This window comes from Camelus bactrianus, chromosome 32, assembly GCF_048773025.1.
Source record: "Camelus bactrianus isolate YW-2024 breed Bactrian camel chromosome 32, ASM4877302v1, whole genome shotgun sequence".
NCBI classification, from domain to species: Eukaryota; Metazoa; Chordata; class Mammalia; order Artiodactyla; family Camelidae; genus Camelus; species Camelus bactrianus.
In genome coordinates this window covers 288,897-567,201 of record NC_133570.1, presented here as the reverse complement: position 1 = coordinate 567,201, position 278,305 = coordinate 288,897, and the positions used below count along the sequence as shown (strand labels likewise).

At 56.2% G+C, this 278,305-nt stretch overlaps 7 protein-coding genes, 1 long non-coding RNA gene and 1 other non-coding gene across 40 annotated transcripts; 5 read left to right on the top strand and 4 right to left on the bottom strand.

The window, feature by feature from the left end:
• Nucleotides 1-58,772: 58,772 nt before the first annotated feature.
• LOC141575784 (uncharacterized) lies at nucleotides 58,773-69,547 on the bottom strand. Its single transcript, XR_012503597.1, has 3 exons — nucleotides 68,888-69,547; nucleotides 66,708-67,268; nucleotides 58,773-66,583 (listed from the first exon to the last, which is right to left on the bottom strand). It is a non-coding gene; the product is annotated as an uncharacterized LOC141575784 (long non-coding RNA).
• A 13,981-nt stretch (nucleotides 69,548-83,528) lies between these two features.
• Nucleotides 83,529-164,812, top strand: FBRSL1 (fibrosin like 1). Of its 17 annotated transcripts, none has more exons than XM_074356541.1 (20): nucleotides 83,534-84,075; nucleotides 99,500-99,700; nucleotides 115,069-115,173; nucleotides 117,273-117,308; nucleotides 135,225-135,254; nucleotides 151,692-151,737; nucleotides 152,712-152,936; nucleotides 153,132-153,237; nucleotides 153,939-154,102; nucleotides 154,176-154,375; nucleotides 155,206-155,256; nucleotides 155,446-155,541; nucleotides 156,104-156,172; nucleotides 156,329-156,358; nucleotides 156,482-156,631; nucleotides 157,938-158,067; nucleotides 160,347-160,424; nucleotides 160,631-160,714; nucleotides 160,987-161,191; nucleotides 162,695-164,812. In XM_074356541.1, the coding sequence occupies exons 1-20, from the start codon at nucleotides 83,794-83,796 to the stop codon at nucleotides 163,611-163,613; spliced, it is 3,207 nt and encodes a 1,068-aa protein (XP_074212642.1). In that variant the 5' UTR covers nucleotides 83,534-83,793; the 3' UTR covers nucleotides 163,614-164,812. The 17 variants fall into 17 exon arrangements, with proteins under 17 accessions (XP_045367679.2, XP_074212643.1, XP_074212642.1 ...); XM_074356536.1 differs by having other exon boundaries at nucleotides 83,538-84,075; nucleotides 152,597-152,936; nucleotides 153,020-153,237; nucleotides 153,939-154,007; XM_074356535.1 differs by having other exon boundaries at nucleotides 83,541-84,075; nucleotides 152,597-152,936; nucleotides 153,017-153,237; nucleotides 153,939-154,007.
• A 3,266-nt stretch (nucleotides 164,813-168,078) lies between these two features.
• On the bottom strand, nucleotides 168,079-175,836 carry LRCOL1 (leucine rich colipase like 1). Its single transcript, XM_074356570.1, has 4 exons — nucleotides 169,872-175,836; nucleotides 168,822-168,947; nucleotides 168,617-168,742; nucleotides 168,079-168,539 (listed from the first exon to the last, which is right to left on the bottom strand). The coding sequence occupies exons 1-4, from the start codon at nucleotides 169,959-169,961 to the stop codon at nucleotides 168,189-168,191; spliced, it is 693 nt and encodes a 230-aa protein (XP_074212671.1). The 5' UTR covers nucleotides 169,962-175,836; the 3' UTR covers nucleotides 168,079-168,188.
• A 35-nt stretch (nucleotides 175,837-175,871) lies between these two features.
• P2RX2 (purinergic receptor P2X 2) lies at nucleotides 175,872-180,952 on the top strand. 14 transcript variants are annotated; one of them, XM_074356566.1, is made up of 12 exons: nucleotides 175,872-176,183; nucleotides 176,543-176,678; nucleotides 176,774-176,845; nucleotides 176,971-177,046; nucleotides 177,141-177,237; nucleotides 177,422-177,502; nucleotides 177,630-177,768; nucleotides 178,158-178,288; nucleotides 178,510-178,600; nucleotides 178,728-178,793; nucleotides 178,867-178,944; nucleotides 179,137-180,952. In XM_074356566.1, exons 1-12 carry the CDS (start codon nucleotides 176,008-176,010, stop codon nucleotides 179,239-179,241), a joined length of 1,248 nt encoding a protein of 415 aa, XP_074212667.1. In that variant the 5' UTR covers nucleotides 175,872-176,007; the 3' UTR covers nucleotides 179,242-180,952. The 14 variants fall into 14 exon arrangements, with proteins under 14 accessions (XP_074212667.1, XP_074212659.1, XP_074212666.1 ...); XM_074356558.1 differs by having other exon boundaries at nucleotides 178,867-180,952; XM_074356565.1 differs by lacking the exon at nucleotides 177,141-177,237 and having other exon boundaries at nucleotides 175,872-176,106; nucleotides 178,867-180,952.
• Nucleotides 180,953-180,999: 47 nt separating this feature from the next.
• POLE (DNA polymerase epsilon, catalytic subunit) lies at nucleotides 181,000-229,571 on the bottom strand. Of its 2 annotated transcripts, none has more exons than XM_074356533.1 (49): nucleotides 229,237-229,571; nucleotides 224,808-224,949; nucleotides 224,167-224,247; nucleotides 223,702-223,746; nucleotides 223,457-223,549; nucleotides 222,993-223,147; nucleotides 221,735-221,876; nucleotides 221,529-221,609; nucleotides 220,679-220,786; nucleotides 220,266-220,376; nucleotides 219,925-220,010; nucleotides 219,646-219,765; nucleotides 218,100-218,232; nucleotides 217,894-218,007; nucleotides 217,573-217,785; nucleotides 217,177-217,284; nucleotides 213,320-213,448; nucleotides 213,142-213,244; nucleotides 212,908-213,054; nucleotides 212,291-212,436; nucleotides 210,495-210,643; nucleotides 209,385-209,477; nucleotides 209,005-209,149; nucleotides 206,615-206,772; nucleotides 206,049-206,244; nucleotides 204,677-204,891; nucleotides 201,684-201,786; nucleotides 201,165-201,245; nucleotides 200,932-201,054; nucleotides 199,000-199,212; nucleotides 198,531-198,740; nucleotides 198,181-198,324; nucleotides 196,904-197,044; nucleotides 196,535-196,688; nucleotides 196,351-196,457; nucleotides 195,953-196,129; nucleotides 195,643-195,866; nucleotides 195,278-195,498; nucleotides 194,840-195,044; nucleotides 193,590-193,763; nucleotides 192,600-192,725; nucleotides 191,015-191,147; nucleotides 189,360-189,558; nucleotides 188,377-188,508; nucleotides 188,077-188,270; nucleotides 183,816-184,016; nucleotides 183,160-183,285; nucleotides 182,492-182,581; nucleotides 181,000-182,335 (listed from the first exon to the last, which is right to left on the bottom strand). In XM_074356533.1, the coding sequence occupies exons 1-49, from the start codon at nucleotides 229,569-229,571 to the stop codon at nucleotides 182,222-182,224; spliced, it is 7,140 nt and encodes a 2,379-aa protein (XP_074212634.1). In that variant the 3' UTR covers nucleotides 181,000-182,221. The 2 variants fall into 2 exon arrangements, with proteins under 2 accessions (XP_074212634.1, XP_074212633.1); XM_074356532.1 differs by having other exon boundaries at nucleotides 229,224-229,361.
• Nucleotides 229,496-240,507, top strand: PXMP2 (peroxisomal membrane protein 2). The gene is made up of 5 exons (XM_074356571.1): nucleotides 229,496-229,762; nucleotides 231,273-231,389; nucleotides 233,442-233,604; nucleotides 236,904-237,023; nucleotides 240,143-240,507. The coding sequence occupies exons 1-5, from the start codon at nucleotides 229,641-229,643 to the stop codon at nucleotides 240,209-240,211; spliced, it is 591 nt and encodes a 196-aa protein (XP_074212672.1). The 5' UTR covers nucleotides 229,496-229,640; the 3' UTR covers nucleotides 240,212-240,507.
• Nucleotides 232,282-232,354, top strand: TRNAA-GGC (transfer RNA alanine (anticodon GGC)). Its single transcript has one exon. It is a non-coding gene; the product is annotated as a tRNA-Ala (tRNA).
• Nucleotides 240,508-243,412: 2,905 nt separating the features above from the next.
• On the top strand, nucleotides 243,413-250,865 carry PGAM5 (PGAM family member 5, mitochondrial serine/threonine protein phosphatase). 2 transcript variants are annotated; one of them, XM_074356569.1, is made up of 6 exons: nucleotides 243,413-243,654; nucleotides 247,138-247,316; nucleotides 248,438-248,563; nucleotides 248,641-248,729; nucleotides 248,869-248,999; nucleotides 249,851-250,865. In XM_074356569.1, the coding sequence occupies exons 1-6, from the start codon at nucleotides 243,464-243,466 to the stop codon at nucleotides 249,999-250,001; spliced, it is 867 nt and encodes a 288-aa protein (XP_074212670.1). In that variant the 5' UTR covers nucleotides 243,413-243,463; the 3' UTR covers nucleotides 250,002-250,865. The 2 variants fall into 2 exon arrangements, with proteins under 2 accessions (XP_074212670.1, XP_074212669.1); XM_074356568.1 differs by having other exon boundaries at nucleotides 243,414-243,654; nucleotides 248,866-248,999.
• Nucleotides 250,866-251,701: 836 nt separating this feature from the next.
• ANKLE2 (ankyrin repeat and LEM domain containing 2) lies at nucleotides 251,702-274,094 on the bottom strand. Its single transcript, XM_074356552.1, has 13 exons — nucleotides 273,839-274,094; nucleotides 267,698-268,168; nucleotides 265,990-266,193; nucleotides 264,749-264,942; nucleotides 264,481-264,669; nucleotides 262,019-262,141; nucleotides 258,849-258,915; nucleotides 257,511-257,683; nucleotides 256,660-256,766; nucleotides 255,597-255,790; nucleotides 254,694-255,309; nucleotides 253,970-254,101; nucleotides 251,702-253,606 (listed from the first exon to the last, which is right to left on the bottom strand). The coding sequence occupies exons 1-13, from the start codon at nucleotides 274,023-274,025 to the stop codon at nucleotides 253,384-253,386; spliced, it is 2,880 nt and encodes a 959-aa protein (XP_074212653.1). The 5' UTR covers nucleotides 274,026-274,094; the 3' UTR covers nucleotides 251,702-253,383.
• Between the last annotated feature and the right edge of the window lie 4,211 nt (nucleotides 274,095-278,305).

Below are 278,305 nucleotides of genomic sequence, written 5' to 3'. Positions count from 1 at the left end.
ATGACTTCACGTGGCCTTCTCCCCGTGCGTGTCTGTGTCCGGGCCTCCCCTCTTTATAAGGTCACCAGTCCTGCAGATCAGGGCCCACTCTGCTCCAGCAAGACCTTATCTTAACTTGATTAGCTACATCTGCAAGGACGCTATTTCCTAGAGAGGTCCCATCCCGAGGCGTGGGCGGTCACACAGGAACATGTGCGTCTGGGGGGCACAGTCGCACCACGATAATCAGTGAGGACCCTGTGGCCTTGAGCAGAGCTCTGGAGCTCTCCTGACCCCTCTCTTGTCTGAGAAATGGGGCTTGCGTCCCATCTCAGGTTGCGAAGATTTAAAGAATAAATGCGTGTGAAAGGTGGAGAATCGTGGCTGGCCCGTTGGAGGAGCTCAGTAAATATCAGCCCTTGTAATTTACCAGGATGAGAGTGGAGCCCCCAACTCCCAGCCCGTCTCGTCAGCGCCTCCTCTGACTCCTCCCCCCAGTACCCCTCCCGGACCCAGACTTCCTTCCACTCCTGTGGCCACGGCCCAGGGAAGGGGCTAGCGGCAGAAGGGCCCCCACCTGGGCTCTGCCCCCTCGGTCTCCTCTCGAGGGGCTGGGGAGGGGCGCTCGCAAAGAGCCTCACAGTGAAACTCCCAAGACTGCTCCTTAAACCAGCAACAGAGCTTTCCATTGTTTCTCTGTAAGTGTAAATGTTCCCACAGGCTCCAATTACAGTCTTCTGTGGAACTAAGTTTTTCCCAAACCAGCTCCAATTCAATTTGAATATCAAACTCTTCCCACAAGAGCCGCTGGGATTCCCACCCGGGCAGGGAGAGCAGGGGGCCCCCAGAACCCTGGGGTCTGGATGCTCAGACCTGGGAAAGGAAGGGGGACAGACAGATTTGGAGGGATGTGGGGCGCCTGGAGGCTGGAGCTCCAGGAGGGGCCATGGCGCCCCCTCCCTGGACTGGGGCCGTGGAGGTTCAGGGTCTTGCCCCCAAAGCCCCCCTGACTTTACTCTCTGCCTCCTTCATTGCAACTTCATTTCAAACAACACTTTCAAATGTTCCCCGTAGATCTGTTTTCTTTTGTCCACCATCACTTCTTCAAAAATTTGAGTTATTTGCCAATATTTGACATCAGAACATGTCACGTTTAGAAGGATTTCTGGTGTCTCTAGAAGTACTGAGAAATGTGGCCACATAGAACTGTTTTCTCACGGAAAAAGTAGACAGAGCTGACCAAGGACTGCTCCCTTTAGAAGAATGTACAATATCCAGCTGGCCGCATTTCCTGTCTGGCCCACTTCAGTCCCCCTGGCCTGTGGAATTTTTAAGTTTGGGATCACTTCTATAGAACTCTGACCCCTCTTCAAGTTTCCTGTGCCAGGAACAAAGTGCCACCACCACCATCATCACCACTGTCACCACCACCACCATCATCACCATCATCATTAGGGCTGGCATCATCACCACCATCCTGCATCATCATCATCACCATCAAGATCACCACCGCCACCACCATTATTACCATTATCACTACAACTCTCATCACCACCACTATCTTCACCTCCACCACCACCATCATTACCATCATCCTCACTATCATCATCACCGCTGTCATCATCACCACCACCATCACCACCACCACCAGCACCACCATCACCACCACCATCATCACCACCATCATCATCACCACCATCATCATCACCACCACCATCACCACCACCACCACCATCATCACCACTGTCACCACCACCACCATCATCACCATCATCATTAGGGCTGGCATCATCACCACCATCCTGCATCATCATCATCACCATCAAGATCACCACCGCCACCACCATTATTACCATTATCACTACAACTCTCATCACCACCACTATCATCACCTCCACCACCACCATCATTACCATCATCCTCACTATCATCATCACCACCACCACCAGCACCACCATCTCCACCTCCTCCACCACTGCATACACAGAAGCATACACACATTCAGAGGCTCCCTCTGTGCCTCTCTGTCTTTCACCAGATTCATTTCTTTACCTCTGACCACTATGGGGGCTCTCAGCTCATCCAAATGTTACTGTTCATGCAAGTACAAGTGGGTCAGAGCTGGTGGTGGATGGAGGTGGGGTTGGAGACCTATGTTAAGAATCCCCACCTTGAAACATTATGCCGTACACCCAAAACTGACACACTGTAAACTGACTACATCTCAATAATAAAAAGAGAATGCCCATCTTGTACAGACCTGAGGAAGATATGTCGGCAAACTTACTCATGCAGTACAGCTCGCTTTGGCTCCATGTCTGGCTGTGGAAGGGTATTCATGCCTTTTCTATAACAGCCATCTGTTATTCGACTGGGCATCCACGATTTCTTCAGGGAGCCACCTGTTCTAAATCCATTGGTTGAGGTGAAGTAGACCCTACTTCCAGCTCTGGAAACAGTCTGGGATTCTCAGACCAGTCAGCATATTCCAGGCCTGAGACCCAGGGACTGGTTTGGAGGAGGATACGTGACCCAAGACAGGTCAACACAGCACAACTCTCAGCCATTTGGGGGGAAGACTGGTGAACAGTGCCCTTTCCCCATAGGGTGTGCACACTGGCTGGGCGCCTAGCTGACAGCGAAGCTGTCAGCAGGGGAAGCCGGGGGGTGGGGGCCAAGTCTCAGATCTCCCGCATCCAGTTGTGCTTGATTCCACTTGTGTGACCAATAAATCTGCTCTTTTTGCCACTTTGAGTTGGGTTTCTGTCACTTATAGTCAAAATAGCCTTGGCATATTCGGTTCCTTTCCTGGAAGAAGTTTCTGGAAATGTTCCAGCCCTTCCATTTGCTTCCCCAAGAAAGGTGGGGGACTGTACATACCTCCATGAAATAACACACATGCTGTCACCAAAGTTATCTCCTCAGAATCAGCAGGAGGTGGACACTCCATGGTTTGGGTCCTGCCCGGCCCCCACCCCACCCAGCTCTGTGATGCGTCCTCTGCTTGGAATTCCTGACAGCAGTGCCTGCCTCACAGTGGTGGTCTGTCCTTGGAGATTTCCAGCTGACCACAGCCCCATGGGAACGAGCACTGGTTCCTTGGGAGTTAAGGCTGGGGGAGTCTGGTGCCCCCCAGAGCCTGGCGTAGCCTGAGAGTCAGCTGCGAGGGGTGAGATCCTAGGACCATTTCAGCCCCTCTGCCCCAGGGGGGTCACGCAAAGACCCAAGATCTCTGCGTCACAGCCCTGGGTGAGTGAGTCTTTCAGGCAGGACTTCTGCGCCCCCTTCCCACCTCCTGCCTCCTCCACCCAGGAGCCATGCCCAACCTCTCTCTTCGCTCAGTTCAAATCGACCAAGTCGTCATCTCAGGACGGGCTTGGCCGCCAGTGTGTTATTCCCTTGTTGTTTCAGAAGCACTGAAACAGAGACGTGTCAGATTTTCTCATCTGGAAAATGAACGTGACCGTCTGAAGGTGATTCAGTTGTACGTTCATATATCTATTCCTTTTCATATTTTATTTCTTCATAGGCTATTATGCCAGAAATTAACACAACACTGTAAATTGCCTATACTTCAATTCTTAAAAACCTGAAGGTGAAAACATGAAAACGAGAGAATTTGGACCTGCTTCCCCAACACGGTCTATACACACTGGCCATGACAGTACACGCTCCGACCTATGAGTGCAGGACACGATGCTTCATGGGGACTTTGGCTGCAGAGCTGGCCTCCTTCGAGGCTCTCAAGTGCCCCAGGAGATAAATAAGATGGAGATGACAGTGATTTCATAGGTAAAACTGGCGCCAAGCGACTGACTGATCTGCAGACACTGCAAATAATTAGAAGCAGAAGTGAAACAGCCCAGGTGTCCTGACCCTCCTGCGCGACTCCTCTTGCTGCATCAGAAGTCAGATCCCCAGACCCCTCACTGCCGTGCTCCCCGGTCCCATCCTTTCCCCGAACCCCGTCAAATGCCGGGAACACCCGCAGAGACCCCCCTCCTTCCTCCCCCCTCTACGTGCCTCCCCACGGCCCCCAGGACTGGACTCCGCTATTCTGATTGTTAGCCTCTCACATTTTCCAGCCCCGTCCAGAGAATGAGGCAGGATCGCTGCAAACTGGCTTTTGAAACCAGCTTCCCCCCAGGGAGGCTGCGGGCCTGCTCCCAGGCAGTGATTAAAGCAGTAATCCTGCATGGCAGTCAGGCAGCAGCCCCGGCTCCAGAATTCCTCAGTTCTGAGCTTCCCTCCCCTCTGTGGACAGCCGCAGATGTCCCGGGTGAGGCGAATGGGCTGCCTCTGCCTCTCCACCTGGGAACGTTCGACCCACCAGCTTGTCAGTGGGAGCGACTTCCCTTCGACATGCGTCTCGACTGTCTCCACAAAAGTTTGACCAGATTTTCTCAGAAGCTGCCCCTGCCTCTGTCAATCTAACGAGGGTCCCAGGTGATAAGAGGGAGTGGGGAGGAGTTTGGGGCCCGCCAGCACAGTATCGGGGAGTGGGGGTGGTGTGGTCCAGCTCTGAGCCTCTGCTCAGCGCTGGGCGAGGAGCAAGCCCACGATGAGCAGCAGAGCTGGGCAGAGGCTGCCTTCCCTCCTCCTCCACCTGGACACACAGCCGGACTACGTTTCCCAGAATCCCCTGCGGCCAGGTGGAGCCACGTGATGGGTTCTGACCAATGGTGTGCAGGCAGATATGATGGGCTTCCCCTAGAAGCCTGGACCTGACCTGGCTCTGTCCCCACGGCTGCCTGAATGGAGAGGACCCAGGGGGTCAGAGGAGGACGGAGATGCAAGACACGGGCAGGGTCTGGATCACTCCATGACCATTCAGGGTGGAGCCCACACCTGCCATCCAGCCCCTGACGACCTACGCTGGTTAATGCCATGAGCTTCTTAATGCAGGAAGTAAACATTTTTTGTATTAAGCTGCTGAGGGTTCATCGTGTACCTCTCCCGGCAGCAAGCATACTTTACATTGGCTGATACGATGCTCTGAGGCAGTATTTGGCGGGTGGGTCAAATGACAGAAAACCTACTCGAAGGCGCTTGAGCAGAGTAAATGGAATTTACGAGCTCCTGTACCTGGGAAGTGAGAGGCAGGCGGGGTCCAGGCATGGCTTGATCAGGGAGCCAAAAACAGCACCAGGAGTGCGAGTCTGTCCGGGCACAGCCTGTCTATGCTGGCTCCAGGTTGGCCAAGCTCACCTCTGTGGGGATGGCCGAGCCCAGCAGGGGTGGTCACCCCAGAGTCCTCGTCTCCAGAGGGGTCACATGTGCGGGGGGACGTGTACCCTGATTGTCCAGGCTGAGGCACACTGACCCTTCAGCTCGACTGGAGTCACCGGGTGGAGGAGGGGACGATCACACAGACAGGGCGGCTGTCTTTGGAGAATCACAGGGGCACTCCTGGCTGTTTCCAGGAAAGAGGATGCCCGAGCCAGCGGATGTGGCAGAACAGGTGGGTGCACGCAGGGCCCACCCACCCCCGTTCCCTGGGACCCTGCCAAGGAGAAACATCTCCCTCCACTCCACCAGATGACGCCGAGGCAGCCTCCACGTCTGCACAAAATCCATGTGGACTGACCCAGCCCGCCCTGAGGTCTGATTCCACACAGGGACCAGAGTGAGCCCCTGCCTGGTGACAGACCTTGCGGGCACTGAGATGAGGGGTGTTGGCCCATCCGACGCGGGAGGGAGCCCCCCTACAGCAGGGGAGCAGAGCTGAAAGCTGGAAGCCACGGGCCCCAGGATAGCCAGAGACGCGCTCACTGGCATCCCAGACTCCCACTGCCCCGCCATCTGTCCCTGCCCTGGGTCCCTGAGACCGCCTCCAGTGCACCCCTCCTTTGCCAAAGTTCCGGCTGATCTTCCATCTCTTGAAACCAAAGGAACCTGAAACTCAGACGTCTACAGTTTCCCCTTCTCTACTGTGATGAAACTCTAGGTTTACCCGAAAGCACTGCAGCACGTTCATGATCTGAAGTGAGACCTACACACATTCTCGGAGACGGACACTCGAGTGCCGTCTGGGGCCAGGCTCATCCCTGAAGTCTGGCCTCACAATGCTGTCAAGGGGTCCCTCCACCCCGCTCGATGTCCTGAACCTGCTCCCAGTGAAGACAGCACGATGGCCCTGTCATCACTCTTACGTAATTTCCTCGAGCTTATGTAAATGACACGTAGCTTTAGAAGAGGTGACGTCTCTAACGTGCAATTATTTCGTGATCTCCCCACATACGCAAAAGTACGTGGAGTCCACACCGTACACTTCGGGTGCCCCAGAGCCACCTCTGCCCCGTGCTCCTTAGGACCCCACAACCCCGACCCCAGAACTCCGAGGACTCCGGAACCATCAGAGCTACGGTCACAAGGAAACTAGATTGGGCTGGAAGGAGTGAGTGGGTCCATGGTCCCCTCCCCACAGAGTGGCCCCTGGGAGGACGGGATTTTGGAAACTTGGTCTGTCCCGGGTGGTCCTGCCTGGTGGGAATTCGCCAGGAGCCTTCCATGGCTCACCCCCTCCCAACCTCCCCTCCTCTGCAGGAAGAACCCCCGCCCCAAGCACCCACGTGAGTGTCTTCCGAGGGGTCTCCTGGTCCTTCCTTGCTTTTGTTGGACTCTCGGGGAGACATTTGGGGAAGAGGGAGGAGGAGATTTCCAGACACTGCAGAGAGCCACTCGGGGAACGTTCCAACATCCGGAGGAGCCGGTTCCACCAATGCAGGCCCCGCCATCTGGAACATTCTGTCTCTGATCCGCTGGTGTTTACTTTAAAAAATTTTGCATTCCTGGGGCCTGAGACTGGGAGCAACTGTGTGTGGAAAATACATGCTTCCTTTCATATGTTCCAGCGACACAGAACAGCTTGCTTCTAGTCCTTTAAAAACACAAACCAGAAAAGGAAGGAATGAAAGAAAAGCTTTTGCCCAACACTCTCCCCACATAAGAGAAGAGAAATCCTGGGGATTCTAGAAGGACAGAAAGTGCCCTGAAAGGGAGGGATACCCCTGGCAGGTGTGGGTTTGAGGTCCCAGGTTGGTGCAGAGGAAGGTGACAGGTGAGGGCCAGATAAAGGGTCTTTTGAGCGAGATGAACTGGGCCCAGGCCAGCAGGACCCACGCCGAGGTCCTACTCGGCACTCCTGGGGCCTCTCTGACACGTCAGGCTGAGGGAGAAGGTTGCAGAGCCCGTGGGAGGTCACTGGAGAGTGTGGGCTGTCAGCTCCAGGCTGACCCTCCGGCTCCACATGCCGTCCAGGCTTTTGCTGCTAAGTGGTGGAAACCCATCTTGAACTCACTTAATTGAAAGCCTCCAGAAGTCTGACTTGGGGAACAGTGGAGCGAACTCTGGGTGATGGAAACCAGTTTGGGGTCCTGCCAGCCCCCTCTCTCCAGCTCAGACCTTGGGTTCTCTGGTGGCTTCTGCCAACTTCCTCCTCTCCCTGGCCTCCTCCAGGCCAAGCCCCCAGACCCACACTCCAAAAGCCTGGGTCTCTGTGGAAAAGTCTGAGAGCTGTTGGCCTCCAAATCTCTCCTCTGGGTCCCCCGCCTAGTAACAGAACCCAGAAAGACTACATTTCCCAGCTCCCCTTGCAGCAAGATGTGGCCATGTGACACAGCCTGGCCAATCAGATGTGATGAGAGTGATGCCCGGCCCCCCTGGGCAAGGTCCAGCGCCACATGCTCCCTCCCCAGGCGGGAGGCTCACCTGGTGGAGAGTCATCCTTAGAGCAACACCGGGCAAGCGGGAGAAGATGCATCTAACGAAGGGAGGAGAAAGGTGCTGGGAGACTGCCTTGCCTTCACAGACCTCAGACCAGTCACGACCCGTCGGAGCAGTGGCCCTCCGGCCACGGGTAAGTGAGCACAGTCATCTTAGCATCCGCCACCCCGCGGGTCCACAACACCCTCTTCCATCCAGACCGAACCTTCCCTTTCTGGGCTGCCCTCGCTGGGCCCTGCATCCCCCTGGGTGATGGTTTGGGTCCAGGTGAACCTGTCAAGTTTTGTCTCCCTCCCCTCAGGTAGCCCAGTGACCTGCTTCATGAGAAAACACCTGTGTTTATTTAGCAGGTGTTGAGGGAGCAGCGGGCCGTGGGGTCTGCCCAGGTGTGGCCGTCGGGTGAGGAGTCTTTCCAAGCTCATGCAGCCACCTGTCTCCTCACCTGCAGAGTCGCTCCAGTCCAGGTTTCTGCAGTCACATCTGGAGAGACGTCCCTCTGGATGGAGACGCTTCTGTGAGCCCAGTGTTCTTGAGGATGTATCTGGAGGCTCACACACTCCAGCCTCTCCTGCCCCTCTGTCCACATGGGTCCTCTTGTCAGCATGTTTGCTTCTGTCTCCGACCGTCCCAGGAACCCTCACTGCTTTTAGAATAGTACTTGTCCCCAAGACCCCGGTGGTCCAGGCCTGCTGCCCCCACCTCATCCCACTCTTCTTTCTTACTGAGTTCCAACCACCTGGTCCTCGTGTGATCCCTTGGAGGTGCTAGGCCCTCTCCTGCCTCAGGGCCTTTGCACTTGCTGTTCCCTCTGCCTCATCTGTTTCCCTTCCATCCAGTTAACTGCTGCTCGTCTTTCAGATCTCAGCCTCCCTCCCAGAATGTCAGGATCTCCTGCTTTCCTCTCTGCAGTCCCACATTCTTTCTTTCAGAGCACTTGCCAAAGTTTATAGGAAAGTAATCATGTGATTATTTAATTAGTGTTTGTCTCTCCTGCTAGATTGGAAATCCCCCTGAAAAAGCACAATGTGCATCCCCACCCACCACTGTATCTTCAGAATACAAATGTTTGTTGAGTGAATGAATGAATGATAAAGGGGCGGACACCAGCCACACAGATGGGCTCTCTGTGGTTCCCTCCGTGGGGACTGGCCCCCAAAAAGGAACTCACACCCAAGTCGGAGAAGTTGTCAGATGGGCGTGTTACCCTTCCTGGGTCTTCTGTCCGGGATCTTGGTGCTGCTCTGGAGACACAATCACTTTTAATTCAGCCTAAATTGCCCAGATGGAGGAACCAGAAAGCTTGGCTTCAAGGAAGGACGAGTCCTTTTATGTCACGTAGGACAAAGCAGTTTAATCGTTTCCATCATCTTTGAGATTTTATTACCCTGGTTATTGATCCTCATTTTAATGAAGCCCATAATTAAGCAACGAGGCACCGCTATGCCTGGTCTTAACCAACACGCTGTCAGGCACGGCTCAGCCAGGGAGCCCCCGCAGAAGTGAAGGAGAATCGCCGTCTCCTTCCAACTCCTGACCTCTTCTGCGCCTCGGCTGGCATGAAGGCCGAAGCTGGAGGGAGTCTGCGGGCTTCCCTGGGGACACTGTTACCAGTGGTACAAGCGGGAGCCCCTCCCCCCGGGCAGACACACAGGAGGACCTGGTCCCACCCAGACGGGACCAAAGCATCAGGAAAGGGGGGGCAGAGCAACTGGTGAGTGGAGACAGGATGCCCTGTTTCCAGACACAGGTGACAGCGATGACCGTCCTTCAGCTCAGGAAACAGAAAATCACACTTCCCTCCTCAAATCACGAGCTACCCACTCGCTCGTGCCTCTGGCCTTGTTCCTCGTGTGACAGACCCCCGTCTTGCCCGCTCAGAGTCCAGTGCCCCTTCTGCAGGGGCCTTGGTGGGGGCACCCCCAGCTGTCAGTACCCAGCCTTTGAGTGAAACTGACCTCATTGTCCGCTTCTAGGATCGGGTCCCGGAACCAGCACACTGCCCACCCCCCTGCCGCCCTGGCCTAGGGACTGGATCAGGAAAGAGTTCGTGATCCAGCCAGGCAAGGTCAGAGGAATCCTAGGATCTCCGCTGTAGCTGCTGAGAGAGGCTTCCAGAGGCCGCCTCAGGGAGAGAGCCTGTCTGAGGATGAAGCCAACCCAAGAGCGGACAGAGCTGGGAGCTGGAGGGAGAAGACTCCTGCCAACACGGTTTCAGCATCTGGATAAAGCTGTGCCTGAAGCTGTCGGCCCTTGAATTTCCAATTACACGAGCTCTTTGGGGCTGGACCCAGTTTGAACTGAATTCCTGTCAATTAGGATTTCCAAATATTTCACTGCGGCCACAGCAGCTCCAGGGCGTCCCCACCACCTGAAACCGCAGTTCGAGGACGCAAGCTCTGCTTCCACACTCAGGACCGGCAGAGAAGTCCGAGGTGGGTGAACGCCTGCTGCCATGAGACGGCACGCTGAACGCTGGCCCCGCACAGCCCCGCACAGCCCCGCAAGCCCTGGGCCGCCGACCCAGGCTGGAAGGACCCTGTCCCTTGCAATCCACCCGCCCACACGCACTCCCCACTGAGCCCTCCACGGGGGCGCTTCCTCGGGGCTGTGTCTGCAGCCGCACAACAAACCACTTACTGGTGCAACAACAGCGACTGCCCTCGTTCGTTGCTCACGCACCTGCAAGTGGGGGGTGCTGGGAGGCAGGGGTCCTCTCTGCCCTACGAGGTGTCAGCTGGGGCAGCCTGACTGGAGCCTGGGAGCGTCGGTGCCCCCTGTTGGCTGGGCCCAGCAGGGCCTCTCTGTGGGCACTTTGGGCTCCCTCCCCGCGGGGAGTCGGGTTCTGAGACCAGGCCCCTCAGACAGAGGCAGCACCTTTGTGCCGCCCCAGAAGCCACGTGACATCACTGCCATCACCATCGCAAATCCGCCAGGATCCCGAGGGAGGGGACATGGACCCCCCTCTCAAGGTGAGCATGGAAAACGGGAGTGTCCCCTGAAAGACATGACGGAGTCTGACCCCAGCACCTCAGATGTGGGCCAGGTTGGAGGTAGGGTCTTTGTAGACGATCAGTGTCCTTATTAGAAGCGACTGGGACACAGACACGCACAGGGTGACCATGTGAGGACACAGGGTGAAGAAGGCCGTCTACACATCAGGGAGGGAGGTCTCAGGAGAAACCAGCCCTACAGACACTGCGATGTCAGACTTTTGGCCTCCAGGACTGAGAGGGGCTGTCATTTCTGTTGATGAAGCCACTCGGCCTGTGGAGTTTGGTTCAGCCACCAAGGAGACTGATGCAAAGAGATACTGTTGCAGCCATCTTCTGAAAATACGTCCTGCCAGAGGGCAACCGATAACCTTGAGTCTCGAAAGAGAAATGGGGGCAGGATGAGGAGAGGCCGCTGCACCTCTGGCTGGAGGGGGACCAACGACAAGATCACAAGGAAGCCGCCCGGGTCCCACTCCTGACCGGCTTGCCTGCGCGTTTGTCCAGCAAGAGGCGTTTGCTTTCACGTCCTTTCTCAACATCTGCTCATTCAAGTTTCCCCACACAGGTTATCTTGGCAAATTGCAAAAAATATTTCAAGTCTGAATAATGTGCACCCAGAACGACCCCGCACTACGCCCAGGCAAGCCTCCTCTTAGAGATCCTGGGCTACGGCATCCGCCCCCATTCCCCGGAGGCGCTGCTGTCCCAGCCACCACTACGCCTTGGGAGCCCACCCGCTTACACTCCCATCACCCCCAGAGGCCAGCTAAGTGAGTCCTCCCCGCACCAGGATGGCCTGATCCAAGGTGATTGTTCTGTCCCCTGCGAAGGGAAGAGCTGGCAGTGTCTCCTACTGCACATGGGACGTGCCGCTCGGGCGGGTGCCCACGCAGCGTGCAGATGGAGGCAGCCCACGGACAGAGAGCACAGGACACTCGCCCAGATCTATGGGGGCAGGTCCGGCAGCGCCACAGGGCCCAGCCCTGGGGCATCCCCAGATGGAGCCGAGAAGCACGGCTCCGTCCCCTCCTCCACCCAGCACAGCGCTGCACGTGCCCCTCCAGCGCCTTGCAGTTTCTGCGGGAGTCCGGGAGCTTCCTGCAGTAAGAGACGGCGGGGCATCCGTCTAAGTCGCCGCTGCAAATTGCAAGGCAAATACATGATCGCTTCCCTCCTCAAATTATGGGTAATTACACCTGGACTAAGTGTAATAATGACAGACGAAGCGTGTTGATGCAACCGCCAGGCACGGTGTTTACTCAGCAAACCCTGCCCTGCCTCGGAGAATGAATAAGGGCGCTGGCGCAGCAGGAAAGAAGAATAAAATTGCATCCGAAATACTTCTGCTCCCCGCCTCTGCAGGAGTGACAACGAGCTGCTGCGACATCTCTCTGTTCAGAGGGGCTGGGTGGCTCTGCCTGGAGACCGCCTCCTGATGGTGCTGGAGGGGCGGCGGTTCGGGCTCCGGTGCCGGTGCCGTGCCAGGAGGGGGCCGCCTGCGTCCCGGGCCAGCGGCACTTCCAGCTCCGCAGACAGCACTTCTCGGGCCGCCTCAGGCTCAGGGTAGCTCCGCGACCCGCCCCCGCCCCGCCCCCATCCCCACCGCGAGTCTCCCCGCTTCTGCCGCACAGGGCAGTGGCCCCACGTTCAGGCTCTGACTGTCCCGACTGGAACCTGACGCTGGCTTTGCTCCTGGGTAGCCGGGTGGCCCTGGGGTAACGCCGTTCACATCTCCGTGCCTCTCTTTGCTCTTTGGTAAAATGGCTGCAACAATACAACCCTCCTCGTGGGCTTTTATGAGCATTAAATAGACACACAGTTAGTGCTTGTACAGGCAGGGCAGGGAAACGCTTCTGTACGGCCCCGGGAAGCTGGAGACGTGACATCGAGTGTGTCAGAACCGTGGAACGCACAGTGCAGGGTGAACCCTCGCGGACACTGCGGACTTCAGTGCATAACGGCGCACTGGTTCATCGCTGTAACAAGTGCGCCTGCTAAAGTAAGGCGTTAACATAAAGACGTTAAGGGGAAGTTGAGGGGGTGGGGAGGGCTGGGTGGGAACTGTCTGCTCCATTTTCCATAAACCCAAAGCTGCTCTGAAAAATAGTCCATTAGTTTTTTAAAATGAACCAAAGATGTCCATTTCACTTACTTCGCTACTGTTGCCCTCATGCCGGTTCCCACCTTTATGTCTCCCACCCCCCTCCGCCTGGCCCCTTTGGATGGATAGCTTGGTTCCACGATCTGTTCCACCCTCACATGGTTTCCCCCCAGTGTGTGTGTGGCAACAGCAGCCGGCTGTCTACCTAGATCCACTCTCCCCTTCCTAACAGAACCCCAGTTTGGTTTGGGTGGCAGTGGGACAGCTTTAGAGAACTACATTTCCCAGGTGTGCTTGCAGTGAGGTGTGGCCAATGGGCAGAGTTTGGGCCAATGAGACAACAGTAGAGATCTCCTGGGGAGTTCTGGGAAAGTTTCACTTTTTTCCTGACTGAGGTGCTGCCCCCTTTTCCTTCTTCCTGTTCTGAATGTACATGTAATGCTTGGAGATGCAGCAGCCATTTTGTAGCCATGAGGATAAAAAAAAAACACTAAGGATGGTGGGGAAGGAAGTCAATCTGAGTTCTCACTGACACCCTCAAGCAGTTGTTCAAGCCCTGTGCTGCTTTTGTGTCCCTGTTTGCTTAGTCGAGTTTCTGTTCGGCGCAGATGGCCCAGCCCCTTTGAGACTAGCCCCGTTGGGTCTACACACCATGGCACGGGGCAAGTGACCCTGCACCCATGCCTTGGCCTCAGCATCTCAGCCCCTGACCAGCGTCCAGGTTGGTGCCAAGGAACTCTGATGACACAGGCTTCCAACCAAGTAATGAGAAGTTCCGCACACTCAGGACGCAACAGAAGAGAAAGGCTTCCTCTGACAGGAGATCTCTGGGGAGCTGGCACACAGGTGAGTACTGAGCTGGGCCTCAGGATGGGCCTCAGTCAGTGTAAGAAGGGAGGGAGCCACTCCTTCCAGCTTGACCCAGAAATTCCGCCGCTCAGCCTAGGGCGAATGGAGCTGAGCTGCCAGGCCACCACCTCCAGGTCATCCTGGAAGGCGAGAGGCAGAGCTGGGGAGGGCGACTGCGTCTGAGAGCAGCCTGGGTGCCACGGGACACGTCCTTGTCTTGGGTGGTGCAGCGAAGAGGGAGATGCTTCTTCTGTGGGCGCCACGTAAGTGCAAATGGTGCCAGCAGATGGGCATCCAGCCCCCCCCATCTGCTTAATTCAAACACAAGGAGCTTTTGCATTTTCTCTGAACATTTGTGATCTCAGCCTCCCCTGCTGGGTGCAGAAGACCAGCAAAATCACGCGCTCTCAGCACAGCCTTCTCGCTTCCTTTCTCAGATGAAATCTCTTTTTCAAAGTAGCTCCCAGGGCCAGGGGGCGGTGGGAGCCTTGACCTTGAGGCTGTGAGGCCAGTTCTGCAAGGATGACTTCAAGAGACTGTGACCAGCTTTGAACAAGGCTCGGAAGGTGCTACCGGTGGTGGGGCGTGGCTCCCTGTCCTTCCTGCAGCCGCCCCGGGGAGTGGAGGAGGGGCTGTCCAAGATCATTTGTAAGCGGCAGCAGAATGCCCCTTCCTTGCCACGGGAGGGACTGGCCTCACACCAGCCACAGGAAGAGGCAGCCGTGGTGGCAGCACACGACTCCATGGTGGCGCAGATGCGGGTAGAGGCACCAGCCTCCATGGGCCGGCGATGCACAGAGCAGGGGCTCGGGGAGGCGGGATTCTGCCTCCAGCTCCACCATTAGCTCACCACGGGTCCCTGGGCAACTGACTTCTCTTCCCTGAAGTTCCGTGTCTTGTATTAAAATGATATTGGTATCAGCCAGGGCTGGTTTGGTCACTGTAAATGGCAGATACCCCCTCTGAAAGTGGCTTAAATCAGAAAAGGCCATGTGTTCATACAGGTGCCGAAAGGTTCAGGGGCAGCATGAGCTTCAGGCACATCTTGATCCAGGCACCCCACCAACGTCATGGAGACCACGTCTCTCTCCTGACTCTGAGTCCACTGCACCGGCTCCACTTCCAGCCCAGCTCTCCTCTCCTGGTGACAGGATGCCACCAGCAGAGTGTCCGAGCACCTGGGGCAGAGGAAGCCTCTTTCCCGCCACTGTGGCAGAGTTCTGGGTAGACCTGGTTGGCTTGGCCTGGGTCAGGTGGCTGTCCCTGAACCACTGGGATGATCAGAGCAAGGTGACACCTGATCGGCCAGGTCTGATCACATGCTCACCTGTGGGTTCAGGGACAATGTCACCTGAGACACCAGGCAGGAAGAGGGAGAGAGGGCGTCTGCGCAGGAATTTCAGGGTGCTGTTACCCAAAGGGGAAATGCTGGGCTTTGGTCTCCTCATCCCTGACCCTTTGTGACCTGATCAGCATGATGCCCTTTGACCTTGAAGGCCACACCTGGCAGCACCCCAAGGCATCATGGACACAAACGCTGCCTAGGTGAGTGGCGTGGTTCTGGGCAGCCCCCTGCAGGTTGCCTGTCTCGGATGTCTGTGCTGTGACCACAGTGGAGGGAAGGGCAGGAGACAGGCCATTAAACTTCAAGAGCTCTTGAAAAACTTGGGCTCAAGGGCCCCAAGCCCAGATGAGCCAGGCAGGTGAAGGGAGCTCCAGGGTTGGGGGCCTTCGCTCAGCGTGTGTACCAGGTGCCGACAGCGTGCCTGGTGTAGCAGGTGCTAGGGTGCTCACTGAAGAGTTGTTGGATGAATGAGCGAGTGAGTTGAAGGGGGGGGACAAGCCAGCACAGGAATTACGATTGTCAGCTATACCCAGTCTGGTGGCGGGACAATGTGGAGCGGTGGGGACTGCAGCAAAGGGGAGGGCCCATGTCCCCACAACACGTGGTAGCCGCCGCTTAGCTGCAGCCAGCTCTCACCACACAAACTCAGCATTGCCAGAATGCCGGCTTTTAAAGAACACCAGAAACCTGGCTTTTTACGACAAATTTCCCAATTTTTTTCAATATTTTCTAAAACACTATGGAGAGTGAAAAAAAATGAAAACGTGTCCAGTGACTCATGTTCGAGCCACGTTAGACACGTGGGAACCTCTAATCTGGTCCAGATCCTGTTTTCCAGGCAAATGACCTGAGACCTGGACTGGCCTCCTTCGAATCCAGCCCAGACAGAGCTGGCTGAGTGGGGCCCTGCTGTCCTCTGGTGGGAGGGGCCAGGGCGCCTCCAGCCCCAGCTAAGGGTTCCTTTCCAAAGTCTTGGGGGGCAGGTTACAGCTCAGGAGTAGAGCGTGTGCTTAGCATGCACTGGATCCTCGGTTCAGTCCCCTGTACCTCCATTAAATAAAATAAACAAACAAACCTAATTACCTCCTCTCCACCAAAAACCAAACAAACAAAAAACAACAACAAAAACAAAGTAACACCAAAGGCTTGAAGCCCAGGAGCAATTCTGACTGGAGAGGGATTCGCAAAGGAACCGCCGGGGGCCCCAGGAAAGCATCCAGCACTGCCTCTCCCCCCGCCATAGGTGCCTTCTTCCTCTGTGGGCAGCCAAAGCCTTGCTCGTAAGGAAGGGATTCTCACCTTATTCGAGCCATGCCTGGAAACAGAGAAGGATGGAGATCTCACCAACTCATTCGATGAGGCCAGCATCCCCTCGATAGAAAAGTGAACGCGGTAATATGCTTTCAAGATAATAAGCCTTAACTCTGGACGGAGTGTAAAAATTACACGTGAGCAGCTCTCAGTCCCTGGACCAATCTGAGAGCTCTCAGCTGGAGCAGAAAACCGACTGAGAAGCCCCTGAAGAATGAGGATTAATTATCTGTCATCCAAGGACGGCAAATCAGGTTGACCGCAGGCGGGCCCCTCTGTGGCCCAGGGGAGAGTTCGCCCTGGGACTGCAAGGCAGCCTCCAAGTTCCGGGTGGCCCACCCTCACGTGTCAGCGTCTAAAGTCCTCCAGGGGCCAGTCTTTTCACTGTGTCCCTTTTTAAGAGTACAGACAATTTCCCAGCAACTCCTGCAGCCTCTCCCTGAGCCCCATCGGGAGGATGGCCTGCCAGTTTGGGGGGCTCTCCAATCCCGGCGTGGCCAGCTGCACTGCAGGACTGGCTGCACTCGACTGAGAACCAGGCTGGGGAGGTGCCGCCTCCCCCGAACGCAGGGCTGCTGCCTGAAGCCTGAGGAAACTGGGGCTTGGTGAGCCGGGGGAAGGTTGCCTGGCAACCAACAGTGTCAGCCACCTCTCCACCAGCTGCTGTCCGCGTGGCTGGACACCGCCTCCAAGGTGCAAGGCCAGGCCCGGGGCAGCGTAGTGGTCACACCAGGAGAGCGGTGGGCACTCCCGAAGAAGCCGTCCCCAGCACCCAGGGTCCAAGCCCGTCCAGCCTGGTGTCTGCCATCACTACGCACTCTTTTGTCCCAAACAACAGAATCTTCGCGGGATCCTGAGGTGGGTCCCTGGGGATGGCTTCCGTCCTCCCTGAACCCCAGCATCCCCAAGTCCCACCCCTGCAGCCAAGAAGAGCGGTCAGGCCCAGGGCCACGTCCGGAGAGGGGTGTCCTGCTCATTGACGCTGGTCAGCCTGGGAACACATCAGGGTGGGGAGAGGAGACCTGCTGGATGGGTGCACACATGCACACACAGCACAGAAACGTGTGCACACGTACACACGCACATCACATGCACACGCGAGCACACACATATACACACGAACATGCGTGCACGCACATGTACACACGTGCACGTGTGCAGACACACGTACGCCGTACACATGCCACCTGACATTTGCATCCAGCCCCACCAGATCCAAAGGAAGCAGCTAATTCCTGTTTCCAATGGTAAATACAATTCCATTTCTGAATCCATTAGCACGACTAGTCCACGACGCGTGACTTGCTGGGTGGCAAACAGAGATGAGATTCGTGATCGCAGATGAGCAGTGCTGGGAATTTTGATTTTGATCTCCCTTGCAATTCCACACCAAATAATAACAGCGCCGCTTGGTCGAAATACATTTCCACAGTCAATGAAAAGACAAGCAATTGTTCTTAGCGGAGCCTGCCGAGGCAGCAAGCACAGGGGTTGCCTAATGGACGGGCAGTGAAGCGAGAAGCTCGGGGCCCGGCCAACAGGGAGACAGCTGAGACTGGAGAGGTGGGTGTCCCTGTGTGGCCTGTGGGGCCCCAGCCCCTGGCCCCAGGCCCACGGCTGAGTGGTGGTTGGGACACGTCTCTGGGCATGGCCACGTCCACCAGTGCCCAGGGGAGGGTGGAAGCCACCCACGGCTTCTCAGTACAGACCACAGGCCCAAGAAACACAGGGCTGGCTTCAGGGACACTGTCCCCAGGAGGAAGCCAGGACCACGATCCACGGCTCCCAGTGATTCCCGGGGCACCCTCCTCACCCCTGCCCTCCGTGCCCTGCCCTCCCTCCGTGCCCCCACCCCCCACTGGCTCACCGCCACTCCCCTCGAGCTCTGTGGGGGTGCCAGGCACCAGAGGGAACGTCTCGTCAAGGGGAGTCTGACCTTAGCCCTCCCCAGAGAGGGCCGGCGGAGCAGACGTCCCGGCTTGTGGGGTTTCTGCAAGTCAACGAGAAGGCCACGGCAGCCGGGCCGGGAGAAGCGAGGACACGTGCGCCCCACGGGAGGCAGGGCTGGTGCTTCGTGGGGTACTTACCCACCTGCTCGGCCTGTGGGCTTGGCTGCTCTAATTGTGGTAGCTGAACCCACTCTCCCTTCCAGCAACCTGGCCCTCCTCCGTCCTCCGTCACCGTGTGGGGTTAATTTGGTGTGACAGCCTGTAGCCCGTGGTACTCAGTTTGGGGTCAAAACCAGTCTAAATGTCGCTACGTAGCTGTTTCTTAAGATGCAATTAACATTTAAAAAATTGTGGCTAAATACACATAACATAAAATTTTAACCCCTTTTTAAAAAATGTGCAGATCCGGGGTATTAACTGCATTTCACATTGTTGTGCAACTATCACCACCATCTCTCTCCAGAAATTTTCTGTCTTCCCAAGCTGAAACTCTGTCCCCGTCACTCACTCACTCCCCACCCCCTCCCGCAGCCCCCGGCCCCCACCCTGCTCCTTTCCGTCTCCACGGACTTGTCTGTTCTAGGGACCTCATGGGAATAAAACCACACGTTAGTCCTTTGTGGCTGGCTTAGTTCACTGAGCATGATGTCCTCAAGCTTCACCCCATCACAGCCTGTGTCAGAACTTCCTTCCTTTTTGAGGCTGAATAATATTCTATTGTGTGTATATATCACATTTTGTTCATCTATTATCCAACAAAGGACACTTGGGTTGTTCCACATTCGAACCATCGTCAATAATGCCGCTGTGAACACGGGCGTGCCAGTATCTCTTCAACCCCGCTTTCAGTTCTTCTGGCTGAATACCCAGACGTGGAATTGCTAAATCATAGTAGTTCTATCCGTTAGTTTTTGAGGAGCCACCATATTGTTGTCCATGGTAGCCACACCACTTTACGTTCCCACCAGCAGTGCCCAAGGGCTCCAGCTTCTCCACACCCCCCCGACATTTATTTTCTTTTTGACAATAGCCGTCCTAATGAGCATGAGGTGGTGTCCCGCTGCGGTTTCGGTTTCCGTCCCCCTGATGGTTAGTGGCGTTGAGCATCTTTTCCCATGCTTGTTGGCCACTCGGATGTCTTCTCTGGAGAAATATCTCTTCAAGTCCTTTGTCCGTTTTGGAGTCAGTTTACTTGGGGTTTCCTGTTAAGTTTCAGTGGTTCTGTTTATATTCTGGATACTGATCACTGATCAGATACGTACCTTACAAATACTTTCCCCCATTCCGTGCAGTGTTTTCAGTCTCTTGAGAGTCTCCTATCTTTGTCAAAAACGCACAAAAGTTTTTTCCCCGCTTAGGAAGTCCAATTTATCTATTCTTTCCTTTTGTTGTCTTTTGGTGTCCCATCAAGGAAATTTTTGTCAAGTCTTGTACATCCTTAGGCCATCAAAGCAAGGCTGACCAACTGCCCACTTCTGGGTTCCTCACTGAGTGTCTGCGCTCCTTGGGGATCGTTCTGAAATGCAGATTGCTGGCTCAGCAGGTCCGCGGAGGAGCCTGGGCGTCCGTATCACCAAGTGCACGGGAGATGCTGGCGCAGCTCTGCCACGTTTCCGGCTCCTTGCAGTGAAGGCATCCCTGCCCCGCACATGGGCTCTGCCTTCTGCTGCTGCACAGTGAGTTCCCTGTGGGCTGGATTTCCTCGGGCTGTGGGCTCTGGTGGGGTCCTGGAGCACCACCTCTGCCTCCTGGCCCACGCCCCCGGTCTCTCCTGCACCCCGGCAGCCTCTCCCCCAGGTCTCAGCCAGAAGAGGGAAGAAACACGAAGGGTCCCAGGATTTGCTGCTCTCAGGATTGGGACTATTAATGAGAACGTGCAGGATTTTGCCAATTCTCATTTTCCTCTTTAAAATAATTTATTTTAGTGTCAAATGACGATTACAGTTCGGAGGGTGTTGCTCTAAAGTTGCTGCAGTGAGTAACGATCACCCACTTGTCTTTTTGAGCACGTGCCATTTGTCCCCGTCATTCAGCCCCCCAGGGCCTTTGTCTCGGTGGTGAGCCCGTGCCGTCTGGAAGATGCAGCTGCTACTGCCAGGCTGGACAAGGATGCCTGCTGTGGCTTTGCAGAAATTCACCACCAGAGATGAAGGAAGAGATGGGCAGGGGCTACGAATCGAGTCTCTAGGACCTGGTTATGAGTTGAATCCATCAGACAGGGCCTGGGATGGGCCAGGGCAGAGGGTGGTGGCATCAGAGAGGTCAGCTCTCATTTTCTGGACAGATTCCACCCCCCTAGGAAGAAGGAAAGGAGGGGCAGGAGTGTCATCAGACCCATCTGGTGAAGCTTAAACAAAATACAGCAAACCACCCAAATATCCAATTAGTCACACTGACCCTTTCAAGCCACAGGGTCCTTAGCTCTGCTGGTTCATTGGTCACCCACCGTTCACTGAGCACTGGCCACGCCATGCCCTGTGCTGGGAGGGAAACATGGCGAAAGCTACACGGGCATGGTCTTCATCCTCACGGGGCTTCTGGCCACCGGGGACACGTCAAGGAACCATCATTGACTGTTCTACAGTGTGGAAAGCCTGGATGGAGGAAGTGACATGGAGGGGTGCAGAAGGGGGGCCCAGCTTGGCCTGCCATGTTCACAGATGCTGCCCGAGGAAGCGAAGCCAGACCTTACCATCAAACCACGTTTCAGGGAGAAATGAGGAAGAGAAAGGGGTAGAGGGAGGGACAGCATCTGGATGTGGAGAGAAAACGTCCCCATAAGTCCCCGCAGACCAGAACCCGCCTGCCAGAGATCTGTGAATGACAGATTTGGCTTTAGCTGGGCACGTTGCTTCCCTGAACGAAAGCAAGGTTTTGGTAAGAAAAGAGGAAGAGGAGAATAGTTACGGGGCAGGCACATGGCAGCCGCTGCGTCACCAAATGCACTACAAAAGGATGCACACTCGTTCCCAAGCACAAGCCCAGCCCCGAAAAAGAGCACATCTCCAAACTGAAGCTGGAGCCCCGGGGGCGGGAGTCAAGGACCACTCACGTGACAGAATAGCAGAGAAAGGTGAGTGGAAACTCAGGGCCTGCCACCCCAGGTCACGTTTATCCTAACACGCTGCAGGGGACACAGACAGACACACAGAGAACGTGCAGAAGACAGACAGCAGAAAGAAAAATATTCATAACCTAGGACTGAGGGATGTTCCTCCTATTTTTTTCATAGTGAAACAATAGTAACATGAACTCAACAAACAGAAATAAAGGTTTAAGACAGGAAATAAAATAATTAAGTGCCCTGAAAAGAGAGGTGGCAAATCTTAGGAAACAAACTGAGGATGAAAATAACACAGTTATGGGTCTAATGAATGACCTAGAAGTAGTAAGAAATATAATAATAATACTGCAAAGTGACTTTTTCCCCCAGAATTTTGAACCTTATTTTTGTTTGTAAAATAACCCTGTTGTTATCACCGAAGCAGGAGAATACTGGGAAACACAAACAAGAATTTAAAAAGACAAAACTTCACATTTCCACCATCCAGATAGCGCTGCTGTTTACACCTACAGCACCTCTCTCCTCCAAACGGCCAAAAGAAGGCCCTACTTCGACTCTTCTCTGTTACCTGCTTGTATCAGTCAGCGGCGTTCATCTTTCCATTTCATTTTAATCTCATTTAAGACCATTTTTAAACTTCCTGAGTTGACCTAAAATTACCCCACTCAGCTGGCCTATTGAAAGCAGTATCGAGATACTCATCACATTGGGTCGTTAGGTCCTTGAATTTCTTTGAATCTAACAGAGTCCCTTGGTGAAGAACCTTGGCCTCCCATACACCAGAAGACAAAAGACAGTAGGAAAACCGTGGCTAAGGCCGTAGGACCCGCAGAAGTTGCGACAGGAGGGAAGGGGGCAGGGCACAAGCTCTGGAGGAACGACACAGCGACTGAAGACAGGACCAACCGGTTAGAACCAAGACGGCGGACGCCTCGACTCCCAGGAGACCTTGAACTTCACGGCACACCCGCAGGCGCCATGGCAGTTCCTAGGCTGACCACAAAAGGTCAAGGCACGCGTGGAATGCCTGGAAGTCCCGGTCCCTTCCCCAGCGTAGTTGGAATAATCCTCCTGCTCTCCGGCATATGAAATTACCAAGCCCACGCGAGCAAGCAGCCCCACACCTGTGGTCTCTCTCTCTTGCCCTCGCTCTGTCCATGGAGTGTGTATCTCTCCAAATAAACCCGCTTTCGCTTTACCGTGCCTCACTCTTGAATTCTTCCCTGCGTGAGGCAAGAACCTGTCCCCAGTAACAAAGTCACACTTGGCTGAGATGCACCCAGGTACACAGGCAGAGGTGTGCGTTCTCCAACAGCAAAGAGCAGAGGCGCCCCTGAAGCCTTCCTGAAAACAGACTCTCCCCACCAACACAATCCTGAATTGAGTCAGATTTCAGGAACAAGACAGCTGGGGCAATGGTGTGGAGGGGCACTGGATTCATTGCAAGACATGTCCAGTTCAGAGCCCTCTTGGAATTGCCGTTACAGACGGAATGTCAACGCTGGGACCACGTGAAAACGAAGAACGGAGAAGGACAAGACAGGCAGAGGGCGGATGTCCCCAGTGACAGGAAAAACTGCGTTTCTCCCTTGGTCTCTCCGGATGCCACCTCCCATCTCCTCGGAGTGTTCACCAACCCGGAAGCTCTCCAACCCCCTCCTCTGGGGACTTTTTGTGGAGGCTTCATTATGCAGGCATGGTTGATTAAATCACCAAGCATTGGCGACTGGACAGTCTCTAGCCCCCTCTGCTCCTAGAGGCCAGGGGTGGGGCTGACAGTGCAGCCCTGTCATGTGGCCGCTCCTCCAGCCACCTGTCCCCGTCCAGGCTTGCTCCAGGAGCCCCCAGCCACTGGTCACCCTATTGTGCACACAAGACACCACTGCAGAGCCTCCGTGGGTTTTAGGAGCAGCGTGCCAGGAAACAGAGGCAGAGACCAAATACATATATCTCTTATTATGTCACAACTAATTTCTTCCTGTGTTACAGCCGTATGCAAAACTAAGTCATGCACGTCTAACAGGGGATGCAAAGCTTTCACTGCTCCTCGTAAACTTTTTAAGACTGCCTCTAGAGAACTCTTTCGAGAAATGACAGTTGACAGAGAAAGAAATGTTTATTTGCATTTCAAAAACTCCTTAGCTCCCTTTTCTCGCCTTAAATTCAAGGATGTGAAACGCACCTTGCTGAAAAGAACATCAGCAGTCAGGTCACACGGGCAAGCGTGCCTCTCCTGTTCATTCCTCTCCACGCAGGCTCACCTGGAGTAACCACCACCGAATGCTAACCACATCAACGGCGGATTTTCCCTGGCGAAGGCGCTTGGAGTGAGTGTTGGCATTTTTGTCTTTGTACTTTCTGCATTGATTAAATTCTCTGGAATACGCACGCTTTCTTTTTACAAAAACAATGGAGAACTTTTCTCCAAAGGACGCGCAGAGGACGTCGCACGCTCTAGCCACTATGGCCCGTCCTTCACGCCAGGTCACAACCACGTGAATACTTGTGTACTATTTTGTCCTTTTAAATTAAAAAAAGACAGGAGGTCGGGGTGGGAGAGCGCATCCCGGTCTCTCACAATGATGTTTTCCTTTGTCCGTTTCTCATTTTGATGTATTTTGCCCCAATCTGGGCGTCTGAGCCACCGTGTGGGCATCACCCTTCTCCAGGGAAGGGGGCCCTCCCAGCTGCCCTTCCACGACCAGGTGAAGCGACTGTGGGCTCCGCTGACCTCCACACACCTGGGTGGGCCAGGCAGAGTCCAGGTGGGTCACTGAGGCTGTGAGCATCTTAGGGAGCTCTGGGCCTGGGGGTGGGCCGCGGCCAGAGAAGGCGGGGACTGTCTGGCAGGTGGACTCAACTTCTCAGCCGCCTAGTGCACCAGGACCCCGTTGGGGCTGGCGAGAGAGATGGGGGGTGGGACAAGGCAGGGGTAGCGTCGGGGTAACGGGCAGCACGCCGGCCGCCCCCACATGGAGCTCGAACCCCCAGGGAAAGCCTCCTTCTTCCCAGAGCTGGGAGCTGCTGGGGACTTGTGCCTCCTCCTTCGGGGAGGCATGTGTCCCGTCGTCTCCCCGACTCCCCGCTGCAGATGGGCGCCCGCGGGAGGAAGCGGTGGGCGCTGTAGTGCAGAAGTAAACCCAGGGATGTGCTTTCTAAAATGGTAAGAACGCGAGATTTGCACATGTTCATCACTATATGTAAGAATAGATAAAAAACAAACGTCTGCTGTACAGCACAGGGAACTGTATTCAATATCTTGTAATAACCTTTATTGAAAAAGAGCATGAAAACAAATATATGTATATATATGCATGACTGGGACAGTGTGCTGTTCACCAGAAACTGACACATTATAACTGACTGTGCTTCAGTGAAAAATCAGTAAACAAAACGGAACAGTGAGAACACGGACCCCACGCAATGCCTCTAGGTGACACTCCAGGAATCTGGTGACTTGGCTGGGAGGACAGTTAAGGAAACTTTGGAAGCCCCGCATTCAACACCGGGAAGTTCTACGTGAGAAGTCATGCCTGCTCCCAGGCCGCCTCAGCCTGCATCTGGAGCAGCCCCCGCAGGGGACCCTGCCCTGCGGTTCTGGAAAGCCGACGCCACCCGAGTTAATTGCTTTATAATGGATGTGTGAGAACAATCGGCAATTCGGGCAACAGTCCTCTGTCCACGAGGCGAGATTTGATTACTTTTTTATCACTAAATTAAATTCCTTCTCTTGCTTGTCTCGTTACATTAAATCTCTTTAAATCTTAATAGACTGCAGCTTCTCCCCGCAGCTCGGGCCACTGATAACCACAAGGGAGACCCTCAGGGGCCCAGAGCCAGCAGGTAGGGAGGGAGGGGGCGGGGGAGACAGGATGGCTGGGGGGCACAGAGCCCCTCCGATCCAGGTCCAGGCGATTCTCCCCTCCCAGAACAGCTCCAGACCGGCGACCCCCGGGGCATCGGGACTCTGGCGGAGGAGGAACGGCTGGGGGCTCCGAGTCTCTCCAGGCCTGCGTGTGGCTTCCGGACGGCTGCCCTCCAGCCAGCTCAGCCGGCAGAGCCCACTCCCCACCTCTGCCCTCCAGGACCGCGGGGAGGAGAGGTTCCAGAGGAGGCGGAGGGCTGTTCGGCTGCACAGAAGCTTCAGCGTCCCTGCAGGGTGGCTGGGTGGGGGTCCCGGCGGCCCTCGGCTGGCTGCCAATCAGGCGGAAGCGTTCACCCTGACAAGGCGGGAGGGGGGCCGTGTTTCTCAGGCTGGTCTGCTCAGTCTGCTTTTCCTTCTTTCTAACTTTCCCGAAGTACAGTCAGTTACAACGCGTCCGTTTCTGGTGCGCAGCACCATCAGCCCTCTGCACACCACGCTTGGCGCCTCCACACTCACCCCATCAGCCGCGCGTGCCCTGGTGTCACAGGCTCGAAGGGGCCCGTGGAACAGGTGCCTTCATCTTTGTGACAAGGACGTTCAGCGCCCTGGAGTGTCTGCCCGTTTCACAGCGTCAGCAGCTTCAGGAGAGCTGTCGGTCGCAGGGACTGAGCTGCCGGAAACCCCAAGACTCCATGGCTCCCAGCTGCACGGGTTTCTCCCTGCGGGCGCTGCGGGCCCATCGCTCCTGAGGCCGGGACCTCACGCTGGGTCCCCAGGGGTGTGGGCCGGTGTCCATCTGAAGCACTTCGGCCCCGGGCAGGGAGAGCGCGCCAGCACCGGCCCAGGAGCCAACACGCGCCCCGTGTGGCCATCGCAGCTCCCGGGCCAGGCTGGCCGCTGGGCCCCGGCCAACCCCGAGGCGAGACCAGAAGTGCTCGGTGAGAGCTCCACGGGAACCTCAGGGTAGAAATGGGAAGTGTGGGAGCCGCGGGGAGGCTGCGAGAGGAGAGCTGGTGGAAAGTCAGCGGGGCGTCGTGCGGTGGCCGCCGTGTCCCCTGCACTCACCTTGATGCCCAACCCCCCATGCGAGGCGCCTGTGGGGGGCGATCAGGTCATGAGGGTGGGGCCCCAGGAATAGGATTAGCGTCCTCATCAGGGGCCCGAGAGCTCCCGCACCCTCTCTCCAGCAGGTGAGGATAGTCGGGAGACACGGGCCAAACCAGGAAGCAGATCCTCATCAGACTCCACACCTGCAGACACCTCGGTCTCCGGCTTCCCGCCTCCAGGACTGTGAGAAACGAAGGTCTCTTGTTCACGTCGCTCGGTCTGTGGTGTTCTCTATGCAGCCTGAGCTGACCAGCACGGGTCACAGCCTGGACTGAGGTCTGGGGGGCCGGCGGGGCAGGAAGCAGGGGCGGGCGGGCACCACCAGGAGAGGGGACGAGGTCCACGCACCTGTCACGCTGCAGAAACAGGTGGAAACTATCCACATGAAGGACGGAGTCCCCCGGCCACCCGTGCAGGACACCAGAGGCGCATCAGCGCAGCGGATGAAGACCCCAGGGTGGCGCTGGTCAGGGCTCGCTCGGCACACCTGCAGGGGGATCAGCCGAGAAGCCCCCGGTGCCCCCATCGTGCCGGACGAGCCCTGACCACCCGCTTCACCCAGGGAGACAAGGGAAACAGAGCGTGTTTTTCTGCAGAGCGAAGACGAGAACTTCCTTTGATAAATAGATTTTATTTTCTTTCCTTCTCTCTGGCACTTTTTACTCTCTGGGTATATTTTAGCCTCTTTTTCCAACAAAGTAGGTCAGGAAAAAAGCGATTCTCACGTGGGAGCTGGAAAACCCTCAGGGCCGGCAAAGGTAATTGACAATGTCGAGAGCACCGGTCCCCCAGGGGCGCGGCCCAGTGTGGGCAGGGAAGCCCTGGGCGCTGGACACGGGTCCCTCCAGAGGGCCCGCCCCTGCTGTCCCGCCCACTACTGGTCATGAGCTCACGCGCGGTGCCACGTGCGGGGACGAAGGCCACCAAACGGGGGAGGTCTCCCGGAGGAGAGAGATCGATTCAGTCATCTGCAACGACTTCCTGCCAAACCGAAAGACGCCCTCGGCGGGCATCTAGGTCTGGGAGGGCAAAACTCTGCGGAGGAGCTGGTGTTTGAGCCAGGATGGGAGGGGCGAGCAGGGTGCCTCCGAGATGTGGGAGAGATGGAGCATTCTGGACAGGGGAGGTGCCTGCGAGGCTGTGTGTGGTAGGAGTAAACAGGGGCCCGGGAGGAGGGGAAGGCCCCAGGAGGGGTGGCAGGGCCCCAAGGAATACCCGGATTTAGAAGTCAGGGAGAGCCCGACCAGCTGGCAAAGGAGCTGAGAGGGGAAGCCAGGAGGGGCCGTCCTGGAAGCTGAAAGGCGAGCGTGTCTGAAGCGGGGTGCACCGGAAGCGAGAAGGAAACACTGTGGCACTGATGGGGGCACTGGGAGCAAAGCCGGACCACGGACGGGCGGGGAACAAGGGGCCGGGAATCGGAGTCACCCTCTTCCAAATGTGGGCTGGGAAGGCTGGAGAAACAGCCCTGCTCCAAGGGGATGCTGAGTGAGAATGGCTAAGGATGGGGCAGCTGGACACAGCCAGTTCCCGGGGAAGAATACGGATGCAGCAGCAGAAAGGAGGGAGACTTAGGGGAGAAAGCCCCTGACCAGGCGGCAGAGCTGTGATCCAGAACCTGTGAGCGTGGCTGTTGACAGGAGAGTTACCCCTTCCACTGTAACAGGAGAGGATGCGGAATTTCCTGCAGCCATCACCTTCTTCCTCCTTGCAAGCAGAGCCCCAGTTTTGTCCAGGACAGCAAATGCCCATCCTGTGAAATAAGTTATAGTTTACTTAAGCCAATCATTAAAACAAGAATCCATTTGCCTTTGACGGACATGCACTATTTCAAACTTCTTTTGCATCGATTGCTAGTTATGTTCAATTGAACCTACAAGGAAGTCTGCTGGAGGATTCTAGAAGAATGTTTACTTTACCCTGCCAGAGGAAACCTCCTTTTCCACTTGGCCTCCTTTTCCCTGCCCTAACTATCATTGCATAAGAGTATGACCTTCGGCGCTATGGCAGCCACTTTGTATTCATGAGGCAAGCACTCTGAGAATGAGGGAATGAAAACAGACATGGCAGAATAATTGGGTTGCCTCGCCAAGCTTAGAATTGCTCACCTTTGGACTTTTGTGTGATAATATCTAAGTCTTTATTTAGTGGCATTTCAAGGGTGGGGTGGGGAGAACAGCCTGCCCTGTGGGAAGGCAATGAGGGGTGCATTTCCTGGAGGGGATTGAATACCAATTACAAAACTGAGTAAAAGTCAGTCTGCATATTGCTGTCATTGTACACAACCCTCCCTTCCAGGACAGACCACGCCCACCCCCACCCCCTGGGACACCACTGGTTTTAATGGCTGAGCCACTGTCAGCTGGGTTTCTGTTTTGCACTCCTGAACCCATTCTCACTGGTGCCTTTTCCATCTTAGGGCTTTAATGTTATCAGTAAAGTGGGAGGGGCTGCCTGCTGAGAGTGAGCAGGAATGGGGAGTACAGTGGGGGTTTTGAGGACAGAAGAGGTTTGAAATGGTCCCTGTGAGCTGGACTGAGGTCACTGGTCAGTGCCCAGAGCCCTTCAGGTCGGCAGTCATGAGTTTAGAGCAGATGGGGTCTACCTTCCACATGACTTTCTCCCGCAGCTCCTGGGTCCCCGGGGCAGAGAAGGTGATTAGAAGCGTGTTTTTTCTGGTCTGTAGGTTCATGAGGGCCAGGGTGTACGATGCTGTCCCCAGACCACGCGGGGGTATCCCCAAGCATCAAGGTCAGTGGGGCCGGCCTCACAGCGCAGACTGAGGTCACAGCCCCACGAGAATCAGGAGAAAAGAGCGGAGGGGCTGCCGGAGGACGTCTCACAGGGGACAACGCGTGGGAGAGACGCTGCCTGCCCCCCACGGGGCGGCGAGTTCCGGCCAGAGCTGCCCTGCGGAAGAGGGCGGTCAGAGGCAGACAGGCCCTCTCCTCCTAAGCCCCGGCCCTCAGACCCACCCTCCCACACACATGGGCAGCCTGCACGGGGACCAGGCGGGTAACGGAGCACTTGCTCCAGCGGCAGCCTGGATTTACGGTGCACGAGTTACTGACTGCGAGAAATTCTTCCCCTCTTGTGGAGTTCCTGGGGTCCTTAGTCTGAAGGATGTGTGATTTTCATCAGGCCCATTCAGTTCTTGCTTTTCACTTTCATGAGCTCCCGGGCCTTTGGTCCCTTTAGACAGTTTTCTCGGGCTTCCTGCAGGAAAGCTGGCCCCCTGTGCCCACTCAGCCTTGCCTACCCCCAGAAGCTGTGCGTCCCGCACGCCCCTCCCCAGGCAGCAGCGACTGTGACCAACCTGCAAACGGAGGCAGTCAGAAGTCTGGGCCGATGCCACGGCGGCTGCCAGCTCCGGCCACCACCGTCATCCCACACAGACCGTCCCCCACACAGTGCCCCCTGGTCTGTCCCACGGCCACGCCTGCCCCGGTGGGTGACGGGGTCCCAAGGGCCACCCCGGGAAGTTGGTCTGGCTTGCTCTCACGGCATTCCTCAGCGAAGTCAGACCTCCTGCCCACGTATCTCAGATGCACCTGGAGTTATCAGAGGGGCTCCACCACCTCCCCAGGCTGCTGCCTCCGTCCGGATTTGCCTCCTGGAAGCTGAGCAATCTCCTGGGGCCTTCCCCGCCACGTGGCCCTTGCGTCCCCAGCCTGCGCTCAGCCCCCTGGGCGCGGGGAGATGTGGGGCACGGCTGTGCAGACAGAGCCTCCCCAGAGCACATTTGCCCACGGGCTGCTTTCCACGCACCGCCTGCTGCGTCTGGCCCCCCGGCTGCCCAGGTCTCACGGGTCAGCCCTGGTGGGGACCCTGCAGAGCGCCTGACCTGTGTGGACGAGGCCACCTGAGGGTATCAGGTTCGTGGTGGAATCCCCATTGGTGCCCATCCCAGGCCGGGACACAGCGTCTGCCCCGTGAGGGCCCAGGGACACTTAATCCCCAGATAAGGTCCAACGGCGCCCGGAGGAGGGAGACTGAGGGGCCAGCTGCGAACCTTCAAGGGCTTCTCGTCTGAGGGTTCAAGCAGCCCAGGGGTCCCGGTAGGACAGATCTGAGTCCTTGCTGTTAACACATGTGACTGCGAACAAATGCAGGTGGGGAAACTGAGGCCGAGGGCTCACAGGGGCCGGCACAGAAGCCGCCTTCCTGAGGCCAGCTGGCCGGTGGGACTCACGGTGTGCAGGGAGCAGCGACCGTGTCCACAGCGGTGACTCCCACCCCTGCTCGGCCGCTGGGCCGGGAGCCCCGGCTCCGTTGTCACGTTTCCCCTTTCTAGTGGCCCCCCTTCCTCTTTAGGGTTCACCTTTCCCCCACGGGGCTTGTGGTCGCAGCTCGACTCCCACCCTAGAGGCTGGGCGCGTGACCTGGCTTGAAACCGTCCCTGGGACGTGGGGATTGGTCAACTGGTCCCGTGGCCCACTGGACCACGGTCTACTAGTTCACAGTGGCGGATGCCTTCGGCTGGTCCAGCGGGATTTTTAGGAAATGGGAGGACAGAGCTCCACATCCGAGGAGGGAACCCAGCAGCCCCTGAGGCCACGTGGTGGCAACCCAGGACAGCCTGGCTGAGGATGGGGTGGCCTCAAGGACCCTGAGCTGAGAGGTGGTTTCAAGATATGTCCAAAAGTTCTAGGGCACCCCTCCCTGCCAGAGGAGCGGTCCGGTGGGCTGGGCCTGTGGCCACGTCCAGCAGACAGAGGGTGCGGGGGCCAGCGCTATAAGACTGATGGTGGCCGCTCTGGGGACTATGACTTCTGGCCTGCATGGCACCAGGCTGGCGTGCCCACCCAGCAAACTGCAGAGCGGGTCACACCGACATTTGAGCTGGAACAGCGCGTTTTCCAGCTGCTGCCCACACAGCGCACGCCGTCCTCCAGAAACCCCGTGATCCCTGTCAGGAAAGGGGAGGGGGGAGGGCAGAAGGAGGTGGGGGGGGGCCCAGAGTCATCTGCTGGCCCAGCCCTTCCTGTCCTGACAGTCCTGCCCGGTGGTCCAGGGATGGGCGAGAAGGAGCTTGCCGAACGAAGGCTGCTGGCTGTGCACTAAAAAAGAGGTCCGAGAGCCCCTCTTCAGCCCTGCCCCCTCCGCTGTCCACCACCACCTCCCTCTGCACCCAGAGTCACACGCGGGAGCGTTAGCGCTCTGATTTGTCCCGGCTGTAAGCTCCCACCGCATCCGCTGAGAACAAAGGCGGACGTGGGGGAAGACAAATTGCTTTCCCAAAAGCATGTGTTTGAGACAGCGTCGGAGCGCAGCCAGAGGACACTGTCAGAGACTGGCAGCGGCGGGATTTTGCTTTTGAGAAGTTCTCCTTCTTCTCGCTTGCTCAGAGAGCTGGACCCGTCGCTTACTTATTCCCCGATTTTTTTCCTTATTGTGTTTCAAAGTGACACGCGTCATCCTAGTCAGCCCCCGTCCAACGACAGGAAAAGGAAAGTGGCGTCGGTTTCAACGTTAAGGGTGTGAGTTCAGGGTGGGGGCGGGGAAGCCAGCTGCTACGAAAGATGAGGTTTCCAGCGAGAATTCCAACTGCAGCCCCTGTGGCCACTTCTCTCTCAGGGGTGACGGCAGAGAAGCGCAAACCGTCGCCCAGAACCCGAGCAGGGCATCCCGGCACCGTGCATGGGATGCAGTGTCGCCTCGAGCGCTGTGCCCACTCGCCCGCCACTCCTGTGGGGGAGCCCCCGCCCTCAGCACTAAAGCCGAGATCTGGCCGCAGGCAACAGACAGCCCGGTGACGGTGGCTCCTGCTGTCCAGCACTCTGCTGTCCCCAGGGTATTGTCTCAGCCAGTGGGGTTGCCACCACATGTACTTCCAAGCTGCAGGATGGGAGGGAGGGAGGAGGCACCCGTCCCCACCTGAACTGCTGGCTGGAGCTGAGTCACCTGGCCGCACTGCCCGGAAGGCGCCCTCTGGGAGTCAGACAGTTTGTGACTGTGGAGGGAGGGACGGCTGGAGGTTGGGGACCCTCCACCCGCCACCCCAGAGGACGGGGGTGACATTGTGCACCAAGCAGAGGGCAAGCCTGGATCGCGTCCTAGTCCGTTCCAGCCGCAGCCTGGGGGCTTGTAAAAGCCGGACGTCTGTCCCTCACAGCTCTGGGGGCTGGAAGGCCGAGATCAACGCACCTGCGTGCGGATCCAGCACCTGGTGGGAATCAGCCGAGAGCTGGCTTCCTGGCTCCAGCTGGCCGTCTTCTCCCCCACCTGGGGGGAGGGGCGTGGGGGGGCCGGGCCTCTCTAATGAGGGCCCCACCCCCGTCACCTAGTCACTCAAAGGCCCCTCCTCCTGACGCCTTCACAGAACGGGGTCAGTTTGGCTGGGGAGACACAGCACTCGGCCCACAGGGTGAAGACCAGAAAACAAGGAGACCTCTGTGCTCGCCTGGGCCCGGCTCGGGGTGGGGGGCACTCCAGACCCTGGAGGGGGGCCCCGAGAGCCAGGCCTCTCCTCTGCAAGCCCCCTGGACCAGGCGGGCCAGGGTCCCGGCCCTGCAGCCTCGGGCGGCCTCGAGGTGCCATTTGGGCAACAGTCGTTCTATGCCCTCCTTTGCGTCTGTTTCCACGGCTGAGAGACACCAAGAACAGCTGTTCAAGGTGAGTTACTAATTGTGACTTACCGAATGGAAAACACATTTCCCACCCTTGGACCAGCGTCTCCTGATGTGGCCGGCTGGGCTCCACACACAGCAGAAACCTGAGCCCAGGTGCATGTAGGGGAGAGGGGCTCCCTGTCACCTGCTGTCTCCCAGCATCCCTTCCCCCCGCCCCAGCCCCCGGGGCTCCAGGCCAGTCCTATCCTGCCATCCCAGGGCGGCCACTCGGTCCAGGTCAGATTAATCACCATCACAGTGTCGACCTGGGGATGGACAGGACCTCAGTCTGTGGCCACTGGAGCCATCCTGGGACTTTGCTGAAACCATCGGGAGCAAGGAGCCCTTTCTGCAGGGGCTGTGACCTGCGGGGAAGCCAGCCCATGGGTTCTGGGGGCCGAGTGCACCACCGCTTCAGAGTTTGCTGGGAACAAAGCCAACCTACAAAAATCAAAACCACAGATGGTCCTGCCCTTGGCTCGTACTGATTCTATTATTTGCTGACCATCAACATCCGTGACCAGGACAATGGAACGGACTCACCAGGACAGGGCTGGAGCAGAGCAATTACCAGAGGTGCCACCGAATACTGGCCTGAGAGGAGGAGAGCTGGACAGATTCCGTCCACTCCTCAAGAGTCTGTCCGACCTCCTCCTGCCCCGGGGCCCTGTCCTGCTCGCATCAGCTCCACTGTCTGGGAACGCAGAGCACACGCACCATCAGCGTCTCCAGTTTTGCGTGGCACCCGCCAATCTTGTCTCTGCCCCACCGGCCCTCCCTGCTCCCGGTCATTCTGTCCACAGGCCTCAGGACCGTCAGGGCTCAGGGAAGGTGCTGAGGGGGAGCAGGGACTACCTGGTGGAGAATGGACCTCATCTCTCTGCCCTCTGGGGGACGGGGTGGGGGCACCCTTGATGCGAGCAAAACCAGCTTGAAGGGGTGGAGGACACCGCAGACTTTCCCCAACCTCCAGATTCTAGCACCATCTCATGACCCGCCCTCTGGTCACCTGAACACACGCACACATACACACACACACACGCATGTATACACATGCATACTGACCTACATACACACACAGCTAAGAAAATCAGGTGACTTCCCAGAACAAGGAAAACCCACTAGAAGGTCATTTGCTGCCTACCAGGCGAAGCAACCAGCAATTTTCAGACGGCGGCTTCCATTAATTGCAGACAAAACGAGAGTGTTGCCAGGTCCTCCGAGCGTGGATGAGGGTGGGTCCACCCAGCTCTGCCCCTAGGCTGGCGCCCTGGCTTGTGGGAGGCAGTGTGGATGATGCGCCCAGCCGGGCTGGGACACCACCCGCCCAGGAACTGGGCTTCACCCTGCGGTTCTGTCGACCAGGGGTTAGGGGGGTGGGGGTGGGGGGAAATCAGACGGGGGCTGCGGGCGTTGGGCCCATCACACGTGGGCTGCCCGCAGTGCAGCCTGGACACGTCCCACGGCTGGGCTTGGAGACGAGGACCCGGTGCCCAGGGGCGGGAGGGAGGGCTTGGGTGTCATTAACTGCTTGACGCACGTGCGGTTGGCTCCTGCCCTCCCGGCCCGGTTCCCGGCACTTGTCACCCAGTGGCTCATCCGTCCTTACAACAGCCCTGCCCAGAAGGGGCTGCTCTCACCCCAGTGGGGGGAGGATGAGACACGGGAAGTGGGAGGCCTGGGATTCGAACCCGGATGGTCTGCTGCAGGGTCTAGTGAGGGGGCCGGGAGGGCAGGAGAGAGGCCGAGACAGAGACAGAGAGAATGGCCACTCGGGTCTCTGGGTGAGGAAGCCCTTCCCGTACCTCCACTCTCTCCAAACCAAGGGTCTGCCCTTCTTAGCTGCCCGACGCCACACGTCCTTCCTGGGAGGGAGGGAAGGCCACTCAAGCACCACCCAGACGGCGGGGCCCTTCTCCAGGGCGGTCCCGGCTGCAGGGCGCTGCTGCCCTCTGGTGGGCACGTGGGGTCCTGCGTGCCCCCAGTCCTCAGGAGGGGCCCCCACGCAGCTCATCTGGACGCCCTACCTGTCCGTCCTCGGTAGGTGGGTCTGCGCCGGTGGGCAGGTCCACACTTCCCCTCCCACGGTTCACTGTCAAAATGAAGAGTGACAGAGGCACATTGCCCTCACCTAGGCTGCAGGCTGGTTTCCACTCCCTCCGGGACCCAGCAGCCTCCCCGCCACCTCTTGGCTGTCCTGACCTTGACAGCTCTGAGATGCCGGCCGGGTGTTCCCCGACCGCCCCGCGATCTGTAGGTTTTCCCGGAGCTCTCTGGGGTGCGGGCTCGGGGTAGCTGCAGAGCTGGAGAGCCTTCCTGCCACCGCGCACTGAGCTGGTTGCCGTCCTCGTGCCTGGCTGCTGCTCACCTCGACCCCTGGGCTAAGGTGTCGGCTAGACTCCTCCTCTGTCCAGAAGCGAGTCCCTCCGGCAGCCCACACTCGGGGGAGGGGGCTGTGGGCTGCAACCCCGGGGCTGTCACAGCAGCAGCATCGTTCCTGCGGGATCTCCAGCCGAGCTGGGCGGCTCGTGGGTCACTGAGCCAGTCTCCACACCAGCAGGTCCCTCACCCGGGGAAGGCACTGGGGGGCTGGATGTGGTTCTGCATATCTGCTGGGAACAGGGACAGACCACAGACCAGGTGGGAACCGGAGTTGCCTGGGGCAGACCCTGCCTGGGCTGCCGGGACTAGGAGAGGCCCCCGGACAGCTGCCAGGAGCCCAGGAGGAGGCCAAGCACCCCGGCCTGGGGTGTCCATCCCTCTGAGCCCATGGAACTCCCCCCACACCCAGCATCGGTGGGGTCCCAACCCCCTCCCTCGGGCTGGGACATGCACAATCTTGGGCAAAAGCACAGCCAAGCCCTGTGGGTCTGGGGCCAGGACTCGGTCTCCAGGTGGCCAGGTTTCCACGCTTTCTCCCTGAGGGAAGAGGTTGTCACCTTGAAGTGCCTGCACCCACCCTTTCCTCGCCCCAACCCCCCTCCCCCCAAACACACATACACAGAGAAGGTGCTGGGAAAGCATGGGCCCCGGGCTGGTGGGGCTGAGGGAGTCCAGCCAGGGTGAGGGAGCCCAGGAGCGATGACCCGTCTGTCCACTAGGAGTCGCACTTGGCCGTGCCATGTGCCCAGCCTCCCGGCGTGGGAACCTGGTGATCAGAGTCCCGCAGAGTGGGCCAGCCCTGACCGCTGGGGGCTGCCCGCTGCTAAGAGCCACCGCCCCTGAGGGCTGCCCTCCCAGTCTCTGGTGAAGAGAGAGGTTCAGACTGGAGCCCACAGATCCCCCACATCCCCCAACAGAAGCAGGTGAGGGGACATGGAGACAGCCCGGCCACAGTGAGAGAAACAGGGAGGAGGAGGGAGGGCAGAGGGGGTAGGCGACCTCCAGGTGCCGCCTGCTCCTGGTAGCACCCTCCACACACGTCCTTCCAGGAGGGGGAGGAAGACTGGCAGGGAGACTAGTGCTTGGCGAGTGCCTGCTGGCTGCCACACACACACACACACACACACACACACACACACACACACACACACACACACACACACACACGACTGCTTTGCAGAATGACGGTGTGACCACCCTGGATGTGAAAACACCAACACGTCCTGCCTCCAGCCGGTAAAGCGGCTGCTCCAGCCTCCAAGGCCCCCTCCTGCAAGGCCCCCTCGCCGCCCCAGCCGCCCCCTCCCTGCAGTCCGTGCCCTTCTGCTGAGCGGGTGCTTTGCTGGTTACTAAGTATTCTGATGATCACTTTGGGGTGTAATGATCCCCGTTTTACAAAGGAGAGAGCAGAGGCGTAAGTGCACCTTCCCGGATGCACCAGGGCAAGAGTGGAGCCCTTGGCCGAGACCCAAGTTCAAGTCCAGGCACAAGGTGGCCGCAGAGGTCTCTCAGGGAAAAGAAACCCTGTGACCGAGCGCCACACGGAGGGGTCCCCCGGGGCCGCTGGCTGGTGCTCCCCAGCTGGGAGCTGGGAATGGGCCACGTGGGGGCCTTCACACCACTGCCGTGAGCACCTGCTACCAGCCGGGGCGGGAGGACGCCGACAGCCCAGCCTCTGAAAGGCCAGGGCAGTAATGCTAGTCACTCAGACCAAACCTGAAAAGGCGTCATTTGCAGCCATTTGGTTGTGAACAGCACAAAAGCCTTGAGCCAGTCATCTGGTTTCTAAAACTCTCACCCGATTCATCAAAGAAGCCACATGAGTCCCTGAGTCCCCGACAGACGAGGCGGGACGTTCTGACTTCAGCCTCGCTGGTCGTGCTTTCTTCCCACTCCTGAACTTGAACGGAGGTACCAGTGTGCACGCTGGCGCCACACCGACGGCAGCTGTGTGCATAGACTGACGGTAGGCGAGTCGGGAAGACCCGCGAGAGCTTTGTGTGGGAGCCTCCCGGCTGCAGCGTTTAGGGAGGGGACGTCTGCAGACCTTACCTGTGAGCTGAGAGCTACCCGGTTCACATCAGGAACATTACAAACATGTTTGTTTACACTGACATCTGGAGAGCCAGCTTTTAAAGGTTTACCAGCACACGGCTGTCCAGACCCCGAGATGGGCAGGAGCAGAGCTGCCCATGGCCCTCGGTCCAGGGCGAGGGGCAGGGCTGTCTCCATCCTGGTCCCCGACGCCCTCTCTGTCCTTGCATCACCTCACTAGCATCCCCTCTCCCCCTTCCTCTAAATGGCCCGTTATCCTCTGGAAACCGTCCATACTTCACTTACTGAAGCAGCCAGGGACTATTATGGGTCATTTTGTCACCGTGGCAACCACTGTGGTCTGAAGGTTTTGAAGAGCCCTGATTAGGCCAGGAAGGCGGCTGTGAGGGGGAGTGACAGGGACAGCAAATCAAGGGGGTCTTTTAGGGGCTGTGCGTGGAGCCCAGCATCAAACGTCATCCCCACACCGCTGAGAAGGCTCCAGGCGGGGGATTAATGTAGCTCCCACTGGCAGCGGAGCCCAAATGCAAAGCTAATGAGGCAGCATGACATATGGGCCTTGGCCAATCTCATAACAAGTCTCCTTCCGAGGGGGAACGCGGCAGAGACCACAGACGCTGCCTGCTCCAGGCCCCTCCCAGGCAGCCGGAGGCGGGGGAGCTCCGCCATGTGCGACCCCGGGCCAGGCCTGGGCACCTGGGAGGGGACCATCCTCACACAGGGGAGGCCTCCCCCTGCCCTGGGACACTACGGGGTCTCAGATGGAGCTGCCCTCAGGAAGACCCCACATCTCCCATCTCCCAAGGGTCTTCCTGGGAGACCCTACAGTAAAACTCAGGAAAAAGAACAACACATACTGTGAATGACTAATGACACTCATTACAAGAAGGTTTCTCCTGCTCCACTTGCAGATCAAATTATTGCCACCCACCACTTCAACTTTAGGTTTTCAAGCAATGACAGTAATGGTTAACGCTTGCTGAGCTTTCCCTCTATTCCTGGAGTTATTTAATTTCGGGGGGGAGGGTGTAGCTCAGTGGTAGAGTGTGTGCTTAGCAGGCACGAGGTCCTGGGTTCAGTTGCCAGTACTGCCATTAAAATAATAATAATAAATAAATAAACCTATTTACCCCCCAAAAAAGATACCAAAATCAAACAAACAAAAAAACTACTTTGGGTGGATTACCTCCTTTCAGCCTTCACAGTAGCTCTACAAGGAGGGTGCAGCCATTCCACCCATTTTACAGATGAGGAAACTGAGGCCCCCAAAGGTTAGATAATGTTCTTAAGTCACATGGTTCGTCAGGGCAGAGCAAGGACTTGAACTTGAACTTGAAGCCTGGTTTCTGACCAACGTGGCCCAAGCGTGGACCCCCGGCCGGCCGAGGTCAGCTCTGAGACACAGTCCAACCCTGCTTCCAGCCCCAAACACTTCAGCAGCTCCGGCTTTGGGTCTCCACAGGTGAGATGGGAGGTCTGCTTTTCAGAGCAGCAGCCGGGGCACAGGAATAGCCCGCCACAGCACTCCCTCCCCGGGTGGGACGCTCACTCCAGCTTCACTCCCAGTGTCTGGGGCCCCAGCAGGCATCACTGGCCCAGAACCTTCCCTGCCCCTTCCTGCGAGAGGATGCCACTCCCCACCATTGACATCTGGCTTGGCCATCGGACGTGCTAATGAAACATGAGGGGGAGGGTGACGTACCACTTACAGGTGGAGGTCTGAGAGCCAGGGCCTGGCCCCACTTTGGCCCTTTTCTCTCTGCCATGACAGGGGACGCTCCTCTGCCTGAGTCTCGAAATGAAGAAGAAACAGGAGCAAAACTGCAGTCGACATTCCACCAACACATTACATAAGTGAGGAAAAAAGCTGCAGCTGTGAGGACTGTTTGTTACCACAGCATAACCTCGTGTGAGCTGATTGATACACCTCCAAAGACGTGGACTGACCTAACCTGGTGAGGAGTTGGGAGGAGGCACCCCAGGGGGGCCCACAGAGCTACGGCCGCCCCTCTGAGCAGGTGCTCAGGAGCGAAGGGGTCAGCTGTGGAACTGACCAGACCCCACCCCTGGCAACACTGCCTCTCCCGGGCAGAGGCCAGTCATGTCCCCAACTGCAAGCGCTCAGGCCACTTCTGACATCCCCGGTGAGACTGCACGGAGCAGGTATCAGACACAACCTCCTCTGTCCACGATGATCCATCCATCCTTCCTCCCTCCTTCCCAGGGTCCCTACAGGGAGAGAAAGTTTTGAATTGGGTTGCTAGAGCCCTTTCCTTTGTGGAAAGATCGCACGGTCTCTCCACGAGGTTTTTCAACGTGGCTTTGTTACTGAACCCAACTTGGTCTCTCATCCCGTAGACAGCAAAGCCAGTCTACTGACCCCGGGTTGTGGTGAAGGGAAGTGCAGCGTTTATTGCAGGTGCCAAACAAGGAGTCCTGGAAGCTAGCGCTCAAAAGGTCCAAGATCCCCACTGGGTTTCAGGGAAAGGTTTTTAAAGACAAGATGAAGGAGGGGGTGTGGGGTGTGAGACCAGCTCGTGGGCCTTCTTCTGACCGGCTGGTGGTGACGCGGCCAAAATCATCAACCTGGTTCCAACCCGTCTGGGGTCCACGTGCCTGTGAGCAGCCTACGGTTAGCGTCTTCCACCTGGTGGGGGTCCTCGTATCTGCAAAGCAGCTCAAAGGATGTGGCTCAGAATATTATCTATAGCCCTTGAGGGGAACTAAAGGTCCCTGACTTCGCTTAATGGAGAACCTGTCATTATTTCAGTCCTCCTTGACCACTCTCCTTTGTCTCGGCACTTTCTCACTTCTCTGATAAATCTGTTCTTTGGAACTCGGGGAAGGACTCGGAGGCTAAAGCCCTTCTACAGACAAGAGGCAGGCAGAGGACATGGAGGGGGTCCATCCCAGGAGGGCCCCACAGGGTCCTGCTCAGCGACAGTCCCCCCTTTGCTTTGATACCCCTCAGTCTTGAGGAGGAGCAGGTGCAGGACAAGAAGGGACCAAGGCTTTGGGTAGAAGGTTAATCACGGGCCCGACAGAGGGGCTCGGTTGTACCGGGATTCGCTTTCCGCTTCTCCACGTGCTCCAGTCACGTGGCCTCCCCATGTGGCCCGGGTGGCTGACTTCTCACGTGGCCATTCAGGGCTCCCACGAGAGTACTCATGGGAGCTGCCAGACCTTTGTAACTGGCACAGTGTCACTCCCTCCACCTTGTTTTGGTGAGAGGAGGGCCCATAACCCCGTAAACAAGCAAGACCCTGCGGGGCCTTCCCAGGACAGACCCCTCCCCTCCGAAGTCCCCAGATAACAGTATCTCATGCACATTTCCTGAGTTGGTTTGCAGCTGCTAAAACTCCCACCAAGGCGGGAGGGTATAGTTCAATTGATAGAGTGCCTGCTTAGCATGCATGAGGTCCTGGGTTCAATCCCCAGTACCGTCAGTAAAAAATAAATAAACCTAATTACCTCCCCCCAAAACAACAACAACGATAAAACAAAAACCAGTAAAACTAGTTTTAAAAAACTATTTTAAAAAATCATTTAAAAAACGAAATAAAACAAAAATAAAACCCCCACCAAGTGGAGGAAATTAACTGCTTGATGACCGTGAGCACGGAGCCCCCGGACCCACTGGCGCCTCAGGACTGATCACGTTAACCCCTATGACAGCGCCCTGTGACCCCGCCATCAACCACTCAGAGGACTGCGCATGAGCAGATCACACACCCTGCGACCCCCCTCCCTCACCTCATCTTTGAAAGTGCTTCTCCGAAACCCGTCAGGGAGTTGGTGCCTTTGGAGCTCCAGCTGCCTGGACTCCTTTCCTGGCGCCCACAATAAATGCTGCAGTTCCCTTCACCACCACCTGCTGTCAGTGTTCTGGCCTCACTGCGCATGGGCCAGGGGACCCCAGGGGGTTCAGTGACAGGCCTGTGGATGGAGCAGCCTGTGTCATGAGAGGCTGAACATTCCAGGACTCAGGGCCCCCAGGCCCACCTCGACCGTGCCCTGCTTCACTGTCCCCCAGACTCACGGGTCTTCCAAACACGCAGGACGTGGTCCCGGCCCTAACGGGGTTCCGACGTGGGCTGGACTTTGCTCTGGGCCAAGCACACCCAGCCACTCGCCTCCACCGGGGAGGTCCTTCAGGGCTGTTTTTCTCTAAACACACACGAAGGGGAAATTAACAGTCCCAGCGAGGCGAGTGCAGCCAGGGGTCCCAAGCAGCCACGTGTCGACTGGGTCCGGCGAGATCCCAGCTGGTGAGACTCAGAGCCTCGGGAGCTGGGGCCGGGCAGTTAGGACGCTGCAAATAAGTGACTGTGCTGGGCTTTGCCTGAGCCTGTGTGTCAGGTGCTGATCAAGAGAAGGCGGAACGCTTCAGAGACACAGGCGGGCAGCACCCGGCTCTCCCCGCTCTGTGAAGGCTCTCGGCGACCGGGCGTGCACACCCCACCAGGACTCTGCAACCCCGTGCCCTGCACACCCACGCGCCTGCACACTCGCACACACACAGAGGATCAGATGGCACCCTCAAAGCACCAACAGTCATGCAAACACTCAGGCAATAAAGAAGGCACATTAAGAAGACCCTACACCGTATGGCAAATGGGGACGGCTCCTCAGTGAAGTGTGCCGTCAGCACACAGCGAAGCCCTTGTGTCAGCTTATGAAAAGGAATGAGGAACAATTTGGGTCACATAAATGTATTCAAAAAAAGAAGAGGAAAATGAGATGCTGGCATCTTGGAGGAAAGTTAGTTTGCCGTGAAATAGGTAACTTCTATGTGCGTCTTTTGAATCAACACTTAAGAGGGGGGAGGGCACAGCTCAGTGGCAGAGTGTGGGCTCAGCATGCATGAGGTCCTGGGTTCAAGCCCCAGCACCGCCATTAAAAATAAAAAAGTAAATAAACCTAATTACCTCTGCTCCCAAAAATATTAAAAAAAAAAAAACTGCATAGTTCCTAATGCTTGAAATGTCCACCCTAACTGACAACAAATCTTTCTGCATCTAAGAGACTGTAGATTCAGACCCTAATGAGCCATGGGAGGGGCACCAGGAGCAGAGACCAAGCTGTTATCATTTAGAAAATAGAAGTTTCGCCCGAACAGGGGAGATGAACAGGGCCTTCTCCGCTTGGAGGAAGATGGAAAGCTTTCTGCCCTCACAAGGCAGCTGGACTCTGGCCCTCCATTCAGTCTTCACCCAGAGCTCCGGAACCAGCCTCTAACTTGAACACCCTGGTTCGCCTCCTCATGGCTCTTGCTGTCAGAGGAACCAGTGGTCTCCCTTCCCGCAAACTGAGCTGCCCGAGAAGTGGGGAGGGAGCAGCCTGGGACTCTCCAGCCGGGCACTCTGAGCTCGTGGCTGTGCTCACCTTGCTAACCCCGTGGGTTCAGCTGAAAGCAGAGGGCAGGTAGTGGCGTCCCCTGCACGGGCGCAGTGAGGGGATGTGGCGTGCGATGCCCTCAGCACAGCACTTGGCCCCATGTGTGCCTGCCATTAACACGTAACTGACAGGTGGCCCTGAGCCCCCACCACCCCACTGCCATGTCGGGGCTGGTGAGAGTTGAATATTGAACATTGAAAGGATGGACCGGTTACAAGTGACGGAAACTCAACTCAAACAGCTCAAACAAACACAGGTGAACAGAAGCCAAGGGAGAGATCGTCTCGCCCCATAAAAGGTGCGAGAACACCAGGGCCCTCTTGTCTGTCTCTGCTTTTCTTTTGAAGCCGACATCTACGTGGTATCAGAGGATGGCTATAAACCCCAGTGGACCTCTGTCTTGCAGCCTTCGGTTCCAGGTGAAGAGACTTAAGTATCCGTGATCTAACCTCGGGGCAGACCCTGACTGGTCCTTCCTGGATCAGCCGAGAGAAAGGAGAGCTCTGACTGGCCAGCCAGGAGGTGAGCCCACCTGAAAACTACGGGGTGGACCCACACAGAAGAGACAGGGCAGGGTGATCACACTCCCAGAACAGGTGAGCAATTCCACAGACGTTAAAAATATCACCTGTCCTCTGCATGGGGCGGGGTGGGGGGACCTGCCAACATGCCCCAGAGTGAGGAGACGGCTCCACTAGTGAAATGATAGCAAACCTGGTGACGGCGGTGGTAGGGATGTCTGCTCTGCACGAAACGGCTTTCTAAAGAAACTGATTCCTGAGTTTGGAACGTGCCCTCTTGGAGAACAATTGCTGAGGACATAAAACCCCAGGCCCTCCAGCCCTCACCACTCTCCTCCCTTTTCTCCCCACAGACCTGATCTCAGTCCTCTCCTCGGCCAACGAAAATGGGGGGCAGGACCTCCAGTGATTCAGCGGACACTGGAGGCTGGGAAATCACATCAGAGAAGGGCCCTGAGCCTTTGTTACCAAGGAAGGGGTGATGTTTCCTAGAAAATGAGAGAAGCAGGGACTCCAGGAGGATTCGGGGATCAAACAGAGTGTGTTAAGGAGACAGGAGAGAAGGGGGCTGGTTAGGGTGGCCTTTGCCAGGGGCGGCAGTGTTTGCCGGGGGTGGGGGCTGGTCGACCCCGTACGTGACCTCTCCACTCCTGAGCATCCCCTCCTTCCATCCTGTCTTTAAAGACCTTTCCCTGAAAGCCATCAGAGATTTTGGACCTTTTGAGCACTAGCTACCCGGACTCCTTGTTTGACACCTACAATAAACGCTGCACTTCCCTTCACCACAAACTGCAGTCAGTAGACTGGCTTTGCTGTCTGTGGGATGAGAGACCCAAGTTGGGTTCGGTAACAAAGCCACGAGGAGAAGCCACGTGGAAAAACCTCGTGGAGAGACCATATGATCTTTCCACAAAGGAAAGGGCTCTAGCAACCCAATTCAAAGCTTTCTCTCCCTGTAGGGACCCTGGGAGGGAGGGAGGAAGGATGGGTGGATCATCGTGGACAGAGGAGGTTGTGTCTGATACCTGCTCCGTGCAGTCTCACCGGGGATGTCAGAAGTGGCCTGAGCACTTGCAGTTGGGGACATGACTGGCCTCTGCCCGGGAGAGGCAGTGTTGCCAAGGGTGGGGTCTGGTCAGTTCCATAGCTGACCCCTTCGCTCCTGAGCACCTGCTCAGAGGGGCGGCCATAGCTCTGCTGGCCCCCCAGGGGTGCCTCCTCCCAACTCCTCACCAGGTTAGGTCAGTCCACGTCTTTGGAGGTGTATCAGTCAGCTCACATGAGGTTATGCTGTGGTAACAAACAGTCCTCACAGCCGCGGCTTCATTCCTCACTTATGTGATGTGTTGGCTGAAGGCTGCACGTCACGCTCACTCATGTTGTGTGCCTCCAGGTTATTATGACTACAGCAGAAACTTCATTCTACCAGGGAGAAAAAGTCACATGCAACCACATGGGGCTAAGCACAGGTCTCAGACACTCCTGACCCCCCAGAAAAGACCCTGGAAAGAGCGCTTTTTGCCCACACACGGGATTCTGTGTTACAGAGGATCACAGCGCGGAGAGGTCTGAGAGGTGGCGATGGCCTCAGGCAGGCAGCATCCCAGGACACGACCTCCAGCCCCAGGCCTGATTGTCCAGGCTCTGTGTCTCCTTCACGCCTAATTAGATTCCGTTGTAAAGAGATCAAGGCTGTTACTTTGTATCAGCAAGGCATCTTTTTCTGCAGGATTGAGTTCCTGAAATGGGGGAGGCTGTCGGGAGGGAGAGCCGGGAAATGGAGGGAAAGAGCCGGTGTTAATAGACTTTGGAGTAAAATCCTGACAGATTCAAATTGATTCTGCAGCCTGAGAAAATTGAGTGCAGAGGGAATTAGATTTATGCAGTGTTAAATGTAACTGCCTCCCGGTATCTACACCAAAAGCTGTTACAGCAGTAATCTTTGGAGATGGATGGAAATTGTGTGTGAATAGACCAATGAAGCGTCGGGGAACGGGCTGCTTCCGTGGAGATGTACATAGCACAGCAGCATGATTATTAATGACACGATAAACACCATGTGCTCGGGCGGGATTTAATCAGAGCATCTCAAAGGACCATCAAGCCCGAGGGCCCTGGACACTTGCGGTGTGTGCGGTCACTCGGGAACTCCAGGGGCTACTGAGGAAGGCTCTGGGCCCACAGTCCCGGGCAGCTGACAGGCTGTGGGGTCTCGCCTCCCCCAGCTGAGGGCAGGGAGGGCAGGATTCATTCTGTCCATTCATTAGCCCTGATCCAGGACACGCTTAAGAGGACCAGACCTGGCCCCCCCACTGCCATGACAGATCCCTGGGAACCTCCCGGTCCTCTAGCCCCTAAACACACAGCCAGAGCCGTGCCTCTACCCAGGCTCTGGAATCTTTCTTTTTTTTTATTGTCTCTGAGGACTGAAAACTAAGGTGTTTTGAGCCTCACTGAGTAGCAGCTCCTTGCCCCCTCCCCCCAAACCAGGAGCAGCGAGACAGACCCCTAGTCATGTTCAGAGGAGTGTGTCAGTCAGGCTGGAACAGGGTCTGCTGTGTAACAAACAACCCCCACACCAGCAGCTCAATACATCAAAGATGTACTGCTCGCTCACACTATGTGTCCAGTGTGCTCTGTGTCATCACCAGGGAGCCAGGAACCCAGGCTGACACACACTTCTACAATCATCAAATCAGGAACTAGGAAACATCATAAACTGGCCTCTAAAGGCTCAATTTCCATTGTCTGAAGCCAGTCACACAGCCAGGCCGAACTTCCAGGCAGCAGGGAAGCGTAATCCCCCAGGTGTCCGGGAAAGGAGACCAGATGACTTGGGAACAGCCCAAATGACTCCGGGCCAGCTAACCCTGCTTACCCTCTCTCTTGTCCCTGCACGCAGGACAGCCCTAAATTCCAGCCACGTCACAGCCAGGACCTCTGGGTGATGCTCTGGAGGGCTCCTGACAGGTCCACACAAGGCACCTCTGCATCCGAAGGTGCATCAGCTAAAAATAAAAATCACTTCGTCCCATGTGCTCGATGCTACACAGGTATGTGCACCAGGGACAGGGCGACCACGGTAAACAGAGGAAGAGCAGAGAGACGAGGCGGGAGTGGAAGAGGGTCCCCCGGGGGGGACTTCTGAGCCCCCCGAAGTGTGCGTGCTTCTTCACCACCCAGATTCCTGGAGGCAGCCCCCACGTGCTCTTCCCCCGAGGCCCCAGCCCTGCCCTCAAGGACTTCGCTGTGCCAGCTTGGCCAGCGTGACCTGGGGTTGGGGTGTCTGTCTTCCGGGGGACGGCGGTTTGTCAGCCTGCTCTCTGGTCTCAGGCAGTTGGCAGAAGAAGTTTGTCTCAAATGTACACATCCTCTTTTTGTCCAAACGGGTCTTGTTCTGTCATCACAACTGTCTCGGAGCCTTAGCAGGGGTCTCGTTTCTCACCCTGGGCTCAGAGCACCACCCCCAGTTCCAGCACCAACACCCCCAGGAGTGCGTGGCCCCACCCCGAGCTGGTCTCCGCCGGGCTGTCCGGCTCCTCGCCTTCCTCCGTGGATGGTGGCCACGTTCCCCGACACACCGTGTCCACGTGCAAACCCCGCGCTCTCATCACATCTGCGCTCTGAGATGCCTTCGGCCACGTGAGACTTTACCAGTGGCTACGGTGTCACACCTAACCTTGATTCTTCTCAAATCCACGTGTTTTTTTAAGTGACTCTTTATTCTTATCTTACCGCTATTTGTTTGGTTGGTTTGGTTTTGATGGCCGGGGAGGTAATTAGGTTTATTCGCTTATTTTAATGGAGGCACTGGGGATGGAACCCAGGACCTCCTGCCCGCGAAGCACGCGCTCCACCACTGAGTTCTGCCCGCCCCTGTCAAATCTGCACTTTAAGTGAGTTTAATTTGGGGGTCTTAAATTGAGTTTGCTTTTCCAAGCCTTCTCATTCCTTTTCCACTTTCATTCCTGCTTCCAGCTGGCCAGTTCTTATCTGAGTTTGGCTCTCTCTTAAACCATCTCGCCAAGTGCAGCCAACAGCTCCCACCAGATCCCACTGGCATCCTCGCCGTCAGCCTCTCTCCCCAGCGCTGCAGTTTCCGTAGGTTCACCTGGTCCCAGTCACCGCAGTCACCTCCTGCCAAGCACCTCCCCCCGCAGAGCACGGGGCTTTCTGTCCGTCTTCCACCTGAGCCAGCGCCACGCAGTCCGCATTGTTTACTTTTTGTTCCAGCTACACCGTTTCTGAAACTTTTTACAAGACTGGATTCAGGCATAAACCTGGGCGGTTCAAAAATAAGTTTCTTGTGATTTTTAAAAAGAAGACCAGGAGGAAGATCCAGAGCTGGAAGGCCATCACAAAGGACATACTTGTACAACGCGGCAAAGGGATGGACGGCAAAGGCGAGGCGCCCGGGCAGCTCTGCCGGCCGCGGCCAGGCCAGCGGCCAGGGGGCTCTGAGGGGGCCTGCCGCCCGGGGCCCGACAGCAGCGCGCTGGCGCCCTCCGCCCCGCCTCTCCCCGCCAGAGCCTCCTCGGAACAGATCCAGGCGGTGTCAGCCCGCGGGCTACGCTGCTTCCATAGGCTCAGAATTCCACGTCCTCGCCGGTGTCCCACGGGACAGGTCGACTCAACTCAGTCAATGTGTGTGGAGAGCACGAGAAAGCAGGGCCTGCTGGGCTGACGGATCTGCCCTCGACACGCTTTATTCACTCATTCATTCAACAACTAGTTGTTGAGGACCTGCTGTGTGTCAGACACTGACTGCGGCCCCAGGGATGCAGCCAGGAGAACAAGCGGGCACACAGAGACCCCTGTTCTTGGGGAGCACACATCTTAGCAGCAAGAGAGGGGAGACAGGAAACAGAGTGCCGAATCCCCGTGGATTTTGTGGAGACAAATAAGCAGGGAAAAGACGGGGGATGTGAAGGGGTGAAGTTAAGTAGGGGTCATGCAAAAAGCGAGAGAGTGGCCTAGTCACACATTCTCGGAGAAAATCATCTGAGGCAGAGGAAACAGCCAGTGCAAAGGTCCTAAGGCAGATGCAGTGTGGAATGTCCGAAGAACAGCAGAACCCAGGTGCGGCTGGAGGAGAGAGCAGAGAAGAGCTGGAGAGTCAAGATCGGGGTGACAGGGGAGGCAGGGCCTGCGGCTGCTGCAAGGACTCTGGCCTCTGCTTGGAGAGCAATGGGGGCCCTGGGACTGCGAGCAGAGAAATGACGCGGGCAGTCTGGCTGCTGACAGAGAGCATCGTGGGGGAACAGCATGGAGAACGGGTGGGCACACAGAGGCATGTAGCAGCTGTTCACTGCTGCCTAAGAAATGGCCCCAATGCTTCGCAGCTTAAAACAACGCCAGTCCGCTACCTCGCATCTTCTTAGGTCAGGAGCCTGGGGTGGCTCCACGGGGCTCCCCAGCCCAGGGCCCCCCACAGGCTGCTGCTGGGTGTCGGCAGGCTTCCCAGCGAGGGGTCCACTTCCAGGCTCACTCCCAGGCTTCTCAGCAGCGTCAGTCCTCTGAGGGCTCAGTCCTCGCTGGCTTTCAGCCAGGGGCCGCCCCTGGTCCCTGGCCCCACGGGCCTCTCCACAGGGCTGCTCTCAACGTGGTAGGTGCCGGTTCCATCCAACCAAGGAAGCAAGAGCGAGAGAGAGAGATGGGAGCCAGCACCTTCCTGCAGCCCAGCTCAGAAGGGGCCTCCCATCACTCCCGCCATTTTCCGCTCATTAGCGTTGAGTCTCAGGCCCCACCCACAGTCCAGGGATCACGGGGTTGTGGCCCCAGCAGGTGAGCCTCACCGTGGTGTCAGCCGGACGCCGTGCAGAGGGCGAGAGGGGAGCTGGGGGAGCAGCCGCCGCCCTGTGCGCCAGTCCGAGCCTGAGAAGGCAGCGGCGTGGGGCAGAGTGGAGGCGGTAAGAAGTGGCTGGGTTTGGATCCTTTGGGGAGATGCTGCAAGTGGTCTTCGGGTTGTGAGACCGAGAGAATCATCTTGTTTCTCCGCCTGAAGATGGGGTTGTCCCGACCGAAGGCTTAACTAGCCCAGACCCACTCTGGACAGGGGGCCCTCCTCCCAGCAGAAGAGGGAGGGAAGGAGAATGTGGGAAACTCCAAGACCCAAAGCCCCAGCTCCAGTCCGCCCACCCTTAACACACCGGTCACACTTCCCAGTTACTAAGTGAGTTACTCGCTGCGTGAAATGGGGGCTGCAGGAGCCTTGGAGGCCCTGCCTGATCCTCTAAGCCAGCTGGCCTCCCACTTAATCCTCTTTAAGACCCAAGGCCTCTGGGGAGGGCCGCTTTTTAAGGTTACAGACAACATCCCCACTCCAGTGGTTGCCCGGGGCAACGATGAGGGGCCGAGCACCCCAGCTGAGATTGGATTACTCGCCTGTGGATTCATCCCTGCACATTTATCCTGCTCCGCCCAAGGCCGAGAAGAGATTTGTGGCTGTGTCATAAGCGTATGGATGCAAAGAAGAAGTGATGTGGGAAAAATGCAGACCAGGACGACAGGAATTCATCTCAGCCAGGTTTGCCTTTCTTGTGCTCCTTTTGGTTCAAAATACTCCCCGAACTGAATGTTTCTGACAAGAATCCGGCTTGCGGAGACACACAGCACCCCCACCCCACCAGGGAAGACGAGATTTGAAGGCAACTGATCTAAGACGTCAGTCTCTGTTTTTCAGGGAAGATGTTTAAGGCAGGCCCCCAGAGGCTGGAGAAAACAGCCCTTCACCAGGGCTGGGTCTCTCAGCCCGGTTCTAGGAAGAAGCCACCCCACCCAGCGGCTTCCACCACCCTCAGGACAACCTGCAAGGCCATCTCCCCACCTCCTGACCACACGGCCCTCTGTCCTCTGCATCAGCCACGCTTGCTTCTGCCTCAGGGCCTTTGCACTTGCTGGGCCCTCCCCATTTCACACACCTGGGTCCCCTCAACTCACTCAGCACCTTCACCTGAACCCCGTCTGAAGCAGGGCCCCCCTCACTCGATAGCACATCTCAGGGCACTCATCACTTTCCTGAAATTAACTTGTAACGAGCCTCCTTGCCCAGTGCCTGACTCCCTCCCCAGGATGGAAGTCCCAGGGCACTGGCCTTGCACACTGTGTCCTCCCTGATCTGGGGAGGGAGTGAATGAATGAGTGGGTGAGTGAACGAATGAAAGAATGGGAGGCCACGTGGGGTCAGGACAGGAGCAGGTTGAGAGGCAGAGTCTCCTCTCGGCCAGAACTGGGCATGGCCCCAGCACCGGGTCGGGCACCTGCGCAGGCCAGGAAGCACATCCCAGTCAAACAGCAGCGGGGTTAGGGTCAGCTGAGGCCACTCACCTCTTCACAGACACAAGCCCAGTCACCACCTCGCTTGTTCTTGCCAGTTCCCTGCCCCAGCCCGTGGGCTGGGTCACCCCTGCACCCTGGATGGGGAGATGGCCCAGGCGCCCACCAGGGAGGGTAAGAGCAGCTGGGAGAGGCCAGGGGAGCCACTGTGTGCTGGGCCAGCCTGGGTGGGCCAGAATTTCCCGGTGCTCAGGGCAGAGACCACCAGGTGGCAGTGTGAGGACGTCCTGCCTGGGCCCAGCCCCTGAGCCCCAGCTGGTCCCCAACAGACGGAGGCGGGGGAGGGGGGTGCGTGGTCAAGGATTGGGAAAAGGCCCCTCCGCTTCCTGGGCAGGTGGTCAAAGCTGTTAGTGGGCACACCTCCCACGCCAGACCTCGGGCAGCAGGAAGACATGCTGAAGTACTTGTATTCCTGGGCCAGGCGCCCAGCACACCTGCACATACCTGAGTGCACACCTGAGCCCACCTGTGTCCGCCCACACTCCCCTACACTCTTCTCATTTCCAGCCTCACTGGCCACACTGATGTGGGCTCCGCCACTGGGTCCCTGTGTGACCTTGAGCAAATTATCTAACCTGGTACCTGAATTTCCTCATCTCCAATGGGGACAATGACCTCCTTCACAGAGCTATTGTGAGGGTGAAACAAGACAATGCGTGTCAGGTCCGTCGACAGATGACTGGATAATGAAGATGTGGTATACATACACAATGGAATACTACTCAGCCATAAAAAAGACTAAAATGATGCCATTTGCAGTAACATGGATGGACCTGGAGATTGTCATTCCAAGTGAAGTAAGCCAGAAAGAGAAAAATACCATTTGATATCACTCATATGTGGAATCTTGAAAGGAAGGAAGGAAGGAAGGAAGGAAGGAAGGAAGGAAGAGAGAGAGAGAGAGAGAGAAAGAAAGAAAGAAAGAAAGAAAGAAAGAAAGAAAGAAAGACAGACAGACACTAATGAACTCATCTACGAAACAGAAACTAGACTTGCAGACTTAATAGGCAGTCTTATGGTTACCGGGGGAAAGGGCGTGGGAAGGGATAAATTTTGGAGTTTGAGATTTGCAGATGTTAATCATTATATATAAAAGCCAGATGTCTTCTGTACAGCACAGGGAACTATATTCAATGTCTTGTAATAACATTTAATGAAAAAGAATATGAAACAAGTATATGTACGTATGTGCATGACTGGGACATTGTGCTGTGCCCCAGAAACTGCCATATTGTAAATGACTATACTTCTGAAAAAAAAAAAAAAAACAAAAAGATATGGAGGAGAGAAAAAGACAATGTGTGTCAGACCCCGGCCTATGGTACAGGCCATTTAGGGGCTGCTCCTTTGTTTTCGTTCTGCCCCTGACCCTCGAAGTCACAGCCACATCTCAGGGTGCACGACCCTAGGATGGCCATACAAGTCCATGCTGCCTGCAGCTCTCCAGCCGTGGTGTCATCCCAGGCAGGCCACCAAAGTGTGAGACAGCAAAGAAGCAGGTTTAGAAAGGGGTTGCAAGGCGGGTGCGGAGCCGGTGGCGACACGATGGGGAGTGGTGGGGACTGCGGCAAGTCAGAACAGGAGCCCACGTGGAGGGGCAGCTGTGCCCAGGCAGCCCCAGCTGACCGTCCCCCTGCAGGAGTGGGAGCCAGCGCGACCACGTCTTCCGGTCCTTCGAGAGAAGCTGAAAGCCTCTATCTGGGGGGGATGATCCCCGTTTTAGAAACGTTCTGCTGGCCCAATGAAACGCGTCTGTGGTTCGGATGTGGCCTGAGAGGCCCGGGAGTGTGACTTCTGTGTCAGAGTCCAGGTGGCGTGTGGGTTCCACGTCGGCACTGACCACACTGTGCATGGAGGGCCGGGCACCACTCAGTTTCTTCGTGTGTCAGAAGGAGGTGTCGTCCCCGGCAGGGCAGCTGTAGGATGACAACGACGGGCCAAGAAAACACCTGCACCTGCCGTAGGCCCGGCGCACAGGTGCTCCATAAACCGATTGGCGTTTGAGGGCGTGGCCCTGGACCTGGGAAGCCTGGGTTTGGAACTCACGTCTAGTCCTGGGTTGTGGGGAGATTCTACCCAAAATGGCCAACCCTATATTTTTCAGCCCCACTGCTCTTCCAGAACCTTCCCTCACCCCTCCACACCGTAGGGTGGAGCCTAACCCCTCCCTTTGGAACTGGATGGGCCCAGCTTCTGCCTTGGTGAGCAGAGTGGTCAGAAGGGACACTTCCACCTTCTGAGGCGTGGCCGTCAGGGGCCAGAGCCTCCAGCTGGCTTTTCCCTCTGTGCTCCGGACACTTGCTCCTGGAACCGGCCACCACGCTGTGGGGATGCCCAAGGCCACATGGTGGCTCAAGACCCACCAGGCCCGGGAGATGACCTCAGCCCTGGGTCTTGCCAAGTGGAGCAGAGACCAGCTGTCCCCACCAAGTCCTGCCAAACCGCAGATTCACAATAAAACTTAAAGCCATCGTAGCTGTGTGCCACTTAGTTTTGGGATGGCTTTCATTCAACCATAGGTTGCTGAGAAATGTCTCCTCACCCAGGGACCTTGGGGCCGCTAGTGCCTCTGTGCATGTTTCCACGTCTGTAATTACAGGTAATGAGGTGCCGCCCCACACGGGTGCCGCGAGGATTAAGCACATGCACGTAGTGTGCCGGGTTGAATAGTGTCCCCTAAGCATGCGTGCCCCCCACCCGCGTTTCAGAATGTGGCTTTATTTGGAAATGGGGTCTTTGCAGATGTAAGAGGGTGGGCCCTGAGTCCAATGACTGGTGTCCTTACAAGAGGGGCGAGGTCGCAGCAGCCCCGACACCCTTCTCGTCTAGAGGAGGAGGAAGCATTCGCCGTGGGTCACCCTGAACCTGCCAGAACCCTGCTGCTGGATCGCAGCTGGGGCCAGATGTTAGCTTTAAAGCGACAATAAAATAGACTCACACTCGCTGCAGGTCCACAGGCTCCTAGCAGGGCTCCTGGGATGGAATCTCCCAGACAGCGTGTTCTCCTCGGTAGACAGGGCTGTTCTGGTGCTGAGCTGGCACAAAACGCCAGCTCCGAGGGCCTGGCGGCTGAGAGAGGAGGCCCAGCCCCACCCCGCCCCCGGACACACACCGCCGCTGCGGTCTCCCCAGATGTCCGGTGCAGAGCCCAGGTCCCAGCTGGGAAGCTTAGCCACTCGGCTGGGTGGCCCCATCACTGCTGGGGGCCCCCAGGCCTCTGCTCCCCGGGTTGCCTGGGCGCTGGGGGGGTTGGCCTCAGCATTTGCAGGCCTTCAACCACCACCTGCATTTCCAGATTCGGCAGCTCAGGGGCCCGCCGTGGGGAGAGGTTGCCAAGCGGGGCCTGAAGCAGGGCTGGGCCGCAGCTGCTCCGAGCTTGGCCTCTGAGCCTTGGCTCCTTCCCCGCCTTCAGGGAGTTTTGCCAAAGGCATTGAAGCCTGGAGCCCGGCCTCCCACCCGCCCCCACCCCTCCAGAACAGAGCAGAGGTGTTCACGCCAAGCCGAGGCAAAGGCCCCAGGGAGCCAGGGAGCCTGTCCTCGGGCCTGTCCGTGAGCGTGCAGGCCTGCTGCCCGGACATGCCTGTGGACACAGCACTTGGGCTGTGCACACAGAGATGCGCGTGTGTCCGTGGGGTCACATGTGTGCGCCCCTGCTTGTGGACACAGGAGCCCGTGTGCCTTGGCTTCCCTTTATGCCTGTGAGGCTAGAGTCCAACGTGCACGTCTGGGCGCCCAGATTTGTTTGTGTCTGGAAATATGTGTCTGGACCCGCGGCTGTGCTTGGGTAGGCACGAGTGCGTGTGTGTGTGTACGCGCGCGCGCGCATGCATGAGGGTCTGATCGGGGGCTGTGTGCGTGAGTGTGCGCATGTGCAGATGTGCTTGTGTTTACCTTGTGCACGTGTGGATCTGTGTGTGTCCCCCCATGGGCACGGGTGTGCTTGTGGCATGTGCAGGATGGGGTGGGGGGACTGGGAGAGGGTGCGCCTGTCTAGCCAGGACTTCCAAGGCCGCGAGGCTGTCCTGCTTTGCTGTCGGAAGCTGATGTCAGGGCCCAGCCTGGGCACACTCTTCTGCTCACTCCCAGGAATCCCAGGCTGAGTGCTACCCACCCAGGGCAGAGGTTTAGGTAGGGGTGGGGAGGTGGCCCCAACTTGTGCTACACGCCACACCCCCAGAGGCCAGCACCAGGGCCTCCCCGGGCAGAGGTCCCCTGAGCTCCCCAGGCATCTCTGCCCCAGGCTCCAGCTGGAGGAGGAGCAGAGAGGAAATAGAAAATCCCGCAGAGGAATGGAGACAGGAGTGTGAGAACAACTTCCCAAGGGCTCCCCTCCCTGGCAGCAGCCCCCAGTCCCTCTGACCCAGCCTGCCTCCTCCGGGGCCCCAGCCCTGCCTCAGCCCCAGGCTGGACACTCCCCATTACAAGCTTCCCTGAGGAGGAGTTTGAGGTCCTCCTGCTGTCCCTGCAGGGGTAGCCTTGCCGTTAACAGTAACAGGGATTTGCCCATCTGAGGAGGGGCTGGCCGGGAGCTGGGGGCGGGGAGCAGAGCGAGCCCACTAGGCCTTTGGGCTGAGTCAGAGAGGCTGCTGCAAAGCAAAGGGGGGCACTGGGGGGGGGGCAGCTCTAGGAAAACATTGAAAACAAAAGACTTGCTAATTCTGCTTCCTAATGGCTGCGTGATCATGAGACCCAGGCCCTGGGCAGAGAGGCCTTCCCTGAGGTCTGAGGCAGGGGTCCAGCTCTAGCAGAGCGGGGCGTCGGATGGAGGGCTTCCGGAAGCTGTGTGTGAGATCATGGGGACACCTCCATCTGCCCTCTTTCCCCGTAATGACTCCAGTGCCCCTCAAAGGTGGCTTGGACCCCAACCCTAGGGCCAGGTTTCAAGATGACTTTCTGAGAGCACTGTCCCCAGATCTGTCCAGGCTTTTCCCACAAAGGTGTAAGGATGCTGGATGGTCCTTCCTGGGGTGGGCTGGCGTGTGGCTGGTCAACATAGGACTCACCCTACTGCCCAATCCGTCCTCCGTCCTCGGCCGCCTTGCTGTGCGGGAAATGTCTTGACAGCCGCACCTCCCAGTCTCCCCGTCCACTGGCTTCTGCACTTGCCGGCCAGCTGGCCATTGTGGTGTCCCCTCCCAGGTCCCCAGCTCTCGCTGGCTCACGTCACAAGGGCTCGCGGGCATTCCTTCAGGGGCGAGGCTTCCCGCTCTTGCCAGTCTCTGGGTGTCTCAGCAGCCCCTTAGCCTTGCCTGCAGTTCTGTCTGTAAACATCTCTTTATCAGGTTTCTTGATTTGAATTCTGTTTCCTGATGGTAGTGTGAATGATGTGGGCAGAAACCCCAAAGTCTCCACCGCTGTCTAGGGTGGGTCACAGGCGACGGGAACTGGAGATGAGACGTCTTCATGTGGGTTTGCTCCCCAGACTCAAGCAGATGTGCCCCTTCCCTCACCAGCGCCAGCGTCACCCCAAACGTGGCATCCCCAGGCCCACACCCCCATCCCATGCACTGAGCGCCAGTCTGTTGTCTGGGGGTTCAGAAGCCAAGGTCCCCACCCTCAGGGAGCTTACGATGTTTGGCAGAGAACGAACAAGTCTCCATGCAGAAGTACAGCCTTTGCAGGCCAGCTGCGAAATCTGCGAGGTCTAGTGCAAAAATTGAAGGACGTAGCCCCCGGCTGAAAACTCAGGGAAAAAATGTCCTTTAAGCACTAAAACTACAGTTTTTTTCTTTCTTCTGCTCTACTCTCTTGCTAACTGTCATAGTGTTTTTCATTTGATATTTAATGTCATTCTAACCAAATAACAATCTGACCCTGTTAGTATGAAGTTTGCTGTTCGTTTTTACATCGTGTGATGCACGTGCCAGAGCACAGAACCCATGTGCCGTGTCAGCAGCAGCACGTGGTGTGCGCGGTGTGGCTCGTCCCAGAAGAGAACACACAGCCTAGACCAAGGGCAGTTGGAGGAGGAGGAGGGACCGGGGACGTCAGGGGAGGGCAGAGGGGGTGGGCAGCCCAGACACCAGGGGAGGCAACTCCTGACCCACTGAGACAGGAAGGGTCCACAGTGGCCACACATCAGGACACTAGTTGAGCTGATCACGTCGCGTAGTTAGGGACACGAGATGCTCCCCTGCTCCTGCCCGCTCCACCAGAGAGACCCTGTGATGCCAAGGGCAGCAGGTGGGCATCTGCAGGGCACCAGGGCCCAGGTGGCAGAGGCTCCAGGCTCCCAGTGGGGTCAGGTCTCCTGGCCTGGAAGAGCCTGAGGAACACATGAGAGGTCGCTGCTACCCATGTGGGCGATCGAGAGGTGGCCTGGAACAGGAGCGGCCCCAAAGCCTGGTCCTCTGGGGTCAGAACAAGACGAAGGCAGATCCCACACCCTGCAGACCCAGGACCTCTCACCCTCATGTTCTGGATTCTGGATTATTTAATAGTGGGCGGGTGTTTCGTGAAATGGGGGAGTGGCTCCTGTGTTCCAGCAAGTCCCCACTCTGCGAGAACAGGTGGAGTGAGGGGCAGCACCTGTCTCCTCCCACTGTTCACCTGACAAGTCCCGCTGCACAGGGCCCACCTCTGGTACCCAGACGCCCCTGAGCCAGGCTTCAGAGCAGAGCAGAAGCTGTGTTTGTAGCAGCCATGGGCAGTAAGCAGTTAACTCAGAAGGTGCACACCGGAAGTCCTCCCAAGGTCTGCAGGACTGGTCCCTGCCAGCTCCGGGGAGGCGACCTCTGAGCCCAGGGGAGGTCCTGCCTGATAAGAGTGTCTCTGTTTACCTGGGGCCGTGGGCAGCCAGACTGTCTCTGCTGCAATGTGATTTATGGCCAGGTCTTTGGCCACACGGCATCAGCTTGACCTCTGGAGCGGCGGGAGGCTCAGGTCAGCCGCGTGGGCAGGCAGCTATGTCTACGTGACCAAACCCAACGAGAACTCTAGACCCTGAGGCTGGGTGACCCTCCCTGGCTGGCGACACTTCGCTCACTGTCACACATCACTGCTGGGAGTATCTCGCGCTGCCCCTGCGACTTCCCGGGCCGGAGATGACTGGAAGCCCAGCCTGGGTTCCCTTGGACTTGGTCCTCTGCGTTTCTTCCTTTTGCAGATTCTAACCTGGACCCTGTGCTGGAATCACCTGTATCCCTGAGCATAACAGTTTTCCTGAGTCCTGTGAGTCCCAGCAAAACCTCAAACCTGAGGGTGATCTTGGGGACCCCCTAAACTTGCAGGGGGTGTTAGAAGCAAGGCTGCCTTGGGGACCCCACGCAAGCAGGAAATACTGTTCCTGGTGTCAGCACTCAAAGCCAGCAGGGGGGGCAGCAGAGGGCTCTACCTTCAAAGGCAGCCATGGTCACCCCTTGCTCCCTGTCCCCTGGCACAGAGAACATGTCACACTCTGGCCTCTGACCAACCTGCTTGTCTTCTGCACCTGTGAGCTAACCAGTATCCTTTGCACTAAACTTACTTCCTGCAAAGATCATGCAGAGTCCATTTCTGCTGCTCCAAACCCAGAATGCTGACTAATCCAAAGGGTGGCATGCTCGCTGGGACCCAAGCTGGGCGGCCGAGAAGGCCACTGGCACGCCAACTGCGACTCCACCTACCAGGGCGCGAGCAGGTGTGCAGCCCCCGAGTGGGGGCAGGTGCGCCACAGCAGCGGTCAGCGCGCAGGCGAGACAGCCGGTCTCGCTCTTTGAGGTGGGAGGAGGGACAGACAGAAAGTCAAGAATGTGGATGCACAGACCCACGAGGAAATAGCTGTGACTGTTTCGTGAAGGTAATTCCTAAAAGTGAAACCACCAGGTCAGAAGGGTCTGAGCCATTATAAAACTGCTCCCCAAAAAGGGAGCCCTCCTACACTGCTGGTGGGAATGCAGTTTGGTGCAGCCACAATGGAAAACAGCATGGAGATGCCTCAAAAGACTAAAAATAGACTTACCCGATGATCCAGCAATCCCACTCCTGGGCACATATCCAGAGGAAACCTTAATTCAAAAAGACAGCTGCACCCCAATGTTCACAGCAGCACTATTTACAATAGCCAAGAACATGGAAACAGCCTAAATGTCCATCAACAGATGACTGAATAAGAAGTTGTGGTATATTTATATAATGGAATACTACTCAGCCATAAAAAAGAATAGAATAATGCCACTTGCAGCAACATGGGTGGATCTAGAGATTGTCATTCTAAGTGAAGTAAGCCAGAAAGAGAAAGGCAAATACCATATGAGATCACTTATATGTGGAATCTAAAAAAAAGAAAAAAGGACACTATGAACTCATCTACAAAACAGAAACAGACTTGCACACATAGTAAACAATCTTACGGTTACCAGGGGAAAGGGGGTGGGTGGGAAGGGATAAATTTGAGATTTGCAAATGTTAACCACTATATATAAAAATAGATTAAAACAATTTTTTTCTGTATAGCATAGGGAACTATATTCAGTACCTTGTAATAACCTTTAATGAAAAAGAATATGAAAACAAATATGTGTGTGTGTGTGTGTGTGTGTGTGTGAGACTGGGATGTTGTGCTGTACCCCAGAAGCTGACACATTTGTAACTGACTATACTTCAACTAAAAATTAAAAAATAACAAAATTGCTCCTAAGAAGGACCATTTCCATGTAATTAATCGGCCGACGTCCGTGCTGCGGCCCTGTGCTAGTGCTGGAGACCCAAGCCGACTGCCGGCCAGAGCAGCCGCTGTTCTCCCAGTCACCGAGCCTTACTTGCTCAGATGTGTGTGTGTGTTTCTTCACCCTCCGGAGGCCCCAAGGGAGGAATAAGGCAACATTCTGAGGTCCTGGTGGACGTGAATTTGGGGGGAAGCTATTCCACCCAGCACATTGTCTCCCAAAATAAAAACCAAAACTGATTGGTGGCCTTGAAGGCCTGCTCCCTCAGCCTTCCACCTTCCCCGCTGTGCTCCGGCCACGCGTCCCCTCGAGGTGTGGCCAATACTCCTGCTCTGTGTCCGCGGGCCTTTGCACTGCCCGTTCCCTCTGCCCTCTGCCTTCCTGACGCCCCCCACCAAACTTCCGGGGCTCGCCCCTCACGTAAATTTAGTATCACCTTCCCTGGTCACCAGTGAAACACATCAAACCAGCGTCACTGGCCACCGCGTGGCACACGACGTGGCTTCACGAGGCCACACGTCCCTCTGACGACTTTGTCCTCTGCAAGGGTGCCACCCCCAGGGCAGGGCTTTATCTCTGCTCGCTGGGGCACCAAGCGCCCGAGGCGCGACTGGCACGTGGCAGGGCCAAATCAAGTCCTGAGAGAGGGCTCAAGGGCCTGTGTGGAGGGGCTGAGGCCTCCGGGCCAAGCGGGTAGCTGGCAGGTCCCCCAGAGGACACCCCAGCAGCCTGGCTCCTGACCACCTGGCCCAGCACGGGCGTCTCCGCACGCCAGGCCACAGGAGGACGGCTGATTTAATTGAATTCCAGAATCCCTGCAATAAGCCAGGAAATTTATACCTGCAATTTGTGGGGCTGAGCTGAGCCGGCAGACGCCTCAGGCCTTGTTACGCACCAAATGGGAGGATTTACTGGGGCCAAAGGCACTGTGGACCTGGCTTGGCTCCAGCCAACCAGGTGGCCCTGGGTGGCTGGGCTGCAGGCGCGAGGTGCCCACTCAACCCTGACCGGCCCCAGCCCCAGCAGGCCTCAGAGGCAGGGCAAGCGTGTGGCCAGTGTTGGCCATGCTCTCGGGCCTGGACCTTGGCCTGCATGAGAAGGGGTTAGGGAGACATCTGTCCTGCTGCTCAGCTATTCCAGGTTCATCCAAGGGACTGAGTGGGGGACGCACGTGCCAATTGGCAGGGCCCAGCCAGAGCAGGGCTCAGGCTGCAGAGGAACAGGCATCCCCAGATGGCTGTGTCGGAGCCCCAGGTGGGGGCACAGGGCAGCTGTGAGGCCAGTGCCCTGTATTGGAAGCTCTCTCCCAGCTCCTGGGCCCAGAAGGCCCAGATTCTCAGCCTCCAGCCACCCAGGGAAGAGCGCTGGATAGAGGGGACAGCCAGTGCAAACCCCTGAGGCAGCCCCGTGGCGGGAGCACAGGGTGGTGGGGGCCGAGGAGGCCGAGAGAGAGCACGGCCCCCTAGGCCAATTACAAAGAGTGGCTTTTATTCTAGGAGAGGGCGTACTGGGTGAACGGCGCCCCACAGCTGCCCGCATTCTGACCCCCGACTTCACCAGGCCCACAGACCCACACAGGATCCAGGGTCCAGAGACCCTTGGGTCTCTGCTTCCTCCCGGCGGGAGACAGGGGGCTGGGCAGGTCCCCCTGGGGGAGCAGGTAGTGCAGGAAGAGGGGGAACTGCTCGGAAAAGAGGGAGGGGTGCTGAAACCAGTACCAGGGCTCGCCTTTTCCTGCTCAGAGGCCCAAGGCAGAGGACAGGGGTGTGCGGGGCGGGGCGTCAGTCCCAGGCACGGAGGGGGCCCTGAGGGGTAGCTGTCCTCGGCATGGACGGCCCAGGGAGGAGAGCCACTTATCTGGAATTGTAATAGAAAGGAGCAAACCTGTCTCTGCATTAGACCTGTTCCTTTGACTTTAACCCTGGGCTCTGTTTCCTGGGCTTAGTCATGCTGATTCCACACTTTCTGTAAATGAACATTGCCTAGAGCCTGAAACACACAGGAGAGCCCCTTCTCAAGGCTCTGACCTTTAAGGATACAACACTTTGCCACTCATGTAAAGATAAGAAGTTGCAGAACAGGGAATAACATTTGTCTTGTTGGAGGTTTGCAGGAACATCGTGACCTGACCTACGGGCACAGGTGCAAGGACAGAGGATTCCGGCACCAAGAAGTCTGCGACAACCAACCACACCCCCCCCCCTTTTTAGTATAAAAGGAGCCTGAATTCTGACTTGAGGAAGATGGTTCTTTCCCCAGGACACTAGACCCCCATCTTCCCCATCTGCTGGCTTTCCCAGTAAAGTCGCTATTCCTTGCCCCGGCGCCTTGTCTCGCGATTTACTGGCCTGTCGTGCGGCAAGCAGAACGAGTTTGGACTCCGCGGCAGAATCAGTGTGGCTGTTTGGGGCTTTCTGGGTTATGGCTTTGTAAAGAAAATTCTGGGTCCGTGTAGGAGCACATGTGAAGGTGTGTGACACATGCATGGAGTGTGTGAGTGAGTGTGAACGGTGGGTGCAGTGTGTGACGACGTAGCCTGCCTGGGGTGGGCCAAGATGACAATGTTGCTGAAGTTCGGGACAAAAGAATCGATTAAATGCCCCCCCAGGCTGCGGGGTGGGGCCCCCCACACGTGGTGGCGGCAAAGATGGCCAGGAGGCGCCCCTCGACAGGTGACTGTCTTCCCATCTATGGGGAAGGGAAGGAGGAAGGGCTACTCCCCCCTCCCCTGCTGATCCAAGGCTGGCCTGTGTCCCACCCTGACCAGCAGGATTGGGGTGTATCATCACGTGAGCTCTGGGCCTGGACCGCGGGAGGCCCCAGCCTCCGCTCTCACCGCTGTGGAGCCCCAGGGGAGGCTGCCCTGAAGACCTGGGACCTGGGCTAGCCAGCCCTGAGAGAAAGGGGCCCCAGGCCTGGGGCGGCATGGGGTTTACATCCCCCACGCCGGCATGGCTGAAGGTTCTCGGGGGGACGGGGGAGGTGGTTCCATGATCACGGGGAGGCCGGCGCCAGGCCCCTCCTGCGAGCTGAGCGTGACCGCCACGGCCCAGCACTGACGGGTGTCGGCGCTCATCTAAGGACTTGTGACAGCTGACTTGTCCCCTGAGGCCTAACCCCCAGCGTCTGTGAAAGCGTCCTCATTTGGAAAGTCTTTCCGAGGTGATCAAGTGAAAATGAAGACTTAATGCCACGCAAATCCCCAGGACCACGAATATATTAGCTTACGTATCAGGGGACGAAGGCTGCTGATCAGCTGACCTTAAAAGAAAAGCCTGTAGCCCTGACATGGGAGAGGGGGCCGAAGAGGAGGCTGGAGGGACGGTGTCACCCACCTCAGTCCAAAAATCAAAACTGTCCCTGGGCTGGTCCGAGGGCAGTGGTGTTACAACTAACTGATCATAGCCAGTTACAGATTTCTGGGGGGGAAGGTATTAAAGAAAGGTCTGCAGACACCCCCTGGTAGGGGGCAAAATTATCCTAGTGAGCCCCCGCCCTGGTCTGACGCGTAGGCTGGGGTCTCCCACCGTCACACGCCCTGCGCCGCGTGGCCCTGCTGCTGCAGGCGGGGGCCAGAAGCACAGAGGAGGCGGGCGCAAGGCGGCCTGCACCCACCTCCCCACCTCTGCATCCCACGCACCCCAGGGCCCCCGGCTGGCAGGAGGCCCTTCCCCAGTCCACCAGCAGCCCCTCTCTGGCCGACGGCCCTAGAGGACAGCCTCCGGGGGGGGGGGGACCTGGGGAAAGCAGACTGTCCCAGGAGGGAGGGCGACCCCACCTCACCAGGCAGTCTGGATGCTCTTAGGAAAGGCACACAGATGCTAGGCAGCAAGAAAACAGCGTCCCCGTGAAACTCCCAGCTGTTCTCAGAGCAAAACCTGCTCTGACGTGGCGCCAGCGCCTCTGCGCGCCTCCCGGAAGCCGGGGTTCCGGGTCCCCGGGCCCTGGTTGCAGGCAGGGGCTCACACCAGCCTCTAAGAATAGTTGTTTCATGTGCTACTTCCAACCTGCATCTCTCTCTGGTGACCTTCAGGTCGGCACAGAATCTTGCAGGCAGTGGCCTCGTTGCCTAGCATGATTGTAGCCACAAGGTCGAGGAGTGACCCCGCAGATCCCCCTTCTTGATCAGCCCTCCCTCCACCTGGCTGGTCACCCGCCTGCCTCAGCTTCCAGCCTTGCTGCCTGTATTTCACCACAGGCTAGCCTGAGAGTCTGGCCAAACCTCCTGCTCAAATCCACACACGTTTCACGGCCACACTGAGCCTCGTCGCCCTGGCGTGGCTGTGCTGGGCAGAACCTCAGCCCCCCAGAGACACCAGGGGCGAGTCCCTGCAACCCCTGAGTATGTTACCTCATCGGGCAAAAGGGACTTTGACGATTTTATTAATTAAGGTCCTTGAATGGAGAGATTGCCCTGGGTGATCAGGGTGGGCCCAGAGTCATCTCGGGGTCCTTGTGAGAGGGAGGTGGGGGGTCAGTCGAGAAGGAGAAGTGACAGCGGAAGCAGAGGTTGGAAGGATGCGCTTGGAAGGCGGAGAAGGGATGGGAGTCAAGGATGAGGGCAGCTTCTAGAAACTGGAAAAGGCAAGGAGTGAATCCTCGCTGGAGCCTCCGGGAGGAACCAGCTTGCTGACACGACCCCCAGATTGGGGTGGGGGGGGCAGAAGAAGAAAGGAGTGTGGCTCTGAGTCACAAGGGTGTGCAGCAGGGAGCCTGCCACCCGGTGACTGCTCCTTTCTTCCAGGGCCTGGAGCATCCGCTCCGGGGTCTGCCTGAGAATTGCGCCCAAGGCCACGTTCACCTCAGGGCTCGGTGCCCATCCTCTCCGCCCTTTTGGAAACTGAAGTCTCGCTTTGTTTCCCTCTGGGTCCCGGACCTTGTCTCCCGGCTGTGAGAGCCCTCCCTGAGCAGCTGGATGGGGCACGCCAGACACTCAGGCCAGAGGGGCCCCCGCGGGGTGCTTGGTGGAGACGTCCGGTGGCTCCAGCCGTCAAACCATGTCAGTCCGATGTTTGCTCAGATGGCTGGAGAGCCAGGCTTGCGTCCCATGGTCTGCTGGTAACAGGCTGGGTGGGGAGGCAGGAATCGGAGGCCGAGAGAGAGCCAGCCAGCCCCACATGGGGCCAGGGCCCGATACAGCAGACCCTGGGGTCCCACAAAGAGAACTTCCTCTCCTGAGGAGGGAAGGACTGTCAGGTCCACTTCCTTTCTTTCCCCATGCCTCCAGCTCTCCCAGCCGGCTGTCCTGCATCTGCGGCCAGGCCACCTGACGGCCATCCCCAGCCCCGGCCCCCAGCCCAGGACTGGCTCTGGCGGACACGTTGAGGCGCTGGTGTCTGTATCTTTCTCTCCTGCTTGAAGGTCACACTCCAAATTTAAATTTGAAGGCTGCATTTAACTACCATCATTACTAAAGTATCGTGTGATCAGTAATGAAGTCTAAGACGGAACAGATGGAACCTGGGGTCATCCCCGGACCCAGGAGCCCCATCTCTCACCCACCCCTGAGAGGGCCTAGCAGACCCGCCCCGGCTTTACAGTGAACGTAGCGTTCACCTCGTGTCACTCTCGACATTGACCAGTTCACTGTCTCACTAATTCACGGACTAATTCCCTCATTCCTGGGCTGAGGAGCCCCGTCCTCCTGGGGCCCAGCTCTCGCACTTAACATCTGCTGGCCCCCCAGCAAAGACGCGCCCATCGGGAGCCTGCGAACGTGACCTTACTTAGAGAAAGCGCCTTTGTGACGGAACTACGTTATGTATTACCCCAGATCAGGGTGGGCCCTAAAGCCAGTGGCAAATGTCCTTACGGGCTATGAGCAGCGGAGGGGACACCCAGAGAGCTCCGTGGAGGTGAGGTGCCCCAGAGGCAGAGACGGGAGTGATGCAGCCCCAGGCCCAGGACACCGAGGATGCCCGCGGCACCAGCACCTGGAGAAGCCTGGACCAGATTCGCCCTCTGACCCCAGGAGGAACCAGCCCGGCAGCACAGGTCTCAGAACTCTGGCCTCCAGGCTGTTTTCAGCCCCCAGTGTGTGGTCATTTGTTCTGGCCGGAGGTGACTAGTCCAGCTGGATAGAGAGTGCAGAGCTGGGTGGAGAGCGGGTAGAGGAAAGGGTGCTGGCGGATCTGGGTGTGGGGAGACTGGTCTGCACTGGAACGTTTTTTCAGCTTCTCCAAATGTTTGAAGATTTTTCGAAACAAAATGTTGGGGGGAAAAATGAAATGTCAGAAAAATACAAATCAGTCTCTCCCCAGCCCGACTTGAGGAAATCAGAATAAATGTTTAAAGACTAGAGGTTTGAAGGGCAGCTTAACTCTGGCCAGCAGAATTCAGGCCACCCAGTGTCCCCCCGCTGCCTGTGCCAAGGCCTCCCCCGTCCCCAGCACTCTCCACCTTGGCTGTGCCCTCCTATCCTGCTCCCAGACCCCTGAAGCCGAGTCTTATGAGCCCACGGAGCGCCCCTCCTTGTGAGGCCTTAGCAGGACGACCTTACTTGCCTCCCATGTGTGAGGCTGAACATCCTTAGGGACAGGGTGGGGGCCATCCTTCCCCCGCCACGGCAGCTACTCCGAGACCCCAGGGCAGGGTCACTCCGTGGGAGTGGGGCCTCTCGCCCTCTGGGCTCTGCCTGCTGCCAGCGCCTGGAACAGGGCCTGACTCACAGCAGGCCCACCGACCATCAGCACTTGCTGGACTGGACGGGTGAATGAATGACTGAATGAATGAGTGAACAAGTGAATGAGGGCATCAGACACCGCCCAGGCCGTCGCTGCTGTCCTGGGGACGCCACGTGGACACAGCCTTTCACGGCCTTTTACGTGAGTCGCTGTATCGGGCAGAGAAAATCTCTCTTAGCTCTTTTCACGTGTTTGCTGCTGTTACTCAAGCAGAATAAATACGACCAGCCCCCGGCTGGACCTGGCCCCCTGCCTGCCACCCCGTGGAGCCGGGGGGCCTCTGCCAAGTGCTGCCCTGGCTCCTGTCCCCTCCCCTCTGCCGTATGGCCTGTAAGGGGGACACAGCCTCTGTTCCGTCCTCAGCACCACAACCACCCACTGAGCCATCCAGGGAGAGTCCCTTTGCCTCTCTGGCCCCCATCGTTACGTGGAGATGGGTGATGCTGCTGACCTTGGGGGTGTCAGGAGGGCCAGGGGCACGATACGGATAAAGGGCCCAGAGAGCGACTGCAGCTGGTCAGCCCGCGTTGCTGTGGCTGCTGCTCCGACGGCCAGCAGCAGTAGATATTTCCTCCTGGACCAAAGTCCACACTGGGTGGAGGGAGGGAAATCCCTGTCGGGAGACAGGCCACGCCCCCAGGACAGGAGTCAGGTCTCATGCCCAGGCCTCTGTAAGTGAGGAAGATGCTGTGAGGGGCCTGCACCCTGGAGGCGGAGAGGAAGGGAGGAGGGCTGGGCAGAGGGAGAAGCCCCCTGGGTGCGGGTCGGAGACGGGAGGGATGTGGCCACGAACCAAGGGACGCCCGGGGCCGCCAGAAGCAGGAAGACGCAGGAGGGTCCTCCCCTGGAGCCTCTGGACGGAGCGTGGCCCTGTCCATGCCTTGGCTGCAGACTTCTGGCCTCCAAAATGGTAAGAGAAGACATTCGTGTTGCTTCCAGGCAACCGGTTCATGGTGCTCTGTGACCACAGGCCCAGGAAACAAACACAGCACCCCAAAACCCCAAAAGCACCCCCGACTTGAGGAAAGGAACGCTTTCCTGGCTGCTTAGGCCAGCAGGTCTCCTACTGGAAACCTCTGCACCTTCGCACAGTCCTTCAGTCCTCTCATCCGCGTCTAGTCCATTGGCACCAGAGGTGGGCGTCCCTGTGCACAGAGGGCCAAGGACGTGGTCTCAGAGTAGATGCATTTGGCACTGAAGGAAGAGAAGTACTCACATCCGGATGCACCACCTTCTGCTGCCTGGGTTTGCCGTGGCCTCCTGACGTATTCATTCATCCGTTCATTCATTCCAGGCGTTGGCTCGCATGACTATAAATGGAGGCTGGGAAGTCCCACCGTCTGCCGTCTGCAAGCTGGTGGCCCAGAAAAGTGGGTGGGGTAGTCAGCCTGAGTGGTAAGACCTGAGAACCAGGGGAGCCAATCCCAGCCCGAGGGCAGGAGGGGACGAGATGAGATGTCCCCGTCACCATGAGGCAGGAGACAGGGGCGCATTCTCCCCCCTGTACCTTTGGTCCTAGTCAGGTCCCCGGCATTGAGTTCACCACTGGGGAGGCGCCCGCTCCAGAGTTCACCACTCAAACGCTAATCCCGCCCAGAAACACCCTCGCTGACCCTGAACAACGCTGCATCTGGGCACCCGGTGGCCAGTCACGCGGACGCACGACGCAGGGCCCCTGCAGGCTCTGTGCCTGCTCCTCCTGCAGCCCGGACACGGCATCCAGAGGACGCCTCTGGAGCATCGCTCGTCTCATGTCCCCCCAGTGCCCGTCTGGTTTAGAGAGGGTGTCGCTGCAGTGACAAGCCTTGCACACGTGCCCCGGCTTCCTCTCCAGCCTCTCGCCCCGCCGCCCACAGCCCAGCGGAGCTGCCTCCCTACACCCCTGCCTCACTCACCTCCCCACCCAACCCCTGCCACCCCCCCCCAGGTAAGGCAGCTTCCCTAGGCCGGCCCCACCAGCCCTTTAAACAGCCTCGTTCCCAACCCCCTTCCTTCCCGTCTCCCTCTGTGGCGCCTGATAGGACGCAGCGGCCAGCTGCGCGGGGCCGCATCCCAGGCCTAGAGCACCAGCGCACAGCAGGTCCCCACGCAGCGTTGGTTGAGGGAGTGAGGGTTGGAGCACACAGCATACCGGGGCATCTTGGAGGCCCCCCCCATGTGATCACCTGGCCCGCCCCACCCCAACCCCGGCCCGGAGCACAGCGAGGGGACCCAGATGGCACGGCTGCTGCACGTCTCTGCCCGTGGAAGGGCTTTGTGTGGCAGAGAACGCGTCTCTGGCACTAGGATGCTCAGTCTGCTCCAACCTCAGGCCGCGAGGGACGCCCGGGAAAGCAAGCCAGCTTTGCAGAGGGTGTGGCGAAGCGTTAATCTCACCCAAATTGAGGGCTGGTCTTTGGCTTCGGGAGGGTCCCCCGCCCCGAGGCCCCGGGCGTCCTGTCTGATGGGAGTGCCGCCTCCTGGGCCAGGGGTGCATCAGAGTCCTGCTGGGGTTTACAGCAGAGCTCTGGGCCGAGCAGCACGCATTCCACCTCTGGAGGGGCTGGACACCAGGGGCAGCCCTATGGGACCCCCAGCCCCGGTAAAGACCGGACACCATGGTGGGGAGCCCCTGGCTGGCAGCACCCCATTTGTGCTGCCATACATCGCGGCGGGGACTCAGCTCTGTCCACGGCCCCACGGGGAGGACACCGGAGGCTCGTGTTCGGGAATCTCCTGGGTCTGTCCCGTGCCCCTCCCTTGGCTGATGCTACTCTGTGTCCTTTCCATGCGGTGAACCGTGACCGTGAGACAGAGCTCTCCAGGGACTCCGGGCGTCCTCCCAGGGGTGTGTCCAACCTGAGGGGGTTTCAAGGACCCCAGCTCCGCAGTCGGGTCAGAAGTAGGGGGTCTTGTTTGTACTGGGCTCCCCCTAACTTTGAGTTGTCTGACTCTCACAGGATAACCAACACCACGACTGCTCCCCAGACTCACATGCTGCCTCCCTGGGAAAGCGTGTACTCTGCGGGAGCCGGAGGAGACATTCTGGCACGTCTGTGTGGACGGCGGGTCCTTCCTGTTCCTGCTCCGAAGGCTCCACCCCGGTCCTGGGTGGTGGCCTTTGGTGATCCAAGGGCCACTCAGTGCACGGGCATGACTTAGACCCAGGCCACAGAGCACACCCAGGGGACATACTCTGAGTCCACTGGATGTGGGACCGCCCACCTGCACCGCACAGCCTCTGCCTCTCGCCCAGTGCCCAGCCACCTGTGCACCTGCTGTCCCCACCGCCACCATGTGGGGTCCGTGCCTCAGGCCTTCACTCCAGCCTCTCTTTGAAGCCCCTGGCCTCTGCATTTACCTGTGACCTGAGCTGTGCCTGCCCAGCGTTCAACAGCAGGGCCAAGCACGCCTGTGTAGGGCCGTAGGGCCGTAGGGCAGACACCCCACCTGGGGGGCCCTGCCGACCCTCAACTGACCCCCGTGAGACCCAAGTCCAGCTCCGGCCTCTAGGCTGAGGTTACGAGCTGCTGGGGTCTCTGGTGGGCCCCTTGGTTACAGCAGCCGGGACGCCACAAACCCTGCAGCCATTGCGAGAGCATCTGTCCAGCCTGCGGGCTTTTCCAAAGCCGGTCTTGTTTGAACAACAACCCAGCGGTGCACTCACCCGCATTCACCCTCTGGCAGATCCCTGGGGGGATCAGGAACTGGGATCACCCAGGTGGCAGCGGCTGTCCCTGGGGCCACCTCGCAGCCCCTAGGAAGGCCTCCGCCTGCTGCTCCCTGCCTGTGGTCGCCCAGGGACGGTGAGGTGGAGAAGAATTGGGTTTGTCAGATGAGTAGCAACGCTGATTGAATCTGCTGGCTGGCTGCTGGCACCCTGCCGCCGTCTCTCCCTGGTGGGCTGGGAATCCATTTGAGATCGTTAAAAAGACGGTAATTGAAACATCCCAGGGACTAGACCCTGCGGTGAGAGAACACTGTCTCCAAGGACAAAACCCCAGCCCCAGGGCTCCGGCTCAGACCCCGGGGAGGTGGGGGCAGGGTGGGAACCAAAGCCCAGGAATAGACACAGGCACCTGAACCCTCCCGCAAACCGAGGACAGGGCAGGGTCATCCGTCTTCGCTTTTCCTGGAATTTCTGTCTGCCCTTCACCACCCTGCCCTGGGCCCCGAGAGGACAGGTCAGGGCCCTCTGCCCTCTGACCACCACTGGGTCCAGCCAATGGGAGCACCAGCGGTAGAGCAGGGGCAGAGGCGGGGGGCGGGGTGGGGGTTGCTCCCGGGTTCCCCCGGCTGCGCCCCTGACCTACTGCGACCACAGCTCCTGCAGGCACCTGTCCGCGTGGGGTCCTGTCCTCCCTCCCTCCCCGTGTCTGTCTCCCTCTGCTGTTCCGGCACCTGTCCCTCCGCCTCCACCCCTTAGCCGCAGGTGGACACAGCTCCTTCCTGTGCCAACACTACACACCTGTGTCCCTGTTCAACAGAGCAACTCTACTTCCTACAAAAATATTTCTTAGCAGTTGCCCTAGAATTTGCAATATACATTCACAACTAACCCCAGTCCATTTCCAATAACACCGCAGGGCTTCACAGGCAGGGCCGGAACCTTGGGACAAAATATTGCTGGTTCCTGGCTCCTCTCCGGGTAACACTGCATCGTTCACTCCCCCCGAGCTAGCACCACGCAATACCTTGTTCTAGCGTCCTTTGGAAGAAACTTTGATTTGCCACAACCCAATGACATGGCACGATCATCCGTGTCCTACAGAGGAGGACATGGAAGCCCAGATTGCTGCATGCACAATGTTTGAGGTCATTCACCGGCACAATGTCAAGCTGACTTCAAAGCCCTGCGCTGAGCCACGGTGCCTGCACCCCAGAGAAGCTGCGGGATGGGTGAGAACGGAGCCTCAGCTGGTTCCAGCCACCAGGCCCTCCTGGGAGCCCCGGGCCTCCTCTCGCCTCCCACACTGTGGGCCTCCTCTCGCCTCCCACACTGTGGGCCGCGCCCTCAGGCCAGGCTCCCCTCCTCATCAGGATGCAGGACACAGCCTCACGTTAGCTGAGAGGCTCGTGAAGTGTCTGCCGAGCTGCCAGCTGGCGCAGCTGTTGCCATGGAAAAGCCCGGAGCGTGCAGACCGCCTGGCAGCCTGACACCGCTCCCCTGGGACCCCCCAGCCAGGCTGCTGGCCCAGCGCCCAGAGCACATACATGGCAGGGGACCTGCTCTCAGCAGGCCCCAGTAAGAACAGCCAGGGGCCTTCCCTGGGCGGGGCAGAAGACGTCAGGGCCCCCTGCACCCGTCGGGGCTGGGTACCCCCACTGTGGAGGACGGGAGCTCTTTCTGCCTGCTCACCTCTCTCTCCCTTTCTACTGCTTTGAGGAGCACCCTCCCCCTGTAAGTATAGTCTCAGGGACGCACCCTCACCTTGGTCAAACCCAGGTCTGGCCAGTCACTCGGTGCCATTCCCCTTCCCTCTGTCCATGACACAGGTTGGTCCAGGCATGAGCAGGCAACCTTAGTTAAACCAGTGATATTCCTGGATCTGTGCACACACTCAGGAAAGACAGATGGCTAAGCACAGAGCCAGGAAGACCAGATATGTCAGTCTGGGTTGACCTCTGGATCAAGCCATGCCTGAAACCAGTATCCCTGGCAACTCCAGTTGCCTGAGGTAACACAGTTCCGTTTTTATTCATGCCTGATTAGGCAGAGTTTTTGTATCCTTTGGTAAGAGCCTAACACCCTTTGGCTCCTAGAAAGATCCCTGCAGGTGGGCTGTGTCCTGTTTCCACCCTGACCCGCCCTGTGTAACTTTGAATAAATCACCCCCCAGAAGCTTCGGTCACTGTGTGTCATGGGGACTGATCCCCACAGTGGCCCCTCACTCTAAGCATCCTCTTCATTACCTCCTGCCACCAGGAGGACCCCAAAAGAACTTCCTTGTGATGTCAGCCTTTCCCCATCTTCAGAAAAATATCAGGACATTCAGGGATCCAAGAGGGCCTGAATGCTGTCTTTTTAACAGAAGTTTGAGCCTCCTGCTTCGCCAAGGCAAGAAGAGCCTTGTCTCTGTGTGTAGCCAGCCAGGAAGTTCTTCCTAGTGTCCATCCTTGGGTTCCAGCTTGTGCCCTGCTGTTTTCCCTGGGACTCATTCCTTGCCTGATCCTGACCCTGCACGTGGAGTCTCCCAGGCTGTCTTCTGTCAGGGCTCAGCCAGAGGGACCCCTGGGTGGGAGGCTGTGTGTCCATCACCCTGGATAGGAACTTTCATACCCCTCAGCACTTCCTGTCAGACCTAGTGTGTTTTCCAAGTGGGGCTCAAGGGACTGGAAAGGGGTCACCCCACATCCTCTGCCTTCTTGGAGGAAAATTCCATAACTTACCCCAACTGAGTGCAAGTCCTCATGTCCCCCCGTCACATCACGTCTATGAGAAGTGACACTGCAGAGAGCCTAAAGCTAATGTATTGATCTTCCAGCAAAGGCTTGACCAAGCTCTGATGTCCAACATGCTCCCCTGACTCTCCCCATGCAGGCAAAGCACTCTTGCCTGACATCTGGGCTGAAGACCCCAGTGGCCAAAGAAACCTTCCCTGCACTCCTCACCACCATCATGACCTCCAACTCTACTTTCACTCTTAGGACGTTGATGATGATGGTGATGGAGGTGATGATGGTGATGGCGGTGATGGTGATGATAGTGATGATGGTGGTGGTGATGATGGTGGTGATGATGGTGGTGGTGATGATGGTGGTGATGGTGGTGATGATGGTGATGGTGGTGATGGTGGTGATGATGGTGATGATGATGATGGAGGTGATGGTGGTGATGATGGTGGTGATGATGGTGATGGTGGTGATGGTGGTGGTGATGATGGTGATGGTGGTAATTTGGGAGCCATTAATGCCTGGATTAAAATTCTGGTTCATGACTAAAAGCCATGTGACTTTGGTCAATTCGTCCAACCTCTATGTACTTCAGTGTCCTCATTTATAAAATGAGGATGAAAAAGAATTGATCTCATTGTGTTGTTATGACAATTAAATGTCTAGATAGAAAGATAGTACTCTGGTAGTTGACAAGCCCTCAGTAACTCTAACTATCATTGTCATTGTCATCATCCCCTAGTCACAGTGTTTGATCAAGGATGAGCAAATAACCCAAGTGAGTCCAACCAGAGTGAACCCTGGGATTTCACTAGGGCGGTCTCACTAGGGTGAGATCACACCCTGGTAGAGTGTGATCGGAGCTTCAGTTCTGAGCCATTTTGCCACCCCAGGGCATGAGCCTGGCCAAGGACAGCAGAGCTGAGGGAGGGAGGGAGGGTCCTGGAAGAGCATCTGAAACCCTAGGTCAAGCTGTGTTTGCCCTTTTCAACCACATGAATAAAGCCCTTTCTTTTACGTAAGCCAGTTGAGTTTAGATCTTTCACAACAGAAAGGACTACAATAGATTCTTGTGAGCCTCTAAAGAGTTTTGAGGGTAGGTGATAAGTGAAGGATTAGCCATGCAAGTTCTGAAGAGTGAGGTAAGGAGGGAAGGGAGGACCTGGGGTGCTGGCTTGAGCTTCCTCACCACATGGGGTACAGGTTCCAGAATTGGCCCATCTCCCTTTGCCCTCCAGACCAGGGTTGCCATGTACACCCATATAGGTTGTACACTGCACAACTCCAGGAGGCACCAACCTTCAGCACTTAGGCCTTCCAGCCTATATTTGGAGGGATGATTTAGAATCTCTAAAGGTCAGCTCAGGTCAGGCTAAGTCAACTGTTCTCTGGAAATATCTGAAATTAGGCTTAAAGAGTAACCTGAACAAGCAAGATAAGAAAGTCCAGGGGTAACATATATCTGTGGAGACAGGAAAAGAACAGATGGGTGAAGTTTATGGGTGGGAGGGAATGGGGAGTGGTGGAGACTGTGGCAGGGGAGGGCATACTCGGCCTAAAGGTGTTCAAATGCCTAGACCTTCCATCTGCCAAAAAAGTGAGCCCACAGCAGAATTCAGATCCAGTTTGGAATCTTTGAAATAGAGACTCTGCAGCTTAGGCAGGGAGGGTGCCTCATGGCTCCCATGGAGCCTGGTGCTCAGTAAACATGCAGGCCCGAGTTAACCTGAGACTCAAGACAAGTGTGGTCTCTGAAGGACCGGAAGGTGGGGCACCTGTGTATGAGTCCAGAGAGTTATAAACATGACAGCCGGCGCATTCTGAGTCCCACCGACAGCCAGTGCTCTTACAGGTCACTGCAGAGACATCTTCTGCCTGCAAACACCTGGGTGCCCCCCTCACTGCCCAGCCCTCTCTGGTGTTCTGGGGACCCATGTGGCTGCTCTGCCTTGTGTCACTTCAGGACTGCTGAGTGACAAGGTGGGGCATTCCCTCCCAGCTCCCTTTTACACTGCGGGGGCAAACAACGACGTTCTGGATGGAGGACCTTCCACTGGCTGGGATCCCTGAATGACCACACAGAGCAGAGCCCCACCCGGATCCCCAACGGGCGGCACGAGCAAGGAGTAAAATGCTACTGTGGTGAGCGCTGCACTGTCACAGCACAGTCCAGCCTAGCGTGACGATGGCCTAAGCATCTTCAAAACAGGACAAAGCAACAGAGTGGGAAACAGCTTCAAAAGCAGCAACAGCTCCTGGGAGCATGGAAGTGCGTCTGAGCCCCTCTTCCAGCTGCTCCTAAGACCCACCCACCTCCTGTCCTCCAGGAGATACTGGCTCAACCTTCCTTCAGTTGGCAAATCCTCTGATCGATGTCCTTTCAACACACTCCTTCTGCCCAAGTCAGCCGAAGCCGAAGTTGGGTGTCTGCCATTTGCAACAACAGCAAAAGAAAACCTGACCAATCCAAGCTCATGTCTGGGTTCTCTGTAACCATAGCTAAGTTCTAGAGTTCCGAGGAGCTCAGGAAACGCTTGCTGGATAAACAAAGAAATGAAGGGCAGTGTGGTGCCTGACAGCTTCCGGAGCCAGGCTCCTCAGGGGTCATTTCTTGCCGGAGCAGGTGGTTGGTGGCACCAGCCCTGACTGAGGGGCAGCCAGGAGCTTGGGAGGTAGCATCGAGCTTCAAGGCACAGGGAACCAGAGAGCCTGGGGCCCGCCCCCTCCTCTGTGGCTTGCATGGGCTTTTGACAGGTCATTTCAGATTGCACTCCTCCAGTAAGTTGTGCCTTATGGCAGAAGACTCAACCTGGATTAAGCAAAAAGGGAATATATTGAATCTTGTGTATTTGAAGTCCACGCATAGAGCTCGCTTCAGGTACAGCTGGATCCAGAAGTTAAAAAATGTCTTCAGGTCTCCTTACTCAGCTTCCTCCATCCATTCCCTAGCAGGCATTCCCCATGTGATGGCAAGACCCCAGCTGACATCTGCCTGCCCCCAAGACCTGAGGGAAAGAGGGAACCTGCCTCCCATGGTTACCACCTGGGTCATGTGCCCATCCCTGGACCAATCACTGGGGACAGAAATGGGATGTCCCAGTTGGCAAAGCTTGACTGACACACTCATACCTGGAGCCAGAGATGGAGTTAACACCTCCCTAATTTCAAAGAGTCAGTATGGGAGAGGAAGGATTCCCCAGAGGAAAATCAGGGTGCCATTACCAAACACATGAAGGACAACAGATGAGGGACAACTCTCACTGTCCACTAAATAGCAACCCATGCCCCTCTTTCCAGCTCACAGAGCCTCATTTTGTTCCATAAGAGGCAGAAACTCCTGGGCCACAGGAAAGACTGACCCCTCAACACCAGCCTTATGATATGTGGTCTACCAGATTAGTAAATACACACCCCTTGCCAGATTGTCACTTTCCCAGCCTCCTCTACAAAAAACAATGGCCGTGAGACACTGTTCTGGTCAATGAGAACTCCTGGGGCCAGCATCACTGCTTTCCTCTCTATGTGGGCACTGCAGTGAGGACGTGATGCCTAGAGATGCATGTTGCATCTATAAGCCATCAAGTAAGAGAAATAAAAGCCAATGCTGTGAGTCACGTTCTATTTCTTGACTGTTACACGGGCAACATGGAACACATAACATTTTGTGAGAATTTACTGAACCCTGCACTTTTCCAGCTGGGGAAAGCTAAGAATTGCAATTGAGAACTGGTAACACCTACCAACTGAAAGTCTTGCATCAGTTCAACTAAGAGATTAAGTGAATTAACATGTGGAAAGTGTTTGGAATCACGTCTGATAAATTCTCAGGAAGTGATAGCTGTTAGCACCGTCACCATCACCACTCCTGCTGGCCTAACACGCAGCGCTTCCTCCATGGGGAGCTTCTCTTGGCCCCACATTCCTCTCCACATACTTCCCACTCCATGGTCCCCTTCACCATTAAACTCATTGATCCTGCCTTAACGTCACACCCACAGCTACCAGCCACGGTTTCCACCACTTTCCATGGCAGCAACTGGTAATGAGACAGGAGGGAAGGGGCAGGGCACAGCCATTCAAGGAATGACACAGCAATTAACACCAAGAGGCGGAAGATTCAACTCCCAGTGGACCCTGAGCTTCATTATACGCTCACTGTAACGTATCGGCATGGGAAATTGGCTCTCCCGCAGGCACCGTGGCAGTTCCGATGCTGACCAGAAAAGGTCAAGAAGTGGGCGGTGGCCCAGTTCCTGGGAATCCCCTCCCCTTCCCCAAAAGTAGCAGGAATAATCCTCCCTCTTGCTAGCATTTGAAGCTACCAAGCCCGTGAAAACTGGCAAACCCCATACCTTGTGGCCACTCTGTCTTCTGAGTGAGACAGCCTGCCCTCTGTCTACGGAGTGTGCATCTCTGAATAAATCTACTTTTACTGTTGTGGCTGACTCTTGACTTCTTTCCTGCACAAAGCCAAGGACCCACACTTGGCAGGGCGCATCCCAGGGACTCAGCCGAGACCTGGGATGTGGCCATCCTCTCACCCACATTTTTCCCTGTATCAGTAACTTGGAGTGTGAGGCCTCGTTAATACTCACCTCCACTTGCTGACTGCAGGCCCCCGGGGACCAGGTCTGTGCCTCTAGAGGTCACCACCACCTCCACTGCACACAAAGATGTTCTGAAAGTTGTGCAGAACCAACAACTTGCTCCCGCAGGCTGGCAGAGCAGACCCGTGCCGGTCCCTAACTGGTGGGCTCATCACAGTCCGTGCCTGAGGCACCCAGCCATAGCCAAGGGGCTATGGGAGATCTTTTCTGAGCCTGGCTGCATGGACCCTCCGCCCTGCTCATCCCCATTTGCATCAGTCAACTAGTGCACAAAGTGCTGAGTAACAAACAGCCCCAAGAGCCCAGCCTCTTCAAACAGCAAGTATAGTTCATGTGTTTGGAGGTTGGCTGGACTGCTCACTTCAACTGGAATCACCCATTCCAGGTGTGTCTCACCCTCCCTGTCCTCCTGGGTCCAGTGGGCCAGCCTGGGCATGGCCTTCTCACGGCCCTGGCAGAGGCACAAGAGAACAAGTGGAAACACACAGGGTCTCTTGAGTCTAGGCTCAGAGTGGGCACTTGGTCACTTCCATCCTTCCCATGGACAAAGGCAAGGCATAGCAGGACCCAAGATGGGGTTTCCAGGATGGGGAGCAGCGTCCCCCCATCCGAGTAGTGGCCTGTAGGCATTTCCTGTGGTCACAAACTTGGTGGCTTAAAGCAACAGACAGCCATTCTGTCACAGTCCTGGAAGCTAGAGGTCCTAGATCCAGGTGTCAGGAGGGCTGCGCTTCCTCTGACAGCTCTGAAAAGACTGCCTCTTTGCTGCTGACCTGAACTTGGCAGGCTGAGACTTGCACCCATCACCTCCCCAGGGAAAGCCAGTCTGAGTCCATTCCGGCCCGAGGCCCAGTTGGACATGTAAAGTTCCACAGCAGAGTAAGCCAGCCTGGGTTTGGGTTTCTGTTACCTCCAAGTGGAAGAGCCCTGCGGCCCCATCCTCCCTCCCACAGGCTGCCCCCCACCCACCTGCCCTGCATACCGCTCAGGGCCAGGTTGGAGGGCAGGGTCCACGCAGACAGGACCTGCCTGCCTTCCCTTTCTTGCGTGAGCCTCCCATTCCTCCCCCAAGGCTAGCCCTGCTGGATGACACCCTCCAGGGAGAGTCAGGAAGTCAGGACGCCTGGGTGACCCCAGACAAAGGCCACTTATGGCCCCCACTGTGTGCCACCACCGAGTCAAGCCCACAACTTCTGTTCTGGAGACAACGTGCCCATGAAGGAAAGAAGACCAAGATGGCAGGAGGGTACCCGATCTTGGAGAGGCCTCGGGCCCCTGGAGGTGCACTGTCTGTGGGACTGGGTGCCAAAGCCTGACCTTCCACGGTGGACAGCTGGGGTGGTGGGGACAGCCCTGATGGGCGTGGCCTGTGTGTCTCTAGGGTGGCCAGGAGTCTGGGTGGCAGCTTTCAAGATGCAGAGCCCAGACAAACCCAGGGTCCAGAGGGGACCTCTCGCCACCCCCGCCCGCAGGACACAGCCATCCCACAGAGTCTGGCCCTTCCTCAGGACCCCAGGAGGTGGCCAGAGATGGACGGAAGCCCCTGGGGCTGCAGCCTGGAGCTGCCCAAGCTGCCTGGAGGTGGTGGGTGGGGGGTGCTGGATCGTGAGACCATGCATGACTGCAGCAGGCCGGGCGCCTTGCGGGGGCCCCTGGAGGTGAACTGGCCACTCTTGCTCTCACTTCTGCTGGCTGGAGCACACGGCTGTCTCATGTGGACAGCCCTACCAGCCACCCGGTAAGGGGAATTCTGAGAAATGTTCCCACTCAGCTGAGTCCACCCAGCACGAACCACCAACTTCGGGGAGAAGTGACATCTGAGTTAGGAGTGATGAAGTGGGAGGGTGCGGACACGGCAGGACAGGTGGGGGTCAGGACAGCTGGGCTGATCCTGTGGAGCAGGAATTAGGGGAAGGGGCACACTTGGATGAGTACACCCCAAACTTCAATCCCTTGGATACACACCATTGGACTGGCGTCACCTGGGAGACCTGCTGTGACAAGCAGGAATGCAGTCCCCAAATCTTCACTTCCCGTTTGTAGTAGGCCCACACACCTGCCCCTGCCACATAACCACAGTGCCACCTCCCCCTGACTGGAGTGGAAGGCATCAGCTTCCTGCCCTGTGAGTGATGGTCTTGGCCGAGTGACTTGCTTTGGACAGGATGTCGCCCGATGAGGCTTAAAGCACAGGCTTTAAGCACAGGCTTTCCATGTGCCCGTGCAGCATGGCTCGGCCCCGTGAAGATGCCTCAGGTGGCTTACTTCTTGCAGCCTGAATCCCAGAGACAGACCCTTGAGACAGACCTGAACCTGACCCATAGTCTGACGCAGAGCCCCTCTAGAAACCCACAGCCTTGCGGGAAAGAAAGAAAGAGTTGATATTCTAAGACACAGAGATTCTGGGGGCTGTTTGTCACACAGCATTATCGCGACGGGAGCTAGGACACCTGCCCGTTCCTGAGCCAAGAGAGCGAGGAGCATCTCAGTGAGCTGTCCACCTCCCCGAGACTGCATCCCTGGAAGTAGGCTACATAGCCAGAAAGAGGTGGGATGGATACTGGGAAGGCTGAAACCAAACCACCATGATGGAGCAAAGAGCTGGCTCACAGATGTGGCACCAGGGCCGGCCTGTTAGCCAGAATTCATTTTCTGGCTGTCACCCTACAACTAAAAAGTGTGTTTGAACCCCAAAGGGCTTCTGGCTCTGATGATTTATAGGGCCTGAATCAGAGCTGTGAGAGCAAATTGAATTTTGAATACAATTCCACATCAATTAACTTTGCTCAGAGCCTCACAGAAAAGCAAGGACTCTAAAGCTAACCCGAACAGAGAAGACTGATGTGAGCCTATGGGCCACCCTGGAAGCAACCCATTTCCAACAGTGGCTTTCAGAGCTCTGCGGGGGAGGGCGCTCTACTGTGTGTGGTGACTGGGTGAGGGTCTGGGCTGCAGGTGGTGACCAGGTGAGGACGTGGCTCTGGGAGTGGGACCAAGTGAAGGCTGGGCTTCAGGCCACACAGCAGTGGGCCAGCACTTTCAGGGTAGGCTGGGGGTGGGGAGAGGCTTCTCTCTGACAGCGTCCTGCCCTTGGGAAGGGGTTCCATTTCCCTGATTAGAGTCCTCAGGGATGGGAGGAGGCAGAAGGAGAGACCTGGGCCGGCTGCAGACTGGAACCCTGAGCCCTGAGCCCCAGGGGCCTGGGAGGAGCTAGTGAGAGGCTGGGGAGAAGAGGGAGGAAGTCAATGTCATTGAGAGCCACGCTGCTGGGGAGGTGGGGCAGGGCGTTAAAGGAGCCCACCCTCAGGGACCCTGGTTTGTTGCACATGAACAAGAGGGGCATTGTTGGGGGCACACAGCCTCTGGCCCCCAGCCTCCCAGCCCCAGCCCGTTGGAAATGCAAATTCTTGAGCCCCAAGTAGGACCAGGACCAGATGAGTCTGGTATGTTACCAAGCCTCCTGTCCCTGTGTGACTCCAGGCCTCACCTGGACCACACACCACAGAGGGTATCGCATCACACCTGGCCCCCTCCCCCTGTTTGACAGAAGGGACAGCAGACACAGAGAAGCTAGGTCATTTGCCCACAGTCTTATGAGAGGAGCTGAGGTTGGAATCCAGGCAATATTCCATTTCAGATTAAAGGTAATAAATAAAACGTGCAATGCTGTTCTTCAGTTGCATGAGCCACATCTCAAGGGCTCAAGGACCCTGTGCAACTGGTGGCCACCAGACCGGACGGCAGAGATCTAGCAAGTTCCCATCACCAGCGTGATCTAGAAGCTTAGTCACTTTGGGCTTCCACACCCCACACCCGCCAGACCCTCCAGGAAAAAGAGGGCAAAGTTGTATGCAAGCTAACAAGTCAGAACAAGAAGCAGAGCAGGCTGGGCCCCCCCCCCCGCCACACCCACCACACCAGCCGGGAGCCAAGGACGCGGAGCTCAGCCCCACAGGCCCCTGTAAATCCTGGGGAGGAGGCTCGGAGCCCTTGCAGGGATATCTAATCCTTTACCATCTGCATGGTTGGGGGGTTGGAGGGCGGGGGTTGATGCACACAAGTCAGGCAGGCCGGCTTCTGCCCTGACCACCCGCCCTGCCTCTCCCCTGAGGGTAGGTTTTCTGTGCCCAGAATCCTGAGGAGATGGAAGCTGATCCCTGAGGTGCTGGCTAGCCCCCTGGAAATGAATCAAAAAAGGGAAAACACCTCGGGGGGCTCCTCCTGGGGGAGAGCTAAGGATCCCAGAGAAGATGCCCCACATAGGGGTCTACAGAAACCCCATCCTTCACCTTGAATACACATCTAAGCGTCTTCAAGAACAGGTGATCAGGGAGGAGGGTATAGTTCAAGTGGTAGAATGCATGCTTAGCATGAACGAGGTTCTGGGTTCAATCCCCAGTACCTCTTCTAAAAACAAATAAACCTAATTACCCCCCCCCAAATTAAAATAAAAAAGAAGAACAGATGAGCAGATACAGGAGTTTCTGTCCTTGAAAACTTCATCAGAAGAACTCAAGCTTTCCCAAGCATTTTTCTAGGAGAGTGGGGAAGGGGTGGCAAGAAAGGACCCACTGGAAGCCCCCTGCAGTCCCCACGATCAGCGGCCCAGGATACACAGAGGCCTGCGGGGCCCCTGGGGACGGGCAGGCAGGCCCAGTGTTACCCCTAGGACTCCCCCCTACCACCCCTACCCCAACACACACATTTTCTGGCCTTCTGTCCTCAGAGGGGAATTAGGGCCTCAGGAATGCAGAGGAAGTTTTCTGTCCTCCTAAGAAGGCTCTTAAAACTCCAAAGGGAGGCTGCTGGGGGGAGTCAGAGTTATACGAAAACCTGCAAGGGGAACAGGAGGAGGGGGAGGGGACCCTGCCACCACCCCGGGGAGGCTAGGAGGTGGGGGAGGTTCCCAGAGCAGAGAGCCTGACAGGGTGGGCCTGGGTGGACTGGAGGCCAGCAGCTCTGGGGGCCTGAGATTCCCACCCCCTGTATCCAGAAGTCTGTGGAGCTGCCTTCCCAACTACTCCCAGGGACGACCCTGCCAACTATCTGTGACAACCCAGACCACGCAGCTCCCTGCCCTGCACACCCTGGGGCCCTGGGACCACTGGCTCCTTCTCACCTGCTAGGTCTCAGCTCAGATTGCCACTCCTTGGAGAGGCCTTCCGGGACTACCCCATGCCAGCTTTCTATGACACCTCCCTATTGTGTTTTCTTCATGTGATCCTTTGATATTACCTTATTTGGCTCTGTGTTCAGGTTCTCTCTCACTTATAACAGGGCCGTCTGTCTCATCCATTAGTGCATCACAAACAGTGCAGGATGTACGGCATTTGGTAAATATGTGTTGAGTGAATTAATGACCTTAAGATTTGAGGAAGACAGTGGCCGCTCCCCACTTGCAGTGGGTCCTTACCGCAGTCTCCCCTGGGTGAAAGAGGAAGTTCCTCCTTACTTCTAGCTTTCAGCCCTCCAGCTGCCCTTTCTCATTGTTCCCTCCCTGATGCAGCCTTCGGTGGAGAACAGCGGTTCCAGCAGCCCAAGCCACTGTCTCTATGCAAACCAGGCAGCCCACCCAGGGTGGTGAGGTGTTCCCCATAGGGCACAGTCCATGGTCCCAGGCTCTAGTCTTGGGAGCGCTGCCTTACTGTAAAGCCTGGTGAACTTGACCCAGGAAGAGGGTGAAGGGATGCACTTCGTGTAGAACTCCCCCTCTTCACCCCACCTGCCCCCAAGACTAGAACTCAGAGGTCGGGGTTGCCTGAGCAGGGAGCGGTGGAGAGCACCAGGAGCCGCGGAGGGGCAGGACCAGCCTTCAGGGAGACCCCGGGGTAGGGGAGCAGGGCACACGTGAAGAAGCCCTGGACTGGGGACCAGGGTAATGAGGGGGCCGTGAAACCCTCACATGGCTTTCACACACCTCCACTCTTGGGCGGGGGTGGTCGGTCACCCCTCACGAGCCGAGTAAGACCCTTACCCCCTGCCCCCGTTTCAGGAGTGGTGGCGAGGACGCCTCACTCATAGCCCGCCATCATGGGTGGGGACGAGGACGCCCCATCCTTGCTCCCCTGCCCCCAGCTTGGGGGTGACGGTAAGCGCGCCCCTTCAGTCCATATGTCTAGTATGGCTGGAGGGGCCTCCCACTTTTCTGTTCATGCGCTCCCATTTAAAGATTCTTTCGGAACGAGGCCGCGGCTGCGGAGGTGCAAAGACGCCCCCAGCTCCGCAACGGGAAGAAAGGGTAGCGCTCCAGCTTCCCATACCTCCCACGTGCGGAGATGCCCGCCCAGGTGCACCCGGAGGGACGGGAAGGGGCAAGGCCTCCTAGCTCCCTCCCCCGAGGGGCGGGGCCGGGGCGGGGCCGGAGGCGGGGCGATGGAGCAAGGCCGGAGGGGCAGATCGTGGCTGGGCGGGGCCGTTAGGGGCGGGGCCGGGCCGGGCCGGGGCGGGGCTCGCGTCGGCCCTGCTGGAGTGCCCACTTCCTCTGGCGCCCGCCGCCTGGCGGAAGTACGTCAGTTGTTATCCGCTCGGGGCGCCGCTGCCGCCGCCGCCTCACGAGCCCCGGCGCCTCAGCCCGGGTCCGCGCCCCGCCCGCCCGCCCGCCGGGCCTCCGCCCAGCCTCTGCCCGCTGCCAGCCGCGCATGGGGCGTGCCCCCGGGGCCGCGGCCGGTGGCCGCTGAGCGCCGGCCGCCCCGCCGATGCGCGCGGCCGCCCGCGCCGGGGCGCCCAGGCCGCGCCGGGCCCGGGGCTAAGGCCCCCTGCGCGGCATGTCCGGCCCGACCCGCCACCCGCCGCCGCCCAGGGCCCGAGTCCGCGCGGTCTGCACCGAGCCCGGCGGTGCCGCGTAGCGCAGCGGCAGCGGAGCGGGAGCCCGACGGCGCGGCCGCAAGGTCACCGCGCGCCATGGAGGCCAAGGTCCGCCAGAGCCGGCGCTCACGCGCGCAGCGGGACCGCGGCCGGCGCCGGGAGGCGGCCCGCGACGCCCGCGACCAGAGCGCGTCGTCGGGTGACGAGCCCGAGCCCGGCCCCGGCAAGGAGAACACGGGCCTGCCCCGCGCGCCCCCGCCCCGCGCCGCCGCCGCCGCGCGCCCCCCGCGCCGCCGCCGCCGCGAGTCTAGCTCGCAGGAGGAGGAGGTCATCGACGGCTTCGCCATCGCCAGCTTCAGCACGCTGGAGGCCTTGGAGGTAGGTGGGCCCCCGCGAGCACGCTGCGGCCAGAGTCGCGAGCGGGGCTCCCCCGGGGCATCGGCACACCCACCCCCAGGGCTCCCCGGGCTGCGTGGGCCCTGCGTGTCTTCCGGGTTGCTCTTGAAGGACCCTGGAGCCTGCGGTTGGTGCAGGGATGTTTGTGTCTTGAGGCTGTGACTTAAAAATCTCTAAATTGCACTGTCCGCAATGGGTCTGTCTAGCTACTCAGTCGGCCTTTTTTTCAGTTGTGTTTCTGTTGCCAAGATATCACTCTGTTCAGTTCGGGATGTGCTAGGGAGGTGGACACTGCTGGACTTGGAGGTGAAGGTGATAAAATGGATACTTAGGGGATTCTTCCTGTTCCTCTCCTCCCGACCGAGGTCTCTGTTCAGATGGGGAGAGGGACGGTCATATTTTAGCTCCCTCTCTGGGACCACTGTTTGCTGCGTGGTTAATAGGATGGCAAAAAAATACTGCTTGTCTGGTTGACTTGTCATGGACAGTATTTGTTGAGCAAATACTTCCCTTCTTGCCTGAACCCAAGTGAGTGGAGAAGGAAATGAGTGCTGTCAGAGGTGGCAAGTGGACTGGTTGGGGAGCTGCTGTCTCCTAGAACTGGCAGGCCCCAGAACCCTGTGAGCCTCAGCCAGCCAGCCTGCCCCTCCACCCTCCAGGGGGCCCCATGCAGCACTTACTTTGGGGGACCGGCATCTGCTGGGTTTGGGGTCCCAGGGACTGCTCAGTTAGCAGCTCCCCTTCCCTTTCCCTGGGGCTTGGAGGCCAGCGATGTAGGTAGGATTCCCCAGTCTCAGAGGCTGAGCTCTAGGAGAGGGGAAGTCCCCATACTGCAGATCCCTGCAGTGAGCTCCCTCCGGGGGGTGGGGGCACCTGGTCTGTAGAGAGCCTTGGGGTCAGGCGCTTGCAGCCAGGGGGAGGTGGCCCAGGCACAGGTTTGCTGCTTTCTGTCTGGGCACATGGATGCACGGGGGTGGGGCACCTGCGTCCGAGCTTGTGCTAACACACAGCTCCAGGATCCTCTGTTGTGCACATCTGGAAAGCCTGAGATGGCTCCTGGGCCAAGGGGTCCTCAGCTGACACGCTTTGGTGGCATATGGGGGCACCTGCCTTGGCTCTTTATTGGGGAGGGGTGGCCCCAGCCAGGTCTTGCCCTGCAGCCTCTAAGAGTGGATACACCACCTACCTTCCAGATGTAACCACTCTGTCAGGTGGAGGGAAAAAGAACCCTAACTGCAGCCTCCAAGGTTCTATGCTCCATCAGCTGCTCTGACAGCTGGACTCTGGCACCAGCCCGTCAGCCTCTCGCAGGTTATGCCTCAGGGCCTCCGTACTTGCTGTTCCCTCTGCCTTGGTCACTTGGCACCTTCCTGTCTCAGCGTGGATGTCACTCAGAGAGCCTCTCGGGCCGTGGCCTGACGCAGCATCCCTTTCCCCCCACAGGTCCTTCTCCCCATGTTATTTTATATTCTTTCTTTCCTGTCAGTTCCCATTCTCTCCAATGCTGTCTTGTAATTTGCTCACTCAAAACAGGTGCTCTCCCCACCAGAACTAGTAGCTCTGGCATCTTGTCTGTGTGTGTGTGCCCTGTGGGGTCCTAGTGCCCCAGACATGGTTGTGGAGTGAACTAGTGAGAGGAGAAACCGAAGTTCAGGGCGGCTGCGCCCAAGGTCACTCACGGGCCCTGGTGAAATGAGCCTCGTCCACTCGCTGCCTGCGGTGGCTCTGGCTGTACCTCTCCTGCATCAGGGGACACAAAATACAGCTTTGGGTTTAGGGGACTTCCACAGGCTCAGACCAGACGAGACTGAGCCTCCCTTCTGCTTGGCATTCACACAGACGCATCACCCTGGGGCCGCTCCGTGTGCCTTTCTCTGCCCTTCTGAGCCAGGGAGAGGGCTGCTGCCTTGGAAAGTACGGGGCTTCTGGGCAAGTCATGACTTCTAGATCGGCCTGCTTGTTTGGCCTCATTTCTTGCTGAAGTGTAGTGGTTTTCCCCCAGAGTTCAGATAACTCACGATGGCTAGCGTGCAGCGATCGAGGACTTGGCCAGCACTGTTTGGAGCCTGCTTGTCCCCACTGCACAGATAGAGACTCTGAGGCCCAGCGCCATGAGTGTCATGGCTTCGGCCTGCCCAGTCTCAGATCTCTGCCAGGCCCTCGGGAGTCTGTCTTGGCCTCCATGTGGACGTAAGCTGCCACCCTGGGAGCATAAACAACCAAATGTCAAGTGTAGACCCGCTCAGGAGATGGGACCTATGCAGAGTGCCAGTGTCCCTCAAGTCCTCCTTTGTCCTGATGTGGTCCTCCCCACCCCCCACATCCCAGTAGGCCCCCTGCCCTCTATGCCCTGGGAAGGCCTCCTCCCACCCTGCTCCCCAGGCAGACCTCCCACCCACCATGTCCCAGGCAGGTGCCAGACTCCCCTACTCTCAGCCCCATGTACTGCTGCTTTTCTGTGTCTGCCCCTAAGGGAGAATGAGACAGATCCCTGCCTCTGGGGCAGCTGGGAGGGTCACCGGCCACTTCTGTTAAGTGCTGTGGGCAGAGCAGGCACTCTGTAATGTGGTGGCGATATTTGTCAGCTGAGAAAGAGCCCCTAGGTCTGGCCTGACTCAGGATGTGTCAACAGGTCTAGGGATAGAGTTGTCTCCATTGGAGTCCTGGGCTGGACGGCTGGAGTCCAGTGTCTGAGCTGAGGGTGTGCAGAGGCCACAGGCTGGGCACGGGGTCACACCCCTGAACCCTGGTCCCACATCAGCTTTCTGATTCTCCATTAATCAGGGTAGGGGCCATGAGCAGGTAGCAGTGGGATGGGGTCTTGTGTTGGGGCTCTTTTTTCTGTTCTCAGGGACATTTGGGATGGACCAATGGACAACTCTTGCTGTCTCTCTGGTTCCTGTGACGTCTCTGCCTCCTGGTGTGTTGACCAGAGGTGATGGAGAGGCCCTTGGGGGACAGGCCAGAGCAGCGCTGTGGTTCTCTACCTAGATCTACCCTTCTTCCCTATGACAAAAGCCACTCTTGGACTGCAGGGCAGGTTGTGCAGGCCCCTGGGTGTCCCAGGAGATCCACCTTGCAGGCAGGATTAGGACGGGCCTGGCAGACCTACGTGTGCCTCTTGGTTGCCCTCGGGGTTGGCTGCACAATGCTCCGGCCCTTGCTCCTCAGTGCTCTGTCTGTGCAGGTCTAGAGGGTTTGCCACTGGCACCCAGTGGAAACCACCCTTCTGGTTTGGCATCCGTATGATTCCTTGTTGGTTTGCTTTTCAAACAGTAAAACACTTTTACCTGGTTCAGAGAAATCAAGCTCTATGGAAAAGCGTATTTTGGAAAAGGTCTGCTCCAAACTCAGTCTCCTTCAGTAACTACTCTCACCAGCTCTTGGTGAGCATGTTTCCGGGGCATGTTACACAGCTGTCACCATACCGACTTGCAGTCTCTCCTTTTTTGTTGAAGGCAAAGATCATTCACCACATCTGTACCCGTGTCTGGGAGGTGTGTACCTAGGAATAGAGATGGAAAGGAAAACACCCCAAATTTTAGCTGTGGTCACAGGTGACTTCCTTTCTCTAATTCTCCTTCCTACTTTCTGATCAACATGTGTTAACTTTTATAGTCCACAAAACGTACACCTGAAACCACATGTGAACGACTCACAGAGAAACCCTGCTCCTGCCCCCACACACCACATCAGCAGGTGGGTGGGTGGTCCTGGTCTGGCCGCCCAGCTCCCAGCCTTCAGGGCTGTCCAGGGCTGTCCAGGGGCTTGCATTGCATTTCTGCTGAAAATAACGGAGCTCTTCCCAGCTTGGGATATGCGCCTCAAACCCGCTGACTGTAGCTGAGGGGCGGGTTTAGTTCTGGACATGGTCCCATGGTGGATGGGGTGGTCTGTGAAGGGAGCCAAGACTCCCCCGACCCTGGGTCACATCCAGTAGGCTCAGGACTGGTGGCGTCCCTGCAGGCAGGATTCCGCATCCTGCAGGAGTAGGGAGCATGTGATCTGTGCTGGCTCTGGGTGCTCAGGGCCCGGAGTGTGGGGACCTGGGTGTAGCCCCACTGGCCCATGGATAGAAGGAAGCTCATGCTGTTGGCTTGTCTGGGGGGCCACGTACACAGCCCAACCCCCTGACAGAGGGAGAACAGGGCTGAGACCACACACATGACGAGGCTGGGTGAGGAGAAGCCTCCAGGCCACAGCACCTCCTCCAGGCTACCTTCTGTTCTTCACATGGGGAACCTGAGCCGCAGAGAAGGAGAGTGCTGTGCCTGCAGTCACAGGCTGGCAGTGTGGTACTGAGACTGGAACCTGCCTAGGACAGTGTTAGGCTGCTCCATCTTGCCCCACAAGGGCCCACAGCTTGGGGTGGGGGGCACTGCTCCCTCCAGAGGGGACCCTTCCAGCCAGTGATTGGAAAGCCATCGCACAGCCTCCTTGGCCCACGTGAGCATCTGCCACCCTAAGGCAGCAGGAGATTTGCTACTTGCAGGGTGGGAGGGCTCTGGGCGCAGCCTGCCCCTGCACTGCTACTGTCTCCTGTTGTGGGTTAGCGCCTCGTTGTCCGGGAGCCAAGCACTGTGGGCACAGTGGTGACAACAACAGCTGCTCAGGACATGTCTGGAGGACTCCCCGTCCTCACACGTCCACCTTGTAGATGAGGAAACTGAGGCCCCGGGTGGTGAAGTCCTTGCCCGAGATCTGCCCATCTCAGTACCAATCTGCACCTGGACTTGGGCTGCATTTTTCAGATGCTCTTTGTGGAGAATCAGAGCTTGAGCAGAGGGTGGACCTGTACAACATCTGAAGGGGTAGCCTTTTCCTGGGCTGTAGGAGTGATGTTGTGGCCCTGGGCCGGCTGCCTGACCTCTGGGGGAGGGCCATCTCCTCTGAACACCGTGGGTATAGACATCAGTCTGCAGAGCCTGCAGCTGCACGCGGGCAGGGAGGGGTCCGCCGCGTCACCCACAATCCCCACAGGCTCCTCATGGGTGGTAGGGCCCCAGGCGAACACAGCAGTGGAGGCAGCCTCAGTCCTGGTGGGCAGTGCCCCTGTCTTTGCTGGCCAGCTCATCACCCTCACCCACCCTTGAGCGCAGGTGGGGGTCTTGAGCCCCATGTAGGGGGCCGGGGCCATCTCCTGGGCTCCCCCAAGGCTGCACAGCACTGTGGCCTCTGGGCCTGTTTCTCTGTGTCCTGCCCACGCTGTGCCCTGGCCCCTGTGAAGGCCTGTGGGGCTAAGGACATGAGGGTAGCAAACCGTCTGTCTCCCCACTTCCACCCCCACTGAGCACCTGGAGGCTGTGCTATGCTTGAGGGGGAGCCAGGGGACGTGTTGCAGCATGGTCCCCGTCTTCCCACAAGTTGAATTTGCCCAGGAGGGGCAGCGTGGGCTGTGGGGGCACCCCTGTAGCATGCGGCAGCCCATCTTCCCTCTGCCCCTGCTGAGTTTCTGGGCAGAGTTGTGGTCCACAGTGTGTGTGTGTGTGTGTGTGTGTGTGTGTGAGCGCGCACGTGCGCACCCTGTGGGGGTGGAGGGGTGGGTCCGCGTCCCAGGTACTTGTATGCGTGTGTGCACACACGGGCGTCTGTGTGGTGGGGCTGTGCCTGGGTACGTGTGTGAAGCCCCACGCGTGTCCATGTGCCCAGGACCTATCTGGGTCCAGGTAGTGAGTCAGGGAACCATGGGACCAGCGGGCTGGAAGCCGGGTCAGCAGGCCCCCTGTGAGCAGGGCTGCCTGGGACGAGAGGTGCTGAGAAGGGCACCTGTGTGCTGGCAGGTGGTAAGGCTCTGGGCGCCGTCCCATCACATTCTGTGCAGGTGGGCAGTGGTCGACTTCTGGAGAAAGGATGCTGGAGTCTAGCAACCACTCCCACCATGGGCACGGGGATCACTGTGAGCTGGGGGCAACCAGGGTGACAACAGTGGCACACAGTGACTGAGCAAGACACCTGCTGGGAGCCACCACCGACCTGGCCCTGACCCGTGTGGTTCACATGCAGTGTGTGGAGCCCCAGGAGGTGGGGGCTCAGTCAGCAGGTCTGCCGACGGGCAGACCCGGGTGTGGGCCTCTGCTGCTCGCCTAGGGCAGGGTTACAGCAGGTCTGGGCCGAGCCCACGCTGCCCAGGCCGTGTTGCCTGCTCCAGCTCCTCTGCCGAGAGCCCCTTCCTGCCCATCTTCGGTGACTGGCGTGCGTGCTGGCCCGAGGACATGTCCCCAGGTGCGGTCTTCACAGGGCCTCCAGGCAGCCAGGCCACCTCCCAGTCAGGTTTTCAACACCAGGGGTTGCGTAACAGCCGTGGCCTCCCTCCTCCAGCCTGGGCTGTTGCTAGGGAGGGTCTCTTAGCTCTCACACCTTGGGGCTTAGGCAGCAGTAGCCCCAGGGCAGGCCACGCCAGGCTGGAGTGGGGCTGCTGGCCGGCAGGGAGGCTCTGACCCGTGCTCCCTCCCTGACTCCCTGAGCAGTGCTGAGCACAGCTGTGTGCCTGGCCTCTGCCAGCTGCGGGCTTTGCTCCAGGCAAAGGAGGCAGACAGTAACTAGACGGGCCAGAGACTGAGAGGAGACAACTGGCAGGTTCTGGGGAGGGGCCGGGGCCAGGTGGGGCTTTCCGATTGAGATGTCTGGGGAAGGTCAGTGAGGCCATTGGCGGAGGGGCGGCTGGGTGGGGGCGGTGGGTGTCACTGAGGTCACCTGAGGCACTTTCTCTGTCGGGAGCTGGAATCTGAAACCTCCATTCAGTCAAGTGCTCTGGGAACTCGGGGCAGATGTGGTGTTTGGCTCCAGTTTGGAGTGGAGAACCTTCCAGTGCCCTGGTTTGCCCCAGTAGTTCTGGGAAGAAAACTCACCCGAGTTCCCCACATCATGCATCTCACCAGGACTCTGCTTGCACACGGAGGGAGGGCTGACTGGGCCCCTGAAGCCAGCCTGGCTGTTAGTACGCGCGTGTGGTAGGGGTGACGCAGGGGGCTGTGAGTGTGTCTACATGGGGAGGGACTGCCTGCCTCTACTTCTTCCCGGGAGCAGCCATTCGGGGTCGTCGCTGCCTTCTGGACTCTGCACAGGCCGCAGGCATGGAGTTGCACACACTGACCCGGCTACAGGTGCCTGTGGGCCCCAGACAAGGGAGGGTTCTCTGGTAAGAGCCTAGTGTCAGCAGGCGTGGCGGGGAGCATCCGTGTGAGGCACAGGCGCGGCCTTGTCAGGGGGCCGCCACCCACACACGTGATCTGCGTAGATGCTGAGAGTCATGGGAAGCGGGAACGATGGCAGTCAGAGTCTCCGCTTGCTTCATCCTCCTAGCAGCCCCTGCAGCAGGTGCTTGCTGTCCTCATCGTATAGCCGAGAAAACTAAGGCACGGGGGCTAAGTCACTTCTCAGGACTGCATGGTTGGCAAGTAGCAGAGCAGGACTGGAACCCAGAGCAGGTCTGGGGCGGGGGTCTTTGCTGCGCCTTTGAGGGGTTGCAGATTGGAGGCCACGCGACCTGAGAGCGGCAGGGCTCCTGCCCATCCAGCATGGGCTTCACCGCTCTAGTCTAGGGCCCGTGTGTGGCCGCTCTGCCTTTCCTGTCCTTGGAAGGGGCCTCACAGTTTCACACTGCGTCAAGAGTTGGCCCCATGGACCCTGATCCTTGCTGGGCTGGCAGGTTCCTAGTGGGACATCCAGACCAGCTCCCATGGGAGCCCCGGCCCACTGATCACCCCCAACCTGACATGTTGTGCCATGTGGGGTGCCTGGCAGCTGCTGCCCTCCCTGCAGATACACTCTCCAGCCTTGGGTTGTGGGGTGTTCATGCTCATGTGACCCCAAGACTCCTGCCTCTCAGGAAGAGCCAGAGTCCCCACAGGAACCCTTGGGAGCCAGCCATGACCTTGTCACTTACCTGACGTCACACATCACAGCTGTCCCTCTGACCCCAGCCCCACGTGCTGGTCTTCAGACCCTGGCAGGCCCCTGGCCAGTGCTTTTCCCACGTACTGCATGGCCTGCCCTCAGCCCCAGTGAGGATTTGTCAGACAGAAGCACGCCTAGACTTGTCTGCTGGGTAACACCAGGGGCCCCTGGCCCCTGAGATCACATCACTGCCTGGCCCAGATCCCCCAAGGGTCCCCTTTCTGTCATCTGTGGAAGAACTCGTGTTGCCCTGGAGACCTGGCGCAGCCCATCTCCTCACCTCAGGCCCCGCCCCTGGACCACCTGCCTCGGGCCTCTGCCCCTGGCTCTTGCCATCTCCCAGGCCCTCCCGGCCAGCTGAGGCGGCCAGTGAGGCTAGAGAGCGTCTCCTCCTCACACGTGGCCCCAGGTTGCCCTGTCCTGCTCTGGGCCTGTTTCCTCATCCAGAGGGTGACGAGATGCAAGTGCCTGCTGGGCGGCCTCACGTCCTCCCATCTCCTCTCTGAGGCCCTCCTCTGAGCTGTCCCTGTAGCTTGTTTCTCTTTGTCCCTCACCCCGGACAGAAGGCAGGCACAAGATGCTTCGGCGGTGGCTGCTCTGGCTCCTGGCCTGCCTAGGCTGCTCCCCCTCCCAAGGTGGGCCAGGCGGGCTGGCTGGCAGCAGCTGTGCAGGTTCGGGGGACGGAGGGGGAGCTCCCGGGGAGCGAGCCTGAGACCTGCTTGGGCACTTGTGGGCGAGCACGGGATGCACCGTCTGGGTGTGCAGGGGCTGGCGGTCGGAGCCTCCCCCGGTGTTATAGGCTAAGAGGGCCCTGGACAGAGACTGACTTCAGAACATAATTGTCAGGACAGTGGTTGTGAACATTAAGTCCCAGTTGAGTGTTGATCAGAGGGCAGCTCAGGCAGCCATGGGGCAGGTCTGTCTTCTTTCCAGGTGACTCTTCGCTGTCGCAACAGCACACAGCGGGGGCTCAGCGGACTTGTGAAGGAGTGGGTGTCTTCACAGGGCCCGGGAGGGGGCTTAACCCCAGGAGGGGCCTCCCCGCCTGCGGACTGGGGGCCCAGCGCTCAGGAAGCAGCCGCAGTGCTGACAGAGGCTGCAGGCATCCTGCTGGGGCTGCCCTGTGGCTGCCCGCCTGACTCCTGGGTCTTAGACCATCTGCCCTCCAGCCATGCTGGCCTCACCAGGTGTTGGGTGCCCAGAGCGCACTGTGGGCAGGGACTCAGGGACAGGGTACCGAGGACAAGTGCAGTGAGCCAACAGAGGACTGACCCAGAGGGGCCAGGATACAACAAGCAGGGTCCAGAAGCTTTTGGAGCGGCTGAGGTCAGTGAGGCCTTCAGGAGACCATCCTTGGAGGCAGTATAACACTTTAGCGGCCATGGTGGACTGTGCTGGGCCAGGGAATGAGGGACCTCTCAGGTGGGGATGCCTCGCCTGGGAGTCGGCAGACTGGCAGTGGGGTTGGGGAAAAGGTGGGGAGCAGTGCCTGTGTGGTGTGAGTATGAACTTAGGAGGGAGACGGGGCAGGGAGGACAGTCCTGTCCCAACAGTGTAGCTGGAGGGGGCAACTGCACCTGGGCCCCATACCAGGGTGGAGGCAGCCCAGCCAGCTTCCAGTGCAGCGTTTGACCCGAGAGAGGTCAGAGGCAGGTATCGGAGGTGCCCCAGGATGGGGGTTGGGCCAGGCAGAGGGACCTTCCACCCGCTCCATCCTGGCCTGCAGGACACTGTGGGCAGGGAAGGGCAAAGGCTGTCTGCTTGGAGGAAGGCACTGTTTGGGTGGTTCATGGGGCCTCCTTGGTTTCTCTGGGGCTTCCCCTGTTTTAGCACTGAAGCCCCACACCCCAGGAGCCCTCTCAGTCCCAGGCAGACAGGGAGACTTGGCCGCTTGAGGGTGGGGTCACCAGTTGCTGGTAGGCGGTGCAGAAGCCACTCTTTTTTGGCCAAGATGGAAGGGGAGGGGGTCCCTCTTGAGGAGAGACTCTGTGCTAAACCATGCGCTCCCCTGAACACAGGGAAGGACGTGTGGTCTGCCCCATGGTGCAAACCACGGCTGAGTAATCCAGGCAATGAGTGGGGAAGGTGGGGCAGGACTCTGGGTTGCGGGGAGGTTTGAGCCAAACTCGCAGGTGACGGGAAGTGAACCACGTGGCTGCCAGGGCAGAGGGCAGAGCAGAGCCGAGCCCCAGGTAGACGTGTTCTGAAGGGTGTCCAGGCCAGGGGGTGACAGCCTGCCAGGCGAGCTGTGAGGGAGGCTCTGAAAGTAGAAGGGGTGGGGCCGCACTCCGACTAGACGTGGGTAGGGTTCAGCCTGCACTCCTGGAGCCATGGAGAGCTGGTGCCTGAACCGCAGATCCCGGAGGGCTGCTGGGGCCCTCAGGTCCAGAAGCTTCTGAGACACAGGCCACCTCAGCTGCCCACAGCCTTCTGGCGCCTCATTGGGAGGGAGCTGTCACCCACCAGGACCTCCCTCCCATGCAGGGCTGGAGGTTGAGGGGCAGGTGGGGTCAAGGGCTGTGGTGAGGGCTCAGGTGGGTGGTCCCCTGGGACCAGGCTTTCCTCTCCTCCTGATGGGGCCAGTGACAGGGTTGCCCGTGTTTGGTGACAAGAGGTGGGCTCTGTGGGGCTGGGGCCCAGGTATCAGGAAGCAGGCCCCAGTGTGCTTCCTGGAGCAGAGGGGCTCCCACCTGGCTGGAGGGGTGTGGCCATGCCTTTGCCTACAGGGCCTGGAGGCCTGGAGGAGCCTGGTCCGTGTGGGGACAAGCAGCCTCAGCCCCCAGTGAGGGGAATCATTCCTAATCTGTGTTTGTCAGCTGTAATTACTTTTCTCTCTCCCCGGTCAGTTCATTGATGCAGTTAGAGACTTTATTGGTGCTGTAAGGTAATAATGTTTAGGAGAGCTGAAAGTAGTCATGTGAAATCACTACAGGAAAATCTAACCTGTGATTTCACACCAGCACGCACCCCGCCCCAGTGGTCCAGGGAGGGTTCAAGGGCTTGGCCACTGCCAGGGGTGCTGGGGGCTTCACTGTGGGGCGACTGCCTCAGGCTACCAGGGGTTGTGCACTGCTGTGCTTGGCAGTGCCTGCTCTGTAGGTTCCCTGCACGCGGGCATGGGCACATCTGCCCGTGTCTGTGTGCTCACAGGTGTGCACTGACCCAGGTGGGCTGCACAGGTAGGTCTGTGCGGGGGAGGGGGTTGGCCCAGGCTCTGCTGACTGAGGCCCTGCCCGGACCCCTCTTCAGGTCTCCTCACTTGGAGGCAGACACTCTGGTGACAGCAGGAGCTGGCCACCCCTGGGGGCTGGCTAGAGGGTCTGGGGTGCCAGTAGACATGACCCTAGACCCCAGACCCCAGACTGCTGGAGTGCCTCCCGGCTCACTCTGAATCATTGTAGCCTCGGCAGTGCCTTGGTTTCCCCATTTGTACAGTGGAACACTTGTATCACCCAAATTGGTGGGCTCACCTCCACACACCGCGGCCTCACTCCTCCCTGTGGGTCTCCCCATTGGCTCTCTGATCTGTAGCTCTGATTTCAACTTCTGGGCACAGCACTCCCTGGGGCCCTTGGTGTGGAGGTCGTTGTTGTGCTCAACATCACTGGGAGCCTCACCCCAGCCTGGGCGCAGCTGCAGCCCCAGTCTACAGATGAGGCAACTGAGGCTGGGCAGGGCCAGCACTCCCAGCACAGGCTCAGTGGGGGCAGAACTGTGGCACTGCGTGTGCCCGAGCGCAGGTGAGCCTCCAGAAAGGGCCCAGATACACCCTGCAGGAGTGGCATCATGGGCGGAGGGCAGCTCGTGCTCCCCAGCTGTGCGCTGTGGAACAGGTGCCTGCCCCTGTGACCGCGGGCCCGTGGGATAGACTCACAGGATCTGCGCCCTGAAGCCCAGGGACCTTGGGTCATTCTCAGGGCAGTGGCTCAGTGGGAGCCACTGCATCTGGACCCTGGTGAGCCCTGCTGTGGAGAGGTCCTGTTGAGATGGTGATTTTCCTTCCAGGAGAGGGAACTGGCAGGGCCATCAGCTTAGTTCATCCTCTCGAACCTTCAGGCAGGATGTGCACTGCAGGAGGCCTCTGCCCAGAAAAGCCGGGAGGAGAGAGCCTGTGGTCTCGCTGTCCCCTCGGTCTGCACAAGGCCCACGCCTGCTGCACACTGACTCACCCTTGGCCTGGCCAGCGCCGGCGGCTTTCCCGCTCCCCTCCTTCTAGGTGCAGGAGTTCCTTCCCTGGGCCCTACCTGCCACCGTGGGCTGTGGCCAGGATGGAGCTGGACTGAGTCCAGGCTGGGGAAGAGGCCCAGGCACTGAAGGTTCAAGGATTCTGACAGCCTAGTTGTTAAACACCAGAACGTTGGACACGGGCCTACAGAAAATATGATGAACTAGAACAATTTGTGGTTGACAAGTGCGTCCTTTTTGCCATGTGAACAGCACAGTGGCTGGATGTGTCTGGAGAGATAGCCTGGAGTTTTCCTGAGGCCTTCCTAGAACCTGTGGAGGGGCGGAGGTGGGTCCTGTGCGGCCCCCACCACAAAAGTCACCAGGCCTGCTTTGCTGCGCGTCTGCCGCTTTGTCGTCTTTGCTCACAGATGCTTGTAAGAAAGACAGATCCCAGCCCAGCCAGGTGTCCCCGTGTTTCATAGTCAGTAGTGGAATGGTAACACGTTCCGTATGTTTGCTCAGACTTCTAATCAGACACACCACAGACAGCCCTGTTCCCTTTCCAGGGCTCAGACATGAGAGCTCCAAGGTCATCCCCCAGGCTAGAAACGGTTTCTGTGACATTAGCCAGGTAGGTAAGAAGTGGCCTCGGACAGCCTAGGAAGGCCCTGAGTGGCTCCTTCACACAGAGTGAGTGGCTCCCCTGCAAAAGTGGGGCTAAGCCACAGTGACTTGGGAAGTGTGTGTCGCTGGGTCAGGTCACCCAGTGGCAGCACGCTTACTTTTTCCAGTAGGAAGTGGGAAGCTGGGGACAGCTAATTGGCCACCTTCTGTGGCAGTTGGAAGGTCAGAGAGGCCCAGGGGGCCTGTCAGGTCAGGGCTCTGGGGGCCTCACTGCTCCCGGGGGCCTGTGTGAGAACAGCCTGTGAGCAATGAGATCCTCGCAGGCTGGGTGACCAGGAATAGCGCTGGACATCTCGGGCCCTTGGACTCTGTCTCTGAGGGGGGACAGCACTTGTGTCAGGGGGACACCAGCAGTCAGTAGTTATTAAGTACCCTGCGTGTGGGGAGCCAGTTCCTGTCTTCACCAGTACTTTGTCGCTGGAGGGTCAGCATCCATTTTCTTCCCCAGGGAGGCCTGTGCCGTATCCTCGGCCAGCTGCTGACCGATGGAGCCTCCCTCTAGCATCCCTGTCCCTGGGAGATGGGCACCAGAGAGGGAGAGTGGAGCTCCTCGCCGCCTCAGGGACTTTGCACCAGCTGCTCCCAGTGGGAGGCTCCCCAGGCTCTGACCGAGAGTCCTCCCCACGCTCTCTGAAGTGGCTCCTTCCCTTCTGCTTCCTCCCTATGTTACCTTCCCGCCTGTTTGGGTGTTGTGACAACTTGCCTTTGGGGCAGGCTCCCTCCTGAGCTAGTTATAGCTACCTGGAGGCGAGCTGGCACACGGTTGGCGCTCGCTGCCAGTTAAAGGGAATGACCTGATGTCCGTGAACAGGGCAGGCGCTGGGAAGTCCTGGGGTCAGCGGGGGCTCCGTCGTCAGGGCACGGGGGGAGAGTGGTCCCCTCAGGCTGAGATGAACTGGTGCTCTGAGAGGTTCGGGGTTGGTAAGGGCATCTGACCAGGGCTCTAGGGGAGGCCACAGAAACGCAGATGACCTGGGGTGTCCCTCCGGTCTGATAGCTCACAGTGTCTATCCTGCGACTAGGAAGTTGCTCAGGCAGAAGACTGTGGAACTTTGGGCAGACCCACGTGTGTGGGCCAGGCAGGTCATCAATTGGGACCTGAGTTCCAGGCTGGTAGGGCCGCTTCCGATTGGGAGGGTTTCTGACCTCCTAGACTTTCCAGAACAAGCACCATGCTTGTGGCCTCATGGCTCAGCTGACTTTTAGGAGCCCCCAACCCTACTGGTACACCAACCCTTAGTGTGGGGTCAGAGGTCAAAGGCTGCTGTATGCCCCCTCTTGAGAGACTCTGGAGGGCCTGTCCCTCCTCAGATCCTGCAGTGAGCCCCGGATCTGTGTGACCATGGCTTTGGGCCCCTCCTTGGGCAGTCAGTCCGGGAGACAGGAGGAACCTCCTGCCGCCATGGGCAGCCATGAGCCTACCGTGCCCATGACTGCTCCCAGACCAGGCTGCTGGTCACACGTGGCGGGGCAGTCGTGGGAGCTTCCACACCTGGGGACACTTACTGAGGGTGTCACCGAGGGGCACTTCCTGTGGGACCATGGGGCTGTCACTGAGGGGCATTTCCTGTGCGGCCGTGAGGGTGGCACCTGGAATGTGGGGTAGCACCTGGGATATGTCACCACTGCCCTCATTAAGGCTGGCCTCCCCACCTCCTTGGGCAGATGCTTTCAGAATCTTGTGGGTTGCTTATTGGTGTTCCCTTACCTCTCTGTTCAGCAGCCCAGTGTGGCTGGGAGGGGTGCCACCTCACCCGCTCACCAGCAGAAAATACCAGGCCCTCTTGGGCTCTGGGCACGTTGGCGGGGCTGCAGATGGGCGTGGGTCCAGGACCACCTCTGCATAGTAGGAGCCGTGCAGGCGGTGCGAGTGAGCAGGCCCGGCTGCCCCCTGGGGCAGGGGAGACCACGCTCTGTTGTAGCACGTGCTTACTGAACACCCGCCGTGTCTCAGGCCCTTCTCGAGGCACTGGGTGCAGCCATGCAGGCAGGCACAGGTCCCTGTTCTAGGGACGAGAGCTGGCTGAGATGGGACCTGCTTTCCCAAGACAGGCTTCTGTGGCATCAGGATGCCCTGCTCCGTGGAGCTGGGCTGCTAAGTAAGCCCATGGGTGGGTCAGGACCAGAGGATGGGCGGCTGGAGCTGCACCATGTCTGCCTGTGGCCAGCTACTGTGGTGGTGGCCCTCCACCCAGGAATCCAAGGGGCACCCCCTAGGAAGAGCCTTCCCTCACTAAGGCTAGCACAGCTGCCAGTCTCAGCACCTGCTTCCTGCTGAGCTTGGGCGAGGCCTCACGCTGGGCCCAGATCAGGGCCCTCCATTACCGGCTGGGAAACTCACTCCCCCTCCCCAGACCCCCAGTCCTGACAGGCCCACACATATCTGACCCATCTGCCCCCTACCCGTCCGTCCATCTCCTTTCATCCTCCCTCAGATGGAGCCCCCCCAGGGTGGGAGGCTCCTTCCCAAGGTATGAGTGTCAGCTTGCGAGCCCACTCAGGGCAGGGTGGGGTGGGGGCCAGCACCTCCAGGTGGGTGCTGTCTCTGCCCAGGGCCCCACTCAGCACGACACAGTCTCACACGGTGTCCCTGGTGGGGTAACACGTGGAATCATGTGTCACTGCCGATTAACCAGCTTTGTCCTTTCTCACCCCACAGAAAGACATGGCCCTGAAGCCACATGAGCGGAAGGAGAAATGGGAACGTCGCCTCGTCAAGAAGCCCCGTGAGTCAGAAAACTGCCCATCTGCAGAGCCAAGTGAGAATGGGCGGCCCCTGGAGGCGGGCAGCCCTGAGCAGGACCTGGAGCCCACCTGCGACCCAGGGAAGAAAAAGGTCCCGCTGCAGCCTGCCAAGCAGGTGAGCCCTGGGCCCTGCCCCTGCTCAGAACCAAGGGCTCTGTGCCCCCCTTCCCCCGGGGTGGCCTCAGGACCACACCAGCACCTGGACACCACCCATCGGCATCTGGGCCTCCCTGGCAACGTGCTCCATCGTTGTCGGGTGTGGGGTATGGGGCACACGTGGACTGGGGCCTGGGGCAGCCGCCCGCTGGAAGTCCGGGTCCTGAGCAGAGGCAGGAGACCTGCCCCGGGTGGGTCACAGCCAGGGAGAGGCCAAACCGGGCCAGGAACCCAGGGGTTGGGGGTAGAGGTGCTCAGCTGAGGCGGGGCGGGAGGATGCACTTGCTGATAGGCTGGCCCCGTTTCCCCATTGCGTCTGTCAGGCTCCGCCGACTACAGGGTGTCCAGTGTGTCTGTAATGCGTGGGGACCAGGCTCATTGCTAAGTGCTCTCCATCTGCTAAACTTAAGTGAAATGCAGTGTGTCTGCGAGACAGGGAGGGAGTCACGTCACTTGTGGTTGGTGGTCCAGGTGCAAGGAGCAGCCCTGCCCCGGGGCCTTCCTCTGCAGCTGCTGGGAGCGAGCCCTCAGGGGGAGGGGCTGTCCTTGCTGGGATGGGGCTGGGAGACGGGTCAGGGGCTCTCTCCCCGAGTGCAGGGTTCTGTCCTAGGTGTCGGCTCAGCACTGCAGCTGCTCTCCTCTTCAGGGACTCACTGGTTTGCGCCTTCTTTTCAGAGAGGGGTTTTCTTGGTGTTTCACACTCCACTTTCAACTCCCTTGGGGATTGGAAGGCTGGTGAGGGGGCAGCATGTCTCAGGGACCTGGGCTGGATGGGGGGTCTGCAGGCACACCTGCCCAGGTGGACACGTGCTCTTTCTTCCATGCAGGTGTGCTCCCCAGAAGGGGGGCCGCTCCCAGCCAACCACTGGGACCAGAACAGCCCGGCCCAGCACCAGCAGCAGCTCCAGCCCAGCCAGCCCCAGGGGTCACTCCCAGCCCCGTGTCAGCGCTGCCAGCCCTGTCGGGCTCTCCCGGACCCTGGGCAGCCCTGCCAGCCCCAGCGGCCACTCTCGGGTCAGCGCAGCTGGCCCCAGCGGTCACTTCCAGGCCCAAGACGGCCCTGCCAGCCCCGGCGGTCACTTCTGGGCCCAGGTCAGCCATGCCGGCCCCAGCAGCTGCTTCCAGCCCCAGATCAGCACTGCCGGCCCCAGCGGTCACTCCTGGCTCAGCCCCACCAGCCACGTTGGGCACTCCTAGCCCCCAGGCAGCGCTGCCGGCGCCTGCGCTCCCTCCTGGCCCCGTGGCAGCGCTGCCGGCCCCTGCGGTCCATCCTGGCCCCCTGTCACCTCTGTCGGCCCCTGCGGTCTATCCTGGCCCCATGGCACCGCTGCCGGCCCCTGCGGTCCATCCTGGCCCCGTGCCACCTCTGTCGGTCCCTGCTGGCCCTCTGGCACCGCTGCTGGCCCACGCGGTCGTGGATGGCCCCACGTCTCCGCAGCCAGCCCAGCAGGGCATCCTCGGGACAGCGGTACCGGCCCCTTCGGTCACTGCTAGCCCAGTGCCAGCGGTGCCAGCCCCCACAGTCACTCCTCATGCTGCGTCCACGTCGCCGGCCCACCAGCTCACTCTCAGGCCAGTGCTGCTGCCCCCGGCGAGCATCCCTAGCCCTGGGCCAACCCCGAAGGTCCCTCCTGGGCCAGCCCAGCCGCCCTCGGCGGCCACTGCTGGGCCTCAGTCAGCCCCAGCAATTAGTTGAAGCCCCAGAGCAGCCCGGCCCCACCAAGTCTTCGCTGCTGGGCCCCGGACAGCCGTGCCAACAAAAGCGGCCACTCATGGACCCAGAACAGCCTCATCCACCCAAGCGGCCACTCCTGGGCCCAGAGCAGCCGTGCCGACGAAAGCGGCCACTTATGGGCCCGAAACAGCCCTGCCAGCCCCTGCGGTCACTTCTTGGCCCAAGCCAGCCCTGCAAGCCCCAGCCATTACTCCCCATACCCGAGCGCCCGTCACTCCTGGGCCGGCCAGCCCCACCCCGCAGGCCTCTCCTGGGGCCCCCAAGCCCGCCACGGCAGTCCCTGCTGGACCTGGTTCGGGCCCATCAGCCCCAGCTCTCACTCTTGGCCCTGGGCCAACCCTGCCGGCCCCTGAGGTCACGACGGACTCGATCCTCTACCCCTGCAGCGGCCCGCCAGGCCCCGTCTGTGAGCCCCGGAGCCTGACACCCATTTTTGCAGACCACCGCAGGTGTGGCTGTGCAGGGCGGGGCCGAGGCCCCTCACCCTGCCACCTGAGATGTGCTGTCAGACTGGCCGGAGGCCTTCTCCAAGCAGGCCGGGCTGTTGGCAGTTGGAAGCTGAGGCTCAGCAGAGGCAGGAGCCCCCTCCAGGGCTGCCACCAAGCTGAGGCCTGCCCACGCCAGGAAGAGAGGAGAGGACCCGCAGCGGCTTCCCACCTCCCCGCCACGGCGCCCCCGCCGTGCCCACTGCTTTGTGACGCGCATGCCCCGGGGAGAGGGGACACAGCCACCCCCTGAGGGCTCAGACTTGGGGGGGGGGCCCTCAGCATCTCTCTGTGCCTCTGAAGTGCCCACGTGTCCTTGTATATTGAAGTTCCCACGTACACCTATCCCAGCTGCGCTGAGTATGAGTTTGTGTGTGAACGTATGTGGCATGTGGTCTGGAGTGTGTGCGTGTACGTTGGAGGGGAGCCTTGCCCTCCTTGGGCCCTACTCGGTCTGGCCGGTGTGCATCCCCCACCAGCAGGACGTAGGCACAGCTGGAGCGGGGCCTCAGGTCCTGCTTACCTTCCCTCAGGCAGAGGGTGATGTGTGTACCCCTCCAGGGCCCTGTGATGGGGGAGGGGACGTGAGGGGCACTTAGGGCCATCTGTGGTTGAGTCTGAACTGCTGGTGACGAGGAGGGTCTCCCTCAGGACTCTGTCTCTACCCCAGGGGCTGAGCACTGAATTGGGGGGCAGACTCTCACGTCCCCCCCAGCTTTGGACCAAGAGAGCCTGCAGGGCCCGAGGCCACTCTCAGAATGTCCCCTTCCTACACCTTTCCCACTGCTGGCCCCCTAGGATGTCCCCTGTTGGGACACACCCCGCACTACAGGGCTTTCTCTGCCCCACCCACCTCACACCTGTGCTCAAGGTCACCCATCCCTCGCCCCAGGCCTCTGACTCAGGGCAGCCCCACACCAGTGCTCCTGGAGCCCCGGGCACATGGTGGGCAAGCAGCACCGGCCACAGGGGTCGCTCTGGCCAGGCTCCCAGTCAGCGCTTTGTGCGCCTAGTCTCGCGGAGCTATGACAGCCACCTCCGGTACCGGCCCGGTTCATGGAGGCCACAGAGGGGCCCCTCTGTTTCTGGATCCAGGCCTTCCTCCCTGGCCTCCCGGGGTTCTGACGAGCCAGACGTGGTGTCTGCCTCGTAGCCTGGCACCCAGAGCAGGGCCCCAAGGTCTCCCTCCCAGAAACGTGGGGCTTATTTTTCTGATTAAAGGAAATAAAAAGTGCTGTGCCATTATTTTTATAACAGCATCAGTGTTTGTAATTTAACAGACAAGCATGTGCCGTGCGGGAAATGGTTTATTCCGACAGGTGGTTCTCTGCACATCTATGCTTGCCTCTCGCTCATGACGTCCTGGCTGAGCCGCAGGAGAGCGGCCCAGGGAGGGGGACGTGCAGCCTGGACACAGCTCACTGCATTATGCGGCTTGGGGGGACTCCAGCGCGCCGTGATTGCCCTCCAGGCCACCCTGGCAGTCCCCTTGCTGGGCTGGCTCCTCCCATCCTGTTTCTCGGAGCCCTCGCTCGGGAAGGGGTTTTTTCCTAGATGCCCCTGAAGGTGCCTCTGAGGTCTTGTCATTGACCCCTCGAGTTCCCACTGTCCCCTTGTCACGCCCTGAGGATGGCGAGGCTTCAGGCGCCCCTCCTTCCCACTCCCCTGGAATCCTCCCCACCTGAGGGGCAGTGTGGGCCCCGTGCGTGCTCATGTCTGGGCTGGTCACAGGCGGGCCGGGACTGGACAGCGTAGCCACTGCCTTCCAAGGCCTTTCTGCACTGGGAGTGTTGGCTGCAGTGCTTGGTTGCCACTTAAGGGGGGAGACAGAGCTGTCGGGCACCAGCTCTAATGGCAGGAGAGAGCAGAGGCCACAGCCCCCTGGGCTGAGCGCACAGGGTGCCCGCAGCCAAGGTCTGGGGCCGCCCTACTTATCCATCCAAAAGGGCCGCACCCTGGGTGACCCCTAGGGTGAGTAGGGGTGGGGCCTGTTCCCTGCACAAGCACAATCACTTGCTGAGGAAGGAGCCTGGGTCCCTCTGAGCCCAGAGAAACCCACCAAGCCCTGTGCATGACTTCCACGCTCGCCATGGCTGGCCTCAGGTTCAAAGTGCCGGGACCCTGAGGGGTGGGCACTGCTGCGGGGCACCCGCTGGCCATGTCGGGGACTAGAGGACATGTGTCGTGCGTGTCCTGGGGGCTCGTGTTGCCGTAGGTCCTGTGTGGCCAGGTCTTCGTGTTTCTGAGAGCAACTGGAAACCTGGGTTTTTTTGTGGGGTCAGTGATTTTTGGAACATTGGTGGCTAATTCTAATTTGATGACTCACCTTGCCAGGCAGAGAACACAGGTATGTGGGCTCTGTGTGTCCCAGCGGCACAGGTTTGGGCCCTGATGACTGATCTGGCCCCGAGGCCAGGAGTGTGGGGTGTGGCCCACCCTGCCACAGAGAGAGTTGGGCAGCCCTGCCTGATGGGTGGAGGTCTGGAGGAGGCCCCACGCTGCCCCAGGGACCCCAAGGATGGAGACCGCAGCCTGGGCACAGTGCTCTCCTGGGGCTTCTCCTCCTCTGAGCCCTGCAGCCGCCTTCCCCTCTGCAGGCCAGGCTGTAGGCAGGGGGCTCGCACCTTCTGTAGAAGAGCCCCCACTAGGCCTGTGAAGAGCGAGGGCAGTGATTGTGGTCTGCTGTCGGGTGGAGGCGTAACCAGGTTGCTCCCTGCAGAAGCAACTGACAGGGCACGCTGTAGGTGCCTACTAAGGAGAGTCCCTTGGGATCCCCCCAGAGGGTGGCAGGGTGGCCCCAGGAGGGGAGGGGTGGGAGCACGGGTGACCCTGATGGGTCAGTGGGCTCCCAGTCCTTGAAGGGGGTCTGCACGCCCGACCAGCGTCCACCTGGCAGTTCCTTGGGGACGATCGCGTGTGGAGGTGCTCCCCGGTGAGTGCCTGGTCACTCCCGAAGGTTCTGCGCCTTCGTGTTGGTGACGCTGTGGTGGGGACTTGAATGGCGCTGGGCTGCGCCCTGCCTGGAGCGTCCCCCTGCCCCGTGGAGCCTGTTTTCTGGCAGATACAGAACGTGAGCCAGGGCCTCAGCACGTCAGAAGGGGCAGGCGTGCGTCGGTCTGCACTGGCGTTTGGCTGGGCAGAGAAGCTGGCCAGCCCTCCTCCCCAAGCCGGAGGCTGCACTGACTGCGAGACATCCCTAGCAGCTTGCCAAAGCAGGGTGGGGGATGCTGGCTGTAAGGAAGACAGTGTCCACGTCCAGCGACCCACCCTTGCCTGGAAGACTTGGCAAGAAACCTGTCCCAGGGCTGGGATTTGGGGGACCTGAGACTTCAGGGGCCACCACCCAAACCCCTGGGGGGATCCCAGTGGCCTTGTTAAAGGCAGGTTCTGACCCTGCAGGGAAGCTCAGAGCAGCGACCCTTATGGGAGCTACACCCAGAATCGTAAATGTTCCAGTAGCCACATTAAAAACATGAAAAGGAGACGAAAGTAACCCTAGTACATTTTGATCCATACACCGTAAGCTCTGTGCATCTGCAGATGCCGAGGGCTGACCGTGCTACGTCATTTTACATAAGAGACTTGAGCATCCCGCATCCGTGGGTTTTGGTATCTGCAGGGGGGTCCTGGAACCAATCCCCCACGGATACTGAGGGACAACCATATCCTAAATCCTATTGTTTCAGTACGTAGTCAGTATGAAAATTATCAATAGGATATTTGACTTTATTTTTGTCCCAAGTCTTGGAAAGGCAGCGAGTATCTTGCTCAGCCCTTCTCAGTTGAAACTGGCCTCAGACTGGTCCAGTGTGGCTCAGAGTGGGCAGGCTGGGGAGGGTCCAGGCAGAGGTGCCCTTTCTCGAGTTCCCTTTCTCCTCACACGTGCTGCCCTCATTGGTGTTCTCCTTCTCCGGCTCGGCCCGCCCTGTGGTTTGAACCCCGAACACGTGACGGCCCAGAGCCTCCCCTCTGGGCTGCAGGCCTGTGTATCCCGACGCTCCACTCAGATGCCACAGCGCCTCCCCGAGCGTGAACACGCCAGAACACATGAGCTCCACCCTTCCCCCCATCTCGGCGATGAGCCTTGCGTCTGCCCCGGTGATCAGACCAGAAGCAGGAGTCCCCTCCCACGCTCTCTCCGACCCAGGCCAGCCCTTTGCTTCCACCTCCTAAGTGTCCCTCTGAATAGGGTTTCGTTAGAAAATAATTCAAGGCAAATGAAAACAAAAATTCATCAGGATGTGCAGGGTGCGGCTAAAGCTGTGTTCGCAGTAAGACCGCCAGCTTCAGGGCTCGTGTTGGAAAAGGCTTTGGGTTCAAGATCCATGACCTTAAGAACCTGGAAAAAGAAGAGGCATCCCAAAGGAGAAAGGAGGGGACGCAGATGAAGGAAGTCGATGAACAGGAAAGCAAACAATCGGTGGGCGCAGGCAGAAGCGGTTTCCCGGAAAGCATCAACAGAACTGGGGAATCCCTGGTTAGAAAGCTCCCCCTCAAAGAACAGATCACCAGGGCTGGAGGCGAAAGAGGAGATACCATGGCAGGGGCCCCAACATTGAAGGATGGGACGGAGACAGTTTTACTCCAGTAATTGAACAACTCAGGTGAGATGAACACATTTTTTGAAGATTACAATTTACCAAAACTGACTTAAGATGAAACGGACGCTCTGAATAGTCCTGTGTCTGTTAAAGAAACTGTATTTGTCGTCTGGATGTCTGTGCCTCCTCATCACTGCCAGCCCACCACCGTCTTAGCAGCTGAGAGAAGGTGGCCTTATCCAGTGTTTGGGCACTGTCCCCGGGGGTAACGGAGCAACTCACTTAACCGGACCACACCCTGTTATGACCATTTTTCAGATGAGGATACTGAAGCGAAAAAGAAGAAGGAAAAACAAAGCAAAACAAAAAAAAAAAAATCCAAACGAAGAAGCATTTAAGTAACTTGCCCAAAACAAGCAGGAAAAGTGGCTGAGTCAGGATTCAAACCAGGACCGGCTCCAGAATCCGCGCCCTTGACCCTGACCTTTCCCTGGAATGCAGCAGCCGCAGCCTCAGCAACTACTGGCCGCCTCCTGTCTCCCTGCCCCTGCCCGTCTGCAGCAGCCAAGTTTCCTCTGAGGAGCCCATCTGAGCACACCCTTCCCTTGATATTCCTCCCTAAGGGCTTTTGGGGTTAGTGAGTGAAAGTCAGAACCACGCTGGTCCCGGGGAGCTGGCACAGCAGTCTGGCTCCTGGGGCTGTGATGGGTGCTCCCACCTCCCCCACTCTAGGCCTGGGTTGTAGCTTGGGGAGCAGCCACCTGGGGCTCCCCTGGGTGGCTCTGCAGTCCTCACCGGCGTGTGGGCCACACACACGGAGCCGGGGCCATGGCTTGGCCACTTGGTCGCCTCAAGCCAGTGACTGCTCCCTTCTGGGCCTGTATCCTCCTCAGTGGGGCTGTCCAGACCACACGCGTCTCAGGTTGTCGAGATGGGAAACTGAGCTGGCGTGCCCTGTCCCTGCTGGATGCGCGTAACACACACGGATTCGCTGCCTTTACTGCGATGACTGCTCTATCATTCATTATTGTGGGATGGTTTCTCCTGCCTCTGGGGCAAGACCTGGCCGGCGAGGCTCATCTTCGGCCTCTTTGGCAGGCTCACCTGGTCCCCTCGGGGTGGCCATCCTGGAAGGGCCTGTGGGCAGAGCCTTGGGCGCCTGTGCCTGGGGCCGTGGAGTCCCAGGGGGTGAAAGCGAGGCTGCCCGCAACCCCTGAGCACCCGCCCCCGGCACGGCCCTCCTGTGAACCGAGCATCGTGGGGGCCTTCCTGGCAGGCGCTGCTGGGAGGATGGTGGCGGAGGGTGGGTGCCCGGGGTGTCCCCACCCCCACCCCCGCCTGCTGCCAGGTCACAGCCTCAGTGGGAAGGGAGGGCTCGCCATCAGCATGTGCTTCTTTGGGCTTGGTGGTCAGTTCCTGTCTGGGCCCCGGGATGCCATGGTGACTGAGACGGGTGACAGCCCCTGCCTTCATGAAGCTTCGATTCCAGACAGGCATGAAACGAATCAGGGGATTTTGAGGTGACAGCAGGCCTGCCTGGGAATGGAAAGGAGGCGGCTTTAGAACAGGGGACTGGGGAGGCCTCTTCCAGCAGGTTACCAAAGCTGAGGCCCGAGTGAGCAGGAGACACCTGGCCAGTGCCCCCTAGGCGAGCATGGACATCTCTGTTCTGCAGGGGGACAGCTGGGGAGTTTTAATCAGCACAGTGACATGAGTTATGGTTTTAAAAACTCACCCTTGGGGGAGCTGGGCAGCTGTGGGATTGACTGGGAGACTGTTGCAGCTGGAGGGCAGGGCATGTGGCTTGAATCAAGTCGTTAGTCCTTTGGACAGATGGGGACAGCGATGAAGCCAGAGGACCTGCCCCTGCTCTGGAGGCACATGTACCAGAGCCCACTGACCACTGTGGGGCAAGACACGGCTGCCTCACCCCTGTCCATCCAGCAAGAGGGACCACACTCAGGCCCAGGCAGGGCGCCGCAGACACTCATGGGCACTTGGTCACATACAGCTTGTGTCCCCTGGGGCCTGCTGGCCATGCGTCTCCTGGGGCGGTGGCCTCAACTCAGCCAGCATCCCCTGTGAATCTGTTTAACACCTCCATTCCCCCATCTGTGCCTCATCTCCCACTCACCCATCTGTCCATCTGTCCATCCATCCGAGTCCCAGGGGAGGAATGTGGAGCAGTGCGGGGTGGCCAACCCCAGAGGGCAGCAAGCATGCTCCCTGGCACCGCTGGCTGTGGGAACATGCGGTCACCCCCTCGCACTGCTGGAGCCCCTCCTCCCTGTGCCAGGCCCAGCGCGCCATGTGAAGGGGACAAAGGACTGCTCCTTTGGGCATTCACAGCCTAATACAAGGAGATGGACAGCCAGCCAGTGACCCTGCCTCACTCTCAGAGTGACCCCTGGGGCCACAGGACCCTGAGGGGCCTTTCCCCAGCCTGGCTGACGGAGGCACAGAGGGAGAGTCGGGAGGAGTTCCAGGAAGAGGCAGGGCCCGCCCAGAGCCTGGGTAGGCATTAGCTAACCCAGAGTAGAGGGAGCACCAGGGTGTCCTTACAGCTGACACCCTGGTTCTGGCGCCTCGACCCCACTCGCAGCCCGGAGAGCCCCTCCCGCCTCCCTCCCGCGGGCACACGGCGGCTGCAGTACCACACTTCACCAGCAGGCGCTGCTGTCATTGGATGACGCAGTGTCCGAGTGACCTGGAGGTGGTGGGTGGCGTGCACACAGAGGAGAGGCTGCAGGCTTGTCGAGTGGGGAGCGGGGCCTGGCCTTCCCTGCACACTCCAGCATCTCATCCTTCCACCAGCCCCACTCACAGGTGTGTTTACATGGTCTGCGTGAAGTGTCCCCTCCCTGGGCCGGCCTTGCTCTGTGGCCCTGCCCTGAAGTCCACGCCTCCCCGAGGCAGCTCCTGCCCAGGTTCCCACAGAACTGGAGGCACAGCACAGACCTCTGCCAGACACAGGTGTGGGCACCGGACTTGGAGGGCGGGGGCGCACTGAACAGAATAAAGTGTATGACACCCTCACTGCTGTCACATGCTGGGGGTGGAGGGAGGTCACCCCGGGCTGGGTGCTGCTGGGTAGGGCAAGGGTGCAGGTTCAGTGGGGTTGGGAGGCCCCACTGAGCACCAGGGACCTGAGTGCCTCTTGATAGTGGAAAAAGCAAGCATGTGGGGGTCCGGCAGACAGCCAGGCCTGGGTTCACACAAGGGACTCCCCCAGCGGAGCTTGGGGTTTACAGCCCTGGGGCAGTGATGTACCAGGTGTGACGGAGGGGGCAGGGAGTGGGACGCCCAGGGAGAAGGTGGGCCCCCACCCCTGGCACAGCGTAGGCCTCAGACCCTGCACTGTGAGAGCTTCAGGTGGACAGGACAGGCCATCACCCCCAACTCAGCCACGTGAGGCACCTGCTCCAAGGGTTGATGCGAGGATTTGGGGCCCACAGAAGGCACTGGACGCTGGGATCGGCTGGAACGAGCAGGGAAGGCGGGGTGGGGGGAGGAGGCCGACGAGTTCTCATGAATGAACACAGCTCAGCCCCCTAGTCCAGCTAGCGGGGGCCCAGTCAGGGCCAATGGCTTGGCTTCGGCTGCTCACTCAGCAGGGGCCTCGACCTGGAGCGCCCAAGGAGGTCTCTGGGACCCGGATCCACCGTGATCCATCCCTGGGAAGGCCCAGGGGTTTTAGTGCCCTCCAGAGGGCACAGTTGTCAGGGGGGTCCCTGAGAGGAAAATGGGGTGCTGTGAAGAGCAGGGAGTGAAGAAGTGGCCAGGAGGAAGGTCTTCCCCTCAGGCCTGGGCTGCCACGTGGCCCCAGGTCAGGGAGGCCGGGTGTGCGCACACATGTGGGGGTGGGGGGTGGATGCAGGATGGGGCACCTGGGCCGTTGGGAGTCTGTGCTCAGTTTCTGCAGGGGCATCGTGGGGTTGGTGGTGGGGACGCTGGTTCCAACTCCCTTCCTGTCGGAATGGTAGCCTCGCTGTCTAGGGGCTGAGGAAGGGTCACTGGGGCTTGGCCGGTGCCTGCCCCTTGCCCCGCCCCCCAGAGCCTGCCCCCAACTGGTTTGAGGGAGTCTGAGGGTGTCCTCAGCCACATCCCCCTTCTCAGGCTTCCCCAGGGTCTGAGGCCAGGCCTGCAGGTGTGGGGGCCAAGTGGGCCTCTCTGGAGGCCACTGTGGTCCAGCCGTGGGTCAGAGGCACCTCCCAGCCCTGGAGGAGGAGAGGTGTGGGGCAGAGTCCAGAGCCCTCAACACCGTGTGTGCTCGTGTACGCTCCCGAGAGCTCCGTGGAATGACCGTTGTCTGGGAGTGAAGCCGTCTGTTGGGGTGTGAGCTCCTGCGGGGGCTGCCACGGACAGCTGTTCAGGCTGTGCACTGCGCAGCTCCAGGGCACTGTTCCCACTGTCTCCACTGGTGACATGTGCATCTGTGACGTGTAACAGTCGAGCGTGCCGGGGGTGGGGGTGCCTCTGCTCCGTCTGCGCGGAGGGGCTCTGGGGGTAGTCGGAGCCTGTGTGCACCTTCCAGTGGGGGTCTCTGCAGGGTGGTGAGCGCAGAGTGTTGGGCAGGTGACAAGAGCAGGTGGGCGCTGTGTCCAGATGTTAGGTGGGTGTGGGGTCATCGAGGGGCTCTGGGTGCCCCTTTGTGTCTGTGAAGGGATTGGGGCGGGTTCGGAGCCCCAGTGAGCTTGCTCGCTGCTGGAGAGAGGGGTGCCCCAAGGTGTCCCAGGCACAGGTGGTTTCCTGTCCCCCACAGCTTGGGGGGCAGCCTAGGTCCTGCCTCTTGGGCCCCTTCTCAGCTGTGCCTGGACAGGCCGCCCTCAGCCCCACACCCTGTGGGTCTGATCACCAAGTGGAACCACATGTTGCCTGTCTGCGGCCGAGAGCACTTGGCGGCCGGCCCAGGAGGCAGACACTTCCTCCTGGAATGTGCAGCAGAGCCCGGGCTGGGGGCCCTGCCAGAGAGGGGTCACAGGAGGGGGTTCTTCATGGGCCAGCTGCCATGGCCTCACTGTTACTGCTAGAAGGCCCAGGACCCCAGGTGCTCTTGGCATGCCAAGTTGAGGGCAGTGTCCCTAACGCTGCTGGTCTGACAGCAGCGCCCTAACCATGCTGGTCTAAGGGAAATGTCCTCTCCCCACCTTTCTGACGGCTGTGACCTGACCGTCCCAGGTCGAGGGCAGTGCCCTACTTTTCACACAACCACGAGTCTGAAGGCAGAGCCCTGGCCCCTCCAGTCTAAGGGTGTGTTTTTGGAAGAGCTGACTGTTGCGTGTTCAGGAATTTTGCAGGCCAGCTGTTAAACTATCGGTAGCTGAAAGCAGCCACAGTGTGAGTGTTTTCCGCGCAGAAACAGAAACCGCAGGTGCTGCTTGTGAGGGCTCTCCTCTCGCCCAGGGAGCCCCTTTGCCCCTACCCTCCCCGATGGCCTCATGGCCCACTTCCTCATCTTTCAGAGGGGTCACCGTGAGTGAGGCCCTCTTCTCTGCTGCTGTCCTTCCAAAGCACCTGTGGCCGTCTGCTGGCCGTGTGCTGGCCTCTTCTCTGTAGCTTCGGGAGGGCGGGCCCTTGGGTCTGTTTGTGTTCACTGCCCAGAACAGAGCCATCTCACAGGCACTCAGTAAGCATCGGGTGGGTGGGTGGATGGATGGATAGATGGTGGATGAACGGTAGATGGGTGGGCGGATAAATGGATGAATGGATGGGTGGGTGGATGGGCCATAAGGCCCAGGGGTGGGCATAGTCACAGGAGCCCCCAGCTGCCCTCCCAGGATAGTCCCAGGGACTCTAATCTTGTCTCTCCAGCCCCAGCTGGAAGTGGAGGCGTGCCATCCCTGGCTTTCTGGCATAGCTGGCCAGCAGCATTTCTAAGCAGGTAGGAAGCAAAGAGGGCACCAGGACAGCCAGACCCAAGCTTGGTGACCGGCCATCCCAGTGTGTCCAGGATTGGGGTGGTTCCCAGGGCACATGACTGTTTTACAGGATTTTCTGAGACATGGGACTTCCAGAGCTAAAACCAGCCACCTGAGGAAGGATGGCTGACCCCAGCCTGCCCCCTCCTGCAGGGCACCACCGAGGAGTCAGGATAAGGTATCCCCTCTGGGGACCAGCTCAGAGGAGACAACCCGTGTGAACGTATGAAGTGGAACGTGGCATCCTCCCTCCTCACATGTGGGTTGTTCTTCAGCCTCTGCTTCTCCTCCCCACCTTGCTGGTGTCCTTGTGCAGTGAGCAACCTGCACAGCTGTACGCAGCAGCCCTGCACCAGGCCTTTCCAGTCCTTGTAGTATCTCTGGGTCCAGCCACCTTCTTCTGCAGCAGGGACCCTGCCCTGAGCTCAACCCAGAATACTGTCCCCCAGCAGTGAGAGCATCCCTGACAAGCTTCTGGGTGCCGCTGATGCTGCTGGTCCAGGGACCCCACTTTGAAAACCACTGGATGGGGACATTTGTTTTCTCGCAGAGACTCCCCTCAGCAAGGCCAGGAAGGTCCCCTGGGCTGGGGTCGTCCCTCCTTTTGGTGAGGCCTATCATGGGGTTCAGAGGCAAGAAAGGCCCATTCCCACGGGGCAGTTAGAGCCCAGCTGGTGACAACAGGGACACCTGGGGGCTTCTCAGTGCTGGTCCTGGGCTCAGGCTCACAGGCAGAACCTGTCTCTCACCCCCATAGTGCCTGTGAAGGCTGAAGGCATCCCCATTTCTCAGATGAGGAAGCTCAGGCTTGAGGACGGTCGGACGAGGCAGCACTAGTTCAGGGTCTCCGCGTTCACCGTTTGGCTGAGCAGGGTGGAGCCAGTAAGGCTGAGGTCCCACAGGCTCGTGATGGGGGTGGGGGCAGGGGGTCCTGCCTGGGGGAGGCCTGGGACTCTGCCCTGGGCCTGCCACGGGGAGGGAGGGTGGTACCAAGGCCAGGGCTTCCCGCAGGTGTGGCTAGTCCAGCTTCCCGAGGGGGTTTGCTCTCGCCTGAGCCCTGGCACCCTGCGCCCCAGGTTGACACTGGTTCTGTGTTTTGTCATTACGCTCTGCCCTCTACACAACGCAGGGATCAGTGGCTTGGCAGGGGTTGCACCCCACTTCAGGACCTAGGGCCGCCCTAGGGGCAGGGGCTCTGAGGCGCTGCCTTGAGAGGGGCTTCTGGCTTAGCCCACCATGGGGTCTGCAGGAGGAAGGGCTCAGGCCATGAGACGGTTTCGCGGGGACCCGAGAGTCTTCCAGAGCGTAGCTGGCACACCTTGCTCACTGGTCCTGGCCTTTCGCCCCAGCTGGGGTCTCCAGGGCTGAAGGACGCTTAATGACAAAATGGCTGGGTGTGGAGGACTGGGCCTCACTGACCCTGTTATGGGGCAGATTCTCAGCATTCCAGAGCTCTGAGAGTGTGTGCACTGGGCTGGGAGGCCTGGTGCGTAAAGAGGAGGGAACATCCCACGGTGTCCCCCACGCTGTCCCATGGGGACATTGGCAGCACCTGCGGCAGGAGTCATGGGGTGCTAGGCAGCGTGCTGGCCAAGAACCATGACTTCGGAAGGTTTGGACTGTCAGTGTGTGTCCAGACAAAGATGCGGGAATGAGAGGTGGTGGGACAGCAGAGCTCACTAGGTCCTGCAGGGAAGGCCAGGGTGGGGGCAGCCGGGAGCTGAGGAGACCAGGAGGTGGGAGGTGAAGCTGACGTGGTTCAGGGGTGGCGACTTCCTGGGCCTGGGAGGGTGAGGGGGTCAGGGGCTGTGATGTGCATCCCTTCCCTGCAGCTTTGTGAGGTGTGAAATTATTTCCAAGTAAAAAGAAAAACACAAGCAGGCTTCTGAGTCTGCTTCCTGCACTGTCACTTAACCTCTCTGGGCCTTGATTTCCTCCTCTGTAAAATGGGCACAGAGTGTCTAATCAGGGCTTTTGTGTGAAGTGTGAAAAGCTAAGGGCAGGCTCTCAGTGCAGCCATGTCTCTGGAGATTCCGGCAGGTATGGGACAAAGCAGCAGCTAGCCTAGTAGGTACTACTTGCTTCATTCTGCAGATGACAGAACTAAGGCACAGAGAGGTTGAGTAATGGCCCTGGGACACACAGCGGGGAGTGGCCCGGTCACACACAGCTCTGCAGATCTTGCAGCCCGGACTGCCCACCGTGGATTGTGGTGAGGACTGAGGAGGCCTGTGAGCGGTGGGCGTGTGGGGAGCAGGAACAGGGGTGGATTGCCACGGCTGGCCTGTCTTGACGCCCGGTGACCCAACCCTGGTGGAGGGGAACAGCACAGGCAGCCCACTGGCCTGCTCCCCATCCAGGCGTCTTTCAAATCATCCGCCGGCTGGAGGGAAGGGGGACGCTGCAGTTTTGTCATCCTGTGCCAGCCCTTCGCCCCCCGCGGGGCACCTCTTTCCCATTCTGCATAGGAATGGGCATTACTGGGCTGTAAATGGTCAGCTCCGCCCCTCCTGCCCCCTCCCTGGGTTATCGGCCCAGAGGGATGGGGTCGGGGTGGGGGTGAGGCACCTGAGCCTGGCCGTGTGCCTGCCCCACCCCACAGGCAGGGCCGTGGTGTGTTTGCTGAGCCCGTCTCTCCCTGTCCCCAGATGAAGGTCACAGTGTCCAGAGGGGGCGACCACAACAGTGATGGTGACAGCTTCCGAGAAGCCACCAGCTCCCGGAGGAGCAGTTCTCGGGACCAGCTCAGTGACGTGAGTACCCCAGCCCCTCACCGCAACGTTCCTGGGTCCCCAGGGTGACCGCCGCAAGCCCTTTGCTTAGGGGCCCAGAGTCTCACTCGAGGATTTTGTGCTCACAATTAGCATTCGCCTTCATTAAAACATGATTTTTCACTAATTAGGACTTCCCTGTCGGGGGGGATTTAAATGAGGAACTACCATTCCGCACAGGCAGGAGCCGGTGGAGGCAGCTGTGTGGGGGGAGGGGGGGCTCTGTCCAGCTGGGGCTGGGCGCGGGGTGGGTGCCAGGTGGTCAGCAGCCCACCCCGCTCCACTTGCTTCCACGGGCAGAGTTGTGGTCTGGGAGGCAGGACTCCCGCCAGTGTGTTTACCAGGAAGGGCAGTGGGAAGTGCGTCTGGCCAGGCGAGTGGTCCTGCACTGCAGGGAACAAGCCGGAAGTTCTCCCACCCGCCCCGCGGACCGCCCTATCTGCTCAGGCCAGCGGCCTGCATGGTGAGGTGGCGGGAGGGTGCCCCTCTGAGGCAGGTGCCCCTCTGAGGCACAAGCTGGCCTGGATCCGGGGATACCCTTCGGTGTCCTGTCTGAAAGACAGGTCCCTGAGCTTAGGTCCCTGGGGGCACCAGCTTGGGGGGCCCCAGGGGCTCCCACTGGGGTTTGACCAGTGACGGGGGTGCTGGGTGGCCTTCCAGGGCCCCTGCGTCTCCCTAGAGCTTGGAAAGAGTGGATGGGGCTGGTGCAGCAAGGGCTAGGAGTGGGGGCAGAGGGGCCCAGCGGGGAGGACTCAGGCGAAAGGGTCCCCCAGGAGGAAGCTTCGCTCCTGGAAGAGGCCTTTGTCTCCTTGACCCCCAGCTGCAGAAGTGGCCGCGGAGCAGAGGTGGGTTTTCTGCCAGGCTAAATGGAACAAGTCTCTTCATTATCATTTAAATGGAGGCTGGGGGAGGGCGGACGCGGAGGCCGGGAGGAGGGCCTAATTGCCCGGCTCCGAGCTTGTAGCCACAAGACGGGAAAATAGGCTGGTAATTGTCTGGGGCCGCGGGGGCTGCCCTAGTTCGAACTCCTCTAATTGTCGGCCAGGATGAATGGAGAGATTCTGAGCACAGCAAGGGCCTGCGTGAAGGCGCATGCTCGTGGGCAGTTATGGTGCCTTAGCCACCCTCTTCAGCAGGGCCAGGGTCTGCCTGGGGAAGGGGGAGGGGTCCCCCAACCCCTGCTGAGCAGAGTGGAGCAGCCCAGGCTGCAGTGTCGCCTGCCCTCCCAGACGTCCCTGGGTCCCTCCTAGTGCATGCTGGACCCTGGTCTGTGGTTCCCACATCCCAGACAAGCCCGTTCTCGCCAACTGCTGGAGGTCCCCCTCACACACACCTGCCCAGCCAGTCACCACGTCCTGTCCTCCTATGCCTTGGAGGTCAGCCCTGGTGAACACCACCAGCCCTGGGGACCTTGTGAAACACACTTAACTGGTTTCTTTCGTCGGGTCAGAAATGCCCATTTGAGCCAGAGGGAGCCCCATCCAGCACTGGGTCACCCTCATGGGGCTTCCTGGGATGGCTGCCAGCCTCCAGGCCACAGCTGACCCATCTGACACCTGAGGCCCAAAGTTACCCGCCCAGCTCCTCCTCCAGGAAGCCTTCCCTGAGGTTCCCCGCTGGACCGCGTGACCCTGGGAGGCTGGTGGGTGACAAGGGACAAGTCGACCTGAGCATAGAGGAGTTTGACCCACGGCCCAGAACCATGTGTAGAACCCAGGGCTGGGTCTCTGGGAGGGGCCGAGACCTGGCCAAGGGTTGAGCCCATCCCTGAGGAACATCAGGGCTTTGCCTGCCTCTCTGTTGGGGTGACTCTGCTGGGCTGGACCACGTCTCCCGGGTCTGGGGGTGGCAGGTTCCTCATGAGGGTCCTCAGGGCTCCGTGATGCTCTGCTGTGTGGTCCCCAGCCCTCACGGCCCCCAGCCTAGAATGCCAGCAGAGACCCAGGAGTGGTCTTACTGGCCTGGCTTGGGCTCACAGTATCCTGCCAGGCAGGTTCTCTGACTGCTCAGGTCCTCGGGGGGAGGGTGGCCATCGAGGGGCTGCGACCCAGTTTCTAACTGTCCTTCTTCCTTCTCTGCAGAGCTCGGCGCAGGCGGTCTCAGGCAGAGGTTACTCCGTAAGTCTCCCGCTCTCCCACTGTCTGCTCCCCACATGCCCCTCGGGACCCCCGACTGTGCTGAACGTTGCCTCCAGGCTGGAAGTGGGGTTTGTACAGGGGTGGGGATGGGGCCAAAAGTGGGCCAATTCAGAGGGACCGTCACTCCCTCCCAGGGTCCTGCCCTGCAGCCCTGGCCTGCGAGGAGTGGGGGGTGGGGCAGGACACTCCACCTCTGCGGCCGGTGGGGCAGCGCTTGGTGTCGGGGGCCCCAGGCATGGAGCAGCGCCCCCCTGCGCTGACACCCTCTCCCCCGTCCATGCTCAGCCCAGGCCAGGGAGGCTGCACTGGGGCATGAGCCCCCTAGCTGTCGTCAGGGGTCTGGTAGGGGGAGGTCCAGGGGAAGGAAGGGGCAGGCCTGTGGCGGCTGATACTCCAGCTATGGCAGGGGCTACCCTCCCTGTCCCCCAGCCCCCTCCTCATATCCTCACGACTTTATTTCATTTCTCCTTAAGTATCAGGAGGAACGTTAATGACACCATAAACCCCAGAGCTCCATAAAGGCCGTTTCTGCAGATTTACAGCCATTTTGGCTCACTGGAGGGCAGGGGCCCAGGCTCCGCCTGCCTCATCCCCACAGCCCCTGATTTACTGCCAGTGCCCAAGTGCCAGGGTGTGACAGGCTGGCTCTCTAAATCACAGCGGCTTTTTATAGGATGTGTAATTAACCCATTAATTCCCCGGTGGTGGGGACAGCCATGGATCCCTGGCCCTTCCCTCCCCCAGCTCCCCAGCCCCCAGGGGCTGCCTTCTGCCTCCAACCTGGCCAGCCGTAGCGTCTACGAGTCGTTGACCGGGGGCGCTGCACACTTCTGGGTGGTGGTCCCAGGTGCCACCTGAGGGGAGTTCCCTGGGGAGGGCTCTGCCCTCCTTGGGCGGCCTTGGTGCTCTCAGCTGTTGTCACAGTCATGGTTGGCGGCCCCAGGCTGCTCCTGCCTCCCACAGACCTGGGCAGGCCGACCATGCCTACGGCCCCTGGGAGTTGACCATGTTGGCAAAGCGGCGTTCGGGCCAGGGCCTGGGCCAGGACCTGGCTCCAGGCGGGAACAGAGCAGGCAGACCTGCGCTGTCGGAGGCGACTGACAGTGACGCGCTGGGTGGTACAAATCGGGACTGCGGAAAGCTGGGACAGTGATGGGGACAGTGGGGGGCCAGAAGGCCCACCAGCACGCACCAGTCCCAGTGGGTCCAGGAGTCCTGAGGGGCTGGGCTTGGGGATGCCCTGTGCCGAGTCGTGGCTGAGAGACCCAGGGCCGCTGGGATCTCCCTTGGATGGCCCCTCTGATTCCACATCCCCACACGTCATTCATGGTCTTCTCCCCAGAACGTTGCTTTGAACGTTGCCTGGCGAAGACCCTGTGATTGACACGCCAGCTGCTTGCAGCTTAACCCCCCACAACCGCTGCACAGGAGTGACAGATGGCGTCAGGCAGGGCCCAGCCTGCTGCTGAGCCATGGGGGTCCCTGAACTGTCTGCAGACAGTCTGCAGGTGTGTCAGCTGGGCCCTGCTGCGTGCCGGCTGGCGCCGCAAGGGCATGTGGTCGACCTGGCCCTGGTAGTCCTCTGGTCCCCTTGGTGTGATGGCAGGTGGGGCTGCCCCGGGGCTGGAGGAGTGGGAACGGGGCCCAGAGGACCCTTGCCCAGCAGGTGGAGGCTCCGGGCTGGGGCCAGAGGGATAGGGCTTGGGGGCCAGCTGGGCCGAGCTCAGGGCAGCTGCACTCCAGCCTCCAGATACGGACCTCTCCGTGGGGCCCTCAAACTGGAGGGTGCACACTCAGGTGGGGCTGCTTCCATGTGGCTCTCAGCGGAAGGGGAGGGTGTGGGGTGCTTCCTTGTGTGTTGGCATGTGTGTTACATGCACGTGCCAGTGAGGTGGTGTCTCTGTGTGGCCGTGGTGGGGCTGCAGACCTGCACCCAGAAGGGTTGCATGTTTCTCTCTGGCCGTCAGTGTGAGTCGGGGTCTTGTCCTCTTGTGTATCTGTCTGGGGATGCCTGGATGTGTCTGTGGCTGTGGCAAATGTGTGTTTATGTGCTGGTGAGTGCGTCCATGCCACACGTGTGTGTCTGCATGTAAGTGTCCATCTAGGAGCCTGTGTCTGGGCGTGGCACGGTGCATCTGTGACTCTGCAGTATGTGTGTGTGTGTGTGTGTGTGTGTGTGTGATTTCTGGCCACATGACACTGCCTGTAGGTGTGTGCGTTGGCCCCTGTGCCCCTTACCACCTATGCGTGCCTACAGTTGGGGTCTCAGGCCCAAAGGGGTCATGCTAGGCCTCGCTTCTCCCGGACAGCACCCCCCACGCCTGTGCTAAGTGATGTGGGACGTCTGTCATCTGACCTGGTTTATAGACCGTACTTAAAGGGGGTTAATTTGCCAAGGTTTATCCCCAGCAAATCCCCAATTATTGCTCATCCTCCCCCACTTCTGTCCCGAAAGCTCAGTGCGGCCTCCCAGCACGCCATCAGATGTTCATTAGTGCCATCAAATTAGTTAGGAAGTCATTTTCTTCATTTGGCAGCTTGTGACCAAGGACGTGTGGATTCCTGTCCCCTGCGGCAGGGGACTTGGGAGTTTTCGCTACTAAAAAGCAATGAGGATCTAGGTGCCTACTGAGGCAGAGAGGCCCGCCCTGCCCCAGTGTGTGGAGTGTTCTGGAAGGGGGCCTGTGCCCACCGCAGGCACCCCTGTCAGGAGGGGCCTCTGCTCGGGGCCGTACTCTGAGCTGAGATTCAGGGCCGGGTGGGCCACTGACTCCAGACACGCCCCAGCGCCCCCTCAGCCCTCTCCCACCCAGCACCAGCCTCCACAGGCCCCTGGTCACCGTGGGCAGGAAGATCGGGCCTTCCCTCCGTCTTACCGCGCCCTGAGCCCACAGCATTGGCGCCCACTTGGCCGCAGGCCTTCAAGTGCCTCTCCCACCCCACCGCTTGTTGGCTCACCTTTCCCATCCCTTGGGGACAGCGCTCGCCCGCACATCAGGGCACATTTCGTAGTCCCTCCTCCCCTCAGCAGCATCTACTGAGCGTCCCCTGCACCCGTCAGCAGTGCTGGGAAGGGGCCAACCAGCCAGCTTCCCGGCCCCGGGGCTCCTGATCTAGGGGAGAAGGTGCTGAACAAAGCAGCTAAGTGTGGTCCCCAGGGAGGTGGTGAGTGCTGTGGAGGGACGGGACGGGGAGGGGTAGGCAAGGGGTGGCCCGAAGCCTCCCAGCCTCGCCCGGACACAGGGAGCAGCTGTGCAAAGACCCTGCGGCGGGAAGGCCTGGGTGAGGCTCCGACTCTGGTTCCCAGCAGAGCAGTGGTGGGTTGGGAGGAAGCAGCAAGTGCCTGCACCCCAGGCCAGCAGCCTGGAGGCGGAGGTGTGCCTGTGAGAGAGCGGCCTCCAGACTAGGTGCGGAAGGGCACAGGCCGCCCACGGCCCACCTGGACCGGCAGGGCCCACCTGCCAAACCTGCCAGGGCAGCCCCTCCCCCGTCGCACACAAGGCATAATTAGCTGATTGGCTTGATTGCTTTCAGGGGATTTCTGTTAATCACCCATCACCAACCGTGGCACCTCCTCTGGGTCTCGGGGGCCTCCACACCCCAGGCCCCTGGCCCAGGTGGGTGTCCTCAGATGCCATGCAGCCCAGCTGGTGCCCCATGGAGGAAGGCTGCTGCGGCCTGTGGCTTGCCCCTGGCTGGGCCCTTCGCTCAGAGCCGGGCGGCAGGGCACAGTTACAACTAACAGCCGGCAGGGCCCCGACAGAGCGGGCCCAAGGCTGGCACTGTGTCGGTCCTTCAGTTGCTGAGAAAGTCTCGCAGGGCAGGCGGGGCGCAGGAACGCACTGCGGAAATACCGCAACATCTGGGGCCTCCAGAGAGTCCAAGGCCAAGGCTGGGGTCAGGGAAGTCTCCTTTACTCCCCTGCCTGGGGCTTGCTCCCAGCGGGTGGCAGGTGACAGTCCGAGAGCGGGAGCCGGGAGTGGGCGCCAGGAGCAGGTGGGAGCAGTGCCGTGGCTTCGTAAGCCCCCGGTCACCTGGGGTGGGGGGGTGCTGTGGACAGCAGATGTCTGCCGAGCACCAGAGCCCCGCCGCGGACCAGGCTCTGCCTGGGTGCAGCAACAGGCCAGGCCAGCCTGCTCAGGGCCGCGTCCCATCCGCCCAGCATGCGCGATCCCCAGTCCGTGCAGCCCATGTGTGCCCGTGAATGTGCACCCCTTCCTCCTGGAAGGGTCATCGGGCTTCATGCTCAGGTTTCTCCCCAGGGACACACTCTGGCAGGAGGGGCGCAGCCCTGCCTTCTGGGAACCCCAGGTGTGGGCTCGGGAGGGCAGAGCAGGTGGCCCCCGGGGGATGGGGTGCCGAGCTCTGGGTACCCAGATGGTTTCCGTGTGGGCCAGGGACAGTCGTGGTTAGAAATGAGATAATTGCTGGGGAACTCAGCTCTAGGAAGCATCAGACAGCAGAAGGGCGGGTGGGCTGGCAGAGTTGCCTGGGGCCCCTGAGCCGTCCTGAGGCCTGCCTGCCCCACCACACTCACCCTGGGGGCAGCACAGGCCCCCCCCCCCCAGACGGCAGAGCCCTCTGCTGCCCTGGCCGGTGTGGGCCTCTGCTGACCCGCACAGTGTGCGGCTCTGTAGCGCAGGCTCCGCCTTTACGAGGCAGGTTTATGACATCCATTACCCTGCTCCTTGGGCCACTTCCGAGCAGCCATAATTTGTACAAAAGCAATAAAAACCCGTCAGCCTCTCCCTGGAGTCGGGGGAGCTGCATTCTCCTTCCACCTTTAAGCACAAGACAGTCCTTAAGCCGGCGGCTGGGAAGTGGCCACTGCTCAGGGGTCAGCAGAGACGGCGGGTGTGCGGTGGGCAGTGTCCTTACTTGTGATGCAACCCCAGCCCAGGCCTGGCCTGCCTGTCAGGGGATCCACCTGTCCTCCCATTCTTCTGTCCAGCCAGCCTTCCCTCAGCTCACCTCTCAGGGTCCCTGGGGTGCAGCTATAGCCCACATTTGAGCAGTTGGAGAACATGGAAGTCCTTCCCTGTGGGTTGGTAGAGAGCCCCTGTGTCCCCCCGGCCCTGTCTTCAGCGTGTGTCCTGGATAGCCGGTGGGTAGGGAGTGGCCAGCACCATCCTTGAGCTGGTGGTGAGGGACTTGGAACGTGGCACGTGGATACATCCATGGTTGTTATTCCCAGGGAAGCAGACCTGATGTGGAGATTGACAGGGGTAAGGCTTGATTTTGTGGTCTGCGCCCTTAGGAGGAGGGGCGGGAGGGGAGATTGCCCAGGGCAGCTGGACCGTTCATCGTGGTCCTGGGTCAGTGGATGGGGCACCAGGAGGGGTGTGGCCTTGGGGGCCTCTGCTCCCGAGCTTCCTGTGGGCAGGCGCTGCAGGGGCCACTCCACAGCTGGTTCTTCCTAAAGGGCGTCTCGGCGCTGCATCAGGGGACCCTCAGATAGAGCAGGGACTGAACAAGTGGTAAGAGGAGCAGGTGACCTGCACAGTGCTGTAAATGTCAGCAGTGCCGGCAGAGGGGTGCTGGGTGTGGGGGCGCTGCCGACGGTGGGGTGCGGAGTATGGGGGAGGGTACTAGACTTCGAGGGCTGCTGTCGGGGGAGGGGTTCCGGTATGGGGGAAGGAGCGCTCAAGGATTCTGGATTTTATTGGCATGAGCCGTTCCGAGTGGAGCGGCGTGTGTCTGACCACTCTCCTGGCCTGGGCAGTCGCATGGACGCATTGCTGTGTCTGGCCAGCCTCTGCAGGCAGCTGAGTCCCTCACTCTGCTGCCCCACATGGAGGTCAGCCCGGCCAGGGTGGGTGTGCACCAGGCAGGCCAGGGCAGCCCAGGGAACAAGGGATGGGCATCTTGGAGGGTCCTGGGGACCCACCCTCCTGGCCAGGAAACATCCCACCCCCACCCCTCTGTCCTGCCAGATGCTGGAGGGGAGGAGGCACCCTGTGCTCCCTGGGAGTTCCCATCCCAGCATCTTGGCCCTGAGCTTGTGTGTACTGGGGTGGGGAGGCCATCCAAGAGCCCCCATGGGTCACAGTCAAGCTGGGATGTCACAGATCTGGACAGCTGCTTGCCCCTAGGGCTTTGGGCATTGAAGAGTTAGTGCTTGACCCAGCAGGATGGCTTGGCCCTCCAGCTCAGTCAATACTCTGGCTCCTGGTTCTGCTGTATCAGGAACACTGCCAGAGCTGCCTGCAAAGGTCACATGTGGCCTCAGGTGCTGAGCAGGGGAGGGGCAGGGATGGCAGTGCCAGAGGCCACTAGCCCCCGCCTGCCTGGGGGCTGCACCGCAGTCCAAGGTTCTGCAAAGCCCTGCCAGGGATGAGGGGCCGACTGGGCAGGGCCCAGCAGGGTCTCAGGTTGGGAGAGGAGGAGGGGGAGGGGGAGCTGCCACCAGGCTGGGTGCCACCCGGTGCCTCAATCTTCTCATCTGTGAGAAGGTGGAGCCGCGGTACCCGCCGCAGAGGGCTGTGGGCAGAATAAACGGGCCTGCCAGGCACCTGCTGTTACTGCCAGCTCCCTCGCTCTGCACTGTGGGGCGGGTCGCTGTCACCCGCCACGTGTCTGCCTGTGGCATCACTGAGGGCTGTGGCCTCTACGCCGCCCGTCCTGGGGCCCTGCTCCACTGGGCTGCAGCAGAGCAAGTCTCGGCGTCCCTACCCTGGTTGGGGGACAGTGGCAGAAAGCAGATACGTCAGCGGCAGGTACTTCCAGACCACGCTGGCTGCTGTGGTGGCATCTGGTGGCAACCGTGGCGGGGGGTCAGGTCAGCACCCCAGGAAGAACAGCAGGAAAGTCAGGCTGAGGGCAGATGCAAGGTGGGGTGCAGGTGCGCCAGGGCCCCAGGGGAGGAAGGGAGGGCCCTCCGGCTCACGGCCTCAGCAGGGCTTGTCCCAGCCGCCCGAGCACACCGGGCCCTTTGGCGCTCCTCAGTGAGTCGCCCCTTGGGAGCTATGGGGAGTGGTTAGCAAGGGGGACTGGATGCTGGGAGGTGCTCTGCTCCAGCTTGGGGCCTGGAGCCCCAGGCTGGGTTTTCCGGGCCCCAGGGCAGGGTGATGTGGGTGTGTCTTGTGCTGTCATCAAGCAAGGGTTGGCTTTAGTGGCAGGAGAGCATTCGCTCATGAAAAACCCTCCAGTCTCTGTGGCATTTTGCAACCGTCTTTAAACCTTCCCCACTCCCATTATTTTATTTCAAACTGGCAGCAACCTGGTGAAGAGGCACCAGCCACTGAGAGGCAGAAGCTGGGGTGCACACGGCAGCCCCCTGACCAGAGAACATCCCCACCCAGCACATGCGGGGTGCGCCTTCTGTGGACCCCAGGTTTGCGCCCCCTGGTCACTTTGCAGGGACTGCCAGGGAAGCCACTCCAGATGCCCTCTGGGGCCCCTGCCCTGCAAGCCCCTCTGGCTCCATGCGGAGCCCCTGGCTTCCACACAGGGTCCCATTCCTCCCCTGCTCTCCACGTGGAAGTCTCCAGACACTCTAGACTCCACTGGCACCCCAGAGCTGTCTTGTCACACCCCACTGCTCTGTGAGCTCATCTCTGGGGGCTCTCCTGCCCGCCATGGTGTGGCCGGGCTGCAGGCCACAGGCGCTCACCTGGCTCCTGGGAGGGAATGGGCTCAGCCTCTCCAGGACAGCTTAAGGCCCTACATGGGGGCCTCCCAGTGGTGCAGTGGGATGGCTCGGGGCTCCTAGTGGGCAAAGAAGCCATGGGGCTGGCTTGGGTGCGGTCCTCCCCTGGGGACCTCTCCAGAGGGTGGCCTGCGGGGAAGGGAGTGTGACGCCAAGCCTTGGACGGCATTGTCACTCTCAAGTGTCCTCTGGGCTGGGACCACACATGGTATGGACTCTGGGGGGGCTTGTGGGGGCCACCACAGCCCCCTCACCTCTGCCGGGCCCTCCCCAGCCTCCTCCCTCTCCCCTCCAGACAGGGGACAGCTTCTGCCCCTGGACCCCTCTTCCCACCCATCTTGGCCTGCAGGCAGCACCTGGGGCAACTGCAGAGGGGTAGGGGTGGCGGGCCCACTCCCCTCCTGGCCCCTGCGGTCCCTCTAGTGGGGGCTCACCATGGCTTCCGGCCCCTGCTAGCCCCCAGGGCTTCCTCGCCCCTTACATCACCTGGGTGGCTAATTCCCTGCTGCTAGTTGAGGTCCCCAAGTGGGTCTGCCTTTCTGCCTGGACCCTGATCACAAGTTGGTCAGCCGCAGGCAGGCCCCAACCCCTCAGATTAGCCCAGAGCAATGAGGCCCCCCAGAGGCCTTGACCTCCCTCACACCTTCAGGCATTGTGAGCCAAAGGCCTCACCATCCTGTCCCTGGAAGCTGACACAGATGTTCTGGACAAGCCTGCAGGAACCCTCAAGGCAGCAGCCAGATGTGCCAGGAGCCACAGCTGGAGGGGTGGTCAGTCCGGGGAGCAGGTGGATGACAGACTGGGCTGCTGGGAAGCTGAAATTCAGTGCTGTGGAACAGGCGGGGCTTCTGGGACACAGGAGGCTGGGAATTAATGTTAACACTGTTCTGGTGAAGACTTTCTGTGTTGATAAATAATTCATAAGGCAGTTAGCGCTCCGAGTCTGACAACACGAGAATATATTAATACAGTCGACTCCACGAAAGGTCAGCCGCACGCGGCGGGCGGGGCCGGGGCCGCCTTTTATGCGTTCTCTGACACGGGCTCGTTCGTCATTCCAGCCCAGCAAGGGCTGCGCCTGGAGAGCCGCTCATGAGGGAAAGTGGGAGCAGGGCGGCGTGACACGTAGTCCGCGGGGCAGAGGGAGAGGGGGCCTGAGGTGAGGCCCCCGAGACCGGAGCAGAGGGTCCCCTGCCCCTGCAGCTTGCGTGGGGCCGGGGATGGGCGGGGAGAGTCGCACAGGGACCCCCAGCACTGCTGGCCATCCCCAGGCGTTGGTGGTTCCCTCACTGTGGTCCAGGTGCCGCTCCAGGCCCCAAGGTCAGAGGATTCAAGAAAACCCAGAAGTCCCTGCTCTGGTGGGGGCCACGGAGGGAGGGGCAGATGGGAAAGAGAAGTCAGAGGTGTGGTGTGTCAGCAGAGTGCACGGAGCCAATGAAGCCGGAAGGGGAGAGGGTGTGGCGGGGCGCCAGTGTAGGTCTGGAGGAGCAGCCTGGCCTCTTGGGGTACCTGGGGGACGGGCTCTCCTCAGGGGACCAGCATGAAAGGGCCCCGCCCATTGTGTGAGTGTGTGTGTGCAGGCCAGCGTGCATGTGTGGCTGGCAGGCGTGGGGGGGTGGTGCCAGGTCAGCTGGTGGCCCTTGGGGCCTGTGGAGGTTTGGGGACATCACGTTTGCCCCAGGAGTGAGACGCTTTTGGCTGCTGCTGTCACCAGGAGCTGCCAGCGGGGACAGATGAGGCACCGAGCGGGGGATGGGAGGTGGAGGGATAGATAGGTTGGGCCCCTCTGGGGGCAGAGTATTTGCTCACAGGACAGGCGGAGGCTTCCGGGGACTCAGGGAGGGCTCCCTGGAAGGACGGGGCTGCGCCAGCTGCAGCAGGAGATGGCAGCCTGGTGGAGGTGCCCTCCGTGCCTGTGGTCACAGCATCCTGCATCACCCCTCAGGGTGGGGGCCACATGGCCCCAGCACAGAACTAGAAAGCAGAGAGTGCGCCTCGATGAAGCAGAGGGGAAGAGAGAAGTCATCTAGGGAAAATGAGTCCGTTCCGAATGGGAGCGGCGAGCCTGGGTCCGCCGGCCGCCGGGCGAGTCCCAGCGTGGCTCCGCGAAGCCGGGGCCTCGGGGTCTCCCAGCGCACCCTCGTCTGGAAAAGCACCCGCAGAGCGATGCCCCAGTTGTTGATGGCCTTGGTAACCGGAGAAAATGAAAAGTCATTTTGTGTTTTTCATAGCCGTTAGGGTCAAGGCTCTGGAGATACCAGGCAGGTTTTCATCTTCGTGAACTTCATCTCCCGGAACATTCCAGAATCGTGTGAGGTGCTGAGCAGTGCTGTGGGGACAGCCCGCAGCACAGGCAGTGCCCCCACTCTGCGCTCCCAGAGCTCCTTAAGACCCCGGGTGGGGCAGTTCACAGGTCAGTGGTCAGAGCTCATGTCATCATCCGTCCACTCGCTCATTCATTCATTCATTCGTGCATCCATGCCCACGCCGTACTGCAGGAATGAGATCTTTGTTCTCAGGGAAACTGGGTTCAGTGGAATGAGACTGATGATACACAAACTAGCAGCTAATTGAAGCCGGTTGCAGAGCAAGGGCAGGACTGTGAATCGGCGCTCTGTGGGGTGCTGCTTGACCAGAGCCCTGGGAAGAGCGAAGAGGCCAGATTGGCAGGGATGTGGGGGCTAGGCAGCAGGCAGGTCGCACAGGCCAGGCATGGGAAGGACCAGAATTCTGTTCCAGGTCCTCCTGAGACTGGCAAGTTAGGAGGGTGGCTTTTTCTGGGCTGGCCTCCCTTCTGACCAGGCACTGACTCCACCACAGACTCTCCCCACTGAGGACAGGCCAGGCACTGACCACTCGTAAGCTGCGGTGTCCACAGCGACAGCTCAGACTTGAGGCCCAGGGTGGTGCCAGGCTGCCCTCAAGCCCTGCACCATGTCACTTTGCATTCCCCCAGAGTGCTCTCAGCCAAGTCTGAAAATGCAGGAGGAGGCCCTGAGGCACCCCCTGGTCCCCCAGGGCCCTGAGAAATCCACCGCCCAGCCACAGGACTGTTTCTTCTCAGCTGGGTGTGGTGGCCTCTGTGCCCTACCCCCCAGACCACTGCCTAGACCACAGGCCACCCTGAGCTCCCCACAGGGCCAAGGGTGGGAAGGGGCTGTGCACTCTGGCCCTCCCGGCCGGGAGGGGCCGTGGGGCATGCACACAAGTGGCGTGGGGGAAGCACCTGGCCAGGGCGGGTTTTGTCCCCACCTGTAACAGATGGCGGCCCTCCCTCCCACATGCACCTGCGTGGTCCCAGCTGCGCATCTCTGCTCAGTGGGTCTCACTCACCATCAGCTCCCAGAAGCAGCCTGCTCTCGGGCTATTAGGATGCAGTCACTTAATTGCTCGTTAATTGGGTAATTAGTGCTTTGTTTTGCTTTAAAGCCTAAACACTCATAAAAAGTGAATTAGCTGAGTAAACAAGAATGGAATTTTTCAGGATCCGCCCTTCGTTATCCTGCATAAGTAATCAGGCCTGACTGTGACTTCCTGGGCCGAGGTGGCCAAGGGTCCTTTGAGAGGCAGTGCTGAGACCTAGGTCCAGTCTCAGCCACCACGAGGGAGCCACTGGTGTGGGGCCCTGACCAAATGGGCCAGGCTAAGACTGTGGGCTCCCTGAGCCCAGCCACTCAGCCTCAGCACTCACCTCTGTGAGCAGGTGGGCCTGGGGGGAACGAGTGACGTGTGTAGACGTGACCCCAGTGAACAAACACAGTGTCAGCCCCATGCCCTGTGGTTTTCTGGGCCTCTGCCACCAGCAGGATGTCAGAGAGACTCCCCTCCCCTCCCCTCCCCTGCCCCCACTCCTGCCAGCCCCACGGTCCCAGGACTGCCGCCCAGCAGAGCCCAGACCCCAGCACAGTTGACCAGGGCACAGGGCCCGCTGGGGTCTAGACCCAGCTCCCAGCCCCTGCTCACTGGCCACGTGGCCATGAGCAAGTCCCTTTACCCTTTGAGCCTCTGCTTTCTCCTCTGTGAAATGGACTTACACACTGTGAGGGCTGGCGGCCACAGGTCCCACCTGGAGCAGCGCCTGCCAGGTATATTGCCCAGCGCTTCAGACCCAGTCACCCGATGATCCCACAGCCTCCCCATTCCACAGTCGAGACAACTGGTGATCCCCAGGGGAGGGCCAGTGGCCTCCCTGCCCCCAGGTCTACCCCTGAGGGGGAGGGGAAGCCCAGCCAAAAGCTTTATTTACATGATTGAGGTGAGGATACAAGGGTGAAAAATGGCCTTTCCACCTACTCCAGACAGTGAAGGAACAGCAGTGCCTTCTCCCAGGCTGCTCCCGCCGGCTGGGGCTCATAGCCTTATTTGGCTCCACATTTTAGCTGAATCACTTAATTGGCATGTGTTCGACATCGCAAAGGAGCGTTTGCAGCAGAAACGAAGGGGACACCTCAAGCCTTTCCTAGTGAAGGATGGATTTCTGCCCGGGTGGGGTCACTCTGCTCCCTCGGTGGAGCCGCCCCTCCCTTCCCCCAGTTCTTCCAGGGCGACTCCGACACGCAGAATGTTAAAGAAGCCGGTGTGCGGGGCCACGGCAGGGCGGGAGCCTGAGCACAGACACGGACTGACCGCATAATCGGTGCTCCTGGGCCACACACGTGGGGCCACGTGGCCCCATGGCAGGAGGATGCCCAGTCTCGGCACATGCATGCGCACGGCACATGTGAGCCATGAGGACATACCCAGCGAGCGCTGCCGCCCACACCAAGGACTGGTGCCAGGCAGTTCCCAGGTGTCCCAGGCACGCCTCTGGCCACGTGGGTGCAGCCCAGGATTGGGTTCAGCACTGACTGCCCAGCAGCTCAGACCTTCCTCACCCCAACGCCCAGGTGGGCTGAACAACGTCCTGTCACCTTCTGCTCACACCCAGGCCACAGATCCTGCCAACTTTTTTCAGTTTGTGCTGTTCTGGTCTTTGCAGGTGACAGTGCCCACTGGGAGCGTGTCCCAGGCTGGGAAGGAGGGGCAGACCCTCCTTTGCCTCCGGCAGCTCTATAAGCAGCTCATGCACTACAGCTGGGGCAGGAGCCCAGCCCGCCTCCTGAGCGCCAGGCCGTGCGCCACCCCTCAGCCCTCTCTGACCCCTGGATCGAGGCAAGGCCGCCTGAGTGAGAAGCTGGAGGACAGAAGCAGGGCAGGGGGTGGCTTCATGCCTTCCCCCAGCCACCTTCCTCAAGGGCAGCCCTTCACCTCTGTCCATTGCACAGTGGAGGCTCCGAAGTGATCAGGAGGGTCCCACTCTGTCCCCACAGGTGTCTCAGGGCCAGGTCTGGATGCTGGAACATCTGATGGGAGCAGAGGCTCAGCAGCAGGTCTCCTTGCCGATGAATTTTTCATGCCTTTGTTTGAGAACTGGGAGATGGACAGCCTCTCCCAGCTCTGCTGTGAAGTGGTCGTCAACGCTCACACAAAGAGAAGAAAAGGCTTGTTTCTATTGCTGCCGAATGACCATGCTGACTTGTGTCCCCAGTCATGGAGGGTGATGAGCGACCTTCACCTCAAGCAAGCTGTTGCCCAGGTTTCTGAAAGAGACTTAGTGATGGAGTCCAAGCTCTCCAGACCTGTGCAGGTGCCCCTAGGGGAGCAGGCACTGTCAGGAGAGGAGGTGTCTGTGCCCAGGCACCATGGAGGACTCAGATGCCTCCAAGTGCTAGCCAGGCAGTATGAAGGAAGGGGCTGGGCCAGGTTGCGGTGATGTTGATGATGAAGGTGGTGGTGGTGATGATGGTGAAGATGATGATGAAGGTGGTGGTGGTGATGATAGTGAAGATGATGATGGTGGTGGTGGTGATGATGATGGTGAAGATGGTGATGATGAAGGTAGTGGTGGTGATGATGGTGAAGATGATGGTGGTGGTGGTGGTGATGATAGTGAAGACGGTGATGATGAAGGTGGTGATGATAGTGAAGATGGTGATGATGAAGGTAGTGGTGGTGATGATGGTGAAGATGATGGTGGTGGTGGTGGTGATGATGAAGGTAATGGTGATGATGGTGAAGATGGTGATGAAGGTAGTGGTGGTGATGATGGTGGTGGCGGTGGTGATGATGGTGAAGATGGTGATGATGAAGGTGGCGGTGGTGATGATGGTGAAGATGGTGATGATGAAGGTGGCGGTGGTGATGATGGTGAAGATGGTGATGATGAAGGTGGCGGTGGTGATGATGGTGAAGATGGTGATGATGGTGAAGATGGTGATGATGAAGGTGGCGGTGGTGATGATGGTGAAGATGGTGATGATGAAGGTGGCGGTGGTGATGATGGTGAAGATGGTGATGATGAAGGTGGTGGTGGTGATGATGGTGAAGATGGTGATGATGAAGGTAGTGGTGGTGATGATGGTGAAGATGGTGATGATGAAGGTGGCGGTGGTGATGATGGTGAAGATGGTGATGATGAAGGTAGTGGTGGTGATGATGGTGAAGATGGTGATGGTGGTGGTGGTGGTGATGATGGTGAAGATGGTGAAGATGACAATAACAGTGGCTCACATGCATGGAGCCCTGACTCCCAACCAGCTGCTGTTCTGAGCAGTCCACATATCCTGACTAGTTTTACTCCAAGCCCATGCCAGTGTGGAGGCATCATCCCGTCTCTGCGGATGAGGAAACTGAGGCTCAGACAGATGAAACGAGCTGCCAATGTCACCCTATGTGGGGGAAGCAGGAAGGGACCCTGTAACCAGGCTCCAGAGCCCACTGTGTGGCTGTGTTCCCAGCACGTGACAAAGACCAGCACTCGGGCCTGGACATCAGGAGAGGCAGGGATGGGCTGCAGCAGAGCCCACAGGGAGTGCTGCTCAGCAGTGGGCAGCGTGGCTCCTCATTCTCAGTAATCCACAGGGTTTCATGAGAAATCTCCAGATTTGTAAATGTTGGCAGATAACTTATTTTGTTTTTACTTAGGCCAAACTAAGCCCATCAGCAGCCCCATCCAGCTTATGGCTTCTCAAGCTGTCTCAGGGCCTTGTCCACCCATGGATGGGGAGCAAGGACGGCCACCAATTGAGCCTGGGAGGTACCATGTGATCTGCAGTGGCCTGAGGCATGAAGGAGCTGAGCTTCAGTGCTTTGGGATGTGGAGCCCCAAGCTCACATCTGCCTCTGACCTAGCTGAGTTTAGGGCTCCCAGATGGGTTCCTCGCTCTAGCCGCCCCAAGCCATAGGAGTGCGTGCCCAACACAGCCCCTGGGCAGGAGGGAAGAACTGAGCCCACTGGTGTAAGGCAGTGCCTCTCCCAGCCAATCATTCCAGTCACCCAGGCCCCAGGCAGTCAGGCAGGTGATGCCGAAGACTGCACTCAGGACTGTAACCCTCTGGGCTGACTGAAGGATGGGCAGAGAGGACGGCCCTGGGCGAGTGGGCCTACTGATACATTGTTTGCTGGCTAGGCCAGGCTGGGAGGAGCTTGTAGGCCAGGAGAGGGATGAGATTTGAACTTGGGGCAAGCAGGGAAGGAAAGGGTTGAAGTTGGGGTCTCATTAGGGCCAAGGAGGGCTCAGCTTTTGGGCATCAGCTATCAGGGTTTTGGACAAGAGCTGGCACTTCCAGGGCTGAGAGATACCTCCCTAAAACTCTCAGATTTGGGCATTCAACCATTCCAAAGGGGAACCCCTCATGCTTTGCCTTGTTGGAAAACAGTAATAATTATATTGAGTGGTGGTGATGGTGGTAGTGATGATGATGGTGATGGTGGTGTTGATGATGGTGATTGTGGTGATGATGGTGGTGATGGTGATGATGATGGTGGTGATGGTGGTGATTGATGGTGGTGATGGTGATGATGGTGGTGATGGTGATGATGATGATGGTGGTGATGATGGTGGTAACGGTGGTGATGATGATGATGGTGGTAATGGTGGTGATGATGGTGGTAATGGTGATGGTGATTGTGGTGATTGATGGTGGTGATGGTGGTGATGATGGTGATGATGATTGTGGTGATTGATGGTGGTGATGGTGGTGGTGATGGTGGTGGTGATGATGGTGGTAATGGTGGTGATGATGATGGTGGTGGTGATAGTGCTGGTAATGATGACGGTAATGATGATGGTTATGGTGGTAATGGTGATGATGATGGTGGTGATTGTGGTGATTAATGGTGGTGATGGTGGTGGTGATGATGATGATAATGGTGGTGGTGACAGTGGTGATGATGATGGTGGTGATGATGCTGATGATGGTGGTGGTGATGATGGTGGCGGTGCTGGTGATGAACATAGCATAGGGTGCATATCGTGATGACTATATGCCCAGCACTGTGCTAGTGCTTTGCACGTATTCACTCATATAAGCTGCACAACAACCCAGTAGGTGGGTTGTTGGCTCTGTTTTACAGAAGCATACCTGAGGCACAGAGAGATCATGAGACCTGCCCAAGGCTGCACAGTGTGGGTGGTAACCTAGCTTCAGAGCAGGCATTTGCTCCAGAGCCATGTCTTGGCCTCCCCACCATACCCAGCACATCCCTTGGGGCCCAGGGTCTGTCCCCCGCCCTGTGGGCTCCCCGCCTGGACTCCCACCCCTATCAGGGTGATGCTCTCCAGGGCTGCCCAGCCTGACCTCGTGAAGGTCGCCTCACTCAGGCAGCTCCCGCAAGACAGATGTGGCTCTTTTTCCCTCCTTCTCCTGATTAATTGCCTCATTCAATTCCGACTCTATTGCAGTTAAACATTAATTCAGTAGGACTTAATAACATGAATTCATTTACGAAGCAGCCTGGGCTGAAACGGTGAGCTGTTTGGTTAATTATAGGCTCCGTGCGCTTGCTGGCAAACACCCTCCCCCATCCTCCACGTCGAATCACTCAGCTCTCACCCGTAGTACTGTCGGAGAACGCTGGAAGAGATGTGAAACCCAGCCTGGGGTGGAGGGGACCAGGCCTGGGGGTGTGCCCTGAGGGACAGGTGTGCCACACACGAGGCTGGACCTCCCTCCCCTGATAGTTTGATGGGACTGCGCTCAGTGACTAATTGAGCATGAAGAGGCCCGATCGGGGGTCCCTGGTATCTCCTGGCCCCTCAGCTATGTTGGTATCAGCTGCAGGGTCAGAGGGGTTGTTGCCCCCAATAGCCCTCCTCCTCCAGGACCCCCTCCCCACAGGCCACAACCCCCTGGTTCCCACCCTCCTCTCCTGGCACAGAGACCGTCCTGAAGTGCCAGTCACGCGGCTCCAACAGCAAAGCTCAGTCCAGACTTCCTGTGCCATGAAGCTTTGTGTGTCCTGGCATGTTCTGGCCGCTCACCTTCCCAGCCTCATCTCCCGCTCTCCCCTTGTCGCCTTCCTGCTCTGCCTCCCGAGATTCAGCCACCCGGCTAGAGGCTGAGGGGCGGTCTGGCCTCTGACCTTGGGTACAGGGCCAGGAGGCGGCCCACAGCCCCTTCTGCCATTTATGGAGGGACACTAACCCCGGAGGCCTCGGGCCAGCCTTGCGGGCTGCAGTGCAAGGTTGGGGGGCGAAGGGTCCCTGGGGGTGCTGGAACAGGAAGGCTGTCGGCCTCAGGAAGACCCCCTCAAGTGCCCATCCCCAGCTGCAGTGAATGGCTGAGGAAGCATGAGGCAGGTCGGCAGTGAACCCGTCCTCGAAGAGCCACACCCCCACCCTAGGGCGGCAGGGTGTGTGGGTGGGGGGGTCCCATCGCCTGAGTGCATCTGGTTGAGGACACCCCAGAAGCAGCCCGTGTCTGACTGGGGTCCGCCCCCTCCTCTGCGTCCTGGGGAGATTTATTCTCAGCAGTGTGATCCACTTGGCACAAATGTGTCACCGTCGCAGTTGCTGGGAAGGGCTGCTTTCTCCTGTATGTTCTTTTCAGGCGGAGATCGCTGTGGTTTCTAGAGCAGTCTTTCTTTTTAAAGCTCCGCTTGCTGGAAATGGAAAACAAAGACTCGTTTACACGAGCATCACCATCTTCCCTTAACCAGCTGCGCTCACACGTGGAGTGGTTTCTACTGGGGTGTCTACAGGGGCGGAGGGGTCAGGTGCAGGGTGGCCCCCACCACAGAAGGCAGCACCTGGGGCCACAGGCCTGTCCTGACCACTTGTCTTCCCCAGGGTCCCAGCCCGCACTGCCCCTCGCCCTCCCCGCGTCCCCTTCCGTCTCCCACACTCCTGCCTTCTCACCCCTCGGTATGGCCCCGGCACCGGCCTGCGCTGACTCACCCCCTCTCTCTCTCCCCCTCCCCTCTGCAGTGCGACAGCGAGAGTGACGCGGATGACAAGGTAAGCCCTCCCTGCTTCCCTGCCCCCTCCTGCTGACCTTGACCCAGCAAGGCAGGCCCTGAGGACCAGGCAGAAAGGCGGTGGTTCTCCTGTGGGGTGTGCAGGGACCATGTGCCCTCCCCAGGTGGTGGAGGCTCGGCCTCACCTGGCTGAGGCCCAGATGCGCTGCCTGGCCTCCCTGGGACCACAGGACTGGACCCCAGCTCCCAGCCCTGTCAGCACCCATCTTGGTCCAGGGTTCCCTGGGATGAGGGCACCAAGGGCAGGGCGGGAGCCGTGCTCCGTTGAGGGCAAACGCAGCCCCCAGCATTTCCAGGCTGGGGGCCATTAACATCACCCCAAAACAGAGACTTCTGCTAACAGCAGCAGTGACTAGCTAACTCCGGGTTTAGGCAGCAGGCATGGTAGCACAGGAGTAACCCAGGGGCCTTCCTGCCGTGTGGGCTTCCTCTGCCCTCCTATCCGCGGCTCCTGCCTTGGCCCTTGGGGTTCGGGAGTCCTTGGTTCTGGTCGTCTTCCGGGCCGCTCATGTGCCGGGGGTGGGTCGGGGGAGGCCACCCAGAGCTCCCGGCCCAGCAGCTGTGTGTGGGGCACCTACTGCGTGTCCAGTGGGTGCAAGTGCCCGGGCACTCATTTGTCTGCTTGTCCCGAAGCCCTGTGGGGTAGATATTGTTGCTTCCTGCCCTAGACACAAGAGAGGGTAAGGAACCTGCCTGAGGTCACACAGCTGGGACCCAGCCGGCAGGGTGCGGGGTCCTCAGTGAACAAGCAAGCAGTCCACCTGAAGAGTCTCAGGTGGTGAGGCTGGCAGGAGATGGTGGCACCAGTGTGCTGCACAAGTGTCCAGGCAGTGGGGACAATGACACGAGAGACTTTGTGGGAGGCGGACACATGGGCCAGCTGGACACTGACTGGTGTCTAGGCAGACTTTTGTGAAGTGGAGTGCAGCTCTGTCGGGAGGTCTGTGCGGTGTCTGGTTCTCGGTTTCCACTTCCCTGGTGGGTCCTGGCCTGCCTGCGTCGGCAGGAGCTGTGAACGGACGATGGCCAGCCCCTCTGGTGTGGGCTTCATGCTCGAGCGCAGCCCAGCTGACAAATACACGAGCAAGTGTGGGAAGGAGTCGAAGGCCGCCTGGCGGGGCGAGCTGGGTCAGGGCGGCCTGCAGAGGATGCCTGGAGTCCGGGTGAGCAGCCTCCCGGCAGCGCACTGGTCTGGGCCGGGCAAGCGGCCAGGAGCAAGTGTTTTATCCCAGGAGCCGGGGGCGGGGGGAGGAGGGGACCGGGGTCACGTGGTGGATGGAGGAGGAGCAGGCGTGGACAGGTGAGGTCTGAGGACGTGCCGTCCACAGTGAGTTGGCCCAGAAGCCCTGTGAGGGGTTGTTGCCATGCTCTGGACTGTCCAGGGAAGGTGGCCAGAGGGCAGGGCGACTGGGAGGTGTCTGTGGGCCCGGGTGCCCTCCCCTCAGCCATCCCACACATGGACAGGGCATCAGGGACTGAGGGATGTGCTGGGCACTGGGTCAGCTGCCATGTTTCCACAGACACCGTCACTCCTGGGGTCTTTAATGAATCAGATCACAGCACCTGGGGAACGCCCACTGCCTTCAGCACCTTCTTTCATTTAAAACCAGTTTGTAGGAAACGCTCTCTGAAGCCAAGGGCTGCTCTGAGGGAGGGTATGGGAACGGGGCTTCTGAGGCCCTGAGCTGCTGACTGCTCCGTCCAGGGCCCCTGTGGCCTGGCCCCTCCGTCAGTGCTGGTCCTGGCGTGTTTCTCCCTCCACCCCTGGGCCCACCCCTCCTCTAGGAGCAGGGACCCTGGGAATGGAGACCAGGGGGGTTGGAAGGGCCCAGCTCCACACAGCAGCTCTGACCACGCACACTGAGAATGAGCGGTCACTGCTGCACACGGCCATCAATATCGGGCACTGAGGCCGGCGGGCTGTGACCAAGGGCTGGTGGGAGGCCGTGGCTTTGGCCTCCTCCACACTCCTGTCTGCCCAGGAGCTGTGGGCAGTCCTGAGCTTTACTTGAGGGCCTGCCTGGCCCGGCCTGGCTGAGGAATGTTGGGGAGAGCTGGTGTCATCAGCAGGGGGCCGGGGGAAAGTTCACTCTGCAGTGGTCTGGGGTGGGGTCTGGAACTTGTGGTTCTTGTCTTTCTGGAGATTCCCTGTGCAGCCTGAAGTGGTTTCAGGAAGGCCAGGGTCTGAGTTCTGGAACCTTCTGCTGGGAGAAACTGGCTGGGTTCTGTGTGGGGCTGACTTCTCTGCTGGGCTGGGCACTTGGCCCAAACCCTTCTGGAGCTTCCACTGGGGCCTGGGTGGCTGAGGGCACTGGGGAGGAAGGGCAGATGCTGGCCAAGGGCAGAGCCCAGTCTTCCCCACTGCGATGGGGTCCCAGCCATGGCCAAAGTGCCAGGCCGTGTGGACCACACAGGTGATGCAGGGTAGCCTGTCCAAGGGTGTGACAGCCCCTGGCTCCATCACTGGGCAGGCCTTGGTGGGCCTGACTTTCCTGGGCTACAGAGCTCTGAGTGAGTTAGCACAGAGCACAACCCCGTCTGCTGCTGTTTGTGGGGTGGGGGTCCCCTGAAGTGGGCAGGGCTGGGCCCTGCTTCAGAAAGCCCGCTGGCTGGTGAGCCGGGAGAAGGTGAAGGTTCCCCCCTAGTCACCCATGTTGCCTTCTCTGTGAGCACATGGGGCTTCTGTGACACTGGGGTGTGTCTCTGGGCAGCGTGAGATGGAGGCCAGAGGCCAGGGCTGAGATTCCAAGCAGCTGACCACAGTGCAGCTCAGCCCAGGTGGAAGGAGGGGTGGCTGGGCTGAGCCCAAGAGCTGCCTGATTGCTGGGAGGTCTCGGGGCTTCCTGGAACAGCCACCGGGGAGAGGGGCTCCCCTCTTGGGCCCCAAGGCAGCTCACCAGCCAGCAGGGGCGCATCGTGTGATTTCTGCCCCTGGTCCACATGCTGCCTGTCTACCACAGGGCCCCGTATCAGTTAGGAGCTGTATTTGGCTGCTGTAACGGAAACTGGCCTCAATGTGGCTTAATAAAGGAGTTTGTATTTCTCACCTAAAGCCCAGATGTGGGCCTTCCAGGCTGGCATGGCCTGTCCATGGCCATCAGGCTCTGCTGTCTTTCTGCTTGGCCATTCTTGGCATGTGGCTTCCTTCCTCACAGTCACCTCTGAATCCAGAGAGGCAGCTGTAGCACCAGCCATCTCATCTGCATTCCTCCTTCCCACACCATTGATCATACAGAATGACTGACCGTACATATCACTGCAAGAAGTTAAAATTTTGTTCCAAGTGCAATGGGGAGCCACCATCCTGGGAGGTTCCTGCCCCACAGCCTTGCACTGGCAGTGCTCCCTGGGGACACTGATTATGCACTGTGGATATCTCCCATGGTCCACAACTCTTCGTCTCCTCCATGGCAGGGCACCTGGTGACTCGAGGCTGGTTGCTTCCGAGTTGGGGTGGTGGAGGCCAAGTGTCTCTGCAGTGTTTCCAGGATGCCAAAGTCCTGACTTGTGAGCACAGGCAGGAGGCAAAACAACGTCCATTTACAGCAGTGCCCTCGCCTCTCCTGGAGCCTGGCCATGAACCAGTACTTAGAATAGGGGTGCCTCCCAGACTACACAAAGTCGGAGCAAGCTTGACTTGCCACATTTTTGGTGCACATTCTGACCGAAGCAGCTGGTCAGAAGCCACCTGGGCTGCTCTGGGAGGGCAGGCCAGGGAAGGACGGGACGGTGGGAAGCCCCAAGCTCCAGCTCTTCTGGCCAGTTTGCTCCTCATGAACCTGCCAGCATCTGAGGTCAGACGCGCCTGAGCCCCCAGGGAACCACTGCTGACCCCACCACACTGTCCCCGGGGCTCCTGCCAGCCCACCCACCCACCCCTGGCCTGCCGGCCTTGGGCTCTGCCTCTGGCTCAAGGCACAGATGCACTGAGGACACTGTGCCTCCCAGACACCGACAGACAGTCGAGACCAGTGAAGCCGCTCTCCAGCCAGCCCAGCCCCAGGAGGCTGACATGCAGACAGACAGACAGACAGACAGACAGACAGGAAAACCCCTCCATCACCCCCCCACACTTTCTGAGGGACCAGGCCCTGTCCCAGGGGCAGCCCACACCCAGTTCTGCCCAGCCTCCCCCAAAACACTCCCCCTGCCTCATAACCCCCCCGACGTGCTCCCCCCTCCCCCGCCTCCCCAGCCCTGCTCTGGTCCCTCAGCTGCTGGCGGGCAAGGCGGCCTGTGCTGCCAGGATGCTGGGGAGCTGGGCGGCCAGATGGCTGTGGTTGGTGTCTAACTGCTTTTTTATTGGAAAAATATGGGGTGAAAAATTGTGCAGGGCTCATTAGGCAGCCTGCTGGCCCCGACTGGCGGCCGTCTGGCTGAGTGGCCCAGCGAGGTGGCTGGCTGGCCAGCACTCCCCTCCACTGCCCGTGGCCGCAGCCCTCTCTCGAGGGATGTCTGTCTGTCTGTCTGTCTGGCCTGTCTGCCAGGCTCACCTCCCCCACCCCACTTTGCCAGAATGTGCTCCCAGCGCTGGGCTGCAGGAGCAGGGGTGGACCAGGATGGGGCTGCCAGGCAGCCAGGCCAGAGGGGTGGGGGTCCTCTGTGGGGGTCCCCACAGCACAGGGCAAGACCACCACAGCCAGCCCTCCACTCTCCAAGCCTCGGTTTCCTCTTTGCTAAATGTTGAGAACCAGGGATCATGTTGGTGCCTGTGGCCTGGGGCGGAGGCAAGGATTCCAGGGGCCCATGCAAGCACCTGGCCCCAGGAAGCCCTCTGGCAGCTGTTGAGCTGAGCCGAGCGGGTACCCCCTCCTTCAAGGCCTCCCTGGCCCCCTCCCCAGCACACCCTCTTCCAAGGCCCCAGGTCAGCCTTGCCCTTTCTGGGCTTCAATCTACAGTGAGTGCAGACTTCCTGACTGGGGGCCTCTCTGATCCTCCATCTTCTCGTCTCTCAAATGAGGTCCACCTCTTGGACCCACCTCTTAGGTCCCTGTGAATGACAAGGAAAGGGCGTGACAGACGGACAGACAGCAGCTCGGAGCAGCACCCTGCCTGCAGCCTGCTGCCAGTCCCAGGGTCCCCGTGTGCCTCACCCAGCCCCACTCCTGGGAGCACCTTCCCGGGAGTTGCAGGCGGCTCACTCGTCCTCCTGTCTCCCCACCATGGGGCCCCCTCCCCAGCCAGTGGCTGTGGAGACAGAGGTGCAGGGAGCTGGAGCCTCGATGGCGCAGGACGTGCCTGCACACGGTGACCTCCCGGGGCTCCTCACAAGGGTGCTCTGCCCTGTGTGCTCTGCCCTGGGGCTGCTCCGCCTGGAGTATGTCTTCCCACAGGTCTGCCCAAGGCAGGGCCTTGGAAAGTTTGCCCACCGAGGGTCCTGGACAGGCACAGAGGTCCCAGCAAAGACCGTGTTTGGATGACTAAAATATTGCCAGCCCGCCCGGGCCAGCACAGTTTAGCCCCTGGTAACCCTCTGATGTGGCTGCAGCCCCATTCTCAGCGAGGAACCTGAGAGACAGAAAGGTTCAGTGGCATGCCCGAGGTCCCCCAGAGTGAGGCTCTGCCAGGCCTGGAGTCCCCAGAGAGGTCAGGCACTCTCAGGCCACTGCAGCCAGTCCCAGTGGGCGACGCAGAGCTGGGGGTGGTGTTATGTCCGACAACTGCTGAAACAAATTGCCACAAACTCGGCAGCCTCAAACAGCTCAAGTTTATAGTTCAGGAGATTAGAAGTCCACAATGGGTCTCGCTAGGCCAAAATCAAGGTCCCAGCAGGTCTGCTTCCTTCTGGAGGCTCCAGGGAGAACGTGGCTCCTTGCCTTTCCCACTTCTGTGGGCTGCCTGGGCTTGTGGCCTCTTCCTCGTATTGCTCTGACTCTGCGTCTGTGGCCGTGTCTCCTCTCACTCTGACCCCCCTGCCTCCCTCTTATAAGGACCCTTGTAACCATAGTGGGGCCACCCAGGCCTATCAGCATAAGCTCCTCATTGCAAGATCCTTCATCACACCTACAAAGTCCCTCTGGCTCCATAAGGTGACACTCACAGGTCCTGAGGTTTAGAATGTGGACGTCTTTGGAGGCTGTCATTCTCCTACCACAGGTGGGGACAGTGCCCAGGTCTCCAGCCTCAGGACAGCGTGTACAGTGTTTTCTAAGACCAGGGGTCCAGAAGAAGCAGGTTGGGGTAAGAGAGGTGAGGAAGGCCAGAGTGCAAGTGACAAAAACTCAACTCACAGTAGCCTGAGTGAATATGGAAATTGGCTGGGAGGAGAGAATGGGTTTCCCTTGTGCCATCAGGGAACTGGCTGGAAAGAGCTGTTGGGGGCAGACAGAGATGCCCCCGGGCGCAGGGAATGGGGGTGCGCACGGACCCCAGGCGCCCATTCACAAGTTCTGCATAGCTCGAGGCCCAGCCCAGCAGAGGTGATGGGGGTGCCTGCTGGGCCTGCTGGGCTCAGCAGGAAGCTAAGGTGCAGAGAGTCACTTCCCGCCAGGGGCACTCAGCACCTGAGTGCTGTGAACCTGCACCTTTCCAGCTGAATGGAAATGCTGAGGCTGAGGAGAAGGGGGAGGCAGGCAGAGGAGGCTGGAAGACCTCCCTGGTGGGAACCCTCTGCCCCTCCCTCCTTCCCTTCACCTGGCCTGGCCCCTACCGCACTCTGGCCTTCCCAGAACTAGCTAAGCAGGATGTGGGGGCGCCTACACCCCCAGGACAGCTCCCACGTCGACCCCCCACGCCGTCTCCCCAGGGCGCCCTGGGGCTGTAGCTGGCTGCCTGGGTGCTTAGAGGGAGGCTGTCCTCTGGCCCTTGGGCAGGCCCTACCCCCCTGTCCTGGAGAGGTCGTAGTCCCTTCGGACCCCACCTGGCCTGCTAGCCTCAGAGGAGGCCCCACTGGGCTAGGGGGCACCAGGGGCTGGGTGGAGGCTTGCAGGATGCGTGGTCCTTACCTTGGGGCACGTAGGGGGCTGGTGGGAACCATGGGATCTCCCAGGGCGCAGACGGAGGCTGAGCACACAAAACAGTCAGAGCTTCCGCACAGCACAAGTATAGTGGACGGGGCAGGGGTTAGGGCGGCTGGGACACCCACCCCGGTCCCCCCAGACCAGCCGCCTCCCATGACATGCCCTGGCCCTGCCACAGCGGAGAGCTGGATTAGAGTCACCGCAGGGCTCTGCCACTTTGGTCCCCAGCCAGACCAGAGGGCATGTCCCTACTCTGCCCCGCCCCACCCGCCTTGGGACCTGCAGACCCCAGCTCCCGAGAGAGGAAGGGCTTTGCAGCTGTGCTGGCTGAAAAGACCCAGGCCTGCCTCCTGCCTCTACCACTCAGCTGATGTCAGGGGACCAGGAGCTACACTTGCACGCTCCCACACACGCGTTCCTGGGCACTCACGCCCATACCCCTTCCCGATACACAGAGCTCATGGCTTCAGCTCCAGACACCGACTGAGGACACACTACCCTCAGGGATGCCTGCTTCATGCCTCACTGGACTCAAGCACCACACAAGGGCAGTGGGCAGGGCCGGGCGCCCTCTGCAGGGTCCTTCCTGCCTCTCGTGGCGTCGGGCTTCCTTAGCTGGGGGCCGGATGGCTGCCGTCTCCACCTCCCCCGGGTCTGTGTCTTCTCTGTGCAGAAGGACACAGTTGTAGGACTCGGGGCCCACCCTAGCCCAGACTGTGCTGACCTCAACATCCTCATCTTTCATCACAGCTGGAAAGACCCTAATTCCAAATACGATCACATCCTGAGGTTTGGGGTGTGCTTACCTCTGGGGGCCACATTCAGCCACTGCGAGCTGCCCTGTCATCCTACTCGCAGCCACCTCGTGGACAGCACAAGCCACAGAGGTCTGTTGTGGCCGCAGCGCCAAGGACAGCAGAGGGCCGAGGGCCTCCGGCACCAGGGGCAGCGGCCTTAGAAGCCTCTCTTAGCCCATCCGACGCTCCCTCCTCCGAGGCTTCCCAAAGGGTCTTCTCAGGTGCATGAAACCCCACGTCTTTGGCCCAGTCTGCATTTCCCGCTCACAGCTGCTTTGCACTGAATGTGCATTTTCTGGTCGGTAAGGAGGCCAGGCAGCCTGGAGCCGCGTCTGAGTTCACCCGTGGTCAGCCCGTTAGTGAGCATCTGTACATTTTTCTGGGTTTTGCTTCTTTCCCAATACTGGACCCTGATGATGGATACGTCCACTTAGTGAGGACCCTTTCCCCCATGCCCTCCCCTCAGCTGAGCCTGCCAACCTGGCTGGGAGGGTCTGGGCTCCAGTCCACACCCATGGGGTCACTCTGGGTGAGGCCACTCTCGAAGCGCAGCAAGGACTGACCAAGGCCAGCAGGCCAGGCCCATGCTGGACGGGATGGGTGGGAACTCCTTGCCCCCTCCCCACACAACCCCCCAGCCACACTGGCCTCCTCGCATGCATGGGGTGTTGTCTCCGCAGATGTCCTTGTCACACGGCCCACGGGCCTTCTTCATCTGCAGCCTCTGCATCCGCTTGTCCCCCACAAAGGCAGCCATGGGGAGTGAGCCAGCTGTCACCACCACAGCCCAGCAGAGGGGTGCCCATTGATTGGCGCTGCTGAATGGCAGTGGGGTGAGCACTCCCAGTGCCCCCCAGTTGAGGGTGGAGCCCGCTCGTGGGCCCTGTGATGACACCTCCCCCTTGCTCCGCGTGACAACAGCAGTTGTAAGACTGGCTGTTGAACCGTGAGCTCTGAGTCGCTGTGCCCCTGACCGCCGTCATGCGGGCCCTGAGTGCGTTACGTGGGTTCGACCTGTCTGACATCGCGCCCCGTGCTTTCTGACGGCTCCCTTTATTTCTCTTGGTAATCTACTCCCACTTTTTCCTCTAGATTTCTCACCTCACTAGATCTTTCCTGTCACAGCCCCTTACAGGAAGACGGGCTCCTCCAAGTTCTGAGGCAGTGGCGGGAGAGGCCCCGAGAGAGGAGATGAGGACTTGTTCTGGACCTGGGTGACAAGGCCAGGCTGGGGCTGGCAAATCTTAGCTGCTCCTGGGGCCGGGAGCTGGCCCAGCCACTCAGTTCCCGCCCACTCTCCCCCCACCACCATTGGCTCCTGGGCCCTCTCACTGCGGGGGGTGGGGTCTCCGGGCAGCCGGGGAGAGACTGGGTGCAGCCTGGCTGCTAGACACTAGCCTCTGCCTCCGCCCCATCCATAGGCGGCATGGCGATCCAGCACACCTCCCGGGCCCTGGCGACTCAGTAGCCCAGTCTGTGCAGAGTGCCTGACACGATGCACCAGAGTCACCACCCCACGGAGCTCCCAGCTCCATAACCAGCTGCTGGTGACGTCGCCAATGCCCCCCTCTCAGGAGCGGCCCTCCACTCACCTTTCATCCCCACACCTGCGTGTCACAGCAGCTCCTTGGTCCCCGGCCCTGGGGTGGGTCCTACAGAGGGGTCTTGAAGACGTTACCATCCCTCTCCTCCTTAAACACCCCACCCCAACACACACCTCTTCCTGTTGCTCAACACAAATGCCCAGGCTCCCTCACAGCCCCCGAGGCCCTGTGCCCCCACCCCACCTCCCTGGATGGCCCTGCCAGGTTGTTCCTGTTTCAGGGCCTTTGCACTGGCTGTTAGCCGTCCCAGAGGGCTCTTCCCCAGAGTTCCCTCAGCTTGGTCCTCGTCTTCCAGGTCTCAGCTCAAATGCCCCTCATGGGGAGACTCCCCCAGCTGCCATTCAGAAAGCACATTGTCACTGTTCCTCACATCGCCCTTACTGTTCTGTCCTCCCCGTCCGCACTGGTCTTGACTCTCTCCCTGTGTATTGCTTGTCACCCCCATTAGGCGTGCACTTGGCTCAGGCCTGCTGATGGGGGCAGGTGGGCAGCTCTATGCAGCCCAAGGACTTGTTCTTCTGCATCCTGTCCCCTCACTGGGGGCCTGGATGTGAGTGGAAGTAGAATGTGGCGACTATGACAAGTTATCCCAAGCTTGGTGGCTGAATACTACACATTTATTATCTCTCAGTCTGGAGGTCACAGGAGTCTCCCTGTGGGAGTCAAGGTGATCATTCCCCATCTCGGGGTCAGCTCGTGACCAACCACTTTGCCATGTAGGGTAACTATTTGCAGATTTCTGGGTTAGGGCTCCTTTGCTGCTGACCACAGAGAGGTAGATCCGGACATCCTGCTGCACAAACGTCTTTCCCCTTCGCTGCTAGAGGCCCTGGAGTCGGGGCCGAGTACAAGACCCAGCTAGGGCATGATGCAGCAGGCACGGGGGCACCCAGGCCCGAAGACAGGATTGGGGGCATGAAGTTTATGGGGGATAAAGGGAATACATGTAATCGGTATATAATTCAAACAGAACAAAAGGGCTTAAAAGCCCCACCTAGGGCTTTTAAGCACCATTGGCCATTTCTTCTGTACACTGGAGATTTCCCGTGGGTTTTCCAAGTGCATGTGTTCGCCTGTGTTTTGTCACCTTTTGAAAAGGAAACGCTGGACCAGCACATACAGTTCTGGAGCTGGTTCCTACGGTCCATTTGAATGGCTGTGGGCTTTCCCACTGAAAGGACCCGCCACTGATCTCCCCGCCTAGGGCAGGTCTATGCAGGCCCTGAACCTGGGGTCTAAGCTAAGGGTCCCCGGATGCTCCACCAGAGCTGACCTCCAGGTGCTCCCAGCCCCACAGCAGCTTAGAGGCGGGGCTCTCAAACTGCTCCCCAGCGCCGCTCGGCCCTTTCCTCGCGTGGACTTCTTCACAGCACGTTTCGTGATTGGGAGTCGTGCTGCTGGCGGTGTGGTGTTCGGTCTGTGCGCTCTGAAATGGAAGGTGCCAGCCTCGTGCGCGTGGGTAGGTGTCGGGCATATACTCGGCCTTCTCAAGGGGCGGTTATTCCCCTGGGATCTGAATTCAGTTGTGGCCCACGGAGTGGCCAGGGGACTCCTGAGCGATGGTCAGGGTTGGCGGGTGCTGGGCAGTTTGAAATTACAGTAACTGCTTGGACCCCTTCTCCCACCTTGCGTCCCCGTTTCGCAAATGGTGAAACCGAGGGCAGGGCTTACATTGGACGTTGTGGGGAGTCTGTTGTCCTTCTTCTAAGACCCAATTCCTCGACCTCGCCGCTGTGTGACTCAGTTTCCCCTTCTGTAAACTGGGCGGAAGATCCATCCATATTCGTTGCTGTGACCATCGGAGGAGTCAGTCCGTAAAGCGTTCCGTACAGCTGGCATCGCGCACCCTGACCTTGAGGCGGGGATGGGACGGTGATCGCTCGAACCCAAGCCAGCAGCCCTGCGCGGGCAGATCCGCGCCTCGGGGCTGGATTAGTCGGGCCTGCCCGCGCCCCGCCCCCGCCCCGCCCCGCCGCTCTCGCTTGCCGCTTTCTGCGCGCCCGCCAGCAGTGCGCCCGCCGCCGCCGCCGCCGCTCTCTCTGGGCCCTGCGCCGCGCCAGACGGTGCCCGGGAGCCAGAGCGCACCGAAAGCCGCCCAGAGCGCGCCGACTCGGCGCGGTGGACAGATGTGGCCCGTGCGCGCCCCCGGCCGGGGCTCCGGCTAGGCAGGGCGCGCCGGGAGAGAGGCCACCTCGACGGGCCGAGGCTGGCGGGGGCCCGTGCTCCGCTGCCCGCGTCCATGCCGCCCGGCTTCGGCTTCGGCTTCGGTTCCGGCCCGAGGACTAGCGGCGATCGCCTGCAGAGCGCGCCAGACCCGGGGTGCCCGCGCGGTGAGTGCGCGCTAGTGGCTCCGGGGAGGGACTTGGGACTTGGGGGGTCGGGGTTAAGAGAGCAGCCGCCTCCCACCAGAGGAGCGGGAAGCAGGAAAGGCCCCCGGTGATCTGCTCACTCCGTCTCTCTCGGGAGCCGGGCGCGCGGAGACCCCTCGTACCTCCGACTGCGCCCCCCGGGTGCACGAGGCGGTAGACCAGCGCGGGTGCCGCCCCCGCAGAGAGTACCGAGCCTCCGCTAGGGCGCTGGGGGGCCCGCGGCTGGGGCGGGCCCGGGCGTCGTGGGGGGCGCGCGTCTTTGTCTGCGTCCCGGCGCGGGCTCGGACACCCGGGCTCCTGGCGGCCGCCTCGCTCACCTGCCCGGAGTTGGAGCTCTTTGTCTGGGGCGGGGCGCGGTCGACGGAGGTTGTGCCGCGTGTCTGAGCCAAGGCTGCCCTGCAGGTCGGGTCCTCGCAGACAAAGCGCGCTGTGATCTCTGCCCTCGGCCGGGATTGCCCACCTCTGAGGAGTGAGTGCTGGCTCGGACACTCTCCCTACAGAGCATCCTCCTTCCACCGGGACCCTGAACCTGCAGCCCGGGGACCTCCAACCTGTACTTTGTCCTGAAGTGACCCTTTCCTTCCACCCCCCACACAGGCTCAGCGCCAGGACTAGAGGATGTGACAGCCAGCTCCGCCTGGGTCAGGTCCCAGTATATAATCCTTGGGAAGTTATTAGCACAGGTCTGGTGGTGGTTCTGGGGCTGCCCACCCACCTTGAGTCAGCCGGCCAGTTCCAGACTCCTTGTCTTGGAAGAGAAAGAACAGGGGGCCGGTCCCACCCGGGATGGCTTTGTACCTGTGCTGGAAGGGGGCGGGAACCTGGGCCCAGGCCCCCAGAGGTCCTGGGAGGTAGGGGTGCCTGCGGGTGTTTGTTGAGGGCCTTCTCCAGTGGGCGTGGCTGTGCCTGGCCAGGTGTCCAGGTCCTCGCGCTGCGGTGGAAGGCTGCCAGGTCCTTGCCTAAACCCCGGAGGTGACTTGGAACCCTCAGCTTCCCTGAGGAAACTTAAACTTGGGCACTGGGAGTGTGGGGATCAGATGGACGTGGAAGAGTGGCCTTCACACCTGCTGTCTGCCTTTGCCTTTGCCCTGCGGCATCCCGGGGGTGGGGAGGGGTAGGGAAGACACTCCCCGTGGCTGCTGCTCCCTGCCTTCTCCACTCCTCTCTCTTGACTTTCCCAGTGTCTGGGGCGCCACCTCCTGGCTCTGGGAGCCAGTGCTCCAGCCTTGGGCCTTGGGCTGAACCAGAACCGGCCTGGCTGGACCTCCCGCACAGGGCAGAGGCCCTGCAGCCTTAATTGAACTTGCTGCTCATCTGTGCCTCCCCAGGCTGGGACCGGGAGCAGTCCTGCCCCACAGGAACAAACTTGTTTTCTCAGTGACGCGTTTGCCACGTTCCCTTCCAGGCTGTATCAGAGGAGTGGGTTCCAGGGAGGGCTCATGGGGCGCCGCTGAGGCACTCTGTCCTGCCATGGAGTAGCTCTCCCCCTCCTGGTGGCCCAGCAGCCACGCACCTGGAGGGTAATGACAGCTGAGCCACTGAGCTCCTTCATTCCACCTGTTGAGGACACCCCCGGGACTGCTGGGGACCCTCGTAGGCTGCTTGCGTGGTTAGCAAGCATCCCTGCGGGCCAGAGGGGCTGTCAGTGCCGCAGGTACTGAGGACCTTAAGGGGCAGCCTCAGGAGAGGGGAGCAGCCGCCCCTTCCTGGCTCATCTCGTGGGGCGGGTGCACTCACACCCTCTTCCCACTGGTGCAGGGCCTCAAGTGAACAGGGCTCAAACCTGTGCCAACTAGTAGGTGGCACCCTCAGACAGGGGTCTGGGGAGGTGAGGGGGTGGGGAACGCAGCTGAAGCCACTCAGTCAGGGCCAGGGGCCTCAGGTAAGCTTGGGGCCCAGACGGGCCAGCTGGTACAACCCTTGCCAGGCTGGGGGCGGTGGGAAGGCACTGGGATATTTTCAGTCTCCAAGTGACCTGTTCTGATTTGGTTTTTAAAGATGCTCTTGGCTGTTAGATGGAGAATTAATTTGTGAGAGTGTTAACGAGACCAGGTAATGATGACAACAGCTGTTACCAGGGCACTGCTGTTGGACCTCAAATGGGGGTGACAACAGGACCCCGTCCTGGGGTCACGGTGAGGGTCCAGTCCTCTTAGGCCTGGGCTTCTTTGGGTGGGCTCTGGGAGGGTGGGAGCATAGGTGACCCAGTGCCTTCGCCCGAGGGTACAGGGCCCCGGGTGCAACTGGCCTCATGCCTAGAGGCAGGCTGTAGCTCCCAGCTGTGGGCGGAGCCTGGTGCAGAGCAAACTGGCGTGCGCTGTCCTCATCCCGGTCCGGAGGTGGGATCCTGGCCCTGAGGGGTGGGAGGGCAGGCGCCACTGACCACCCCCCATCCTGCCCCTGCGAACCCTCAGCTCAGATGGACCCCCATGGGGACTCCTCTGGGGTGAGGCGACAATCCAGGCTCTCTGACAGCTGCTCCTCACCGTGCAGAAAGCCTCAGAAACAAACACAGGAAGAGGTCACAGCCACAGCGTCCCTGCATGGGACGTGCCCCGGCCTCAGCCTCCCTGCTCCCCTGTGGGAGGACCCTCCATGTCCCACCACCCCTGCTCCAATGGGGGAGTAGCACTCCTGCACCCACCCTCCTCTCCAGGGCCCTCTTGCATCTGAGGCCAGCTGTGGGCCCCTCTGCAGCCGTGAGAGCCCTGGGCCGGCCTGGCTGCAGGCTGCCTCCCCTCCGGTGCAGGTCCGGGTCCAGCCTGGGGCTGTGTTTTCAGGCTGCATTTGGCACCTGCTTCCCTTTGCCACTTCCCAGGACATGATTAGGGAGGGTGACCCTACTCCAGCACAAGCGTTTTGTGGTACGTTCCTGGGTTCGCTCTCCACGTTTACAGCAGTGAGTCTGGAGTGACTCTGACCCTGGGAGCCACCTTCCAAGCAGAGCTGCCCTGGACTCTACTGGGCCTCATGTGTGCCCGACTGTCTGGGGTTCTTGTTTCTGTTCTGTCAACTTTTGGTCTGTTCTTGCCTCAGTCCCCATCTTACAGTCGGTTTTCCTGCACCATAATTTACATGCAGTAAAATACACCTTTTTAAGTGTACAATTTGATGTGTTTGGATAAATACATACCACTAAGTACCTACCACAGTCAAAGAGTGTTTTTGTCGTCCCATTTTGGGAGCGTCATGCTTTTTCTCTTTCATGCTTTTTTCTTTAAATGTTTTATTTATCATGGTGAAATTCACTCAACAAAATTTAGGGACATTGAGGGACATTAAATACATTCATATTAACCATCACCACCATCCCTCTCCAGAACTTTTCATCTTCCCAAACTGAAACTCTGTCCTCAATAAACACTAACTCCCCAGTCCCCGGCCCCACCATCCTGCTTTCCATCTCCATGGATTTGACCACTTTCGGAACCTCATGTGAGTGGGATCACACAGCATTTGTCCTTTTGTGTCTAGTTTATTTTCCATAGCATAACGTCTTCAGGGTTCATCCACATCGCAGCACATGTCAGAATTTCCTCCCTTTTTAAGGCCGAATAATATTTCCCTGTGTGTATGGACCACATTTTGCTTATGCATCCATTCATGGACACGTGGGGTGCTTCCATGTTGTAGCTGTTGTGAATAATGCTGTCGTGAACACGGGTGGACAGGTATCTGCTGGAGGCTGTTTTCAGTTCTTTGGATACATGCCCTCAGTGGGACTGCTGCGTCGTATGGTAGTTCTCTGTCTCAGTTTTTGAGGAGCCTCCATACTGTTTTCCACAGCCACTGCACTGTTTTATTTTTACATTCCCACCAGTAAGGCACAAGGGTTCCAGTTTCTCCACACCCTCGCCAACCCAAGCTGTGTCCTGTCTTGTTTGACAGTGGCCATCCGCATGCTCTTTGGTACTCAGTCCCCATTCCCACCCCCAGCAACCGCTGCTTCCCGGCAGCCAGGACAGGGGCGTCTGTAGACACCGGCAGTAGAGAAGTGGTGCCCAGGGCTTGAGGAGATGCAGGGATTGGGGTTGACTGTCCTTACCAAGGCCCTGCACACACACGGGTGTCTTTCTGGGAGGGGAGCAGCTGAGTTGGGGCAGGGGACCATCAAAAACTGCCACGGTCCCTCCTGAAGCCAGTTTGTCCCCACTCGGAGTGGCCCTCTCCACTCTCAACTCAGTCAGTACATCACGGTGGCCATGGTCCCCAGACCTGTGACTTAGGCATTCTGAGGTGTGGCCAGTGGTGTCCTGCAGCCTGGGGCTAGGGGGCGGGGGCATCCCAGCTCTGCTCCCAGACCCTGCCGCCTCCAATGTCAGGCCCAGCAGAGCCCTCAGGTTCCTGGTGCTGGCTCTGCAGGGAGGCGCCCAGATTCCCAGGTCCTAGCTCCCCACCCAGCAGGGCCGTGCTGAGCCCTGCATTCCTGCTGAGTGGGGCACCCTTGGTTCCCTGGCCACAGGCTGAGTGACCTGTGTCTGAGTACTTACAGCTGGGCCTGGGTGTGGTCACTTTCCTACACAGGGGCACTGGGCACAAAAAGGTGTGTCCTGCCCCGCTGGGCGGCCATTGTATACACAGAACCTTCCCAGACCTGTCCCCTGGGTGCCAGGGGCAGGGAGCGAGGGCCAAGTTTGCCCCAACCTTGTAGGTCCCTCTGGTCTCTGACCGTCCCCTCTTTCTTCCAGGCGTCTGTGGGCTCCGAGAAGCTCTTTGCCCCGGCAGCTGATAAAGGTAAGTGGCCTGGGCTCCTGGCCTCTAGGAGTGGACAGGGCACACTCTTGAAGTCAGGGGACCCAAGTTAGGTCCTGTCGTGAGTGTCAGGAGCAGTGCCTGGGGCAGGAGTTGGGTGCTGGGATTTACTGAGGGATGGGACCCCTGCACCCCCACCCTGAGAAAACCACAAGAACAGGCAGCTCTGGAGCAGTGGTTCCCAAAGTGGGGTCCCTGCACCCCCTGGGGACTGTTAGGAATGTGTGTTCTGGGGCCCTCCCCAGGCTCATGGGGCCAGATGCCCTGGGGATGGCCAGCAGCTCACGGCTCGTGAAGCTGGGCCCCCGCCCCCCGCCCCCGGCCACCACTGCATGTGCGCGGCTGTTTGCATTGAAATGAAATGGACTGGACTCACTCTTTGGCCACACCCCAAGCCAGTGACCCTGAGTGCGACAGGCCCGTACCCGGCACTGCATTGTCCCAGAGAGCTCTTCTGGCCGCTGTGCTCTGAACAGGCATGCCCAGGGTTGGTCCCATCGAGGCCAGGAGAGGCCTTTGTGACCCATCCCGCCGGTTGTGGCTGTGGCCTGGGGGGTGTCACCCTGCTTGGGCCCACTCCCCCATGCACCTCAGTCTCCCGTCTGTAAAATGGGGCCATAATAGCCCCTGCAGTGGAATCACCATGGTCAGGAGGTGCAGGACACTGCCTGGAGAGTGGGCAGCCTGGGGTGGGGGGCTCACTGGAGGGATGGGGACTGAAGTGTTGGGGGGGCAGGCTCCACACTGCCTGTTTCCCCATCAGAAACCAGGCTCCTCCCGGGGTCGTGGACCGCAGTATTGAGCCTGGACCCTGGGCGCACTCCGGCCCCTCTCTCCACAGGCCCCACACTGGGCGACAAGTCCGAGGCCAAGGCTGGGGCAGCACCCAAGGTCTCAGGCCTGGAGCGCAGCCGTGAGCTGAGCACCGAGCCGCCCTTCCTGCCCCCCGTGCACAGCCCCGCGCCCGCCCTGCCCTCCGCCGGTCCGGAGCCCGGTGCCCCAGCCAGCCCGCTGGTCAAGAAGGAAGCCCCGGCTCTGCCCCGCCTCGCCCTGCAGCCGCCCCCTGCGCCTCCGCAGCCCCGGGCCGCGCTCCCAACGCACGTGCCTCTCCCCGCGGGCGCCTTCCCAGGCCACGGCCACGGCCACAGCCACGGCGCGCACAACGGCCTGCACAGCCTCAGGTGGGCGCGGGGCGGGGCCTGGCTGCGGGGGGCGGGGCGGGGCGTGCGGCCGGGCACTGAGCCCTCCCCCATCCCTGCAGCAGGAGCAGCAGCGCCAGCAGCGGCGCCAGCCTGGGGCTCGCGAAGCACGCGTCCCTGTCGCCTCACGGGCCAGGCCCCCACCTCTCTACCTCACACTTGGCGCTCCGCTCGCAGGCCCAGCACCAGCACCACGCGGCGGCCATGTTCGCCGCCCCCCCGACACTGCCCCCGCCCCCGGCGCTGCCGGCCAACAGCCTGGTCATCCCAGGACACCCTGCCGGTAGGTCCGGGCACCGTGGGTTGGGCCGGGGTCACTGTCTGCCCACCTCCACTCTGGGGTCCTCACCCCTGGGGGGAGGGGTGCCAGCCTCCGAGGCACAGACTTCTCTCCCACCTGCTCCTCCAGACCCACTGGGCCGGATGGCGGGGCCCCAGAGCCTGTAGCCCCAGCAGGCTGCCTTTCCCAGGGCAGAGGAAGCTTCCTGCCTGGGCCTCGGTCCTGCACACATGCACGCAGATACATGGTTGCACACACATGAGCACACAGACATATATACACCCTGTTTCATCCTGAACCCCTGCCAGGCCTGATCAGGCAGTCTGGGACGGGGTTGGTGGAGCTTGGAGCTGCTCCCATCCCTCATTCCTAGGCTGCTGGGGGTGGGGTGGTGGGCAGCAGGGCTGAACTGTGGAGTAGAGGGGTCCCAGGTGAATAGCACCCGGCTGGTCCAGCCTGGCCTCTCCCTTCCTGCTTGATTCCAGCAGGTGCCCCTTCATGGCCAAATCTCAGGTCATCTCTGTGGGTGTATAGTATCTTTCTAAAGTTCTGAGTCAGGGTTGGGGCAGCTTGGCGCCCCAGGATGGGACCAGGACAGTGGTCTGGGGGTGACTGGACGGGCTCCCCAGGGTAGCGGCCAGGACGGGCAGGGGCTGTCTCCCGGGGCTCCCAGGGTGGCTCACGGTGTTCTCTCTTGCCTTTAGATGCCAGCCTGTTGATCTCATTCAGCCAGCCAATCATGTATTGCCAGCCTCATTCGGGGATTCTGATTGGTACTTGGTCACAGGCACCTCTCTTACCTCCACCCTGGGGCCCGCACCTAGCGAGCGGCCACCACGGCTTGGCCTGCCGAAACCGGGAGTGCCAGGTGACTATCCGCCTCGCCCCGCCGGGAGCCCGCGGCCGACGTGCCTCTCTGTCTCTCTCTTTTTCTCTTGTAGATCACGAGCTGCTCAGGCAAGAGCTGAACGCGCGTTTTCTGGTCCAGAGCGCCCCCCTGGGCCCGGGAGCTCTGCTGCGGGCGGAGTTCCACCAGCACCAACACACACACCAGCACACACACCAGCACCAACACACATTCGCCCCCTTCCCTGCCGGGCCACCCCCGACGCCGCTCCTGCCGCCCGCCGCACCCCCGCCGGTGCGTAGGCCGCGTGCCGGCGGGCGGGTGGGCGGGGGCGCCCGGGCGTGGGACACGCAGCAGGCACACGCAGACGCTCTCCGCACGCACGCAGGCTGACACCGTCCCTCTCGGTCCGTCTGTTCATCCAGCCCCTCCTGGTCCCCGCCCGGGTCATACCTCCACGTTTCCTACCCCGCCGCTCTTTTGGGCTTGAGTGAGCGCCCCATATCCCCCCGGTGTGTAACATGGCCATGGGGCCAGTTGCATCTACGTGGGGTCCTCAACGTCTCAGTTGGCAGAGAGGCAGCAGGTCTGGAGGCCTGACAGGACTGAGGGGCCATGGGAACCAGGACCCCTCCCATGTTCCCAGGCCTCGAGGTCTCGTCTCCTGAGCCAGCTGCTGAGGGAAGGACAGAGTTCCCTCTGCTCCTGCCAGCTTTGCTTTGACAGTTTGACCAGTTTGCTGGTGGCCTGGGTGTGTCCTGCAGCCTGACCACCAGCCCTGGGCTCCATGCCCACCCCCCCATCATGGCTGCAACCACCTCCCAGCCTCAGCTGGCGGCATCTGTAGGCCACCCAGTCGGCCAGCTTGCACATCCCATGGAGGGACCGGCAGGACAGGGAAGGGCCTTGCCCAGTCAGAACCTGGGCCCCATGGAATTTGTTCAGGACCATGGGGGCAGCACCCTCGGGGAGCCTGGGGGACAGCTGGCTGGAGGCCCCCAGCCTCAGAAGCCAGGATGAGCATCCTGGCCACTGCCTGGCCTGACGGGGTGGGTGGGTGCTTGGCCCAGTAGAGGGCATCGGCATGGTCAGGAGGCCTCACCCTCTGCCCTCTTCCCTTCCAGTTTGACAAGTACACGCCCAAGCTGGACAGCGCCTACTTCCGACATTCCAATGTGAGTGTCCCGCGCTCCGGCCCGTGCAGTCTGCTCGGGCCTCTCCAGGCGGGCTCAGCGTTGGGGGGTGTGGAGGGTAGGGCTGCGCCTTGTCGCTGTAGCCTCCCAACTAGTGTGGGGGCGACGGGGCAGGGACACCCGGGCACCCAGCCGAGGCCCCTGGAACGCCCCTCCTTCCTTCTCTTGCAGTTTTGCCCGCCCTTCCCTCCAGCCGTCCCCGGACTGCCCGCCCTGCTCCCGCACCCAGGTCCCTTTGGATCCCTGCAGGGTGCTTTTCAGCCCAAGGTACCAGCTCCTCCCAGGACAGGGTGGGCACGGGGTGTGGGGGCTGCAGGACCACCCCCCAACCACCACCCCGGGCAGCTCCAGCTGCCTCTCATGACGTTGTGCCTGTTGTGATCCCAGGCGAGGGCCTTTGGTGGGGCCCTCTGTCCACCGGGGGACCTGGAGAGCCCTGCTTCGCCCATTCTCACCCTCCTCAGCAGGGAGCGCTGAGGCTTGGGGGTGGGAGGAGCAGCGCAGGGTAAGATCTGGGCAGGGAGCCGCACGGGGCCATCCGCGTGGCAGGAGGCCCAGGCAGGAAGCCCCCCGAGGCCCAGGACCAGGCGCTGGGCTTGCTCTGAAGTGGGGCTGTCTGGGGCCTCGGGGAGACACTGGAGGAGCCTCTTCCCACCTGTTCAGAAACCTCTGGACTGAGGATACGGTGGGAAACCAGGCAGCCCCTGGGTGGCCGTGTGCTGGGCCCCACAGCGGGTGAGCCAGGCATGGGCACCGGGGTGGGGGGGGTCTCTTGCCTCCTGGGACCTGCAGAGATGTCTTACAAGGCCCTGTTCCTCTCTCCTCTCAGACTTCAAACCCACTCGAGGTAACAGGCCGGGCCAGTGCTGTTCACACCCTCCTGCAGAAAGCCCCCGGGGTAGGTGGCTGCCTTCCCACCCTCCCTCTGCCCGTGGGGGACAGCCTGGTCCCTCCCAGCCCCTCATGGAGGCCCACCTAGGTGTGTGCTCAACCCCCCCGGGGTTCGGCTGCTTGCACAGCCTGGGCCTGATGCTTCCTTCTCCGTTGATGACAGGTGTCCGACCCGTACCGGACAGCAGTCAGGGTGAGTGTGTATGCACGCCTCACCTTGGGAGGGGGAGGCCTGGTGGGACCTCAGGGAAGGTCTGAGGCTGGGGAGGACTCTGGGTACCTCCTGGGTGGCCATGGGGGTGCACTGTGCCCACAGGAGTCTCGGGGTGATACAGTGGGCCAGAGCAAGGAGGTCCTGGCCTCCCAGCTGAGCCTGTCGCCCACCCCGTGGCAGAAACCTGGGAAGTGGTGTGCGGTGCACGTGCAGATTGCCTGGCAGATCTACCACCATCAGCAGAAGATAAAGGTGAGCCTGACTGCTTGTCCTACAGGCCCAACATCAGAGGGCATCCCTGACACACCCTTCTGGGGCCACGTCCTCCCCAGCGTTCCCGTGTGTCCACGTGTGTCCATGATCCTCAGGCATTGCAGTGTGCCCCTTGCCCGGGTGCTGGGCTGGGCTATGATGGGCTGGCGCCAGGGAGGAGGCAGGAGCCGTGTGCAGGGAACTCAAGGTCCCTTACCCCCTGCTCTCCCAGGATGACCTAGGTGGCGGTTTGGGAGGAGCTGACCCTGCGGTCCTGGTGACCATGGGCACCTGTGCTGGTCCCACCGCCAGTCAAGCCTTCCTGGGGGCCTTTGGCCCTGCCTCCTCCTTCATTAAGTGCCTGCTTTGTGCCTGGGTTTTCAGCAGTGGACAGAGGAGACTAAAAGTGCTCACGGAGCCTGTGTGCTCCTGGGAGGGACAGACAGTGAACAAGAACCTAGCTCGGGGCCGTCCCCATCCCAGGGGGTGGTGCCAGGCACCCTGGCCGAGTGACGCCAGGAAGAGGCCCCTCCCAGGAGGTCAGGATGGGACCTCACCCCTCCCATACCACAGGAGAGTCCCAGCACCCTTTCCTGCCATACCCGGTAACACGTGTTACCCCATACAGGATGTTTTTAAATCATCACGTCCTAAACAGGCTACCAAGGACCAGTCACGGGAAGGGATGTGTGACGGAGTCCCGTGTGTTTCCATATGCAGAAGCTCAGATAGGACCCCCTCGAAGGCACAGTGGAGGCGGCAGGGCGGGGGGCTGTCCCTGCCACCACAGCAGGTGGAACCAAGGACTCAGCCAGGCCCCGTGCCTCCTGGGGCCCTCCTGACTGAGGGACTGGCCGCCGAGTTTTATTTAGCTTTAATCAATTTAGATCTTAATACTGACTCTGAATTGAGTCATTGGAAAACTGGAATGACTCAGGTGTGAATGCACTTTTTCAGCTCAACTTTACAAAATCTAAACTCAAAGTGTTTCCAGTGAAAATACAGCATCCAAGCTGAGATGCATTTTAAGCCTAAAACACACCAGCTTTCAAAGGCCGTGTAGAAAGGAGACACCTCCCCTAAAACCCTCCTGCATCGGTCACTGACGACATTTCGGGTTCCCGAGTCGGCTGGGGCGTGACTGGGATGAGTCTTAACCTGGCCGACCGCCTGCCGGGCGAGGCCAGTGGAGCAGGCAGGACCGCACCTGTGGTCCAGCTCGTTGCTGGCTCTTCAGGGCTGCAGGTGCGGCCCTGGCAGCATGGAGAGCCCAGCCTCCCAGCAAGCACGTGCTCTGTCTCGGCAGCTGCAGCTGGACCCCCACAAGCTGGACGTGGGCACCAAGCTGGACTTGTTCGGCAGACCCCCCGCCCCAGGAGTGTTCGCTGGATTCCACTACCCGCAGGACCTGGCCCGGCCCCTCTTCTCCAGCTCCGGTAAGGTGGCCCAGCCTGCAGGAGGTGCGGGCCCCGGCCCTGGGCGAGCAGGGGCCTGCCTCAGGCAGAAGCGCTCCCGCCTCGTCCTTCTGGCTGGTACGGGAGCAGAGCTCCAGCCGCTTGGGCAGCGTTCTTGTGTCTTGGTGCCGGAACGAGGCCCTGGCAGTCCTGCCGTGCTCACCCGTCTCCTCCCGCAGACGCTTCCGCTAGCCTGGGGCCTCCCAGTCCCTGCCTCCCTCCTGGGAAGGTTCGGCTTTTCTCAGAATGGAAGGAAACTGCTCCTGAGAACCCCCATGCTCGCCCACACCGGCACTACTCCAGGGGCTTGCTGTGTCAGCGTCCTTGGGATCAACCCCAGGACCTAGCGCACATCACCCCCAGCTGGAGTGTGGCAACAGACAGACACAGCAGTCAGCCAAGGAGGAAGGGCGGAGAGTCAGAGTCAGGAGCACAGGACACACTTCGTTTCCCCAGCCAGGAGCGGTGACACCATGAGAGGCGCTGTCACCCGAGGAACCTCAGAGAGACCCAGCGCCCAGGGTCTTACTGTGGGCCGGTCACACAGGCGCCTCTGCCTGCAGGTACCAAAACAGCCGACTCCCAGAGGGAGAACAGGTGCTCAGCATAAGCCACGTTGTTGGCACGAGCACCCTAAGCGTACGTGAGGCATTCCTATCAGAGGAAAGTGAGAAGCCTCCTGAAACTCAAGCTCCCAGACACCAGCCGAGGGCAGCTGTGCACACAGGCCTTTCCAAGGCTGGTGGCCTGGAGCCTGCACTCCAGGCCTGCTGCTCCCTCCTCCCCAGCTGTCAGGCCCTAGCAGGATGTCACCTCCTCAGAGGTGTCACCTCCCCAACCACTCTTTGTTGCTTTTGCTGCTCTGAGTCCATGTATACCCACCACCACCCAGTGCCCGCTTGCAGGTGGACATGTGGCTTGCCCGTCGGCGTGCTGGGGTGATGGGCGTGGATGGGGTCACGCTGGCTGGCCTCATGGGCATGGTCAGCCCCAGCTCCACTGCCCTGATGGCTCCCAGGCCCCAGCCCGCGCAGAGGGGCCTCCCAGGCATCTGGGTCCCTCAGAAAGCAAAGGGCCTCCCATCCGGGGTTCAGCCCTGTGAGCCAGCAGCCGTCGTTGACCAGAGCCCACGGACTACAGCCTGGGCCACTCTGTACTTCGTGGGGCCTGAGCCCCACCCACCCAGGGCCCCGTCCTGCTCTGCCTCCCCCAGCACAGGCCCCATCGAGACCGTCTGATTCCTGGGACTGGGCTGTCCGTCCGTGGACACCTGGTCGCCTCCCTGCTTGTCTGGCACCGTCCTGTGGCTGGCTCTGCTCGCCCCTCCGTCTCTGGCGTGTTTTCTTCCTTCCATCTGTATTGAGGTTGCCACTCTCTTTCCCTTTCCTCCTGTCCCTTTCTAAGGCAACACGCTTCCCCAGTCACCCTCCACGTGCTCTGATATGCGGTCTCGTTAGCCCCGGGGCCCCTTGTGTCCTAACTAGTGGTTTGGTATCTTTGACTTAGAGTCACTTAGGAGTGAGGGTAACTTTCCAGTTGGGAGCTCTGTGGAGATTCGGACCTGCATGTGTCTGGCTGGAGGAGCCTGGCCGCAGTCTTCACCAGCAGGCACTCAGGAGGCACTGTTGTTGAGGTGGAGGGAGCTGGAAGGACATGAGGGGGCGCCCACGTCACCGGCTTCACCAGAGATCCACCTCTGGACTGATGAGTGGGTCCCCCACCCTAAGTGGCAGGATCAGCCGTGTCCCGATCACCCCTTCTCAGGGCTGCGCTGCCCTCCAGGTTTGGTTCTGAGGGGTGTTGGGAGCCAGGGCTGATGCCACAGTGACACTGGGAGCGGTGGCCTGCAACCAGGGGACACCAGAGGAGGAACTTCCTCCTTCCGGCAGCCGTGACACAGGCCGGTGCCCGTCAGCACCCGGGCCCCACCCCCAGTTGGGTGACTGGGATCATTTGTTAGCTCTGGCTAGAAAGTCCAGGGGGTGACTTCGGGGGCAGCCCATGAGGGCTCAGCCTTGGGCCTTGTTTTTCTGCCCTTTTTCCTCTGGGGGCCCCACGGCCATCAGCCCCTCCCTCCCTCCCTGCCTGCCCGCCCCCACCTCGGGGTCCTCCAGGTCCCCGGGAGACGAAAGCCCCTTCCGGGTCATGTGCTTGGAGTGAGAGGTAGAGCAGGCTGGGGTGCACCCACCCTGGGAACCAGCTGCAGATGGGAGGCCCCAGGTGCACTCAGGCCTCCATCAACCTACTCCTCCCCCCACCAGGTGCCTCCCATCCCCCCACCAACCCATTCGGACCCTCAGCCCATCCTGGCAGCTTCCTACCCACTGGTCACTTGGCAGGTACGTGCCCCCCGAGGTCCATGCATTCCAGCTGGCCTTTGCTGACCTCAGGGCTGGGGGATGTAGGTGGGGAAGTGACCCTGAGAACCAGGGGGCCCCTCAGATTGCATAGGTGGCACCTGCAAGGTTCTGGACCCAGTGGGTCGGGGTGCAAGGGGGTGCCTGGTGCACACATGGGGACCCCTGAGCCCTGGTTGCCCCCACAGACCCTTTCAGCAGATCAAGCACCTTTGGGGGCCTGGGGAGCCTGGGCAGCAACGCCTTCGGAGGCCTGGGCAGCCACACGCTGAGTAAGTGACCACGTGCCGTCTGCTCTCCCTGCACCCGCACCCTCCCCTCGCACAGGTGCATGCACATGCGTTCTTCATCCACACCTGCGCCCATCTGAGCTGCACCAATGCCAGGGCAACCTTCCCCCTCCAGCTGCCTCTTTGGGGTACGCATGGGCCTGGGGCTGGGAATCCGGTGCTTTCTCCCAGCGGTTCCACAGGGGCCTCGGTGTAGGTGGATGGGGCAGTAGACAGGCCTCACTCTCCCGCTGCCACCCACCCCCACCCCCCAGCTCCTGGCGGCAGCATCTTTGCCCCCAAGGAGGGCCCCACACTGCACGGCCTGCCCAGCCCACATGAGGCCTGGAACCGGCTGCACCGGGCACCACCCTCCTTCCCCACGCCACCCCCGTGGCCCAAGCCCACAGACGCCGAGCGGGTCTCAGCCCTGACCAACCACGACCGAGAGCCGGACAAGGGCAAGGAGGAGCAGGAGCGGTAAGTGGGGACCTGCCTGCCCCTTAGCTCCCCGACCCTGCTGGCTTCCAGCCCCCCTTCGCCCCACTCCCGTCCCTCCCAGCAGCCCCCAGCCAGCTCTGCTGAGCCCTGGGTGCAAACTGAGCTCTGCCCTGGAGCTCTTCATTGGGAGGGTGTGAAGGCTGCACTCTCAGGGCTGGGATAGGCTGGGGGCAGAGGGTCCCCCCACCCTGCCCCCACAGGGGACCCTTGCTGGGGCAGGATCTGGGCAGGCACCACCCAGGGCAAGGGTCCACTTCCTTGGAGGTCCCCAGGAGCTCAGATCAGCAGGGCAGTGGAGCCACCTGGTTCACACCTGGTTCTGGGTGGGCAGAGGGTGCTGCTGCACACTGGAGGGGGGATCTGGGCTGGAGGATGGGGGCTGAGCTTGTCTGTGTGCCCCCCCCTCCCCAGTGGGCAGCAGGGCTAGACCAGCACAGGGGAAGTGGGAGCCATGTTCCCAGGTCAGCGGCAATTTGGGGCCTGACAGTTGTTGGGGAGTCCTGGGCCGGCCTTGTGGACAGGAGCAGGGAAGGGCTCCCTGTCCGGCCCTTCCACCCACGTCCCCTCCCCCCACTTTTCCAAATCCAGAATTTAGGGCATTCCACTCCTGGGCATCTCTGCATGCCAGGCACTGGGGGTACATGGGGTGGAGCTCAAGGGAAGGCAGGGTGGGGGAAAGGGCAGCCTTGAATTAGCATGGAAGATGGTGGGGACATTTGTTCCAGGACAGCACTGTCACTGCAGAGGGTCAGGAGCCTGGGGAACTTTGCAGGTCCCCTGTGGGGACCTCAGGGTCAAGAGGGTGATGGTGACCAGATGCAGCACTGAGGGTTCTGTTGGGGGAGGGGGACCTGGGGACTCCTGAGGGGAAAAGAAGCCCCGTCTAACCACTCAAGCCCAGCTGCCCTCACAGCCCCTCATCGGGGCGGAGGCCATGCCCTCCTAGTCCCCAGCCTCAGGGGCCAAGAGCTAAAATGTACAGACAGAATGGCACCTCCGATGGTGAGAGCCAGCCTATGACAGGGCAGCTGGGCTGCGGTGAGCCCAGCCAGGCCGCACACACTCTAGAGAGAGGACTCCCAGGCCCCCATCCCTCCAGTGGGTCTGGGGCCCAGGTGGAACTCCCCTGCGTTCCTCACTGAAGACCTGTTATGCTTTAGAAGCTCAGTAGCCTGGGTCCAGGTGGAGAAGTCAGGTTCTGCTGCAAAGCTGGTCTCCAAGTTGTTCACAGAGGGGAGGCAGGCATGGGGGTATACGTGGTCATCCACATGGGTTGGCAGGGTGCTATTAGCAATTGCATGGGTGCCCGGGGTGCTCAGTGGACCCCCACGAACCCCCAACCCTACCCCCTTGCCAAGGACCGTGAGGTCACAGCAGTGGGCTATGGCCTTGCTGCCTGAAGGTGGGAACTTGGTGGCAAAGGAGCCTGCTGCGGGGTGTCCTGCCTGGCTGAGCGGAGGCTGTCTGTCTCGTTGCTCCCAGGGACCTCCTGGAGAAGACACGCCTGCTGAGTCGGGCCTCGCCGGTAGCCCCGGTGGGCCACCCCAGCAGCAGCCTTTTGCTTCGCGGCCAGGGCGATCCAGGCCGGCCCGGGGTCCCCGCCGAGCGCGAGGCCGAGCCCCGCGTCAAGGAGAGCCGCTCCCCAGTCAAGGAGGACGGCGCCAAGCTGGCCGCGCGCCTGCCGTCACCCCAAAGCAAGGCAGCCCTGGGGGACAGTCTGCGCCTGGCCGGCTTCCTGGGCCGCGAGCCCGGGAAGCCTCCGGAGGCGTCGGCCGAGCGGCCCCCGAGCGACGTGAAGGTCAAGGAGGAGCGCGGGGAGGACGGAGATGCGCCTCCGCAGCTTGGCCCGGGCCCTGCGGGCCGTGAGCGCCTGGGCTTCGCGTGGGAGCCGCTGCGGGACGCCTACCGCGGCCTGGAGCTGCCCCGCCGCGCCCTGCCCAGCCCGGGCCCCGCCGCCCTCCTCGAGCCGGCCGAGCGCCCCTACCGCGACCGCGAGCCGCACGACTACAGCCCCGAGCGCCTGCGGGAGGCGCGCCGCGAGGAGCTGGAGCGCGCGCGGGCCGCGCACCTAGGCGCCTCCCCGCACCTGGGCGCCGCCTCCCCGCACCTGCCCGCTGGCTCCGCTCTGGACGGCGTGGCGCTCCTGCCCGCGCTGGGCGCCCTGCACTACCCGCGCCTCGCGCCCGCCGCCGCGCTGCACGGAGGGCTCCTGACGCGGACCCCGCCTGCTGCCGCCGCCGCTGCCGCACTGGGCGCGCCGCCCCCGCTGGTGACCGCGGGCGGGCCCCCCACCCCGCCGGGGCCGCCGCGCAGCAGGACTACGCCGCTCGGCGCCCGCGCGCCCGGGGAGGCGCGCGACTACTCCCCGTCCCGTAACCCGCAGGAGGTGGAGGCGCGGTAGTCGCCGCGCGGTCGCGCCCGCCCCGTGTACAGACGCCCCTTCGCCAACGCACTGCTGTCAACTTTTCTAAATGTACCTTTCTAGAACTAAAGCACAGTTCCATCGGTCCTGGGGCGACGCTCGCCTTTCCACTCGAGCCTGTGGAGTCGGGGATTTCATACACAGCTTTTCTGGGGTGATCTTTTGTTTTTCGAGCTTGAGATTAGGCTACTGGAAAAAAAAAATTAAAGTTTGTACCTTTTTTTCCCAAGGGTGAGAAGCATTTTTAATAGATTTGTATTTTTTTCAATTTTGTGCTATTTAGACATGGAAAAGAAACAAAACAGAATTTTGCTTTTTTTAGTTTGGATTTGCGATGTAATGGCCTCAGATCCCTCTCCAGAGCCCTAGGGGTTTTTTGTCTTATTTATAGAGAAAAAAACGGTCATTTTGTCCAACGCACTGTGAGGACCCCACTCAGGCCCGGCCCTGGCCCTCCCTTGGTACTTGGAACCGAAGTTACAGAAAATTAATAATGTACAAACTTTTTTTGCCTTTTTATGCAGACGTGTAAAGGGGTTTCTTTTTCAGTTTGTTTTTTTTTTTTAAGTGTAAATAGTCTTAATATAAATATATGACGTTATTAAATTCTTAATCTAGGTAGACTTTATAAAAGCAGTTTCTAGAAACTCCTCTGGTTATTTGCTCAACATGGTCACAAAAGCCGCCGGCTGTCCGTTGGGAATGCCCTCAGACGTGCACCTGCAACGTCCTTCAACTATGCAAGCGCTGGGCGGCGGGCACCTGCCCCTCGTGCTGACTGCGGCAACCCGGAACCGACACCAGATGGGTGGAACCCTGGAAGCAAAGAGGCTAAAAAGGCTAATCACGAAAGGACACCTGTTCTCCACGGAGGCCAGCGGAAGACGTCTGTCTCACGTGCTCCCACCAGCCGGGGCCTCAGCACAATGTCCTTTTGGTTTCAGTTTTGCTCTCATCACCTTGTGAATGTCACCGGGCCCCGTTGTCAGTGTCCCTCGTTTCCCGATGTCTACACCTGTGTCCTCGGCATCTGAGCCTCAGTTCAGCCAGCTGCACCTGTTTGCTTTGCTCGATTCTGTATTTTCAACCCCGTTTCCACTGTCAACTCCAGTTACTTTAAGCATCCTGTTCACCCGTCAACCGATGAAGATAAATACAGCCTTGATTTTGGAGGAAAAGCTGGTTGAGTGTTTTGTGGGGCTTTGTGGCAGGTGGAGGTCAGGCACACACCCTTGGTTCCTTCCCTCATCCTTCGCTGGTGACCAGCGACTACTTCCCAGGGCTGCGTCCCCCAAAATTCGCGGGTAGCCGTGGGCAAAGTGCTGTTTTCCTGCTGAAAAGGGGAATTTCAGGGTCTGTGGAGGAGGCCCCCGCCTCTCCATCCCCGACCGGTCAGGAGCATTGGGAGACTCCCGCGGCCGTCACCGGCTGTCGGCCTGCAGTGCCACCTGGCGGCCACTGGGGGCGGTGCTGGGCGGAGCGGCACCTTCCTTTGTTGAGACTTTCCTCCCTCCCACCAGGTGCCAGGCGGTTGGGCGGCGCAGTGGGTGCATCAGAGAGAAAATCGGGGCAAGAGGCCCGCCCCGGTGGGCCCGCCGTCCCATGGCCCTGGTGCATGAGGACAAGGAAGGGGTGGTACTGGGCACAGAATAATGTTACCGCTCATCTGAAAGGGATGTTATTTTTACTGTGCTTTCTCCCTGGTTACTGGTGACGTGGAGAAAAGCCAGTGGTTCTCCTTGGCTGATGTTGTGTCTGGAAACCTCAACAGTTTTACCATTTGTTGATACTGGTTTTTCTGAGAAAATCATTTCATCATGATCAAACAACAGCAGTTTCATCTTTTTTACATTTATTTCCAATACATTACACCTCTTCTGGAGTTGTTTTTTTTTTTTTTTAACAGCATCAGCCAAGACCACCACATGGATAGGACGCCAGTATTACGTATTTTTCACATACCGTGGTCTCTAAGTGCAGGCGTATGGCTTCATCTGTGCTTGGTGAAAGATGTTTCAAATCCAGGGGGGAGGGTGTAGCTCAGTGGTGGAGCGCGTGCTTAGCAACCACGAGGTCCTGGGTTCAATCTCCAGTCCCTCCACAAATAAATAAATAACCCTAATTACCTCCTTCTCCCCTGAAAAAGTTTCAAGTCTTCAAGAAGCCAGGACCTTGCATTTTGGATGATGTATTTAGGAGTGATGCTCAGTTGCCAGGAACAGGTGAGAAGAGAAGCCGTGACCTAGGTCAGGGTGCAGGCTTCTCTGAGGGGTCTGGTTGAGCAGGTGAGGGCTTTGCTCAGGTTACCTGTCCCAGGGCTCACTCCGCTTTCCAGCTGCCCTGCCCTTTGCTGTGGTTTCCATGGTACCCAACATGTCTTCAGGGTCATAAGGTGACTGCTGGTGCCTCAGAGTTCCTGGCTGGAAGATGGAAGAGGGGAGGCCTTCCCTTCACAAAAGTGCCCCCAGCACTCAGCCTTATCAGAAGTGTGTCACTAGGCCATCCCTATCTGCAAAGGAGGGAAAATTGGTTTCCTATAAGGCACATTGTAACCCCAAATAAAGGGTGGGGGAGCGGATGCTGGACTGGAGCCTGGAGTCCTGCCTGGACTCGTCAAGGGCTGGTTAACCACCAAGGGACCTCCAAACAACAGAGGACACTCAACAGGAGGACACTCCTGCGGTGCCCCTCGACCCACAGGCCACCCCCGTCCCCCCAGGGACTGGCCCAAGGGCGTCTCCTTGGCAGTCTTCACCAGAAGCAGACAGCAGCGCGGTTGGCTCCTCAGGGCACCGCTGTCCCCTCCCATCTGTCCACACAACCACAAAACACACCAGCGTGCCCTAGGCCACACCAGATTTGTTTCACGTCAATCTCATGAGTTACACTGAAATGCTGACTTGCAAAGCCAGGTCGGAGGTGAGGGAGGCCAGCGTTCCTGGAAGCCCACCACAGGCAGCCGCTGCTGTTCCTTCACCCCAGGCCTCCTGTCGCGGCCGCATTCCTCCCAGCCCAGCCCTGCAGCCACTAATTGGTCTCCGTCCAGGGGTCTCTTCTGGAGGATGGTACAATGGGACCACGCCGTCTGTGGGGGACAGGGCACACTGTTTATCCACTGGCTCACCCAGGGACACTGGGGTCACTTCCAGTTGTGAGTGGCAGTGAATGGAAGGTGAGCAGACTTCTGTAGCGGTGTGGGTTTTCAGGGCACTGGGCTGCCCAGTGACTCACCAGGGCCCCCCGGGAGGCAGGGAGGAGGGGGGATTGCTTGTAACAGAGCCGGGAAAAGAAGCCTGCAGGTGCGGGTGACGGGCGCTGAGGACGACCGGTCTCCAGTGAGAGTTAACTTTCTGGCGTCCGGGGAACAGAGGAGCGGGCTGTGGTATTTGCCCCCAAGAAGAGTTTCCAGAAGAGCCAGGGCCTCTGCTCTGGAGGCAGGTAGGCGGCCTGGGGACTGAGGGAGGGGGAGGAGTGAACGCATGGCCCCCAGGAGTCTTCAGGGGGTCGGTGCCCATGTCCTCACTGCGCCGTCAGCAAGGTCAAGGGAGCCTTTTCAGTTTGAACAACCCTGAGTGAGGACTTCTATGTGCAGTGAGGAGTTACACCCGCCACCGGCACCTGCCCTTTTTCCCAGGGAGACCTGATCTCTGCTTAAGCGGGCTTCCCAGGGCGGCGCCGTGGCCTCCATCTGTCTACAGACACGCTCACTCTGTCAGGGCAGTAGGTTTATTGTCACCACGTCATCATACGCAGGTTCCAGTGGCTGCGACTGGTTTTCACAGACCAGGACAGGACTGGTCTCAGAAGTTTCCGTTTAGACAACGAATCCCTGCAGGTTTTCACCATCCCAGTAAGAGTGGCCTGAGCCACGGTGCAGGGCTCCCACCTTGCTGGACTCAGGCCTGACAAGTGGACGTCCGCGGGGTCCACGTCACTGGAGGACAAGGTGAGAACTAGGAAACACACAGGGAGACCCAGGCCCGGAGGCAGGAGCAGAAGAGAGCTGGCCTTTGGGGCCAGGCGCACCCTAAGGGCCAGATACCTCTCCCCGGCACTGCCGCCTCCACCGGTGGATCTGCCCAGACACCCTCGGACTCACTTGTGTGGGCACCAGCTCGCCCAGTGCTGCTCTGGGGTCTGAGGCACCACAGGAGCAGGTGAGGAGGGGCTCAAAAGGGTCTGGTTCTTAACCTCCAGGGTCAGAGACCTTCACAGTCAGACTGAAGTTATGGATTTGAGCATCAAAACAGGTGCTCAAAAGCTTCACCCCAGTGTCCTCTCCAACCCAAATCACATCCGCAGTCACCGTGCCCCAACACCCCTCCACCCCCACCTCCCCTCCCCAGCCCCCTACCTCTGGTGGCCCCCCACCCCCTGTACCCACCTCCCCTCCCCAGCCCCCTACCTCTGGTGCCCCACCCGCACCAACCTCCCCCGTCTCCCATCATCTCCCTCTGCCCCCCTAGATCCCCCATGGGCCTCTTCATGTTCTGTGTCCTGGGGGGCTGCCCTCTAGGGGCTGCCTCACTGAACTCTTTCCTCCAGGTTTGCAGTTCAGCCCATGGAAGACTCCAGAAGGAGATGGGAGGGAGGAGGAGGAGGGTCCGGCCTGGGTGGTCCAGCCCTGCAGGTGTCAGTCCCCGGAGGCGGGGTGCTGCCCCCTGCTGGCCCCGAGCACCCCCACCCGCCCACGGCTGTGCCCTCTGCCGCCCCCTCATGCTCCTGCTGCAGGAGAGGGAAACAGAGGCCAGTCCACCTCTGGAGGCGGAGCCCGGGACTCACTGGGGGCAGGCACTGGGCCAGGATGCCGCTCCGGGGAACGCACCGGTGCCTGCTGAGCTCGCTCAGCCTGACGCAGCACTTACTTCGGCACTCGCTGTGCTTCAGGCAGAAGTCCCCCCTGGGCTGGGAGGCGGAGGGCAGTGGTCAGACGGGTCGGCCCAGCCCGCCCCCCACCCCGTGTCGCCCCCGCAGGCCCGCACCTTGCGCCAGGGCAGGCACTGCAGGAAGAGCGTCCTGGCCGTGCAGAACATCTGCGGTCTGTAGCCGTTGGTGGTGCAGCAGCCGCTCTGGCACTCCGAGTGGCCCTGGCAGGAGTGCCCGTTCGGCTGCAGAGATGGAGACCCAGTTCCTCCTGCCAGGCCCTCAACCTCCCTCCAGGGCCGCCCCCTCCCCGCCTCCACGCACCTTCTGCCAGGACAGGCACTGCTGGAAGACATTCCGGGGGGTGCAGAACTTCTGGGGGCTCAGGCTGTTTTTGACGCAGCAGCTGCTCTGGCATTCCTCGTGTCTCTCACAGGCCTCCCCGATCCACTGCGGCAAAAACGGAGGCAGGAGGGTCCACAGAGGATGATGGAGGCGGTGGGGCCCAGCAGCCAGGTGGGAAGAAGGGCTGAGGATGAAGCCTCCGGCCCCCTTCTCCCCACTCACATTTTACAGGTGAGATACTGAGGCTCAGAGAGGGTAAATGACTGGCCTAGGACCACAGAGCCAGCAAGGAGCCCAGGCCCAGGCCAGCCACCTGCTCACCTTCTGTGAGGGGCCTGCCCTCAGTTCTCAGAAATGTGGTCTCCGAGCTCCTTTACAATCTCAAAATTACTAAGGCCCCAGAGAGCCACTGTTGTGGGTTATACTGTTGTAAGAGACCACAGCTCTCACCAGCTGAGAGTTAAGTCCCTGAGCTCAGGTGCTGGAGGCCCTGCAGGTGAGGAACAAGGACAGAGGAGGGAGCCCACTTCTAGGGTGGGGCTCTGGACTGTGGGGGCCCAAGGGGAGCACCCCCTGGTTTCTGGGGGATAGACTTGGAGAAAAGAAACAGGAGGGCCCTGGTGGAAGGGAGCCCACCTGGCAGGGCGTCTGCGCCCCTCCCCCACCTCCTGCATCCTCGCTGTGCAGGGGGCCCCATGAACCAGGCAGGATCCAGGAGTGACACAGAGCCAGTCCACATGACAGACGGAAGATCACGTGGTCCTTGCCGTCACACCACGAGGCGCTCGCTGTCAGCCCCACCTGCGCACCCACTGGCCCTGCCTTCCCCCTCACCTCCTCCTCCACACCTGCCCCGGCCACTCTCTTCCTCCGTGCTGGGTTCCCCGAGCAGCTTCTGTGCCAGGCGGCAGGGACCAGGTGGCAGGATGGGGTGGGAGGAGAAGGGGCACAGAGCCCCAGGGGCAGGAAAGGGGCCTGGGTTCCCACCAGTGTGGGCTGTGGCCTGGCGACTGGAGACGTGGTGCTTACCTTGTAGGACTGTCCCAGGCCCTTTCTCCTCCACGCCAGGGACGCAGGCAGCAGGCAGAGCAGCAGCAGCAGACGCCTAGCGCTGGCCATCGCTGCAGCCCTGCCTGTGGGTGCCAGGGTGTCACGGGGTGCCCCACCCCAATCGTTCTCCACCAAATGGATTCTTCAAACTTAGTGGGGAGGGTGTGGCTCAGGGGTAGAGCGTGGGCTTAGCATGCCTGAGGTCCTTGTTCAATCCCCAGCACCTCCGTCAAAATAAACACACTTAGTTTCCCTCTACCCACAAAAAAACACATAAATAAACAAGCACTTCAAAGTCTATTTCAACATGGGTATGAGAACAGTGTTTTAAATTTTTCCTCAAAAAAGTGTGCCTGTGGAGCTGGGACACTGTCTATCAAAGGTGCATGCCACAGGCAGGCAGACTGCCAAGGGTGAGTCTGCAGGTCTCCCCCAGCCTGGAGAGCCTCGCAGCTCAGCGGGTGCGCGGGCCTCTGGGCAGCCCATCCAGTCTGCTCCGAGGCCTCGCCAGGCACCCCCAGCCCACACTTCCCTGGCCCCGGTCCACCCAGGCTCCTCGCCCTCCACTCAGAAGCAGCTCTTGAGTTTCATCGCATCTCCAGAATGGAACCCAAGACACACTTTCTGTCCTGGGAGATGGAATCTACAGACAGACAGCAGCCTGGAGTGGCCAGGCTGGGAAGGAGACCACAGACTCTCTGTCGGCCCCAGACACCAGCACTGGGTTGGTAACCGCAGCCCCACCTCCAACTCGGACCAGCCTGAGGAGCCAGGTGTGCCCCTAACCAGTCACAGTCCCCTGGGCTGCGTAACAAACATCACAGACAAGCGCAGCCTGCAGCCTGGAGGCGCGAGTCCTGGATCAGGGCATGGACAGGGCTGTTCCCGCTGAGGCCTCACATGACCAGCCTGCAGGTGTCCGTGCCCTGATCACCTCTACCTCATTTTACCTTCATCACCTCTTTAAAGACCCCCATCTCCACAGACAGTTACATCCTGAGGTCCTGGGCTAGGACTTGAACATATGGATTTGGGGGACACAGCTCCGCCCTTAAAAACCCCCCATGTCTAGTCAGTCAAAGGTCTCAGAGGCCGCTAACCACACGATTCAAGAAAGATGGCAGCAAACAATGAATCACATCAGTGGTTTCCAAGATAAACAGCAACCACGTAGCCATTGTACGAACTTTGTAAACCCTGTTCTATATCATATCAAATCTGTCATTAGGTTATAACTATGTAAAAGGTAAATCTGAATCACAACTTGAACATTTCAAAATTTCAAACTTGTAGTGTTCTTTTCTCTACTTTAACCCAGAAAAACCCATTTTCTTGTCTCAAACCTCTAGGCCCTTAGGAAGTTTACAGGCCCAGTTTACGGAGTTGGGCACGACGTGCCTGACCGATCGAAGAGCCAGCCCAGCACGGGAACACGCTGTGCCCCGTGGAGACATCCAGTTTCCAGAAGGTCACAGCCCCCCTGTGCTCACAGCCCAGCACCCGCAAGAGCCAGGAGGTGGAAGCAGCTCAGGTGTCCACCCATGGATGGATGGATAAGCAAGATGTGGCCCATACGCACAACAGAAGATTATTCCCCTTCAAAAGAAAGGCTGCTCTGACACCGGCCACACACAGATGAACCTTGAGGACGTGCTCAGCTAACTGAGCCAGACATAAAAGGATCCCGCTCCTGTGAGGTCCCCAGGGGAGTCAAGTCCACAGAGACCGAGACAGGGCGCTGGTTTCCAGGGTCTGGCGGAGGGGGTTAGTGTTTCACAGGGACAGGACAGCGTTTCAGTGTGGGAGGATGAGTGTCTCAGAGAGGGCTGGTGGGGGTGGTCACCTGACGGTGCAACTGCGCTTAATGCCGCTAAGCTGTGCCCCTAAAAATGGCTGAGGTGGTAAATTGTTCGTTGTGTGTATTTTACCATAATTTAAACAAAGACCACAGACCTGCCTCTAGGGGCCCTGGAGGCATAGCTTGCAGAATCACACATTCACAGCCCCTGGTTATTTGGAAATAGTCTCCTATGTAGGGTCCCCTTTATTGGATATTTGCTTATAAATCTCTCAGATCAGGCACCTTTCCCCATTTGGCTTTTTCCAAATGTCACTGTCAGGTATGATTCCATAGTATCTCAATCTGCCAAACAGAAGCTTGATGCCAAATCTTGCCCCAAACTTGACAAATCCCGGGCAATTAAATTACACAACAAAACCATAGTGACCATATCTGGGCATAAGCTCCTCATGTCACTGGTGACCTTCCCTGCCTCTGACACTCTCTGAAAGGAAGGTCAGAGGTCAGCCCTGACACGGGTCCCGAGCAGGCCGCCCGGCGTACTCCCACACAGAGGGACAAACACGTCAGTAACCGTGTGATGTTTCTGGCAGGAAAACTACCTCTGGCAGCTGCTAGTGGCTGAAGGAGTCGGCGGTCCTACCTTTGAATCTTGGGTCCCACCTGCCCCTCTGTGGAGACTGAGGCTGGCCAGGCTGTGGCTTCCAGAAAAGACTCCAGGGAGCCCAGGGTGGAGCTGTGGCAGAATCACTGGAGCATCTCCCCGGCCTCCGCTTCTCTGTCTTCTGTCCCCGCCTTCACTCTCACAAGGAAGTCTCACCGCCTTCCGCGGGAGAGACCACATGCTCGGGGCAGCGGCCAGGCCACCCGTGACGCAGGGTGCAACCACAGTCCCGGGGCCAGCTGCAGCCTCTGTCGGCCCAGACGGCCAGCATGGGGCCAGTGACCACAGCTTCTCAACTCAGGACCTGCCAGAGAGGCCAAATGTGGCCCCTAGCCCATTGCTGGGTCCCCCCACCCTGCTCAGCCACCCCGCCCTCCCCACCAGCATCCCCCTCAGGCGCCCCTGGAGCCGACCTCTCTCACTCAGGGTCCCCACCCACCTGCCTGGGCATCTGCCAAGCCCTGGCTGTTTGTTCTCACAGGGGTGGTCTGCACGAATTGCTCATTCAACTCACGTTTACTGACCTACCTATTATTGACTGCATGCTGGGCTCTACGGAGGGAAAGATGTGTGTTGTTTCCACTCCACCCCATGGCCCTGACCTTGCCACCTAGGAAAGAGTCTTTGGTCTAGTTTGGGAAATGCACCTGCCAGCAAAGTGTGGAAGGTGCCTTTAGGGGAGGGTGGGGATGCTGGGAGGGAGGACGAGCTTCTCCAGGTGGGGTTCCCCAGGTGGCAGGAGGCAGGAGAAAGTTCCAGGCAGAGGGGGAGGGCAGAGCCTGGGTGTAGGGGGCAGTGGGAGGATCAGGCCCTTTCCTACCATCAGGTACAAGAACCCCAAGAGCAGAGAGGGTCCCAGAAAGCAGGGGGCACAACTCAGGGCAGGATGAGAGATGGTGCTGTGGGGATGTGGCTGCGAGAATCAGGACCAGGTGCTGACTGGGTGTGGGAGCCAAGGGCACAAGGAACCCAGGACAACTCCGGGTTTGGTGCCGGGCTGTGAGGGGTTCAGTAGGCGACCACTGCCTCACAGACCCCAAAAGTCAGTGGCTCAAAGGGCAATTTGTTATTGTCTCTCCAGGTCTGTGGGTTGGTTGGGCTCAGTTCTTACTTGGAGTTATGTGACAAAGGCCAGTCAGGTGACCTAAAGATGTGGCTTCTCCACCCGCACATCCACGATGGCTGGAACAGCTCACAGCATGGCGGCCTCAGGTGGGGCCACCCCTCCTTGGGGCTGGCTGCTCCTGAGTCTCCGAAGAACCTAGCCCAGGAGTCAGCACCACTTCCAGAGACAGCCCGGGTCAGTATCTGAGCCAGGGTTGAGTGTCTGAGAGCTGAGGACTGAAACCACAGCAGGGGACATGAGGAGGAAGGAGCTGGTAACAGAGATGGGGTTTCTTATAGGGGTGATAAAAATATTCTAAAACAGATCTACAAAGCTACAGTTAATCCAAACAGTGTGGTGCTGGCATAAGGATACCCAGATAGAACAATGGAATAGAATAGAAACTCCAGAAATAAGTTCTATGTCTATGATCAACTGATTTTCATTACAAGCACGACCCTTCAATGGGTAAAGAATAGTTTCTTTAACAAGTGGTGCAGGGACAACTGGACATCCACATGCAAAAGAATGAAGTTGGAGGGCTACCTCACACCAAGAGCAAAAGTTAACTCAAAATGGATTGACAATCTAAACATAACAGCTTAGGGGAGGGCATAGCTCAAGATAGGGAGAGCTATCTTGACAGAGCTCATGCTTAGCATGCAGAAGGTTATGGGTTCACTCTCCAGTACCTCCTCTAAAAATAAATAAACCTAATTACCTCCCCTCAAAATAAATAATACAATAAAAAATTTTAAATATATAAATATAACAGCTAAAGTCATAAAACTCTTAGAAGAAAACAAGGGTTAATCTTCCTGACTTTGGATTTGGCAACGGTTTCTTAGAAATGACACCAAAAGCACGAGCAAAAAAAGGAAAAAAATAGATAAATTAGACTTCATTAAAATTAAAGACTTCTGTTCACCAAACGTCATTATCAGTAAAGTGAAAAGTCAACCAACAATGGGAGAAAATATTTAAAAATCATATACCTTATAAAGATCTGGTATCCAGAACACAGAGAGAATTCTTACAACTGAACAAGACAACCCAATGCAAAAATGGGCAAGGGACTCGACTAGGCATTGATCCAAAAAATTACACAATTTCACCCACTAGGATGGCAATAACCAAATGAATGGAAAATAACAAGCATTGACAAAGAGGTGTAGAAGTAGGAACTGTTGTTTATTGCTGATTGGAATGTAAAGTGATTCAGCTGCTTGGAAAACATTTTGGTGTTTCCTCAAGAAGTTACACACAGAATTACTATACGAACCAGAAATTCCACTGCTAGGCATATACCCCAAAGAATTGAAAGTAAGTGTTCAAACAAATACTTGCACACGAAGAGCAGCACTAGCCATGACAGCCAAAACTTAGAAACTCAAACATTTATCAGCAGATGAATAAACCGTGGACGATCCACACAATGGAATACCATTCTGCCATAAAAAGGAAGGGAAGACTGACACAGGCTACAACCCAGATGGACCTTGAAAACTTCATGCTAAGTGAGAGATGTCAGACACAAGAAGGCAAATATTCCACGATTCTGTGAATTCCCCTGCAGGGTATATTCCCCTGATGCGTAAGGGGTTTTATTTGGTGATGATTGAAAGTAGACAATGGTGGTTGTACAACATTGTGAACGTACTAAATTTCACTGGATTGTTCAACAAACAGTTCTTTAAAACAGTTCATTAAATGCTATGTGAATTTCATTTCAAAAAAGTGTAAAACATTGATCATTTTGGGAAATGCTATGATGTCTGGGATTTGCTCCAGAATAAAGAGATGGGTGTGGAGATACAAAAAGAAAAAACAAAAGAAAAAACAAACCTTTGGTTTGCAAAGGGGGTGGGGAGTGGGAAATGGATCGAGGCGTACAGTTGGGAGCCACTGCGGAAATCCAGGTGAGAAAGGAGGCTGGGGGGTTGGGTGGAGGAGGAGCCTGGAACTGAAGGCCCTGACACCTATCTGTAGATAAAAGCAAGAGGGCTGTTTGGGCCGAGGAAGGGATCCAGGTTTTTGTCTGGACCCTGGAGGCGGGATTGCCTTGGGAGATCATCTCCTTGTACACCTTCCATTTACACAACTTCACGTCTATTGTATCTCAATAAAAATGGGAACGACGTACACATACTTTTTTAAAAAGGGATTGCTCCTCGGGGTTAATGCGCGGTGCAGATCAGACGCCGGTGGAGACGCTGAGGAGGTGGGCGGTCCTTCGCCCGGTTTTCCTCCCGCCGCTTAAGTGCCCTCCCCGGGCCTGATCCGTCTTCACATCCTCCCCGACGGGCTGGGGGACGGGCCGGGGGCGAGGGCTGCCGCGACCCTGGATCGGCCCCCGCCCGGCCCTGCCTGGCGACACCCGCCAGGTGCGCTGGGTGTCTCCACCCGGCACCCCCCAACACCCCCGGCCCCTCGGGAGGGGCGGGACAGACGAGGCCACGCTCAGGAGGAGGGCGCGCCGGAGCCCCGCCCCAGCCCGCCAGGCCCGCACCGCGCGCCTCCCAGCCCTCGAGAGCCCTCCGGGTCCATGGCGGCTGCCGAGCCCAAGCCCCCCGCGGGGGTGGCCGCGGCCCGGCGCCTGGCCCGGGGCTGCTGGTCCGCGTTCTGGGACTACGAGACGCCCAAGGTGATCGTGGTGAAGAACCGGCGCCTGGGCGTCATGTACCGCTCGGTGCAGCTGCTCATTCTGCTCTACTTCGTGTGGTGGGTGCGCGCCAGCCCGGCGCCGGGAGGGGGAGCCCGGGGGAAGGGGACTCAGGGGAATGGGGTGCCCCGCGGGGTCCCCAGGGGCGGGAGTGCCCGGGGAGGGGCCGCCGGGGAGTCCTAAATGGCAGGGGCCACACTGGGCTGGGAGCAAGGAGGTCGCCCGGCGAGAACGGGCACAGGGGCTGGAGAACGCTGGGGGCGACCGGGCTGGCCCCTCCCGGCCCGCAAAGCCTACCCGGCCTCCGAGGAGCGGTGATGGAGCCTCGATCCCGCGGGCGCCGAGCCGACTTGGTAAGGGAGGGATCCCGAGTCTAACCCGGTGTCCGCTCCAGAGCTGGCTCTGTCCGTCTGCACAGGTACGTGTTCATCGTGCAGAAGAGCTACCAGGACAGCGAGACGGGCCCCGAGAGCTCCGTCATCACCAAGGTCAAAGGCATCACCTTGTCCGAGCACAAAGTGTGGGACGTGGAGGAGTACGTGAAACCCCCCGAGGTGCGCCCCGCCCCCCACCCCAGCACCCTGAGAGTGGGACCTAACGGTGGCCCAGCCGCCCCCGCCGGCCGACCCGCCTTTCTTTCTGAGCTCAGGGGGGCAGCGTGTTCAGCATCATCACCAGGATAGAGGTCACCCCTTTCCAGAGCCTCGGAACCTGCGCCGAGGTGAGGCCGAGTCGAGGGCAGAGCTGGGAGGGGAGGGAGGAGCCCTGCCTGGTCAGCTGCACTGACCGAGCAGCGCCTGGGGGCAAGGGGTGTCGGGGCCCCTGACCAAGCAGCCCCCTCCCTAGAGTATGAGGGTCAACAGCGCCACCTGCGACTCGGACGAGGACTGTGTGGCTGGGCAGCTGGACATGCTGGGAAACGGTCAGTGTGCGCCAGCCAGGGGCAGGGGCAGGGGCAGGTGCAGGGGCAGGGCCGGGGCGCGCCCCGCGCCACCTGAGCGCGCGTCTGCCCGCAGGCTTGCGAACCGGGCGCTGCGTACCTTACTACCACGGGTCCTCCAAGACCTGCGAGGTGACCGGCTGGTGCCCGGTGGAAGACGGGGCCTCAGTCAGGTGTGCGCGGATGGTGACCCCACCCACCTAGGACCAACCAAGAGCCACTCCGCTTTGCTCCTTTCTTCTCGCTGACCAGAGCCGGGGTTGCTGGGGGAGGGGGAGGGGAGGACAGCGCAGCCAGGGGGGGCTGGGGAAGGTGGGGGGAGGGGAGACTAAACACACCCAGTCTGTGCCTCCTCAGCCAGTTTCTCGGTAAGATGGCCCCCAATTTCACCATCCTCGTCAAGAACAGCATCCACTACCCCAAATTCCAGTTCTCCAAGTAAGAGCCATTGGGCCACGGCAACAAGGGACGGGCTGGGGTGGGAGCTGCCTCCTTGGAATGTGCTGTCTGGGGGTGCAAGGCTTCTGCCCTCTCTCCACCTGATGCCGCTGGGCCTTGTCCTCAGGGGCAATATCGAGCACCGGAAGGATGGCTACCTGAAACACTGCACATTTCATGAGGTCTCTGACCTCTACTGCCCCATTTTCAAGCTGGGCTACATCGTGGAGCAGGCAGGGGAGAACTTCACGGAGCTGGCACACACGGTGAGGGCGCAGCCAGGGAAAGTGGGCAGGGCAGCTGTCCTGGGTGCTGGCTCCCACCTGCACACAGAGGGTCTCATTACAGCTGAGTTCCTCTACAGTCTTGGCCAGCCCTGGCCCTGCTCGGGCAGAGGAAAGAGAAACACGATCGCCTGACCCATCCGGGTGTGTGGCTCCTGCTAAATTATTGACTCCTGGTCACACAGTTGGCCACGGGCATCCTCATGCTTCAGAAGCAGGGCACTCAACAAGCCCCCTTCTCCAGCTCTCTGCCCCGAGCTGCCCTGGATGCCCCCAGCATGCCCCTCGCACAGCCTCAGCAGGACCCCAGGGCTCTTGAAGTCCTCTCTGTGAACTCAGTCTGACCAGTCTCTGTGCTCATTTCTGGGCAGGGTGGTGTCATTGGGGTCATTATCAACTGGGACTGTGACCTGGACCTGTCGGCATCAAAGTGCAACCCCAAATACTCCTTTCGGAGGCTTGACCCCAAGCACGTCCCAGCTTCATCTGGCTACAACTTCAGGTACCTTGGCCTTGGGACACTTGGGTTCTTGTCTGCCCTGGCTGTGGAGGTCCAGGAGCAAGTAGGGCAGGTGCCCAAAAGCCTGGGGGCGCAGTGGTCAGCAGTCTTGGAGCTGCCCCCTGGGTAATGGGCATACCCACCACCATGCTCCTCAGGGTCAGAGCCAGGGCTCTCGCACCCAGTCATTCTGTCCCAGACTCTGACACACTTCCGGGTCCTAGGTTCGCCAAGTATTACAAGATAAATGGCAGCACCACCCGCACACTCATCAAAGCCTACGGGATCCGCATTGACATCATTGTGCACGGACAGGTGACTTGCCCACCCTGCCTACCCGGGATTCAGGCTGGCCCAGCCTCTGTCTCCCGCACCACTCCACCCCGCCCCTCCCTTGAGTCCCACCCACTCCCCACCAGCTGAGGCAGCCTCTCCCCGCCAGGCAGGGAAGTTCAGCCTGATCCCCACCATCATTAACCTGGCCACTGCGCTGACCTCCATCGGGGTGGTAAGAATGCACGCTAGGGTTGGGGACGTCGGGGGTTTGCCAGGCCCTTATGCATTGGTCTTGCTGGCCTCAGGGCTCCTTCCTGTGCGACTGGATCTTGCTAACATTCATGAACAAAAACAAGGTCTACAGCCATAAGAAATTCGACAAGGTGTGTACCCCAAGACACTCCTCAGGTAGCTGGCCTGTAACCCTGGCCCTTGTTTTGGGCCAGGCCCCTCCCCCACCCTATCCCTGCTCCACAGACCCCGGGGAGGCAGGCCATCTTCAGGGTGAAGGGCAGAGCCAGGAAGGAGCTGTCCCACCCCCACGACCTCGCCCCACCTCCGCCCCATCTGAGCAGATGGTGGATGCTCCCAGCCGGGGTGCAGGACCAGGGCTCTGTGCCTCCCAGCCTTCCCAACAGGACTACACACTCACAGATGCCCGAGGTTTGGCCCAGCTCTGAGCCCACTCCCACCTTCCGCCATGCTGCACCAGAGACCTGGGCCTGTCCGGGCCCCTGAAGTGTGTGGCCCTGAGACAGCTCCCAGCTACCCTGGCAGCACGGCTGGGACCTTGGACCTGGGCACTGCCCACACCCTCAACACTGCATCTCAGCAAAACCAGCAGCCAAAGGACCCCCAAGCAAATGGGATGACATGAGGGGATGGCCCTCCATCCCGTCCCGCAACTGCCCAGGGGCCTGTAGGGGCGAGTGCCCACTTGCACCTCTACCTCCTCCCCACCCACCCACCACTACCCTGGCCCTTTGCTCGCCTTGTAGCCAAGAAGTCACATGTCCAGTGTCTAATAAACCCGTGACCAGTACCTTCTGGCCTCCTTTTTGGGGAAACGCATATTGAGGCTCTGAAGACAAATATGCACACGAGGGCTCTTGGTGTCCTTGGTTTTCAGCTTCCCTCTAGCCAGCCTGGGTGCAGGGTGTGCGGACATGTCTGCTGCCCCGTCCAGCCAGGTTACAGTCACGTCCGACCTGGGGGCCAGTGGAGGTGGAGGACACACAGGCTGAGAGTACGTGAGGATCCCGGGACCCGCCCAGCAGCTGCCCTTTAATGAGCACATTTACCGGATAACTGCAGGGGTCACCCCAGGCTCCAAACCTCAAAAAAGGGGCAGAGGATGGCACCTCTCGAGGAAGAAGAAAGCCAGAGGGGAGGCTGTGAGAGCTGCCTCCAAGGAAAAGGAAAGCTTAGGTCACATTGGGCTCTTAAACCAAAACGCCTGTCAAGGCCCTGAGGCTCTACTTAAAACGGGGATTGACGTGGGGGAAGGACGTTGGTGCCGGGGAGCAGGGGTGGACAGGGCAGGAGGTGGAGCGTGGAGAGCTGGCACTGGGTTAGCCAGGCTGCATCCTTGGATGCTACAGTTGTCATCCCACCCAGCAGCTCTACCTGGCCAGGCCCTGCTCTGAGGGACACCACAACCCGGTGGAGGGCGGCTTCTCCAGCAAGTGATGGGTGTGCAGGTCTGAGGCACAGTGCCTCCTGCAGACCATCTCACCTGTGATCACAGCACTCCTGAGGTCATGGCTGGCCCTCCCATCTGCCAACTGGGTCGGCCCCACTCTGGAGCCAGCGAACACTTGAGAAGCCCCTATCCAGCCACCCCTGCAGACCCTCCTAAGCTTGCAGTTGGCCCCACAGGTCACCCAAGTGCCCGTGACACCCTGAGTGTTTGGCTCACAGACATGCAGCTCTAGTTTTAGAGAAACTGGCTTTTCCAGTTGGGGCTGGGCTCCAGCTCAAGAACCAGGGCCGGAGGCTCAGGTTTCCCATCCCAAATGTGAGTGACCTGGGACCCTCCACCGCCCCAGATGCTCCCGGTCCCTAAGCTGGCATCCGAGGGAGCTGCCAGCAGCTGTGGAGGCAGCCAGCACCCAGTGCCCCTAGCCCTGCTGCAGGGAGCACAGTAGGGGTGAGGCACGCAGCCCCACCTCAGGCTCCTCTGTGCCCCCTGGGACTTCTCCGTCTCCGCTTCCAGGAAGCCTGGTTTGCCCTCTTCCTCCCATCCGGCCCTAATTTGATTTGTTCTCCATCTGGGGCTGACCGGCTCCATCACCAAGCAGAGTCAGGTTTCTTGCAGTCATTGGGCCTGGACACACCTGGTGGGCAGTACCCAGGGGCCGACAAGCCCAGACGGACACATGTCAGTCAGTTTTCTTCCAGAGACCAAGGCACAGTGCACAAACACAGGAGACGTAAAATTCACATGGAAATTCCAAGTGTTAAATTAGACAACAAGGATGAATTTAAACCAGGCTCCGGATCCAGGAGTGGGGCCCCACCACCCACCCATTAAGGGGTTTCTGAGTTTATGATTCACATTTAATGTGTTTGCTGCCTCGTCAAGTTGGCTGTTTTTCTTTTTCTGCTTTTGTAGTTACAAGTGAGGGGCAGAGTTGGTCTTGTGCTCTGGGGCTCTTGGCAGAATGGAGGGAGACTCACGCTCAGCAAAGGCTGCACCCGGTCGCTGGAAGGCCGACTCCCAGCCCCACCTGGGACGGAAAACCTGCAAGGCCCACACCAGCAACAGGGCCCTGAGCAAGCCGATGGTAAGTGTCCAAGTTTAAAGACACGGCCCAGGGCCCTCTCTGCCTCGGGCACTCAGAGACTGGGCAGGCCCTTGGGGTCAGAGGTCCTGGGCTGCTCCCTGAGGCTGAGAAGCAGGAACAGCGCCTCCACCGACACAACAGCTCTTGTCCTTTGCTGCGTCCTCTCCCGCCCCGCCCACCCTCAGGGCTGCAGGGAAGAACTTGGTCTCGCATGTTAAGAAGTATCTTTCTAAAATCCAGGTGCTGACATATGATATCAAAATCTGAGGTAATGGTGTGCCTCATTCCTCCCCTGGGTCCCCAGGTCCCCTGCTGCGGTGGCCCCTTACAGCACATGCAGGTTCAGGAGGAGGGGGTGCCACACCCACTGCAGCCAAGCCCCCAGCCGTCTCGCTGCTGCACGCAAGGTGACTACACCCCAATACAGCCCCTCTGCAAACCCTGCTCTGACCAGGAAGTGTCCACAGACAGAGAAGCCCAGAACTCAGAGATGCTCAGGTTGAGGTCAAGGTTCCCCGGACCCGGAGGACAGCATCCCTCCGCGGTAGCCCGTGACTAAAGAGCCGGGGCTGCAGACCCTACCAGAGCTCAGAGAAAGACCTCTGGGCGCAGCCCGGGCAGGCAGCAGAGGAGAGGGTGGGAAGGCTGTGGGGAGGGCTGTTCACACAGGGGAAACGACCCCTCCTGGGCCTAGAGAGGGCTGCCCTGACCGAGGCCGGGGGCATGGGGAACCTGGAGCCACTTCCTGCTCTGGCTGGATCATGTTCCTCTGAGCTGTGTGATCTGCTCCCCAAAAACTCTGAGGATCGTTCTCCTGGGTGCTCATCTTGGATGCGGGAAGTTGGAGCAGAGAATGGGGACACCACCCCGCTGGCTAGTGGCCCAGCTCGGGGTTCTGCTGCAGCAGCCACTCCAGGGTCTCCATGAGGTACGACATGCCGTAGTGCTGGGCAATGTTCCGGAAGATCCCGATCTGCTCCATGAAGACCTACAGGAACGACACAGTGCAACCTCGTCCCGGAGGAGGCACAGGGGTGCAAGGCCGAGGCCTGGGTGCGTAAGGGGAAGGGCAGGTGTGGGCAAAGCACAGAGAGGGCCAATGGCCAAGTTGGGCAGCAGGGTCGGCTGTCCGTGGGAGCCCCACCTTGGTGTGGATGGTGAGGGAGAAGCCCCCAGCGCAGCTACAGTACACGGCCATGTTGGTCTCCTTCACACCCCGGCATTTCAGGCAGATCTGCAGTGGGAAGCATCCCTGGTCAGCGCTGGCCAGTCGCCTGGTGCCTGGCAAGTTCCCCCTACCCCCATGGCCTTCACGTCAACTATGAATAAAACCTGAGACTCGATAATGGGCTTTAACCAAACTCCCTCTCTGTGGACACCCCACCCCTGACTCCGAGTCTGGGGCTCCCCTGTCCATCACACCAGGCTACCGGCTGTTCTCTGCATGGATCCCAGCACCTCCCTCGGGTCTTGGCTGAGATGTTCCCTCTTGGTGAGACCACTCCTTCATCTACACTGAAAGCCCCCTCCTTTGCACACACATGTCCCCGTCTGTCCTCTGTGCTCTCACCACCACGTACACACTTTATCTGTGCTGTTTACTGTCACTCTCCCTCCACTAGAATAAAAGGTCCATGAAGCCAGTACCTGGCCACTGTAGGTACCCAAAAGGCGCTGTAAGAATGAGTCAACTAGGCTTGTCTACAAGGCCTGACCTAAGAGGCAAACTGCTTATAGAGAAGCCCTCTGCTGACTGGAGGGTAGGGGGGCCAGGCTACAGAACAGCACCCAGCGCCAGGCCCCATTGCTCACCAGGTCCTGCAGGGTGAAGGCCATCAGTTTCTTATGCAGGGCTTCCACCAGGGCCATCTCGATGACTGAAGAGTCGTAGGGGACCTGACAGTTGGAGCAGAGCCACTGAGGCAGCACGGCCCCATCCTAGGCAGAGAAGGAAAGGGCCCGGCCCTGTCACCCTTCCACGCAGCCTTCCTCAGCAGCTTCTCCACACCAGCCCGATGGGACCCCAGAGTCGAGAAGGGATGGGGAGCTCTGGGTGAGAAACGCGGCCCGCCTGCCCACAGCCCCAGGGCACACTATCACCACTGTCATCAATTTGTGTCCTGTTTACCAGCACAAGGGTCTGGCACGTGGCAGCTGAGTGGCGTGAAAAAGGGTTCTTCTTTCATTTTTTTTTTTTGTGGGGGAGGTAATTAGGTTTTAGAAGAGGTACTGGGGATTGAACCCAGAACCCTGTGTATGCTGAGCATGCGCTCTATCACTGAGCTATACTCTCCCCTAAAAGGGTGCTTGTTTCTAATTCACATGAAAGCTAGCAGGGGGCCCAGCAGGTGTAACCCAAAAACGGTGGAGACTGGGGTCACATGAGAGGGGATATAGCAGGACCCTCCAATTGTCTGACGCCTGAATATTCTGACCCTACCAGGGACGGGCTGGTGGCGCTGGCCCACCTGAGAGAAGGAGGGGTCTTTGCACAGGTCCAGGTCCCGGCAGAAGTTGCAGCTGCGGCAGATGACCTCAGGGAGCACGTACGAGCGGCAGGGGTCTTGGAACTGGGCCTCCTCTGAGAACTCGCCCACGTCTACCAGGCGAAGCAGGTCTCGGTTCAGCTTGTTCACCTGGTTTGTGATGTTCGTGTCCAGAGACAGGACCTGCGGAGAACAGAGCCCACGTCAGGGGCGCTCCCAGGACGCCCTGCTCCTCTCTGCACCAGAAAACCCTACGGCCAACTCTTTAAGCTGTTTCTCAGCATCATCTCAACTCTTCCTTTTCACGTTAGAAGCATCAGAGGGCACATCAGCAGGTCCCCAACTCAAGGCCGTAAGAGTGGAGGCCCGGCCCTGCCACACGCCTGCTGGCCTCTTTCAGCTCCAGGGGACTCTGGAGCACCAAGGTGGCCACTCGCCGTCCTTACTGGCTCCTTCCTCCTCTGTGACAGGCAGTCCGAAGTCTACCAGAGCTTTCTATCCTATTTGCAAAGTGGCAGAGTTCAGCCTTCTACAGTGGAGGGATTCCTGGGTCAGCCCAGAAAAGTCTCTTCTCACACACGTGGTGCTGTGGTGCTGGCAGTGGAAGTCAGACTCCCACAGTGGTGCCTGCAGAGCCACAGGCGAGTCACTAACCTCTTGTCTGTAAACAAGAGGACAGGACAGGACAGGTCTGACTGACTCACAGGCCTCCCCCACCCCTCACACCCTGCTGTCCTAGCCCAGTGCCAAGAGCACAGAACCAGACACTGCTCAGAAGGCTTCTCTGGGGTAAGTGCTTGTGATCAAACTTGAAGCAAAGCAGAGGAGTTCACAAGAACGTTTACTTACTTATTTATTTAAACACCTTTATCGTGGTCTGGTTCCTGTCAACTACACGTATTTCAAACGTACAATTTGATGATTTTTGATAGATGTGTAAACTAATGTGAAACCACCACCACAATCAAGGCAGCTAACATTTCCATCACCCCCCAAGAGGTGCCTTTTCAAATTCCCAGTTTATCCCTTCCCACCCCTATACCCCCGGGTGACCATAAGTTTGTTCTCTATGTTGGTGAGTCTGCTTCTGTTTTGTAAGTAAGTTCATTTGTGTCCTGTTTTTTTTTTTAGATTCCACATATAAACGGTATCAAATGGCATTTTCTTTCTCTTTCTGTCACAAATACATTTATAGTAAGGACTGACAGCCTATTGGGCAATATACCCCTGTTTGTTTAAAAATATATACATTACACAGGCCCTTTACATAGGAAGAACACTGGATTGAATTAGAAGAGACAGATAAAAATGGAAGTGAACTTACCAAACATTAAGGAAGAAGTAATACTGATTCTACACAGTATCTTCCAGAAAACACAGGGGGGATAACACTCCTAACTTATCCTGTGAGGCAGCACCACCCTGATAGCAGCACCGAAGTCAGTACAAGAAAACTACAGAAGAACAACTGTCATGTGTACAGACTCAAATATCCCCAACAAAATACCAGCAAACGGAACCCACTGATCTATAAAGAGGATAATACATGAAGACCAAGTTGGGGAGGAGGGTATACCTCAGCGGTAGAGCGCATGCTTAGCATGCACAAGGTCCTGGGTTCAATCCCCAGTACCTCTATTTAAAAAAAAAAAAAAAAAGCCCAAGTGGGATTTATCCCCAGGAATGCAGGAAATCAGTGTAATTCACCGTATTAATAGACTAAAGGAGAAAACCCAATAGGATCATCGCAACAGATGCAGAAAAAGCCCCTGACAAAATTCAACATCCACTCATGATTAAAACTCTCAGGAAATGACAATTATCAAGGAACCTCCTCAGCCTGTTGGAGGGTTGTCCCCGCAATAATCTACAGATAATATCGTGCTTACTGCTTTCCCCCGAAGATCAGGAACAAGGCAAGGATGCCCACTCTGACCACTGCTATTGAGTTCTGAAAAACGCACAAACATAAATGGAGAAAGGATAATTTTCTCAACAGTGCTGTAATAACTGGATATGCTTATGCAAAACACAAACCTCAACCTGTAACACACACATTGTACAAAAATTAACTCAGAATGGACCAGACTAAATATAAAGCCTAAAACCTAAAACTGTACAACTTGTCAAAAAAAAAAAAAAAGAGAGAAAACCTTTGTGACCTTGGTTAAAGCAAAGATTTCTCAGATATGACACCAAAACCTCAACCCATAAAAAAGCGATAAATTAGATCAAAGCTAAGGTCTTCTGCTCATTGAAAAAATCTGTTACAGAAATTTTGAAAAGGCAAGTCAAAGTTTGGGAGGAAATATTTGGAAATCACAAGAGCTAATAAAGAACTTGTATCCAGAACATATGAAGAACTCTGAAAACTCAACAGTAAGAAAAATGACCCAATTTTTAACAACGGGCAAAAGATCTGGACTTTTCACTAAAGACATGAATAGCAAACAAGCACGTGAAACAACCCTCATCTTAGTATTAGGGAAATGAAGCTAAAAGCACGACACTGGACTTCTGACGAAAGAGGTGGCTAAGCCAGAAGAATCCAATGTGTCGACCACAGGCCAGTAAACAGAACTGTCATTCAAAAAACCACCAACAAAAAACAAAAGCAAACCGTAATGGTATACACCACTACACACCTATCTGGACAGATAAAATCTTGAAAATCAACAGCATCAAGTTCCTGCAGGAGGCAGAGCAGCTGGACTCTAGTCCTACGCCCTGATGAGAAGGCAAAACGGAGCAGCCACTTTAGAAACCACCCAGCAATTCCCTGCTCGGATTTTACTCAAGAGAAGTGAAGCTTTCTGTTCACACAAAAACCTTTTTGAGAATGTTTATAGCAGCTTTATTAATAATCACCACAAAGTGAAAACAGTGGGGAGGGTATAGCTCAGTGGTAGAGCGCATGCTTAGCATGCATGAAGTCCTGGGTTCAAGCCCCAGTATTTACATTTAAAAAAAAAAAAGTGAAAGCAGCCTGAATGTCCGTGGGCAAGTGAGCAGAGTGTGGTTCTCCCACACGGTGGAACAGCACTCAGCCAGGGAAAAGAACTAAGCACGGAAACAAGCAGCAGCTCCTGGCCCGGGAACCCCAGGTGCGTTTTGCTGTGTGAAGGACGCCAGACCCGCGAGGCTGCATAACCAGCCATTCCACTCATGTGATATTCTGGGAGGGGTCCCAACGCAGGACGGAAGGCGGACGGCTGGTTTCGGGGCTGAGGTGAGAGGAGGGTGGGGCCCCAACGAGAAGCACGGGGGGCTTTCTGGGGGGGGGGTGGTGGTGACCGTTTCAACCTTGCCGTTGATGCACAGCTCTCTCCGTCTGTGAGAACTCGAACCACCGCACTGCACAGTGACTCTTACCACAGATTTGAAAAAGCGAACAAACCTCGGGACAGACAGACGAGCCAGTGCCAGGGGTTGGGAATTTGGAGGGTGACGGAACGTCCTGTATCCTGACTGTGGTGGTGGGTACATGACTGTGTACCTTCACCAAAACTCATGGAATGCACACTACAAATGGTGAATTTTACTGTATGTAAGTTACACCATAATAAAAATAAAAATTTAAATTTCTGAAGCCTACCAAGGAATTAAAATGGTATGTGAAATCATTTCTTAACCACAGTCAGAAGTCACTTGATCACTGAGAAATGCAGTTTGCTGGGAGGTTAACTTAATGGACAGTAAAGTGCTTTGTAAGGGATGACGCCTGCTGGGTCCTTATCTGGTAATATTATCCCATCGCTGATTGAGCCTGCCCTTCCCAGAAAGGCATTTAGCATCTGAGAAGGCTCTCCTCTTGGGTTCCACAGTGGCCCAGATGTTCGGGGAGCTCCGTCCAGTTCCTAGCCTGTCCCACCGGCCCTACGTGACCCGTAAGCAACTGCTGTTCCACTGCTCCGCTGCTCCGCCTTCCACCAGCACCGCCAGATCGTCCCCCGGGGTCTCTGCCTCCCCTCCACCCAGACTTCATTCTTCCCTCAGATCCCCACACAGCTAGGTCCTCTCAGTCCCAGGGTCAGCCTGGCCCCATCAGAGGGCCTCCTCACCTGCCCCGCCCCTCTTAGCCCACCTGACCCTCAGTGGAGTGCGGGATCCAGGACAGAGGTCTTTCCTGTCTCGTCCACCTCTGAGCCCCAAACGCCTCACACAGCGGCTGCATGCAGTGGGGTGCCGAAAGTGTTGTGGAATAAACAAGTGACTTGCACCCACATCACGTGCACTTCCTCACCTTGCACACGTATTTGATGAACTCCAGAGCAGGGTTATTGAGCCGCAAGTGAGAACCAGGGAGGACAGGAAACATTTCTGAGAGCTCGGTCAAGTTCCGAGAGCCTGTGACTTTCTTCTTAATTTTCTGAGTGATGGTGAAGAAGTTCTGAGTGAGTTCATTCGCCACATAGTCTTGTGAGAAGGTGATCATCCCTGGGAAGAGACGCACACGGTCCTGCTGCCTACTCTGCAGTAATGAGGACACTGAGGGAAGGAGTTGGGGACCCCAGTGGTGGCCTCACACAGCAAGGGTGCTCACCGGGGAGGGCTCCGGCCCCCGCCTGGGCCTCCTGGGAGAGCTGGCTAGCCCCCCTCCTCCGCACCGGGGTACTCCCTGGGGTGCTGCGCCTCAGCTCCTCCTTCATGCTGTGGTACACGGCCACGATGTAGGCTGCAGAGACAGGGCAGGCTCAGCCACAGGCCCCCAGAGTCAGCGACGCCTGGAGCATTCCAGCACCCGCCGACCAGGCTGGGCTGAGATGCCATTATTAGTGGTGATTCTATTTGCTGCATGTAGATGAGCCAAAGTCAGAGAGATGGGAATGAGCAGGGCACTCGCTGATGCCCAAGCTCACACTGAGGGAAAGCGTGCCGCTGAACAAGGTGACGCACGCTAACCTTCACACTGGTGCCATAGAGGGTTTGCGTTGACTCCCAGGGAGCACACCCCTCTCCAGAAACTCCACGAGGCCCACATTGCAAGAGAACTTAAGAAAGTGAAGGACTCAAGGACAAGCAGACAAAATATAAAATAATCATAAACACAACTACCTCCGCCGCGAGCTACGTGGGCACGTCTATGCTGCGTACCCGCTGCCAGTTCATTTATGACGCTCTCCATTACTCGTTCTGTTCTGATGCCTCGCTCTGAGATGCACTTCATCTGCGTATCAACCTAGGTGCCTTGGGTTGTAAATACTAAGTCTTTAAACCCAGATCAAATACAGGAGTTTCTTATACCAAAAGTTGTGAAAAAAAGACCAGCCAGAGGGGCAGCTGATTCAGGAAGGGCCTAAACTTTTCTCTCGGGGTTTGTGTTAGTCACGGCACGTGCACACGCACAAACCCCGGGGGCAGGACCTTCGGTGACGCCTGGGCAGCCTTCCTCACTGGTTCTGTGGGAGGCCGAGGGGCCTCCTCTCCATCACCCCGGGGCCCCGACGCTGGGTGTGCTTCCTCCTGCCGGGGCCACAGCGCCCCCACCGCAGGACTCAGACGTGATGGCAAGCGTGGACGACTCACCGGAAACAATCATGAGGAAGTAGCTCTGGCAGGAGGCTGCCTGTGGCAGAAACTGCAAGATGTTCCAGTTGTTTTCCAGCAAGTCCTCCACATCCAGCTCCTGTGTGCCTTCCTCCTCCTCCTCCTGCTCCTGCTCCTCCTCCTCCTCCTCTTCAGGCTCCCCCTCCTCCTCGGCTCTGCCCTCTTTGGGGGAGTCCCGCTGTGACAGAGACCACCCCAGTCAGGCTTCCCCACAGTGGCATTCACAGCGGGAAGCACGCTGGGTGGATCCGGGGTCTGGCCAGTGTGATGTTCCTCATCCCATGTCCCCATGCCCGGGTGAGGCCCCGCAGGACGACGACTCTAAGGAGCAAGCCATTCAGAGCGTGCTGGTGCAGAAGCCAGCTGTTGCTCTCATTGCTGTTTCAGAGGATTCACTTGAAAATTACTCAATTCCCACCTCCCCGGAAGGGAAGAATCAAGGGGGCTTCCTGGGTGAGCAGTTCTCCTGAGTTCCAGGCCCCCTCCTGGGATGGAGACGGTTCTACTAAGGATCTGGCTCTCTGGCAGACCGCCCCTGCCGCCTGACCACGGCCCTCCCCACAGCCCTTTCACTGCAGCATCTCACCTCTAATGGCCGCCATCCTTAACAGCAGCAGCCACCACCGCCTTCCCTTGATTCATCTATACGGCCTGCACTTCCTCTCCTGCAGCGTGGTCTCTGGGGACCTCCCTACCCCACCACCAAGGGCAGCCTGTCTGCATGGCTCTCAGCAGCACAGCTCCTTGCTTCTGGGAACGCTCTCTGGTTCTGGAGGCTCCACCACCCACTGGTGGCTTCCTCCGTGGAGACCTGCCCTAGGAGTGCTCAGTCCTCCCAACCTGCACTCACCCCCAGGTGATCTCACCAGCCCCAGCTGCCAGGCTCACGGATGACACCAAGTCCCTACCCCCAACCCTGCCCCAGACACCCGTCACCACCTGGCCTTCCGCACGTTAAGCAAATTTCAGGCATGGCAAACACCACATGCCCCTGCCAAGCATGCCTCCCCTCTCCCCACAGCCATTTGGGTTCACACACCCAGGCACACCCCTCCCAACCTATATGCCCGGGGATCACCCCAAATTCCCCCTGCTGGCCTGTCCACTCCACCTTCAGTACCCACTTGATCCCTCTCCCTGACTGCACCCTGCCCCGCCCACACCTTCCTTGGTGCTCCCAGTCACACCTGGTGGTGGTGTCCACACGGGGCCCAAGTGAATTCAGGCCTTGACACTTCCCCACTCAGAATCTCCCCATTACTAAAAGCCAAGTCTCTGTTAAGGCCCTCAGGCCTAGGTGGCCTGCTCTGTGCCCACACCTGTGCCCCCGGCAGCCCTGCACTGGGGGCCTGCCCCCACTCCGAGGACACCCTGGCCTCCCTGTCTGGACCAGCCCCCACCCCCCGCTCTGTTCCAACTGTGCTGACACTGTGCTCTGCACCCACTGGTTTGCTTGTTCGTGACGTCTGCCCTCAGACTCTGTGAGAGCACGGACTCCCTCCTGTTTACTGCTGCACCACGGGGCCCAGACCTGTGCCTGGCACTTGGCCTGTAACCACCATGTGTGTGCTGAAGGGAGAAGCGTGGACACCTAAAGTGGCCTCACTCAGTTCTCCAAGCCTGTTGCCTCTTACCTGTCCACAGTGAATACTAGATGGAACATTCCCTTTGATTCCACCATAGTTAGAGGGATCCATCCAGAGAAGAAATTCCCAGCATCGAGAGAAAGAAATTGTCAAAGAATGGAAGATCTCTTTAGAATGGATGCTAAAAAGAAACAAAACAGAAACTGCTCAAATGAAATCAATAGTTTCCCCCCCTTTCTCCACTTTCCTTGTTTTATTATCTGTTTACCTTCCACTTATTTAAAAATGAATTTAGAGTGGATGCAGATTTTTATCATCCTTCAAACTTTCTAGGGAAGATGAGAAACATAGCACCAAGGAGGAGTAACTGGGACCAGTGCTGAGGGGATGAGAGGCGAGGGCTGTGTGGAAGGAGCCCCGAGGTGCACTGAGGCTCCCCCTCAAGCCCTCAGCCAAGCATGGGTCTCGCATGTGTGAGAAAACTACACAAGGCCAACTGGGTGCCGGCTCCCACCCCATCAGAGCGTCTTATAACTTACGAGGCATCTGGGGCTGTGTTCACCAAAGTCTGCTTCAACAGCGGAATAGTGAGCTCTAGACTAAACACTGCTCTGGCTTTCCCTATAAATCTCAAAAAATGCCCAAAGGGATCAAGCTGTCCCCACGTAACGCAACATAAAGCAAGAATATTTACAAGGACGTCAAAGTATCCAACAGACATGGCAAGATTCACAGCGCCTGGCCCCATCTACTATCACCAGGTGTGCAAAGAAGTGGAGAAATACAATACATAGTAAGAAGAAAAATCTATCAATTTGAAAACAAATCAGGGATGACACAGATGTCATAATGAGCAGAGTAAGACACTAAAACAGTCATTGTAGGGGGAGGTAAAGCTCAGCAGTAAAGCCCATGTTTAGCATGCACGAGGTCCTGGGTTCAATCCCCAGTGCCTCCTCTAAAAAATAAATATATACATACATACATATGTAAATAAGCAAACAAACAAACCAAATTATCCCCCCAAACAAAACAAAAATAAAAGTTATTATACTTGTAGTCCATGTGTTAAAAAAAAAAAAGAGGAAAAATTTAACGTGTTTACAAGTAGACTCTAGAAATGTATAAATAAGAAGACCCAAACCAAGCTTCTAGAGGTGAAAATTCTGTGTAAAATGAAAACTGTACTGGATGGGATTAACAGCAGATTGAACACTGCAGAAGGTCAGTAACTAAAGACATAGCAACAGAAATTATCCAAAAAAAAAAAACCAAAAAACACAAAGAGGAAAAATCTTTTAAAAAAGGTCCATCTACAATACTATACCCAGCAAAAAAATCTTTCAGAAATGAAGGTGGACCAGGGAGGGAGGGCACAGCTCAGGGGCAGAGTGTGTGCCTGACATGCACAAGGTCCTGGGTGCTTCCACTGAAGACGAATAAATAGAAACCGGATTACCTCCCCTGCACCCAAAAAAAAAAAAAAAAAAAAAAAGGTGAAACAAAGGATTTTTCAGATATTCAAAAGCAGAAAGAATTTGTTACCGACAGACCCACGCTGCTCACAGGTTAAGGAAGCCTGTCAGCAGAAGGCAAGAACACAGGAGAATGAAGAGCCCCAGGATGCCGGCACCTGTTGGTGATATACTCCACGTAGGCAAGGGCGTCTTCCACCCACCGCTTCTTGGTGCAGAGGATGATGCGGTTGAAGTTGGCATAGACCACCGACGACCCCAGGCGCTTGAACTCAGCAATGAGCCTGTGGACCAAGCTCAGAATCAACGTCAAAGACACCACAGACAACACTGGAAGACACCATGAGGAAAAAAGCTGACCGTCCTGGAGCAGAATGTATACTTGGAACCAGAAGCAACAAAAAGCAAAGAGCTCCGTGTGGCAAAACCCCACCACAAACAAAAACAAAGACGATCAGAGACAGAAAAAACACACCTCACATCGTAGAAAAATGGCTAATTACTTTCTTCAAGGAACTCATACGAATCAATGAAGAAAAACAACTAATCTACAGAAAAATGGGCAAGGATATGAAAAGAAAATTTCATTCATAATAAGGATGACAAATTAAGAGTATATCAAAATCACATTCTGTCCCATCAGGTTGGCAATGATACCCGCCATGCTGGTGGCACTCGGGGTGGAGATGCACTCCCCGTCATCGCTGGCAGTCCAACCAGCTGCACAACCTTTACGGGAGCTCTTCAACAGTGTCGACCAAATTAGCATTTATCCACCTGCAGTCACCTGGTGTCACACCCGCATCAGTGTTACTTCCTGGACTTCATCCTACAGATGTATCTGCATGACCTCACGCACAAGCCACACCCTGGCTGGCTATGTGTAGCAGCACAAGCTGTGGAAGCAGCTTCACCTCCCATCAGTGGGCGCACCCGCCCACATGCAGCTCTCCAGCGCCTGCTGCTAACGAGCGAGGTGCTGAGCAGCAAGTGCGGTGCAGGGTGACTTGTGCAGAAAAGCGGCAGGACCGCATCGCACGGCGCGTCCGGAAGCTGCAACGGCAGCAGAGCCCTCCCTGGGCCCGCCTGACTGCTCTGGACCAGTCACCTCTTGGGTTTTGGGGGCTGAGGCTGGAGGAGGCACTCACTGCAGGAAGAGCTTCTTCATCATGCTGTGCAGCGTGCGGTGCAGCGCAGGGTCGTGGAGCAGCGAGGACGGGGACCGGAGCCAGCGGTAGAAGTGCATCACCTGGTTGTCGGCGTAGACGTTGCGGTACTGCGTGATCTCCTTTACCCAGCCCACCACCATGCTCTTCAGGATCCTGGAAGACGGGTTCACAGGGCCCCCCGCTGCTGACACCGGCCTTTCTCTGATCTGCCATGTCTCTGCCACCTCCCTCCTCACCGTCCAAATTCCACTCCTTGGCCTCTGAAACTCATCCGCACCCCCAACACCACTGCCCTCAACCCAGCCTTCTGAGTCTCCCCATAGCTGGTGTCAGGATGAAGCTGAGAAAATGGGGGTGCCCTTCGAGAAGCAGCAGGTTTGTGACAGGTGCCTCACCCTGCTGCGAGGAGCGGCCCCCTCCCTGGTGCCAGTCATAGGCCCTAACTGTGACTGCCCGCGTTAATTGCCCACGTGACTGCAAGCGCATCACAAGGCCCTCTGCCACTCGGCCACCCGCCGTCTGACTCCATCACCTTCGAGGGCTCAGCTGTCCGCCTCTCTGCCCAGACAGCCCTCGACCCTGAGCACGTCATGCACATTTTGGCCTGAGCCTTTCTCTCCACCAGTCCCCCAGCCTGTGAGAAGGCAGCAGGAGTGGTGGAAGAAGAAAGCTCTGGAATCACAAGACTTGCTCTTGAATGTCAACACTTCCCCACAACTGCAGCAGGGCCACAAGCACGGACAAGTCACATCACCTGTGGGGCTGGGAAGGGCATGTGCCCCTGGCCAGTCAGCACTGCAGTTCTCTCCTGACACCCAAACCCTGGAGCTCACACTGCTTCCTGTGTGGCTTAACCCACATCCACATCCTGCTGTGTGTCCCACAGGAGACACCCGATGAACACCCACACCCCAGGTTAGTTGGTGACTTCCCACAGGCATGCCTCTGGCCACAGGAAGGGGCCAAGATGCAGCACCTGGAATTGTCACCCACACCTGGAGGGTGGCCAAGACCCATGAGCAGAGCAAGGAGCCGGACCCGTGTGGTTTCTGACCAGGCAGAGGGAAGCCCCAGTGACAGTCTTAGCTCTTCGCTTCCAAAACAAGGACAGAAAGTAAAAGAACTCCTACTGCTCCTTCCAGAGCCCCAGCTGCTGTCCTGCCCTTGGAGAGGAGACCACACAAGAGGACAGGGTCGGGTGCTGTTCCCAGGGACACAGGCCCGCGCACCTGAAGGTGCTCGAGCAGAGGGCCGTCTCGTCGTAGCTGGCGGGGGCGCTGGCAGCCTGGTTGCCGGTGATCATGTCCTCCAGGGAGGCCTGCTGGATCACATCGAAGCTGACACCCACACTGTCGGCCCCCTCCATGTCATTGACGTGGTGCGACTGCAGGATGGTGTTGACGGCCAGGTTCTGGATGTCCAGCTCCATGCACACTGCACACAGACACCACTGCTTGTGCATTGACCCTTCCTGGGTGCCGAGCCCCACCCATGCGAGCACTATCTCAGAGAAACCACGGCTGTTTGGGGTGGCTGGTGAGCCCCTAACTCAGGCTGCCTGCAGAGCCTGGGTGCCAACTGCTCCCTGGGAGCTCCTGCCCCCACAGAATGGCAACAAATGGCAGAAACACCGGCCGCCAAGGTCCCCGTTCGCCTCACCCACCCACCTGTGGAGTAACAGCCTGAACTGTTGATCTCCATTGCGGCCTGGTCGTCAAACTCCATGACGAGCCGGTTGTCATCAGCCTCCTTCCCGCCCAAGTCAGGGCGCAGGGTAGGAGACAGCCAGAGCAGGTGGTTGTGGCGCTGGAGGTGGCGGGCAAAGAAGAGGTCGGAGCCAAAGGTAGAGATGTCCTCAGGCAGGTTCCCAACGGGGACATGGAAGTACCTGCAGGGGCGAGGGGTGGGCCTCAGGAGGACGAGGGGCCAGCCCCAGGACAGGGACAACACCTGGGGAAGGCTGACTTGTTGCCAGAGGCCAGAGAGGTCAGCAACAACCAAGACAGCCAGAAACACTCTCCATTCGGCTCACCTGCTCATCTCAAAGGCCTGTGACAGGCAAGTGTCCAGGTTGAGGTAGTGCTGGATCATGCGCCGGGCTCCGTGGCGCTGCCAGTCCAGGACCCCGTAGCTGATCTTATCAGCCACACGCACAGGCACTAGCGGGAACTCCTCCAGGACGGGAACCTCACCAGCCAGTCTCTTCAGCTCCCAGTTGGACTGAACGGCGATGAGTGTCGGCCCTCGGCGCTCCTCCTGGGCGTGGGGAGGAAAGCAGCTGGGGGAACCCGGCCCAGGGAAGGTGGGGGCTCACATGGCGATGGGACCCCAGAGGCACTCACTTTGTAGGCCAGCAGGAAGCGCTGGATGGCTCTGCAGATGACCTTCAGGTCGGTTTCAGCCCGAACTTCAAAAGTGTGTTTGGGTGGGGGCAGGAGCTCAGGGCCCACTTTCTCCAGCAGGAGGCTGTGCTCCGCTGAGTACAACGTGCTGAGATTGGGCATTTGGTTGCTTCGCACCTAGACAAACAAGGGCTGGGTCAGCCCCTCTCCCCTGGGGAAAGAGGTGGGCAGCCCCGAGACCGGATACAGGTGGCAGGCCCTACCTCTGCAGATCCACTTCTGACTCATGGGCAAAGGCTTCTGGAAACAAGGTGGTAGCCGGGGAAGGAGGGAAGAGGGTTGCGGGATGTTCCCGCCCAGTGAAGTGCTCCTCCCACAGCCCTGGCCCAGGAACTCACAGTGTCCAACACAAACACAGATGCCTTGCGCTGTGAGGGCACGAAGACGCCGAAGAGAGCTTTGTGGCCCTGTGCGTGATGATACAGGTAGATGTGGCGGATGCTCCCTGCAGGAGGACATGGCCTGTCACCCTGAGATGCGCAGGAAGTGGGGCCAAGCAAGAGCAGCTAGCAGGCGCCATACCTGGCTCCAGGTAGCTGAACTGGGCCAGAGAGCGCATCTCCAGGTGCTCAAGAGAGAAGGTTTCCGCTTCCCAGCCTGAAAGGTGCCTCACCAGCTGCTTGTTGACCACACACACACAGCCCAGCTGCACCAGGGCCCGGAACAATAACGGAACCTGGGAAGGGGCAGATGGGGCGTGAGAGCTGACTGGGGAGGGTGCACTGCTCAGGGCGCAGGCCCCAGGCCATCCCTGGAAGGCATGCTGCTGGAAGTCAGTGTCCATGGGGTGAAGCCCACAGCTGCTGCTGCTAGCCTGTCTGTTCCCTGTGGGTTTTCCCCTCTACTCCGTCCTGCTGGATCCTCACACAGTTCAGGAGGGAAGACAGTTACCTGAGTCTCATATACGCCCTCGATGTCTGGTGCTGCCAGCTCAGTATTGATCTCATTGATGTGTTCTTGGTACATGTCCTCTGGCACCGAGTACTCATAGAGATTGTAGACCGTGTTGGAGCGAGGAAGAACTCGATTCACCTGGTGACAGAACGGCAACGACCTCACCCCACAACTGTGCTAAGTGCTGACGTCTATCATAGTGCACAGGTGTGCACACGAGCACACACCCTTACACACACACAGGCATTGTCCAAACAGCGCTAGGACTTCTGGTGCCCACAACCATGGAGTAAACCCCCCAGCACATCTCTCCCAATGAGCAGAGTTTGAGAAGCCACCTGAGGCTTCTAAAAAGCAGATAAGCTCTCAGACTGTGAAGGACTATTGCCCCTGGTTTATTTTCCTCTGTTCTCTCCTGGGTTTAACCTAAGGGTGCAGGAAGGAAAAACCCTGGACAGAAGCCTGGGAAAGGAGCCCCTAGGGGAGCCAGAGAGCGTGGGGAGTCCTGACGAGGGAGCAGGAGAGGGTGCCCAAAGGAAAGAGGTTTCCCCACAAAGTTACATCACATCACATCCCAGAAAGCTGGAGGCATTCCAGATCACTTGTTCTCTGGCGCCCTAGATCCTCCCATCCTCTTTCTAGAACCACATTCTGCTGAATCTGCCGGTCAGAATCAAGGTTCACCTTCTCCAGAAAGCCTCCTCAGTCTAGTTGTTAGTTACAGACACCCAAGTCTCATCTCCTCCACCAGACATCAGCTTGCTGAGTGATCTCCGACACCCAACCAGGAAATGGGCCCACTTGCTCAGTAAACGAGCTCTGGGCAGAGCTAACTGGGATGGAGACACCAGGCGAGAGCCTCTGAGGACACCCCCGCAGAAAGGAGGACCACCCGCTGTGGGAGTCCATGTGCGTGAAGCGTCCACAACAGGCTGATCTGGAGGCAGATGGTGCACCAGTGCTTCCTGAGGGCCGGGAGAAGGGAGAGACTGCTAAGTCCCTTCCCTGATTCACGGACCTCAGAAGCAAGAGGACAGCACAGCAAGGACAATGACACCAACTGCCCCTGTCACTCAGCACTTCACAGCATCACTTCAGTTAATTTTTACAGCATCCCAAGAAGGTTCTCGTGGGACAGAGTCTCCAGAACAACACATTCAAGGTCACGAAGCTCACCAGGCCTTTGCATCTGCAAACCCCGTTCTTTATGTGGCCTCTGCCACTGGGGAGACCACCTCTGAGGCGGAGACAGCAGCTGCCCCTTCGCCCCGCACCTTTCGATAGGAAGGGCCCGCCTCCGTTTTGGCCACACGCTGGTTCACGTAGAACACCCGGGGGATGTTCAGCTTGATGCAATACAGATCACTGCTGATGACAGCCCACAGCCTGAACAAGCCAGGCTGGCTGGTCTCGCTGATCTGAAAGGGAAATGCAGATCATTCGGCAGTGTGTGTTTCACCTCGATACCTGTGAACAGGCCACCTCCCAGGTGGCCTCCAGCACCAGCACCACCACAGTGACATGAAGGTAAGGCCCCGCCCTTTCTGCTCCCTTCCAGACCAGGTTCTCAGACACCTCTTCTCATGGGCTGTACTCCTGCCCTCCCACTGATCCCGGTCCACACCTGCACAATCTGCCACGGAAGGTCAAGAATGCTGCGAGCAGTTCTTCGAAAAAAGCCCCCCAGCCCTGCGGAGGGCCCCTCACGGACGGCCCCAGGCCTCAGTGCACCCTCTGCCGCCTCCAGCCTCCGCCTCTTCTTGTGAGCCAGGCGCTGTCGAGCCTGCAGCTGCCACTTCTTCTTGTGGAACCGGAGCCACACCAGCCACTCTTCCTGGGATGGGTGGTGGACCATGTCAAGAGCAGAAACACACACCGTGCACACAGTAAAACAGAAACTTCCTTCCACAGCAACTAAACCTCGCAGCCCCCAAGCACTCTGTAAGGACTAGGCACATCTCACAAGTCAAGACCGACTTCAGGGCCCCTCACTACTCAGCCGACCACAGGGAGGTAGCTTATCACAGCTTGGGCCTGACCAGTGCCCTGCTCCTCCTCCCACCAGCCACGCTGGGCTCCCTGAGGCTTCTTACGTGGGTGCTCCCGAGCGCCGGAGGCTGCCCCAAGATCTCCTGCCAAGGCATCATCAGCTCCATGTCCTGAGACTCCTCCTGGCTCTCCCAGAGGATGCGCTTCCTCTTAGTAGCAACAGGGACTGCTGAGGGTAGCGGCTTCACGAGGCCAAAGTCCTCCATGTCAGGAGCAGCAAGGCTCTGGGCACCTCCTGAGGCTTGTGCCACTCCCACCTGCAAAGATCCAAAGCAGATGAAAAATTTTCTTCTAGAAAACCATTATAAGCACATCGTCTGAAAAAAATACAATACTCGTGTGCATTTATAGACTAATCTACTTTTAAACTTTAAATAGTGAAAAAGTCAGACAAACAAGTCACTCAGGTACCACTATTATGAAGTGAATGTTTACATTTTTCTGTTTGCTCCAGAACTCTGTACTTTTCATAAGAAATGCAAATAGGTAAAGGCCCCCTTCTTTCTCCTTCCCAGCCCCCAAGCACAGTACCGATCACTCCCCATACAATTCATACCTTTAATCCACCTTTGTAAGCAACATACACCACTACTTTAAGCTGCAGCTTTATATAAATAGGCACATGGTGCACATCCTACTGCAACTTGCTTTTTGTTTCTCAGTGCACACGGTTTTGAGGTTGTTCCCTGTGGATATGCACGGACACTGTCCATTCATTCCAAGGGCAGTACAACCCATCACACAAGCAGATCAGCTCACCTATCCAAGACTCCCTAAAGTCCACTCTCCAATCCAGAAACGGAGTCAACGACCATCCTTCCGCACACCGCCTGAAGCCCTTGTGCTCAAACTCCCACCAGAAATACAGACGAGCTCCTATTTGCCCCCTGTGTTAGTACCTGGTGCCACCACACTCATCTTTTTGGTATGACATGTATCCAAGTATTCCATTTTACATTTACCCAATGGACAGTGGGACCGACACTGTGGTAGGCAGCCTTCCAAAATGGCCCCAGTGACCCTGCCTCCAGGTGTTCAAACCCCTGTATGACTCCCTCCTGAGTGTGGGCTGGACCCCTGACCTGCCTCTAACGAACAGATTACAGCAAAAGGGAGAGGATGCCACTTCTGAGGTTAGATAATAAAACGCCGTGCCCTCTGCATGACTGGTTCTCTCTTTCACTGGTATCCAGCACCGGAGTAGCTGCCATGCTGAGCCATCCTACGGAGAAGAGGTCCACGGAGCAAGGACACAAGGGCAGCCTCCACACACGAATCCCGCCACCAGAGTGAGCCTGGAGGCACTTCCTTCCCGTTGTTGGCGAAACCCTCAGATGAGAAGTATTTCTAAGACTTTGGCTTAAAGGTTATTTTGTCTGGCATTAATAGCTACATCAGCTTTGTTTTGGTTAACATTTACCTGATATATATGTTTTTTCATCCTTTTAATCTTTTTGAGCCCTTTTCTTTTTGGCATAGCTATTATAAATAAGATAAAGTTAGATTTTAAAAACCAATCTGAGGCTCTGGTTTTTAGCAGGTGAGTCTGTATACTGCTCTGGTTTAAAGCTTACTTTTCATTTTTAGCACCTGAGAATTTTCTTCTTGAGCTTTGGATTTTAGCTATGTTTGTTATTAGACCGTCTTCAGTATTTTTCAGTGCTTCTGACAGATTTTTTACAGTTTAGAAAACTGAAGTCTCAAGTTACAGTAATGCATTCCAAGTTATGAGTCGAATTAGCACAACCTCTACTTACAGATAACAGTTCTTCACCCTAAACTGACAATTCAGTGTTTCCTGTCACAGAAGAACACTGGGAGGAATTAAAGGATAAAGCATCAAGGTGTGTATTTTTTAAAAGAAAAAAACATTCTAGATGCTCCAAACCATGGCCGGCGGTACGAGGACTCTGGTGCCGTGTGCCCTGTGATCCCCGCCTGTCACAGCCCCTGTCGTCAGCGCCGGTCCCCACTACCTGTCTCTTGCCCTCAAGGACGAAAAGCTCACTGATCTTCTTCTGCTTGCAGACATCATTCTTCTCCAGCAGTTTTTTGTGCAGCCAGTCGGGGTGTTTGACGCGCGGTACTGGGTTCTTCACCTGTGGGAAGGGGACACCCATCACTTGTCTGACTGCTAGTCTGGGCCAGGCCCAGTTTCTGTGACTTTTCAGCCACACTGGGCCCCGTTTCCACAGGCTCCCAGCCTCACCTGTTGCAGGGCTGCGGGGATTGTGATGATCTTCTGTATGGCACTTCCCAGCCGCTCAATGTAGTAGTCCCAATCCAGAATCTGGGGCAGCAATAACGGGGCAGGGCATGAGAGAAAAGCAGCAGCAGCAGGTTTCACTCTGCACCAAACGCTGTGCGGAATGAAGGCTTCATGCGTCTGATTCAGCCCTCCCAGAAATTCTACACTGAAAGGTGCCCATTCACAGAGGAGGAGACGAGGTGGACAGGGTAAATGACTCTCCCAGGATCACAGCAAGTAGGTGGCTGAGCCAGCACCAGACCCCAAACCTTAGTCCACCTGAGAAGAGTTAAAAGGGCCCCCCTGGCATCTAGTTTCGCCAGTTTTGCCCTCGAATGTCAGTTTCCTCATTCATTACATAATGGAAAGGAGGAAATCAGAAGAGTGAAGGCTCCAGACAAAAAAGGTGACCTGAGTCAGGAATACCCTGCTGTCTAGTTTTCCTCCTAAACTTCCGAGTAGAAAAAAATCAGCACTCACTGTACGAATATCAAAGTCTTGAAGGGAAGAACTCTTCAGCCATTTCCGGAGAAAGTGCTTCCTCACTGTGGGCTCGGCCTGGAAAATGGCGAGTGGAATGGCCCTGGGTGAGAAGAGACACAAGACTCACATATGTGCAAATCTCCCTGAACCCGAACATGGCGCTTCCCAACAGAACACACATTTCACCTGGAAGTAAGTATTTATGATCTACTTTCTTTCATGTGGTCGTTTTGTATAAACCATGCCTGTATCGGCTGTTTGCCACACTTAATAACTAAGTAGCACTTCATCACGTTGACATACCGCGGTTTACGGCACCGTCTCTCCACCACGGGCCATCTGGTCTGTGTTGTCGCTGTTAACAGGTGTCCTCACATAAGTTATACATTCATGTGCATGCATATAATCAAACATCAGAAAAAGTTATTCATTGGGTAAAATGTCAAGTCCATCTGCTCTCCTGGAAATGAAGCCAGTTTTTGCATCACTAGCAAAGCAACAGGGCAACTGTCACCACCCCTCTTGTTTTCCCTGGAGGAAACACCTGTTATTGTGAAATACTGTGAAGCAGCTCAGAAAGAACACAAGACACCTGTGCACCCTTCGCCTGGTCCTTTCAAGCTGGCCCTGCCATTTCTACTTCAGGGATGAAAAAATAAAGAGGGAACAGCCCCCTGCCCCTCCTCCTCTGGAGGCACACGCAGTCTTCACCTTGGTGCCTTCCCACGGGTGTAGGCCTCTGTAGCACGCCTGCTGTGCATCCATAGGGGAGTACAGCTCCCCAGGTGTGAACCACACAGCTGGCCGCGCACTGTCTGTCACCCTGTGCTGTTTTCTTGCTTAGCTGTTTCGCACTCTATGCGTGTTGCAGCACATAGCTGTGACTCAGCCATCCCAACTCCTTAACAGTACGTTACTCTATATACATTTATCCTTTTTCTAGTTGATGGACATTTATGGTGTTTCCAGATTTTGCTTACATCTTTAAATTTTTAAATTTTTTTCCATTTGCAGAGCACTCTTTAATATTTTTTAAATTTTATTTTTATTTTTTAACATTTGCTGAGCCCTGCCCTATTTTCTTTCATTTTTTTTTTTTGGAGGGGGGAGGTAATTAGGTTTATTTATTTATTTATTTTTAATGGAGGTACTGGGGATTAAACCCAGGACCTCATGCATGCTAAGCATATGCTCTGCCACTTGAGCTATACACCCCCCCCCACCAGATTTTGCTTTTAAACACAATGTAAACACACATGGGCAGTTACGCAGTGTATTCCCCAAGGGCGTGACTGTGGGGTGGGTCAAGGGTCTCTACTTCACCACGCGCTGCTGGTTTCTCTCCACAGGGACTGTCGCCCACACTGCCATATACACTGTGTGAAAGCCAGTCTACATGGTCACCAAAAACTGATACCAGCAGACTCTTTATTTCCAACCAAGAGGCACTTTAAGATCTGCATTTTCTGATCACTGTACTGACCATCAGTTTCTTCACTTGTGAAATGCCTGTTTGTATCTGTTGCCCACTTCTTCTTCTGGCTGGTTGCCATTTTCTTTTTGACATCCGGGAATTCTTCATTTTTTTCTGCATGTCATCTATTTTAGCCTTGTATCAAATTCCTTCTCTTTTTGTTATGACTCTGGGGATTTCTTTTTAAGAAAACATTTCATGTGCTTCATTTTCCTCTTTCTACAGGCCTTGCTAGCATAGGTGGGAACTCTGATCACCAAAGCTTTACCAGTTATCTACTGCTGAATGAACCACCACAAAATTCAATGGATTGAAATGATAACCACTTTTTGCTTATGAGCCTGCAATTCGGGCAGTCTCTCCTGGGGTCACTGGTGCAGCTGCAGTGGCCTCCCTTGCCAGCGCAGCATTGGTGCTGCCGGCTGGGCCTCCTGCACTTGACGTCTCAGTCACACCGGGCAGCACCAACAGCAGACCCGCCAGGCCTCTTGGGACCAGAGTTCAGCAGTTACAGGTCACTTCCATCATATTCTACTGGTCACAGCCAGTCAAAGGGCCGCCCAGACTCTGGGCAAGGAGAGAAAGGCCCCTCATCACGCGAGAAGCAACAAGGCCGCATTACAGGGGATCACGGAGGCACCCTGAAGGCCGTTTTGAAACAGTTTCCTTTGATGGAGCTTCGCGCTTCCCTGCGTCTGCCCACAGGCCATTTTCAGTGCTTGAGTTCTTGGCAGGAAGATGTGCCAGTCACACAACAAAGGGCAGGGATGAGGTCTGTTTTTCACTCTAGGTACCCTCAACAAGAAAAGCGATCCGCTGTACTCTCCTAGTTCCTCCATGGTGCTCCTGCACCACCTGAATGGCCCACCAAGCCTGGGTGACACAACTGCCCTGTGACCCTAAAGTTTCCACAGTCAGAACTGGAAGCTAATATCTGACAGAACCCTTTGCTGTTGTCCTTGGCATGTTCCAGAAGCTGGGGGACATTTCTTTCTGTCATAAAGCAGGCTGGGGACACAGCACTGGCAGCACAACAGCGCCTCAGATGCTGGACATTCTGTGAGGCACGCCAGTGCGCCCTCTCCAGCCAGGACGGCGTTGGTCTCCTCGAAGGGGTGAGTGATCTGGAGCCCTGCCCCAAACTTGGACTGGACCTTGTGACGGGGCCCATCGTAGCAGACCCTCCAAGACATCCCCCACCCTCCCACACCCAACAAGAGGGCACTCTCAGCCCGGCCCCTCAGGAGCCTAGGTTCTCTGGGCTCCAGGTGGATGGGTTCACCACATCCTCAGGGGGCTCACCAGGGCCCAGCAAGCCCTCCTTCATCTGATCTGCATCATCTGACCTGTGGGGAGTCCACGGCCAGGCCCCTCCTTCCACTACGTGACCACCCTGCTCTTTCTAAGGAAGCTCTTTTCTCTATGAAGGCTCAGAGCTTCCACAACAGATGCAGGTTTTCAATGTAGGCATCTAAGTCCCTCAAGGAACTCCTTTCTTAATATGGAAAATGCTCACCTCTCTGTGACTGGAGACCCCTCAGGCTTCCGGGAGATGATGTAGCGGCAGCTCAGCCCAGCATCCTTCACCATCTGGTCTCCCAGGAACTCGGCCAGGCGCTTGGCTGTGCTGATGGACGTGGACTTCTGCTCCCCGTAATCTTCCAGCTTCCGAGACATGGAGCGGTTCTCAGAGATCAGCTCAAACAGCTCCGAATCAGGCATGTTAGCTGCCTGGAGTAACAGGCAATGGGCAAGATATCACGCAGAAGGAAAGGAGTACGACCCTAAGCTCACCTGAGCCTTTCCTCCAGCCGAGACCTGTGTTTCTCCAGCCTCGTGAGCTGAAGGCAATAGTGTCATAGGGCTGTCTCATGCCAGCCCTAGGTTTAAACCACACACAGAACCTTAACATTCATTTTATTAAGCTGTGCAGAAGAATTTCGAGAAACATTTATTGAGCTATTAACATGAAGACTGCAGAAAATAAGAAAAGACAGAAGAAATGGTGATTTTTTTCCCCTAAAAGGAAGAGAAAGGTGGGGAAAGGAAGAACCAAGAGGGAGAAGAGAGAGACAGTGACCATCTGGACAGCAGCATTCTTCAGCAACAAGGAGTCTAACGGACTTGTCTGAGGACAAACAGCTTATAATTCCTTTCATTATCATGCGATTTGGTGCCTTCACAGAATTCTGTCACTGGATACAGAAGCTGAGGGGGATTCTGAGAGGCCCTGGAAGGCTTGCTGGTACTTCGTGTGACTTTCCCCCTTGGTGCTTACTCTCATGTGTGGGTCAGCTCTATACAGAACAAGACAACGTGCCAAGAAACAGAAGCCCACGAAGCAAACGAAGCCAGAAAAATGTCCAGAATACTCCAGTATTCCTTCCACCCAAAAGGCCTCCTCCTAGCAAACAGTACAGGACAGGAGGGAAAGGCCATCTGTACAAAGATGTCTGTGCAACATTATTTGTAACAATGAAAACAACCGACAGTAGTGGACTAGTTCTGTAAACTGAGCCACAGAAACCTGATGAAATACAAAGACTGCAGAGCAGCACAAGAGCAACGATAAATTCCGTGAAAGGTATGAAGATAAGCCAACACTGTCACTTAAACTGTAGAAATTATGTTTGCATTTATGGGGCCTAAAAAGATGTTAAAAAAAATCAAAGAAGTTGATGAGCTCGCTGGTAAATTTCTCTCTTACAATTCACTCATTATCATGCTATTTGTTTCCTCCACAGAATTCTGTCACCGGATATAGAAGCTGAGGGGGATTCTGCGACGCCCTGGATCTAAGGAGGTCATGGGATTTTGCCAGAGTCAGCCTTGAGTTCATCTGTCACCTTGTCACCAGGTCCCTGACTGCAGGGTCCTGGAAGCCTCACCTTGCTGTACAGCACGTCCAGCCAGTAATCAGCCACCTTGGCCACAGAGCTGTACACTTCTTCCAGGGTGCTGCCCTTGAGGAAGGCCTCGAACACCGAGGACTGGAAGATCTTAATCAGCTGCAGCTCCCCGCGGCGTTTGACTTCGAAGCCCTTGAGCTCAGCCAGGGAGCCATCCTCATTGAACACGGCGTACCTAGAAGCGCAAGCCAGCACAGCAAGGAAGGGAGCCTGGGGTGCCGGCTGCTTCTCATCACCCTCTGCCTTCCTCCTCCTGTTTCTTACCCTCCCTCCAGCACCCATCAAGCAGCAAACACCTTTCCACCCTGAGGTTTATGCTTCTCCAGAGTAAAAATGACTCAAAGGCCTACAATCTGTAGAACCAGAATACCACAGGTGGAGAACAGATCTGGTGTCGATAACAGCTTTCCACATTGAATCAAAAAGTACAAAACACCAGAACCGAGGTCTGCCCCCATCCTGGCTCCTGGTCCATTTCCTAGAGAAGTCGTTAAACCTAATCTATCCATTTCCTTTCCCAAGCACAAAGGCTGTGGGATTCCTACCTCTTCTTCAGCTTCTTGCCTTCTTCCTTGGAGGCTGGAAGGATCATGGCAAGGTAGGGTCCGTCAACCTCAAAAAAGATGCTGTTCTCTGAGCGGGTGACATAGGTGAGTGAGGAGGGCTCAGCCAGCTCCTGGTACTGATCATTGGTGAAGCCTTCCTGCAAAGCCAGAGTGAAGAGAGGGCAGCCTTACTCGCAATCATCCAGACCTGGGAAGACCAGCTGCCCTCCAAGGAGGGGACAGATCAGCACTGGGGCTCTTCTATACAATGGATGCCACCTGGCAAGAGAAAGGGATCGAGTTCTGACACGTGTCCAACATGGACGAGCCCAGGTGCCCCTTGCCAGCTCCAGGAGGTTACACAGCACGTCTCCCCTCATAGGGCATCTGGAAAAGGCAAAACTGTCACACAAAGAACACACTGGAGATAGGTTTGGGTGTAGGGAGAAGTCTTGACGACAAAGGGACAGCACCCAGGAACCTTTGAGTGCTGTTCTGGAACTTTGTGTTGCTCCATGGTGGTGGTCACACGCCTCTACGTGTGGGTCAAACCCCACAGACATGCACCCTGTAAAAAGTGAATTTTACTGGAAGCAAATTAAAAAACATTCAACCAGGATCTCAGGTGATGCCAGGAGAGCCTTGCAGACTAGGACCAACGAACTCAACTGCGTTACTGATGTATGGCAGAACCCCGCCAAAGGGCTGGCTTAAGTCACTTTGGCAAACCTCGTGCTGATGGGTGGTGTAAGACTGAAGACAAAATACAGACTGCAGCTGGGGAAGTCACTGCTCAGACATACGGCTCTGAAGCTACTTCACACACACACTAGGGCTGAACAAATAAATAAAATGGGAAAATCAGAGACAGGAGAAAAAAGTTAAGAGTAAGAAGACTAGACTAGAGCTGGATATGTCAATACAGACTCACGTTACTTATTTCTATGAACATATGCAGATAAACAGAGGAATAAATACAGATGTGTGTGCACGGGGTTACTGCTCATACATAAATCACCTAGTCAAGCCACCAGGAGCAGTGGCAGTGGTGGCACCCCAGCAGCAGAGAGCACACCATCACCCCACCCTGGTCTCTAACACTGCTCTCAGATAAAAGGAACCTGGGATCCTTGAAGAAATGCCTGATTCCAGGGCAAGATGAAGCTGCAGTGTCTCGTAGTACCAGGAAGTAAGAAAGTACTCAGACCTAGACCAAGGAACTCGGCACGTCTCAAGAATGTAGGGCAAATGTGAAGGACTCCCCACTGGCCAAAGGGGAGAAAGCTGAGCAACAAAACACATCAGGATGGAACTGGGTTCTGACCCAGCAGAACAAACACCCAGGAACCCACACGGACTCAGGCAACTGATAAAGCAAGGGAAAAAGTGGGGTGGTGGGGTGACAACTCCTCCTTACAGGTTTTCAATTACCAAATGTACAAGGAACAAGGAAAGGGGTCCTCTCCAGGGGCAGAACCACCCTGGAGAACACAGTGATGACTGCTGCACGAGGACCACCCACGGTGCTACACTAGCAGGCGAAGGCTCGAGAGAAATGGCACATTTGCAGTCTCAGGGCATCTCCTCCACAGTCTTACTGATTACTGTGCTGGCTGTGATACATGGCCAGGCTCTGACACTCCTCCCTCTGGGAAGGGAAGCTTAATTCCTCTCCTGGGATGTGGACTCACTAACTCGCTCCTGTAACATGATGGTGGGGCAGCCAGCAGGCAGTGACCGGAAGTGCAGGCCCCGGTACTCTGCCCTGACAGAACGCCAGTCACGTCACCCCTGTGGTGTTTCTCAAAAAACCCCAATAAGCCTAGTCTAATATCCAAGAACAACAGACAAATCCAAATCAAGGGGAAGCCAGCAGAATGAGGGCCAGCATGCATTGGTGTCCCGGTCATAACAGACTGGAAAGACTGAGGGGCTGCGGGCTGGAGGGGACTAAGGAGACAGGACAACTAAATGCAGCGCTGGGTCCTGGAAAACCAGGCAATCCAAGTCACGCTGAAGTTTAGTCACAGTGTGGTGCCAAAACGACATCTTAGTTCTGACAACCACACTGTGGTTTACAGATTTTAATATTAAGGGAAGCAGGCTGAAGGATATCTAGGAATTCTCAGTTCTATTTTTGCCATTTTTCTGTAGGTCTGGGTGCTACGCGGAAGGAGAAGGTAGTCAGGTAACTGTCAAGCACAGCATCTTCCGCAGATGCTCAGGCTACAGAAACAGTCACCTGAATGGCAGAGGCAGGGGGTCTGAAATCGGGAAGGGGATCGTGCCAGTGCGAGAGCCGACGCAGCGCCCCTTCCCGAATCCCCTAGTGCGGTGGCACTAGGAACCCAAGCCCAGAAGGCTGCCCTCTGCTGGAGACCCAGACTCACCTTAACCATGATGTTTAACATAGCCCCAGGGTAGGAGACGGTCACCTTGGGCTTCTTCACACTGGCTGTCTTGATGACAAAGTTTTCGGGGAAGCTGTTGGGCAGGACGCACCATATTCCATCTGTGTCCAGCTCTAAGGGCCTCCTTCAGAGAAACAGAGAAATGAGGCCACATGGATGCTGGGCTGTGACCTACACAGCAAGAACCCAGTGTCAAGTCCTGACAGTGGACGAGGCTCCTCCTGGCCCTGAACCCACGAAATGAAACACCTGCCAACTTCAAACTCCACCTTCACCATTTGTTCCCTCCCACGCTCAGCTGTCCGGCCTCCCCCACCAGCCAGGCCACCCCCAGCAGCCAGCCAAAGTGCAGCACTCACCCAATCTGCTCAATCAGCTCCCGTGCCTGCGTGATAATGTTGGCCCCCGTGAAGCAGACGATGCCGGCCATCTCCATGGAGTACCAGCGGGCCCTGCGAAGGACAGTCACAGTCGGGCGTGGGGGGCTTCCTCCAGAGGGTCATCAGAGGAGTTGGGGTTGGGGGAGGGGGAGGAGGATGCCAAGAAGGGGATGTCAAAAGCAGGGAAGAACTGAGCTGGATTTGAGCTCTGTGCCGAGGGCACTCCTCTGTTCCTACTTCAAGGTGCAGGGCTCAGCTCAGGAAAGTTCTGGAAGGATGCAGCTTGCTGCCACTGCAACAGCTCACCTCCTCAGCTTCAACAGGACTCTCAGTACTGGCCCAAATGGCCGCGTGTCCCCCGAGTGTCTCTCACCCTCCCCCGCACCATCTCATGCCTTCTCTGTTCTCCCAAACCCCACACTCATCTTCTGACTTCTCAGGGAAAGCACAAGCTGGCAGATACCCACAGCTGCCCACCTGCCCACATGGCTCACTGTCCACCCCAGGTCTCAAGAGGGGTCAGGCGACCTGAGGCCAGTCCCTCCAGCCCCAGGGAACTCCACTCAGGTTCCAGCCCTGCCCATAGCCCCTCCCTCTCTACCATTAAAAAGCAACAACAAATAAACAAAGCCACCCTCCCTCGAACCAGTCCTGGCCCCACCACCACCCTTCTCCTCCAGAGCTGCCCAGTTTGACCCTCCTCAAGGCCCCCACCCACCTGGCAGTTAAGTCACGCAGGCCCCACCTGGCCTCATTTTCCTTCGGCACCTGACCCCAGGAACAGTCTCCATCTTGGTTTTGAGATCCTCGCTCTGGCTCCCTCCACTTTTGGGACGACTTTACGCCCTTCATTAGTCATATGCCAGAAACTAGCAAACTGCTGCCTCCATCCCAGGGTGCCCAGAAGAACGTACCCAGCAATACCGACCCTTGACACCCAGGCCCCACCTGCTCTCGCCCTTATTCCTGGAAGTGAGCCTGCAGGAGCCAACCCTCCCCTCCCGCTCGCAGCCCTGGGCCCTGCTCACCTCGAGGTCAAGCTCCCTCGTTGGTTCCCTGGCCCCCAGGCCTCCCCAGGCAGGAGCTTACCCCTTGCGCATGACGTAGCCGTAGAAGGAGTTGAGGATGCACTTGTGCGCCAGCTGCAGGGAGTCGTACAGGACCTCCATGTTTCTGCAGCGCTTTACCTCAGCTGCGTCCCCCGCCTCCACGGCTGCGGAGAGCTTCTTTTTCCACACCTGAGAGCCACATACACAGTCACCACCTGGAGTCTCCCCGTTCACGCTCTGCATACAGTCAACGCCCAAGGTTTTAGTATTTCGAAAATTTTAAATATATAGGAAACTTAGGGGAAAAAAGTACGACGAAGACTATATACGCTTCTCCAAGAGAGGCCGCTATTGATACTTTTTGCCACATTTCCTTTACTCCATTCTCTCTCTCTACTGGCACAAATAACTGAAAGCTGCCGATAGCATGAACAGGCCCCTAAAGACTTCAGCACACAATTTCCAGGAACAGGGACGTTCTCCTACGTAACCACAACACCACTAGTACTCAAGAAACTTAACATGAGTACAGCATCAACATGTCCCTCACAGGGTCTGCATGCCCCCCAACCAAGAGCCAGGCCACAACGGCACACGTGGTTCTCAAGTGTCACCTTCAGATTAGAACTGTCCCATGTGAGACAGATGTCCTGAAAGGAGTTTTGAACATAAAGGAATATACATGCACGTTACATTTTTGTTTCTTATGAGACTAAGGACTAGGAGAAAATACTCTATGACAGCAGCAGCCCACCTGGACACCTCAGACTTGGAGCAACTTCAACCTCCTGGGATAGAACCCAGAACCTGGCAGCTAACTGTAGAAGCAAATGAAATTCACATCTGGTGACCAGTGACAGAGGTAGGGGCTTCACTCCACCAAAGAGGCCCAGGGGTTGCCAATTTGAGCGAGTCCTCTGATTCAATCTACTCTCTTATGTGATGCACTCAACAAGCTCAGTTACAGGGTTTCTCAAACAACGGAACTCAGAAACCACCGACAGGCAGAAAGCAAAGTGCACATCATTAGAGGCAACAGCTTAGAATAATTTACTCACTAGGCAGAACTCACAGACCAATGGTGGCTAGTCACAAACTATGTCAACGCCAACAAGGGCCGTGTGCTGCCCCACCTGAGGGCCAGGTTACCCCATGCCAATTTCACCTCAATAATGTAGATGCAGCCATCACCAGGGAGGGTGAATGCACCTGCTGCCACTGCGCTGTACACTTCACAATGTTAAATTTTGTATTACATATGTTTTAGCACAAAAAAAAAAAAAGCTAATGATAACAAAGCATGATGATGAAAGTCTGTAAGGGCAGGATGCAATGACTCACTGAGTCCAGCAGGGAAGGAAGGTCTCAGAAACAAACAACTCGATCTGCTGAAATATAAAATTATCTGTTGATATCATAACTGAGGTACTGCTAGGTACTTTCCTTAATCCTATCAGATGAAACATGTCAGTAAAAACATTCGTCTCACGTGGCCCAGCCAGAGGTCGGCAAGGTAAAGGGCCACGTGGTGGCTTCTGTAGACACGCAGGCCTGTTTCTGACTCAGCTGCTCCCTCCCTGCCGCGGCAGACACAGCTCAGTTCCAGTAAAGCCAGCTGTAGCTTGCTGACCCCTGCTCTACATAATTATTTTAAAAGCAATCATTCAGAATAGCTGTGAGGCCCCAGGCCCTTATCCTTCAAGGTTAAAAACAACTGCACACCGTCTGAATGCGCATTCCCAGCCCAGAGGTCAGGAGGAACACATCCAGATCACGACAAGCAAGAAACTTTCAGCCCAGAGACCAGACTCTATTCCATCCTCAAAGGTGACTCACCTTGTGGAGACCTTTGAACTCATAGCGCCTGTCCCGGAAAGCGCGCACTGTGTCCACATAGAAAGAGTTCTCCCGCTGGCAGATGGTGGTGAGACGCTCCTCCACCTTGGTCACATGGATCTTCTTGTACGCCTTCCGGCAGTAATCTGGACACCATTGAGAGTGAGGGGCGTGTGAGACTCCACACAGGAGACAGGCAGGCCTTCTGGACACAGCCAGAGAGAGCTAGACAGTGATGCCAACAAATGCAGCTCCTTATTAAGGCAAAGGAGCAGGAAACTCAGAAGGACGTGCTACGAGTGAACCATACGAAAGAAAGGGCAGCCATCGTAGGAACAGACCGCGTACACAAAGACTACAGGAAGGAGGGTGCAGTATCTGAATATTCGCTGGAAGTCCTGGCCACAGCAATTAGGTAAGAAAAAGAAATAACAGGGATCCAAACTGCACACTCGCTGAAGGATCAGTGATGAAAGGGAGCCCACAGGAGGAGCTGCTCAAAGCAGCCTCAGCTAGCTCAGCACTGGCTTCACTGACCCGAGGTGCGACACACCAGCACAGAAGATGCGACTGGAAGACACAGCTTGCGGAGACCAGCGGCTGCCCCAGCTGCTCACCTGCCAGCCTCCTCTTCTCGTACTTGGCCTGCTCCTCACGGGACAGCTCGTGAAAGGCCCGAGCGGGGCCCTCCGGGGTCAAGGGAGGGAACTTCTCTGACTCCAGCTGGTGCTGGATCCGATGATACTCACTGCGACTGGCTGGCACTAGGAAGCGTGACGGGAGAAGTGTCTGTGATACAGACCCTCCCGCCTGCTTCCACTGAGCAGCCCCCACCCAGGGCCGACACTCACTGAACTCGCCCCTCCACTGCCAGGCCATCTTCCTCTGGCAGTTTGCTCCAGGCTTGTTGAAGTCACAGGCAGCACAGGTAGCCTCATCCACCATGGCAGAGGGCTGCGCAGGGGGCAGAGAGGGAGCAGTTAAGGTTTGGGCATGAAGAGCTTGATTCACTATGAGAATCTGTCTCACCTGCAGGCGGTTCGTCAGGATGATGTTGGGGTACATGGCCCCCACGTCCAGGTGGTAGATAAGAGGACACTCAATCCGGTTAGGGACATCTTTCAGGGAACTGAGCTTGGTCTTAATCTGGTCACACACCTACAGACAAAGGGGAAGAGGTTGAGGCTGGCAGCCAAGATGAAAACTGCAGACCGTATGGACAAAGTAACAGAGAAAGCACCCCAGGTCCCAGACGGACGGCAGATGACAGCTACCAGAGCCAGGCCCTGAAGGTGCACGGGACTTGCAGGAAGGGCAGAGGACAGGATCACTGGAAGCAGCAGCTTCCACCCCCAGAGCTTGGAGGGCTGGGAGAAAAGATGGTTTGCAGCCTCACAGGCCACGGCCCGTCCGCTAGCAAGCGCAGAACCCAGCTACCCAGCTACCCAGCTAGATTATCAACAGCCACACTCCCTGGGTGCCGAGTGCCCTGCCCCACCGGTGCAGGCATGGGACACGACATCCCTGTCTCAGTAATCCCTCATCTGATGGATGAGAAGGCTCGAGAGGTTAGCATGGGCTCAATAGCCGGCCCTCGTAGACCAAATGCTCTGCCCTGAACCATGGTGCTAAGACTCTCCAGCATTATTTTATAAACCAATGAGTCAGATTTCTCTTTCTAGCCAAGGCTGTCAGCTTAAAAGCCCTCCTGATGGCAAACATCTAGAAATCCTGCATAAAATATGAAAACTATCCCTGTAAATGCAGAACTAAGCTTCTAAGTTATCCCCAGAGAACAAAAGTGACAAGCAGACTCAAAACCAGAGCAGCTTTGAGCCTAACTCACTGGCCCTGTGTCAGGGTCCCCAAGACTACCCCCAGCTTTGGTGACTCACAGTGGAAGGACACAGAGCTCAACAGGCAAAGGGGCAAAGTCAGGAGGTGCCCAGGCTCAAGTGGGATGAGCTTAATTCCAGCATCAAGCATGATAACACGTGAGAGGTGCCGTCTCCCAGGGAAGCTCAGAGAGACCCAGCACCCAGGGTTTTAATGGGGGCCGGTCACACAGGCACCTCTGCCTGCAGGTACCAAAACAGCTGACTCCCAGAGGGAGAACAGGTGCTCAGCATAAGCCACGTTGTTGGCACGAGCACCCTAAGTGCACATGAGGCATTCCTATCAGAGGAAAGTGAGAAGCCTCCTGAAACTCAAGTTCCCAGACACCAGCAGCCATACATGCAGGCTTTTCTGAGGTCAGCGGCCTCAGGCCTGTGGTGTGAGCTCTTTCCTTCACATTTCTCATGTCTCCTCAGGAAGGGACAACCTATACACAACAGGGAGACAAAACCCACACCCCCAAATAAGGTAGGACTCTCAAAGGCCACCTCCATAACAGGATAAACTGGAACAAGTCTGCTCAACAAAACTGCATCTATTCTGGGCTCTGGTGGAGAAAGTGTCTTCCCTGAGCATCTGTCACCACAGGCTCTAATAGGTCTGTGATCTGCATTATACTCTCCACTTGGTCTGGGACCCTCCAGCCAAGGAACCAGGTGAGGAAGGACATCAGGCCTGTGTCACTTTTGTGGAACCAGGCAGAAACTGTAAAACTACCTGACGGCTCTCCTGCTAAAGATGAATTCACACTCCAAAACTGCAGAGCATGCGAAAAAACACCCACTGTGACTGAAAGCAAACACAGTGGGAGGAGATCTCCGAGAACGTCAGAGAGTAAACCTCCTGGAGTGCACATGCTAAAATTAGGCTGATCAAAGATAATAAAGACCAAAAATCTAAAACAAAGGAAGGGAAAAAGTCCAGGCCATTTTAAAGAAATAAAGCACATTTAACAAAAAGAACCAATACAGAGTTTCTGAAAATAAGAATATTACCCTAAAAAACAAAAATGGTCACATAAACTGTAAGAGGCTGAACAGGCTTCTAACAGTTATTTTTACTCACTCCCCAAAATGTAACACCTAGTTAAATCAGAACACTAGGGATATATAATTATTTGGTAAGCTCACTTTGTCCAAAATGTATGCAACACTAAGAAACATGACACTAAAGTTTGAGAGTTTATCTAATATTTATTTAAAATTTATCTAATATCTAAGGAGTTAATCTAATATTTATTAGATCATTTAATTTAATACACCGGCATTCTTAGACAAGCTGGTCAAAAAAAAACCAAAAAAACAAAAAACAACTTTAGATGTGGGTTCAGCAAACCTCTGTAAAGGATCAGGTAACCAATACTTCAGGTTCTATGACCACAGTCTATCACATATTCTTTCTCTACCGCATTTAAAAAATACAAAAGCCATTCTTAGCTTGCTGGCTGTACAAAAACAGGCCTCCTGTGCCATGGTTTGCCAAACTCTGCTTTAGACATTTAAGAATAAACTAGAAAACACTTAAATTATGCAAAAATTAACCAGAAAAAAAATTAATCAGGAGAGAATACATTAAACTTGGTAAATTCATTTTACAAAATTACTTGTATGTAAAATTCCCCTTAGTATTAAAAAAAATTCCTTAAAGCCCTCCAAAGTAGTCAAACTGAAATTGTAAAGAAAAGAATGACTAAAAGGATTATCTAGCAAGTAGAACAGGAAATACCAGACAAGACTTGATTCTAACTGAGTTTTAGGCAAAAGAACCACTGGGAGAACAATCCCCCATCCTTCTCCACTCCAAGGCATGTTCTGAAATGCTGCTCGGGAAGGGACAGGGAGGAAGGCTGGGAGGACAGGGGACAGACGACCCCTGGGCAAACCAGACGCCGTGTGCCCCCTGCTGATACCTCCCACCAACTGCCACCACCCACCGCTGGGATGATAGCTAGGAACAAACAGGTGAAACCGTTGCCCTTCCCCTAAAGACCCTGGCCGGCCCGTAGAGAACACTTTCTGGAGACAGCTACCAAGACACATTTCCTGTCATCTAGAAAGAGTTCACGTCTGGATTCCCTAAGGTGTCTGGAGACCCTTTAATTAATTAATTAGCACACCTTTCACCTCACTCCTCACTCATTTTATTGTTTCTTAGACTCGAGAGAAGTAGCTTTGTTCCTTCCAAGTTGTTCTTCAACCCCATTTGTTATTCAGCCAGACTTCCTTCTTCCCACGTTGGTTTGTAGAGAGTTCCCGAAGTACATGACAGCTGTAGCTGACAACAGCTGCACAGCACTTCACAATTAGCGGAGTGTGTGCACATGTTCTTGTTTCAATTTTGCCTGCTGAATCTATTACAAGGCGTGTCTTGAAATCAGTTCTGGAACTGGTAAAAACCACAAACCACTGGAGTAACGGAACATGCCAAAGTGTGGAGCAGGGCCTGACTGAGACCAAAGATGTGCCACACTCAAAGGAACAGGACCAGCAACGCAGGAGGTGCCTGGGGCCTCCAGTCATGTGAGACACTTTGGAAATGGCACTTTCTAAACCATTATGTGATGGACTTTACAGTCACTACATTCTACCCTGTAATTTGAAAGAACTTCTGTCACCATTTTTAAAGTCTTCTTAACAATAAATAAAAAAACCTCCAACGGTGGTGGGGGTAACCCTCCAAAGTCTCCTCACTGCCTACAAAATAAAGCTCAAATGAGCTGGCCTGGAACCCTTCACTTGCCTTCCCCTCTCTCATATCTGCCCACCACTGTGTCCTGAGAGCCAGCTCAAGGGCCCACTGCCTCTCTGAAATTTTCCCACCCCGCTAAGCTGGCTCATCCACTGTGACCAGGCGACTGCCCTGTCCTACTAGACCAGACGAGACCCTGTGTCCTGTCTCAGTGCCCAAGCACCACCACACAATAGGTGCCAGTCTACAAGGCAAGGCATGTGAACAGACTGTTTCTCCCAACCCCACCCCCAGAGCGTTACCTCTTGGAAGTTGGTGACCTGCTCCATGGGCACCTTCTCCTCTTCCTCAATGGCATGACGCATGGTCTTCTCCACCCGCTGCAGCAAGAAGTCAAAAGCGGCAGGATTCTAATGCAAACAACCAAAAGAGAGCGTGGGTAAGACAGGAAAACACCCTCGCACCAACTAACCTGCCTCAGGGGGAGGCTACAGAGAGGATGCTCCAGAAGGAGCCAAGTGCTTGCCCTGCAGTGCCCTGGACAAGGGCGGCCAGACAGAGGATGTAGGGGGAGCCCAGGGTAAGGGCTACTCGTCGGCCCCTGGGGCTGGTCCCTCCTGGGTCCTACACAGCACTCAAGGGAAGAGGCCCAGCCTCAGGAGACTCAGGGTGGGGCGGGGGGGGTGGGGCGTGCGCACCATCCGGAACCGACAGGGGATGTCACTGCGGAACACGCCCGACTCCAGGGCCTCCACATGGCCCCCCACGTAGGTCTCTGCATCCAGCACGTGGCCATCATCTGTCAGTTTGTTGAACTCCTGCTCCTGCTTGTTGGGGAAGATGATGTTGGCGTGGAAGGCCTGCACCATCAGCAGGGCCTCACACAGCGTTCCGGAGCCCTTCCGCAACACCTGCAGGGGAGACGCCAGGCTTTGAGCCAAACCCCAGCCTCCAGTGGCCAAGTGTGATCAGCCGCCTGGGACTGCCCCCAGCAGAAGTGGGCCAGGGGAGGCACTGACCTCATCAGGCTCCATGGGGATGATGGTGCAGAGGGCGAATATAAAGGGGTGGACGTACTTCATGTACAGGTAGTACGTGGCCACCGCGTCCGACACAGAGTAAGTGGCCAGCGTCTGAGGAGAGAACACGGGTGAGTGAGGTCGACGACTTCCCAGTGGCCCCCACATCCCTACCAAGGGTGAACTCATCAAGGCAGCGCACGTGCCTGGGGCTGCTCGGTGGCCATCCTACACATGTCTTCGGGGTCCAGTTCCACGGGGTCATAGCCCAGCTTCGCTTTGGCAGCTGCCTTGAGGTTGTGGCTGCCCACAGGAAGGTAACTGTCCCTTTTTACCCACCTGGGAATGTGAGAGACAGGAAAAGCCAGAAATGAGTGAGATGAAGCCAGGAGCCTGTGAGAGGGGACAAAGCTGCACACACCTCAGGAGGATGTGGGGTCCTAACGGGGACCCCAAAGATCTCCAAGACCTCATGTGGTACAGGTCCCTTAAGAAAATCTTTCACCTAGAACCAGGTAACTTCACAGACGCACTCACAAATACAAGGAGATGCCAGAGCCAGTCCTCTGAACCCCTTGGCCTTCCTTCTCACCCTCACAGGGAAAGTCAGAGGTGAGCAGGCAGGACCCTAATCCTCTGGCCGTCCAGATCCCTCCACAGCTGGTCCCCTATGGGTGCTGCCAGGGTCCACCCTGCTCTCCCCTCCTCTTACAGGACCTCCTCAGCAAGGAAGTGCTCAAGGCCACCCCATGCCCACCTCCACTTCCTCCCCAAGACTCAGCCCCACGACTGACACCATTGTCACTGTCCCTCTAGGACACACAGCTTCCTACTGGCACCATCTAATTGCACCTTCTTTGGCATCTCTGCCCTACAGGCCATCCTCTCCCCCAGAAATGCCCCACTGTGGCCTCCCTGGCACTGCTGCCTCCACTGAAGGCCCCCACCTCTCTTTACTTCTCTTCTTGAGTATCCTTCAACTCTGTTTCTTTTACATGCCCCACAGTCCCTGGGTCCTCCATGAGGATGGGGCTCCCAAGCCTGCTTCTACTTTGAACCTGAGCTCTGCCCTATTCCCCGAGGAGCCCACCTCAAATCCTGAGGACTAGTGCCCCCGTGCCTCTTGGCCCTCTGTCCCCAAATCTATAGATCCCCAAGTCCTCGCTTCTCCACTCCTGTCCACATTATGACCCAGCCCATTCCTTCAATCCATGCTCCATAACGCCAGGCTAAAGGGAAAAATGAATCAACCAAGATAAAACCCACCTCTCCACAGGGCACAGAAAGGCCGTGAGACCTCCCACCTCCCCAGCCTTCCCTTCTCAGCACTCAGGGCTGCCTTGCATACTTGTCCTCAGCCTGGACATCCCAGCCTGTCTGGGTACTGTGCTTGTCCTTTAGGAGACAGCCCAGCTCCCACTGGGCCAGGCACCCCCACGAGCTCCCAAAGCACTGGACCTCACTCCACCAGGCCTTTCTCCCTGGTGTGGCCTCCACACCCCAAGGGCCAATGCTCAGCATGTGTGTGCTGACTGACTGAATGATGAACAAGTGATGAAAGACATCTCCCTGGGCCTGGGCAGAGCCAGTAGGCACTGTCCTCTCAGGTGAGCTGCTTCTTGGAATCCACCTTTCTTCCTCAAGAGAGTGTGGATAGAATCAGCATGAACGAGAAGGAAGCCTTGGATCTCACTCACAGAAAAGCCCTCACAAGACACTGCGACAAGCCGTTAGGTGAGCTGCAGGGCCTACCTGAGACAGTCCATGTGGATGCACTGGGGTGCCTTGTACTCCCCCTGGCTGTCCTTCTGGAACCCTATCTCCTGGTACATGCTCAGTCCGTGGACTGCTGCTCTGGCCTCCACAAATGGCCTGAGGGTCAGAGGATGGACAAGCACATGGGGCAGTGAGTCTCAGTTCTCTCAGAGACAGGGAAGACTGCCCAGAGGACATCTCACCCCATCTCCTCTCAGACGGAATGAGGACCCATCCATGCCACCTGGTGCTCCTCTCCCCAACCCCCCAACTCACCAGTCAAAGAAGTCCCCGTTATAGGTGACCACGATGGTGGGTTTGGTCTCCTGGACATGTTCGAACCATCTCTGGAGTAGATGAACCTGAATTCAACAAATCTTAGTAGTCAGAGGGTTGCTTTTACTCTTCCTCAAGCTGCCTGCAAGTGTTTCTCCGAAGCTGAGGAGCAGCCACCTCACACCAGCCCTTCACTTTCACCCACCACCCACACTGGGCCTCCACAGGAATGAGGAACCAGCCACTAGGAACCGAGTCCAGCTGCTGCTGTGACAAGGGGTCACCAAGCCTCCTCCTCCCATTCTACCCCAAACACAGGCAGTTTCCCATGACATTGCTACCTCATCAGGCTCATTGAAGACACAGAAGGGCCCTTCGTATTCTGGCTTGGGGGTGAACTCGAAATCCTCTATGTCTTCTGAGACGATCTCCCTGTTGGTGATGAGGTAGCCCTGGAAAGTTCATTAGCAGTCAGCACGAGTTACAGACACAAAGCCGAAGACACACCTCTCCACACGCAGCCGAGACTCTGGCCACAAAATCTCTGCAGCATCTCAGAGGCACCTTCTGTAGCTTTCCCAAGAACAGATGTGCTCCCTAACCCTCAGATTTCCACTGGAAGGCAGAGCATGGCTGAATGTCAGACAGCTAATTCACCAAAAAATACTAACCATGGGCTGGACACTGTTCTGGTTTGGGGACCAGATATGGTCCCTGTTCACAGGGAGCTTACCTCCCAGAAGGCACCACTCACCTGACCATCAATCATATAGGAAATCATCATAATCTGGTCAGTCTCAGCGTCGGGAAACTTGAGGGGCAATTTGGTCGTCTCAATGTCAAATGCTAAAACCACAGGGTCCTGGAGGGACGAAATGCAGCGTTAAGTAGGCCACAAATCAAGCCGAGCTCCAGATACCCTGGTGGTCCTCTCGACAGCTACCACCTCCACCTCCACCACCAGTTACTACAAGCAAGGGTCAAGCTGCTGCAGAGGAAGGCTCGGGAAGAAGTTAAACTAAACAGGCATCTTGAGACTGACTGACCTATGTCAAGGACACTATGATGATACAAAAACTTACACATGTGAGAAAAGGCTAGAGCAGCTGTTCACAGGAAAAGTCTAGAATTATAGAATGCATGAGTCTCAAAGCTCTTGAAAATGCATTACCTCATTTAGACCTCTATGATACCCACGACAGGAGACTAGTACAGAGCCGACATCTTCATTTTGGATGGGGGAAAACAGAGTACAGACTTTCCCAAGATCACAAAGCTGTCTCTGAACCACTTGTAAATCCATTTCTCAATGTGTCACTTTGCTATTAACCACCCAAAATGGAAGTCAGAGAGCTTTCCCTCCAACGTTCAGATCCAGCCTCGCTCAGATACTGACGTCACACGATGATGCATACGTGCAAAGTGAAATTACACTGTCAGGCCAGAAATTGATGAAAAGAAATACAACATGATTCTTTTAAGAAAGTATCTGAGGAAAAAGCAGCAAACAAATTTCTGGATCAAAGTCACTTTTCAGCACTGAATTAGATACTCCCAGAAACAACTGGAAAATTCATGATGGTGGAAATGCAAGAGGTACTCACAGGTCGTTCAACGAGGTCATCTCGGCGGGTAATTTCCACAGGAAAGGCATTTCCTCGGTATCTGACATTGTACCAGTGAGCCTGCAGGACGAGCAGTGCATTAACCAAAGGTCCCACGTTGGCCAGCAAGGTCCACGTCTCTGCGGCTCCACCCTTCAGTATCACCCCGGCCGCCAGGAGCTGTTCAAGTGCAATGGCCCACTCACCACGTGGATCTTCAGGTCGATAGAGAGGCGGATGTGGTAGGGCACATCGTACTCTCGCATGTCTACAATGTTGTCTGACTGGTCAGCAATCTTCTTAGAGGCTTCCTCTTCATCAGTAATCACACTGCCCCCTTGTAGAACACTGCAAAATTAGAGAGCGGCTTCTTTAACTACACTCTTCTAGCGGCTGGAGTGGGAAGACCAGCGTCCGCACACTGTAAACACAAGAAGTAAATCAAGGTGGCTGAGATGATCAGGACAGGTTCTTCTTAAGGAATGACCTTGGATGACCCATACTCCACCAAGCAGCAGGCCACAGACACAGGAAATTCAGTACACTCAGGAGGTGCACTTTATAGGATGTAAGTTACACCCCAATTAAAAGAGCAAAGAAGTTACTTGGGAGGCATGTCTACAGATGTGACCCACTCTCACTGAACTTGTTTCTTCATCAAGAAAAGGATGACAGTAACAGCCCCACCTGCAAGAGTGTTGTCGGTAATAGTGACAAAGCTCTCTGCATGGTGAAGTGACTGGTAAATAGTAACTATTTCTGATTCACAGTGATTCTTATATCCAACTGAGAAATCACTGTCCCTAGAACATTCACTCCAATATTTGCCCACTAAGCTTCCAAATGCTAAATAGACTATTAAGGGGGGAAAAAAAGAATGAGTTTTAGAGAAGGCTCAGGCTTTATTTGGTCTCTGGTTAAAACTCGAAATATTCTCAATAGTAACTAATGGGCCACTGGCAGGGGGCATGGGGTTTGCAGAAATGTACAGGGTCCCAAATTGATCTTCTTTTGTCAGAGGATACAATGAGTTCTTCTGAAGTCATCATAACGTTTAATTAGGCAAGATTTCTTCTTAATCTCTCACCCCATTTCCTGTTACTGCTGATGTCTATACATTTAATGAGCAGTGTTTGGTATCCTGTGTTTAAACTTCTCTGTATGATACCCAGTGTCCTCTGGAGAAGATGTGCACCTCAATTTGGAGGTGCAAATCTAACTCCTGTGTGAGTAAAGGAGGACAACTAAAACATAACCTAGGAAGCCACCATATATTTAACACAAATGGAACACACAGGAAAGTCTACCTAATTGCTCAGAAATGTTTCCACACTGAATGGAGCCGGTCATTAAAGTAGTCTTATTGCTGTTTTCCCGCCTCCTATCTATCTTGTCAACTAAGGAAAAATGGGAAACAGTCCTTGTGGACTGATTGGCTCTTCTGCTTATGTGAGTGACGCTCACCTGGAGAGCATAGCCGTGTATGCATCGCTGGCATGGCTCTGCTCCCGGTTTTTCTTCACAGCAGGGGAGATCTCCTTCCTCACTTTGACAAGGTCCTCCACAGTGTTGAAGGACAGCTTAATGTAATTTCGCTTCAAACCCACCAAGTGATTTGGCTACAGAGTGAAGAGATGGTGCTCATGAGTTCAACAGAAAAAAAAAATACTTAATTGGGGAGAGGAAATAAAAGAGAATATTTCAAAGGTAAATAAATGAGTTGAAAATTTGGCAACTCCAAAGGACCTTGTCCAACTCTGCACGTGGCACCAACTATGCCACAAGAGTTCTCTAAGAGGATGTAGGAAGGTCACCAAAGCCCCATCACCTGTATCCCCCACGGGTGCTGAACTTGTTCTCTTCCCATCTTGCCCCAGGGCAGGCTGGACCCAACCTCATTTACCCTGAAAGGGCTGGATGATACTCACCAGGTCCAGATCCTCTTTGGGGACAGTCTCTACTTTCGCAATTTTACCCTGAAACTTCTTGGAGAGAAAAGATGAAACTTCTCGCTCGCAACCCTAAATCAGGGTTAGAATGAAAGGATTTTTTGTTAGTAAAATCTATTTCATTCCTTGTCTGCTTTTCTAGCAGCCTCTTTACCTCCAGTGCCGAAGCCCCTACAGAACAAGGCACAGCTGGTCTGACGTGATGCCATTAACCACAGACTTACCTTTCTGGTTGCAACGTAGAAATATGGCTTGTAGGGCAAGGCCACCTGCAGGAGTCACAACCCGTTCAGGGGTGATGAGAAAGAAAAAAGGGAGAAAAATGAAGACAGGCTGTTTGCTGTTATATCTGTGAGCAGCCTAGACCCAACGCGTTCTTGACCTTGCCATACCTTAAGACAGATGATGCAATACAAAATTAGGACCTGCACGTATCACAGAGGCAGGAGTCTAAGAGATACAACACTGCTCATCTTTTAGTCTTTCCAAGCCAGATTCTCTTAGGACATCTTAAATGGTGATTAATGTGGCTCCCAGGGGCCCATGTTCCCGATGGGCTCTGGGTAACTGCACACTAGAAACCTCCCGCCCCTCCTCACAGCTGCAGAGCTAAAAGAACACTTGTCATCTGGGGCACAGCTATGCCTCATCGCTGAGTGGTTTTAGCTTCCTGGGGTTCAAGAGCTTACCTTAAACCTGCTCCCATCATCTTGAATAAAGTAGTAATCCACCGCGCTAACTAAGCGCTTATCTTCATCTAAAATCTCAGTCTACAAGAGAATCAGTCAACATGGGCACAAGGTTATCCTCTATACAGCACAAGAGACTTTCCTCCTTCTCTGGGAAACTGAGCACTTAAAAAAAAGGGGGGGGGATGGGGGAGGTATAGCTCAAGTGAGAGAGGGCATGCTTAGCATGCACTAGGTCCTGGGTTCAATCCCCAGTACCTCCTCTAAAAATAAATAAAACCTAATTACCTCCCCACCTGAAAATTTTTTCTAATTAAAACAAAACAAAACCTTCTTCCACCTTTGCCTAAATACTACCAGACCCATTCACAAGAACTTCATCACAACAGCCTCCGAATGGGAATTTCTCTGCCTCCCCCTCATCTTTGAAAGCTTTATTCTCATGGGTTACAGGGATGCCCCTCACCTTAGTCTTCCCAGCGGCCCGCAAGAGGGCTCAAAGCAGTTAAAGAGGAAAGTAGAACTACAAACAACCCCACCTCTGCATGGCCCAGACAACCAGTTCCCACCAGGGGTCATTCACAAGGGGGTGCAGCCACCCTCCCGAGTGGGGAAGACGGAGGAAAAGCACTGGTGCTTACAGGGTGCATGTTGATCAGCCAGCCTGTCTTCTCACCAGGCTCTTTGAGTCTCTCAAAACCAAACCGCATGTCCATCTTATCCGTCCACTGACTGCGCTCCAGGCGTTTGAGTGCCGAGACTGAGGAAGAGGGGCCATCGTCCCTGAGAGAGAGGAGGAAGTCCAGTCTTCGCTGCTCATGACACTACCCAGTCCTACAACCCTCAGTTCAGTATAAGCATTTTAGGTGTGACAGGGTAGGAGCGTCCATGAAAAACCTCACGTTTGGCAAAAGAGCTCATTAAGGTAACAAGACTCATAGGAAAAATTTGACTGGGGCAGGACCCTCAGAAATTGTTCAACTCTGTAACCGGAACACTGATTTAAAACAATCTTGGCTGGACGCTACTGCCTCATGGGATATTAAAAATGCCCAAAGTCCAGTATTGCAATTCTAGGCATTTATCCCAGAGAAAAGAAAACACATTTATACAAAAACTTGCATGTGAACATTCATAGCAGCTTTGTTCATTACAGCCAAAAAGTGGAAAACAACCTAGATAGTCTTCAACAGGTGAATAGTTAGTTACCCTGCGTTATACCCACCCCATGGAAACAGTTCATCGATAAAAAGGAACAAACTTATAGATAACATGCAATAACTCGGATGGGTCTCAAGGGAATTATGCTGAGTGAAAAAGGCCACACCCCCAAATTACACACTTTATTCCACTTATATAGCATTATTAAAATAACAAAATAAGAGATGGAGAACAGATAAGTAGCCGCCATGGATGGGGGAAGGGAGGGATGGAGGTGGCTGTGGCTATAAAAAGGTAGCAGGAAGGACCCCTAGGACAGAACTGTTCTGCACCTTGGTTCTGGCAGTGGTGGTCATGAATATACAATATGCACATAACTAAACACACACACAAACACAAGTGTACATGCACTGTACTGTACCGATGTCAACTTCCTGTTGTGACAGTGTGCTTGAATGATGCAATATGTTATAATTGGGGGAAACTGGGTTAAGAGAACTCTGTATAATTTCTTACAACTGCATAAGAGTCTACCCTTATCTCAAAATAACAGTTGTTTCATTATTTATTTGTTAAATGTTAGTTCCCAAATTATTACTTTCTTGCTAAAATGGAATTAACAATATCTACCACACAAGATTTTCATGCATATTATAAGAGACAATGAACATAAAAGCACTTTGAAAAATGCAAAGTTGGCAGCACGGTACAATGTATTAAAAAAGAATGACCATGTTATTTTGGATTCTAGTTCTGGCAGGATGCAAATGATGTGCAGATAGGATTCTTTGTTGAATGGGTGTCTGATAATTAGTATTTGTGGTACTTATTAAAGATCAATAGAAACAAGGGATTCTCCGCTTTTTGTTATCTACAAGGTAAAATTCTGTACTGTCAGAGTTATTTGAAATAACGTGAATGAACGAATTCATCTGGGTTTTCAAGTCTTGTAATTTGAGTTGGAAAAATACTTACTGAACACTTTACAGGTACTACCTTGCGCCAAGGCCCATGTAAATAAAGCACAGCACTGGTACAACCACTGAGGTGGTCACAGAACATTGGGGAAAGTGAAACAAGGATGTCTGCAGTGTGTTGGGATGCACAGTCCAGCCCCAGGCATGAGTGTTCAGAAAAGGCAGTGATCCACGCTAAGCCATTTTCTCCTACTTGGTTTATCAACATTGAAAGGTAGCTTTATTTTCTGTACAGTAAAGTCACTAACCATGTTTTTATGGAAATATCTATTTTAAATGCACAAGAGAGCAGAGATCTTTGTTTATGACTGCTGAGTACAGGAGAAAAATGTAGCCTGCCACCTGAGATTTGTGCAAGGGGGTTACACCTCTCTGATGATTTTTTTTTTTAAGTTATGTGTGATCTTTATTCCACCTTGGTACCGTTGCTCATATGAAATTTTCTTCAAGCAGAGCCAACACGGCACATACCTTGCAACACTCCAGCCAAGAGCTTTCCCTTTTCTCCCAAGGACTGTAATTTTACTCCTCTATTCCTATCCCCTTGCCTAGGGAAAACTAACTAAACCAACACCATCTCCACGTTTTACTGAATTGTCCTCCTGCTTACCAACTGCATATGAGCAAACCGGGGTTATAGAAACACCTGTTGCAACAGAATAAACTGTACCTTAAAAACATGATATATCTTCTGGGATGCCTGAGCCTGAATGTCAGTAGAACCACATACAATGGGATAAAAATGGGGATGTAATATTGTTCTGTGCGAGAGGAAGTATCTCAACTGACAAAGAAAATCACTTCTCAGCTCTACAACATCAGTACATCTGCCTCAAACTTCCCAAGCCTTTTTCTGATTAGGATTTTGTAAATAACTCTTCACACAGATTTAATCATAAACCTTAAATTAAGTACTTGATAAAGACTTTTCATCAACAGAACTATCCAAACCTGTTCTGAGTTCAGAGACTAGGATAATCCCAAATTGCTCACAATCTTTACCTCCACAAGTGCGATCCCATCTAGATAGACCAGACTAATCATGGTTTACCTGTCTTCCAAACAGAACAATTCTTTTATTAGCATTCCAACTTAAATGCTACTTTCTTCTTTAAACTGCAGTTCTGAGATTCTGAACCCTGTATATTTTGGCAAGAAAGCCTATTTATTAGCTAAGCCAAGTGTACTCTCCACTCCTCAAAAATGTACAGCTAAGAATAAATATCTATGCCTTTTTGTCTTAATGTAAATAAATGAGCTACTTTATAAACCAAAGAGCAGAGAAAATACGTACTTGTCTAGAGTGGTACTGATAAGCAAGTGGGAGGGGGCAGGTGGAGAAGGTAAATATATATTTCCTATGCAGAAACAAGCAGATTCCCACCAGCCAGCGTCCCCCCCACCCCCACAGGCATATGTATCTACACCAGTTCTCATTCTTGCTAGACTGTTCTCCTGAGCAGTGTCTCCCTAAAAACTGTTGGCATGCTCTGGCAAACAACAAGGCAATGTGGTGAGTACTCCAGGTCTTGGAGACATTCTCTCCCCCACTATTCTTGGATATTCATCCCCTCCCTTCCATCACCTCTCGTCTGCCAGCATCTGATTCTAGCTTCTTGCTACATGGTGCCAGGTTCCTGGGATCCCACAACTCTTGACGAAATTAGATGACCATTCCATCTCCGACCACTAACAGATTTCTCCAAAAAGTGAGTGTTTCTAAAGACAATGTCCTATCATTTTAACTTGCAATTCCACTTCTAAGAATATATGCCAAGGAAACTGATGTGCAGGAAGTAATTTTCACCTAGAGATGTCCATCACAGCTGTTATTTTTTTTTTAATTGAGAGGGAGGTAATTTTACTTAGTTTTATTTTTCAAAGAGGTGAATTGAACCCAGGACTCTGCATCCTAGGCACGCGCTCTTCCACTGAGCTGTACCCTCCCCCTACAGCTGTTTGTTTTTAATGAGAGAGAAAAAAAAGGGAACACTCTAAAGCTAAATATACAAAACAAAGGGAGAAAAAGACTTGAACCAAACCTGTGCAAAATTCATGTCTTTAATTACTATAACATGTTTCACCAGTTACTAATTTATAAACAGAAGTGGATAGAGAATTGCTTAAGAAAAATTCTTCCTTTGCCTGAAGAACATTCCTTAGGTCACTTCGACTTGAAGAGGAGAATGACCTATTTCAAGATTAGAATCCTTACTTTCACAGATTATAATCACCTGTTGCAGGCAGACTAATGCCCCCCGCCCAGATATTTATGTCCTAATCCCGCAGCATAACGGCACTTTTCACCCCGTGACGGTGCATAATCTGAAAAATGGAGGCACCAATAACGAAGATGACTCCCACAGACGCTGCTTGCTACTACGAGACACCCGGTCGAGGCGCATCCTCTCTCACCCACACCGCCCCTTCTAAGGGGACGGCGAGCACCCCGTTTCCCAGAGGACCTGACGCACACCCACGCGCCCTCGCCCGTTACCACCACCAGCACCACGTCCCGGGCACCTCCTAAGGCCCCAGTTCGAGTATAAAACGCGCACCGCTGCAGCGGAGACGGCGGGCACCGAGCCTTCAGTCCGCGGGCCCTACGGTGCGCGCGGCGCTGCGGACCGAAGGCGCTCAGGTGTAAAGGAAACCACGCCCGCGCGCCGCTCCGCCCCGAGCTGCCCCTTTCCCAGGCGCCTCCTCCCGCAGCCGCCTCGGCGGGGCCCGCGGACGGCCTCGACACCTCGCGGGCGAGCTGACGGGGACGAAGGGGAAGGGGCGGCGGCGGACACACGCCCCAACTCCCAGACGGGAGCCCGAGTCACGCAGCCGAGGGGAGCGCTCCCGCGCCGCCCTCGCGGAAAGGAAGGGGCGCCGAGCCCGCCCGTCCGCCCGGGAGGCTGGGCCGCCCCTCACCGGCTGGCCTCACCGTCCGCGCCCGGCTCCGCGCGCCGCCGCCCGGTGTTTCTCAGAACCATCGCGCCGAGTCCGCGCCGCCGCCGCCGCCTCTCCTGAGAAATTTGGCGCGCTCCCACCAGCTCTCGCGAGAGACCGGAAGCGCCCCGCCGCCCAATCAGGAGACCGGTCGAGCCCCGCCCCGCCCAGCTCCAATCGCCGCCTGCGCTCGAGGGGAGGTGGCCCGTTAGGGACTCTCGGAAAAGTGCGCGGAGGCGCGTGACCCGCACCGCGGGGTCTGTCTCCGGTGATCTTGCGGGCCTCGGCGGGGCGGGAAATGGCTGGCCGTCCCCGCCCCGCGCGCGGCATCCCGAGTCCTGCGCCCGGCCTGCCTGGAGTACGGTCGGTCCCCCCGGCGGGCGCGGCGCGCGAGAGGCGATGGCGCCGGCGGCCTCGAAGCTGCGGGCTGAGGCCCGGTTCGGGGCGCTCTCGCGGCGGGCGCTCGCCCAGTACCTGCGCCTCCTGCGGCTCTACCCGGTGCTCACCAAGGCGGCCACCAGGTCGGCGCGGAGCGGCCGCGGAGGGGACGTGCCCGGGTGGGGGCGGCCCACGTGGGGGTTTGTGTGAAAGGCGGAACCCCCTGGGTCAGAATCACCCTCCAGAGACCTTCGATTAGCCAGAAAGCTCTGAGTGTGCGGGTCAGTATGTTCGGTTCTGAACCTGGTTCTGGGGCGACTCTAAAACGCGAGCCCGGCAGCCAGACTAACGGAGTGCGCGAGCGGAGGGGCCTGTGCAGACCGCTGGGCCTTCAGTCCCGCTGCCCCGGAGGTAACATCCGTCCGTCCGTCCGAAGTGGAGCCTGTCCCCGGCCCGGCCTCCGCGCTACTGTCGCTGCTGCCTTATGGCCCATTAGTCGCTGAGTTGGTTGTGAGGGTTAGAATGGCTTTCAGGAAGGGTGCGCGGGGAGGCTGGACGGCGTGGGAGGTGTTAAAGCTTGTTGTCTTCGGCCCCTTTGCTCTTGGGAGAACTCAGACAGAGCGCCCTGCCTCTGTGCTGCCGGTTAGCTCGGCCCTTTGGGAGTACAAAACATCTCCCCCTTCATTACTTCTAATCAGTTTTATGTTTGTCCCCTTTTATTCATTCGACCTTTCATAAATGTGTGCAGCAGATTCCTGTGTGTGCAGCATTAGCAGGGATTAAGATAAGTACTTAAGGTCCCCATCCTCAGGGAGCTTGCATTCTTAAGAACTAGGGGGAAAGAAGTTAAATATATAACACAGATAAAGTGGTCTGGGAGGTTTTATCTGAGGAGGTGACATTTAAATAGAGGCCTAAAGAAGGGACGGAACAGGCCATGCAGAGAAGAGAAGCAGAAGCTCTCTGGGTAGCGGGTACAGCAGGTGCAAAGGTCCTGGGGGAGGAGCAAGCTAATAATGGAGGAGTGGAAGGAAGGTCTGTGTCACTGGGGAAAATGAACAGCGAGTAAGGGAAAGGATGAGGAAGAAGTAGCCAAGGATCGGATCAAGAAGGTCCTTATTGCCCCTACTAAGAATTTTGCATGTTGTAACTTAGCTTCTCAGAAACCAGCCATGGGCTAAGACTTTGAGCAACTGGGCTTGTCTCCACCTTTTTATTTGAAGATTTTATTGTGATAATTGTAGTTTCACGTGCAGTTGTAAGAAATGATACAGGGAGATCCCTTGTGTACTTTCTCCAGTTTCCCCCACTGGCAGTGTTTTGTGAAACTGCAGAACAATGTCACAACCAGGACACTGGTGTGGATACAGTCTGTAGATCATGTTCTGGTAACCTTTTGCAAAATTACATTTTAATATCACAATCAGGATATGACGCTGATACAGTCTACCAATTGGAAATATTGTAGTCCTGTGTGTGTATTAAGTTCTACTGTCTCCACCTTTTGATGTAGGGACCTTCCATTGTGGCTGCTCTAATAGGGGTTCGTTTCCACCCATCCCCAGCATATTCTTAGAACTGTGCTAACTCCATGGAGGAAAAGACGCCCGCCTGCAGGTTGCTTCTGTTTTCTGAATACCTCTCTGTTCACAGTGGCATTTTGTCAGCCCTTGGGAACTTCCTGGCCCAGATGATTGAGAAGAAGCAGAAAAAAGAGAACTGCTCTCAAAAGCTCGATGTCAGTGGGCCTCTCAGATACGCCATTTTTGGGTGAGTTCCATCAAGAGCTGGTTTACCCACTAGCAGACTAAGTGCAGACGAAGCTAGGCTATCAAGACTTGGAATAATCTAATTTGGAAAAATAATTTTTAAAAAGCATTAAAGTCATCATGGGAAAAATCAAGAGTGGTGGTTAATGTTAACTTCACTTAATTTATAGTTGCATTTGGTTTTTACTTTGAATTGCATGGGTGGGGGTGACCGTCTTAACTGGGCTGAGAGACCTGAGGGCAGATAGCTCCACTGGAACCTCAAATCAGACTTCAGGACTCAAAGACCCTGAAAGAGGAAAAAGACCCAAACATGGCCAGTTAGTTCCTGTTGTTATTTTTCATAGCATAAATAACCGGAAAAGAAATACTTGGGTATTTCTTTTTTTCTTTTTTTAATACTTAGGTATTTCTGAAAGAAGTCATTTCTGAACCACTTTTTGAATTGCAAAAGCACAAAGATTCAGGTGTTTACCAACTAAATCCACCCCAAGTTCTCTGGACAACAATCATGTTTGTAGAGGGATTATTTTGAAGTCTCTTAAAACAAGAGTGATTTTTTTTTTTTAAATTCACAATTTACAAATACCAGTTTTGTATTTGTAAGCATGCTAACTTCAGTCATCACAGCTTTTTCCATAATTTTTTTTTTTTGCCTCTTTTTTGGTTGGGGGGAAGGTAATTAGGTTTATTTATTTAGTTATTTTAATGGATGTACTAGAGACTGAGCTCATCCCCTTGTGCATCCTAAGCATGTACTCTAACCGCCAAGTTATACCCTCTTCCCTCTATGATGTACTTAAAATCCTAATCCCCCTGGAGAGGGAGAGTGTATCAGAATCACCTGGGAGGCTTTATCCGAACACAGTTATCATCTTCAAGACTTCCAGAAGGGAGGGTATAACTCAGTGGTAGAGTACATGCTTGGCATGCATGAGGTCCTGGGTTCAATCCCCAGTACCTCCAATAAAAATAAATAAATAAATAAATATGTGAATAATCCTTATTACCTCCCCCACCAAAAAAACCCAGAAATTAAAATAGAAGGAAAAAAAGACCTCCCTTCTCTTCCTCCTGAGAAGCCCTGCTCTAAGCCACTTAACATTCCAGGAAAGGGTGGGAAGAGACAAGGGAGAAACACTTGTTTAAAGATGTTCTGCATCGAGCTGGAAGACCCCTGAGCCCCTGCCCATCTTTTGATTCTGGATTTTATAGAGCCTTACGTCCATCCCAAGAGACATGGTGGCCGAGTTCAGTCCGCTTCTGAGTACTCTGGGCACTTGGCAATGAATAGCAGCAATACAGACAAGCCGGGGCACCGCGCCAGATTTCAGCCTTGATAATGACCGGGGAGGGTTTGATGAAAAGCTCTAGAGGGGAAGGGTGTATGTAGCTCAGTGGTAGAGAACGTGCTTAGCATGCAGGAGGTCCTGGGTTCCATCCCTAATACCTCCATTAAAAAATTAAATAAATAAACCTCATTACTTACCCCCACAAAAAATAAGAAAACCAAAATTTAGAAGAGGAGCGCTCTGACACGAGGGACGCATCCGTTTGCACCTCGCTGAGCCAGGCCCTGTTCCAGGCACTGCAGTCACGGCAGCTGTCAGACGGATACTAGCCCGTCCGGCGAAGGTCACTCCCAGGGGTGAAGGGGGTACTGTGCAACTGAACAAATCAGACCGTGACGTTCAGGGATAAACGCGCTGAAGAAGCCTGGAACAGGGAGCAGCTGGGACAGAGGTGGGCTCACTATTCAGGACAACTAGGAAGCAACTCTCCAAGCCAGCAGTGTTGAGAAGGAGCCAGCCAGGTGACAGCTAACGGGTCCATAGGCAGGAGCAAGCCTGATCTGTCGGAGGCAGAAGAAAGAATGCTTGCGGCAGATTCATAGAAAGCATATTTTCTAGAAGGACCACCCAGAGCTGTGTGGTCAGTGCTGAGGGACTCCAGGGAGGCATCGTTCAGGGTCTGGAGTTTGGGGGTGAAGCTGGACCCAAGAAGGGCATGTGCTGAGAACGCAGGCTGGCTCACCGCCACTCTGGGGCCACAGGTTCTTCTTCACAGGGCCACTGAGTCACTTCTTCTTCGTCTTCATGGAGCACTGGATCCCCTCCGAGGTCCCTTTGGTGGGCGTCAAGAGGCTGCTCCTGGACCGCTTCCTCTTCGCACCGGCCTTCCTGCTGCTGTTCTTCCTCGTCATGAACTTCCTGGAGGTTGGTCTCTGCAACAGCACTTAGCACGACGGCCCTTCACTGGGCACAGGGGTTCTTAACCTGGCGTCCGCGGTTGGAGTTCAGAGGATCTGTGAACCGGTCACTACACTCCAACTGAAGTTTCACGTTTTCCTCTGTGCACATCGGAAGCAAAGCACGGTCGTATTAGCAGCGCCCGTTGGCCTGCAGTAGCAATCACAGATAGTTGCGTATCACACGTCCACAGTTACAGGTGTCCCAGGGCATCATTTGTGCTTCTCACTCCTTACACCGACCTTAGGTCTTATCACTGAATATGTTAATAAAGAAGCACAGGGGGAGGGCAGAGCTCAGTGGTGGAATGTGTGCTTAGCTTGCATGAGGTCCCAGGTTCAATCCCAGGTACCACCATTAAAATAAGGGTATAGCTCAGTGGTAGAGCACGTGCTTAGTATGCAAGAGGCCCTGGATTCAATCCTCAGTACCTCCTCCAAAAATAAATAAACAAACCCAATTACCTCCCCCTCAAAAAAAAAAAAAAAGATAACCTAATTACCTAGTCTACCCCTCAAATAAAAACAAAAACAAAAACAAAAAAAGCTTAAAATAAATAAACCTGTGGTGGTTTCATGGGTGTATACATCTATCAAAATTCATCAAATTGTACATCTGAAATACATGTAGTTTACAGGAACCATACCACAATAAAGGTGTTAAAAAATAAATTGAAATAAACCTAATTACCCCCTAAAATAAAAAAAAGCATTAAAAAATAAGCTTAAAAAAGAAGCACATATACTGTCATAAAATTGTTTTCTGAATGTTTTGATAGATGTACTTAAGTATAATTGGTTTCTTCATAGTCCCACGGAGTTTTTTTTATACATTACAAAACGTGATACTGAGAAGTGGATGTAAGTGGGCCATCACCAGGTGGCCAGAGGGACCTGTGGTGCCGAAGCTTCAGCCCCTCGTGACGTTGCAGAAGCCTGTGCTAGCTAGCTCAGGGCCTGGACTTCAGAAGTGCTCTGAAGAGGTTAACGCATAGGCACAGACTTAACATCACAAGTATCTGGAATACCAGGCATGTCCATGTTGATGTGCCCAGCCTCACTCCCGCTCCCTGGCATCCTCACCTGGGTCTTCTGCCTTGGTAGTAATTTGTCTCAACCAAACACAGCAAGTAAAGGCTTCTCATTCAGATTTTATTTTGAAACCACATCTCAAGTTCTTGTTACTACAAGAAACACATCCCCCCACCTTGCTGTCTGCAGTGGCCCTGGAGAGGGAGAGGTGGGAAAGATGTTTAAAGTTAACTGCGATTGCTAGTAAGTTCCTGATGTTTAAAAGATATGTTTGGGAAATCCTTAGGAAATTAGAGGTAGGAGAAAGTAAAGCGTGCCCATATTAGAAGTGAGGGTACCACAGCAGTTTCTCCTTTTTTCTTTCCTTCCAAATAGGGAATATATTTTCACTGAAAAACAAAAACCCAAGGGTGGAGGGTATAGGTGAATGGTAGAGTGCATGCTTAGCGTGCATGAGATCTTGGGTCCAATCCCCAGTGCCTCCATTAGCAACAACAACAAAATAATAACCCAACCAAAAAACCCCAGTGTTACCAAAGTGCATAAAGTCACCACGTCAGTGACACATATGGGACCACACTATATATACTGCGCACACTACAGATGCTACTGCATCAGGTTTTGTGATTCCAGATGTCATGTTAGACTGCAAAGCACGCCACCATGCGCCTGTCCCTCTTGTGTACGGATCCCTCTTGGGTCCTTGTGTGTCCTCGCTGTGGTGCTGCAGAACAGTAACGTCAGTGGACATTTACTGAGCACCTGCCTTGTTCCAAGCTCCAGCCAGTACTTCCGGGCTTTGAGCTTGGCATCAGCCCCACTTGACAGCTGAGAAAGCTGAGGCCTTCTGTAATTTAGGGGATAAATAACTGGCCTAAGGTCCTGTAACTTGTGAGTCCTGGAGTTAGGATTCAGACCCAGGTTCTGTGACTCCAGAGAGCTCCTAACTGTTACGGCTTTTTCCTCTGTGAGGTTTGTTTCCCCACACTCCTGACAACTGTGATTGTTTTTTTCTTCTAAATAATTTGCAATCTGACAGGTGAAACGTATTTCAATTTCTGTGTATTTATGAGACCAAACACCTTTTTACATGTTTATCTGTATTCTGTGAACTTTGCTTCTATTAGAGTGTTTGCCTTTTTTCTTACTGATTTGTATGTCTATATATATTAAGGATTCATAAATCCTTAGCCAAATATGGTTGCACATGTTTTTCCTGTTTTTTAGGTGTTTGTCTTCTAACTTCATAGAAAGTTAAAATGTTTGCATGTAGTTTAAAAATTTAAGTTCTTTAAATAAAATTTGTTACAGTGTCTTTCTCCATACAGGAGTTTAAAAAAATTTATGCATTCAAATCTGTCATTCTTTTCCTTTGTAGACTTCCTTAAAGGAAGATAATGGAAATACTCTCCTATGTTTTCTTTTACTCTTACTTATTTTCAGTTTTCTTTTCAGGGGGGGAGGTAATTAGGTTTACTTCTTTAGTTTTGGTGGAGGTACTGGGGATTGAACTCAGGACCTTGTGTGTGCTAAGCATGCTCTCTACCACTTGAGCTATACCCTCCCCCCTCTTCTACTCTTATTTTGTACATTTTGATAAACCCAAATATAATAGGAATATTCTCATATACTTTCCTCTAGTATTATGTGGTTTTTTTTATGATCCCATTTTTTTTAAGGATTAAGTTTGGGGTTTTAGGGGGGAAGGTAACTAGATTTATTTATTTAATTAATTTATTTTTATTGCCTTTTGGAGGGAGGTAATTAGGCTTATTTATATACTTATTTCTTAATGGAGGTACTGGGAGTTGGACCCAGGACCTCCTGCATGCTAAGCACATGCGCCACCACTGAGCTATACTCTCCCGCACAGGGGACATTTAGAATCCATCTGTCGGGGTCCACTTTGATTGGAAATGCCTCCACTTTGTAGATTATTCTGGAAGGAGCTGACAGTGAGCCTTAAGCAGCAGCAGTTCTGGGGGGATCACGGCATCAGCGGGGCTCCTGGGGGGGGGGTGGGCCGCGGCCTGGCTGGTCTGCTGGTTTTCCTACCTGACGGTTAGCTCCTCGCGGCTGCGCCGCTGGTGAAGCACACGCGTGCGTCGCCTGCATCTAAGCGGAACCAAATCTGCAGTTTTAGGTGTTAGGCTTCGGGGCCCTCCGGCCTGGTGCCGCGGTTCAGGCCGAGGGGCGGTGGGGACGCTCAAGGTCTGCCTTTCCCCCCCTTTCCAGGGGAAGGACGCGGCCGCCTTCGCTGCCAAGATGAAAAGCGGGTTCTGGCCGGCGCTGCAGACGAACTGGCGAGTCTGGACCCCAGTGCAGTTTATCAACATCAACTACGTCCCTCTGCAGGTAAGGCCGGCCCCAGAGACCCTCCCCACCAGTCCCCAAGTCACCCCAAGTCCCGGACTCTCTCCGGGGCTTTCCTTGCCGCCCGAACTCGTTCAGGTTCTGGATTCCGGGAGGCAGAGCGACCTAGAGGGGCCCCCACCACGGTCCGCGCTTTGCCCATTCGTACCGGTCGGCGCTCGGCTTTCTAGGGATGGATGGTTCCCAGGGCCCGGCCGCACGGATTGCAGCCCAGCGCGCGCAAAGCTGCACAGCGGCCACGGGGGCGGGAGGGCAGCCTCACCTGTAGAGACGTCAGAGCCACACATGGGTGGGGGCGGGGCGGCCGTCCCAGGCCGGCTTCAGAGCGTCACTGGCGCTGACTTCCAACGCCTGCTGTGAGGCCACGCCTCCTCTCCCGGGTGTGGAAGGCCCCAGCACTGTCCACTGTCTGCACACCAAGTACAGCCCCTCTGTATCTGGGTCTGAGGACCACTGCCAGGGTTAGAGACTTGCTCCAAGGGCGCACAGCCTAGACTTACAGCCACGCAGCAAGGACCTACAACTGGATCCTGGGAACCCCTTGCAGGCTTCCTAGGCTGCCTGCCTCCCTTGAGGGTCACACAGCCCCTCTCTAAGCCACCCACAAAATGCTGCCACCTGTGGTGTTTCTGCCAGGGGTTTTATCAGGGGGCTGGTCACCTAGGCTCCTCTCTCTGCATGCACCAGTTCCAGACTCCGGAAAGAGGGCAGGTGGTCGCATAGCCCACACTGGTTTTTGCAAGAGCCTAGGCCCAAGGAGCCATTCTTATCAGTAAGGAAAGGTGGGAACCCTCCTGAAATCCAAGTTCCCAGACGCCAGCACCAGCCAAGGACCAGCCTCTAAACAGCCTCCTGCCTACTGTGATAACCTTTTTCTGCACAGCATCTAAGTAACCTACCTGGAACTAGCTCATACAGGCTGATTTCCGCCTGCTTTAGAGAGAGGAGAGAGAGAGACCTGGGGAAAAAAATTTAAGAGAAAAATCAGTTCATTTCCATTGGCTTTACTTGTTTATTTTTTAAACTTTTTTGGTGGGGGAGGTAATTAGGTTTGTTTATTTTTGGTGGCAGGACCTCATGCCTGGTAGGCATGCACTCTACCACAGAGCTATACCCTCCTCCATTGGCTTTAATAGCGACCTTCCCAGGAACAATTTCAGTGGCTCAGCAGGGGCTGAAGCCAGATCGCTGGGAACTGATGAGTGGGTGGGGAAGTAGAAAATAAACTGCAAGTCTAAAGAAGTCTCCCAGAAGTTTGGGAAGAGGTGAGGAGAAATGGCAGAATGGGGCCAGGGGAGACGTGTTTGCAGCCAAGAGAAAGTTGGCCATGTTCTATGCAGATTTCACGAGCTGCCCCTAATGAGAGGAGGGGAAAGGATTCGAGCATAAGCAGAGGCAGGCTAGAAGGAAGGCTCTTCTTCCCCACGATTAAAGAGAGGAGGCTGTTTACTGGGGAACCCCCTTCTCTTTCCTCTGGGAGGGTGGTGGGTTGGGATGGGGCTGCCTGAGAGGAGAGGAGGTGGATGGGCATTTTGAGGGGAGTGAAGAAGTGGTAACCTTGGCATCGTGGAGAATGGGAGGAGAAGCTGATTGGAGACAGGGGAGCCAGCAGAAGCCAAAGACCCTTATGTGCACAGGCCTGGGGGAGGTTAGAAGACAGGGAGGATAGAGGTTTTTCCAGGGAGTCCAGCGGAGGAACAGGAAGGTAAGGAAACCAGAGCTATGAGCCATGGGTTCTAAGACATGAGAGAGAATGAAATAGAGAAGACGGGGGAGACAGAGCAGCTGGGGCTGTGGAGGGGCCCGTGGACGGAGAGGAGAGGCTGGAAGACTGCACCCTCCTGAGGAGCTCAGGGGCAGGGCTGCCAGGGCGGGGCCAAAGACTTGCCTACTATTTTAAGTGGTTGCAGGCGAGTTCTTAAGGGGCAGGGAGTTTATTCAGCAAATACTGAGCACTTGCTTTATGACCTGCTGCTCTAGACTCTGGGGCTACCGAGCTCAGTGAGCTGGATCAGACTGCCGCTTTCATGAGCTTATGTGCCAAGGACACGCAGTAACTGACTAAAGGGGATTTCAAGTGGGGGGAGGTGCATCAGATCATCGACAGGACAGGCTAGCGTGAAGGGAAGGTCATGGAGTTGTCAGGGAGGGGCTGGTTAAAGCCACATGCATGACAACTGGTCCTAAGATGAGAGAAGCTGAACCAGGAAGTGCTGAGTAAAGGACCATTTTCCGAGATGATGCAGGAAAAACCGAGGTGGGGTATGAGGAGGGCCATGTCCTGGGTCTCAGTGGAGCCCTTGGGACATGCCACCCCAGATGTGGGTCCTTGGCTTCACGCAGGAAAGAATTCAAGAGCGAGCCACAGTTGAGTAGAGGTAGATTTATTTAGAGAGAGACATACTGTATAGAGTATAGGCTGTTTCAAAAGGCAAGAGAAAGGCCATGAGGTGTGGTGCTCAGATTAAAGTAAAGGTACACACTCCATAGACAGAGTGTGGGCTGTCTCCGAAGACGAGGGAGTGAGAGAGGCGGGCATGAGGCGTGGTGCTGCCAGTTTTTATGGGCTCAGTAGCTTCCCACGCCTGCAAGTGGGAGGACTATTCCAACAACCCTGGGGAAGGGGCTGGGGTTCCCAGGAATTGGGCTCGGCCCACTCTTTGACCTTTTGTGGTCAGCCTTGGGACTGTCATGGCGCCTGTGGGTGTGTTATTTATCATGCTAATATGTTACAATGAGCATGTAAGGAAGCTCAAGGTCTACTAGAAGTCAAACCTCCCGCCATCTCAATCCTCAAGGCCAACTGGGAGTTCAGTCTTCCACAGTTTTGCTGTTAATTGCTGTCATTCCTTGAATGGCTGTGTCCTGCCCCCTTCCCTCCTGTCTCACTACCGTCCTGTAAACACTATTAGGCAGGGCCTGTCCTCTTCACCTTTCTCTGCTGGGGTCCTAGCCCAGTACTCTGCAAAGTAAAGGCTCAGCAAACACAATAGTTGGTGGATGGACTAACTAGTGGATGAGCTCTGTCCTGGGGAACTGGTGCCTGATAAGTGTGCCCAGGGCCTGCCCTTACTTAAGCCTGTCTGTGTTCTTCCTGGCAGTTCCGGGTGCTTTTTGCCAACGTGGTGGCTCTGTTCTGGTATGCCTACCTGGCCTCTCTGGGGAAGTGAAGATGACTTGGAGAGAACATCAGCCATGCTGATGACGTGCATCAGGGAAAATGCTCACCTGCTCAGGGTGAGAGAGCAGAAACAAGCCGATCTGGCTCTAGATCATGTGATTCAAGATGCCCTAAAATGATGGATGGAGAAAGAGAAATCTCTTAATGTCAGAATCTTGTGTTTTAACAAGGCAGTAGCTGTCCTCAAGTGGTGCTGCCCTAGAAACTTAAAATTCAGTTGAGATGATTTCACCTGTCACCTTGGATTGAATTAGGATCACAATAAAGTGTAACATAGCTTTTTCAGCAGTGATTTTTTTTTTTAATTGAAGTATAGTCAGTTATAATACGTCAATTTCTGATGTACAGCATGATGTCCCAGTCATGCGTATATATGCATATATTCATTTTCATTAAAGATTATTACAAGATACTGAATATAGTTCCCTGTGCTGTACAGAAAAAAATTTGGTTTTAAATCTATTTTTATATTTAGTGGTTAACATTTGCAAATCTCAAACTCCCAAATTTATCCCTTCCCACACCCTTTCTCCGGTAACCATAAGATTATTTACTATGTCTGCGAGTCTGTTTCTTTTGTAGATGAGTTCATTAGTGCCTTCTTTTTTTCTTTTCTTTCTTTTTTTTTTTTTTAGATTCCACATATGAGTGATATTATATGGTATTTTTCTTTCTCTTTCTGACTTACTTCACTTACAATGATGATCTCCAGGTCCATCCATGTTGCTGCAAATGGCATTATTTTAGTCTTTTTTATTGTTGACTAGTATTCCATTGTATAAACATACCACAACTTCTTTATCCAGTCATCTGTCAACAGACATTCAGGTGGCTTCCATGTCTTGGCTATTGTAATAGTGCTGCTATGAACATCGGGGTGCATGTGTCTTTGCAAGTTAGAGTTCCCTCTGGATATATGCCCAAGACAGTGGTGATTTTAATTTCTCAGAATAATTGCTGTTGCTTTGGAAGAAAGGAGTGATCAGTGGACTGCTCTCAGATTTTTTTAAACATTTTAAAAATTGTGGTAAAATACATGACAGTACTACTGAAAAGAGCCCCTTGAGCCCAGGACTTTCCCCTGATGTTCTGAGAGGCCCTATGTGCCACCCTTTCCACTGATTCTGCTCTCCTGCTGCTCATTTACATTAGCCTTCCCTTCTTGCTTTTTCACTTTTAGAACATTCCTTCCTGATAGTATCCCATGCTTATTTCATGGATGCAGTATCCCTTGGGACCTTAAATACATATTTTTTGAAATTTTCTTCTGTCCCATGTGCTATTTCTGTTTTCTCAGGGTTCTTTTTTTTCCCTGTTTGTTTTTATCTTTATCTTTCTCCATCAGGATTTCCTGGAATGTCTGTTGATCCTTGATTGTGCATCACTGTTTAAGAGTCAAAACCACTCGGGTATTCTTTGGAAGATTAGTGTACATGTGCTAAACAGTACCCTCACTGTGGGGTGACCAAGCAGGGACACAGTTTTGTGGGGAATCACCCGTTCTTGATAACCGAGGCCTTTTCTCTTGGGCTAGTCAGTTTACCCAGAAGGAAAGATGGTGGCTGTAGGGGAGCATGGTATACACACAGGGGCCAACATTCTTGTGGCTAACTGGAGAAAGAGGGTTAGAGTCCTACATGAACTTTATATAATTGCATCTTTATGACTGCATCCCAGTCTCAGCTGTCTGGTGTTCTCAAATCCCAGTCCTTCTATTCCAGATCCTCTGGAATGAACGTTTTCTAGTCTTCTGCCACGGTGGAGGTGAGGCATTCACCTGAATACACTGGTGATAGGGGAGATGTATAGTGCAACCTCTTGCAGATTTTTCAATCAATCCTCCTGTGCTTAGCCCCACCCACAGTCCTGTCCTCAGGGATAGGGCTAGTACCTGGAACTCACCAGACTCACTGGACTAAATGAGCTTGCTTCTTGGCTTCTATCAGTGCAGCAGCTGATATTCCTCCATCTTCTCAGGTCAATGATGATCTGATTTCCAACTTCGCAAATTTTGTCAACTGATTGTTTCTTCTTGTGGACCCAAATATATCTCTGTGGATTTCTCTTTTTTTTTTTTCTGGAGGAAGGAGACATAAATGTATGAGTTCAAGACAGCATATTTGAGCAGAGCTCTGGTTATTTCTGTGGAATACTCTCCAAGTGATTATTTACAATGTAAAGCAGATTGGGGGAGGGTATAGCTCAAGTGGCAGAGCACATGCTTAGCATGCAGGAGGTCCTGGGTTCAATCCCCTAATTACCTCCCCCACAAAAAAATAAAAATAAAAAATTTTTTAAAATGTAAATCAGATCAAGTCACTTCCTCACTTGAAAACCTGCCAAGGTGACCCAGCAATCCCACTTCTGAGTATACACCCAAAAGAACAGAAAGCAGGGACGTAAAACAGATATTTGCAGACCCATGTTCACAGCAGCATTATTCACAGTAAGTAAAACGGGAAACAACCCAAATGTGCACGGATGGATGAATAGATAAGTGAGATGTGTTATGTCCGTACAATTACTCAGCCTTAAAAGGGAAGGACGTTCTGACACAGGCTACAACATGGGTGAAACTTGGGAACATTAAAGTGAAGTAATCCAGTCCCAAAAGGACCAATACTGTATGGTTCGATTTCTTTGAGGTTTGTGGAGCAAACTCATAGAAACAGAATGTAGGAGGGTGGGGGCCAGGGGCTGGGGGAGGGGAATGGTGAGTGAGTGACAGGGACAGAGTCTGTTTGGGAAGATGGAAAAGTCCTGGAGAGGGATGCTGGTGACGGTTGCACGACAGAGAATGTGCTTAACGTCACCGAGCTGCATACCTAAAAGTGACTAAGATGGTAAATTTTGCGTTATCTGTGTTTTACTACAGTAAAAAAGCAACCGCCAAGCCGTGCGGGAGTTTCCCAGCTCCCTGAAGCCAGAGTCCCCAGTTTCTGCAGGGCTGGGGCTCCTTCCAGGCTCCTCCGAGTCGCCCCGCCACCTCGGCCAGGCCGCGCGGCGCCCCTCGAAGGCGGGGACGACGTGCGCCGCGCCCCCAACCCGAGGTCGTGGGGAAGGTCTCAGAACCGCCGCCGCGCCGCCTCCGCTCCCGGAAGTCGCCGCGGCGGGGCGGGGCGATCCCGCCGGACCTCGCGCCGCCCGCCGGCCGGAAGCGCGCTCCCGGCGAAGCGTGACCCTCGCGGCGCGCCGTCTGGCCCCGTGAGCGCCTGCGCGGAGGCGGCGCGGACTGGCCGGCATGGCGTTCCGGCAGGCGCTGCAGCTGGCGGCCTGCGGCCTGGCTGGGGGCTCGGCCGCCGTGCTCTTCTCGGCTGTGGCGGTGGGGAAGCCCCGCGCTGGCGGGGACGCGGAGCCGCGCGTGGTCGAGCCCCCGGCGTGGGCGGGGGCCGCGCGCCCCGGGCCCGGCGTCTGGGACCCCAACTGGGACAGGTGCGGGGCGCGCGGTAGAGCCCGGTGGTCCCCGGCGACCGGCGGCGGGAGCCTTCCCGGACCCGACGTTGCGCTGGGTCGATGTGGTCGGCTCAGCAGAGTGGCGGGCGGGCTGGCATGCAGGTTTCTCTTTCGGTTCTGGCGGCGAGGCTGGCTAGGGCGGCCCTCGACCCCTCTGCTAAACCCCGCCCTGGTCCGCCCAGAGGGTCGTTCTGAGGGACAGCACTGTGATGCCGGGACAGCGCCCGCACTCCGGGAAGCCCGAGGGTCGTTTTCAGCCCCAGCCGGAGGGCTTGGGCTCCGTGGGCTCTCAGGCTTGTTACCCTCTCTCAACTGAGCCCTCAGACTGGCTTAGGGCATGTTGACTCCGTATGTGCGACACGGCTGAGAACGAGGTGGGTGTGGGTCCTGAGAGGGGCCGCTGCGGGAAGACGGCCAAGGACAGGACTAGCAGCCATCTTGAACGGGAACCGGAGCCTCCGGGGGTCTTGGTCCCCACCTGGCCACTACCTGTCACGGTCTTACTGAGCACTTGAACTGTGGCTCCCGTGGGAAACAATTTTTAGTCTTACTTAATGTTAATTAAATTTCAGAGCCAAAGCAGTGCATGTTGTGTTGAAATGATATTTTTGATACACTGGAGTAAATAAAGTGAGATGGTGAAATTTCACCTGTTTCTTACTACTTTGTAAATGTGGCTACTTGGAAATTTAAAATTACATATGTTGCCGGTGTTCTGTTTCTATTGGACAATACTGCTCTGGAGTCTGAGAGTGGCCACGTGGGATGGTTCACCCAGTCCCAGCTCTTTACTGCTTGACGCTTCTGAGAGTGTGGCAGCTAATGTTTATTGTTAGCCTAGTTGTATCAGGAACATTATAGGTGTTTTTTTTAACCTTTAATTTTTTAAAAGATACACTTAACACTATTTTTTTTTACATATCAGCTTATTTCTGTTGTTTATCTTTTTTAACACTTTTATTGTGGTATGATTCCTATACAGTAAACTACATATATTTCAGATGTACAGTTTGATGAATTTTGATGGGTGTACACACCCATGAAACCACCACCACAATCAAGACAGCTAACATTTCCATCACTCCCCAAGAGGTGCACATTTCATATTCCCAGTTCATCCCTTCCCACCCTCTTTACTCGCTGGTTATCATAAGTTTGTTTTCTATGTCTGTGAGTCTGTTTCTGTTTTGTAGATAAGTTTATTTGTATCCTTTTTTTAAGATTCCACATGTAAGTGATATATGATATTTTTCTTTCTCTTTTTGACTTTACTTAGAGTGATGATCTCCAGGTCCATCCATGTTGCTGCAAATGGGATTATTTTATTCTTTTTATGGCTGAGTAGTATCCCATTGTATAAACACACCACAACTTTTTTACCCAGTCATCTGTCGATGGACATTTGGGTTGTTTTCTTGTCTTGGTTATTGTAAATAGTGCTGCTGTGAACATTGGGGTGCACGTGCCTTTTCAAATTATATTTTCTTCCCGATAAATGCCCAAGAGTGGGATTGCTGGATCACAGGGTAGGTCTATTTCTAGTTTTTTGAGGAACCTCCACACTGTCCTCCATAGTGGCTGCACCAATTTACATTCCCAACAGTAGTGTAGGGGAGGGTTCCTTTTTCTCCACACTGTCTCCAGCATTTATCATTTGTGGATTTTTTTTTACTTTTCTTTTTTCAGTTTTATTAGGTAGACTTCTTACAATTTGCGCATATACAGTGTACTGCATATAAATACATATACACAATATACTGCACATGTATTTTAAAAATTTACATATATGTACTGTTCATTGTTTCTAAGAATGTAAAGCTTTAGCTTTTTAAACTTAAATAGTTATCAAAGGAATAAAGCCAATCATTTGTGGAGTTTTTTTTAATGATGGCTATTCTGACTGGTGTAAGGCGATATCTCATTGTAGTTTTGATTTGCATTTCTCTTACAATTAGTGTTGTTATCTTCATGTGCCTGTTGGCCATCTGGATGTCTTTGGAGAGATGTCTATTTAGGTCTTCTGCCTGTTTTTTGATTGGGTTGTTTGCTTTTTAGATATTAAGCTGTATGAGCTATTTGTGTATTTTGGAGATTACTCCCTTGTCGGTTGCATCATTTGCAAATATTTTCTCCCACTCTGTAGGCTGTCTTTTTGTTTTGTTGTTGGTATCCTTAGCCATGCAAAAGCTTTGGAGTTTAATTAGATCCCGTTTGTTTATTTTTGCTTTTATTTCCATAACTTTAGGAGCTGGTCTGAACAAAATACTGCTGTGATTTATGTCAAAGAGTGTCCTGCCTGCGTTTTCCTCTAGGAGTTTTACATTTAGGTCTTTGATCCATTTTGAGTTCATTTTTATATATGGTGTTGAAGAATGTTCCAATTTCAGTCTTCTACAAGTAGCTGTCTAGTCTTCCAGGCACCATGTATTGAAGAGACTGTCTTTTCTCTATTGTATATTCTTGCCTCCTTTGTCATATGGGGCCCGGTTATATCGCGAGCACACCCCCCCTACTGTCCTGCTGTGGTTACCTCTTTATGTTTCCAGTTGAAGATAATCTTTTTTGCTAGGTTCCAGTCTTTTTCCCAATGGTTATTTAGCAGTCAGTTGTGGTTTTGTTCTAGCTGCGAGGAGAGGCGAGCTCGTGGTCCTACCATTCCTCCATCTTGACTGGAAACTCCAGAAAACTTATTTTAGAATAGCTTTATATTTACAGAAAAATTGCAGAGATGGTAGGGTTCTGGCTACTCCACACCTGACTTCCTGTGTTATGAACATCATACACTGATGTGCAGTGTTTGTCACAGTCAGTGAAGCAATACAGAGAGGTCATTATCACCTGATGTCCATCGTGCTGTGTCTGCGTGCTGCTGTCCATCGTGTCGTCGAGGATCCCACCTGAGCGTTGTCCTGTCCCCTTGGCTCCTCTTGGCTTTGACAGTTTCTCAGGCTTTCCTTGTTTTGATGACCTTGACAGTTTTGTGCAGTGCTGTTTAGAGATTTCATAGAATGTCCTTCCATTGGGATTTGTCTGTTTTTATCATGATTAGACTGGTCATAATTTTCTTTTAAACATCAGTACAATCTTGCAGATTTCTTAGGCTTTCTAAGGAAATAGCTTCAGTCTGAGGTTAAAGGACTTGAGTTAGTGCCAGGCTCCAGCTTTACTAGTTGAGGGTGACATGCTGTATTTGCTCGTCGGGTCTAGATTTATGGGCAGGGGGGTGACTGTCCATGCTGGAAAATTCCAGAGCCTAATCCCATGAAATCTCCAGCCTCTTCCTGAGGAATGAGGTGTGCTCCAAGAAGCTGGCCTCTGGGGCCAGAGACAGAGAACAGAGCACTGAGGGCACTGGCTTCTGCCCTGTGCTTTCCCAAGAGGGAAAGACTGTCTTGTCAGAAATACCCAAGGGTGACTTGTGAACAGGGTCAGAGGACACACTGTCTCGTATTTCATCATTAGGCGAGAACCACTGTCCCTGGTCAACCTGCGGAAGAGGAGCCTGGAACCTGGAGAGGAAGAGCTGGCATCCAGGCTGGACCACTACAAGGCCAAGGCCACGCGGCACATCTTCCTCATCAGGCACTCCCAGTATCACGTGGACGCCTCCCTGGAGAAGGACCGCACGCTGACGCCCCTGGGTACGTGGCTGGGCCTGCCAGACCCCCAAGGCCGGCCTCCTTGAAGGTACCCCTGGGCGCTGGGCCTCCTTGGACCTGTGTCAGCCGAGGTTCGAGTGTTGTTATTATCAATAATTAATTCTCAGCCTCATCTGACACAAGACAGGCCTTGAAAACATGTTCATCTTTAAAAATATTACGGTGCGTCTTCCTGCAGGCGAGAGGTGCTCTGCAGGGCAGTTTCAGTTTCAGGGTGCCCTGTCTTGCTTGAGTTGTTCTCTTGCTTAAGATCTGCATCTGCAAGTCTGCCTGGTAAACAGACGGGCAGATGGGGTGAGGGCAAGCCTCGCAGCCCCGCCCAGAAGCGGTGCCCATCGCAGCATCCTGCCTGGTGTCCAGCGCTGCTGGGCCCTCCCTTCCACCTCTGTCTTCCTGCCCATGTGCACATGTGCCCGTAGGAGAAGGTCCTGGGAGAGGAGAGGAGGCGAGGTGCAGGGCAGTCTGAGGTACAGTTTACACTTTTAAAAATTTCTTTGTTGAATGGGACATCCCCACTTGTGTGTGAAGGGGCTGGTGGCCTGTCCCCCGGCAGGCTGTGCCCACCACCCTGGGCACAGATGGGACGTGAAGCTGCATCTGTGGTGTCGGGAATCCAGCTGGACTGACTTCCCGAGGACGTTTCAGCTGGACTTCAGGATATATCTGAGAAAAGCATTTGTATTTGCACCCAGTCCATCCGTCCTTAGCAGGGCTGAATTGTCCCCTCTTTGCCTGCCCACATCTGTGATGGTTGCACAGCTGGCAGTCACCGGTGGTCACTGGCGCACTGAGACCCAGTCTTTAGACAAAGTTGAGTAGGAATGGTGTGAGGGATCCAGCAGGACCCACCCACACTTCAGCCACCCTCAACTGTGGTCATTGTTTTCGGTGTTTTTTCCTGATGGGGCTGAAGGTGGCTGGTTTGTCTCGTTGAGTTTACCTGTTGAATGCCTGGCCCCTTCATCGTAATGGCCTGAGCCCCGGGAGCCCTGCCTGTCTTGTCCCCCAGCCCTCACAGTACTTGGTGAAGACCAAAGGATTTGTGCAGTAAACAAAGAGGAACTCCGGCGACATCTAATTCTCCAATGTGTCTCACCCTCCAGGTCGAGAGCAGGCTGAACTAACTGGCCTCCGACTTGCAAGCTTGGGGTTGAAGTTTAATAAAATCGTCCACTCCTCCATGACCCGTGCGGTAGAAACCACTGACATCATCAGCAAACACCTGCCGGGTGAGTGCTGGGCGGCCTGGGGCCCCCGCCAGGCAGGGTGCGGCTTCCCCGGCGCTAAGCACGGTGCCTTTCCACAGGCGTCTGTAGGGTCAGCACGGACCTGCTGAGGGAAGGCGCCCCCATCGAGCCCGACCCCCCCGTGTCCCACTGGAAGCCGGAGGCTGTGGTAAAAACTGCCCCCCTCGCCCCCGCTGGGAGCAGCCGCCACACCGGGGGCGGCCAGCTCCTGCTCCTGGCTGCTGTGGGCCCTCCTCTCCTGACCCTGCTGCCGCCATGCCTACGGTTCCTCTCTCTGCCCCCAGCAGTATTACGAAGACGGAGCCCGGATCGAGGCCGCCTTCCGGAACTACATCCATCGTGCGGACGCCAAGCAGCAGGAGGACAGCTACGAGATCTTCATCTGCCACGCCAACGTCATCCGCTACATCGTGTGCCGGTGAGGGTCCCCTTGGTGCCCTGGGCCCGCCTCCCCTGCCAGCCTGCTCCAGGCCCGATCCGGGTGCTGCTAGGAGGAAGGGGTCAGGAAGAGGGGTGTCAGGCAGGCCTGGGCCCGCACGCGGCTCCGGGAGCCGGCACATCAGCTCTTTGACTAGGACGGTGCCCTGAAAGTGGTGACAGTGACACTGAGACTTTAGAAAGCAGCGTGGAGGTAGTCACTCCTTTGTCAGCAAAACCCTTGATGGGAGAATGTCGGCTGATGCTGCAGGGCCTGCCCTGGGCGCCGCCCATCCGCCCGGCATCGTTTGCTGTCTCACGCGTGGTCTTCGCTGTGCTGCGCTTTTCAGCAGATACCAAGTGGGCCTTTTATTTTCGATGGGGATTTAATTTTTTTTCTTAATGGGGATGTTTTTAAATGGGGATTGAACCTTGTGCATGCTAAGCCTGTACTCTACCACTGACCTAGCTCTACCCTCCCCACAAAAAGGCCTTTTTCTGAGCGTGAGAATGCTGCTGGGCAGTGGGAGCCAGGGCAGCAGGGGACCTGCTCGTGCTTACACTGGTACGAAACCAGTGCGTTTCTGACTCGCCTGCATGTCCTGAGTGGAGTTGAGCCCCTGTCCCAGACAGGTCACCTCACCCTGCTGTGACCCATGGGTTGGTGTCACCAAGCAGCGCCTTCCCGAGAAACCCCCTGCTGGGAAGCGGGAGGTACTCAGGGATGTGGCCCCAGCCCCAAGAAAGCCTACTGAGGCCTCCTTACCTGGGGCTGGGGCTCTGAGCTTCGCCGAGACCCTGCCTGTCTCCCAGAGGAAGCCCTCATTCCTAGCACTTCTCTCCTTGGTCCAGGGCCTTGCAGTTCCCACCGGAAGGCTGGCTCCGCCTCTCCCTCAACAATGGCAGCATCACCCACCTGGTGGTCCGTCCAGACGGCCGCGTGGCACTCCGGGCCCTCGGGGACACAGGGTTCATGCCCCCGGACAAGATCTCGCGCTCCTGAGGGGCCCCCAGCCAGGCCCTGGCGTGGGTGCCACCAAGCACACAGGCCCCTCCCTCCATCTTCCCTCCGCGGGCTTCACCGCGGCCAGTCCCGTCACTCCAGGATGTGGCAGTGGAGCAGAAGTGTCCTGAACTTTTCAGTACTTGCGGCCCGGGATGGGCAAGGGAGACATTTGGGTCCGATCTGCTTGATTTCTCGCAGGGTCTCTGCCTCGCTCTTGTCCTGCAGGACGAGCCACGGGGTCTTGGGGACTGGGTGAGGCCTCAGAAGCCATCCTGGTGGAGCCGCAGGGCCCCGTCCAGGCTCCGTCAGCAAAGCCTGTCGGCAGAACCCGGGGAGGAGGGCGCCAGTGCTTCCTTCGTAACTTATTTCGCTTCACACATTTCTTTCCATTTCTTAAAACTCTGGTCACTTAACTATTTGTCAGTTAAGGATTTTCTGCATTTGGGTTCTTGCCTTGAAAACCAGTCTCTCACTTGAGTTACTCCCCAGATTCTGTTGGATCGGGGCTCAAGTGTGTCATTAGGCCTTTGCGGACATGGGAGCCCCTGGCAGGTGAGGGCAGTGACGCACCTGAAGGTGTCGCAGGAAAGGGGCTGGGCAGTGATGGCCCAGGAGGGAGTCTGGTTTCTATAAAATGTCTGACTCACAGTTCAGTCTTTGTTTGCCTCTGGCTGTTCATCTTTTGTGCTTATATTTAGATATGATGTATCCATCCCAAATTTCCACTAATATAGGGAAAACTACAGTTTCTGTGGAGTGGTTGTGAACATTTTCTGCAATCAGTGCAACTAATTAGGATATTTGATCCATTTCTCCGTCAACTTTGGAAATGACTACAAAATAAAATTTTATTATACTGGTTTTTCAAAGTGCTGAGTGTTTTAAAGAGAACAAGAAGCCTGTGCAGCAGGACACACGGCAGCCCTGACTTGCTGAAACAGTTTTAGCAGGAGGCTCTTCTCCCCAGTGTTTTGTGGACCCTGGGCTGACGGTTTTGCTGGGTGGTCTGCCCACCAGGGCCTCAGTGAGAGGCCCTGACCCAGGATGGTGAGCTTGGTAAGAGGTTTTCTGAAAGCAGCAACCACGCAGCATTTTGTAGCGATAGTTCCAACAAGTTAGCCAGGGGCTGTGCTGACTTCCAAGACCAGAAAAGTCACAGGTGGCTTCCAGGTCTGGCCTCAGACCGTAGTGCCACAGGCCCCGCCTCTCTGTTCCCTCAGGCCTGCACGGCCACCTCGCTCTCCAGTCACAGGCCTGTCTTTCCAGTGGCGTTTCCACCCTTCACACTTGACCTTTGAGAAGCAGGGCAGCATCTCAGGAATAGGAAACAAGCCCAGTGGGAGGAGGGTGTTTGGGCCCCGTTGTTTACAGGGCCCAGGGACATCATGCTGGAAACTGTCCCCTGAGGTGGGCCAGACTAGATGACTGGAAACTTCGGGAATGACAGTAATGCTACCCCTAAGTTTGACTAAAAGGAAAACAGCCTTTAGAGACCATACAACACGTGGGCCCCTGAACTGGCGCCAGGAGGAAGGGCCACAGGTTCCTCCTGCCTGTGTTGCTCCAACCACTCCCGCAAATAAACCACTGAGATGGCTGTACTGTTTAAGCAAAACACTGCTTAAAATTTTGCTAAAAAGGACATTTTGCCAGGGCAAGGGTGAGAGAGATCTTTCTGAAAGCGTATGATTACCATGTGGGTTTAAAAATAATTTATTTCATTAAGTAGTTTTAAAAAGACAAACCTGCCATAGGACATGTGATAATGCATTCACTGCAACCAGGACCACCTCATGTAAACATGTGGAGAAAGTCAAAGGCCTCAATTTGAGAAAACAGCCTGCAGAATTAGGGCAAACCACTTTTAATTTCCACATGGATATTTACAACACACAGGACAGCACAGCTGGACTTCGGAGAACACGGATCATCCCTGTGAATATTCCTGTGTTGTGACTTCTCTGAGAACAGGTGCCTTTTAAATGTGCTGTTTGGTTTTTAGAACAGAACGTAGTTTTCTGTCTTACAGCTAGAGCGTCTCTGCACAAGTCGTACCACCCTGTGTAACAACCTTTTGAATTTTAAAACCTAAATCTTGGTTCCAATATTCCTGACCTATTATCTCGTTATTGTGTGAAGAAATACACTTAAAAAAAAACAAGTTTCACATCAGAATTTTTACAAATAAAAAAGCTCTTCTATGCCTACTTCCTATCCCTGTATATTCTCAAAAAGTCCAGGAGAATCAAAAGTGATTTACAAAAGGCACTGAAGTCGGCAGAAGCATTGGTAGTTTGCACTTTGGATCAGACACTGGAGATGTTCCCAGGATACTGCTTGTGTGTGAGCAGTGGTAACACCAGGGAGAAACCAGACCTCAGCTTGGCGTCCTTGGCATGCGGTGCTACGTGGGTTCCCAGGCTCTGTGCACACAGACCCTGCGGGAGGCAGAGCCACGGGGAAGGCTGAGATAAACCCACACTAGGGTAACGAAACCCAGATCAGACACACCCCCTGAAGCAAAGCTTTAGTTTCTGTACTAAAATGTGACACTCTTTTCTGAAATGAATTCTAACATACGGGATACGTTTCAAAACTAGGGAACAGTTTGATTTTATCACCACTGCGTTGGCAGCTAAACAAGGTGCACCGTGAAAGGTCAAGTGCTGGTGAAAAAACATCTTGTAGTGACCACTGGTGCATGAGTTCTGTGTTTGCATGACTCCCAGTGGCTCAATTTTTTCTGAGTGAAAAGGTAGTTTTATCTTCTGGTCACCCAGTTAAAGGTTTACAGTGACTAAAATTCCGAGTATCGATGCAAGTCTAAGACATTCAAGGTCCACTGGGTCCCGGACATCCACCTCACCACTTTGTCTGACCAATGAGATCGACAGGCAAAGCAAGGAGGATTTTCTACCAGGAACTAGAAAGTCAAAGACCCTCCCCGGAAAAGGAAGACGGTGCAAAAATCACCTTTTTCTTAAGAACAGAGTTGCAGCAAGCGCAGCTGCTGGCGGAATGCTGCCGCCGCCAACGGGGCGCTCACTGGCCATCTGGCGAGCTGGCAGCCCCAGAGCCCTCCTCTGTCTCGTGTGCAACTAGGGACGGCTAACTGAAGTCTGTGTCGTCACCACGCAGACAGGTTTCAGGAAATCTGATCTGTGTGTGCTTTCATCAACTTCTCACAAAGTACCAGAAAGCTGAATTTTATACAGAATGTTGGCATTGTCTAAAACTGTTCCCCTCTAAACGAGAATTGATAAATTAATCAGAATACATGTATGTTTTTGTGTGTGTGTGTGAAATTTTAGCAATAAGCACATTACCTTTCTGTCTTTAAAAGTGAAGGGGGAACCAAGAGCCGCACAGCGCTCGGGCCCTACAAGACGGGGAGTGGGCCCAGGCGCACCATCCTGCGGAGGTGGCCCCTGTTTGCGGGGCTGTAGCGCCCAGGGCTGCCTGGGCCGGGGGAGTGGGGAGCGGGGCCAGGCTTCCCGGGGCTGCCTGCCACGGGGCTGCTCCTGCCGGGGCTGCCGCTGGGAGCACAGCCAAGATCCAGCAGCTGCGACTTCACCTTCCCTTTCAGCGCGGGGCTCGGCCAGCTGGGGAACCAAGAGCAGTCAGTCAGCACAGACAGTTGAACAGGATGGGGAAGGCACAGGCCACCACAGAACTTGGGCCCCTGCACCAGAGCCTGGGGAGCCCTGCAGCTCCGAAAAGAGGTGCCTCAAACCTCAGAACCAGGGGCCTTGAAGGCGGAAAGCTCATACTATTTCCCCCTCGAGTCGAGTGACCCTGAACAGGAATCCCTGCACCCCCCATCCCTGCGCCCCCCAACTTGCCTATCAGCAGTGCCCCCGCTGCCAGCGTGGCCGACAGGTCTTCTATGTTCCAGACGAACCCTCCCGAGAACCCAGCTCCCGATACCCCACGTGACAAGCAGATCGCCTCCGAGCCCCTGGTACCTCTGTCTGTCCGCGGGCGGGTAGCACAGCACGGCGCCCCTCCACCGGTGCACGGCCGGGTACTGCCGAGGGTCCACGTCTGCACACTCTAGAGCGGCCAGAACGTCGCGATCCAGCTTGGATGGCTCTTCTCTAGAAGGTACGAGAAAACACAGAAGCAGCCATGGTTACAAACTCAGATGTCTAGCAGCACACATCCTGGAGAACTGGAGGAGGACCAGGCGGCATGGGAGCCGGCCTGTCACCGCCAGCTGTCAGGGCTGCGGTCCAGGCTGCGAGCAGCCCAGGCAGGGCAGCGGAGGGGATGCAGGGAGGAGCCCTGGACCTGCCGTGCTCTGAAAGCATGTTTGTTCTGCATAAAGCCCCTTCAGGCCACAGAGCATCCTGGGGCTGGGGACAGCCCATCAGCCGGGGGCCTGGGACTGACCCTGAGGGGTCTTTCTTCCTAAAACAAACTAAACTCCTAGGACAGCTCAGTCATCCTGGGGACAACCGCTTCCTAGGAAGTACAGGGATGGGGGGATGGGCCAGAAAGGAGGATGCCATCTTCCACGACTTAGAAGATGGTCGAGGAGCATCAAGAAGCTACAAACTGGAGAGAGGGAAGGAGACTGCCCATCAGTCAGGCTGTGGGCAGAGGAGCGGCCAATGGGCCCCCAACAGCGGCCCTGGTCCTCACGCCCCACACCCCCCAGCACCACCGTGTGCACACCCCAGCTCGTACCCCAAAAGGAAGAGCCTCTGTCTGGGCTCCTGCGAGGCGGGGACCCCCGAGGGCTCCAGAGGTACAAAGCTGCAGCCATGGTGGGCCTCACGCCCAGGACTCCTGGGGCCCAGGCACATTTTAGCAATTCCAGCTGACATTTCGTTTTCTGTCCTTGTCTGGTTATTTCCGAGTTTGTCGGCAGCAAGCGGTTCTAACCAGTCATTCTCTCCTGCGTCCCCGTTCGATGCTGGGGTCTCTGCACTTTCATCTGGTGTCTTAGAAAAGCCACTTCCTAGATTCTGCAAATTCAGTTTATGGAACTCAGCAGTCAGGCCGGAGACAGGTGACAGGAGGGCCCCCTCCCCATTCAGGTCCTCGGGCCTCTTCTCACGGCTCAGGCGGCCACACAGCCTGTGTCCGCTGCTGCGGGGGCTGGTCGGAGCGTGGGCCTCCACAGGGCTGGTATGCTCCCAGGAAGGGTTGTCGCATCCTGAGCCTCCGAGGGCAGCGCCCGGGGGCCGGCTGCCGTTTGGAGCCGAGCTCTCCCGGGTTTTGGTCTCTTCCACGCTCACGCCATCGTCCCCATCTAGAAAGGCCCTCACAGAGATGGAGTTGCTGCACCTCCGGTGACGGCCTATGGGGACAGAGGGCGGCTCTCAGGGGCGAGAGGAACGTACCCTGTGCTGCCATCAGCACGGCCGCGAACCTCTCCATAGCAAGTCCCCCACACTCAAAGCCCCCTCCTCAGATTCCAAGACAGAAAACCCCTTGGGCTGCTCCCTGGAAGTGGCAGGCAGGACCCAACAAAGAGAAATACAGCCTCTGGGCCCGGGTGGCCTCCCCCAAGGCAGGAAAACGAGCAGGAAGCTGCGGTGGGGCTGGGCCTGAGACCCCTAGCAGGAGGGGCCGCGGACAGCTCACCCGGGGGGGCCGAAGCGTTGTCCTGGCAGCAGGCTGCGTCTTCTCCCATGCCGTATTGGGGATTTTTGCCTACTTCCTGCTGAGTAAGATATTCTTCTAGCTTTTGCAGGCCTGCCTGGGAAGACAGATCAACAAAACAGCCCAGAAAGTCCCAGTACTCGACCCAGGGGTACCCCAGCTCGTGGGCCAGCTCCCTGTAAGAATAAAGCACAATGACCACTTGTGAGACCAGAACAACGCCCACAGAACTGACTAGGCAGGAGACAGCGCCTGATTCTGGAAGTGGCGGGACAGCACCTGCAATCCTGGTGGAGACTCTACATGATCCTCTGCTTGGGGCTAAAGGCGCACTCTCGGTTTTCTGAAGGGGCGCCCCTCCCAGGGTCAGGCTGAGCATAGCCTTGCTCTTGGGCTCTGTCATGGTCAGGAGTGAGCCAAGGTCACCAGGGAGAAAGGAGACCCCAGCCACAACACACCCTTCACACCGACACATTCAAGAGGGAGGAAAGGCCAAACCACTCACTGACAGAAGACTTTCTGGTTTTCATAAAACAACTGTATAAAGTTGGAGATGATTCTGGTTTGGGCCAGACATAAAAATTCTAAAGTCCTTTTCGCTTGCAAGCGGAAAACCTAAAACCAGGCACATATTTTGAGAAAAAGTTCTGAAAAATTCAGTTAAGCTTTGTTTATTTCCCACATAAATTAGCTTCTCGACTGCAGACAAAATCCTTTCCAGGGGCTTCTCTGACTAGTACCTTCTGGCCACACCCACCTGGTGTGTTCACTTCCCTGTTCATCATGGGGCACCTTCCACCACACACTGTAGCGCCCTCGGACCCCCCTCGCCCCCGCAGGACCATACTAACAGAGACTTGTGCTGCACAAGCTGCGCTGTGCACGTCTGCAAGGAACCCGGCCTGAGAGGCTTTAGAACCTCCCAGGAAACACCTGGGAGCTACCGCCTGAAAGCAGCTGCACTTCCCCCGCAACCTCCAGACAAGCACACGGCGGGCCACGCAACAGCACCACAGCTCCTCGTCCCTTCATGCCCTTCAAGTACCTTCCCACTCTCTCGATGCCTCTTTCTGGATCGGATTTCCTGACGTTGTGAAAGAAGCCCGCTTTCTCTCGGGGTGGGGTCTTCCAGAGTCGGCGGAAGTCTTCTGCCTACAAAAACGTGTGCTGAGCTGTGCTGTGCCCCGTGGTCCCTAGGCCCACCTGTCCCAGAGCCAAGAGAGCACATTCCAGAGATGACCGGGGTGGGGGTGGGGGGGTGCTCTGACAAGGTCCCGTGAGGGGAGGGGGAGGCCCTGGGCTGGACTGAGGGTCAGAGCCACACCAGGGCTGCCACCCCAAGGGCCTCGAGCCATTTCCCCACTGCACAAGAAGAAAACAAACGTTCATGCTTTTTACGTTGTATGTGGCTAACTCTAATCCTGACATTTTTACAGTCTCAGGTAACTAATTGTCTAGAACTTTTCATTTACCAAGATTATATACCGGTCAGCGTATGAAATGTCTTGGTCTGGAAGGAACTTCAGTCTGCAAATAAAGTTTCCTAGTGACAATACAAATCCAAGAATACTTGAAGGGACAGCCTAGCCAGCCCGGCACAGCGCTGAGAAGGGCCACCGACACAGATGGGAGCAGGTGCCGACAGCGTGGGGAGGGTTGGCCAGGGATACCTTGCCTCTTGGAAGTATGGGCTCAGCACACAGCCGCCCTGGCTAACCAGTGAAGAACGGGGTCAAGACACTAGTTCCTCCAGCAAAAGTTCTGAAGCCTCTGACAAGTCACTGAGATTCCACAAAACCTGGTCTCTAAGGACCAGAACAAAGCAAGAGGCTGGAACAACCCAATGCTTCTGTTGGGGACAGCCAGGAGCTGGTTCCAGAAGCTTCCACAGCTCACCTTGGACGGACTCAGGGGCCCCACAAAGGCTCGCAGGGTCAGAACAGGGTCCCTGGGGCCGCCTCCACTGTGGCTGACGTGAGAGGCCTCGTTGGTCTGGTCTGAAGACCACAGCTCCCCAATCACCGGAGAAGATGTATCCTCTGCTCTCAGGAGGGGCACGTAATAGTGACCTGCAGGAGGAAACACACCAGGGCTCAACTGCCTGCCTGGGCTGCCCCCAGCTCAGTGGATGTTCGCCACCCCACAGGCCCCGCACGGGGTCCATGGTAACAGTAGTAAGAAGGCCGCAGAAGCTCTGGAGCTAAAGGACCCGGGCAAGAGGCCAGGGTGCGCCGTCCCACACAGAACACGCCCGCGTTCCTCCAATGAGAAGCAGGAAGGAAGGGGCAGCAGGTTCTTACATGGACCGAGAGCGGGACTGGGGGCATGATCAGCACGGGGAGCACTTGAACCTCCCCACTCCCTTTTGTGTATCTTAGTGTCTTTTGCTGAATCCAAGACACTTTGCCAGGCCAGGTGGCACAGTGCGGCGGGAGCGCGCCCAGAAGAGCAGGGAGGCAGGCCTTAGCCACCCCTGCGGCCCATGGAGCAAGGTGGGCGGACAGGGACGCCAGCCAACAGAGGAGCGGAGACCGGCCCACGGGGAGGCCAGATCTCTGCTGCAGTGTCGTCCCGCGAGCGGCACCACCGGGCTTCTGGCGAAAGGGCACAGGACAGGTGCTTCCGCGGCTGGCTTCCCAAACTCACTGGAGCAGCACAGAGGACGACGCTGGGAAAAACCCTTCCCGCAGGCTGCCACCTTCCCCCCAAAGCCTGCACGCCAGGAGATGCCAATGCCACGGCCCACACGCTCCGGACCAGGGGCGTGAGGCCAGAGAAAGCACTGGCAAAGCTTGCGGAGCCAAGCAGGAGGGGTGGCCCCACGGGTCACGGTCTCAAAACCCAGGGCTGCAGAGGCCACAAGAGGGGTGCCGGCAAGGGAGCCGGAGGAGGGGCAGGGCCTAGGGCAGCGGCTGTGGGGTGACAGGGCCAGCAGGGACCCACCCACCCGCCGACCTACCCCTTCTTGCCTGAGGGGCTCAGGGCAGCCGCCCCCCTCCACCTGAAAAGAAGGGGCCACAGAAACCTGCAAGACAGGCTCGCAGAGGTTGAGGGCCGAGGCCGTGAGCCACAGTCAAGTGACAGACAAGTTGGTCTCCCAGAAAACAGGTGAACAAAGGGTAATTCTGAGGGCCTCCCTGCAGCCCCGCTTCACCCTCACTTGCAAGACCAGGCCCGGACGCTGCCCAGGACCTCCACCTGGGCCCACTTCCCACCACCCGTTCCCCACCTTACCCTTTAAATAGTCTCTAATCCGCTCCTTCAGCTCCACAGATTTATTTTTGCTCCTTTCACAAATAACCTATTTTAAAGAAAAGGGGAGGGTATAGTAAGTGGTAGAGCATGTGCTTAGCATGCAAAAGGTCCTGGGTTCAATCCCCAGTACCTCCATCAAAAAATAAACAATAATAATAATATAAATAAATAAACCTAATTACCTCTCCCCCCACCAAAAAAAAGAGAGTAAGTGAACACTCTAAATCTAATTTACCACATTTTCTTATCATTAAAATGATTTTTAAAAAGCAAGCTGTAAAGTCAACAAAACAAGGATAGTATCCTAATGCTGAATACTGCATAAGCCCACCATCAAAAAATGTGCACTGAGAATGGAGCGCCCAGAAGTAAACACACCTACGGTCAGTTAATCTCCAACAAAGGAGACAAGAATATACCATGGAGAAAAGGCAGTCTCTTCAGCAAGTAGTGTTGGGAAAGCTGGACAGCAGCATATAAATCAATAAAATTAGAACACTCCCCACACCACCCATAAAAATAAACTCAAGATGGCTTAAACACTTAAATAAAGGCAAGACACCATAAAACTCCTAGAAAAGAACACGGGCAAAACATTCTCTGACATAAATCTCAGCAATGTTCTCCTAGGGCAGTCTACCAAGGCAACAGAAATAAAAGCAAAAATAAATAAATGAGACCTAATCAAACGTACAGGCTTTTGTACAGCAAAGGAAACCATAAACAAAACGAAAAGACAACCTATGGAATGGGAGAAAGTACTTGCAAATGATGTGACCGACAAGGGACTAATTTCCAACATACACAAACAGCTCATACAACTCAGTACCACAAAAACAACCAACCCGATCAAAAAATGGGCAGAAGACCTAAATAGTTATTTTTCCAAAGAAGACAAATAGATGGCCAATAGGCACGTGAAAAAATGCTCAATATTGCTAATTATCAGAAAAGTGCAAATCAAAACTACGATCAGGTATCACTTCACAGTGGTCAGAATGGCCATCATTAAAAAGTCCACAAATGCTGCAGAGGGTACAGGGAAAACGGAACTCTCCTACATTGTTGGTGGGAAGGTAGTTTGGTACAGCCATTATAGAAAACAGTACAGAGGTTCCTTAAAAAACTAAAAATAAGAGTTATTGTATGATCCATCAATCCCACTCCTGGGTATACATCTGGAGGAAACTCTTAATTTGAAAAGATACCTGCACCCCAACGTTCACAGCAGCACTATTTACAACAGCCGAGACACAGAAACAGCCTAAATGTCCATCGACAGATGACTGGGTAAAGAAGATGTGGTATATTTATACATAATGGAATACTACTCAGCCATAAAAAAGAATGAAATAATGCCATTACAGCAACATGGATGGACCTAGAAATTATCACAGTAAGTGAAATAAGTCAGACAGACAAAGACAAATACCATATGATATCACTTACATGTGATATGAATCTAAAATATGACACAAATGAACTTATTTATGAAACAGAAACAGACTCACAGACACAGAAAACATACTTATGGTTACCAGGGGGGAAAGGGGAGGGGAGGAGAGATAAACTGGGAGTCTGGGATTAGCAGGTACAAAGTACTAGATACGTAACAGATAAACAACAAGGTCCTGCTGTACAGCACAGGGAACTGTACTCAATATCCTGTATAAACCATAGTAGAAAAGGATCTGAAAAAGAACACATGTAACTGAATCCCTTTGCGATACACCAGAAACTAACATAATATTATAAATCAATACTACTTCAATAGAAAAAAAATTTTTTTAAAGTGTGTTGAACAGTGTTATCTTCTTCCTAGAATTTTTTGTAAAAGTTCCCAGGGGCTGGGACAAGAGGAACAAACTCTGAGATTAAGGGTGAATTTTTCATTTTCTAATTTTGTGCAAGGAAAGGAAATCTTCAAGTGCACCACCAAGTCAGAGCCAAGACACGCAGACACGTCTACCCTCAGTCCCTAGCATCTCGCTGCCTGGGCGCTGTTCACTGCTGTCTGGCTGGGTTGAAGAAGAACTCCTCTCCAGCCTGGGACACGTGTTTTATTTTGGCAGCCAGAGGAAACGATGTTCTCATCCAGTCGAGAACTGTGAACACTTTAGCTAGAAGCAGTAAAAAAACCAATAACCTTACAAGAAGGAGGGAATTCCCAACTCCTGTCAGAGGAACAAACTACAAGGGTACAGCTGTACCCTTTGACTACCACAACTAAGTATTTTCTTTTAAATTCTGTAACCGATTGTGAGATGGCAAATGCTTTAAAAGTGTTAGTTACCAGACAGCCTTTTCTATTGAAAAAAAAAAAAAGCACATGAAAAGTTGAATCAGATTTATGCAAAATAATGTTAATTTCTGGCTTGTAGAATGGCCTGGTAAATTTTACCCTTTCATGTGCATTCCAGACTTTCTAGAGGTGGGCCCTACCTGTGTGTAATCACAGCCACTACAAAGGAAGCGCTCGCTACCGAACGGGACCCTTGGGATTCTATCTCCGAGGGGCTGGTGGGTCCAGGCCAGCTAACCGCTCCTATGCATGGTTCAGATTAACCCATCTTCCAGTTCTTTTCCAGTCCCCGCCCCTCTCCACCTCACTGCAGAGGCACCTCTGGCCTCTGGAAGGCATATTTTGCTCAACTGTCAACACAGATCATGACGAGGCCTGCTTCATACGGCTTGTATGGGGAAAGTGAGGCTACACGGGAAGGGCTTAGGACGGCCGCTGGTGCACGCTGAGCTGAACACCCATCAGCCCCTTGCAGCACCATCGTCCTCACCATCTCCATCCTCACCACGACCCCCACCTCCCGTGTTCTCTCTGACCCTGGTCAACTAAAGTATGCACAGAGGGCACCTGATCAAAGACAGGTGCTGCTGAACACAATTCGACCACCAGTTTAAGGAAAATATGATCAGCAAACTGGGGCAGTTCACTCCCTCCTGGCTCTACAGACGCAGCTTCTTCACAGAGCATGTCTTACTCAACAACCAGAGTCCTCAGGTGTGCCCCGAGGCAAACACACACACACAGTCAGAGTCACTTGTGACCTCACAGCGGCTGTGACCGCAGGCTGTACTTCCCTGCGTTTTCACTTCTAACACTGACCGGTAATAGCACTGTAATGGATACTTACGTCTTCAGGTGTTTTATCGTATTTATTTCTTGGGTTTTTTACAGTCAGAGGGTGTGAAGAAAGCACATTGACCACATCTGCATTTCCAAACTTACAAGCAAAGTGCAACGGTGTGTCGTAGCCCTGGGAGAGAAGTAAAGAAAGAGCACTTACTTCCTATTTACGCTTCTTGTGTTTCATGAAGCCACTTTAAGGTGCAAATATGTATTTAGTAAAACAGTCAAACAAAACCCTTGAAAATAAAGACCACAAAAGACAGTGTTTTTCTAACTGAAAAATCACTGGCATGCTGGCACCTCCCCACTTTATGCCAAGGCTTGAGGGTGGCATGGCCGTCGTTACTGTGTACCCTTTGCTGGCGGGGAGTTCACAGAAGAGCTGGGGTCTAACACCTGCTCAGCAAACAGTAGCTTTAACAATTCAGGGCCCAGTACACTGTCTTAAAAATCAGTGCTCAAAAAGCAAAATAAACAGATGACGGCCACATTCAGGACAAACCAAGACTATGTTTTGGTCTGTACTCAAAACACTCTCTAGCAGATAATATCACAAGTCAGCCACAGAGCGTCCAAAACAGAACCCACTCACGGCAGCCCTGCAGTCCACCTGCAGCTACCAGCTCTGACATCCCTGGCAGGCTGTCCCCTCCTTCCATACGCCACAGCTGCTGTTTCCAGGGCTCCTCGCCAGGTACCAAGACTCCAAGGGACCTTGCTGCCCAGGGTTGCTCCCAGCTCCAGTACCTCTCCACCCGGTGACCCCGGGGACCTCGTGCAAGCAAACATCCTCAGGTCAGCTCCTGCCACGGGTCCATGCCTCCTTGGGCCACGGGTCCATGCCTCCTTGGGCCACTGCTCCATCTAAGACAACTTCCTGAGCTGAAAAGTCCTGGGTGTTTGCCCTCCCACACCCCCCGCCCTTTGTCCAGGGTTGGCAAGCTTGCAGTTCAAGGGCCACGTCATAAACCTTTGGGGCTCTGTGGGCCATCCAGTCTCTGCCCTAATGTTATGACTCTGCCCCCTGCTGCAGCTGCAGACAGTAGAGAGGCTGAGCATGGCTGTGTTCCATTCCTGAATCAGGCCCTTCCTGATCACCTTCTACCTGAGGTAACTCCAGTTCTGCGGCCCAGGCTCCAGCCAGAGTCCGAGCCCCCTGCCAGGCCTGCGGAGCCAGGGCCGCTACACATCAGGGCCAGCTGGTTCCACCCGGCATTCAGAGCCTCACAGTGGCCCCCACACTCACACAGCCTTCTGGCTGCTCCACACCCTCACGCTGCAAACTGTCCGTCTCTAACCTGCTCCAAGTCCCACCAACGAGACCCCAATCTCCCCTCCTTCGTGCCAGAAACTTCCATCCCTATCAGACAGCAAGCTCTGGGCTCTCCGACACCCCCGCTGACCCAACCCCGCTTCTCACCCACCTCGTAGTCTCTGAGGAGCCCCTGTGCTTTCTAAACCACCCAAGAACTTATGGCCAACACTTGAATGGATTCCTGCTTTTGGTGCGTTACAGCCAGAGCAGGTGACCTGGGACATCTACTTTCCAGACTTTACGTGTTCTCGGGGAACCCACGTACACACGTCCTCAAGGCAAACTGCAAAGATGTTAAGAGACTGTATTTTCTGTCGGGCCCGCAGGTCTGTTCGTACCTGAGAGATTACACCCTCCACTGCACCATCAGACCCCCTGACTTACTGCTTGTTCGTACGGCGTCCAGAGCTCTTCGACTTTGCACCTTCTGTCCTCTTTTACAGTCACTGTTGCTTTCATGTGCCACCGCTTTCTCTTTCATGCCTTCCTTTCACTCTGCTAGCTCGGCCCAGTTTATCTCCATCCCCTCCTTCCCTCCTGTTCATTCTCGTTTGCTCTCGCCTCTCAGTCTGCAGCTCACCGTGCACATTCAGCATGTATGAGGACACCACTCCAGCCTGCTGCTTCTGCTTCCTCTCCTGCCAACCACAACTTTTCAAACACCCAAGTTTCGCTCTGAGTTGACAATTCTTGGCTCTCAGATATCAATGGGTTTTCCCAAAACCCTTCTGTTTCAAGAATCCTTATGTAAACCTTACTTCACTGAACAATTTTCACCCCACAGGAATATTCCTAATGTCACGCTACATGGAAAAAAGATACGCGTGGAACACGCCCTTCTCTCTTTAACTTTTGGGCATCTCCCTGCCCTCCCATCAGCTCAGGCACATCTGAACAGGGGCCCTGGGGAAGTGTCCAGGGGGCAGCTCCACCCCGGCTGAGCCCCAGGTGCACCCACCCTGCCAGGCCTGGGGGACCTCCTGGGTGTGAGCAGGTCCCGTCTTCCAGCCAAACCTTCCTAAGCTCCCTGACCCCAATGAGCTGAGCTGAGCCAGTGCAGGGACATGGTAAACAGGCATGCAAACGCTAGGCACCCAGCCCCCTTCTCCAGCCGGGGCCTGGCAGGGCCTGGCCAGGAGGCGCAGACGCACCACTCTGTCTGGCGTGTTCAGGTACAGGTCCACCACGTAGCGGATGCGTTCCTCCAGCATGGGCAGCTCGTCGTCAGGGTACATGAGCCGCATGAACTCAGGGTTCTCCAGGGTCTCCAGGGTCAGCTGGCACATGGAAGCCTGGTTCTCCTTGGCAGCGACGTGCATGACATTGTACCTGCACCCTTCCTGAAAGAGACCCGCAGACTCTGAGCCTCACGCCCAACAACCGCCGTCCTAGCACGCACGAGGCTGGCGGCGGGCTCACCTGCACGATGGTCGGGTTGTCCCCCGAGCCAATCAGATAGCGGGGATTGCTCCAGATCAGGTCGGAAAAGGTGTCCTCCTCTCCCTTCTCCACAGCTCTCCGAAGTTTGGCGGTGAGGTCTTGTGTACGAGGATTTTTATAGCTGTTGGCTCGCTCTTTGTTTGCTGTTTCTGACTCAGACAAGTACAACCCATCTGTTGTTAAGAGACAGAAATAAAGAACATTTAGTTTCACAGACTTCTTCTCATCATTGAGAAAACCAGGCTATACTGAGAGCGATAAAAACCTTTCCCACAGAAGCTGACGTCACTGGGAGTAAAAAGTAAGAGGGATGTGTTTCCTGGCCCCCAGCAGTGGCTGTGGCTTGGGAGGGAAGACGGCACACACCCAAGGGCCGCCATCAACATCCACAGAGATCTTCCAGGCACACGGAGCCCTCCCGGAAAGGCCCTGAGCCAGGGCTTAGTTACAAAACCTAAGGGTGCACGAAAGCCATCTGGAGGGGAAGTGCCACGAACTGTGAAGAGGGAGACCTGTAATGTCTGAAATCGGTCTGGTTTCCATCGGAGGGAACAGAGGAAGAGGACATGGGCCTCTCGACTGTAGGCCAAATGTCCGCAGGGGGAGGGCACTTCCTCTGGAACACCGGCCGGCCTGAGAAGCAGGGCAGCTGTGAGCTCCTGGAGAGGCTGAGACTGAGGCTGGGCTGCCGGGTTGTGTTCGATGCTGACTGCAAAGGCCCCTGACAGGACCCTTGTTCTGAGCTGGGAGTAGCCTGCAGAGGAGGCTGACTACTGCTGAATGGCCCAGGGCTAAGTCGATGCCGTGGTCCTAGAGGGAGGTGTAGCCCCTGGGGTGGATGGGGCAGACAGGTCTCAGCATCTGAAAAGGCCCTGAGTCCAACAGGTGGCGAGCATGACCAACGGACGGAGCGGGAGGAGACGGAATGGGAGGGAACGAAGGAGGAGGGGACACAGGCCCTCAGCAGCTTCAGGGCCTGCAGGAGCCACCGCCCACTCGGCCCCCAGCCCTGTTGCCTCTGCCCAGCCTGGCAGACAGATCCATCCTCCTCTAGCTGTTCCACAGCCTGGGCTCCGCGCTCTACTCCCAGCAAAGTGGACTCCCCTCGCAGGTGGAGAAAACTAGTTACCAGGAGACAGAGCACAGAAAATGGGGCGGGGGGGGGCGGCGAGGAGTAAACCTGACAGTTACGCCACGACGGGAAGTGCTGAGCAACCCACCTCTCAAGCCACCATCGCTAAGGAGTGGCACTGTCCTCACAGGAGGTGGCAAAGAGGCTTTACGTGGTGAAGGGGAGCAGTCGCAAACTCCTCTAGCAAACTTCTCAGCATCTTCTCTGCTTGTGAAAGCTTTGAATCGGGACCCTTTCAGCATCTTGACAGCTTGCAAGGCTTCCTTTTTATCTTCATAAACATGGATCCTTTCTGTGTGGGAAAAGCGACAAGGGAAATCAGAGGTAACCAACTGGAGCCACTGTTACTGAATTCACACCTGAAGCCCTGGGTCTGATAACTAACAATTGTTACCCAGTTGTCTGACTTTTCTCCCGTTAATATTTCATATTTTTAGTCTTGAAGAAAAAGGGCTTCAGGTAGCCAAAAGAACACATCATATGTATGTGCACAGATATATATGATACATACTTTATACCTACACACATGGTTTTTATATCCAAGGGTATCATTCCATACTAAAAAGTTAAATTCATGGGCTAATAATCTAAATAAAAATAATTTTTAAAGTAAGCTAAAAACTGTATTAGTAAAGAATGTAAGAGAATTTTAAACATAATTTGGATGGGGAATGCCTTTCTAAGCATGCTAAGAAACCCAGCCGCATAAAGAAAAAGAAAGCTCCAATTACATAAAAATATTAAAGCTCTGCAGGGAAGCCGTCACAGTCAAGCTCTGCATGTGACTCAAACACACACGACACAAATGACAGACTGGGGAACATACTCTTAACCCGATACAGCAGAAGACAGACAATGTCAATGGCCAATAAAAATAGTCAACAGACATGGCCAAGCAATCTGCCAAATAAATACAGACAGACTACAGCCATATAAAAACGATAACCAACAACAAAGAACAGGTGTTGGGGAGGATGTGGGGGACAGGGAGCCTCATGCACTGCTGGTGGGAAGGTAAACTGGTGCAGAGTATGGCAGGTCCTCAGAAGGTTAAAAACAGAACCACCACACAATGCAGAGTAAGGGCTGGGTGGGAGAAAGCAGCTTTACTTCTACTTTGCAGGTTGCGTCTATAATACACACATGTACTTTCTTCTTACAAAAAGCAACTTCATCCTAATCAACATCAAACTTTCACTAAATCTTTCCAATGCTCTCTCTTTTAGTCTTCTTTAAAGTGACAATGCTGGCGGGAGGGTACAGCTCAGTAGGAGAGTGGGTGCCTAGCACGCACAAGGTCCTGGGTTCAATCCCCAGCACCTACATTAAAGATAAATAAATAAACAAATAAACCTAATTACCTCCTCCCAGCAAAACAAACAAAAAACACTTAAGTCTTATACTTCAGGCAGGATAAAAAAATAAAATGACAATTCTTTGATGCTGAAAGTTACATCTTCACTGACCATGTGCATTCATTAACATACAAGGTGGTCAGGTTGAATTAAAAAAAGGGAGAGAGACGGTTAATCAACAAATGGCAGCTGGTCAATAGATCTTCGTAAGAGAAGTCTATCTTCTAGAATCCAATTTTCTTAATTTCTGAAAATTCCTACATAGCTCAACAAAAAACTCAGGTGAGTTCTATAGAAAAATGCTAACAGTGGTTACTGTGGAGTGGGGAGATGATGCTGGTTTGATTCTTTCTTCTCCTCTGCTGTCTATCATTCTCAAAATCACTTTTCCCCGCTGTCCACGCACCGCCCATGTAGGAGACCAGGCACCTGCCACCTTACCATTTCTCACTGGGGCGTCCTCGTAGGCCAGACACACCCCATAGTACACAGGTGGCTCTGCGGAGGCTCTTGGTGTGGCTCTGTGGCTGTTGACCCCAGGTGAGGCACCAAAAGACACTGAGCAGGTCTTAGAGGCCACAGCATCTTCCTCTGGAGGATTCAGGCCCACACCATAACCAAAGTCTCTGTCTTCAGAAAAGCCCACTGGCTCAGCCGGGCTCCCTCCTGCAGACTGCACGGGCCTCTGTGTCTTGTGGCCAAGAGCTGGGGCATCTGCGGCACCCTGGTCAGGAGGGTGTGAAGGCAGTGAACTGTGCTCTGATAAAGCCCGAGCCAATTTCTTCTCCAAAATGAACCTGGTGGTTGATGTAATGGGTCCACATTTCAACCCGGCTTTGACCATTTCTTCTCTAAGGTCATCTGAATTCAGGAGTTTCAGTCGCGCCAAGACGGTATCCATCGTCATTTCACCTAGACCCGAGACAACAAAAGTCAATCGATGGCTCTAAGTACATCTTCCCTTACACGAATTCAGCAAAGCTGCAGATACAAGAATAGTATACAGAAATCTGTTGCTTTTTTATACGCTAATAATGAACTATCAGAAAGAGAAAGTAAAAAAACAAACCCCATTTAAAATCACATTAAAAAAGAATAAAGTACCTAGGAACACATTTAAGCAAGGAGATGACGACCTGAACAGACATTCTCCCAAAGAAGACACACAGATGGCCAACAGGCACATGAAGATGCTCAACATCGCTACTCAGGAAAACGCAAATCAAAACAATGAGCTATCACCTCACACCTCTCAGAATGGCTATCATCAAAAAGTTACAAATAGTAAATGTTGGCGAGGATGTGGAGAAAAAAAAAAGAGTACCCTCTTACACTGTTGGTGGGAATGTAAACTGGTGCAGCTCCTGTGGAAAACAGTATGGAGGTTCCTCAAAAAATTAAAAATAGAACTCCATATGATCCAGGAATTCCACTCTTGGGTGTGTATGTGTGTGTGTATGTATATATATATTGAAAACAAAAACATTACTTTGAAAAAAATATGCACACCCAATGTTCATAAAAGCATTACTTACAATTGCTGAGATATGGAAGCAACTTGTCCACCAAAAGATGATTGGATAAAGAAGATGTGGTACACACACACACACACACACACAACAGAATACTATTCAGCTATAAAAAAGGGTGAAATTTTGCCATTTGCAACAACATGGATGGACTTAGAGGGTATCATGTTTACTGAAATAAGTCAGATGGACAAAGACAAATACTGTATGTTATCACTTATATGTGGAACCGAAAAAAAAACAACAAACCAGTGAATACAACAAAAAAGAGACTCACAGATAGAACTAGTGGTTACTAGAGAGGAAAAGGGAAGGGGGAGGGCAAAGCAGGTGAAGAGGATTAAAAGATATAACTACTACGTAAAAAATAGAGAAGCAACAAGGATATATTGTACAGCACAGGGAATTACAGCCACTGTCTTGTAATAATTTTTAATGGAGTATAATCTGTAAAAATACTGAATCACTATGCTGTACACCTGAAACTAGTATGATATTGTAAATCAACCATACTTCAATTAAAAAACAAAGTGGCAAAAAGCTGGCTTCAGAGTTTCATTTCAATCCAGTATTTACCCATATTCTTTGAAGTCTATGAGTTTTCTGAGAATTTTCGTAAGTTTTTTTCTTTCCAAATTTGTAACCATCTAAACAAAATTGAGAGGCAGTTTCTGGTTCACTTGGATGAGAATCTTAAAAGCGCAGTGCTTCTATGTGCCCTGGTCACATCGACACTCCAGGCAGGCAAGTACACTGGGAAACAGGGCACCCATCTGGGGCCACTTGGAGTATAATCTGGAACAGATCCCCAGGAAAGCAACTGGACAATATCCGTCAAAACTCCAACTGCAGAAGTTTATCTTGCAGATATATTTGCACCTTATTCTGTAAGTGATGAGAAAGTGTGTAAAGATTTAAATGGCGGAGCCACACAGATAGCTCCAGCAGTCGTATGCATATACTGATAACAAAGAGCTACTGTTTAATGAATGCCTGGGTCTGTCCTAAAACCCTCTGCATGCACTAAATTATTTAAAATTCACAATAACTCCACGTGGAGGTATCGCCATTGCTCACCCCCGCCCCACCCCCTGCTTTACGGATGGAGATTCTTAATCAGAGAAGCTAAGTAACTGGTTCAAGTTACACAGCCCCCAAGCAAGTGGATGGGCGCTGGGGCTGGGGCCCCAATCAATGTACCAGGAGAAAGCAGTTAAATCTATGGCGTTCAGGTGTAAGCATGGTCAGCTGGAACCAGGGAGAAGGAAAGCAGCGAAAGGGCTAGATACGAAGCCTCAGAGGAGAGAAACAAGATGTTTTAACCACAGACAGAATAGATGCCTTGGGGAGGGGCCTGGGGGACTGGAACCCGAAGACGATAACACCTCAGTCTTCAGCCTGGATCCCTAGGGAGTGATTCTACCCGAGGCAGAGACTACGAGACAGAGAACAGATGGAGATTTAGGCTCTGAGCATTAGACACACCTAACCACACATCCAGTGGGCATTTTGATGTTCAAGTGTGAGATTTAGAAGACAAGAAGCTTAGAGTGGGAAAAACAGACTGGGAGTTACAAGCACACAGGTAGAGCCCACCACTCCGAGAGACTAAAGGCAGGGGTAACAAGAAACACACAATCTGAGTCACAACAAAGATTAAGGAGGTCAAAAAGACAAGAAACTCAAAGAGATGATCAGGAAAGAATTGGATGTATTAAAACATCGTTGAAACTGGAGGAGAGGGTTTTTAAGACGGGTTTACGGCTGAAATGACAAGGTTGGTGGGGCTGGCTTTAAATTACTCCAGGGGTCTACTGACCACAGGATCCCACCCAGGGAGAGCCCCAAAGGGGAGTTTCGGAACACCCAGGTAGAAGGGCAGCAGAGGTGACAAGGAACTGATATAAAAGGTATAGGACAGGTCAAAGCCACATGCAAGGCGAAGTTTGACGGGTGGGGGAGACTGGGGCGGATGCTATGAATAAGCAGAGGAGCCCCACCCAATCCGGACAATGTTCCCTTTTGCATACCATCTCTGCGTCCTCACTCTAAAGCTACCTTTTTAATGTAGACTAGTTTGAAGGGGGTTTTGTCCTCACAACCAGGCAAGCCCTCAACAGAATTCTCAGGTCACTAACGGTGTGACCTTGGGCAAGCTTTGTGAACTCTAAGCCCCGGCTTCCTCATCTATAAAATGGACTAATAACATCTCTACCTCTTAGGCTGTAATGAGGATTAGCTAAAATAATGCCTGTGTCTGACACTGAGAGATTATCCTCAAGTGTCAGTTACAGCTCTGAAGGTATCAAGTAAATACTTACTGAACTCGCAAGATACATAGTAGGCTAGGAAGTCAATCTGAATAAAAACAAACATGTACCCTGCGTCACTAACATTCTTAACATAATACACTTAGCTTATAATAATAACATTCTTATGAACTTATTTAATAAGTGTCTAATCATGTGTGCAAAAGAAACAAAGGATAAGATGGAAACAAGAGACTGGTCCGCTTTTGGGAGGGTGTGAGCTGGAGAGGAGCAGCGCAGGGAGGCGGAGAGCAGCACTTCCGAACGTGACCTGGTTTGTTCTGACTTAGAAACAAGTTTATGATTCACACGCACAAAAAGTACGATGGGGGGAGACCTCCGAGTGGAATACAAACCAAAGCAAATGAGCTCAACTGTAGGAAGGCAGTGACATGTAACCATGGTCTCTCGGTAAAGACTAAGGAAGGGAACACAAACATACTCGAATGGGCAGGTGGGTTTCTCCGGTGTTACAGGTTAGTTATTCTGAAGCTATTTTATGTGTGGTCTAGAACTCGGCAAATCACCGGGTATATCATGCCTAATGAGGGCCAGGCTCCTCACTGTCAGGAGGGCGTTACAAATGAAGAGGGAGAAGGTTACAAGAGGTCTCAGCAAACTTCCGTAAAGAGTCAGGGAGTAGATTCTGAGGCTCTATGAGACGATGTCCCCTCAAACATCAAGAACAACCACAGAGGAAAGACTGTGACTGTGTTCCAAACATAGGTGGGTGCCGGACGTAGCATGCGGGCCATCACTTGCCCACTCTTTGAGCTAGAATTAGAAGTATCTGCAAGACCTCCATCGACTGATTGATAGAAACATCAAGATACAAGTATAAGAAATTGAGGCAGGTCTGCAGATGGGATAATCTGTCTTTCCCACTTGTGTGGGGAAGATTATCAAAGACACTAACATTGGGGAATCGAAGTGGATGGTAGACAGGATTCCTTTAACTCTTCATTTTGAAGTAACTATAAACAAAAGTTGAAAAATAGTACACAGAGGTCCTGTGGACCCATCACCTGGCTTCCCTCAATGGTGACATCTTAAACACTGAAAGGCATCATCCAAACCAGGCAACTGACACTGGCACTGCACAGTGAACTAGGTCGCAGGCCTCACCAGGACCCACAGCCACTCTTCTCTTGTGTAAGAGTTTGTATGTCATTCCGTGATCGGTCATCACACGTACCTGAATAGTCACTGAACTGTGTCATCACCACGGAGATCTCCCTCTGGCTGCCCCTATGCTGTCTCGCCCAACCTCCTCCGCTGTCCTCTCCCCTTGGCAACCACTAATTTGTCCGCTATGGTTGTAATATTTTCAACTCAAGAATGTTATATACATGGAATTATACACTACAGACTTTTTGGCAATTGCGGATAAAGTTAGAAACATTCAGATGTGGGTTTCTGCCTAAGTGTTCTTTCCTCCAGGGTGAAGGCCCAAGACTGCAGTACAGGCTCAACTTCTTGAGAAACTGCCAGTCTGAGCTCAGAGTAGCTGCACCTTTAAAATTTCCACCAGCAGTAAATTAGACCCACTTTCTCAGCACTTCCACCAGCATCTCGTAACATCTCCATTTTTTATTATAGCCACTCTCATAGGTGTGTAGTGATATCTCATTGTGGGTGTTTTTTTTTTTTGTATATATATATTTTACCAAAGTATAGTCATGAACATACATCATTGTAGTTTAATTCAAAATAAATTTAATTTTTTTGAGGGGGGAGGTAGTTAGATTTACTTATTTATTTTCAGAGGAGGTGCTGGGGGTTGAACCTAGGACCTCCTGCATGCTAACCACGTGCTCTACCGCTTGAGCTACGCCCTCCCCTGCTCACTGTAGTTTAACTTTGTTGAACATCTTTTCATATGTGTTTATCTGTACTATTTTTGCAACTGCTCCTAAGTCTAAAATGATTTAAAAATAAAAGTTAAAAATTGAAAAAGAATTTAGTGTAAAAAAAACACTCCAAACTCGCTAATGGACACATCCGTCCTTTATCCTTAATTTTTTGTCTCGGGCACAGTGCTCGCAATGTAACTGAACAAATCAGCGTGCTATTGACAAAGGTGCCACCTAAAGTTTTCCTAAGGGGATGAGAAGGTAAAACAGTCAGCAGCTGGACAGGATGGAGGTCAAGCCGAGCCTCGTGTCAACGGGCCTGCTCCCCGCCTGGCTTCTGCCTCGGACCTGTGTTCTCTCTACCGGAGCGGGACCTTCCGGGGACAGTTCCCTCAGTTGTTTTAAAAAAAAAAAAAAAAAAAAAAGGATCGCTTAACCCTGAAGGTGCCAAGGTGGGGTCATCAACTGTGCTTTCCGCTAATAAAACTCCACCTTCCTAGCAGAAAGACTTGAGGAACTCTTGCTTATCCCCCAGGAAGAAACCAGACTTGCGGGCAAGGGCGTGAACGGAAAGCGCACCGGGACAGGTCCGGGATGCCGCAGGGCGCGCACGGCCTTTGCGGTCGAGTCAGGGAGCCAGACTCACAGGCCGGCAACGGACAGGCAGTCGAGCGTGCAGCCTCACAGCTTTTCCACCGACTTACGGGGACGGCTGCGGAGCTTCACTCCACGTCTCTTCCACAGCCAGACTTGGGCCGGGTGCAGGCTCCGAGCCCGGGATGGGAGCCGGGGAGGGAGCCCGGGCGCCCAGCCCCGGAGGCAGGTCCGGGGAGGAGGGGAGGAGGATCCCGGCCCGGGAGGGGCGCGGGCCCACCGGCGGGCCGGCCTTACCTGGATCGGGGGCTGGGCCTGCGGCCGCGCGGGGCGGCGTGGCCGGGGGCCCGCTCTGGCCCAGGCCCCGAGGCCGCGTGTCCAGCCGCCGCACCAGCCAGCGCACCGCGATCAGCAGCACCGAAGCTCCCAGCAGCTCCCAGGCCAGCGCCGCCCACTCGGCCGCCGCCAGCCGCGGCCACAGCATCGCCGCCTCTTGCCCAGTTGCCGCCGCCGCCGTCTCCGAGGCCCGCCCGCCGAGGACCCCGCGTGCCGAGCTGCCCGTGCCACTGCCTGACGGCGCTGCGTTGGGGAGCGGCCGCCGCGGGTCCGGGCCTGCATTCACGAGACAGGGCGTTCTCCCCCGTGCCCGGCGGCCTGACGACGGAGCGCAGCCGCGGCCCCAGCTCCTGCAGACGCAGGGCGGGCGAGGGCTTTATCGGGCAGTGGGGCGGACAGCCCGGCAGGCAGGGTCCTGACGCGGGCGGGAGGCGCCGGCAGGTCCCGAGGCCCCGTAGTGCGGCGCGGGCGGCCCGGGGGCGGGGTCGTTCCAGGGGGCGGGGTCGTTCAGGCCCGGCGGCTTCCACTGATGAACCGCCCCGGTTTCCCTGGAAACGGCCAGCGCTACGTTGCGCCCGGTGCCACAGCGTCAAAGCGGTCAAGATCCAACCCGCGAGCGTCGGGTATTTTATTCTTACGGATGCCCTTTCTTTCTTTTTTTTAATTAAAGTATAGTCAGTTACAATGTGTCAGTTTTTGGCGTACAGCAGCATGTTTCAGTCATACATGTACGTATATTCATTTTCATATTCTTCATTAAAGCTTATTACAAGATATTTAATATAGTTCCATGTGCTATACAGAAGCAACGTGGTTTTTTAAAAATCTGTTTTTATATATTTTATTGATAAACTTTCAAACGGCAAAGCTTCTGACGGCTCACAATTTTACAGGGCAAGTGTCCCCACGCCAAGCCAGCCGACTTCCCAGCCGCTGCGCGCGGAGAAGTGGTGCCCCACCTTTGCAGCAGACGTTGCCCTGCTTTACCTGGATTTAAAAACGTTCTTACGGGGCAGTTTGCTTTCTCACTACCCTAGCCCTGGGGGCACCCAAGGCTTCCCAGACACGTATGAAAGTCGCTGGACCGCGGGTGTCCTGTCAGGCTCCACGCTGTGTGACCCCATTCCCAGGGCATCCGCGCAAGTGGCCCGGCAGCAGGGGAGTGGTCGCCGCCGGCGGGGAAGGTTGACTACCAAGGGGCCTAGGGAACTTGAGGGACTGATGGAACTGTTCTGTCTTGATTGTAGTGGTGTCACACAACTGCATAGGCCGGTCGAAACTCTCAGACGTGTGTAATTAAGAAGGGCGAACTTTTAAAAAAGCGCCTTTATTGTGGTCTGGTTCCTGTACAGTGAACTACACAGATTTCAAATGTACAACTTGAATTTTAATAGTTGTACTCACTTACGAAGCCACCACCACAATCAAGATAGCTAATATTTAAAAAGGGTGAATTTTCCTGTGTAATTTATACCTTTTTTTTAATAGAAAAAATAACCCTAAAGAAATAAAATTAACATCCTTGGTTCAAAAAAAATTAATTAGACGGTACTAACAGTCAACTGAGCACAACAGAAGAGTCAGTGAATTTGAGAATGAGTAAAAAATGCAAATTAAACCCACAAAAAGATACTACTTTATACCCACCAGAATGGTTAAAATTAGAAGACAGACAGTATGAAAATTTGGTGAAGATATGGAACAGTTTTGTAATTCTCATACACTGCTGTTAGGAGTGTAAAATGAGCTAGCCACTTTGAAAACTATGAGGCAGTTTCTTGTAAAGTCAAATGCAGTCCTCCCTGTGGCTCAGCAGTGCATCCTTAGCTATGAAAATGGGCGTTCACAGAATGTTCATAGCAGCTTTATTTATAACAGCCCAAATAGGAAACACCCAGGGGTTTGAATAAACCCTAGAAGGATGCATAAACAAATTTGGAGTTCTCACGTGATAATCCTATAGAAGTTTATTATTCAGCAACAAGGTAGATGGACTTGAAAGCCATATTAAGCAAAAGAACCCTCACACAAAAGTGACACTACATGATTCTGTTTATAGGAGTTTCAAGAACAGCCAAAACTTATGGTGAAAGAAATCAGAACAGGGATTATCTGTGAGTGGTGTGGTGAACTAGGAGGGGAAGCAGGGGACTTTCATTGTGAAAGAGATGTTCCACATTTTACTTGGGTTGATGGTAACACAGATGCATGTTGGTTGACATTTGTCAAAACTCATCAAATTCACACTGAAAATCGGTGCCTTTTTTAATGTCAGGTTATTTTTTAACACCTTTATTGTGGTATGATTCCTATACAGTAAACTACACATATTTCAGATGTACAATTTGATGAATTTGGTAGATGTACACACCCATGAAACCACCACCACAATCAAGACAGCTAACATTTCCATCACTCCCCAAGAGGTGCAAATTTTGAATTCCCAATTTATCCTTTCCTACTCCCTTTATCCCCTGGTAACCGTAAGTTTGTTCTCTATGTCTGTGAGTCTGTCTCTGTTTTGTAGATAAGTTCACTTTTGTCTTTTTTTTTTTTGATTCCACATATGAGTGATACTATATATTTTTCTTTTTCTTTCTGGCTTACTTCACTTAGAATGACAATCTCCAGGTCCATCCATGTTGCTGCAAATGGCATTATTTTATCCTTTTTTGTGGCTGAGTAGTATTCCATTGTATAAACACATCACAACTTCTTTATCCAATCAGTCATCTGTTGATGGACATTTAGGCTGTTTCCGTGTCTTCACTATTGTAAACAGTGCTGCTGTGAACATTGGGGTGCATGTGGCTTTTCAAATTATATTTTCCTCCAGATATATGCCCAGGAGTGGGATTACTGGATCATATGGTAAGTCTATTTTTAGTTTTTTTGAGGAATCTCCATACTGTCCTCCATAGTGGCTGCACCAACTTACATTCCCACATTCCCACCAACCATGTAGGAGGGTTCCCTTTTGCCACACCCTCTCTAGCATTTATTGTTTGTAGACTTTTTAATGACAGTTTTTCTGGCTGGTGTGAGGTGGTACCTCATTGTAGTTTTGATTTGCATACTAATCTAACAATTAGTAATGTTGAGCATCTTTTCATGTGCTTGTTGGCCATCTGGATGTCTTTTTAGTATCCATTTTGTCTACATTTAAAAAGAAATAAATGACACATTATAAACTGACTATACTTCAACCTAAAAAAAAAGTGAAAAAAAAATACACCCAAAAAAAGAAATAAAGTGCACCTTGTTAGAATGAAATCTTACCATTTTTCATTTTTAATTGCTAAGTACCTGAGAACAGGTGTCTGTCTCTAGCCGCTCCCCAGACCGCCCCTGCCTGCTGGGTAAACTTTTGGTGAATTAATCTCCCTGTGCTTCAGTTTTCTCAGTAGAACAGGATGACAGTTGCATCTCTGTCAGAGGTGAGGATTCATACATGCCAAGCCCTTGCTACAGAGCCACAGCGAGGACTTAATAAACATTAGCTGGTGTTACTACTTCTTTAATGGTTTAAAAAACAGGAAAGTTAGTGGGGACAGTTTAGCTCAAGTGGTGGAGCACATGCTTAGGATGCATGAGGTCCTGGATTCAATCCCCAGTACCTTCATTAAAAAACAATAATAAATAAATAAACCTAATTGCCTCCCCTCCACTGAAAAATAAAAATAAAAAACAGAAAAGTTATGTGTGTGTATGTATACATATACATGTATGTATATGTATGTGTATGTGTGTGTGTGTGTATATATATATATATATCTCTCTCTCTCTCCATATCCGAATCTTTAAGGGGTAGCAGGGTCACCCCCATCATGAGGGATTTGTTTCAGTAATCACAGATCCTAGTAATTCAGAGCATGACTCGAGAGATCTGAATTATGAGAGATGCTGTGGCCAGCAGCACCCATTCTCTGTTTCTTCATAACAGAGTCTCCAAGCTGTTGCTGGACACACTGCTGTCCAGCCAGACACCACATCCTGTGGCCCAGTGAGTGAGCGGAGGCAACAGGCGAGGCTGGGTCACTCTGTACAACAGATGACCCCCAGTCAACACTCTGGCCCAGAAGGGACACACCTGGGCAGCACCCCAATGCCTGGGGGACAGAGCCTCCTGCCTACAGAGTGCACCTGCAGCTCCCTGCAGCAGAGCACGACTGATCACTGTGGAAGCCAGTCAGTGTGGATGGAACTGAGGTGGAGTGGGGTCATGGTAGCAGGTCTGCAAGCTGAGCTGTGTGCACTGAACTCAGTCCTGCTTGCTCGGCCGGAGTCAGCAAACGTGTGCTGCAGGCAGCAGCGGGAAGAGGGCGATACGGAAGGCCCAGAGACCATTCTGGGGCCGGCTCCCGAACTCAGCTGGGTTCCAGGCTGTTGCACAGAAGGGAGGATTCGTGAAACAGCGACACGGAAGGA

What these genes read in the sequence shown, in the direction of transcription:
- PGAM5 (XM_074356568.1), top strand. Translation starts at nt 243,464, where the DNA reads ATGGCGTTCCGGCAGGCGCTGCAGCTGGCGGCCTGCGGCCTGGCTGGG. An exon ending in TGGGACCCCAACTGGGACAG is followed by an intron (nt 243,655 to 247,137) that starts GTGCGGGGCGCG and finishes TTTCATCATTAG; the next exon opens with GCGAGAACCACTGTCCCTGG. An exon ending in ATCCGCTACATCGTGTGCCG is followed by an intron (nt 249,000 to 249,850) that starts GTGAGGGTCCCC and finishes TCCTTGGTCCAG; the next exon opens with GGCCTTGCAGTTCCCACCGG.
- LRCOL1 (XM_074356570.1), bottom strand. Translation starts at nt 169,961, where the DNA reads ATGGCCAGCGCTAGGCGTCTGCTGCTGCTGCTCTGCCTGCTGCCTGCG. An exon ending in GCCTGGGACAGTCCTACAAG is followed by an intron (nt 168,948 to 169,871) that starts GTAAGCACCACG and finishes TTTTTGCCGCAG; the next exon opens with TGGATCGGGGAGGCCTGTGA. An exon ending in AGTGCCTGTCCTGGCAGAAG is followed by an intron (nt 168,743 to 168,821) that starts GTGCGTGGAGGC and finishes CCATCTCTGCAG; the next exon opens with CCGAACGGGCACTCCTGCCA.
- ANKLE2 (XM_074356552.1), bottom strand. Translation starts at nt 274,025, where the DNA reads ATGCTGTGGCCGCGGCTGGCGGCGGCCGAGTGGGCGGCGCTGGCCTGG. An exon ending in TGAACACGCCAGACAGAGTG is followed by an intron (nt 262,142 to 264,480) that starts GTGCGTCTGCGC and finishes CTTCTCTCCCAG; the next exon opens with GGCTACGACACACCGTTGCA. An exon ending in CCGCCCGCGGACAGACAGAG is followed by an intron (nt 253,607 to 253,969) that starts GTACCAGGGGCT and finishes TTGGTTCCCCAG; the next exon opens with CTGGCCGAGCCCCGCGCTGA.
- P2RX2 (XM_074356553.1), top strand. Translation starts at nt 176,243, where the DNA reads ATGGGGTGCCCCGCGGGGTCCCCAGGGGCGGGAGTGCCCGGGGAGGGG. An exon ending in GCTGGACATGCTGGGAAACG is followed by an intron (nt 177,047 to 177,421) that starts GTCAGTGTGCGC and finishes GTGCCTCCTCAG; the next exon opens with CCAGTTTCTCGGTAAGATGG. An exon ending in ACATCATTGTGCACGGACAG is followed by an intron (nt 178,601 to 178,727) that starts GTGACTTGCCCA and finishes TCTCCCCGCCAG; the next exon opens with GCAGGGAAGTTCAGCCTGAT.
- PXMP2 (XM_074356571.1), top strand. Translation starts at nt 229,641, where the DNA reads ATGGCGCCGGCGGCCTCGAAGCTGCGGGCTGAGGCCCGGTTCGGGGCG. An exon ending in CTCACCAAGGCGGCCACCAG is followed by an intron (nt 229,763 to 231,272) that starts GTCGGCGCGGAG and finishes CTCTGTTCACAG; the next exon opens with TGGCATTTTGTCAGCCCTTG. An exon ending in TCGTCATGAACTTCCTGGAG is followed by an intron (nt 233,605 to 236,903) that starts GTTGGTCTCTGC and finishes CCCCCTTTCCAG; the next exon opens with GGGAAGGACGCGGCCGCCTT.
- POLE (XM_074356533.1), bottom strand. Translation starts at nt 229,571, where the DNA reads ATGCCGCGCGCGGGGCGGGGACGGCCAGCCATTTCCCGCCCCGCCGAG. An exon ending in GGCTACGTCATGCGCAAGGG is followed by an intron (nt 209,478 to 210,494) that starts GTAAGCTCCTGC and finishes TGTCCTTCGCAG; the next exon opens with GGCCCGCTGGTACTCCATGG. An exon ending in CTCTGCTCGAGCACCTTCAG is followed by an intron (nt 193,764 to 194,839) that starts GTGCGCGGGCCT and finishes CCCGTCTTCCAG; the next exon opens with GATCCTGAAGAGCATGGTGG.
- FBRSL1 (XM_074356535.1), top strand. Translation starts at nt 83,794, where the DNA reads ATGGAGGCCAAGGTCCGCCAGAGCCGGCGCTCACGCGCGCAGCGGGAC. An exon ending in TCCTGCAGAAAGCCCCCGGG is followed by an intron (nt 156,173 to 156,328) that starts GTAGGTGGCTGC and finishes CGTTGATGACAG; the next exon opens with GTGTCCGACCCGTACCGGAC. An exon ending in GCCCCTCTTCTCCAGCTCCG is followed by an intron (nt 158,068 to 160,346) that starts GTAAGGTGGCCC and finishes TCCCCCCACCAG; the next exon opens with GTGCCTCCCATCCCCCCACC.